At 44.3% G+C, this 271,712-nt stretch overlaps 3 protein-coding genes, 1 non-coding gene and 1 pseudogene across 6 annotated transcripts; 3 read left to right on the top strand and 2 right to left on the bottom strand.

Annotated features, from left to right (window-relative positions):
• Positions 1 to 1,260: 1,260 nt before the first annotated feature.
• Positions 1,261 to 118,965, bottom strand: st8sia5 (ST8 alpha-N-acetyl-neuraminide alpha-2,8-sialyltransferase 5). Its single transcript, XM_068046062.1, has 8 exons — positions 118,841 to 118,965; positions 98,979 to 99,086; positions 59,218 to 59,310; positions 50,771 to 50,857; positions 28,454 to 28,598; positions 10,859 to 10,971; positions 2,141 to 2,233; positions 1,261 to 1,723 (listed from the first exon to the last, which is right to left on the bottom strand). The coding sequence occupies exons 1-8, from the start codon at positions 118,963 to 118,965 to the stop codon at positions 1,261 to 1,263; spliced, it is 1,227 nt and encodes a 408-aa protein (XP_067902163.1).
• A 38,340-nt stretch (positions 118,966 to 157,305) lies between these two features.
• Positions 157,306 to 194,813, top strand: LOC137380447 (elongation factor 2b-like). Its single transcript, XM_068052771.1, has 5 exons — positions 157,306 to 157,332; positions 157,485 to 157,741; positions 168,682 to 168,860; positions 181,433 to 181,754; positions 189,168 to 194,813. The coding sequence occupies exons 1-4, from the start codon at positions 157,306 to 157,308 to the stop codon at positions 181,438 to 181,440; spliced, it is 471 nt and encodes a 156-aa protein (XP_067908872.1). The 3' UTR covers positions 181,441 to 181,754; positions 189,168 to 194,813.
• Positions 169,858 to 174,753, top strand: LOC137373209 (elongation factor 2-like; annotated as a pseudogene).
• LOC137377691 (small nucleolar RNA SNORA5) lies at positions 181,886 to 182,019 on the top strand. Its single transcript, XR_010976463.1, has one exon. It is a non-coding gene; the product is annotated as a small nucleolar RNA SNORA5 (small nucleolar RNA).
• Positions 194,814 to 201,877: 7,064 nt separating the features above from the next.
• pias2 (protein inhibitor of activated STAT, 2) lies at positions 201,878 to 271,474 on the bottom strand. 3 transcript variants are annotated; one of them, XM_068030098.1, is made up of 14 exons: positions 271,430 to 271,474; positions 252,708 to 253,161; positions 247,035 to 247,119; positions 242,234 to 242,284; positions 236,431 to 236,521; positions 231,232 to 231,366; positions 226,125 to 226,230; positions 222,269 to 222,342; positions 221,271 to 221,431; positions 217,983 to 218,122; positions 216,051 to 216,231; positions 215,387 to 215,523; positions 211,708 to 211,745; positions 201,878 to 205,868 (listed from the first exon to the last, which is right to left on the bottom strand). In XM_068030098.1, exons 1-14 carry the CDS (start codon positions 271,451 to 271,453, stop codon positions 205,674 to 205,676), a joined length of 1,872 nt encoding a protein of 623 aa, XP_067886199.1. In that variant the 5' UTR covers positions 271,454 to 271,474; the 3' UTR covers positions 201,878 to 205,673. The 3 variants fall into 3 exon arrangements, with proteins under 3 accessions (XP_067886199.1, XP_067886179.1, XP_067886188.1); XM_068030078.1 differs by having other exon boundaries at positions 216,051 to 216,228; positions 271,430 to 271,469; XM_068030087.1 differs by lacking the exon at positions 271,430 to 271,474 and adding an exon at positions 271,215 to 271,286.
• Positions 271,475 to 271,712: the final 238 nt, after the last annotated feature.

Consider the following 271,712-nt stretch of genomic DNA (forward strand, 5'->3'; position numbering starts at 1 on the left):
TCCCCTGTGACATCTCACTTCCTTCTGGTGCTGTGGAAGGCATCTCTTTCCCTCAGGACAACCAGTAGCCTCAGGGCTGGCTGCCATGGAAGTTTACATGACACACCTGATTTGACCCACTGCCATTTTCAATCCGCTGGTTCTAAGAAGACAGGAAACCTGTCTCCATACCAATTCCCACCTGAAAATTACAATCTGAATCAGCTTCCCAGAGGTGGTAGGTTTCAGGCCAAAACCCAGACCAGGCTCCTATTTCCCCTCCACTTTGAAAATCCAGCCCATGGAGTTAGGTCATAGATCAGCCATGGTCTCATTGACTGGAAGAACAAGCTCAAGGGGTTAATCGGCCTACATCTGTTTCTATAAGGGAATTCAGGCCAATAACCAAACCCTGACACTCTAACTAGTTGCATTAGCTATTCAAAGTTTCTTCCAGCCTCCAGCAAAGACAAATGAACAAGTCTATTAAAGGTTCACTTATCTTTACATCTACGTTAATCGTCCTTGTCCAGTTACCTTAATAAGATAGGGACAACCATGAATTTCAATAGATGGAAAATTGTGGGAGCATGCCTACAAATTCTCAATCTACGTTCCAACCAGGGGAAGCTCCCTGCCAGATTTCATGAAGTTAGACCCTAATATTTCCATCATCAGGAACCCACATATTTTGATTACCTCCATCTGTACTCACCTATATAACTCTCAATCCATATCCTAACCAGATTGTGCTAATGAAGACAATGGACTCCTTTAAAAGATCATTCTTCATTTGGTTTGGGGACAATGGGAGCTGTTTTCTAGCAGGCTGGTAAAGGAAGACAACAAAGTGTTATTCTTTACATGTGGGTGTAAAGCCGAGTAACTAAGCATGTTGAGTCTTTAAAACTGAAAAAAGTCTCATTTAATTGTGGATTCTAAGTTTTGGAAAGTTGAGCTCATAAGAGAATCAAGTGGCTGGCAAAACAACCTAGCAAAACACTGACTATCCCATAAAGCCTTGAGTCAAAGTATTAACATTTTAACATCCCACCTAACCCAAACCCATCTGTTTTAGGGAGTTAAATTTCTGTCCCATGATCATTTTACATCTAATCACAGTGATGGCATAACTAATCTACTTTTTGCATACTTATCTAACCATTTATGTGAAAGGATGGCCCATTCAATAACGATCCAAAATGTGCACTAAATAAAATCAGGTCTGGCTAATCTGAATTTATAGGCAGGTCCACCTCAGTGGTAGAAACCTATTGAACATCAGCTACAAATCCCTGTGTGGACCTGAAGAATCCCCCTACTGTGCATGTGCAGAAAGTTGAAGATCTCAGTAGTCATCTTGTGGAAACCAGGCCGAGGTTTGACGTTGTCATAATAATGGTGGGTGATGTACAACCCAGAGGGGTCCATTGAAAATGCCCAGAAACCATAGAGATGAACCTCTTCACACAGTTCCATGGCAGCTGTCACCAACATTAGGCCACTACTCAGTCGTTTGGCTCTGAGCCCTTGTCTCATCCAGAAACGGGAGACATTCTCAAGATATCGCGGATGGAAGTAGAACATGGATTGTTGGGACTCAAAATCGTCCAGGACATACTTGACCCTGAATGAAACGTCTGTGTTACGGGTATTGTAGAAAGCTGGCATAACCACAGATGCATTTTCATAGGCCTGTAGGACTTCATAGAATGGCCGCCTCCACTTCTCCAGTTTTTGGAATCTAAAAGCAAAAGCATAGAGTCTTTTAGCATTTTTTAAAGTTTTGTTAGTTCAAAGCAATGAAAATTTCTCTTAATATTTTTGTTCCCAGTGCCATTGTTCTGCCCTCCAAGGTCAGGTGCGGCAAAAGCATGATACAGCCTCTACACTGGAGCGTCTGACTGGTGGGAATAGGGCAGTTGTGGTCTGAAAATGGCACTATATCATTTCCTTCTCCTGGTATGCCCCCACCATTTTCATCAGTGCAGCCTAGGGGCCTGCCTGGTTCACCTAAAAGCCGACTTATCGGAAGCAAATTAAGATCATATCCTGGTTCTAGGGCCGCAATGCAATTTTGAAGTACCGATGGGCAGAGCGTGTACTGTCTTTAAATGTCAATTATTGAATTTTAATGGATGGATAAAGTGAGGAAACCCACCTCTCAGTTATAATGCTTGGATTTATTGTCACAATATCGGTCTTCAGCCCAACGTCCATGGTATATTTCTCGGAGATTGGTGGCAGATTACACCTAATACAAGAGCCAACAGCAAAATAATTAGGTAGCGGTGGGGCTATTCTCACAATCTGTTTGAGAAACTTCTATTCAAGTATTCAATGGATACATTGCAGTGAAAAACTCAACACTAAAGAGGCACTGCTACCCTCTGTAGTAATGTTGGTGCAAACTTTTCTATTCTCTCTTAAAGGATAAGGTGACTCCATTGCATTGCAATGACATAATTTGCCCTGCAATTACTGCACGGATAAATCATTTGCATCCCTTGCCTCCTATCAATCTGCCAGTCCCTGGAACTGTAGGAGTCATTGCTTTCAGGAGAGAAATTTTCAATTGCAGGAGACATAGCTACGTCTTAGAAAGTTCTATTGCATTGGTCAAGCTTCAGTTTCACGTGAACAAGTACAATATTAAAAAAAATGAGACAGGGGAGACTGCATGCCACAGCCACAACGGGAGAGCTAATGTACTAGAAAAGTAGTTCCCAAACTGTTGTACCCGCACCCATAGCAAGGATGCGTGAGGGATACAGGAAGTACGTGGGAGAAATTGTGCAATGGCAGATTTAAGGTCCTTTGCAAACCTTTTAACTACTTTTCCCTCATCTTTTAAAAATGTATTAATTGTTCTGTGTGTGCACGTGCGTGTAAAGAGAAAAACATTAGGATGCGTCCCAGCTTGTTCTGCCTATTGTATTTTCCCAAATGCAAGGGCATATGCCGTGGCTCAGGGTTGAGCTGGCAGGTTTGTCCTGGGGAACAGGTCTCTGTACCAAAGAACAAAGAAAATTACAGCACAGGAACAGGCCCTTCGGCCCTCCAAGCCTGCGCCGATCCAGATCCTCTATCTAAACATGTTGCCTATTTTCTAAGGGTCTGTATCTCTTTGCTTCCTGCCCATTCATGTATCTGTCTAGATACATCTTAAAAGACGCTATCGTGCCCGCGTCTACCACCTCCGCTGGCAACGCGTTCCAGGCACCCACCACCCTCTGCGTAAAGAACTTTCCACGCATATCCCCCCTAAACTTTTCCCCTCTCACTTTGAACTCGTGACCCCTAGTAATTGAATCCCCCACTCTGGGAAAAAGCTTCTTGCTATCCACCCTGTCTATACCTCTCATGATTTCGTACACCTCAATCAGGTCCCCCCTCAACCTCCGTCTTTCTAATGAAAATAATCCTAATCTGCTCAACCTCTCTTCATAGCTAGCGCCCTCCATACCAGGCAACATCCTGGTGAACCTCCTCTGCACCTTCTCCAAAGCATCTACATCCTTTTGGTAATGTGGCGACCAGAACTGCACGCAGTATTCCAAATGTGGCCGAACCAAAGTTCTATACAACTGTAACATGACCTGCCAACCCTTGTACTCAATACCCCGTCCGATGAAGGAAAGCATGCCGTATGCCTTCTTGACCACTCTATTGACCTGCGTTGCCACCTTCAGGGAACAATGGACCTGAACACCCAAATCTCTCTGTACATCAATTTTCCCCAGGACTTTTCCATTTACTGTATAATTCACTCTTGAATTGGATCTTCCAAAATGCATCACCTCGCATTTGCCCTGATTGAACTCCATCTGCCATTTTTCTGCCCAACTCTCCAATCTATTTATATTCTGCTGTATTCTCTGACAGTCCCCTTCACTATCTGCTACTCCACCAATCTTAGTGTTGTCTGCAAAATTGCTAATCAGACCACCTATACTTTCCTCCAAATCATTTATGTATATCACAAACAACAGTGGTCCCAGCACGGATCCCTGTGGAACACCACTGGTCACACGTCTCCATTTTGAGAAACTCCCTTCCACTGCTACTCTCTGTCTCCTGTTGCCCAGCCAGTTCTTTATCCATCTAGCTAGTACACCCTGGACCCCATGCGACTTCACTTTCTCCATCAGCCTACCATGGGGAACCTTATCAAACGCCTTACTGAAGTCCATGTATATGACATCTACAGCCCTTCCCTCATCAATCAACTTTGTCACTTCCTCAAAGAATTCTATTAAGTTGGTAAGACATGACCTTCCCTGCACAAAACCATGTTGCCTATCACTGATAAGCCCATTTTCTTCCAAATGGGAATAGATCCTATCCCTCAGTATCTTCTCCAGCAGCTTCCCTACCACTGACGTCAGGCTCACCGGTCTATAATTACCTGGATTTTCCCTGCTACCCTTCTTAAACAAGGGGACAACATTAGCAATTCTCCAGTCCTCCGGGACCTCACCCGTGTTTAAGGATGCTGCAAAGATATCTGTTAAGGCCCCAGCTATTTCCTCTCTCGCTTCCCTCAGTAGCCTGGGATAGATCCCATCCGGACCTGGGGACTTGTCCACCTTAATGCCTTTTAGAATACCCAACACTTCCTCCCTCCTTATGCCGACTTGACCTAGAGTAATCAAACATCTGTCCCTAACCTCAACATCCGTCATGTCCCTCTCCTCGGTGAATACCGATGCAAAGTACTCATTCAGAATCTCACCCATTTTCTCTGACTCTACGCATAACTTTCCTCCTTTGTCCTTGAGTGGGCCAATCCTTTCTCTAGTTACCCTCTTGCTCCTTATATATGAATAAAAGGCTTTGGGATTTTCCTTAACCCTGTTTGCTAAAGATATTTCATGATCCCTTTTAGCCCTCTTAATTCCTCGTTTCAGATTGGTCCTACATTCCCGATATTCTTTCAAAGCTTCGTCTTTCTTCAGCCTCCTAGACCTTATGTATGCTTCCTTTTTCCTCTTAGCTAGTCTCACAATTTCACCTGTCATCCATGGTTCCCTAATCTTGCCATTTCTATCCCTCATTTTCACAGGAACATGTCTCTCCTGCACGCTAATCAACCTCTCTTTAAAAGCCTCCCACATATCAAATGTGGATTTACCTTCAAACAGCTGCTCCCAATCTACATTCCCCAGCTCCTGCCGAATTTTGGTATAGTTGGCCTTCCCCCAATTTAGCACTCTTCCTTTGGGACCACTCTCGTCTGGTCAGCAGTGACCCCTGAGCCCACTCTTAGATCTTCCTAGTGTGAGTTGGAGGACTCCACGGAGGACTCGTCCTGCTCCAAACTACTTGGAGCCGGTAGGGTTACCTGAAGCAATGCACCATCTAGGAGGCAAAGATTGTCACCCACACGTACCTTGCTTTTGGTCTGGAGAAGCGAGACAAGTTGTCAACCGCCAGTGGTTTTCTGAGTTTCTTGGTTGGAGTTGGACTTACGGGGTCGGGTGGACCAGGGCAGGGGGCCGGGTCGGGCAACTGCTCCAGCTCGCTGACCTCAACCACTGTCCACAGGCTCTGAGAGCTTCCTGTGTCTCCGGGTTAACTCCTCTGGGGATGGAGGAGGAGAGCATCATCAGCTCTCACGGAGAGTCTCGACACCCCGAGAGGAGCCGGGTTCCTTCGGGATCACTGTGTCGCTGATCGGCGCAAAGAAGCTATGCAGAACAGATGAGGCTGGATAGTTTCCGTTACCATATGGCGCGGGGAGGGAGACTCTGCTGAAAGCTTCCCTGATTTAGGTAAGAAACTCAAAGTCTTTTTTCAAAAAACTAAGAGTTGGATTTTATTCCAGTGACAGGGTCCCGGCGGCCGGCCGGAAGGCAGGGGAGAACCCACCTTGGCTCTCTGTCAGACCCGTGTTGAAATTTAAAAATTAATATATTTTTAAAAGATGAGGGAAAAATTGTTAAATGTTTGCAATGGACCTTACATTAACTGCCTGCTATCTCGAACACCATCCTTTAAGGGAAGAGCTCCCGCCTTCAGAGGCGATTGGCCGGCAGCTCTGCAGTACTGGCAGCATCACTGGGAGTGGTGGGTACTGCAGGAGGCCCTGCAGAGTAGGAGAGAAGACCTGAGAAGAGGTTAAGTGGGGTTGGGGTCATCGGGGCCAATCAGGCAGGCCCCGGCGATGGGGTAGGGTAGGGGTTCTTCTCGGGGGCCCGCCGGGGGCTTTGGATTATCCCCAAAGGAGGGACTCCTCGACTCCATTAGGTGGCCACCAAGTGTCACCCCGCGTTAGCGGGCCCTTCTTCCATGAGCAATATTGAGGTTGAGGCGGGAAAAGGCCCTTAAGTGGCCATTAATTGGCCACTTTGGGGCCTCAATTGGCCGTCCTCGGTCTTCCCACTGCAGACAAATTGGCAGGGGGTCCAGTCAACGTCAGGAACAGCGGCTCCTGACATTTTGTTCACCCCCCACCCCCGCCCCGTGCACACTTTCAAGGGCAGAGCAAAGTTCTGCCCAAGTCTCAATATCACAGAATCAGAAAATCTACTAATTATTTAACATGCCATTAACAAAATGTATCATTTACATATTATACAAATGTGTGCCTGATGGCGGGAACATTTTGATAGGTATGATGAAAAAAGCCAATTGATTTGTATACAGGTACAACACACTAACCTGATTAGAAAATTTGAAAAAAGCTGGCATTCATTTAATTCCCATTCCCTTGCTACCGACTCCGTTCCTCTCCCTGGCAACAGACTGACATTAAGCCAGTCTTAGGAGAGCAAAGAGGGGGCATGAAAAAACGCTGGCAGACAAGATAAATCCCAAGGCAATTATAAGTATATTAAGGGCAAGAGGATAACCTGGGAAAGAGTAGGGCCCATTAGGGACAAAAGTGGCAATCTGTGTGTGGAGCCGGAGGACGTAGGTGATGTTTTAAATGATTACTTTTCATCTGTGTTCGCTATGGAGAAGGACGATGTAGGTGTAGAGATCAGGGAGGGGGATTGAGATATACTCGAACAAATTAGCATTGAAAGGGAGGAGCTATTAGCAGTTTTAGTGGGCTTAAAAGTGGATAAATCCCCAGGCCCAGATGAGATGTATCCCAGGCTGTTAAGTGAGCCAAGGGAGGAGATAGCAGGGGCTCTGACACAAATATTTAAATCCTCTCTGGCCACAGGAGAGGTGCCAGAGGACTGGAGGTCAGTGAATGTGGTACCATTATTCAAGAAGGGTAGCAGGGATATACCAGGTAATTACAGGCCGGTGAGTCTAACATCAGTGGTAGGGAAAATATTGGAAAACATTCTGAGGGACAGGATTAATCTCCACTTGGAGAAGCAGGGATTAATCAAGTATAGTCAGTATGGCTTTTTCAGGGGGAGATCATGCCTAACAAACTGGATTGAATTTTTCAAGGAGATGACTAGATGTGTAGATGAGGGTAAAGCAGTTGATGTAGTCTACTTGGACTTCAGTAAGGCTTTTGATAAGGTCCCACAGGGGAGATTGGTTAAGAAGGTAAGAGTCCATGGGATCCAGGGCAATTTGGCAAATTGGATCCAAAATTGGCTTAGTGGACGCAGGCAGAGGGTGATGGCTGAGGGTTGTTTTTGCGAATGGAAGCCTGTGATCAGTGGGATCAGTGCTGGGACCCTTGCTGTTTGTAGTGTACATTAATGATTTAGACATGAATATTGGAGGTATGATCAGAAAGTTCGCAGATGACACAAAAATTGGTGGTGTAAATAGTGAGGAGAGGAAAGCCTTAGCTTACAGGACGATATAGAAGGGCTGGTGAGATGGGCAGAGCAGTGGCAAATGGAACTTAATCCTGAGAAGTGTGAGGTGATGCATTTTGGGAGGACTAACAAGGCAAGGGAATATACAATGGATGGCAGGACCATAGGAAGTACAGAGGGTCAGAGGGACCTTGGTGTACTTGTCCATAGATCACTGAAGGCAGCAGCACAGGTAGATAAGGTGATTAGGAAGGCATATGGGATACTTGTCTTTATTAGCCGAGGCATAGAATATAAGAGCAGGGAGGTTATGTTGGAGCTGTATAAAATGCTAGTTAGGCCACAGCTGGAGTACTGTGTACAGTTCTGGTCGCCACACTATAGGAAGGATATGAATGCACTGGAGAGGGTGCAGAGGAGATTCACCAGGATGTTGCCTGGGCTGGAGAATTTCAGCTATGAAGAGAGACTGGATAGGCTAGGGTTGTTTTCCTTCCAGCCGAGAAGGCTGAGGGGGGACCTGATTGAGGTATACAAAATTATAAGGGGCATAGATAGGGAAGATAGGAAGAAACTTTTTCCCTTAGGAGAGGGGTCAATAACCAGAGGGCATAGATTTAATGTAAGGGGCATGAGGTTTAGAGGGGATTTGAGGAAAGTTTATTTCACCCAGAGGGTGGTTGGAATCGGGAACACACTGCCTAAAGGGATGGTAGAGGCAGGAACCCTCACAACATTTAAGAAGTATTTAGATGAGCACTTGAAACGCCATAGCATACAAGGCTACGGGCCAAGGGCTGGAAAATGGGGTTAAAATATATAAGTGCTTGATGGCTGGCAGAGACATAATGGGCCAAAGGGCCTGTTTCTGTGCTGTATAACTCTATGACTCTATGTTTGCAATCTTGGTGTCACATTTGACCCTGAGATGAGCTATCGATCTCATATTCGTGCCATCACTAAGACCGCTTATTTCCACCTCCATACATCGCCCGACTTCACCCCGTCTCAGCTCATCTGCTGCTGAAACCCTCATTCGTGCCTTCATTACCTCTAGACTTAACTAATACAATGCACACCTGACTGGTCTCCCATAAACTTGAGGTCATCCAAAACTCTGCTGCCCGTGTCTTAACTTGCACCAAGTTCTGTTCCCCTATCACCCCTGTGCTTCCTGACCTATATTGGCTCCCAGTCAATCAATGTCTTGATTTTAAAACTCTCATCCTTGTTTTCAAATCCCTCCATGTCTTCAGCCCTCCCTATCTCTGTAATCTCCTCCAGTCCCACAGCCCCACCTAGTTAGCTGCACTCCTCTAATTTTGGCCTCTTGTGCATCTCTGATTTTAATTGGTGGCCACACCTTCAATTGCCTAGGCCCTAGGCCCTGGTATACCCTCCCTACACCTCTCCATCTCACTTTCCTCCTTTAAGACTTTCCTTAAAAACTACCTCTTCGATCAAACTTTTGGTCAACTGACCTAATATCGCCTTTTATGGCTCAGTTTCATGCTTTGTTTTATAATGCTCCTGTAAAGTGTCTTGGGACGTTTTACTACGTTGAAGGTGCTAGAACAAATAAGTTGTTGTTGTTGCATTCATATAATGCCTTGAATATAAAGAAAAATGTCCCAAGGAACTGCACAAATGGCAGTTGGGAAGAAAGGGATGTGGGCCATGGAGGGACAGATTTGTAGCGGATGACCAAAACGTGGCCAAAAAGATGATTTTTGAGAAGACTTTTGACGGATGTAGAGGAGGCTGGAAGGATAGTGGAGCCAATCTCACCACAGGGAGTTGTATAAATAAAATCAGAATCAGAGCACTGAAGGATGCAGTGGAAGGTAATATAAGACTTGGAACACATTGTAGAGATAGACCATGAAGGAATCTCATAATAATGAGTAATTCAAATTTAATATATTGTGAGACAAGGGCCAGTGTAGGTCAATGATGGACGAATGGGACCTAGTGCAGAACAGGATACAGGTTGCCATGCTTTGCACAAGTGGGAACTTGGAAGATAGGAGGACATCAAATCCAGAGGTGACAAAGAATGGATAAGGGTTTCAGTGACAGCAGGGCGACAATTTTGCACAGGTGGAACTAGGTGGTGTTGGCAATGGTTAGGATATGGGGTTTAAAACTAGGCTTGGTATCAAACAGAATGCTAAAAATTCATACTATTTGTTTCAGTCTGAATGAGTAGCTGGGAAGGGAGTGAGATCAGTGCTTAAGAAGGATGCTGCAAGTTACGTGGTTAGATTGGAGAAGCTAGGACTGTTTTCCTTGGAGAAGAGAAGGTTGAGAAGAGATTTGATTCAAAGTCATGAGGGGTCTGAACAGTGTAGATACGCAAAAACTGTTCCCATTGCTGGGAGGATGAAGAACAAGAGGACACTGATTTAAGGTAATTGACAAAAGAAGCAGAGGAGACGTGAGGAAAAACTCTTTCACACAGCGAGTGGTTAGGATCTGGGATGCACTGCCTGAGAGTGTGGTGGAGCTGAGTTCAATCGAGGCAGTGAAGAGGGAATTGGATTATTATCTGAAAATGAAGAATGTGCAGGGCTATGGGGGCAAGGCAGGGGGAGTGGGACTAGGTAAATTGCTCCTTCGGAGAGCCAGCACAGACACGATGGGCCGAATGGCCTCCTTCTGTGCTGCAACAATTCTGTGATTCTGAGTTCCCCCAGCACATGACATTGGGATTATTGCTTTTCCTGTTACATATAAATGACCTGAACTTGTGTATGGCCTCCTTCTGTGCTGTAAGATTCTATGATTCTAAGGGAGCTATCCAGCCTCATAGTTATCTGTCCCCACATCATGGCGCGTGGTGATGGCAGACAGTGAGAGAGTATTTCCATAGTCAAACCATTGGCAACAATTCACAAAACTGTGACTGAAAGAAGTTGAAGAGGAGGAATAGTCTGGGGGGTGGGGGAGGGGGCTGGTGCAGAAGGGTAACAAAAATATTGTTCATCCAAATATGGAGTGCACAAAAAGAATTGCCGTTATGCTTCACTGTCCAATTTACTAAGCAACTCCAACTGTCACCTATCATTGCAAACATTATGCACCTATGCTCGGAGATTTGTCTGTTCAGCTACAGCAAAAGGAAAGGCTCTGCTCCATCATACCTGAACACAAAATCTGCAGAGTCAATCTCATTCCCGCATCTGCTGTTCTTCAGGATTCCTCCGTTCCCAACCACTGCACATTTCTTAAACTGGGAGCGTGAATATGGCATTTCCTATGAAGAGGAAACCCCACAAAACAACCATAAATAACAAGAAAACAAAATACTGCGGATGCTGGAAATCTGAAATGCTACTGGGCCTGCTAAGTATTTCTAGCATTTTCTCTTTTTATATAATAAATAACAAGGACTGGGCAGCATGTGTTGTTGTCATGGCAGCATAAAGCTAGAGTCGAAACAACCCCCATATGCATAGATATACGTAGACACATATTTGAATATATATGTATATAAATCTTTATATATCTATGTGTGTGTGTATGTGTAGATCTATTCTCTGTGGGTATATTTGTATATCATATATTATATATATATATATATATATATATATATATATATATATACACAACACATATATATGCATGTGAAAATATATACATTTTCATATATTATGAATCATATTCCTAAAAATATATATACACAAAGCTACACAGAGATAAGCTTCATTCTAATGGATACAAGTTTTAGTCAACTTTCACTGGAATACATTTCCTATCGACAAAAGAACAGGTTGTAATGGTTAACATGCTTGTACTATACTCCATTTTGTGCTATTTTTAGGCACACTTTAACTAGCTTATTGTAAATGTAGGCAATGCCAGCCTAAAGATTGTGCAAAAGAGAAAAGGATACAAGTGCGTTAAGTGTTAGCACCTTAAATATGCTAACTGTAAAATACACTTCTATAATTGACGCGTTCAAGTCTTCAGAAGAAGAAATTTTCCTATACACATGATCAGGTGGCAGGTTGTTCAACCTTGCCCGCCTAAGAGCGAAGACCAAAGTACGGAAAGTCCTCATCAGGGAACTCCTCTTTGCTGACGATGCTGCATTAACATCTCACACTGAAGAGTGTCTGCAGAGTCTCATCGACAGGTTTGCGGCTGCCTGCAACGAATTTGGCCTAACCATCAGCCTCAAGAAAACGAACATCATGGGGCAGGACGTCAGAAATGCTCCATCCATCAATATTGGCGACCACGCTCTGGAAGTGGTTCAAGAGTTCACCTACCTAGGCTCAACTATCAACAGTAACCTGTCTCTCGATGCAGAAATCAACAAGCGCATGGGAAAGGCTTCCACTGCTATGTCCAGACTGGCCAAGAAAATGGCGCACTGACACGGAACACAAAAGTCCGAGTGTATCAAGCCTGTGTCCTCAGTACCTTGCTCTACGGCAGCGAGGCCTGGACAACGTACGTCAGCCAAGAGCAACGTCTCAATTCATTCCATCTTCGCTGCCTCCAGAGAATCCTTGGCATCAGGTGGCAGGACTGCATCTCCAACACAGAAGTCCTCGAGGCAGCCAACATCCCCAGCATATACACCCTACTGAGCCGGCGGCGCTTGAGATGGCTTGGCCATGTGAGCCGCATGGAAGATGGCAGGATCCCCAAGGACACATTGTACAGCGAGCTCGCCACTGGTATCAGACCTACCGGCCGTCCATGTCTCCGCTTTAAAGACGTCTGCAAACGCGACAAGAAGTCCTGTAACATTGATCACAAATCATGGGAGTCAGTTGCCAACGATCGCTAGAGCTGGCGGGCAGCCATAAAGGCGGGGCTAAAGTGTGGTGAGTCAAAGAGACTTAGCAATTGGCAGGAAAAAAGACAGAAGCCAACTGTGTAACAGCCCCGACAACCAATTTTTTTCTGCAGCACCTGTGGAAGAGTCTGTCACTCTAGTATTGGCCTTTATAGCCACTCCAGGCGCTGCTCCACAAACCACTGACCACCTCCAGGCGCTTACCTATTGTCTCCTGAGACAAGGAGGCCAAAGAAGAAGAAGAAGAAGAATTCCCTGCCAATGTTATGCAACAGTTTCACTCTTAGTTAGTAGTATCAATTTTCATTGATCTGATGTTGACTCTTGCAAAAAGTACAGATACTGGGTTAGATTTTTTACCTGCCTGTTCCATGCCAATATTTTTTTGGTGGATCTGGGGCCATCCTAAATTGAGTATGTCTGACAACACCTTCCTTCATCATCTATACTTCACAAAGGATACCGGCACCAGGTTATGCCATCTTCCCAAACATAGCCTAGAAGCTAGTTTCATCAAAGGGACAGCTCTTTCCATGATTGCAACATATTACATTTCCAGTCTATTGGATTCTAACAATTGGTGGCATTTGTTCGTTCCATCTATTGTGCACCAATGCATCAACAAACTGATAGAGGGAAGCTTCCAAAGTTAGAGCTCCCTGGATGACAAAGGAAGTAGAAGTTAAAATGAAACAGAAATATATTTATGACAAATGCCAGATACAGAATCCAGTAGAAAACCAGAATACATAGCTGAATATAGAGAAAGGGAAACTGAAAAAGGATTTAAGATGGGCAAAGAGAGACTATGAGAAAAGAATAGCAGGTATCATAAAAGGGAACCCAAAAGTCTTTTATAAACATATGAAAAGTAAAAGGATAGTTAAAAGAATGGTGTGGCCATTTAGGGAGGAAAAAGGAAATCTGCTTGTGGAAGCACAGGGGATGACTGAGGAATGGAATGATTACTTTGCACCTGTCTCCACAAAGAAGAGGATGAAGTTAATGTTGCAGTAGAGGAGGAGGGAGTACAGATGTTGGCGAGCATTAAAGTAGATAGAAAGAAGATAAATAGGTTAGCATCAGTCCATATGGGATGCATCTTTGGTGGCTGAGGGAAGCAAGAGTGGAGTTAGCAGAAGCTCTGACCACAAATCTTTTAATCCTCCTTGGATAGGGGAATGGTGTTAGAGGACTGAAGGATTACAAATGTAAAGCCCCTGTTCAAAAAAGGGGAGAGGGTTAGACCTGGTAACTACAGGCCTATCAGTCTAACATCAATAGTAGGAAAACTGCTAAAGACCATTGTAAAAAACAAAATGAATGCTCACTTGGAGAAGCTTGGGTTAATAAGGGACAGCCAGCATGAATTTATTAAAGGCAAATCATGTATAACTAACCTAATTAATTTCTTTGATGAAGTAACAGGAGAGAATTGACAAAGATAGTGCAGTAGATGTATTTGTGGACTTTCAAAAGGCATTTGATACACTGTCACATGACAAACCTATTCAGAAAATAGAAGCACACAGTACTGAAGGGATGGTCATAACTTGAGTATTTAATTGGCTAAGGAACAGCAGGCAGACAGCAATGGTGGACATTTTTTTGACTGGAGAGAAGTTCACAGTGGGGTCCCCCAGGGGTCAGTATTAGGATGCTTGCATATCATCTTATATATAAATGACCTGAACTTGGGTATATTAAGTACAATTTTTAATGTTTGTGAATGATTAAAAAAAGTTTGACAATGTTGTAAAGGGTGAGGAGGATAGTAGCAGACTTCAGGTGGACATAGATTGATAAAATGGACAAACACATGGCAGATGCAATTTAATGCAGATAAGTGTGAAGGGATGCACTTCGGGAGAAATGATATGGAGAAGCAGTATAACCTAAGCATCAATATTTCGAGGGGATTGCAAGAGAAGAAGGACCTGTGGGTGCCTGTTCACAAATATTTGAAGGTGGCAGGGCAAGTTGATAGGATGGTTAAGAAAGCAGGTCGGGTTCTTAGCTTTGTAAATAGGAGCACTGAATACAAAAACAAGGGGGTCATGCTAAACTATTACAAATCACTGGTTAGGTCTCAGTTGGAGTATTATGCACAATTCCCATCAATGAATAAAACAAAATTCTGGCATCACAATTTAGGAAGGATGTTAAGGCCTTAGATAGGGTACAGATGAGGTTTACCAAGGTTGAAGGACTTCAGTTATGTGAAGAGATTGGAGAAGCTGGGATTGTTCTCCTCAGAGCAGAGAAGGTTAAGGGGAGACTGAATAAAGTTATTCAAAATTATGACGGGTTTTGATAGAACAAGTAGGAAGAAACTGTGTCCTTTGACAAGTGGTTCAGTAACCAAAAGTCATCAATTTAAGATGATGATCAAAAGAGCTAGAGGGGAAAATGTTTTCCACATTGGGGGCTGCTAAGATCTGGAAGGCACTACCTGAAAGATTGGTGGAAGCAGATTCCATAGGAACTTTCAAAAGGCAATTGGACATGTATTTCAATAGTAAATTTGCAGGGTTGTGGGACTAAATTTCTTGACTAAAGTCTAAAGGAAGACTAATATCTGAAGGCGACATGTAGACTATGGACAACTGTTTCAAAGAGATGGCAGAAGCAGAACGGTTCTGTGCTATAAAATTCTATCATTAAGCCTTTCGTCAATTTTCCCCAAGAAAGGAGGGAATACATGATGAAACAGCACTGTTACTAAGTGGCAGATTTTCTAAAAGAGCTGCATAGATGGCACATGTATGAATTCATTGCTTTTATGAATAGGAAAATTTTCCATTAATGTGTCAATGATTGCAGAACACAAGAACCAAATCATGCAAGCGAACGTACAATACCTAGAAACAACTACAGTGATTTCACTTTGTAGTAGTCTTCCCTGGTGCAAGGGGAAATAAGAATATTGACAACAACCTTGACTAGTGACTGCCTTGAGAAGCCCACTAACAGACACAGAACATACATATTAGAATTAGAATTAGAACATTACAGCGCAGTACAGGCCCTTCGGCCCTCGATGTTGCGCCGACCTGTGAAACCATCTGACCTACACTATTCCATTTTCATCCATATGTCTATCCAATGACCACTTAAATGCCCTTAATGTTGGCGAATCTACTACTGCTGCAGGCAGGGCGTTCCACGCCCTTACTACTCTCTGAGTAAAGAAACTACCTCTCACATCTGTCCTATATCTATGACCCCTCAACTTGAAGCTATGTCCCCTCGTGTTTGCCATCACCGTCCGAGGAAAAAGACTTTCACTATCCACCCTATCTAACCCTCTGATTATCTTGTATGTCTCTATTAAGTCACCTCTCCTCCTCCTTCTCTCTAACGAAAACAACCCCAAGTCCCTCAGCCTTTCCTCGTAAGACCTTCCCTCCATACCAGGCAACATCCTAGTAAATCTCCTCTGCACCCTTTCCATAGCTTCCACATCCTTCCTATAATGCGGTGACCAGAACTGCACGCAATACTCCAGGTGCGGTCTCACCAGAGTTTTGTACAGCTGCAGCATGACCTCGTGGCTCCGAAACTCGATCCCCCTACTAATAAAAGCTAACACACCATATGCTTTCTTAACAGCCCTATTAACCTGGGTAGCAACTTTCAGGGATTTATGCACCTGGACACCAAGATCTCTCTGTTCATCTACACTACCAAGAATCTTCCCATTAGCCCAGTACTCTGCATTCCTGTTACTCCTTCCAAAGTGAATCACCTCACACTTTTCCGCATTAAACTCCATTTGCCATCTCTCAGCCCAGCTCTGCAGCCTATCTATGTCCCTCTGTACCCTACAACATCCTTCGGCACTATCCACAACTCCACCGACCTTAGTGTCATCTGCAAATTTACTAACCCACCCTTCTACACCCTCTTCCAGGTCATTTATAAAAATGACAAACAGCAATGGCCCCAAAACAGATCCTTGCGGTACACCACTAGTAACTAAACTCCAGGATGAACATTTGCCATCAACCACCACCCTCTGTCTTCTTTCAGCTAGCCAATTTCTGATCCAAAGCTCTAAATCACCTTCAACCCCATACTTCCGTATTTTCTGCAATAGCCTACCGTGGGGAACCTTATCAAACGCCTTACTGAAATCCATATACACCACATCCACTGCTTTACCCTCATCCACCTGTTTGGTCACCTTCTCGAAAAACTCAATAAGGTTTGTGAGGCACGACCTACCCGTCACAAAACCGTGCTGACTATCTCTAATGAACTTATTCTTTTCAAGATGATTATAAATCCTGTCTCTTATAACCTTTTCCAACATTTTACCCACAACCGAAGTAAGGCTCACAGGTCTATAATTACCAGGGCTGTCTCTACTCCCCTTCTTGAACAAGGGGACAACATTTGCTATCCTCCAGTCTTCCGGCACTATTCCTGTCGACAATGACGACATAAAGATCAAGGACAAAGGCTCTGCAATCTCCTCCCTAGCTTCCCAGAGAATCCTAGGATAAATCCCATCTGGCCCAGGGGACTTATCTATTTTCACACTTTCCAAAATTGATAACACCTCCTCCTTGTGAACCTCAATCCCATCTAGTCTAGTAGCCTGAATCTCAGTATTCTCCTCAACAACATTTTCTTTCTCTACTGTAAATACTGACGCAAAATATTCATTTAACACTTCCCCTATCTCCTTTGATTCCGCACACAACTTCCCACTACAATCCTTGATTGGCCCGAATCTAACTCTAGTCATTCTTTTATTCCTGATATACCTATAGAAAGCCTTAGGGTTTTTTCTGATCCTATCCGCCAATGACTTCTCGTGTCCTCTCCTTGCTCTTCTTAGCTCTCCCTTTAGATCCTTCCTGGCTAGCTTGTAGCTCTCAAGCGCCCTAACTGAGCCTTCACGTCTCATTCTAACATAAGCCTTCTTCTTCCTCTTGACAAGCGCTTCAACTTCTTTAGTAACCCACGGCTCCCTCGCTCGACAACTTCCTCCCTGCCTCACAGGTACATACTTATCAAGGACACACAGTAGCTGCTCCTTGAATAAGCTCCACATTTCGATTGTTCCCATCCCCTGCAGTTTCCTTCCCCATCCTACGCATCCTAAATCTTGCCTAATCGCATCATAATTTCCTTTCCCCCAGCTATAATTTTTGCCCTGCGGTATATACCTGTCCCTGCCCATCGCTAAGGTAAACCTAACCGAATTGTGATCACTATCACCAAAGTGCTCACCTACATCTAAATCTAACACCTGGCCGGGTTCATTTCCCAGTACCAAATCCAATATGGCATCGCCCCTGGTTGGCCTGTCTACATACTGTGTCAGAAAACCCTCCTGCACACACTGGACAAAAACTGACCCATCTAAAGTACTCGAACTATAGTATTTCCAGTCGATATTTGGAAAGTTAAAGTCCCCCATAACAACTACCCTGTTACTCTCGCCCCTGTCGAGAATCATCTTCGCTATCCTTTCCTCTACATCTCTGGAACTATTCGGAGGTCTATAAAAGACTCCCAACAGGGTAACCTCACCTCTCCTGTTTCTAACCTCGGCCCATACTACCTCAGTAGACGAGTCCTCAAACGTCCTTTCTGTCGCTGTAATACTCTCCTTGATTAACAATGCCACACCCCCCCTCTTTTACCCTCTTCTCTGTTCTTACTGAAACATCTAAATCCCGGAACCTGCAACATCCATTCCTGCCCCTGCTCTACCCATGTCTCCGAAATGGCCACTACATCGAGATCCCAGGTACCAACCCATGCTGCAAGCTCACCCACCTTATTCCGGATGCTCCTGGCGTTGAAGTAGACACACTTTAAACCAGGTTCTTGCTTGCCAGTGCCCTCTTGCGTCCTTGTAACCACATCCCTGACCTCACTACTCTCAATATCCTGTACACTGGCACTACAATTTAGGTTCCCATTCCCCTGCTGAATTAGTTTAAACCCCCCCAAAGAGCACTAGCAAATCTCCCCCCCAGGATATTGGTACCCCTCTGGTTCAGGTGAATACCATCCTGTTTGTAGAGGTCCCACCTACCCCAGAAAGAGCCCCAATTATCCAGGAAACCAAAACCCTCCCTCCTGCACCATCCCTGCAGCCACGTGTTCAACTCCTCTCTCTCCCTATTCCTCGCTTCGCTATCACGTGGCACGGGCAACAACCCAGAGATAACAACTCTGTTTGTTCTCGCTCTAAGCTTCCACCCTAGCTCCCTGAATTTCTGTCTTAAATCCCCATCTCTCTTCCTACCTATGTCGTTGGTGCCTATGTGGACCACGACTTGGGGCTGCTCCCCCTCCCCCTTAAGGATCCCAAAAACACGATCCGAGACATCACGAACCTTGGCACCTGGGAGGCAACATACCAACCGTGAGTCTCTCTCGTTCCCACAGAACCTCCTATCTGTTCCCCTAACTATGGAGTCCCCAATGACTAATGTTCTGCTCCTCTTCCCCCTTCCCTTCTGAGCAACAGGGACAGACTCTGTGCCAGATACCTGTACCCCATTGCTTACCCCTGGTAAGTGAAGCTCATGCATCCATACAAATTCTGGTGGAACATTTCATTGGTGTACTGAAGCAAAGATTCTATTTTTTACTAAAGGGGAGTTATTCTGCTATACAGCCCTGAAAAGGTTCCAAAATCATCTGTCTTCACACTATATTACACAATTTTGCAATGGAGAGAGGAATAACCTTGGAATCATGCCTTCAATCCTTGGTGGAAGAGAAGGATAAAGAAATGTCTAAAGGTGACATTGTAGCCCAGGAGACTTGCCAATAATTAGTGATTGGCAAGATTGTCAAATACATTTATAACTTGGTCGCTGCATGAACGGTCCCATCTTATTCAGCACAACGCAGTGGACTTATTGACATCTTGTCATCTATTACAATCAACTCTGACTTAAAAACTAAACATGCCCATTAACCATTCACCTCTGCTACCCTGTCTCTTCTCAAAAGAACACATGAAGTACATTGAAATATTTCCCTATTATTGCTCAGTGTATGTGTAATATGGTTTGTTTCCCCAGCACTTCCCCTTACTGATAATGTATGGAGTATGGACTCTCTCTCGTTGCCACCTCAACGGGAAGAGTGTTAGTGATAGAAACATAGAAAATAGGAGCAGGAGTAGGCCATTCGGCCCTTCGAGCCTGCTCCGCCATTCATTATGATCATGGCTGATCATCCAGCTCAGTAGCCTGTTCCCGCTTTCGCCCAATACCTTTGATCCCTTTAGACCCAAGAACTATATCTAACTCCTTCTTGAAAACATACGATGTTTTGGCCTCAACTGCTTTCTGTTGTAGCGAATTCCACAGGTTCACTGCTCTCTGGGTGAAGAAATTTCTCCTCATCTCAGTCCTGAAAGGTTTACCCCATATCCTTAGACTATGACCCCTGGTTCTGGACTCCCCCGCCATCAGGAATATCCTTCCTGCATCTACCCTGTCAAGTCCTGTTAGAATTTTATAGGTTTCTATGAGATCCTCCCTCACTCTTCTGAACTCCAGCGAATATAATCCTAACTGACTCAATCTCTTGTCATACGTCAGTCCCACCATCCCAGGAATCAGTCTGGTAAACCTTCGCTGCACTCCCTTGATAGCAAGAACATCCTTCCTCAGATAAGGAGACCAAAACTGCACACAATATTCCAGGTGTGGTCTCACCAAGGCCTTGTATAATTGCAGCAAGACATCCCTGCTCCTCTTGCTATGAGGGCCAACATACCATTTGCCTTTTTTACCGCCTGTTGCACCTGCATGATTGCCTTCAGCGACGGGTGTACGAGAACACTCAGGTCTCGCTGCATATTCCCCTCTCTCAGTTTATAGCCGTTCCGATAATAATCTGCCTTCCTTTTTTTGCTACCAATGTGGATAACCTCACATTTACCCACATTATACTGCACCTGCCATGCATTAGCCCACTCACTGAACTTGTCCAAATCACCCTGAAGCCTCTCTGCACCCTCCTCAGAGCTCACCCTCCCACCCAGTTTTGTGTCATCTGCAAATTTGGAGATATTACATTTAGTTCCCTCATCTAAATCATTAATGTATATTGTGAATTGCTGGTGCCCTAGCACCGATTCCTGCGGTACCCCACTAGTCACTTGCCTGCCATTCGGAAAAAGACCCATTTATCCGGACTCTTTGTTTCCTGTCCGCCAACCAATTTTCTATCCATCGCAATACACTACCCCCAATCCCATGTTCTTTAATTTTACAAAGTGATTCCTGAAAACGCAGTTGGCCACTGATGCCCTCAGGCTGCGCCAAGGTGCGCACATACGTAGACGGGCTCCTGCTCTCTGCGCGTGCGCTGTATTCCGACTTGCCAGGACTAGTTAGTGCATGCACCGATGACATCATCGCGTGATGTGTGCATCTTTGGGCAACACGCCTGGTCGGCCCCTGCGCATGCGTTTTATGCGTACAGCAATGCAACACTAACGGAAATTCACGCATGTGTCAAGCTCCGCTCCTCCCCCTCCGCTCTTTCGGCTGCTCTGCTGCCCCCCTCGCTGCTCCCTCCAGCCGCTCCACGTCCCCCCTCGCTGCTCTCTCTGGCAGCTCCACTCTTTTGGCCACTACCCCCCACCCCCCACTTTCTGCTCTCTCCAGCTGCTCCCCACTCCCGTCCCCGGCCCGCTCCACCCCTCCTGTCCCCGGCCCGCTCTGTTCCCACCCGGCCTGCTCTGCTCCCCCCCCCGGCCCCGCTCGCTCCCCGCCCCCCCGTCCCCGGCCCACTCGGCTCCCCCCCCGTCCTGCTTGCCTCCCCCCCCTCCCCCCCCCCCACACCGTTCCCGGCCCGCTCGCTCGCTCTCTCCCTCCCGCCATTGTGTGCTGCCATGTGTTTAGGTTAGGTTGTCTTTGTGTGATTATTTGAGCAGCACCATCTTTAGTCCTGGTAGCTGCCTGAAGTCGCAGACTGTGATGTTTTAGTGCCACTGCAGCGCCACCTAGTGGTAGTGTTGTCAGCAAACGCAGCCTTAATTTTACATGCTAATCTCTTTTGTGGGACTTTGTCAAAAGCCTTCTGAAAGTCCAAATAAACCACATCCACTGGCTCCCCCTCATCAACTCTACTAGTTACATCCTCGAAGAATTCTAGTAGATTTGTCAAGCATGATTTCTCTTTTGTAAATCCATGCTGACTCTGCCCGATTCTACCACTGTTCTCTAAGTGCTCCGCTATAAAATCTTTGATAATGGACTCTAGAATTTTCCCCACTACCAACGTCAGGCTGACTGGTCTATAATTCCCTGCTTTCTCTCTACCTCCCTTTTTATATGGTCGGGTTACATTAGCTCAGCTCCAATCTGTAGGAACTGTTCCAGAGTCTATAGAATCTTGGAAGATGACCACCAATGCATCCACTATTTCTAGGGACTGCTGCTCATGGGATTACTATATCCGTGTCCCTGTCTGTGTTGGATGACTCCCTTATGACTATTACTGACAATCTAACCCCACATTGGTTAGTTCGCATTACTAATTCTTTTAGTATTCATGTCTATCTACCTTACCATAGACAATTCACCAAACCCTGTTGGTTTACAACTCACGATACTAAGGAAAACTAGGGAAGAAACAGCAGAGGCGCTAAGTATAATTTCCCAAAACTCTGTGGAAAGGGAAATTATGTTAGTAATGTAGACTTTTGTGGGAACACAGTGCCCAAATGCAAAAGGAGAGGCCTGGGAGACGGGCAGCACAAAAGGAGGCACAGGAGAGGAGCAGTACTGTGATCTGACTGAGAGTCTAAACTGGACAGGAAAAAAAATTGCAAAGTGATGTCACAGAACAAAAGGACCCGTGGATCAGTATACATTTAAGCTTTTCAGTTAATTTTATTTATCTATTTATTTTTATTCATTCATGGGATGCGGGCAACACTGGCCAGGCCAGCATTTATTGACCATCCCTAATTGCCCTTGAGCTGCCTTCTTGAACCGCTGCAGTCCATTTGGGGTAGGTATACCCACAGTGCTATTAGGAAGGGAGTTCCAGGATTTTGACCCAGCGACAGTGAAGGAACGGCGATATAGTTCCAAGTCCGGATGGTGTGTGACTTGGAGGGGAACTTGCAGGTGGTGGTGTTCCCATGTATTTGCTGCCCTTGTCCTTCTAGTTGGTAGAGGTTGCGGGTTTGGAAGGTGCTGCCTAAGGAACTTTGGTGCATTGCTGCAGTGCATCTTGTAGATGGTACACACTGCTGCCACTGTGCGTCGGTGGTGGAGGGAGTGAATGTTTGTAGATGGGATGCCAATCAAGCGGGCTGCTTTGTCCTGGATGGTGTCGAGCTTCTTGAGTGTTTATGTAATCAACCATAAAGTAAGACTAGATCAATTAATTAGTATAAAAATCTAAACCATTTTGCTAATTTATTATGTAATTAAAATCTGTGTTCAATTAATCAGATCTATGGGATAAAGTTAAAATTAAATAGCAAGTGATAGTAACATGAAAGAGTTCAGAATCTTTCAGTAAATTAAAAACTGAGGTATATAGATAAAAAAGTTAAGTCAAAACATCTAATTAACTCTCTATAAAACAAACTAAGCTCCAGACAAGGGAAGCATCTGACTGGTGATTAACTAGTGAGTGTTTATTCATTTAAGTCTTAATTAACTGACTTAACAGAAATAAACTTGTCTAATAAATAGAGACATAGCAGAGCATCTCGGACCTGTAGAGTGTGCATCCTGTTCCATGTGGGAACCCCTGGATATTTATTGTGAACTGGACTACCACATCTGCATGAAGTGTCCTCAGTTGGAGGAGCTCGAGTTCCGGGTATCGGAAGCTTGTGCAGCAACTGCCGTCACTGCAGTGCATCTGCAAGGCTCAGAGTTTCGTGGATCACACATATCTGGATGTGGTCACTCACAGCTTAAAAATGTGCAGGCAGAGAGGGAATGGGTGACTGCCAGACAGTCAAGGAGGATCAGGCAGATAGTGCAGGAGTTCCCGGAGTCCATCTCACTTTCCAGCCAGTATTCAGTTCTAAATATTGATGAGAGTGGTGGTTCCTCAGGGGAATGCAAGCAGGCCAAAGTCCAGGCACCATGGCTGGCTCAGCTGCACGGTGTGGAGCGGTGGGGGGTGGTGGGGGGGGAGGGGCAGGAGGAAGATTGGGAAAGCAATAGTGATGGGGGGGGGGGGGTTCTATAGTTAGGGGAACAAACAGGCACTTCTGCCACCATGGACAAGAATCCTGGGTAGTATGTTGCCTCACTGGGTCAGGGATGTCACCGAGCAGCTGCAGAACACTCTGAGGGGAGGGTGAACAGCCAGCGACTGTGGTCTATATCAGTACCAACAACAGTTAGAAAGAGGGATGAGGACCTGCAGGCAGATTGTATGGAGCTAGGATCTAGCAAACTGGACCTCAAAGGTAGCAATCTCCAATTACCCCTGATGCCATGCATTAGTGAGTATAGAAACAGGATAACAGAGCTGATAAATGCATGGCTGGAGAGATGGTGCCAGAGGGAGGGCTTTAGATTCCTGGGACATTGGGACTGGTTCTGGGGGAGGCGGGACCTGTACAGGCCAGACAGGTTGCATCTGAACAGAACAAGGACCAATGTCCTTGCGGGGCGATTTGCTAGTGTTAAAATAACTTTAAAATAACTTGGAAGGGGGATGGGAACCAGAGAAGAAAAACAAGGTGCACAAAAAATTGGGGCAGATAGATAGCACTAGAGTAAGAAATAGTAAGGTATTAGGTGGGGTCAGAGTAAGATGAAATGCAATAAAGCCTAAATTGGGTTTACATTGCACGTATGTGATGGACAGTGTTAAGTAAGGTTGGTGAGCTGCATGTACCCACGTGGGAATATGATGTTGTGGTGATAACGGAGACCTGGCTCAAAACAGAACAGGACTGGGTACAAAATATTCCTGGATACAAGGTGTTCAGGAAAGATAGGAAAGGAAAGAAAGGAGGAGGGGTGGCAGTTTTGATTAAGGAGAATATTATAGTGCTGGGGAGAGAGGATGACCTAGATGGGTCAGGGACAGAATCTATTTAGTTAGAACTAAGAAACAATAGAGGTACCATTAAATTACAGGGTGTATGTGACAGGCCACCAACTAGTGGGAAAGATACAGAGGAACAATTTTCAAGGAAATTACAGAGAGCTGCAAAATCTATAGAGTAGTTATAATGAGGGACTTTAATTATCCTAATATAGACTGGCATAGTAATAATATAAAGGGCAGAGAGGGAAAGGAGTTTCTAAAGTGTGTTCAGGAGAATTTCTAAATCAGTATGCTTCCAGTCCAATGAGAAGGAGGCATTGCTGGATCTGGTTCTGGGAAATGAGGTGGGACAAGTGGATCAAGTGTCAGGGGAACATTGAGGGATTATAGTATCATAAGTTTTAGGTTAGCTATAGAAATGAACAAGAAGCAATCCTGAGTAAAAATAATTAATCAGGGAAAGGCTAATTTCAATGGAGTGCGAATAGATCCGGCCCAGGTAAATTGGAATCAAAGATTGGCAGCCATAACTGTAATTGAACAATGGGCTATCTTTAAAGAGGAGATAGTTCGGGTACAGTCAAGGTATATTCTCACGAGGGGGAAAGGTAGGATAAGCAAAGCCGGAGCTCCCTGGATCACGAAAGAGGTACAGAGTAAGATGAAGCAGAAAAAGGGTGCGTGTGACAGATGTCAGGTTGATAATACAAGTGAGGGGAAGTGAACAGGGAAATAAGAGCAGCAAAGAGAGAATATGAGAGGAGACTGCCAGCCAACATAAAAGGGAATCCCAAAGTCTCCTATAGACATATAAATAGTAAAAGGGTGATAAAAGAAGTAGGGCCAATTAGGGACTGAAAAGGGGATTTACGCATGGAGGCAAAGGACATGGCTGAGGTACTAAATGCACAGTTTGTATCTGTCTTTACCAAGGAGGAAGATGGTGCCAAAGTCATAGTGAAAGAGGTGGTATTTGAGATATTGGATGAACTAAAAATTGATAAATAGGAGATATTAGGTTGGCTGGTTGTACTTAAAGTTGATAAGTCACCAGGATGTGATCAGATACATCCGACGCTACCGAGGGAAGTAAGGGTGGCTATTGCAGAAGCACTGGCCATAACCTTCCAACTCTCCTTATATACAGGGGTGGTGCCAGACGACTGGAGAATAGCAAATGTTGCACCTTTGTTCGAGAAAGGATGTAAGGTAAAGCCCAGCAACTGCAGGCCAGTCCGTTTAACCTCAGTCGTGGAAAAGCATTTAGAAATGATAATCCAGGAAAAATTAACATTCACTTGAACAAATGTGGATTAATTAAGGAAATCCAGCATGGATTTATTATGGGAAAATCATGTTTAACTAACTTGATTGAGTTTTTGATGAGGTAATAAAGATGGTTAATGAGGGTAATACGGTTGATGTGGTGTAGATGGATTCCAAAAGCCATCTGATAAAGTGCCACATAAAAGGCTTGTCAGCAAAGTTGAAGCCCATAAAACAAAAGGGACAGTGGCAATACGAATACAAGGTTGACTGAGTGACAGGAAACAGAGAGTAGTGGTGAAAGGTTACTTTTCGGACTGGAGGGCAGTATGTAGTGCAGTTTCCCAGAGGTCGGTACTAGAACCGCAGCTTTTCTTGATCTATGCTAATGAAGTAGACTTGGTTGTGTAGGGCACAATTTCAAAATTTGCAGATGACATAAAACTTGGAAGTATTGTGAACTGTGAGGAGGATAGAGATAGACTTCAAGAGAACACAGGCTGGTGGAATGGACAGACACGTAGCAGATGAAATTTAATGCAGAGAAGTGTGAAGTGATACATTTTGGTAGCAAGAATGAGGAAAGGCAATATAAAATAAAGGATACAATGTAAACTGGGTGCAGGAGCAGAGGGACCTGGGGGTATATCTACACAAATCATTGAAGGTGGCAGGGCAGGTTGAGAAAGCAGTTAATAAAGCATATGGGACCCTAGCTTTATAATTAGAGGCATACAGTATAAAAATAAGGAAGTCATGGTGAATCTTTATAAAACACTGGCTCAGCCTCAACTGCAGTATTGTTTTCCGTTCCGTGCAGCACACTTTCGGAAAGATTTGAAGGAATTGAAGAGGCTGCAGAAAAGATTTACGAAAATGATTCCGGGGATGAGGGACATCAGTTATGAGGACAGATTGGAGAAGCTAGGATTGTTATCCTTACAGAAGAGAAGGTTGAGAGGAGATTTAATAGAGGTGTTCAAAATCATGAGGGGTCTGATCAGAGTAGATAGGGAGAAACTATTCCTATTGGTGCAAGGACTGAGAACCAGAGGACACCAATTTAAAGGTGAATGGCAAAGTACCAGAGGCAACATGAGGAAAAACATCTTTATGCAGCGAGTGGTTAGGATCTGGAATGCACTGCCTGAGAGTGTGGTGGAGGCAGATTCAATCGCGGCTTTCAATAGGAATTGGATAATTATCTAAAGAGAATAAAATTGCAGGTCTGCAAGGAAAAGATATGGGAATGGAATAGCTGAGTTGCTCTTGCAGCCAGGCAGCATGGATACAACAGGCTGTATGTCCTCCTTCTGTGATGTAACTATTCTATGATTCTGCGTAATTACAGCCAGATCATTTAACTAACCCTTAGATGTCAAATCAGATGACAGCAGTTCCTTTTTTAAAAATATTGAATTTATTGAATTCAAAGTTTTAACTTCCTTCAATTATTGTAGATTATATCAAAATTGCAGGTATAGACATTGAAGATCTTACATAGATCTGTACATCTTGGTCGCTGTGTAGATTGAGAATTGATGGGGTAATGGCTTTTCTTGGAATGGGGACTTGGGTTGAACAGGGATATAGATTAACAGCCCTTCAGGCACAGTAAGGTTTGGACAGTTTGTGTGAATGCTGATATTAGCAGTAGGAAGTTAGAATCTCCTCAATCATTCTGCAGAGATTTGGGGAGATTCTAAGTAAGCAGGATTTAAGTGGGGCTGCAGAAATAAAAAAAAATGTGTTTTCAAGCTCATTGTACAACCACTGGCTCAGGTTGGCTTATAGTTGCTTTGTTCACCATTGTTGTGGATGTGTCAGATTCCCTAATACCTGAAGGTACATCCTTCCTGTACCTTCTTATCACTAGAAATAAGAACTGCACTAGCCTGTTGGTTGCCCATGTAAAACATACTTCATGCTACTAGGCCAACTCCCAATAGCTCTCTTTCAAATGAAAGTAATCAAAGAATATTAAAAGAAAACAGGAACAGGGGGAAACAGCCATTAAATCCACTCCATTTCCCCATTGTATCCCTGCTGTCACCCCAGAAGAATGGGCGGCACAGTGGCGCAGTAGTTAGCACCGCAGCCTCACAGCTCCAGTAACCCGGGTTCAATTCTGGGTACTGCCTGTGTGGAGTTTGCAAGTTCTCCCTGTGTCTGCGTGGGTTTCCGTCGGGTGCTCCGGTTTCCTCCCACAGCCAAAAGACTTGCAGGTTGATAGGTAAATTGGCCATTATAAATTGCCCCTAGTATAGGTAGGTGGTAGGGGAATATAGGTACAGGTGAGGATGTGGTAGGAATATGGGATTAGTGTAGGATTAGTATAAATGGGTGGTTAATGGTCGGCACAGACTCGGTGGGCCGAAGGGCCTGTTTCAGTGCTGTATATCTAAATCTAAAAAAATCATATCTTGTTTTTTGAGCCTATTTCTGCTGCTCTCTTCAATGGCCTTCCCTGGTATGTTACATAAATTTTCTTACCTTTTAAGAAAAAGTTCCAATTGACCTTCATTCTTATTTCCAACATCAACCAATTAATGACCCCTTTTGGCCCCAAAATTCACAATAAGGTGCAGTTCTGCTTGTAGCTGGTAATAACTCAATACAGCATGCTGCCTGATCACCTTACCTTCGGAAACAGTTGGAAGACTTCAGCATCAATGAAGAGGAAGCCACTGCTGTCTACTTCATACTTCAGCTTAATACCCTTGGGGGTGTTCTTCTGCGTCGTAAATAGGAATACAGGAGCATTGCAGCATCGAGTCAAATGCGATCTGAGGAACAAAATTAATGATGGAACCACAAGTTGAGTGATTTGGGAGCTCATATGGGCAGCTTGGAAACAAACTTGAGTAACAGGGGAGATTGATATACAGTGGAAGATCACCAGCAGGCGAACAAAGATTGTAGGGGAGATTTTACTGATTCTGTACCCAGGTGCACTGAATTATCTGGATGCAGAAAATATCAGGAAATCAAGCAGGTCAGGGTGCACACCTGTAAAGGAATCCACCTGATTTTTCTTCCACTTCAATTAACGGCAGAAAATTCAGCCCAGATTCATTTGAAAAGAGCACGGAGAGTGGGAGAGGCTTCATCTGAAAAGAGCGCGGAGAGTGGGAGAGGCTTCATCTGAAAAGAGCAATGAGAGTGGGAGAGGTTTCATTGAGACGAGCACGGAGAGTGGGAGAGGCTTCATCTGAAAAGAGCACGGAGAGTGGGAAAGGCTTCATCTGAAAAGAACGCAGAGAGTGGGAGAGGCTTCATCTGAAAAGAGCGCAGAGAGTGGGAGAGGTTTCATTGAGACGAGCACGGAGAGTGGGAGAGGCTTCATCTGAAAAGAGCACGGAGAGTGGGAGAGGCTTCATCTGAAAAGAGCGCAGAGAGTGGGAGAGGCTTCATCTGAAAAGAGCACGAATAGTGGGAGAGGCTTCATCTGAAAAGAGCGCGGAGAGTGGGAGAGGCTTCATCTGAAAAGAGCACGGAGAATGGGAGAGGCTTCATCTGAAAAGAGCTCGGAGAGTGGGAGAGGCTTCATCTGAAAAGAGCTCGGAGAGTGGGAGAGGCTTCATCTGAAAAGAGCACGGAGAGTGGGAGAGGCTTCATCTGAAAAGAGCACGGATAGTGGGAGAGGCTTCATCTGAATAGAGTGCGGAGAGTGGGAGAGGCTTCATCTGCAAAGAGCACGGAGAATGGGAGAGGCTTCATCTGAAAAGATCACGGAGAGTGGGAGAGGTTTCGTTTGAAAATAGCATGGAGAATGGGAGAGGCTTCATCTGAAAAGATCACGGAGAGTGGGAGAGGTTTCGTTTGAAAATAGCATGGAGAATGGGAGAGGCTTCATCTGAAAAGATCACGGAGAGTGGGAGAGGTTTCGTTTGAAAATAGCATGGAGAATGGGAGAGGCTTCATCTGAAAAGAGCGCAGAGAGTGGGAGAGGTTTCATGGAGAAGAGCACGGAGTGCGGGAGAGGCTTCATCTGAAAAGAGCACGGAGTGCGGGAGAGGCTTCATCTGAAAAGAGCGCGGAGTGCGGGAGAGGCTTCATCTCAAAAGAGCGCGGAGAGTGGGAAAGGTTTCATCTGAAAAGAGCGTGGAGATTGGGAGAGGCTTCATCTGAGAAGAGCACGGAGAGTGGGAGAGGTTTCATCTGAACAGAGCACGGAGAGTGGGAGAGGCTTCATCTGAAAAGAGTTGGAGAGTGGGAGAGGCTTCATCTGAAAAGAGCACGGAGAGTGGGAGAGGCTTCATCTGAAAAGAGCACGGAGAGTGGGAGAGGCTTCATCTGAAAAGAGCACGGAGAGTGGGAGAGGCTTCATCCGAAAAGAGCACGGAGAGTGGGAGAGGCTTTATCCGAAAAGAGCTCGGAGAGTGGGAAAGGCTTCATCTGAAAAGAGCGCGGAGAGTGGGAGAGGCTTCATCTGAAAAGAGCACGAATAGTGGGAGAGGCTTCATCTGAAAAGAGCGCGGAGAGTGGGAGAGGCTTCATCTGAAAAGAGCGCGGAGAGTGGGAGAGGCTTCATCTGAAAAGAGCGCGGAGAGTGGGAGAGGCTTCATCTGAAAAGAGCGCGGAGAGTGGGAGAGGCTTCATCTGAAAAGAGCTCGGAGAGTGGGAGAGGCTTCATCTGAAAAGAGCACGGAGAGTGGGAGAGGCTTCATTTGAAAATAGCGGAGAGAGTGGGAGAGGTTTCATTTGAAAAGAGCGCAGAGAGTGGGAGAGGTTTCATGGAGAAGAGCACGGAGTGCGGGAGAGGCTTCATCTGAAAAGAGCACGGAGTGCGGGAGAGGCTTCATCTGAAAAGAGCGCGGAGTGCGGGAGAGGCTTCATCTGAAAAGAGCGCGGAGAGTGGGAGAGGCTTCATCTGAAAAGAGCGCAGAGAGTGGGAGAGGTGTCATTGAGACGAGCACGGAGAGTGGGAGAGGCTTCATCTGAAAAGAGCACGGAGAGTGGGAAAGGTTTCATCTGAAAAGAGCGTGGAGATTGGGAGAGGCTTCATCTGAGAAGAGCACGGAGAGTGGGAGAGGCTTCATCTGAAAAGAGCACTGAGAGTGGGAGAGGTTTCATTTGAAAAGAGCGCGGAGAGTGGGAGAGGCTTCATCTGAAAAGAGCGCAGAGAGTGGGAAAGGTTTCATCTGAAAAGAGCGTGGAGATTGGGAGAGGCTTCATCTGAAAAGAGCACTGAGAGTGGGAGAGGTTTCATTGAGACGAGCACGGAGAGTGGGAGAGGCTTCATCTGAAAAGAGTTGGAGAGTGGGAGAGGCTTCATCCGAAAAGAGCACGGAGAGTGGGAGAGGCTTCATCCGAAAAGAGCGCGGAGAGTGGGAGAGGCTTCATCCAAAAAGAGCGCGGAGAGTGGGAGAGGCTTCAACTGAAAAGAGCGCGGAGAATGGGAGAGGCTTCATCTGAAAAGAGCGCAGAGAATGGAAGAGGCTTCATCTGAAAAGAGCACGAAGAGTGGGAGAGGCTTCATCTGAAAGGAGCGCGGAGAGTGGGAGAGGCTTCATCTGAAAGGAGCGCGGAGAGTGGGAGAGGCTTCATCTGAAAAGAGCACGGAGAACGGGAGAGGCTTCACCTGAAAAGAGCACGAAGAGGGGGAGAGGCTTCATCTGAAATGAGCGCGGAGAGTGGGAGCGCGGAGAACGGGAGAGGCTTCATCTGAAAAGAGCGCGGAGAGTGGGAGAGGCTTCATCTGAAAAGAGCACGGAAAACGGGAGAGGCTTCATCTGAAAAGAGCACGAAGAGGGGGAGAGGCTTCATCTGAAATGAGCGCGGAGAGTGGGAGCGCGGAGAACGGGTGAGGCTTCATCTGAAAAGAGCGCGGAGAGTGGGAGAGGCTTCATCTGAAAAGAGCGCGGAGAACGGGAGAGGCTTCATCTCAAAAGAGCACGAAGAGGGGGAGCGCGGAGAGCGGGAGTGGCTTCATCTGAAAAGAGCATGGAGAGTGGGAGAGGCTTCATCTGAAAAAAGCGCGGAGAGTGGGAGCGCGGAGAGCGGGAGAGGCTTCATCTGAAAAGAGCGCGGAGAGTGGGAGAGGTTTCATTGAAAATGAAATGAAGGTGGTGGCATAGTGGTATTATCACTGGACTAGTAACCCAGAGACCCAGGGTATTTCTCTGGGGACATGGGTTCGAATCTCACCACAGCAGAAAGTGGAATTTGAATTTCATTAATAAATCTGGAATTAAAAGCTAGTCTAATGATGGCCATGAAACCATTGTCGATTGTTGTAAAAACCCACCTGGTTCACTAATGTCCTTTCGGGAAGGAAATCTGCTGTCCTTACCTGGTCTGGCCTACATGTGACTCCAGACCCACAGCAATCTGTTAAATCTTACATGCTCTCTGAAATGGCCTGGCAAGCCACTCAGTTGTACCTAACGGCTACGAAGTCAATAAAAAGGAATGAAACCGGACGGACCACCCGGCATCGACCTAGGCACCGGAAACGACAACGGCAAACCCAGCCCTGTCGACCCTGCTTACTAACATCTGGGGGCTTGTGCCAAAGTTGGGAGCTGTCCCACAGACTAGTCAAGCAACAGTCTGACATAGTCATACTCACGGAATCATACCTTACAGACAATGTCCCAGACACTGTCATCACCATCCCCGGGTATGTCTTGTCCCACCAGCAGAACAGACTCACCAGAGGTGGTGGCACACTGGTATACAGTAGGGAGGAAGTTGCCCTGGGAGTCCTCAACATCAACTCCAGACCCCATGAAGTCTCATGGCATCAGGTCAAACATGGGCAAGGTAACTTTCTACTGATTACCACCTACCGCCCTCCCTCAGCTGATGACTCAGTACTCCATGTTGAACACCACTTGGAGGAAACACTGAGGGTGGCAAGGGCACAAAATGTACTCTGGGTGAGGGACTTCAATGTCCATCACCAAGAGTGGCTCGGTAGTACCACTACTGGCCGAGTCCTAAAGGACATAGCTGCTAGACTGGGTCTGCGGCAGCTGGTGGGGGAACCAACACGAGGGAAAAACATGCTTGACCTCGTCCTCACCAATCTGCCTGCCGCAGATGCTTCTGTCCATGACTGTATTGGTAGGAGTGACCACTGCACAGTCCTTCTGGAGACGATGTCCCGCCTTCACATTGAGGATACCATCCATCGTGTTGTGTGGCACTATCACCATGCTAAATGGGTTAGATTTCGAACAGATCTAGCAATGCAAAACTGGGCATCCATGAGGCGCTGTGGGCCATCAGCAGCAGCAGAATTGTACTCCTCCACAATCTGTAACCTCATGGCCCGGCATATCTCCCACTCTACCATTACCATCAAGCCAGGAGACCAACCCTGGTTCAATGAAGAGTGCAGGAGGGCATGCCAGGAGCAGCACCAGACATACCTCAAAATGAGGTGTCAACCTGGTGAGGCTACAACATAGGACTATCTGCATGCCAAACTGCGTAAGCAGCATGCGATAGACAGAGCTAAGCTATCCCATAACCAACGGATCAGATCTAAGCTCTGCAGTCCTGCCTCATCCAGCCGTGAATGGTGGTGGACAGTTAAACAACTAACTGGAGGAGGTGGCTCCACAAATATCCCCATCCTCAATGATGGGGGAGCCCAGCACATCAGTACAAAAGATAAGGCTGAAGCATTTGCAACAATCTTCAGCCAGAAGTGCCGAGTTGATGATCCATCTTGGCCTCCTCCTGAAGTCCCCAGCATCACAGATGCCAGATTTCAGCCAATTCGATTCACTCCACGTGATATCAAGAAACGACTGAAGGCACTGGATACTGCAAAAGCTATGGGCCCTGACAATATTCCGACAATAGTACTGAAGACCTGTGCTCCAGAACTTGCCGCGCCCCTAGCCAAGCTGTTCCAGTACAGCTACAACACTGGCATCTACCCTGCAATGTGGAAAATTGCCCAGGTATGTCCTGTACACAAAAAGCAGGACAAGTCCAACCCGGCCAATTACCGCCCCATCAGTCTACTCTCAATCATCAGTAAAGTGATGGAAGGTCTCATCAACATTGCCATCAAGCGGCACTTGCTTAGCAACAACCTGCTCAGTGACGCTCAGTTTGGGTTCCGCCAGGGCCACTCAACTCCTGACCTCATTACAGCCTTGGTTCAAACATGGACAAAAGAGCTGAATTCCAGAGGTGAGGTGAGAGTGACTGCCCTTGACATCAAGACAGCATTTGACCGAGTATGGCATCAAGGAGAACTAGCAAAACTGAGGACAATGGATATCAGGGGGGGGAACTCTCTGCTGGCTGGAGTCATATCTAGTGCAAAGGAAGATGGTTGTGGTTGTTGGAGGTCAGTCATCTGAGCTCCAGGACATCACTGCAGGAGTTCCTCAGGGTAGTGTCCTAGGCCAACCATCTTCAGCTGCTTCATCAATGACCTTCCTTCAATCATAAGGTCAGAAGTGGGGATGTTCGCTGATGATTGCACAATGTTCAGCACCATTCGTGACTCCTCAGATACTGAAGCCATCCGTGTAGAAATGCAACAAGACTTGGACAATATCCAGGCTTGGGCTGAGAAGTGGCAAGTAACATTCGCACCACACAAGTGCCAGGCATTGACCATCTCCAACAAGAGAGAATCTAACCATCTCCCCTTGACATTCAACGGCATTACCATCGCTGAATCCCCCACTATCAACATCCTAGGGGTTACCATTGACCAGAAACTGAACTGGAATAGCCATATAAATACCGTGGCTACAAGAGCAGGTAAGAGGCTAGGAATCCTGAGTCGAGTAACTCACCTCCTGACTCCCCAAAGCCTGTCCACCATCTACAAGGCACAAGTCAGGAGTGTGATGGACTACTCTCCACTTGCCTGGATGGGTGCAGCTCCAACAACAATCAAGGAGCTCGACACCATCCAGGACAAAGCAGCCCGCTTGATTGGCACCCCATCTACAAACATTCACTCCCTCCACCACCAACACACAGTGGCAGCAGTATATGCCATCTACAAGATGCACTGCAGCAATGCACCAAGGCTCCTTAGACAGCACTTTCCAAACCCACGACCTGTACCAACAAGAAGGACAAGGGCAGCAAATACATGGGAACACCACCACCTGCAAGTTCCCCTCCAAGTCACACACCATCCTGACTTGGAACTATATTGCCGTTCCTTCACTGTCGCTGGGTCAAAATCCTGGAACTCCCTTCCTAACAGCACTGTGGGTATACCTACCCCAAATGGACTGCAGCAGTTCAAGAAGGCAGCTCACCACCACCTTCTCAAGGGCAATTAGGGATGGGAAATAAATGCTTGCCTGGCCAGTGACGCCCACATCCCATGAATGAATAAAAAAAAAGAGAAGAGCACGGGGTGCAGGAGAGGCTTGATTGAAAAGAGCTTGGAGTGCTGGGAGAGGCTATCAAATCCTATCCTCTATCCTATTGGATCCTCTGTTCAGTGGAACAAGCTCGTTTAAGAAAATCAAGTGTGACATCACAGGCAAGCAGGTAGGTGATTGGTAGGGGAAGAAGATACCTGTTTGGTGAGGATCTGATCAATGGTTAAGGTCTATTCTAATCCTAACATTTAAAATAGTAAAGGAACTAGTGATGAGCTTCATAAAATATATAAAAAAGGAAAATAAAATAAATAATTGAATAAAATAATTAAGTAGTTAATTAAAACATGTTAAGTTTTTAATCTCTTTTGTCAATTTAGAGCAGAGGGGATGGAAGCTAGGGCAGTTGCATGCTCCTCTTGCAGGATGTGGGAGGTAAGGGTCACACTTGTGTCCCTGCTGACTTCACCTGTGAGAAGTGCACCCAACTCCAGCTCCTCACAGACCGCGTTAGGGAACTGGAGCTGGAGCTGGATGAACTTCGGATCATTCAGGAGGCTGAGGGGGTGATAGAGAGCAGTTATAGGGAAGTAGTGACACCTAAGTTACAGGATAAAGGTAGCTGGGTGACCGTCAGGGGAGGGAAAGGGAATAGGCGCACAGTGCAGGGATCCCCTGTGGCCGTTCCCCTCAATAATAAGTATACCGTTTTGGATACGGTTGGGGGGCGGGGGGACCTACCAGGGGAAAGCCACAACGGCCAGTTCTCTGGCACTGAGCCTGGCTCTATGGCTTAGAAGGGAAGGGGGGAGAATAGGAGAGCGATAGTGATAGGAGATTCAATGGTTAGAGGATCAGACAGGAGATTCTGTGATCGCGAACAAGACTCCCAGATGGTATGTTGCCTCCCGGGTGCCAGGGTCAGGGATGTCTCGGATCGAGTCCACAGGATTTTTAAGGGGGAGGGGGAGCAGCCAGAAGTCGTGGTACACATCGGTACCAATGACATAGCTAAGAAAAGGGATGAGGACCTGAAAAGCGAATATAGGGAGTTAGGTTGGAAGCTAAAAGGCAGGACGAGCAGAGTCGTAATCTCAGGATTGATACCGATGCCACATGCTAGTGAGGCTAGAAACAGAGAGCAAGTGCAGCTGAACACGTGGCTACAGAGCTGGTGTAGGAGGGAGGGATTCAGATATGTGGATCATTGGGATACCTTCTGGGGAAGGTGGGACCTGTACAAGAAGGACAGGTTGCATCTGAACTGGAGGGGCACCAATATCCTGGGCAGGAGGTTTGCTAGAGCTCTTCGGGAGGGTTTAAACTAGTTTGGCAGGGGGATGGGAACCGGAGCTATGGATCAGTGGATGGGGTAGCTGTTGAACAGGCAGATACAGAGTGCAGAGAGTCTGTGAGGAAGGTTAGACAGTTGACAGGTTAAACTTGCAGCCAGTATGATGGGTTGAAGTGTGTCTATTTTAACGCAAGAAGTGTCAGGAATAAGGGTGATGAACTTAGAGCATGGATCAGTACTTGGAGCGACGATGTTTGGCCATTACGGAGACTTGGATATCACAGGGGCAGGAATAGATGTTGGATGTTCCGGGGTTTAGATGTTTCAAAAGGAATAGGGAGGGAGGTAAAAGAGGTGGGGGAGTGGCATTGCTAATATTTAATTGGGGGAGGGGGAATTACAATGCTATTAGGCAGGAACTGGGGAGCTTAAATTGGGAACAGATGTTCTCAGGGAAATGCATGACAGAAATGTGGAGGTTGTTTAGGGAGCACTTGCTGCGACTGCTGGATAGGTTTGTCCCAATGAGGCAAGAAAGGGATGGTAGGGTGAAGGAATCTTGGATGACAAGAGATGTGGAACAGCTAGTCAAGAGGAAGAAGGAAGCTTACTTAAGGTTGAGGAAGCAAGGATCAGACAGGGCTCTAGAGGGTTACAAGGTAGCCAGGAAGGAACTGAAGAATGGACTTAGGAGAGCTAGAAGGGGACATGAAAAAGTCTTGGCGGGTAGGATTAAGGAAAATCCCAAGGCGTTCTACACTTATGTGAGGAACAAGAGGATGGCCAGAGTGAGGGTAGGACCGATCAGGGATAGTGGAGGGAACTTGTGCCTGGAGTCGGAGGAGGTAGGGGAGGTCCTTAATGAATACTTTGCTTCAGTATTCGCTCGTGAGAGGGACCTGGACGTTTGTGAGGAAAGCATGAAACTGGCTGATATGCTCGAACAGGTTGATGTTAAGGAGGATGTGCTGGAAATTTTGAAAGACATGAGGATAGATAAGTCCCCGGGGCCAGACGGGATATACCCAAGGATATTACGGGAAGCGAGGGAAGAGATTTCCGTGCCTTTGGCGATGATCTTTGCGTCCTCACTGTCCACTGGAGTAGTACCAGATGATTGGAGGGTGGCAAATGTTATTCCCTTGTTCAAGAAAGGGAATAGGGATAACCCTGGGAATTACAGACCAGTCAGTCTTATGTCGGTGGTGGGCAAATTATTGGAGAGGATTCTGAGAGACAGGATTTATGATTATTTGGAAAAGCATAGTTTGATTAGAGATAGTCAGCATGGCTTTGTGAGGGGCAGGTCATGCCTCACAAGCCTTATTGAATTCTTTGAGGATGTGACAAAACACATTGATGAAGGAAGAGCTTTGGATGTGGTGTATATGGATTTTAGCAAGGCATTTGATAAGGTTCCCCATGGTAGGCTCATTCAGAAAGTAAGGAGGCATGGGATACAGGGAAATTTGGCTGTCTGGATACAGAATTGGCTGGCCCATAGAAGACAGAGGGTGGTAGTAGATGGAAAGTATTCAGCCTGGAGCTCGGTGACCAGTGGTGTTCCGCAGGGATCTGTTCTGGGACCTCTGCTCTTTGTGATTTTTATAAATGACTTGGATGAGGAAGTGGAAGGCTGGGTTAGTAAGTTTACCGATGACACAAAGGTTGCTGGAGTTGTGGATAGTGTAGAGGGTTGTTGTAGGTTGCAACGGGACATTGACAGGATGCAGAGCTGGGCTGAGAAGTGGCAGATGGAGTTCAACCTGGAAAAGTGTGAAGTGATTCATTTTGGAAGGTTGAATTTGAATGCAGAATACAGGCTTAAAGACAGGATTCTTGGCAGTGTGGAGGAACAGAGGGATCTTGGGGTCCACGTCCATAGATCCCTCAAAGTTGCCACCCAAGTTGATAGGGTTGTTAAGAAGGCGTATGGGGTGTTGGCTTTCATTAACAGGGGGATTGAGTTTAAGAGCTGCGAGGTTATGCTGCAGCTCTATAAAGCCCTGGTTAGACCACATTTGGAATATTGTGTTCAGTTCTGGTCGCCTCATTATAGGAAGGATGTGGAAGCTTTAGAGAGGGTGCAGAGGAGATTTACCAGGATGCTGCGTGGACTGGAGGGCATGTCTTATGAAGAAAGGTTGAGGGAGCTAGGGCTTTTCTCATTGGAGCGAAGAAGGATGAGAGGTGACTTGATAGAGGTGTACAAGATGATGAGAGGCATAGATAGTGTGGATAGCCAGAGACTTTTTCCCAGGGCGGAAAGGGCTATCACCAGGGGGCATCATTTTAAGGTGATTGGAGGAAGGTTTAGGGGAGATGTCAGAGGTAGGCTCTTTACACAGAAAGTGGTGGGTGCGTGGAATGCACTGCCAGCGGTGGTAGTAGAAGCAGATACATTAGGGACATTTAAGCGACTCTTAGATAGGTACATGGATGATAGTAGAGTGAAGGGTATGTAGGTAGTTTGATCTTAGAGTAGGTTCAAGGGTCGGCACAACATCATGGGCCAAAGGGCCTGTACTGTGCTGTACTGTTCTATGTTCTATGTAAACATGGGAAGACAGGTGATGTATCATGGCTGCAGCATGTGGGAGCTACTGGATGCCAGTGTGATCCAGGGCAAACACGTCTGCAGTAAGTGTTTGCGCTTCGAAGAACTTCAGCTAAGAGTCATTGAACAGGAGGCCAAGCTGCAGACACTGCGACACATCAGGGAGGGAGAAAGTTACCTGGACACTTTATACAAGGAGGCCGTCACACCCCTTAGGATAGTGTTTTCTGATTTGGGCAGTAGTCAGGGACAGGAGAGTGTGGCTGCAGCTGAGGCAGGTAAGGGGACCCAGAGGGCAGGAATGCAGGAGCCTCAGCCTTTGCGATTGTCCAACAGGTTTGAGGTTCTTTCATCTTGTTTGGTTAAGAGTGGGGACTGCAGGGTGGATGAGCTACCTGACCATGGCACCATGGTACAGGAAGCCATTCAAATGGAGGGAGAAAAAAGGAATGTAGTGGTAGTAGGGGAAAGTATAGTTCGGGGGATTGACACTGTTCTCTGCAGCAAAGAGTGAGAGTCCAGACGGCTGTGTTGCCTGCCCAGTGCCAGGGTTCAGGACATTTGCTCTGGGCTGGAGAGGAACTTACCGTGGGAGGGGGAGGATCCAGTCGTCATGGTCCATGTAGGGACCAACAACAAAAAAAAAAAAAAAAAAAAATTTATTTTTTTTTTTGGGGCGGCACAGTGGCGCAGTGGTTAGCACCGCACCTCACAGCTCCAGGGACCCGGGTTCGATTCCGGGTACTGCCTGTGTGGAGTTTGCAAGTTCTCCCTGTGTCTGCGTGGGTTTCCTCCGGGTGCTCCGGTTTCCTCCCACAAGCCAAAAGACTTGCAGGTTGATAGGTAAATTGGCCATTACAAATTGTCACTAGTGTAGGTAGGTGGTAGGGAATTATAGGGACAGGTGGGGATGTGGTAGGAATATGGGATTAGTGTAGGATTAGTATAAATGGGTGGTTGATGTTCGGCACAGACTCGGTGGGCCGAAGGGCCTGTTTCAGTGCTGTATCTCTAATCTAAAACATAGGCAGGACAAGGAAAGAGGTTCTGCATATTCAGTATGAGGAACTACACACCAAATTAAGAAACAGAACCTCAAAGGTATAATCTCTGGATTATTACCTGAGCCACGCGCCAATTGGCATAGGGCAAATAAGATTAGAGAAATGAATGCATGGCTCAAAGACTGGTGTGGTAGAAGTGGGTTCCGGTTCGGGGGGCACCGGCACCAGTACTGGGGAAAGTGGTGGCAGTACCGTTGGGAAAGTCTACACCTGAACCGTGCTGTGGCCAGTGTTCTAGCGAGCTGCATAACTAGGGAAGTAGAGAGGGTTTTAAACTGAATAGTGGGGACAAGAAATCAAATTTGGGAAGATATGGTACATCAAGGAGTAGAGACAAGGCAAGAGAGAAAGGTATTAATATGGGCAATCACAAACAGACTGTGACAGGAAGGGACAGAGAGTACAAATCTAAGAGTAAATCAACAGATATGGCTAGAGGTTACAATAATAATAAAAGGACAAAACTAAAGGCTCTGTATCTGAATGCACGTAGCATTCAACACAAAACAGATGAACTGACAGCGCAAATGGAAATAAATAAGTATGATCTGATAGCCATTACAGAGACATGGCTACAGGATGACATAGATTGGGACCTGAATATTGAAGGGTACATGGCATTTAGGAAGGACAGGAGCTAGAAAAAGGTGGAGGGGTAGCTCTGTTAATTAATGATAGTATTAGCGCAATAAGTTCAGAAGACCAGGATGTAGAAGCAGTTTGGGTAGAGGTGAGAAATCATAAAGGCAAGAAGTCACTTGTGGGAGTGGTGTACAGGCCACCTAACATTAACCACACTGTAGGATGGGGTATAAAGGAAGAAATAATGGCAGCTTGTCAGAAAGGTACAGTGATAATTATTGGGGATTTTAACCGACATATAGACTGGAAAAATCAGATGGCAGAGGTAGCCTGGATGAGGAGTACATAGAATGTTTTTGGGATAATTTCTTGGAACAGTACATTCTGGAGCCAACCAGATCTGGTATTGTGCAATGAGATAGGATTAATTAATGACCTCATAGCTAAGGCAACCCTAGATAGCAGAGATCATAATATGATTGAATTTTACATTCAGTTTGAAGGAGAGAAGAGTGGGTCCAAGACTAGTATTTTAAACTTAAATTAGGGCAATTTTGAGGGCATGAGAGCAAAGCTCACTGAAGTGAACTGGCAAATTAGGTTAAGGGATCGGTCAATAGAGGTGCAGTGGCAGATATTTAAGGGAATATTCCAGAATACACAGAATAGATACATTTCAACGAGAAAGAAAAATTCCAAGGGTGGGACCCACCATCCGTGGTTAACTAAACAGTTAAAGATAGTATCAAACTAAAGAAAAAGCCTATAATTGCACAAAGATGGGAGGCAGGTCAGAAGATTGGACAGAATATAAAAAACAGAAAGAATGACTAAAAGATTGATAAGGAAGGTAAAATTAGAGTACGAGAGAAAGCTAGCTAGATATATAAAGTAAGAGTTTCTATAGATATTTTAAAAAGAAAAGAGTTAACAAAGTCCTATAGAAAGTGAGTCTGGGGAATTAATAATGGATAATAAGGAGGTGGCAGATGAACTGAACAGGTATTTTGCACCGGTCTTCACTATAGAGGATACAAGTAACATCCCAGAATTAGCTGTAAGTCAGGAAATGGAAGGGAGGAACTCAAGAAAATTTACAATCACCAGGAAAGTGGTGCTGAACAAATTGTTGGAGCTGCGGGCTGATAAATCCCCGGATCCTGATGGACTTCATCCTAGGATTTAAAAGAAGTGGCGAGTGAGATAGTTGATGCGTTGGTTATAATTTTCAAAAATTCCCTAGATTCGGGGAAGGTTCCGTTAGATTGGAAAATAGCGAATGTAACTCTTTTGTTCAAAGAGGGAAGGAGACAGAAAGCAGGAAACTACAGGCCAGTTAGCTTAACATCTGTCATAGGGAAAATGTTAGAATTAAAGATGTTATAGCAGGGCACTTAGAAAAATTCAAGGTAATCAGGCAGATTTTATGAAAGGGAAATCATGTTTAACCAATTCATTGGAGTTCTTTGAGGGAGTTACATGCGCTGTGAATGAAGGGGAACCACTGGATGTATTGTACTTAGATTTCCAGAAGGCATTTGATAAGGTGTCACATCAAAGGTTATTGCAAAAAATAAAAACTCATGGTGTAGGGGGTAACATATTGGCATGGATAGAAGATTGGCTAGCTAACAGGAAATAGAGAGTAGGCATAAATTGGTCATTTTCTGGTTGGCAAGATGTAACGAGTGGTGTGCCACAGGGATCTGTGCTGGGGCCTCAACTTAATACAATTTATATAAATGACTTAGATGAAGGGACCGAAGGTATGGTTGTTAAATTTGCTGATGACATAAAGATAGGTAGGAAAGTAAGTTGTGAAGAGGACATAAGGAGGCTACAAAGGGATAAAGATAGGTTAAGCGAGTGGTCAAAGATCTGGCAAATGGAATATAATGTGGGAAAATGTGAAATTGTCCATTTTGGCAGGAAGAATAAAAAAGAAACATATTATCTTAACGATGAGAGATTGCAGAGCTTTGAGATGCAGAGGAATCTGGGTGTCCTAGTGTATGAATCGCAAAAGGTTAGTATGCAGGTACAGCACATAATTAGGAAAGCTAATGGAATATTATCGTTTATTGCGAGGGGAATTGAATACAAAAGTAGAGAGATTATGCTTCAACTATACAGGGCATTGGTGAGATCACATCTGGTGTACTGTGTACAGTACTGGTCTCCTTATTTAAAGAAGGATGTAAATGTGTTGGAGGCAGTTCAGTTGTGTTGAAGGTTTACTAGACTAATACCTGGAATGGGCGGGCTGATTAAGGGGAAAGATTGGACAGGCTACGCTTGTATATGTTGGAATTTAGAAGAGTAAGAGGAGACTTGATTGAAACATAAGATCCTGAGGGGTCTTGACAGGGTGGATGTGGAAAGGATGTTTCCCCTTGTGGGAGAATCTAGAACTAGGGGTCACTGTTTAAAAATAAGGGGTTGCCCATTTAAGACAGAGATGAGGAGAAATGTTTTCTCTCAGAGGGTCATGAGTGTTTGGAATTCTCTTCCTCAAAAGGCGGTGGAAGCAGAGTCTTTGAATATTTTTAAGGCAGAGGTAAATAGATTCTTGATGAGCAAAGGGGTGAAAAGTTATCGGGGTAGGTGGAAATGTGTAGTAATCAGCTCAGCCATGAACTTGTTGAAAGGCAGAGCAGGCGCGAGGGGCCAAGTGGCCTACTCCTGCTCCTAATTTGTATGTTTGTACAGAAATGTCCTCTGACCTATCTAATTTTGTGCTATTTGCTCGGGATTGTTTCCAGGACAATCTCTCCAAGTAACTCAGAAATATGAATGAATGAGCTATCAAAAACAGACATTAAAGAGCCAAAATGGAAGACAATATACAAACAGTTCTACAGATATGAAGTTCAGAAGAACACTCAAAGAATTAGGAATAAGATGCTTGAACTGGTGCCTGTTGTCGCAGTAGGGAACTGCAATGTAAACAACAACTTGTATTTATATAGATCCTTTAACAAGGTGCTATATACAAGCATAATCAGACAAAAGTATTGACACTGAGCCAAAGGAGGAGACATTAGGACAGGTGCCCAAAAGCTTGGCCAAAAAGGTAGGTGTTCAGTAGTGCCCTAAAGGAAAAGGGAGAGGTGGAGGGGTTTAGGAAGGGAATTCCAGAGCTCAGAGCCTTGACAGCTGAAGGCATATTAGTAGGAATATTAGAAACATGGCTGGTAATGAATGGTAATGAATACAACATATCGATTAATGAAAGTGGAAAATCAGGCAGGCTCCCACTTTTGAATATTAACTACTAGTAAAATGCACTTGTCTGGATGACTGACAAACCCAGGACTGGGTTTGGCCATGTTGCCCTTCACAGATAATTATCCTGTCCACATTCACTGTCCAGGTTTGTATATGAAGAATGATTACTTGAAGTAATGAACTGGAGGACTGCTCATTCCCATGGAACCATAACCTAGAAAGAGGCAGCAGTGTGCATTCAGGATAGGTGAAGAAAAAGGGGAAATAAAAGCATTGAGTCATGCAGAGGTTATTCACCAATTATCTAGTTAAAAATGCAAAGCACCAGAGCCGTGAGCAAGCCATGACCACCTTTCAGCAACAGACACTCCAGGAAATAAGTCAATTCTGTGCATACTAAGTGATAATATTTTTACTTGTTGACACTGAATGATTATGTGGGCAATAGTACAACCTCACAAACAGACTGTTATTTCAAAAGGATTTGGCAGTGCTAAAGACCTCTAACACATGGTGCCACAGAGCAGCAAGACCCACATTTTTATCTTCCTAATCGCAGCCTCATCGAGGCAATTCTGAGCAGAGGTTAGGAAAGGAAGCCATCCCCACTCTTACCCACCTCCTAGCAATCAAATTCAAGTGAGCATTGTGAAACATAAAAACGGAAAAACATTACGGCATAGAAAGGAGGCCATTTGGCCCATTGTGTCTGTGTGATCCATAGCACTGTAGGTTACGGCACTTTGAGTGCATACCTAAGTTTGTTTTAATGCAATGAGGTTTTCTGCTTCTATCATCCTTTCAGGAAGTGAGTTCCAGACCACCACCACACTCTGAATGAAAATATTACTCCTCAACTCCCCTCTAGTCGTACCAATTGCTTTAAATCTATGCCCCCTGGTTATTGACCTCTCGGTTAAATGGAATAGTTCCTTCCTATCCATTATCTAGGCCCCTCAATTTTATATACCTCAATTAAATCTTTCTTAGCTTCCTCTGTTCCAAAGGAAACAACCCCAGTGAATTCAAACTTCTTTCATAGCTAAAATTCTGCATTCCTGGCAACATCCTCATAAATCTCATCTGTATCCTCTCTAGTGCGATCACATCTTTCCTGTAATGTGGTGACCAAACTGTATGCAGTACTCCAGCTGTGGTCTAACTAGTGTTCTATACAGTTGTAGCATAACCTCCCTGCCCTTATACTCTATACCTCAGCCAATAAAGGAAGGTATCCCATATGCGATCTGTAGACATGTACTCCAAGGTCCCTTTGTTTGCCAACTCCAAATGCATTAGCACACACTTCTCCGGACTGAATTCCATTTGCCACTTGTCTGCCCACCTGACTAGTCCATTGCTATCTTGCTGCAGTCTACAGCTTTCTTCCTCACTATCAACCACACACCTAATTTTTGTATCATCTGCAAACTTCTTAATCATGACCACTACATTTAAGTCTAAATCATTGATATATACCACAAACAGCAAAGCATCCAGTACTGAGCCCTGTGGAACCCCACAGTAAACTGCCTTCCAGTCACAAAAACACTTGTCAATCATTACCTTTTGCTTCTTGTGACGGAGCCAATTTTGAATCCAACTTGCCACTTTTCCTTTGGATCCCATGAACTTTTAATTTCCTAACCATTCTGCCGTGTGGGACCTTGTCAAAAGCCTTGCTAAAATCTATGTAGACTACATTAAATGCACTACCCTCATTGACCCTTCTCGTTACCTCCTCAAAAAATTATTCAAGTTAGCCAGACGAAACCTATGAAAGGTAGAAGAGCATGTCACTAGCCTGGCCCCGCTGATGGGTCTGGTACATGGACTTTTTTGGGAAAGAAGAGTAAAGGTAGCTTGAAAAAGTAGAGGAAGCCATTCCCTAACCAAAAAAAATGCAAAGGAACTAGAAAAGTCCAAACAAAGCAAGGCCAGGCTTCAGTCCTTTGAGAGCTGATTTCAACTCCTAGCAAGAATGGACAGCAATTCCACATGGGAGTGCAAGTTGGAGATATAAAACAGAAAATGCTGGAAATACTGAGCACGTCACGGGGAGTTAACGTTTCAGATCGATGACCTTTTAGCAAAACCGGGAAAAGTTAGAGATGCAACAAGTTTTGAGCAAGTACAGAGGCAGCGAAAGGGGGGGGGAGCGAAGGAGAGGACAGAAAGGGAAGGCCTGTGATAGGGTGAAAGGCAGGAGAGATTAAACAATGAAAGGAATAATGGGGCAAGGCAAAAGGGGAAGGTAGTGGGACAATAAAAGAAACAAAAGGTGGGACTAGAGGAGTTGAAAATGACGAAAGCAGAATCATCACCAGCAACTGCCATCCAAAACAATTGGGACAGTGGTTATGATTTGAAATTGTTGAATTCAATGTCTGAGAAAGTGCCCAATTGAAAGATCAGATTCTGTTCCTCAAGCTTCCATTCAGCTTCATTAGAACAGTTTAAGAGGCCGAGGACAGCGAAGTCAGAGTGGGAATCGGGTGAAGAATTAAAATGACAAGCTAAATGAACTCCATTCAGAGTTAGATAATATGGCCCTAGATTTAGATTCAAACCACATGGCTAGGATATAGTGCAAGTTGGAGGCATGGCAGATTTTAACTGTCAGGTCTTTCATTTGATTCCTGCCCCTCCTCCGTTAAGTAAGTAAAGCAATTAGGAAGGCAAATGATATGTTGACCTTGATTGCAAGAAGATTTGAGTCAGGAGTAAAGAAGTCTTGCTGCGATTGTATACAGCCTCGGTGAGACTGCACCTGGAGTATTGTGTACAGTTTTGGTCTCCTTACCGAAGGAAGGATATGATTGCCATGGAGAGAGTGCAATGAAGGTTCACCAGACTGATTCCTGGGATATGGGATTGTCCTATGAGGAGAGACTGAGGAGACTGGGCCTGTATTCTCGAGTTTACAAGAATGAGAAGTGATCTCATTGAAGCATACAAAATTCTTTTAGGGCTCGACAGGGTAGATGCAGGAAGGACGTTTTCCCCTGGCTGGGGATCTAGAACCAGGGGACACAGTCTCAGAATAAGAGGTAGCCCATTTAGGACTGAGATAAGAAGGAATTTCTTCACTCATAGGGTGGTGAATCTTTGGAATTCTCTACCCCAGAAGGCTGTGGAAGCTCAGTCATTGGGTATGTTCAGGACAGATGTTGATAGATTTCGAGATATTAAATCAAGGGATATGGGGATTGTGTGGGAAAATGGCATTGAGGTAGAAAATCAGCCATGATCCAGTTGAATGGCAGAGCAGACTCAAGGGGCCAAGTAGCCTACTCCTGCTCCTATTTCCTACATTCCTAACTATCCTTAGTGTGCCTTACTGTTTAACCATTAGGTCCACCTGGTGGGATGGCCATGGCAGGTACATCACTCAGCCGCGAATTAAAATACCGTTGAATATTTGCATTTATTAATGGGATACCTGCTCCATTTTAACTGCTCCCACTGAGTGGGGAGTTAAAATTATCCACTTAGTCCCTTGCCCCATTGCTACATTTAGTTAGGTAATACAGCCCCAGATTTAGACTCAGTCCACAGGGATAGGATTTTTGAGCTAGATAGGCTAGGCAAAACTGAGGGACTTAAGTATAAATCACAAAAGTATCAAAGTAGTTTAGATGCCAGGATGTACTTCTTCTTGAATAAGTTGCCAGCACATGTAGTGAGTGCAAATTCGCTGGAAGCATTCAAAAAGGAGCTGGGAGGATTCCTGCAAATGACAAACATCTCTATAAAAGGATGATAGGTAGATCCTTGGGGAGTGGTGTCACCAGTCACAGTAGTTTCTTGGTGCTTGCTTGTTTGCTTTCAGGAGTCAGAGGAATTTTCCAATGTTTTTTTCCTAATTTAGCCTTTTTTTAAGCTTTCCAGGTGATGGTGTGATGTTTGGAAAGGGGGAATTTGCATGTGAGAGTTACACCATGCTGGTACGGGACAGGTTCAATAGACCAGCTGGCCTTTTCCTATTCTTTTTCATATGCTCATATGTTCCGCCTTGAGTAGCAATAAAAAGGGATAAATCCATCTAGTAACCTCTTAGGGGAATTTGGCAGTTGCTGAAGAATTATATCATGTAAATGACGACCCAATCATGTTCTAGTGGTATGGCAGAAAGAAGCAACTCAAAATTCCCTTTAAGCGGTAAATCAGAAGCAGATGTAATGACTGAATTCATCTCAATATTGTCACGACCGAGGCGGGAGGAGTGCACTGTTTATTCTAGTTCCACTTCTGCACAGGTCACAACATATATTTAAATTTTCCCGCTTACCGATATGGTCAATCATATAATAAAAGCAAAATACTGCGGATGCTGGAAATCTGAAATAAAAACAAGAAATGCTGGAAATACTCAGCAGGTTTGGCAGCATCTGTGGAGAGAGAAGCAGAGTTAACATTTCAGGTCAGTGACCCTTCTTCAGAACTGGCAAATATTAGAAATGTGAAAGGTTATAATCAAGTAAAGCGGGGGTGGGGCAAGAGATAACAAAGGAGAAGGTGTAGATAGGCCAAAGTCACAGAATAGCTGACCAGTAGGTCGTGGAGCAAAGGCAAACAATATGTTAATGGTGTGTTGAAAGGCAAAGCATTAGTACAGATAGGGTGTTAATTATTTATGGTCAATCATATACTCTACTTTCCCAGAATAAAACACGCCAACCAGGTTTCTTTAATAAACAACAAAATTATCAGTTTATTATAAAACAATTCTTAACCAGTAATGAAGTAAATCATAAACACACAGATTGAGGGATAACAGTTCCCTTTTTACCTTAGCCCCGTTACACATACACACACACACATACATATGTACATCGGTTAACTGGAAAAATAAAAGGGATTTTGGTTTTAGAGCTCTGTTTTCAAGAAAAAGACAAAAAAAACACTTAGGGTGAATACTTGCTCATTCTTGAAGAAAAAAGAGAAGATATGGAAAGATGTCCTTTGTTTTTGTTTGGTGTCCCAATTGCGTATAGATGGCTGTCACTGGAATCTTCCTAGAATTGTTCTTTCCAGGCGATGTTGAAGATCAGTTTGGGTAGGTTTTCAAAGAAATGCAGCAACAGAAGCTTCAGATAGGCCTTACAGCAGAAATGCGGCAACAGGGGATTCAGTTCCCACACATTCGATACGCAGGGTTTCTTCAAATACAGGAGGAAAGAGGAGACTGACACACTGGATATGCAGTGTTTTTTTCCAAGAGAAAGAGATAAGCTGAGTTTTTCTTGGCATGCAAAAAGCAACTGCCTTTTGTAACAATTCAAAGTGAAACCAAAAACATTCCAAAAGTCAAGCCTCCTGACCTCTATAAATCTTAACCTGTCACTTCTTTGTAAACATCTCCCCAAGTCAAAACAACAACCTCCCTGCTGGTATTTTATCTGAAAGCAGGTGCATTCGAGTAAGGGCTTGTTTACAAGCCAAGACCAGAATCCTCCTGGTGACCTCTTTTTAAAAAACACAAAGTTCAGCATCTCTTCAAGCTTCCAGATGAATCAATGTCCATAATTCAACTATAAGTGCTTAAAAACATATAATTTTTTTATTCATTCATGGGATGTGGGCATCACTGGCTATGCCAGCATTTATTGCCCATCCCTAATTGCCCTTGAGAAGGTGTTGGTGAGCTGCCTTCTTGAACCGCTGCAGTCCACGTGAGGTAGGTACACCCACAGTGCTGTTAGGAAGGGAGTTCCAGGATTTTGACCCAGCGACAGTGAAGGAACAGCGATATAGTTCCAAGTCAGGATGGTGTGTGACTTGGATGGGAACTTGCAGGTGGTGATGTTCCCATGCATCTGCTGCTCTTGTCCTTCGAGGTGGTAGAGGTTGTGGGTTTGGAAGGTGCTGTCTAAGGATCCTTGGTGCGTTGCGTGCATCTTGTAGATGGTACACACTGCTGCCACTATGCACCAAATTTACACCAAATAGAAGCACTCTCGTAACAATTTTATCTCCTCCAACAATATAATCTATCCTGCTCTCAAATACCAGCACCTCCATCATCAAAATTACCTGCCCTGCTTCCAAATATCAGCTATTCAATTATCAGTGCAGTATGTTTCACTCTCAAATGTCCAAAATCTAGCCAGCATACTGGTTAAATCGGACAGTTCAAGTTGTAAAGATACTAAGCCATTAAGAAGAATGTGCAAAGACAGGCTTCTTCATCTGTTGGATTACATAAGCAGTAGTATACTTCATGGCAACTTATCATTAAACAGATATTAACATTTGCACTGTAGCCATTATTTCTTTACATCCTTTGCTCTTGTTTGAATTGTTATCTTTTTCTTGGTGCATCCTGTAATTTAGGTTTTAGTAGGTTTGGTCACTGGGGCTCTCTTCATTTTCCCATTTATTTTTCTTTTCATGTAATTTTACTCCTCCAATCCTGGGTGACCTATTTAACCCTACCTCTCAACCTCTCCCAGATCTGCCTCTATCGTTCCCTTTCTTTCTCCATCCATCCCTCTCTCTTCTCCCCCTTGCTTTCACTCCTGTAGTTTTTGTTTCTTTAAAACTCCCTTGCTACTCGTCACTCTCTGTCTCTCAATCTTCTTTTCACATCTCAAACTCTTCCAACTCCCTTCTCCAAAATGTTTTCCTCCCCTCTTTTTATTTATACTTTTCCTTGATTTATCTACCTGTTCCCCCTCACATTCTCCCTTCCTTACTCTCATTTTCTTCCCCAACTCTATTTCTCTCTCCTCTTCCTCTTTCTTTATTCTTCTATTTTCTCAATTTTCCTTTCCTCTTTTTCCCACTTACATCTCTTACTCACTCTTACATCTCCACTGAAACTCTCCCTCATTTTCTTTATCTCATACTTCTTTTTTCCCCATCCTCTCTTCCATTCCCCTTTCTTATCTTCCCTGCTTTCTCATCCACTTACTTGAAAATATTGGTTGCAGTCTCATTCCTTTCCCATTTACACAACTGCAGGGTCTTCCATCTGTCAAACAGTTCAGACTGCTTCACCCTGCAGAACAAAGGATCAGTGTCACACAGAGAACTACGTCAAATCCATGTTTAATGAGCTACTTTCATTATCAGAAGCCTTCATGTAAATAAAATTTAAAGCATTTGAGGCATGTGTCACAAATTCAAGTCCTCCATTACGGTGAATCCACCTTGCATCATAGTGAGTCTTTTTTATCTAATCAGCAGAAAAGTATTAATCAGAAATTCAGCTGAGTTTTTACTGCCTTTATTTCAATTTAACCCTCAAGATTGTCGCCAGATTCAAGGAAATGACTACCTCCCTAGACTGGATGATTTTCTGTTGACACATCCAACAAGCACCAATATTACAGAAATAAAGGTACTCAAACAGTAGTAGTTTTAATAATAGAGCCTTAACCACACAGAGCATACAAGAAGTACAATTTGAGTTACAAATACCCAATTTTAAACACTTACATTCTGAACACCCTTTCAACTTCATTTTTTCCTGCCATGCTCTCTTTCCCAATCAAATCTATCCCACCTTTGCTAACATTTTTTCTGTCTCACAACTTTTGAGGTGAATTTCCTCACCACTTCCTCAGCGGTAGTAGCACTCGAATGGCTTGGGAAATTTTACGCGAGGAAGCTCATGTGGAAACCATTTCTGGCACTTGTGTGACTTTCATCAGTTTCTCCTGAGTTTCCTCACATTTCTGGAGCCAATCCACAATGTGCACATGACTCGCCGTTGGCCTCATTTATATGCAGTCACCAGTCAGCCACTTGAGAAATGAGAGATTCTTTGATTTACCTCGCTATTACACTCACAGTAAGTTCATCTGTTTTAATGAGGTACGGCAGCTGCCAGTATCAGCTGATACTTGTGAAAATGAGTAGTTCCTTACAACATAAGAACATGAGAAATAGTTGCTGGAGTAGGCCATTTGGTCCTTCGAGCCTGCTCCGTCATTTAATAAGATCATGGCTGATCTTCTACCTCAACGCCACCTTCCCGCAATATCCCCATATCCCTTAACTCTTTCCGTTCTCAAAAATCTATCAACCTCTGTCTTGAATATATTCAATGACTATCCACAGAGTTTTGGATGCTCAGAGAATTCCAAAGATTCACAACCCTCCAAGTGAAGAAATTTCTTCTCATCTCAGTCCGAAATGGCCGTCCCTTATTCTGAGACTGTGATTCCCAGTTCGAGACTCCCCAGCCAAAGGAAACATAACAGCAAAGGTCTCAGTTTTATCCCCTTACGCCCCCACCTCAATGAATTTCGCGCTCGGCATGACGTTGAGCTCTTCTTCCATCGCCTCCGCCTCCGGGGTCACTTCTTCGACCAGGAGTCCTCCCCCCGACCAGCAGACCCATTCACCCGCCTTCAGCATTCTCCCTCTACCTGGACCCCTCCCCCTGGCCTCTTACCCGCTCTTGATCTCTTCATTGAAAACTGTCGGCGAGACATTGGTCGTCTCAATTTCTCTGCCCCCCTCACTCACTCTAACCTGTCCCCCTCGGATCTTGAGGCACTCCGTTCTCTCAGGTCTAACCCCGACATGGTCATCAAACCTGCAGACAAGGGTGGTGCTGTTGTTGTATGGCGTACCGACCTCTACCTTGCAGAAGCTCAACGCCAACTCACAGACACCTCTTCCTACCTCCCTCTGGACCATGACACCACCACCAAACATCAAGCCACCGTCCAAAGGACTGTCACTGACCTCATCTCCTCTGGAGATCTTCCCTCTACAGCTTCCAACCTCATAGTCCCACAACCCCGGACAGCCCGCTTCTACCTCCTTCCCAAAATCCACAAAGGGGACTGTCCCGGCAGACCCATTGTGTCAGCCTGCTCCTGCCCCACTGAACTTATTTCTTCCTATCTAGACTCTATCTTTTCTCCGCTGGTCCAGTCTCTTCCCACCTACATCCGTGACTCTTCTGACGCCCTACGTCATTTTGACAATTTCCAGTTTCCTGGTCCCAACCGCCTCCTCTTCACTATGGACGTCCAATCGCTCTACACCTCCATCCCCCACCAGGATGGTTTGAGGGCTCTCTGCTTCTTCCTGGAACAGAGGCCCAACCAGTCCCCATCCACCACCACCCTCCTCCGCCTGGCTGAACTTGTTCTCACATTGAACAACTTCTCCTTCAACTCCACGCACTTCCTTCAAGTAAAAGGTGTCGCTATGGGTACCCGCATGGGTCCTAGTTATGCCTGTCTTTTTGTGGGATATGTCGAACATTCTTTTTTCCAGTCCTACTCAGGCCCCCTCCCCCAACTCTTTTTCCGGTACATTGATGACTGTATCGGTGCCGTTTCCTGCTCCCGCCCCGGACTAGAAAACTTTATCAACTTTGCTTCCAATTTCCATCCTTCTCTCACCTTTACATGGTCCATCTCTGACACTTCCCTTCCCTTCCTCGACTTGTCTGTCTCCATCTCTGGGGATAGGTTGTCTACCAACATCCATTATAAGCCCACCGACTCCCACAGCTACCTCGACTACACTTCTTCACACCCTACCTCCTGTAAGGACTCCATTCCATTCTCCCAGTTTCTCCGTCTCCGACGCATCTGCTCTGATGATGCTCCCTTCCATGACAGTGCTTCTGATATGACCTCCTTTTTCCTCAACCGAGGATTTCCCCCCACTGTGGTTGACAGGGCCCTCAACCGTGTCCGACCCATTCCCCGCACCTCTACCCCTCACCCCTTCCCCTCCCTCCCAGAACCATGACAGGGTTCCCCTTGTCCTCACTTTTCATCCCACCAGCCTCCATATCCAAAGGATCATCCTCCGCCATTTTCGCCACCTCCAGCGTGATGCCACTACCAGTCGCATCTTCCCCTCCCTTCCCCTGTCAGCATTCCGAAGGGATCGTTCCCTCCGCGACACCCTGGTCCACTCCTCCATTACCCCCACCACCTCGTCCCCGTCCCAGGGCACCTTCCCCTGCAATCGCAGGAGGTGTAATACCTGCCCATTTACCTCCTCTCTCCTCACTATCCCAGGCCCCAAACACTCCTTTCAGGTGAAGCAGCGATTTACTTGTACTTCTTTCAATGTAGTATACTGTATTCGCTGCTCACAGTGTGGTCTCCTCTACATTGGGGAGACCAAGCGCAGACTGGGTGACCGCTTTGCGGAACATCTCCGCTCAGTCCACAAGCAGGACCCTGAGCTTCCGGTTGCTTGCCATTTCAACACTCCCCCCTGCTCTCATGCTCACATCTCTGTCCTGGGATTGCTGCAGTGTTCCAGTGAACATCAACGCAAGCTCGAGGAACAGCATCTCATCTACCGATTAGGCACACTACAGCCTGCCGGACTGAACATTGAGTTCAATAATTTCAGAGCATGACAGCCCCCCATTTTACTTTCATTTTTAGTTATTTTTTCTTCCTTGTTTTTACATTCTTTTTTACATTTTTTCCAATCTTTTTTTTGCATTTATTTCACTTCATCTTAGTTTGTTCAGTTTGCTTACCCACTGTTTTCTTTCAGGTTTGCACTTGCTGCTGTTCAATATTCAGTGTATTTACACCTAATCTGTACTAATGCTTTGTCTTTCAACACACCATTAACATATTGTTTGCCTTTGCTCCGTGACCTTTTGGTCAGCTATGTGGCCTGGTCCAATCTACACCTTCTCCTTTGTTATCTCTTGCCGCACCCCCACCCCACTTGCTTATAATCTGTGACTTTTCTAATATTTGTCAGTTCCGAAGAAGGGTCACTGACCCGAAACGTTAACTCTGCTTCTCTTTCCACAGATGCTGCCAGACCTGCTGAGTTATTCCAGCATTTCTTGTTTTTATTTCAGATTTCCAGCATCCGCAGCATTTTGCTTTTATTTTTTTTCAGTGTCTACCTTGTCAAGCCCCGAAAGAATTTTATATGTTGCATTTAGATCTCCTCTCATTTTTCTAAATGCCAGGGAATATCGGCCTAGTCCACTCAAACTTTCCTGGTCTGGAACTGATGAGGGATAATCCACTCTGTGTTATTACTTGTCCCTTTGCTTGACTGGGTGCAGCTCCAACAACACTCAAGAAGCTCGACACCATCCAGGATAAAGCAGCCTGTTTGATCAGTACCCCATCCACCACCTTCAATATTCACTCCCTTCATTACTGGTGGCAGCAATGTGTACCATATAAAAGATGCACTGCAGCAAATCACCACACCTGCTTTGACAGCACCTTCCAAAACTGTGACCTCTTGCATCTATAACACACTTGGAGTTCCTCTCCAAGCCATCCTGACTTGAAATATATTGCCGTTCCTTCACTGTCACTGGATCAAAATCCTTGAATTCCCTCCCTAACAGCACTGTGGGTGTCCCTGCACCAGATGGTTCAAGAAAGTTCAAGAAGGCCGCTCACTGTCACTTTCTCAAGGGCAATTAAGAAGGGCAGCAAATGCTGGACTTGCCAATGATGTCCACATCCCATGAGATGATAAAAAAATGGGTGGGATGGCAGTACTGATTAGGGAAGACATTGTGGTGTTGGAAAGAGGGAATGGCCTTAAGGGGCAAGGACAGAATCCATTTGGTTGAAGTTGAGAAGCAAATGGGTATGATCACACTACTAGGGGTATTCCAATGGCCTCCAAATATTGAGAGATGGAGAAGCAAATCTGCAGGCCTCAGAGAGATGCGCAAGAACTGTAGAGTGGTGATATTGGCAGACTCTAATTACCCAAATATCGATTGTGATAATGCTAGAGTAAAGAGAAAGGAGGGGGAGGAATTTCTGAAATGTGTTCGGAGGAACCTCCTTTATCAGTATGTTCTCGGCCCAACTAGAAAGGATATATTCCTGGATCTGGTGTTAGGAAATGAGGTGGACCAAGTGAACCAAGTGTCTGTGGGGGTGCACATGGGTAAGAATAATCATCATATTATAAGGTCTAGACTTGTAATGCAGAAAAGCAAGGAACGATATAAGCTAGAACAGCCGGGTTGGAAGAGGGCTCATTTCAATGCGATGAGAGGGGATCTAGCCAGGATAAAATGACAAAGACTGACAGGAAAAACTGTAACGGAACAATGGGTTATCTTTAGTGTACAGGCTAGGTATATTCCAACAAGGGCGAAAGTTAGGGGAACCAATAACAGGGCTCTTTGGATGACGAGGGAGATGGAGATTATGATGAAACAAAAAAAAGGGTGTATGATGCATGTCAGGTGAATTCTTCATGAGAACCATGCCAAGTACAGTAAGTTGAGAGGGGAGATGAAGAAGAAAATAAGACTGGCAAAGAGAGAATATGAAAATAGAATGGCAGTCAACATAAGAGGGAGTCCAACAATCCTCTACTGGCATGTAAATAGTAAGCGGGTAGTAAGAGGTGGAGTGGAGCCTATCATGGACAAAGAGGGTAATATATAATTAGCAGCACAGGGCAAGGCAAGAATATTTAATACTTTGTATCGGTGTTTACTAAGGAAGAGGAATCTGACAAAATATTGGTAGAAGTGGCGAGAGTAGACGCAATGGATAGGGTAAAAATTGCGAGGGAGGAGAGACTGGAAAGTCTGGCAATGCTTAGGGTAGATAAGTCACCTGGTCCAGATGGCTTGCATCCCAGGTTGTGAGAGGAAGTGGGAGTGGAGATAATCTTCCAATCTTTTCTAGATATGCGGGAGGTGCCAGAGGATTGGAGAGTGGCAAATGTGACACCCTTATTCAAGAAAGGGTGTAAGGACAGACCTAGTAACTAAAACTAACTAGCATAAACATCAGTGCTGGGTAAGGTTTTAGAAACAATAGTCAGGGAAAAAAACATTAACAGGCACTTGGAGAGGTTTGAGTTAATTAAGGAGAGCCAGCATGGATTTGTCAAAGGCAGATCATGCTTGACTAATCTAATTGAATTTTTTGATGAAGTAACAGAGATGGTTGATGAAAGGAATGTGGTGGATGTTGCTTATATGGATTTTAAGAAAGCGTTTGATAAAGTACCATATAAAAGGCTAGTTAATAAAATTAAGGCTCATGGAATAGGAGGGTCAGTGTCAAACTAGATTTAAAAAATTGGCTTAAGGACAGGAAACAGTGATTCATAGTAAATGGTTGTTGTTCAGACTGGAGGATGGTATATAGTGGTGTTCCCCAAGGGTTAGTGCTAGGAGCAAAGATTTTTAACTATATAAATAAATGACTTGGATCTTGGAATACAGAGTAGAATTTCAAAATTTGCCAATAATACCAAATGTGGAGATTGGCAAACAGTGAGCAACAGGACTGGGCGAGCAGAATGGGCAGACAAGTAGCAGATGGTATTTAATACTGACAAGTGTGAGGTGATGTATTGTGGCAGAAAGGATAGGGTGAGGCAATGTGGACTTAATGGCATATTCTAAAGAGTGTGCAAGAACAGAGGGACTTAGGGTGCATGTGCATCGATCTTTGAAGGTGGCAGGACCTATTGAGAGAGTGGTTAGCAAAGCATATGGGATCTTGGGCTTCATAAATAGAGGCACAGAGTACAAAAGCAGGGAAGTTATGCTGAATCTTTATAAAGCTCTGGTTAGGCCCCAACTAGAGTATTACGTCCAGTTCTGGTCACTACACTTTAGGAAGGATGTGAGGGTCCTTGAGAGGGTGCAGAGGACATTTACCAGAATGGTTCCAGGGATGGGGAATTTTAGTTACATGGTTAGGTTGGAAAAGCTGGGATTGTTCTCCCTGGAGCAAAGGAGATTAAGGGGAGATTTGATGAAGATTATGACAGGCTTCGATAAGTTAGACAAGGAAAAATTGTTCCCATCAACTGATGGTACAAGGGCTAGGGAACACAGATTGAAGGTTTTGGGCAAGAGTTGCAGAGGGAATGTGAGGAAGAACTTTTTTAGACAGCGAGTGGTAATGACCTGGAATACACTGCCCACAAGATGGTGGAAGTGGAAAAAAATCAATGATTTCAAAAGGACATTGGCTAGGCACTTGAAGGAAATAAACTTGCAGGGCTACAGGGAATGAGCGGGGGATTGTGACTGACTGGATTGCTCCACGGAGAGCCAGCATGGACTCGATGGGCCGAATGGCCGCTTTCTATGCCATAAAAGACTATATTCCCTCAAACTACCACATGACAACACAGCAGCGCTCTTTGCCCTGAGATGAACATGCCAATCATCATATAGGGGAAGATATCAGAACCTATCAAGTGTACCTTCTGATGTATGACTAACTTCAATAAGGAACAAAGCACCATGCCAGTGCATGCTCTATTTTACTACATGAATTAAACAGTGCACACAATAACCCTACTCTTTCCTTCTCACCATATTACCCCAATGTCCCTACCTATGACTTTTTATCTATTCTTGTGTTTCTAGATGCCACCTGAGTTCCAGGATCCTAGAAGGTCATTGGCTATTTCTGCTCTACAAAGGGCTTCTGGGACTGAGGTGGCAGCTTGGCATCACCTCCCACATTCCACTGAGGCAAGGCTAATTAGTTTATAATTTACTTCCTAGCCCCTTTCCTCAACATGGATGTAACATTTTCCCCTTCCTTTTCTTTGGCATCATTCCAGCTTCCAAAAATGTCTGGAAAATTATAGTTAGTGCCTCTGCTATTTACTTCCTAATTGCCTTCAGTATTTTAGGATACGTGCATTCAGGACCTGATGACTTTTAATTTAGTTAACATTTTAAAGTATAATTTTCAATATTACTCACACAGACCCACTATCACATTAATAAAAACAGAAAGTGTTGGAAATACTCAGCAGGTCTGGCAGCATCTGTGGAGAGAGAAGCAGAGCTAACGTTTCAGGTCTGTGACTGTTCATGAGAACCCACTATCACATTCCTCTTCAAAGAAAAATGCAATATATTTATTAAGCATCTCTGCTATTTCCTTGCTTCCCAGTACAAGATGGTCCACTTCTTTTCTTGGTGATTCCATGATGTTGCTGCTGATTTTTCTTTGATTACCTCTTAATTTCTTATGTGTTTATAAAGCCCGACTGTTTATCTTTATATTGATGGTCAGTCTTTCATAATTCCTTTCAGTTTTTCTAATCTCTCAGTCCAAAAATTAGAGCCAGACTTTACAGGAGTGAAATTGGAAACACTTCTACACAAAAAGGGTGGGAGATTTTAGAACTCTCTTCTGCAAACTGCAATTAATGCTAAATCAATTGTTAATGAGCCATAACTTCACTGAATGGCAGAACAGGCTCAAGGGGCCAAATAGCCTACTCCGGTTCCTACGCTCCAACGAGCTCCATTCCTATATATTTAACAGTTCTCAGATTTCTGCTAGTGTCATTTCCCCCATATTTATCATATGCCTTTTTTTTTAAAAGGATTTTCATTCTAACCTCTCTACCTCTGCCTTTGAAGTCATAGTGACTTACATAGAAAGTATCTTCACCTCCATGATCTCATTTCGGAGCTTCCGGCACGTTGAGGATTTGTACTCGAATGGGCCTTCACGCAACTCGAAATATCTGCAGCAAATATAAATGGCATTTTTAAAAACAAATTCACACACCATTGTTTGATCAACTCCAACAATGCTATCCACTTCTTCAGAAATCCTGGGACAAACGATTCTGAATATTTTTCTTCTCTGCATAATACTTAAACAGAGCACAGGAATCAGTGCAACAAGCAATGACACAATTGCATGCTGTGTTAGAGCTCCAAGCTACAGTCCTGCTGGAGTGATAGAATAATAATTGCCAGTGGGATTCCCCATGTAGTGAGTTCCCAACCTTCAAGAACTGTGCCTCTGCAGAGATATGGTGAGTTGAAGCCAGGTGCTTCCCCGCAGGGAACATCAATGGCCAGGTAACCAGTAGGCAATTCTCACACAGATTCAGTTACCCATTGCAGAACATCACTGGCAAGGGTTTAAAAATAATTCCCGCATGTTCAGTTCAATCAGAATAGTGTATGGGGTGGGACACTAGGAATTACATAAATAAACTCCCCCCGCCACCAAGATAAGACTTTAAATAAATCGGCATGCCACTTTCAAGAAAGTATGAAGTCTTGAAGCGGGTTGTTTTAATTTTGTCTCTTTCATATTGAACACATTTCATCTTACTTGGACAAGTGTGGATTAATTAAGGAAAGCCAGCATGGATTTGTTAAGGATGTTTAACTAACTTGATTAAGTTTTTTGATGAGGTAACAGAAAGGGTTGATGAGGGGAATGCGATTGATGTGGTGTACATGGACTTCCGAAAAATGTTTGATAAAGTGCCATATAAAAGGCTTGTCAGCAAAGTTGAAGCCCATGAAATAAAAAGGTACAGTAGCAGCGTGGATACGAAGTTGGGTCAGTGACAGGAAATAGAGTAATGGTGAAAGTTTTTGCTTTCAGACTGGAGGAAGGTATATTTTGGGGTTCCCCAAGGGTTGGTATCAGGACCACTGCATTTCTTGATCTATATTAATGACCTAGATTTTGGGTGTACAGTGCACAATTTCAAAATTCGCAGATGACACAAAACTTGGAAGTATTGTAAACTGTGAGGAAGATAGAGATGGACTTCAAGAGGACATAGACCAGCTGGTGGAATGGGCAGACACGTGACAGAAGTGTAAAGTGATACATTTTGGTAGGAAGAATGAGCAGAGGCAATAAAGGATACAATTCTAAAGGGGGTGCAGGAACAGAGGAACCTCGAGATATATGTGCACAAATCATTGAAAGCGGCAGGGCAGGTTGAGAAAGCGGGCAACAAGGCATACAGGATCCTGGGCTTTATAAATAGAGGCATAGAGTACAAAAGCAAGAAAATTATGGTGAACCTTTATAAAACACTGGTTTGGCCTCAATTCTACACACCACACTTTAGGAAGGATGGGAAGGCATTAGAGAGAGTGCAGAAAAGATTTATGAGAACGGTTCCAGGGATGAGGGACTTCAGTTATGTGGATAGATAGGGATGGGAACCTGAATGCAGTCTTAGATAGGAAAATTTCAGGGCAGGGAACAGGAGACAGAAAATTAGTGAGTGATTCTGAAAGACAGAAGAAGGAAAGGTTAAAAAGTGTGCAGCACAGGAATTTGGCAGTGTTAAAGGGTATTTATTTAAATGCAAGGAGTATAGTAAATACAGCCGATGAGCTGAGGGCACAGATAGACACATGGCAACACGATATCGTTGCTATAACAGAAACTTGGCTTAAAGAGGGGCAAGAATGGCAACTCAACATCCCTGGATATAGAGTTTTCAGGCAGGATAGAGAGGAAGATAAAAAAGGAGGGGTGTAGCATTATTAGTTAAGGAATCAATAACAGCTTTGAGGAGGGATGATAGGCTAAATGAATCATCAAATGAGGCCATATGGGTGGAGCTCAGAAATAAAAAAGGGGCAGCCACACTGCTCAGAGTGTACTATAGACCCCCAAATAGTGAGAGGGAGGTAGAAGAACAAATATGTAGGCAGATTTGAGTGCAGAAACTAAAGGGCAATAATAGTTGGGGATTTCAACTACCCCAATATCAACTGGGATACAAACAGTGTGAAGAGCACAGAGGGGACAAAATTCTTGAACTGCGTTCAAGAGAACTTTTTTAGGCAGCACGTAACAAGCCCAACAAGAGGGGGTGCAATTCTAGATTTAGTCTTCAGTAATGAAGTTGGCAAGTGGAGGAAGTAACAGTGGGTGACCATTTTGGAGACTTCAAACAGTAAGTTTTAGCATAATCATGGAAAAGGACAAAAATAAAACAGAAGTAAAAGTTCTAAATTGGGAGAAGGCAAATTTTTCGAAACTGAGAGGTGACCTGGTGAAAGTGGACTGGATACAACTACTTGAAGGAAAATCAGTGGCAAACCAGTGGGAGGCATTCAAAAGCGAGATACTACAGGCACAGTGTAGGCATGTCCCCACTAAGATAAAGATACCGCCAAATCTAGAGCCCCCTGGTTATCTAGAAGCTTAAAGGGTAAGTTAAAGCAGAAAAAGAAAGCTTATGATGATCACAAAAACCTTAATACTTTAGAAAGCCTAGAGTATAGTAAGTGAAGTAAAAAAGGAAATTAGAAAAGCAAAGAGAGGACATGAAAAATTATTGGCAGGTTAAATCAAGGAAAACCTTAAGCTGTTTTATCAGTACATTAAGAGCAAGAGGATAACTAAGGAAAGGGTAGGGCCTATCAGAGATGTACAAGGGAACTTATGCGTGGATGCAGAAGATGTGGGCAGAGTTTTTAAATGAGTTTTTTGTCTCTGTCTTCACAAAGGAGAGGGTTGATGTAGACATTGTAGTTAAAGAGGAAGAGTGTGAAATATTAGGTATGACAAACATAATGAGAGAGGACGTACTAGAGGGTCTGACATCCTGAAAGTGGATAAATCGCCAGGGCTGGATGGATTGTACTCCAGGTTGTTAAAGTAAGCCAGGGAGGAGATAGTGGATGCACTGAGGATCATCTTCAAATCCTCACTAGATACAGGAGAGATACAAGATGATTGGAGGTCTGCTAACGTTGTACCATTGTTTAAAAAGGGTGAGAGGAATAGGCCAAATAATTAAAGACCCATCAGTCTGACCTCGGTGGTGGGTAAATTGTTAGAATCTATTCTGAGGGACAGGATTAACTGCCACTTAGAAAGGCAGGGGTTAATCAGGAATTGTCAGCACGGATTTGTTAAGGGAAGGTCATGTCTTACTAACTTAATTGAGTTTTTTGAGGAAGCAACAAGAAGGATTGATGAGGGTAGTGCAGTAGATGTGGTCTACATGGATTTTAGTAAGGCATTTGACAAGGTCCCACATGGCAGACTGGTCAGTAAAATGAAAGCCCATGGGATACAGGGGAATGTGGCAGGTTGGATCCAGAATTGGCTCAGGGGCAGGAAACAAAGGGTAGTAGTCGACGGATGTTTTTGTGAATGGAAAGCTGTTTCCAGTGGCATTCCACAGGGTTCAGTGTTGGGTCCCTTGCTGTTTGAGGTATATATTAATGATGTGGACTTAAATGTGAGAGGCATGTTTGGGAACTTTGCTGATGATACAAAAATTTTTCCGTGTGAAGAGGATAGCTGGAGACTCCAGGAAAATATCAATGGTTTGGTTGAGTGGGCAGAAAAGTGGCAAATGGAATTCAATCCAGATAAGTGTGAGGTAATGCATTTGGGGAGGGCAAATAGAGTCATAGAGTCACAGAATTATACAGCACAGAAACAGGCTCTTCGGCCCATCGTGTCTGTATCGGCCATCAAGCACCTAACTGTTCTAATCCCATTTTCCATCACTTGGCCTGTAGCCTTGAATGCTATGGCATTTCAAGTGCTCATCTAAATACTTCTTAAATGTTGTGAGGGTTTCTGCCTCTACCACCTCTTCAGGCAATGCATTCCAGATTCCAACCACCGTCTGGGTGAAAAAAGGTTTCCTCAAATCCCCTCTAAACCTCCTGCACCTTACCTTAAATCTATGCCCCCTGGTTATTGACCCCTCCACTAAGGGAAACTGTTTCTTCCTATCGAACCTATCCATGCCCCTCATAATCTTGTATACCTCAATCATATCTCCCCTCAGTCTTCTCTGCTCTAAGGAAAACCCTAGCCTTTTCAGTCTCTCTTTATAGCTGAAACGCTCCAGCCCAGGCAACATCCTGGTGAATCTCCTCTGCACCCTCTCCAGTGCAATCACATCCTCCCTATAGTGTGCTGCCCAGAACTGTACACAGTACTCCAGATGTGGCCTAACTAGTGTTTTATACAGCTCCATCATATCCTCCCTGCTGTTATATTCTATGCCTCGGCTAATAAAGGCAAGTATCCCATATGCTTTCCTAACCACCTTATCTGCCTGTGCTGCTGCCTTCAGTGATCTATGGACAAGTACACCAAGGTCCCTCTGACCCTCTGTACTTCCTAGGGTCCTACCATCCATTGTATATTCCCTTGTCTTGTTAATCCTCCCAAAATGCATCACCTCACACTTCTCAGGATTAAATTCCATTTGCCACAGCTCCGCCCATTTTACCAGCCCAACTAAAGACAGGACCTCAAGGGTTGTAATCTCGAGATTACTCCCTGTGCGACATGCCAGTGAGGCTAGAAATAGGAAGATAGTGCAGCTAAACACGTGGCTGAACCGCTGGTGTAGGAGGGAGGGTTTCAGATATCTGGATCATTGGGATCTCTTCCGGGACAGGTGGGACCTGTACAAGAAGGACGGGTTGCATCTAAACTGGAGAGGCACAAATATCCTGGCTGTGAGGTTTGCTAGCGTCACTCGGGAGGGTTTAACCTAGTGTGGCAGGGGGGTGGGAACCAGAGCAGTAGGTCAGCAGGTGAAATAACTGAGGTGGAACTAGTAAATAAGGACAGTAAGACTAAGAGGAAGAGCAGGCAGGGAGATGTTGCTGAGCACAGCAGGACTTGTGGTCTGAAGTGCATTTGTTTCAATGCGAGAAGTATAACAGGTAAGGCAGATGAACTTCGAGCTTGGATTAGTACTTGGAACTATGATGCTGTTGCTATTACAGAGACTTGGTTGAGGGAAGGACAGGATTGGCAGCTAAATGTTCCGGGATTTAGAAGCTTCAGGCGGGACAGAGGGGGCTGTAAAAGGGGTGGGGGAGTTGCATTACTTGTTAAGGAGAATATCACAGCTGTACTGTGGGAGGATACCTCGGACGGGTCATGCAGCGAGGCAATATGGGTAAAGCTCAGGAATAGGAAGGGTGCTGTCACGATGTTGGGGGTTTACTACAGGCCTCCCAACAGCCAGCAGGAGGGAGAGGAGCAGTTATGTAGACAGATTTTGGAAAGATATAAAAGCAACAGGGTTGTAGTGGTGGGTGATTTTAACTTCCCCTATATTGACTGGGACTCACTTAGTGCTAGGGGCTTGGATGGGGCAGAATTTGTAAGGAGCATCCAGGAGGGCTTCTTGAAACGATATGTAGATAGTCCAACTAGGGAAGGGGCCGGACTGGACCTGGTATTGGGGAATGAGCCCGGCCAGGTGGTCGAAGTCTCAGTAGGGGAGCATTTCGGGAACAGTGACCATAATTCCATAAGTTTTAAGGTACTTGTGGATAAGGATAAGAGTAGTCCTCGGGTGAACTTGCTAAATTGGGGGAAGGCTAATTATAACAATATTAGGCAGGAACTGAAGAATTTAGATTGGGGGCGGCTGTTTGAGGTTAAATCACCATCTGACATGTGGGAGTCCTTCAAGCATCAGTTGATTAGAATCCAGGACCGGCATGTTCCTGTGAGGAAGAAGGATAAGTTTGGCAAGTTTCGGGAACCTGGGATAACAAGGGATATTGTGAGCCTAGTCAAAAAGAAAAAGGAAGCATTCGTCAGGGCTAGAAGGCTGGGAACAGACAAAGCCCTTGAGGAATATAAAGAAAGTAGGAAGGTACTTAAGCAAGGAGTCAGGAGGGCTAAAAGTAGTGATGAAAAGTCATTGGCAAACAGGATTAAGGAGAATCCCAAGGCTTTTTATACTAAATATAAAGAGCAGGAGGGTAGCCAGGGAAAGGGTTGTCCCACTCAAGGACAGAGGAGGGAATCTATGCGTGGAGCCAGAGGAAATGGGCGAGGTACTAAATGAGTACTTTGCATCAGTATTCACCAAAGACAAGCACTTGGTGGATGATGAGTCTAGGGAAGGGAGTGTAGATAGTCTGGGTCATGTCGTTATCAAAAGGGAGGAGGTGTTGGGCGTCTTGCAAAGCATTAAGGTAGATAAGTCCCCAGGGCCTGATGGGATCTACCCCAAAATACTGAGGGAGGCAAGGGAGGAAATTGCTGGGGCCTTGACAGAAATCTTTGTATCCTCATTGGCTACAGGTGAGGTCTCAGAGGACTGGAGAATAGCCAATGTTGTTCCTTTGTTTAAGAAGGGTAACAAGGATAATCCAGGAAATTATAGGCCGGTAAGCCTTACGTCAGTGGTAGGGAAATTATTGGAGAGAATTCTACGGGACAGGATTTACTCCCATTTGGAAACAAATGAACTTATTAGTGAGAGGCAGCATGGTTTTGTGAAGGGGAGGTCATGTCTCCCTAACTTGATTGAGTTTTTTGAGGAAGTGACGAAGATGATTGATGAAGGAAAGGCTGTGGATGTTATCTACATGGACTTCAGTAAAGCCTCTGACAAGATCCCTCATGGCAGACTGGTACAAAAGGGGAAGTCACACAGGATCAGAGGTGAGCTGGCAAAATGAATACAGAACTGGCTCGGTCATAGAAGACAGAAGGTAGCAGTGGAAGGGTGCTTTTCTGAATGGAGGGCTGTGACTAGTGGTGTTCCGCAGGGATCAGTGCTGGGACCTTTGCTGTTTGTATTATATATAAATGATTTGGAGGAAAATGTAGTTGGTCTGATTAGTAAGTTTGCGGACGACACAAAGGTTGGTGGAGTTGCAGATAGTGATGAGGATTGTCAGAGGATACAGCAGGATATAGATCGGTTGGAGACTTGGGCGGAGAAATGACAGATGGAGTGTAATCCGGACAAATGTGAGGTAATGCATTTTGGAAGATCTAATACAGGTGGGAAGTATACAGTAAATGGCAGAACCCTTAGGAGTATTGACAGGCAGAGAGATCTGGGCATACAGATCCACAGGTCACTGAAAGTGGCAACGCAGGTGGATAAGGTAGTCAAGAAGGCATATGGCATGCTTGCCTTCATCGGTCGGGGCATAGAGTATAAAAATTGGCAAGTCATGCTGTGGCTGTACAGAACCTGAGTTAGGCCACACTTGCAATATTGCGTGTAATTCTGGTCGCCACACTACCAGAAGGATGTGGAGGCTTTGGCGGGGGTACAGAAGAGGTTTACGAGGATGTTGCCTGGTCTGGAGGGTATTAGCTATGAGGAGAGGCTGGATAAACTTTGATTGTTTGCACTGGAACGATGGAGGTGGAGGGGCAACATGATAGAAGTTATGAGCAGAATGGACAGAGTGGATAGTCAGAAGCTTTTTCCCAGGGTGGAAGAGTCAGTTACTAGGGGAGAGGGGCAAAGTTTAGAGGGGCAAAGGTTTAAGGTGAGAGGGGAAAAGTTTAGAGGTGATGTGCGAGGCAAGTTCTTTCCACAGAGGGTGGAGTGCCTGGAACTTGCTGCAGGGGGAGGTGGTGGAGGCAGGTATGATAGCGATGTTTAAGAGGCATCTTGACAAATACATGAATAGGATGGGAATAGAGGGATGTGGACCCTGGAAGTGCAGAAGGTTTTAGTTTAGACAGGCATCAAGATCGGTGCAGGCTTGGAGGGCCGAATGGCCTGTTCCTGTGCTGTACTGTTCTTTGTTCATTGTTCTATATCCTGTAATCTAAGGCTTTCCTTCTCACTATTTACGACACCACCAATTTTCGTGTCATCTGTGAACTTACTGATCAGACCTCCTATATTCACGTTTAAATCATTAATGTTCACTACAAACAGCAAGGGTCAGTACCGATCCCTGCAGTACACCACTGGTCACAGGCTTCCACTCGCAAAAACAACCCTCGACCATTACCCACTGCCACTAAGCTAATTTTGGATCCAACTTGCCAAATTGCCCTGGATCCCATGGGCTTTTACCTTCTTAACCAATCTCCCATGTGGGACCATATCAAAAGCCTTACTGAAGTCCATGTAGACTACATCAACTGCTTTACCCTCATCTACACATTTTGTCATCGCCTCAAAAAATTCAATCAAGTTAGTTGACAAAGCCATGCTGACTATCCCTGATTAATCCCTGCCTCTCTAAATGGAGATTAATCTTGTCCCTCAGAATTTTTTCCAATAGTTTCCCAACCACTGATGTTAGACTCACTGGCCTGTAATTACCTGGTTTATCCCTGCTACCCTTCTTAAATAATGGTACCATATTCACTGTCCTCCAATGCTCTGGTACCTCTCCTGTGGCCGGAGAGGATTTGAAAATTTGTGTCAGAACCCCTGCAATCTCCTCCCTTGCCTCACATAACAGCCTGGGATACATCTCATCTGGGCCTGGGAATTTATCCACTTTTAAGCCCACTAAAACAGCTAATACTTCCTCCCTTTCAATTCTAATATGTTCTAGTATATCACAATCCCCCTCCCTGATCTCTATACCTGCATCGTCCTTCTCCATAGTGAACACAGATGAAAAGTAATCATTTAAAACCTCACCTATGTCCTCCGGCTTATGGGCCCTACTCTTTCCCTGGTTATCCTCTTGCCCTTAATATAATTATAAAATGCCTTATGTTTTTCCTTTATCTTGCCCACCAGTGTTTTTTCATGTCCCCTCTTGGCTTTCCTAATTACTATGTTAAGTACCCCCTTACACTTTCTATACTCCTGTAGTGCCGCCACTGTTTTCAGCACTCTGAATCTACCATAAGCCTCCTTTTTTTACTGATCGAATCCTCTAATATCCCTTGACATCCAGGATCCACTGGACTTGATGGTCCTACCCTTCACCTTAATGGGTACATGTTGGCTCCGAACTCTCACTATTTCCTCTTTGAATGATCCCCACTGATCTGATGTCGACTTTCCTACAAGTAGCTGCTCCAAGTCCACTTTGGCCAGATCCAGTTTTATCATCTTAAAATCAGCCTTCCTCCAATTCAGTACCTTTATTTCTGGTCCATCTTTGTCCTTTTCCATAACTACCTTAAATCTTGCAGAGTTATGGTCACTATCCCCGAAATGTTCCCCCACTGACACTTCTACCACTTGTCTGGCTTCATTCCCTGGGATTAGGTCCAGTACTGCCCCATCTCTTGTCGGGCTATCTACGTACTGGCTCAAAAAGCTCTCCTATATGCATTTTAAGAATTCCGCCCCCTTTAAGCCTTTTGCACTAAGACTATCCCAGTCGATATTGGGGAAGCTGAAATTCCCTACTATTATTACCCTATTATTTTTACACCTCTCTGAGATTTGCCTACATATCTGCTCCTTTATCTCTCCCTGACTGTTTGCAGGCCTGTAGTACACTCCCAGCCAAGTGATTGCCCCCTTTTTGTTTTTAAGCTCTACTCATATGGCCTCATTTGAGGACCCTTCTAAGATATCATCCCTCCTTACTGCAGTAATTGACTCCTTGATCAACAGTGCAATGCCACCTCCTCTATTATCCCCTCCCCTGTCATGCCTGAAGATTCTATACACTGGCATATTGAGCTGCCAGTCCTGCCCCTCCCTCAACCATGTCTCTGTGATAGCAATAATATGATATTCCCATGTGCTGATCAATGCCCTCAATTCATCTTACTAGGAAGACTCCTTGCATTAAAATAGATGCAATTCAGCCTTGCATTTTTCACTTGTGCCCTAACAGGTCTATATTTGCTCTGTCTTCCAGACTGACTCAGTTTCTGTTCTATATTTGACTGTGCATAACCCCCTACTGTACCTCCACTCTGTATCTCATCCCCCTGCCAAATTAGTTTAAACCCCAATCCCCAACAGCACTAGAAAACCTCCCAGCAAGGATGTTGGCCCCGTTCCGGTTCAGGTGTAACCTGTCCAACTTGTACTGGTCCCACCTTTGCCAGAAACAGACCCAGTGATCCAGGAAACTGAAGCCCTCCCTCCTGCACCATCTCCTCAGCCACGCATTCATCTGCTCTATCCTCCTATTCCTATACTCACTAGCACGTGGCACTGGGAGTAACCCAGAACATAGAACATAGAACAGTACAGCACAGTCCAGGCCCTTCGGCCCACGATGTTGTGCCGAACCTTTAACCTACTCTAAGATCAAACTAACTACCTACCCTTCATTCTACTATCATCCATGTACCTATCCAAGAGTCGCTTAAATGCCCCTAATGTATCTGCTTCTACTACCACCGCTGGCAGCGCATTCCACGCACCCACCACTCTCTGTGTAAAGAACCTACCTCTGACATCTCCCCGAAACCTTCCTCCAATCACCTTAAAATTATGCCCCCTGGTGATAGCCCTTTCCACCCTGGGAAAAAGTCTCTGGCTATCCACTCTATCTATGCCTCTCATCATCTTGTACCCCTCGATCAAGTCACCTCTCATCCTTCTTCGCTCCAATGAGAAAAGCCCTAGCTCCCTCAATCTTTCTTCGTAAGACGTGCCCTCCAGTCCAGGCAGCATCCTGGTAAATCTCCTCTGCACCCTCTCTAAAGCTTCCACATCCTCCCTATAATGAGGCGACCAGAACTGAACACAATATTCCAAGTGTGGTCGAACCAGGGCCTCATAGAGCTGCAGCATAACCTCGCGGCTCTTAAACTCAATCCCCCTGTTAATGAAAGCCAACACACCATACGCCTTCTTAACAACCCTATCAACTTGGGTGGCAACTTTGAGCGATCTATGGACATGGACCCCAAGATCCCTCTGTTCCTCCACACTACCAAGAATCCTGTCTTTAAGCCTGTATTCTGCATTCAAATTCGACCTTCCAAAATGAATCACTTCACACTTTTCCAGGTTGAACTCCATCTGCCACTTCTCAGCCCAGCTCTGCATCCTGTCAATGTCCCGTTGCAACCTACAACAGCCTTCCACACTATCCACAACTCCAGCAACCTTCATGTCATCGGCAAACTTGCTAGCCCAGCCTTCCACTTCCTCATCCAAGTCATTTATAAAAATCACAAAGAGCAGAGGTCCCAGAACAGATCCCTGCAGAACACCACTGGTCACCGAGCTCCATGCTGAATACTTTCCATCTACTACCACCCTCTGTCTTCTATGGGCCAGCCAATTTTGTATCCAGACAGCCAACTTTCCCTGTATCCCATGCCTCCTCACTTTCTGAATGAGCCTACCATGGGGAACCTTATCAAACGCCTTGCTAAAATCCATATACACCACATCCACTGCTCTTCCTTCATCAATGTGTTTTGTCACATCGTCAAAGAATTCAATAAGGCTTGTGAGGCATGACCTGCCCCTCACAAAGCCATGCTGACTGTCTCTAATCAAACCATGCTTTTCCAAATAATCATAAATCCTGTCTCTCAGAATCCTCTCCAATAATCTGCCCACTACCGACGTAAGACTGACTGGTCTATAATTCCCAGGGTTATCCCTATTCCCTTTCTTGAGCAAGGGAACAACATTTGCCACCCTCCAATCATCCGGTACTACTCCAGTGGACAGTGAGGACGCAAAGATCATCGCCAAAGGCGCAGCAATCTCTTCCCTCGCTTCCCGTAATATCCTTGGGTATATCCCGTCTGGCCCCGGGGACTTATCTATCCCCATATCAGTCAGAATTTCCAGCACATCCTCCCTCTTAACCTCAACCTGTTCGAGCATATCAGCCTGTTCCACGCTGTCCTCACAAACGACCAGGTCCCTCTCACTAGTGAATACTGAAGCAAAGTATTCATTTAGGACCTCCCCTACCTCCTCCGACTCCAGGCACAAGTTCCCTCCACTATCCCTGATCGGCCCTACCCTCACTCTGGCCATCCTCTTGTTCCTCACATAAGTGTAGAACGCTTTTAAGGATTTTCCTTAATCCTACCCGCCAAGACTTTTTCATGTCCCCTTCTAGCTCTCCTAAGTCCATTCTTCAGTTTCTTCCTGGCTACCTTGTAACCCTCTACAGTCCTGTCTGATCCTTGCTTCCTCAACCTTAAGTAAGCTTCCTTCTTCCTCTTGACTAGCTGTTCCACATCTCTTGTCATCCAAGGTTCCTTCACCCTACCATCCCTTCCTTGCCTCATCGGGACAAACCTATCCAGCAGTCGCAGCAAGTGCTCCCTAAACAACCTCCACATTTCTGTCGTGCATTTCCCTGAGAACATCTATTCCCAGTTTATGCTCCCCAGTTCCTGCCTAATAGCATTGTAATTCCCCCTCCCCAATTAAATATTTTCCCATCCCGTCTGCTCCTGTCCCTCTCCATGACTATAGTAAAGGTCAGGGAGTTGTGATCACTATCACCGAAATGCTCTCCCACTGAGAGATCTGCCACCTGGCCTGGTTCGTTGCCAAGCACCGTCCAACATAACCACCCCTCTAGTCGGCCTATCTACATATTGAGTCAGGAAACCTTCCTGGACACACCTGACAAAAACTGCTCCATCCAAACTATTTGCACTAAGGAGGTTCCAATCAATATTAGGGAAGTTGAAGTCACCCATGACAACAACCCTGTTACTTCTGCACCTTTCCAAAATCTGCCTCCCTATCTGTTCCTCCGTGTCTCTGTTGCTATTGGGGGATCTATAGAAAACTCCCAACAAAGTGACTGCTCCTTTCCTGTTTCTGACTTCCACCCATAATGACTCAGTAGACAAACCCTCCTCGACGACCTCCCTTTCTGCAGCTGTGATACTATCCCTGATTAGCAATGCTACTCCCCCCACCTCTTTTACCTCCCTCCCTATTCCTTTTGAAACATCTAAACCCCGGAACATCCAACATCCATTCCTGCCCCTGTGATATCCACGTCTCCGTAATGGCCACAACATCGTAGCTCCAAGTACTGATCCATGCTCTAAGTTCACCACCCTTATTCCTGACACTTCTTGCGTTAAAATAGACACACTTCAACCCATCATACTGGCTGCAACTTTGCCCTGTCAATTGTCTAACCTTCCTCACAGACTCTCTGCACTCGGTATCTGCCTGTTCAACAGCTACCCCGTCCACTGATCCGTGGCTCCGGTTCCCATCCCCCTGCCAAACTAGTTTAAACCCTCCTGAAGAGCTCTAGCAAACCTCCCGCCCAGGATATTGGTGCCCCTCCAGTTTAGATGCAACCCGTCCTTCTTGTACAGGTCCCACCTTCCCCAGAAGGTATCCCAATGATCTACATATCTGAATCCCTCCCTCCTACACCAGTTCTGTAGCCACGTGTTCAGCTGCACTCGCTCCCTGTTTCCAGCCTCACTAGCACGTGGCACCGGTAACAATCCTGAGATTACTACTCTGCTCGTCCTGCCTTTCAGCTTCCAACCTAACTCCCTATATTCGCTTTTCAGGTCCTCATCCCTTTTCCTAGCTATGTCTTTGGTACCGATATGTACCACGACCGCTGGCTGCTCCCCCTCCCCCTTAAGAAGATTACAACCTTTGAGGTCCTGCTTTTTGAGCTGCTACCTAGCTCCCTAAATTCTTGTTTTAGGACCTCATCCCTCTTTCTACCTATGTCGTTGGTACCAATGTGTACCAATGTGTACCAATGTGTACCACGACCTCTGACTGTTCACCCTCTCCCTTCAGAATGTCATGCAGCTGCTCCAAGACATCCTTGACCCTAGCACCAGGGAGACAACATAACATCCTGGAGTCTTGTTTACGGCCACAGAAATGCCTGTCTGCTCCCCTTACGATTGAATCCCCGATCAGTATGGCTCTCCCACTCTTTTTCACCCCTTCCTGTGCAGCAGAGCCATCCGTGGTGCCACGAACTTGGCTGTTGCTGCTTTCCCCTGGGAGGCCATCCCCCCCTAACAGTATCCAAAGCGGGATATCTGTTTGAGAGAGGGATGGCCACAGGGGACCCCTGCACTACCTGCCTGTGCCTACTACTCCTTCTGGTGGTCACCATCCCTTTTTTGCCTCAGCAGCCATTACCTGCGGTGTGACTACCTCGCTAAACGTGCTATCCACGACATCCCAAGCATCGCAGATGCTCCACAGTGAGTCCATCCGCAGCTTCAGCTGCGCAATGCGGTCAGCTAGCAGCTGCAGCTGGACACACTTCCTGCACACATGGTTGCCAGGAATACTGGAATTGTCCCTGATTTCCCACATAGTGCAGGAAAAGCATGCCACGGAGCTGAGCTCTCCTGCCATGACTTAGTCTTAGATTAAGCTCCTTAGTTACTCCCTTTAATTTTGAGTACTAATTACGATAGGGACCCTATTCAACTCCAAACACTACCTACAACAATCTAAAATCCCGACCTTTACTTTTACTTCGATATTGAAAGTGGTAAAAAATGGGTAGAAATACTCACCTGTTCCTACTTACCAATCAGCTGTCTCCCCTTGCAATGCGTCACTTTCTGAACTGTGACGTCAGTCCTGGAACTCTCTCGCTGTCCCTGTGAGAGTGTGTGAGAGTATGACTCTTTTAAGCCGCTGGAACTCCCGCTTGCCAGTGCCTGTCTCTTCGTAGGTCCGCCTTGGTCTCGCTTTTTCCCTGGCCTCTTGCAGCCTCTTTTAAGTTGCTTGAGCTCCTGCTCGTCAGTGCCTGTCTCCTCGCAGGTCCGCCTTGGTCTCGCTTTTTCCCTGGCCTCTTGCAGCCTCTTTTAAGTTGCTTGAGCTCCCGCTCGCCAGTGTCTGTCTCCTTGCAGGGAATACACAATAAACGGGAAGATATTGAGAGAAGCAGAAGAAGTGAGAGACCTCGGAGTGCATGTCCCCAGGTCCCTGAAGGTGGCAGGACAGGTAGATAGAGTGGTGAAGAAGGCATATGGAATGCTTTGCTTTATTGGCCGAGGTATAGAATACAAAAGCAGGGATGTAACGCTGGAACTGTAAAAAACACTGGTTTGGCCACAGTTGGAGTATTGTGTACAGTTCTGGTCACCACGTTACAGAAAGGACACAATTGCTCTGGAGAGAGTACAGAGGAAATTTACAAGAATGTGGCCAGGGCTCGAACCTTGCAGCTATGAGGAAAGATTGGATAGGCTAGGGTTGTTTTTCTTAGAACAGAGGAGGCTGAGGGGTGACTTAATTGTACAAAATGATGAGGGGCCTAGATAGAGTAGACAGGAAGGACCTGTTTCTCCTAGCAGAGAGGTCAATCACCAGGGGGCACAGATTTAAGGTGATTGGTAGAAGGATTAGAAGGGACATGAGGAAAAACTTTTTCACCCAGAGGGTGGTGGGTGTCTGGAATTCACTGCCAGGGATGGTGGTGGAGGCAGAAACCCTCAATTCTTTGAAAAGGTACCTGGACATGCACCTGAAGTGCTGTAACTGGCAAGGCTATGGACCAGGTGCTGGAAGGTGGGATTAGATTGGGCGGCTAGTTTTTTCGGCCAGCACAGACACGACAGACTGAATGGCCTCCTTCTGTGCAATATTTTTCTATGGTTCTAGACTGGAAAAGCTGGGGCTGTTCTCCTTGGAGAAAAGAAGGTTGAGAAGAGATTTGACAGAGATGTTCAAAATCATGAGGGGTCTGGCTGGAGTCGATAGAGAAAAACTGTTCCCATTGGCGGAAGAGTCAAGACCTAGAGGACACTTATTTAAGGTGAATGGCAAAAGAACCAAAGTTGAAATGAGGAAAAACGTTTTTACGCAGCTTGTGGTTAGGATCTGGCACGTACTGCCTGAGTGTGATGGAGGCTTTCAAAAGCATTAGGATGCTGCTAGAGACCAGAAACCTTTTTTAAAAAAAGAAATTTGAGCTCCCAGTTATTACTGAAAGAATTACGCCGCAAGATTTCATGTTTTCAACAAAAATACTGCACGGTACAAGAGTTAAACACTACTAACTTAATAATACAATGTGAAATCACATTTTAAAACTTAAAATCGTAACAGGACATGAAGATGTCTACTTTAAACTCTAAATCTCAACAGAACACCCCCGTTTGACTTTTACTTCTACCTCAAAAGTTCCCCCATACTTTATAGGATCTTGGAGGTTCGTTCACTTCTCCGGAAACCAATCCAAAGTGTATGTACCACAGCTGTTAGGAATTTACTTTGATTTTCCTTAGTTTCTCAGCTATCTTCCAAGGTATGAAATTTCCAGGGGATTCTCTCTCTCCTAGGGTACAAGATAATGAGAAGCATAGATAGAGTGGGTAGTCAGAGACTTTTTCCCAGGGTGGAAAGGGCTATCACCAGGGGGCATAATTTTAAGGTGATTGGAAGAAGGTTTCGGGGAGATGTCAGAGGTAGGCTCTTTACACAGAGAGTGGTGGGTGCGTGGAATGCGCTGCCAGCGGTGGTAGTAGAAGCAGATACATTAGGGGCATTTAAGCGACTCTTGGATAGGTACATGGATGATAGTAGAATGAAGGGTAGGTAGTTACTTAGATCTTGAGTAGGTTAAATGTTCGGCACAAAATCGTGGGCCGAAGGGCCTGTACTGTGCTGTACTGTTCTATGTTCTATGTTCATTCAGCTAGGCAATCCTCCAGCCCTCCTTCAACACCTCACGAATATGGATTTTCCAGCTTGAGCTTGGGCCCTACTCAAGACAGAAACACCGTGGTTCCTGATGGCCTCACTGCTCCTGGGTCCAAATGCTTTCAAAGCCAACCGCCTTTCAGTGAGCCAGCACAGAGATAAAAATACCTGACCAACAGGCATTCTCCCCCACCCCCCCCCCGCATCATCTATCCCCATAACAATGTGGCACATCTGGGATGTCCCAGATAACAATTTAAGCTAATTACCTCCAACTCCAAAACATCTCTTTGATTTCAGATATCCACATGAATAATTAATACTGCTAACAATGACAGGACAATTCCTTCCAGACTTTCTGGCTACAGTTCGCCAACTAAACGAGCCCACCTGCTGTTTTATAGTTCTCACCTCTCTAACTCTGACTCTGTCAGTACACATGGAAAGATCTTTGAAATAAAATCTCTTGGGTGGTACTGCAACATTTGGAACTCTGGAATTTCAATTATCTTACAGCTACATTTAATTTCCCCAAAACTAAAAGTGACCTCTAAAATATTAATACAATCCATTAACTAGATGATCGTAACAAAAGGGAATTAGATAATTGCCTGAAGAGACAAAATTTGCAGGGCTACGGTGAAAAGGCAGGGAAGTGGGACTAGCTAAGTTGCTCTTGCAGGGAGCCAGCATGGCCACAACAGACCAAATGGTCTCCTACTGCGCTATAACCATTCTATAATTCTATAATATATTGCCCTCATTATTTCAGCACTATCCCAATTCCTCCTTTGCTAGCTCTTTTCGTCACTGTAATGTTTACACATTTGTCTCGATTGTGTCCCATGCTTGTCATTATTAGTTTTACAGTTCCCTATTGACCAAGATGGAAAGACCCCAAGCACAAGTAAAGAATTATTTCTCTGGTATGAGGAGAGCACAGGTGATTCTCTGGGCTCCACAGAATAACGTGGGCGCTGCCATCCTGAGGTCCACCTCCCTAATCTCTCTTGGCCTCCCTGGACCTACCTGTTTGCCGGCCAGGTTGACTGCCAAACAAAGCAATATTGTGCTGGCTTCAGCAGAATCCCCAGTCGGAGCCTGCAGCTCACAGGCAGCCTGGTAATGAGGCTCTAACCCTAACCCTGTCAACACAGGGGTTCTCTACCGGGGCTTTGAGAGAAGTTTTCAAGGGATTCATCAAATGAGCATCTTTCAAGAATAAAATAATTTTAAAAATCCCATTCTGCGAGCCAGTCTGGTCACTACTGATGTCCGTGGTGCCCTCTTTATTACTAAGAATGAGACATTGAAATCAGCTTTTTTTTTTTACCCACCTCCAAAAAAAATGAGGAGGGTTTAATTCAGTGTACTGATGTGAGGGTGGGCCGACGTGGTGCCACAGCCGACACTGGGGAATGGAGACCCTGCTTCTTCTCCTCTCCCAGGTTCGTCAGTGACAGTTGACAGTGGGTTCTTTCCCCGGCAGGCCATGTGGAGTCCACTGTCCTGCTGTCATGTTTAAACCTGGTAGGGGGAGCAACAGTTCAATGGGGTTTGATGTTCGAATTGTGGGGTAAATGGGCCAAGAACTAAGCAAAGCGTGTCGGTGCATGTTTGGCTGATTTCATCGTTCATTCTTGAATCAGTTGACCACTGCTTGTCTGTGGCAGCTACTTCCAGGGCAGCTGATCAAACTGCCTGCTGCTGTCAGGAGCCCACAGTTCCAGGCACTGTGACCCTGGGGTATCACTCATGCAAGATGCGGGCAACTATGAAAGTGGACCTTTTTTAATATGGCAAAGTGAGATTAGAGCTTAGTTTTACATCCTATATGGCGATCCATCTGATTTTCAGTTGTGGGGTTGTGCTGTGCACAAATTTGGTGCTGACTTTTACCACATGACAGAAGCCACTCTTTAAATAAAAAAAGCTGTGTCATGTTACATGGGATCCATGGAATTTTTATAACTGGGAAGGGGAGACTCAGAAGCAAAAATGCAGAGAACCCCTGAATCAACAGATGATGAACTGAGCATCTGCCAACAGAATTATCTGCCTTTTGCACTTACAAAAGGATATCACATGACATCTGCCCCGCCATAGGAAGGGTCACTTAACGGTTAGTCTGGCAGCCATGACAGAAAAGTATCAGACCCCAATGACTAAAATTGAGAGTCTGGGCAGGATTTCCCCGCAGACTTTGGGACACCAACCTAAGAACCAAATGGGGGCCCCGAGCCAGTGCTTGGCAGAGACCCTAACCAGTGGAGCTATTTTCCCGAAAGTGATTGCATAATTGGCCACCTCAAAGCTTGCCATCCAATTAAGAACAGCAGACAGGATCCTGATGCTGCCGGCCCAATCACAGGACTGGAAGCTCTAGAGCCTCAGCAGCCCCATCGAGAGAGCTGGGCGCTGCGAAGGCAAGTAGGAAGAAGTGAGAATCCTTCAAAATGGATGTGCCCTCGGAGGGGTCAAAATGATTACATTTTTTTTAGAGGGGATATCCCTCCAGTGTTAGTGTTTGGGCCTCAGGTGCGGCCTTTGCTAGTCTTTAAGGGTGATGTCCCTTTAAGATCTCAGTATGCTAATGAGTTAAGTACCAGGATGTAGTCATATAACTACAAGCCAGAGTCACTCTGCAACTGTAGCACCTAGATGAAGGTTCTGTAAACAGTTTTCTATGCACTATACATACTAGTTTAGCTGTTAATAAACCTGTTTGAGATCATCAGCAAACTGGACTCCATGCATCTCATTTCTGTTGCATCAGACAACACGAAGAACACATTACGCGGTGGCAGCTGTGACGAAAAGACAAAGTCTAAGTTGAAGATATGGGTCTCGGGCTGTTTGGGATGGCGTCCGAAAGCAAAAAGTGCAGGAAACCTCCGAACACAACAGAGCCTCCATTCACGCAGCCAATGTTAAAAAAATTATCATTAAACCACTCGAGCGTGAAGAAGTCTCCATTCACGCAGCCACAGTAAAAAAAATTAAACCATTCTAGCGTGAAGAGCATAAACAAACTCTAGCAGAAAAAAAAGCAATTGAACTATCTATTGAACAGCTGTGTAAACTGACAAGCTTAAGTGCTGCCAACAAGGTAAACATAAAGCACTGCAAAACACCTGCTCCTCTCCATCAATGCAGCTAATCTAAATAAGAGAGTTTCTTAAAGGGGAAAGAGCGCAAAGTCATAGAACAAGTCTTAAAGCAAGTCTTAAGAAAAAGAACAGCAGAAAGATGGATACCAAATTTCCCAGCATGAACTGGAAGGCCATTAATATCTGTTGTAGTTCAAACTTTTTAAACAAAGAATGCAGTTATGCTTCACAGACCAAGTGATTGTAGAACCAGAGAAGCAGGTTGTAAAAGTAATGATAGCAGTTGGAAATGAGGGGTTGCACAGAATCAACATCTCTGGATTATCTGAAAAGGACCAGAAAGATCCTGCAAAGAGATGGAAAGTGCTAGAAGATCAGCTCCATAAAAAAGTGAATTTTAAGTGTGAATTTTAGAATTCACCGCCTGGAATTGATGTCCTACAGGCAACAGCCACAGGAATCAATAGATCAGTTCATCAGTAGATGCCGTAGTAAGGGCAACAAATGCGACTTTTCAGAAACTGAGCTGTCGGAGTGACTAATGGAGTTGGTGATTGTCTCAACACCCATTGAAGTGTTTCAGAAAGACCTCTTAGGGGAAAAAGGGCACAGCATTGATGCGCTGCTGAAAGATGACAGGAAATATGAAGCCATTGTAGCTGGACAACAGCATCTGCAAGCACTAGGAGCAGCCAGCAGTATCAGCATCATAAACGGGTCAAAAAGAGCAAGCAGGCATTGTGGTAAGTGTGGATTGTCCTACTCACCGCAAGGTTGTCCTGCATTTCGAGACCTGTGCAAGGTGGGCACTGGGCCTGCCGATGCAAGAAATCTGGCTCCAAAGACGAAGCCAGAAGTCATAGTAGGACACAAACCAACAGAAGACAGGTGCAGCAACAGGGCAAAGCAGCAAGGAGAGTTCCAGAGACCTGCATAAATGCAAGCCAATACACGAAGTCCACAGTGAAACAGCCAGAGACAAGACTCAGAGCGGAGCAATTCTCAGCCAGGAGATGAGCAGGCAGTTCACATTGTGAACCTGACGCACTGTGTTGATGAAGTCAAACAACTGAAAGCTTTCACTACTATTAACATCATGTGGCCAAAGAAAGCTGGCAAACACACACTCAGGGTTGAGATTGACACCGGAGCAAGTGCAAATATCCTACCAGTCCAAATCCTAAAGGATATGTACTGGAGTCATTCGAAATCAATGATACAACTGACAGCTGCAAAAGTTATCTACATATAACAGATCATCCATGCCTTGCAGTGGCACACTAACCATGCAATGCAGCTATGACAATTTGGCATGGAAACCACAAATATTTTACCTGGTAAACACGAGCTGACCAGCAGTGGCAGGACTTCCAGCAAGTAAGGACCTCAACATCATGAATATCCATGAGGTCACCAAGGTACCCATGAAAGGGAGATCATGTTTAACCAATTTGTTGGAGTTCTTTGAAGGAGAAATATGTGCCGTGGATAAAGGGGAACGCATTGACATACTGTACTTGGATTTCCAGAAGGCATTTGACAAGGTGCCACATAAAAGGTTATTGCGCACAGTAGGAGCTCATGGTGTCATGGGTAAAATATTAGCATGGATAGAAGATTGGCTGGCTGGCAGAAAACAGAGAGAGTATGCATAAATGCATCCTTTTCTGATTGGCAGGATGAGGCAAGTGGAGTCCCGCAGGGATCTGTGCTGGGGCCTCGACATTTTACAATTTATATCAATGACTTAGATGAGGGTAGCGATGGCATGGTAGCTAAATTTGCAGATGACACAAAGTATGTTGTGAAGAGGACATAAGGAGGTTGCAGACCGATATAGATAGGTTGAGTGAGTGGGCAAAAATCTGGAAGATGGAGTATAATGTGGGAAAATGTGAAGTTGTTCACTTTGGCAGGAAGAATAAAAAAAGCAGAGTATTACTTAAACGGCGAATGACTGCAGAACACTGAGGTGCAGAGGGATCTAGGTGTTCTAGTGCATGAGTCACAAAAAGTTAGTATACAGGTACAGCAATTAATAAAGAAGGCTAATGGAATGCTATCCTTTATTATGCGAGGAATTGAAAATAAAAGTAAGGATGTTATGCTTCAGTTATATCGGGCATTGGTGAGACCACATCTCAAATACTGTGTGCAGTTTTGGTCTCCTTATTTAAGGGAGGATGTAAATGTGTTGGAGGCAGTTCAGAGGCGGTTTACTAGATTGATACCTGGAATGAGTGGGTTGTCTTATGAGGATAGGTTGGACAGACTGGGCTTGTTTTCACTGGAGTTTAGAAGAGTGAGGGGAGACTTGATTGAAGTATATAAGATCCTGAATGATCTAGACAGGGTGGATGTGGAGAGGATGTTTCCTCTTGTGAGGGAGTCCAGAACTAGGGGACACTGTTTTAAAATTAGGGGTTGCCCTTTTAGGACAGAGATGAGGAGAATTTTTTTCTGTGAGTGTTGTGCGACTTTGGAACTCTCTGTCTCAGAAGCTGGTGGAGGCAGGGTCATTGAATAATTTTAAGGCAGGGTAGATGGATTCTTGTTAGGCAAGGGAATCAAAAGGTATTGGGGTAGATGGGAGTGTGGAATTCGAGACACAAACAGATCAACTCTGATCTTCTTGAATGGCGGAGATTGCTAGGGGGCCGAATGGCCTGCTTCTGCTCCTAATTTGTATGCTCATATGTTCATATGTAAGAACCAAGGGTACCTGCATTGAATCACAGTTCCTCCAGGATCTCAACAGTTCTGGTTTGGAGAGTATCAGCCTCTTCTCAGAGAAGCCACACCAAAAGAATAAAGATCCAAAATCAGATGGTGAAAGTTCTTTGTCAACGGGCAGTGTCTTCGCGCTACAGCGACTCAGAAGAAGAGATTGATGTTGTAATCAAAGGCTGGCAGTGGGGAGCATTGCCAAGGGGAAATCTCCAAGGATTAGAACTCGCTCACAGATTATGGCCAGCATCAAACAGTGCAGTCTGGAAACCCAGCAACAGCACAACTATGCCGCGCCTTCACTTCTGCTCTCTAGAGAACTGCCAGCACCACAAGGAGCCAGGTAACTCCATGAGGCCATGCACTCCTCTCCCAACAAGTCCTCGACCTTGAGCCCCAGGCCTTCAGACACAGAGGATGAGGAGAGGCAAAGGACACGCAATGTTCTGAAGAGGCAGAGGAGGAATGAGTGGAAGCATTTGCTGTTGGCTCTTCGAGATGAGGTGCTGGAACTTTCCAAGAATGACAAGGCCTCAAAAGTTGTTAACTTGAGAAAGGCAACACAGTATATTAGCAGGCTGAAGGCAGAGAAACAGAAACTGAATGCGGGAGAAACCTCAGAAAAAACAGCAACAGATAAGATGTAAATTTCCTGAGTAAGAGTTGTCAAACCACCAAGACGATATATGGACTTTAAAGCTTCTATACCTGTAAATTTTATAATCTCTATCCCTGTTTAACTAATTTTGATATCTAATTTTATGTGTTTTTACTTGTAGCATATGAGACTTATCTTTGGAAAAAAGGGGGATGTTGTATGACTGCCTTTAAGAGTGATGTCCCTTTAAGATCTCAGTATGCTAATGAGCTAAGTACCAGGATATAGTCATGTGACTACAAGCCAGAGTCACTTTGCAACTGTAACTCCTAGATGAAAATTCTGTAAATAGTTTGGTCTGTACTGTACATACTAGTTTAGCTGTTAATAAACCTGTTTGAGATCTTCAACAAACTGGACTCCATGCATCTTTCATTTCTGTTGCGCCAGACAACATAAAGAACACATTACATCGGGGGCTCCCTCTTTGCGGGATGGAGCCTCCAGCTCCAATGGCCCTTCAGCCCATCATCGGGAGGCTGCCTTCTTTAAGCCGGCAGCCTCTGCACATAGAGGGGGACACTCCACAGCCAGCAAAATGTCAGCGAGCGCTCTAAATGGCCCCTAATTGAGGCCTTAAATGTGCAGATTGGCTGCCCGCCACCTTGCAGTGGGCAGCCGATCTTCATTCCTACCCTCCATGGAGACACATCCTCAGCAGTGAGAATGCATTGGACAGTCATTCCAACGTAACTCCCCGCTTTTTTCCCAGACTGGCCTCCTCCATTCCCTCACCAGGAAAATTCTGCCCTCTGAATCCTAACCATGACAGACATTTAGACATATCTGTCCTCATTATGAGAGCCATACAGATCATCGCTTAACCACAAGATTAGGTATGGTGTGACAGTAGAGTATTCATATAAAAAATAGTGAATGGGAAAAGACCACTTGGTTTATTAACTTTGTTCCTTCCACAGATCATTTATAACCTGTTCTATTAGATTCTCCTAAAAGGGATTAAATAGTTTTATAGAAAAAAATGATTTCATCTTCCAGAGCATGCTACTCTAAGGAAAGAAAGAAGAAAATGTTTTTATTTCTTCATGGGAGGAGGCCGAGAAGGATTATCAACTTTGGCACTTCTGGCTGAAGATGGTTGCAAATGCTTTAGCCTTGTCTTTTGCACTAACATGCTGGGCTCCCCAATCATTGAGGATGAATTGTCCACCACCATTCACGACTGGATGTGGTACGACTACAGAGCTTAGATCTGATCCGTTGGTTGTAGGATCCCTTAGCTCTGTCTATTGCAAGCTACTTCTGCTCTTTGGCATGCAAGTAGTCCTGTGTTGTCACTTCACCAGGTTGACACCTCATTTTGAGGTATGCCTGGTATTGCTTCTGACATGCCCTCCTGCACTCTTCATTGAACCAGGGTTGATCCCTTGGCTTGATGGTAATTGTAGAGTGAGGGATATGCCGGACCATGAGGTTACAGATTGTGGTTGAATACAATTCTGCTGCTGTTAATGGCCCATTGATTGCCCAGTTTTGAGCTGCTTGATCTGTTCTGAATCTAACCTGTTTAGAATGGTGGTAGTGCCACACAACACGATGGAGGGTATCCTCATTGTGAAGTTGTGACTTTGTTTTCACAAGGACTGTGTGGTGGTCACTCCTACCTGTACTGTCATGGACAAATGCATCTGTGATAGGTAGACTGGTGAGGACAAGGTCTAGTAGACTTTCTCCTCACCACCTGCCGCAGACCCACTCTGGCAGGTAATTCCTTCAGGACTTGGCCAGCTTAGTCAGTAGTGGTGCTACTGAGCCAGTCTTCATGATGGACATTGAAGTCCTCCAGTCAGAATACATTCTGTGCTCTTGCCACACTCGGTGCTTCCTCCAAGTGCTATTCAACCTGCAGGAGTATTGATTCATCAGCTTAGGGAGGATGGTAGGTGGTAATCAGTAGGAGGTTTCCCTGCTCACGTTTGACCTGATGCCATGAAACCTGCATTTATGTACAGGCTTTCACGACTTCAGGACATCTCAAAGTGCTTTACAGCCAATTAAGTACTTTTTAAGTGACATCACTTGTAATGTAGGAAACGCGGTGACCAATTTGTGCACAGCAAGCTCCCACAAACAGAAATGTGATTATCACCACATAATCTGTTTTTGTGATGTTGAATGAAGGATAAATATTGGCCAGGACCCCGGAGTTAACTCCCCAACTGTTCTTCACAAATAGTGTTATGGGATCTTTTACATACACCTGAAAGGGCAGTCGCGGTCTTGGATAACATTTCATCCAAAAGACAAAACCTCAGACAGTGCTGCACTCCCTCAATACTACACTTTAGCATTAGCCTTAATTTTTGTGTTCAAGCAAGACCTGAATCCACTTGAATCCTTCTGATTCAGAAGCAATAATGCTATCAACTGAGCCACAGCAGACACATATAGAAGCACTGGAGGATCAAAGTAACTAGACACCTCCTTGAACATGTAATCATATTACAAGGTCATAAGAAGTGAAGAGTAGGTCTGTTTGAATTAGAATCCGGTACGTGCCTCTAGTTGCAGATAATCCAGCAGGACCTTTACCAATGTTTTTGTTGGGTCCTCAAAACAGTAAGCTTGATGATAGGCCTTTCCTGTAGTCTTAGTTTCATTGCTGACAATATTTCTCAGAAAGGTCACTTCCATGTCTAATGTAGAGACTGTGAATGACATAGATTAGAGGGGAAGTACTAGTCTGAGGCTTGGGTTCAGGCAGGTTGGCTTTATCTTTAAAACACGACTTAGATGCATGTAAGAAGAAGCTATATAAATATGACAGAGAATGGAATAGAAGTTTATGCTGATAGAATTAGATGAAGAGGGGTGGTGGAGGCTCGTGTGGAGCATAAACACTGGCATAGACTTATTGGGCTATTTCTGTGCTATACATTCTATGTGATGTCAGTTTCCTAATTAATTATATTTAATTTATTTAGCAGGTAAAGGAATCATTGTGTTTAACTATAAGTTGATATTTCATCTACTTACCTTCAATTAATGATTTACTAGGTTTGTGTCAAAATATTTTTCAAACATTTAGAATATTTAAAAAAATCCTGAATTCTCCAACATAGAGTCACAAAGCCAACAAAACTGTAAGAACATCACAGAATCACAGAATTGTTACAGCACAGAAGGAGGCCATTCGGCCTGTTTTGTCTACACTGGCTCTCCGAAAGAGCAATTTACCTAGTGACATTCCCCCGCCTTCACCCTGTAGCCCTGCACTTTCCTCCTTTTCAAATAACAATCCAATTCCCTCTTGACTGTCTTGACTGAACCTGCCTCCACCACACTCGCAGGTAGGACATTCCAGATCCCAACCACTCCCTGCGTGAAAAGGTTTTTCCTCATGTTGGTACGACCAACCGCTCCAAAGTCCCCAATCAAAATATACGATTTTGATTGTGGTGGGAGAAATGCACTGTTAATTCAATCCAGTCCCTCCACAGATCGCCTAATATATCATTTTAAACTTTCTAAATTAAAGAAAAACCCAGCCAAATTGCACCATCTATTAACCCCCAAATAAGGCTAACCAAACCAGGTGTCTTTAAATCAACAAATTAACTGTTTATTTAGAAAAACTAAATTCTTAAGTGCTAACATACAAACTATTTAAAATAGAAAAAATTAGAATTCTTGCAAATTTACGCTCCTGCCGGACGTGAAAAAAGTCCAAGGTTGCTTTAAGTCCTCACATGGGGAGAAAAGGTTCTTCAACAGTAAAACAGTCCATAGTCTAATTCCAGCAGTAAGTGATGCTTTCCTTCTCCAGCGATGAATTTCAACAATTAACGACCTGAAAACACTTTCACTACAATCAATCTGGCTTTTGAATTTTTGAGGGATAAAAGATTGTCACAGTCTAACTTCCCTTCCTTCAGTTTAAATTATCAGAGATCTCTGTTTTGGCTTGACTTTTCTTAGAATTTTGAGAGATAATAAATAAACAGACTAAATTCTCTTCCTTCAGTTTAAATGGGCTGAGAGCTCTTCTTTCAGGTGCTAACACACAGCTGTCTGTCTGTGTCCCCTGTTAGAACAGGCTGTTTGCACTATAAGCCAGTTCAAAATTAAATTGTAACAAATGTATCTCTTGATGCTCAGTCCGAGTGGCTGTATCCAAGGTAACGAGAATGCACCCTTTGATTTGCCGTCTCCAAATGGCTGTATCCAAGGCAATGAGAATACACTCTTTGACTCAGTCTTTAGAGCTTGTTGCCTTAAAGCAGTACAGCTCTTTTTCCAGCCTTAAAGGCACACTGCATTCTTCCTGGAAACAAAAACTACAGGATCATAACAATGTCACCATTGCTTCTTTTGCCAATTACATTAAAACTATGCCCTCTTTTTCTCAATCCTTCCACTAATGGGAACAGTTTTTCCTTATTTACTCTGTCCAGACGCCTCATGATTTTGAATACCTCTATCAAATTTCCTCTCAACTTTCTCTTCAAAGTAAACAGTCCCAACTTCTCCAATCTATCTACATAACTAAAGTTCTTCATTCCTGGAACCATTCTCATGAAATTTCTCTGCACTCTCCAAATGCCCTTATATCCTTCCTAAAGTGTGGCACCCAGAATTGGACACAATACTCCAGTTGAGACTGACCCAGTGTACTATACAAATTTAACATAACTTCCTTGCTTTTGTACTCTATGCCCCTATTAATGAAGCCTAGGATGTTGTATACTCTACTACCTGCTCTGTCAACCTGTCCTACCACTTTCAATCATTTATGCACATATAAACCTAAGTACCCCTGCTCCTGCACCCCTTTAGAATTTCACTCTTTATTTTATATTTTCTCTCCACATTCTTCCTACCAAAATGAATCACTTCACACTTCTCTGTATTAAATTTCATCTGCCACTTGTCTGCCCATTCCACCAACTGTCCATGTCCTTTTAAAGTTCTACACTATCCTCCTCACTGTTCACAATGCTTCCAAGTTTCGTATCATCTGTAAATTTTGAAATTGTGCCCTGTACACCAAGGTCTAGGTCATTAATATATATCAGGAAGAGCCAGGGTCCCTTTGGGTACTCCACTACAAACCATCCTCTAGTCCGAAAAACATCCATTAACCACTAGTCTCTGTTTCCGGTCACACAGCCAATATCATATCCATGTTGCTACTGCCCCTTTTTCCCCATGAGCTATAACTTTGCTCCCAAGTCTATTGTGTGACACTTTATCAAATGCTTTTTTGGAAGTCCATGTACAACACATCAACAGCATTACCCTGAACAACCTTCTCTGTTACCTCATCAACAAACTCCAGCAAGTTAGTTAAACACGATTTGCCTTGCACAATTCCATGCTGGCTTTCCCTAATTAACCCACATTTGCCCAAGTGACTATTAATTTTGTCCCAAATTATTGTTTCTAGAAGCCTCCCCACCACTGGGGTTAAACTGATTGGCCTGTAGTTGCAGGACTTACCTTCACACCCTTTTCTGAACAAGGGTGTAACATTTACAATTCTCCAGTCCTCTGGCACCACCCCTGAATCTAAGGAAGACTGGAAAATTATGGCCAGTGGCTCCACAGTTTCCACTCTCACTTCCCTCAGTATCCTTGGATGCATTTTATCCGGTCCTGGTGCTTTATCAACTTTAAGTATAGCTAGCCTATCCAATACCACCTCCTGGTCAATTTTAATTCCTTCAAGTGTCTGAATTACCTCCTCTTGCACCAAAACCTGCATGGCATCTTCTTCCTTGATAAAGACAGATGCAAAATATTCATTTAATACCTCAGCCATGCCCTCTGCCTCCATGTGTAAATCCCCTTTTTGGTCCCTAATTACACTTTTACTATTAATAATCCTATAGAAGACTTTTATATTCCCTTTTATATTAGTAGCCAGTCTCTTTTCATACTCTCTCTTTGCTTCTCTTATTTGCCTTTTCACTTCCCCTCTGAACCTTCTATATTCAGCCTGGTTTTCAGATGTATTATTCATCTGACATCTGCCATAAGCACACTTTTCCTTCTTCACCTTAATCTCTATCTCTTTCGACATCCAGGGAGCTCTGGATTTGCTTGCCCTACCTTTCCCCTTCAAGGGATATACCTTGACTGTGCCTGAACTATTTCTTCTTTAAAGGCAGCCCATTGCTCAGTTGCTGTTTTGGCTGCCAGCCTTGGATTCCAATTTATCTGGGTCAGATCCATTCTTACCCCCATTGAAGTTGGATTTCCCCAGTTAATTATTCTTACTCTGGATTGTTCCTTATGATACAATGATCACTGTCCCCTAATTGTTCCCCTACTGACACTTGATCTACTTGGCCCACCGCATTCCCAAGAACCAGGTCTAGCAGTGTCTCCTTTCTCACTGGACTGGAAACATACTGCTGAAGAAACTTCTCCTGAACACACTTTAGGAACTCTTGCCCCTCACTGCCCTTTACACTACTACTATCCCAGTCTATATTTGGATAATTAAAGTCCCCCATTATAACCACTCTATAATTCTTGCACCTCTTTGTAATTTCTTTGCAAATTTGTCCCTCTACATCTTTCCCACTACTTGGTGGCCTATAGACTACACCAAGCAATGTAACTGCACCTTTTTTGTTACTTAGCTCTAGCGAAGTAGACTCTGTTCTTGACCTGTCTGGGACATCCTCTCTCTCCAGCACTGCAATGTTCTCCTCAATCAAAACTGTCATCCACCCCCTTTCGTCCTTTCCTATTTTTCCTCAACACCTTGCATTTAGGAATACGTAGCACCCAGTCCTGCCCTTCTTTGAGCAGGTCCCCATTATCATCGCAACATCACACTTCCACGTGGCTTGCAGCTCACTAACCTTATTTACCACACTCTTTGCATTCACACACATGCATTGTATCCCTAATTTAGACTTTATTACTTTCCCTCTTATTCTGACCCCATCTAATAACTTACTGTTTCCTACTCTAGTGCAAACTGTCTCTCCCAATTCTCTGTGCACCTTGGTATTCCTCTCTTGTATTATCTCCTGGTTTCCACACCCCTGTCAGATTAGTTTAAACCCTCCCCAATAGCACTAGCAAATTGCCCCGCAAGGAAATTTGTCCTAGCTCTGTTCAGGTGCAACCCATCTGGCCTGTACAGGTCCCATCTCCTCCAGAACTGGTGCCAGTGTCCCAGGAATCTAAAGCCCTCCCTCCTGCACGATCTCTCCAGCCATGCATTCATCTGCTCTATTCTCTTATTTCTATATTCACTTGAGTGTGCTACTGAGAGGAATCCAGAGATTACTACTTTTAAAGTCCTGCTTGCTAATTTCTTCCTTAGCTGCCTAAACTCTGACAGCAGGACCACATCCCTCTTCCTACCTATGTCATTGGTACCAATCTGGACCACAACCGCTGGCTGTTCACCTTCCCCCCTCAGGGTGCTCTGCAGCCGTGCAGTGACATCCTTGATCCTGGCACCAGGGAGGCAATACACCATCCAGAGCTCATGTCTGCGGCCACAGAAATGCCTGTCTATTCCCCTAGCTGTCAAATCTCCTTTCACTATTTCTCTTCCTGTCTTCTTTGTGTCCCCCTATGCAGCTAAGCCAGCCGTGGTGCCATGGACCTGGCTCTGGCTGCACTTCCCAGATGAACCATCACATTCCTCAGTGTTCAAAACTGAATATTGGTTGGAGAGTGAGACACATTCAGGGTTCTCCTTCACTACCTTCCTGTTTCTTCCTAGCTGCCTGGCGGTCACCCATTCCCTCTCTCCCTGCATACTCTTAAGCTGCAGGGTGACCACATCTATAAACATGCTATCCTCGAAGCTCTCAACCTCACGGATGCAATGCAGTGATACCAGCTGTTGCTCGAGTTCCAAAACCTGAAGCTCGAATTGCTGTAACTAATGACACTTCCTGCATATATGGTTATCCAGGAAACCAAAAATGCCCTGGAGTTCCCACTTGCACAGGATGTGCACTCCTGAGGTCGGAGCAGCCCTGCCAATCCTCTATCTATTAGATAAGAAAGCATTGAATGAAATGAGGCTATTGAGCCCACCAACCCCACTCCTTCCACAGACCAAGTACAATTTATTCTGTAACGGCCTCACCCCATCCAGTATAAACACTTCTTGGTCACCTGAGTCATAGATACCCTCCAGACCCAGCTCCTGAGTATACAACTCCCATGCAGCAACCCTGAAATCCTGTCTGATGCTGCGCCAAGTTTTGTAGCCTATTATCATAGTATTCTTACTACATCAGGTATGATCAGCTAACTCATCAATTCATTGAATTTAGAATCTTCCGAGCCTATACTGCTTAGTTCCACCTTGAGTGATGCACTTATTGAGTCACTAGGGAAGCAATAATACTATCTTAATTGTCACTGTTTATTCTGAATGACCCTAGTGTCCTCAAAGTAAACAGCTGCTCCATATGACTAAACAGCAGTGTACTGGCTCAGGTTTCTGTGTGTTTGCACCCTTAGTGGAAGCCATCTGCCTCATGTTGACGTGTCACATAGATAGTTGGCTCACAGAAGAGAGTGGGGGTCGGGGAAGTTCCAGCATGTGCCATATTCAGGAACAAAGAGCTACAGGCAGATATTAGAGCAAGACTGCATGACTCCTTGTGTAATACAATTTAGTAGCAGAGAAAACCGGTCTTAAAACATACTTATTCCAAACAGGGACAGGTTATAATAGAGCCTTTAAGCCATTTATTATTTCTGAACTCACTCTTTTATATTGCAGCTTGGATCAGTTAGTAGTATTCTAGACTGTGGGTTTGAATCCTACATAGGATTTGAGTTGACAGTCCAGTGTTGTACCCCTGGAGTGCCAGAGGTGTTAAACCAAGGTTCATTCTGCCTGTTAATGTGACAAAATGTTTCCACAGTTTAAATGTCTTCTCTGTATGTTACACTACATAGCTTTAAAAAAAAGTGTTCTTTTAAAAGAGACAGCCGCGATCAAAAAAGCTTAGTCATAGTCATAGTCATAGAATTATACAGCACAGAAACAGGCCCTTCGGCCCATCGTGTCCGTACCGGCCATCAAGCATCTATCTATTCTAATCCCATTTTCCAGCACTTGGTCCATAACCTTGTATGCTATGGCGTTTCAAGTGCTCATCTAAATACTTCTTAAATGCTGTGAGGATTCCTGCCTCTACCACCTCTTCAGACAGTGCGTTCCAGATTGCACCACCCTCAGGGTGAAAAAGGTTTCCTCAAATCCCCTCTAAACCTCCTGCCCCCTTACGTTAAATCTATGCCTCGGGTTATTGATACCTCCACTAAGGGAAAAAGTTTCTTCCTATCGACCCTATCCATGCCCCTCATAATTTTATATACCGCAATCAGGTCCCCCCTTAGCCTTCTCTGCTCCAAGGAAAACAACCCTCGTCTATCCAGTCTCTCTTCATAGCTGAAATGCTCCAGCCCAGGCAACATCCTGGTAAATCTCCTCTGCACTTTCTCCAGTGCAATCACATCCTTCCCATAGTGTGGTTACCAGGTCTGTACACAGTATTCCAGTTGTGGCTAGCATTTTATACAGCTTCATCATAACCTACCTGCTCTTATATTCTATGCCTCGGCTAATAAAGGCAAGTATCCCATATGCCTTCCTAACCACCTTATCTACCTGTGCTGCTGCCTTCAGTGATCTATGGACAAGTCCACCAAGGTCCCTCTGACCCTCTGTACTTCCTAGGGTCCTACCATCCATTATATATTCCCTTGCCTTGATAGTCCTCCCAAAATGCATCACCTCACACTTCTCAGGATTAAATTCCATTTGCTACTGCTCTGCCCATTTTACCAGCCCATCTATAACCATCCTGTAATCTAAGGCTTTCCTCCTCACTATTTACGACACCACCAATTTTCATGTCATCTGCTTCTACCATTTCACACTGAGAAATTAGCTATATTTCTCTGGTCCTTCCCAGATCATATCAGTCAATTTAATGATTACTAATAGACATAAGCTCCAAAATTCTTAGGGAAGGCCTTTGGGAGCAGATCTATGGTGGGCTTGAATTTCCATCCATACAATGAAATCACCCCAATCCCAGGGACAAAGATTTTGCATAATGTGGATTAAACCCATGAAATATCTGGCATTACCGAAAGGCTGACCTCAGCAGGGAGGTGGAGGCAGAGGTTGTAAAATAAATTTCAACCATGTCATTTCAAATTTGCTGCTTTCCCAATCGTGATTGATTGCCTTAGAAAAGAAAATGGGCCTCATTTCCATCAGGAGCAAGACCAAGTAGCACAACCCTTTCATGTAGGGGCTTCACATTGTGGATTATCTCTCCTTACAAAGTGCCATGCTTTTGAAGTGAACTGTCCATTTTTTCAGTAGACTATCCAGAATTGAATAATAAATGATCACAGAATCACAGAATAATACAGTGCAGAAGAGGCCCTTCGGCCCATCGAGTCTGCACCAATGCATTAAAACACCTGACCTGTCTACCTAATCCCATTTGCCAGCACTTGGCCCATAGCCTTGAATATTATGATGTGCCAAGTGCTCATCCAGGTACTTTTTAAAGGATGTGAGGCAACCTGCATCTACCACCCTCCCAGGCAGGGCATTCCAGACTGTCACCACCCTCTGGGTAAAAAGGTTCTTCCTCAAGTCCCCCTTAAACCTCCCGCCCTTCACCTTAAACTTGTGACCCCTCGTAACTGACCCTTCAACTAAGGGGAACAGCTGCTCCCTATCCACCCTGTCCATTTTCCTCATAATCTTGTACACCTCGATCAGGTCACCCCTCAGTCTTCTCTGCTCCAGCGAAAACAACCCAAGCCTATCCAACCTCTCTTCATAGCTTAAATGTTCCATCCCAGGCAACATCCTGGTGAATCGCCTCTGCACCCCCTCCAATGCAATCACATCCTTCCTATAATGTGGCGACCAGAATTGCACACAGTACTCCAGCTGTGGCCTTACCAAAGTTCTGTACAACTCCAACATGACCTCCCTGCTTTTGTAATCTATGCCTCGATTGATAAAGGCAAGTGTCCCATATGCCTTTTTCACCACCCTATTAACCTGCCCTTCTGCCTTCAGAAATCTATGGACAAACACGCCAAGGTCCCTTTGTTCCTTGGAACTTCCCAGTGTCAGGCCATTCATTGAATACTTCCGTGTCACATTACTCCTTCCAAAGTATATCACCTCACACTTTTCAGCGTTAAATTCCATCTGCCACTTTTCTGCCCATTTGACCATCCCGTCTATATCTTCCTGTAACCTAAGACACTCCACCTCACTGTAAACCACTCGGCCAATCTTTGTGTCACCCGCGAACTTACTGATCCTACCCCCCACATAGTCATCTATGTCGTTTATATAAATGACAAACAATAGGAGACCCAGCACAGATCCCTGTGGTACACCACTGGACACTGGCTTCCAGTCACTAAAACAGCCGTCTGTCATCACTCTCTGTCTCCTACAGCTAAGCCAATTTTGAATCCACCTTATCAAGTTACCTTGTATCCCATGTGCAATTGCTTTCTTGATAAGTCTCCCATGTGGGACATTTTCAAAGGCTTTGCTGAAATCCATGTAAACTACATCAACTGCACTACCCTCATCTACACACCTGGTCACATGCTCAAAAAATTCAATCAAATTTGTTAGGCATGACCTCCCTCTGACAAAGCCATGCTGACTATTCCTAATCAAATTTTGCCTCTCCAAGTGGAGATAGATTCTCTCCTTCAGAATTTTCTCCAATAGTTTCCCTACCACTGACGTGAGACTCACTGGTCTGTAGTTCCCTGGCTTATCTCTACAACCTTTCTTAAATAGTGGGACCACATTAGCTGTTCTCATGAATGATACAGAAAACTAAGATAAAACAAGGTCCACACTCAAGGGTTAACAGAATGCTTTGAGGGCATCCATTTATGTGGAGCTGAAGTAAAGTATGGGTACCAAAAATGCTTCCTCACTTGAATTTATACCCTGAAATTAATCAAGCTTTGAAAAAAGAAAGCGATGATTGACTTTTATCAATACAATTTTTTACAATCAAAAAGTAGTGGCTATAAATATCACACACTTGTCCTTCAGAATATTTTCTGAATTCAATTCCTCTCACTACTTCCTTCCTTGCACAATAGCAGCAAATGTTACACAGATAACACTGGAACTGCAGGCATGTGACAGTGAGATAAATAAGAGCTGCTGTTATTTATAGCCAGTGCTCTTCCTGGGCAGTCTCACTGGGTTCATACATAAATGGAAGGTGTTTGATGACATAATGTATGCTATCCATTTTTAAAAAAACTTTTCATTTAATTTTTCAACATAATTTATTCCCTATTTTTAAATTTTCCTGGTAAAAGGGTAGTTAAAGGCAGGGTAGGGTCTATTAGTGACCAAAAGGAGATCTTCCTGTGGAGGCAGAGGTCATGGCTGGGGTAATAACAAGAACTTTGCATCTGTCTTCAGTGATGAGGATGGTGTCAATAACACAGTAAAGGTCGAGGCAGTAGAGAAATTGAATCGGATAAAAATTGATAAAGAGGACGTCCTTAAAAGATTGGCAGCATTCAAAGTAGAAAAGTCACCTGGTCAAAGTAGGATATAACCTAAGGTCATTGAGAGAAGCAAATGTGGAAATTATTGAGGCTCTTCCAATTCTCCTTAGATATGGGACTGGTGCCAGAGGACTGGAGGATCGCAAATGTTACACCGCTATTAAAAAAAGGGGAGGAACAAACCCAGCAACTACAGGCCAGTCAACCTAATGTCTGCGGTGGGGAAACTCTTCGAGACAAAATTAAGTGGCACCATGAAAATTATGGGTTAATAAATGAAAGCTAGCACAGATTTATTAAAGGCAAATTGTGTTTGACTAGCTTGATCGAGTTGTTTGATGAATTAACGGAGAGGGCTGTTGACGGCAGTGTGGTTGATGTGTATATAAATTTTCAATAGGTGTTTGATAGTGTATCACATAATAGACTTGTTAATAAAATTGAAGCCCATGGGGTTAAAGAGGCATGGATACAAAATGGCTAAGAGACAGAGAGCAGTCATGAACAAATCTTTTTCAGAGTGGAGGGAAGTGTGCAGTGGTTACCCATGGGGGTCAGTGTTGGGACTACTGCTTTTTTAAATATATATTAACCTGGACTTGGATATACAAGACATCATTTCAAAGATTGCAATCGTTTTTCCTCTAAGCTTGGGCAGTGGTTTAAACTAGGACTGGGAAACTAGAGCTAGTATTAAATTAACGACTTAAACTTTTCAATAAAACTACAGATAGGTAAAACATTTAAATTAACTCCCTATAAAATAAAGTGACATCAGCACAAGGAAGCAGCTGGTGAGTCTGTATTTATTTAAGTCTTCAGTTTATTTCAGTTAAATCAGTTAATAGTCTAATAAATAGAGGCAGAGCAGGGCCATGTGGGAACTCCAAGACACTTGTCGTGTCCAGAACGACCATATGTGCAGGAATTGTCATCAGCTGCAGCAGCTCACACTCCGGGTTTCAGAATTTAAGCAGCAGCTGGTGTCACTGCAGTGCATCCGTGACATTGGGAATTTTGTGGATTATGTTTCTGTATGTGGTCACCCTGCAGCTTAAGGATATGCAGGCAGAGAGGGAATGGGTGACCTCAAAGAAGTCAAGGAGGACCAGGCAAGCAGTGCAGGAGTACCCGGAGTGTATCTCGCTCTCCAACCGGTATTCAGTTCTGAATACTGGTGAGAGTGATGGTTTCTCTGGGGAGTGTAGCCAGAGCTAACTCCATGGCACCGTAGAAAGAAGATTGGGAAAGAAATAGTGATAGGGGATTTCTGCAGCCACAGACATGAATGCGGATGGTATGTTACCTCCTGGTGTCAGGATCAGGATGTCACTGAGCTACTGCAGAGCACTCTGAGGGGGAACAGTGAACAGCCAGTGGTCATTGTCCATATCGGTACCAATGACACAGTTAGAAAGAGGGATGAGGTTCTGCAGGTAAATTTTGGGGAGCTGGGAAAGAAACTAGCAAGCAGGACCTCAAAGGCAGTAATCTCTGGATTACTCCCAGTGCCAGACACTAGTGAGTATCGAAATAGGAGGATAGAGCGGATGAATGCAACGCTGGAGAGATAGTGATGGAGGGAGGAGTTTAGATTCCTGGGACATTGGGACCAGTTCTGGACAAGATGGGACCTGAACAGGCTGGACAGGTTGGACCTGAACATAAATGGGACCAATGTCCTTGCAGGGTGGTTTGTTAGTGCTATTAGGGAGGGTGTAAATTAACTTAGCAGGAGGATGGGAATGAGGAGGTAACACTAGAGAGGAAAAACAAGGTGTACAAAGAACTGGGAGAGACAGATAGCACTAGACTGAGAAATAGTAAGGTATTAGTTGGGATCAGTGTAAGAGGGAATACAATGAGGCCTAAATTAGTTTTACTGTGCATGCATGTGAACGCATGGAGTGTGGTAAATAAGATACAGGTACAGATAGCCATGTGGAAATACCATGTTGTAGTGATAACAGCGTCCTGGCTCAAAGCAAAGCAGGCGTGGATACAAATTCGTTCTGGATACAAGGTGTTCTGGAAAAATAGGGAAGGAAGGAAAGGAGGAGGATTGGCAGTTTACATACGAACATACAAACAAACAAATTAGGAGCAGAGTAGGCCACTTGGCCCCTCAAGCCTGCTCCACCATTCAATACGATCATGGTTGATCTGATTGTAACCTTAACTCCACATTCCTGCCTACCCCTGATAACCTTTCACCCTCTTGCTTATCAAGAATCTATCTACCTTTGCCTTTTGATTAAGGATAATAATACAGTGCGGGGAGAGAGGATGTCCTAAAGGGGGTCAAAGACAGAATTTATTTGGTTAGAGCTAAGAAACAACAGAGGTACCATTACACTACTGGGTGTATTGTATAGGCCAACTAGTAGGAAATATAACAAATTTGCAAGGAAATGAGTAGTTATAATGGGGTCTTTACTTGTCTTAATATAGACTGTGATAGTGATAGGGCAGAGGGGGGAAAGAGTTTCTGAAGTGTCTTCAGGACAATTTTCTAGATCAATATGTTTCCAGTCCAACAAGGAAGGAGGCATTTCTGGATCTCATTCTGGGGAATGAGGTGAGTTAAGTAGATCAAGTGTCAGGAGGGTAACATTTAGTGATCATAGAATCATAAGGTTTAGTTGTGGAAAAGGACCAGGAACAATCCAGAGTAAAAATAATTGAGGGAGGTCCAATTTCAATGGGGCGAGAACAGACCTGGCCCAAGCAAATTGGGATCAAAGATTGGCAGGCAAAACTGTAATGGAACAATGGGCCGTCTTTAAAGAGGAGATAGTCTGGGTACAGTCGAGGTACATTCCAACGAGGGGGACAGGTAAGACAAACAAAGGCAGAGCTCCTTGGATGATGTAAGAGATAGTAAGATGAAGCAAAAAAAGGGTGCATATGACAGATGTCAGGTTGACAATACAAGTGAGAACCAGGCTGACGATAGAAAGTTCAGAGAAGAAGTGAAAAAAGAAATAACAGCAGCAAAGAGAGAGTATGAGAAGAGACTGGCAGCTAACATGAAAGGGAATCCAAAAGTTTTCTAGGCACATAAATAGCAAAAGGGTCGTAAAAGGAGGAGTGGAGCCAATTAAGGATGAAAAAGGGGATTTATACATGGAGGTAGGGGGCATGGCTGAGGTACTAAATGAGTACTTTGCATCTGTCATTAACAAGAAAGAAGATGCTCCCAAGTCATAGTCAAAGAGGAGGCAGTTTGGACAATTTGGCTGGGCTACAAATTGATAAAGAGGAGGTATTAGAAAAGCTGGCTGCATTTAAAGTTTATAAGTCACCAGGACCTTAAAAAATGGAAGACTAGCTTATCAAGAACATTTAGCTATTTGAAGCATGCAGTGTAGCATCTTGGGCTCCTAGATCAAGTGCATGATGTCTAAATGCAAACCAACCTCCCACTATTCTGCCTCAACAGTGTTCTTGAGCCTCAATCTTCGAACAGCATCTTCTGCATGCATTCCAATGTACTGCAACAGTGTGACATTTTACATTTTCCACATCAATTAGCCCATGGCTTCTGTGTGTGAGATTTCTTAGATGGTCCCTGTAAGGAATCTCTATGATATGCGTCTAAAAACTACAAAAGGGACGTGACAATCCGTGAGACAATGCAAATGGCTGAGACTTTCAATGAGTGTTAGCTAGATCTGGACTTAGTCCCCAAGTTGAAAGGCTAATGTGTCGATCCACTTTAATTTTGACCCCTATCAGAACATCTGTTTTTCAACTTTCCTTTCTGTCATTCACTTCCCACGCCAACTTAGACGTGATCTAAGTTGAGACATCTCACAAGTGTAGGGAGAGTGCCAAAAACAGCAGCAACCTGGATTAATTGTCATGTGAGGAATTTAAAGATGCAAACACAGCTTCCTCCTGCTTCATATCACTAGAGCAATTGAGTACCAACAAGCTACACAACTTAAATTTATCTGACAACTCCTTTTGCAAGGCTAAATGTAACTTTTAACTTGTCATTATGAATGGTTTCAGAAATAACACTTCAAGTAATTCACATTAATCTGTTTAGAAAGTACCTGCTGTCCAAATCACTGTCAGTCTTCTGTCCTCCATCGTCCATGAAATTAAAGGCCCCTGTCACATTATCCAACTCTTCCGTATTCTGCCTTTTATAATGCAGTCCACTGACAAGAAAATCATTACATTTAGAGTCTACAGAACTCATTTTTAAAAAATTGTGCTTATATTTTGTATTGTTTTCAGTCAATTTGTCCTGAATATTTTTTCCGCATGATTATTTACTTTAGTTGAAGTATATATGTAATCTTGGTTGTAGCATGGGCTCCTAGGGGGAAAAAAAACATAAAATCTAGTTTAATCTATTTCCCATTGTGAAAGAGCTGAAGTGCTAACAACTGCTCACCAAAATCTGAAACCCAAATACTTGTCAACAAATTCCCAGACCAAGCCAACCAAACAACCTAGTCCTTAGAGGAACATCAACTGGAAGGTTCTACATTCAGAGAGCTTCCTAGCACCGTTAGGGATCTAAGATGGTGAGTGCTATTTCATGCATACCCTACAACCCTCTGAAAACTCTGCATTCCTCCAAATCTGGCCTCATGTATCTCCCACTTCCTTCACTCCACCATTAGCAGCTGTGCCTTCAGCCATCCAGGTCCTTAGCTCTGGAATTCCCTCCTGAAACCTCTTGTCTCTCTCTCTCTTTCTTTTAGATGTTCTTTAAAATCTACATCTTTGACTGATCTTTTGGTCATCTGTCTCAATTTCTCCTTCTTTGGCTCGGTGTCAATTTTTTGGCTGTTGAAGCTCCTGTGAAGCAGCTTGGGACTTTTTACTACATTGAAGGTACTATATAACAGCAAAATGCATAACAGGGCAGAGTTGGAAGAACATAGATCTGTGGTTGTAAGAACTGGCACTGGTTAAGAGTTGTGCGGGGGGGTTGGGGGAGTGGGGAGTGCAGTGGGCAAGGTAATGGACTGATTTGAATGCCGAAATGAGAATTTTAAAATCCAGGCGTTAGTGGGCCAGGAGCCAATGTAGGTCAGCCATTACATAAGTAATGGGTGCCTGGAACTTGGTGCAAGCTAGAAAACGGGCAGCAGAACTTTGAATGAGCTCAAGTTTATGGAAAGTAGAAGAAGGAAGGATGACCAGGAAAGCATTGGTCAAGTTTGGAAGTAAAAAAAAACCATGGATGAGGTTTCAGCAGCAGATGGGCTGAGTCAAGGGCAGAGATATGCGATATTATGCAGGTGAAAGTAAGCAGTCTTTGTGGTGGAGAGGATTTGGGGTGGGAAGTTCCCTGCAGGGTCAAATCAGATGCAATGGTTATGAACAGTCTGGGTCAGCCTGAGACGGCAACTAGGGAGGGGGCTGGAATTGGTGTCTAGGGAATGAAGTTTATAGTGGGGACCGAAGACAATGGATTTGGTCTTCCCAATATTTAATTGGAGCAATTTTGGCTCACCCAGGACTTGATACTGCACAAGCAGTCTAACAACACGCGTTGAGAGGTCGAGAGAGGTGGTGGTGAGTTAGAGCTGGGTATTCTCAGCATACATGTGGTACCTGGCATCACACCTTCAGATGAGAGGGCCAAGAATAGATCATTGGGGTATTCGAGAAGTAAAGGTGTGGGGGCAGGGAGAGAAGCTCATGTTCAAGGACTTTGAAGATGAAAGGGAAGTTGGAGTTGGAGCAGTAGTTTGCAAAGACGAACTTCTCAAGAGTGCTTCACCCTAGCTAAGGCTGGCACACTGCCTAATTTTATTTTCTGTTGGCTTCAATGGAATATAAAATCATCTAGCACGTAATCTAATTGCGCCAGTTTCCCACTAAGCAGATTAGGTGACTATTACCCCTCCAAAATGGTTTTACCAGCCCACCTTTTAGGGACACTTCTCCTAACTTTACATCAGCCAGCAGCAGTGTGTGAGGTGCTTGTGTTTCACCAAGGAGCTGGTCACTGAATTGTGTCATCTCTTGCAGCCTGACCTGCAGCCTCACAGCAGGGCAAGAACGGCACTGTCAGGCCAGTAAGATGATGGTTGAAGAGATGCTGACCTGGGAAAGGGTGAAGAATGCCACAGCAGGGAGGTTTTTGGATGCTGTATTGGAGGTCTTGGTGGAGAAGGTGGAAAGGAGGAGAGATGTCCAGTATTGTAGACCCAGTAAAAATACATAAAAACTTAGTTAAAACAAATGGGCTAGTCACACAACAATAAATAATGTGTTAAAACAACGGGGCCACGGCACACAGATGGCCGAGGAATTGTAAACAGTATAGATAAGACATATTGATGATACCAGACCCTGTCTTTCATGTAGCAGATAAAGGGGGTCATCATGGATACTAGATAAAGTTTGACTCATAGTAGATAATGGGAAACTGTGACGTTTTGAACAGGTTCTCACTGAGCCAAATAAGGAATTATCATTATGTCATTATACCAGACCCCTATGAGTAAGTAAGAGGGGAGGGTCTTGGAAACAAGATTTAACCCCTGATTGAAACTGAGGAAGGTACGAGAACCACAGGGAAGAACACTCGAGAAGATACCCTGAGCCAGGGGCTCAGAGAACAGAAGAGCAGCCGCAAGTCCGAGACTGATCACCTCTTGTCTTGACGGGTAGTATACTGTACAAGCAGTGAGAGCTTGTACTTTGATGGGTTTTGATATTGTACATGTAGTGAGAGCTTGTATTTGATGATTTAGTGTGTGAATAAAATATCGATATACCTTTCACCAATCGGATTCCGCAGATTCTTTAAGAGTAAGTGCATATTAGGCACAAAAGTATCCTCAGTTGGGGGGGGTGGGAGCAGGGGGTAATGGTGAAGGAGATCCTCCAGACACACGGTCAAAAAGCGAGGGGAAAGATAACCATGGAGTCAAGCCTCAAGGGCCTGGATGCAGTGCCACAAGTTCAATGACCTCACACGAGAAGTCATGGTCGGTGAATGCATCTTCAAATGCCATATGCTACCAACTGCATCACTAGCCTCAAACATTGTTCAAATTCCCACACACCCGTCACTTATCTACTAACAATCTCTATGAATCAGGCATCATACCTAATTTCATATGCTTTACCTTACCCTCACACACATAGCACTGCTGCAAGCCTCACAACCACATCTCACAATTTGCACACATTGCCAGCTATTCAATCAGGTCAGCCAAACAGATTGTATGAGTCTCACTGACACATTTCCCTCTCTCTTACAAGATAGCGCACAACTATAGGCATAAGGACCTAACTGGAGCGAGATACACGTATCTTTGTGCCCTAACCATCATGCAGGAAACAGTACCTGCCATTATTGGGACACCCTTTGCTGAGGCCATGGTCAGCGGCAGAGCTGAAACCATCGAAGGTGATGGTATCCTCATTACTAATCCACTTCCTCACATCCCACTTACCCTCATCTCACAATCTCAAGTTGCAGATGGTGTAAGCATGCACCTCTTACTTCCCCCCGTCCCCACACCACAATCTTACCTTTGTGCCTTTTACCTTGCAGATACCCAAGAGGTACAATCTGGCCAGGCAGTGGAAGAACACTAAGAAGAAAGTGATGATGATGATGACGACACAGCACTGTCACTTGATTTCACACTCGTAGTCACCAGCTCAGTTACTGACACTGATGTATTTTAGAAAATAGATCAGGAGCGGAATATGCACGCGGTGAGACACCAGGCATGAATGGGCTGCCGCCAGGGCAGGGGACAAAGGTAGCACAGGTGCCAACTCGCCAGACAGCGAGGTCGCACACGGGTTCCGCTGCAGTGGACTGACATGAGGATTTGATGGAGCAGCCTACAGGTCACTGATGGGTGTGCCCAACAAAATGCTTGGTGCAATAGGAAGTCAGAAAGTCTGCAGTCATTGTCAAAGAGCACAGAGGAGTCCAGAAGCAACTTGGCACTTGGCTTTGTGCAGAGCTTAGGGTCCATCCGATCCAATATGGAAGTAATGGCCCACTCTGTGCACACGCTTATGGACCCAAACATGAATCAGCGTCCAATGGCTGATGTCGCAGCTTCCTTTGAAACACAAACAGCAGTCATCCAATGTTTGAGTGCTGAAGTGGAATCTCAGACTTCTGTAATGCAAGGTCAGCCTACTGCCATGCAGCCTCAGACCGTGCCATCATGGCTATGGATTACAGTGTTCAAAAGCGCTTGTAGGGTGTCACAGCAGTTTAGCAATCTGTCCTTTAGCACATTACTAGAATGGCAGAGGTACCCAACCGGGGGAGTGGCACTGGCTCCATTTCTCTCCCATGGTGACGGCATTTGTCAGCCCATTCCTGCCACTCCACCAGTGCCCTTGCTGTTGTCTGGCAGCCAGCCTGTCCAGACTGCTGCCACCTATGCTGAGATGGTGCAGTCCATAGCCAGACCTTCTAGGCACAGGATTGTTTGAGGTGCTCCTCCGAGGCCATCTGCAGTCTCCCCTAGCCATGCTGCAGCCACTGGGGTAGCGCTGCATAGGAAAACTCAGACAGGAAGACAGGCGCTAAGAGAATGCACATTGTGATTAGTTCCGTTTTGTATGCAATATGGCATAATTTCATTTATAAATTTGATCAGTGACAGAGGGAAGGTAAGGGCCAGAATTTCACAAGGATGCGGTCGCCCCGTCCACTGGCTAGAAAGTTGAGGGCGAGCCCACTTCCTCCGGCCCTGGAGGCCATGACCACATTTTGCGTGGCTCAGGCAATTATTTGCTTGAGGATGCGGCTTCCACCCATCTGAGGAAAGATGTCCTGCCTCCAAGAGCTGCCAGCCAATCATACGGCGCCTGCAAAGTGACACGCGTGCAGTCAATGGTACCTGTGGGTAGCCTGCGATCCTCACTAAGCCACATTCTCACTCCTCCTGCATGTCTCTGGTACAAGAGAATGTAATGTAGTTAGCTTTCAATGAAGAGAGCACATCAGTGACCTCCCTTGTGCAACAGTTCTCAGCAAACTGTGAGACATTGCTAAAATGTCCAGCTCCAACCTGGATGGAGCCAAAAAAGGCAGGACAAATCCAATCCAACCAATTACCAGCCCTTCAGTCGACTCTCAAGCATCAGTAAAGTGATGGAAGGTGTAATCGATACTGTATCAAATGGCACTTACTCAACAATAACTTGCTCCACGATGTTCTGTTTGGGTTCCATCAGGGCCATTCATTACAGCCTTGATCGAAACATGACCAAAAGAGCGAATTCCAGAGGTGAGGCAGGAATGACTGCCCTTAACATCAAGGCACTGTTTGACAAGAGTGTGTTCTCAAGGAGCCCTAGCAAAATTGATGTCAATAGGAATCAGGGGGAAATCTCTCCACTGGCTGGAGTCATACCTCATACAAAGAAAGATAGTTGAGGTTGTTGGAGACCAATCATCTCAGCCCCATGACATCGCTGCGGGAGTTCCTCAGGGTAGTGTCCTCGGCCCATCCACCTTCAGATGCTTCATCAACGATCTTCCCTCCATCATAAGGTGGGAATGTTCACTGATGATTGCACAGTATTCAGTACCATTTTCAACTACACAGATAGTGAGGCAGTCTGTGCCTGCATCCAGCAAGATCTGAACAACATTCAGGCTTGGGCTGAAAAGTGGCAAGTCACATTTGTGCCAGACAAGTGCCAGGCAATGACCATCTCCCCTTGATGTTCAACGGCGTTATCCTCACTGAATCTATCACCATCCAGGGGGTTATCATTGACCAGAAACTTAACTGGACCAGCCATATAAATGCTATGGCTATAAGAGCAGGTCAGAGGCTGGGAATTCTATGATGAGTAACCCACCTCCTGACTCCCCAAAGCCTGTCCACCATCTATAAGGCACAAGTCAGGAGTATGGTGGAATACTCTCCAGTTGCCTGGATGAGTGCAGCTCCAACAACATTCAAGAAGCTCGACAGCATCCAGGACGAAGCAGCCCTCTTGATCGGCACCCCATTCACAACTTTAAACATTCACTCCCTCCACCAACAGTGCACAACGGAAGCAGTGTGTACCATCTACAAGATGCACTGCAGCAACTCACCAAACCTCCTTTGACAGCACCTTACAAACCCACGACCTCTTCCACCTAGAAGAACAAGGGCAGCAAATGCATGGGAACACCACCACCTGAAAATTTCCTCTCCAAGCCACAGACCATCCTGACCTGGAACTATATCGCTGTTCCTTCACTGATGCTGGGTCAAAATCCTGGAACTCCCTCCCCAGTGAGACTGTGGGTTTACTAGCACGACATGGGCTGCAGCGGTTCACCACCACCTTCTCAAGGGCAAATAGGGATGGACAATAAATGCTAACCTTGCCAGCGATGCTCACATCCTATCAAATAATTTTTTAAATATATTATGGCGATGGGGGTCCTGGCGACAGGCTGAAAGGCGGGGTCCCTCTGTCAGATCCCCGAAGCCATTTGACGGCAGGCAGACAATTAACTGCCCACTGTCAGAGATGCTGTCCCTTTAAGGGATGAGCTCCTGCCTCCAGAGCTGCCGGCCAATCAGAAGGCCAGCAGCTCTGTAATACTAGCAGTGCCACTGGGTGCAGTGGGCACTGCCGTTACTGCTGGAAGCCCTGCAGCTTGGAGGATGTCTGGGACCCCAAGAATGGTGAGTAGGGTTGGGGTCGCCAGGTCCATTCAGCAGGCCCCGGAAACAGGATGGCTTGGTGAAGCTGGTGGGGGGGGTCATCCCAGGGAGACCTGGATTGAGGGACAGCCCGCAAACAGGCTGCCAGGTTGTACCTGGTGCCGTCTCCTAATGGTAACGGGCACCTCCGCCTTCTACAAAATTGAGGTGGAGGTGAGAAGAGGCCCTCGTGGCCATTAATTGGCCACTTAGGGGCCTCACATGACCTGGGGTATGAAAGCTATCCTCGGTCTTCCCCGCCCCGGACAAAGTGGCAGAGGGTACGGGCAACAAGGGCAATCCCTGCCACTTTGTTTGCCCCTTCCCACCTCTGTGCCCACCTCCAAAGGCAGAATAAAATTCTGCGCAAGAAAAGCTAATCGTCACGGCCATCTTCACAGCCGCTAGCTTTGCCCTCCTCTGAGGTTGCAGTTGTGGCTGCAGCAGGTGGCAGATTTCAGCAAGTACACCTTCACTGATGTTGAGGTAGGATAATTCTTCCCTGAACATCTGGGGAATATGATCTCCTGCTGAGAACCCTTCTCCCCTTCCCAGCAACTTGTCCCCTGTTCATTCTCCAGGTCATCCTGCATTCTAAGGGAAATGCCTAGTTGTGCACCCATGTCTGAGAGTATCTGGTTTCTGCAGAAGGCTTGAATTCAGTAAAGTCCTTCAGCACCTGCCACACCACTCCCTGTACTGACTTTTGCAACTTAAAACTGTAGAAAGCACCAAAAACTTGTAGAAGTAGTTGATGATCCCTTTATACAGCACTAGTGCAGATACTTGCTTCAACTGAATGCATATTCAGCTGTTTGGGGATAAGAGAGGGCGTTGAGCTCCAAAATGGCTGGTGTCAAATCAGTGTTGTGCACCTATTGATGTCATGATCTGCCAACTCTGCATAATTCCAGTATGCTGTAACGCCTGAACCAATGAGGCGTCGCCATGATTCACCACACAGTGGTGCACGAGACTGCAGACACCATTTTGGAGCTCTAAGAGCACTCATTGCATCCAAAACAGGCGCTAACAAGCCCAATTTCTCACCCTACTTCTTTTCAGTTTTTAGTACATATAAACTACCCATGTTACAGGAGGTACAATTGCAATATATTCACCACAGGACATATTCCTAGATCAATTTTGCTGGCACTATCATTTATTCATGTCTGCGGAGACACCAGAATGAACCAATGTCTCATAAGAGAGGGAAAGAAATGTGTTCACTCAAAGATCAGACTGAATAGCTTGCACGTGAGATCCAAGAAATCTTTTAAAAAGATAACACAGGTCCATTAAATCTCTTCAAAGGTCACTTACTTAAATATCTTTTCATCCTCCTGTAATTACTGGTAACTTACAAAAAATAAATTAAAGGAAAATGGTCTGTTTGGAGTCACATCCCCACATTGTTTTTATAAATGTTTTTTCTTAATGGAGGTGGGGGAGAGCAGATTTAACTGAATTACCCCCCACTCTCCCAATCCTTAATGTTATACCCTGTGCACATGTTGTGTCTCTTAATCATCCTCAACTGTAGCTTGCCTAATTTTTGACAGAAAGACACAACTGCTCTGCCTCAATGGGTTGTGTGTTTAACATACAATTCCAGGAGGTAGTGGTAATGATTTTAAACAAAACATCAATTGTGTTACATAAGGCTCTAACTTTACTCACTTTAGATCGTTGTTGTTGCCTTTGTCCCGCCTTTAACCTGTGGTATCATTATTTTCAAAGTTGAAACAAAAAAGCTGATGAACTGGGTGATATTGTGAGTTAGCATGCAACTTTTTCACTTCTGGGATTTGAATTTGACTCCAGCCCAGACTGATGGGATGAAATGTTAATCCTAAGGACCCTTTGTAAAATTTGTTTGGTCTGCATCATCCCAGCTCCATGTTGGTGTTTGCCCAGTGCACATAACTGATTCTAAAGCAACATTAAGTAACAGTTCTTTGAAAATTTACTCAAGAAGACCAAAAGGGTAATTGGAAAATATCATACTGCTACAGTAAAAGACTCCTGAGCTTGGGGTTAAGGTATGATGTTGATGCAGAGTAGACTGAATAACTGGCCTGGGAGAGTTTGATACTAAGATTGCATAAATGAAATGCGAGATGTTCCATTCCCTAACACTAATATCCTCCACCTTGATTAGCAAAAGAAACCAGAAGCAGAATCATACACAGAAGAGGCCTACTGCTGACAAACAAAAAAAACCAGAGGTGATAGCTTAACTGGCTGAAGCTTTTTTTTGCTGCAGATCCATCCAAATAGAATGTAGAGAGGATTCTGGAGTATAATATGTCTGGCCAGTCCATCATACCAGTAAAAATGGAGAATACTAACTGTGGTCTCTTCCACCCTGTTCCTGTTACATTTACACACAGGTGCAGCCACTCAATTTCAACACATATACATTGATATACACTGCTCCCTGAGAAGATAGGAACAGGCCATTCAGCCTCTCAAGCATGTTCCCATCATTCAATTAGATTGTGGCTAATTTGTGGCTAATTTGCACAGTGGCGCAGTGGTTAGCACCGCAGCCTCACAGCTCCAGTGACCCGGGTTCAATTCTGGGTACTGCCTGTGTGGAGTTTGCAAGTTCTCCCTGTGTTTGCGTGGGTTTCCTCCGGGTGCTCCGGTTTCCTCCCACATGCCAAAGACTTGCAGGTTGATAGGTAAACTGGCCATTAGCAATTGCCCCTAGTGTAGGTAGGTGGTAGAGAAATATAGGGACAGGTGGGGATGTGGTAGGAATATGGGATTAGTGTAGCATTAGTATAAATGGGTGGTTGATGGTCGGCACAGACTCGGTAGGCCGAAGGGCCTGTTTCAGTGCTGTATCACTAAACTAAACTAAATTTCATTTATCAACCTTTACCCTTGCTCCATATCCCTTGATGCCCTTACCCTATGTCATGCAGGCCCCACATTTTTATTTATTATTTATTTTGAGATACAGCACTGAAACAGGCCCTTTGGCCCACCGAGTCTGTGCCGACCAACAACCACCCATTTTTACTAATCCTACATTATTCCCATGTCCCCTACCACATTCCCACCTTCCCTCAATTCTCCTACCGCCTACCTACACTGGGGGCAATTTACAGTGGCCAATTTACCTATCAACCTGCAAGTCTTTTGGCTGTGGGAGGAAACCGGAGCACCCAGTGGAAATCCACGTGGTCACAGGGAGAACTTGCAAACTCCGCACAGGCAGTACCCAGAACAGAACCTGGGTCGCTGGAACTGTGAGCCTGCAGTGCTCACCACTGCGCCACTGTGCCGCCCAACTGCTAAGAATGAGGCAAACATTTTTTCGCCACATGAACATTAAAACTTAAAATTGGTGCTGGGAAGAAGAGGGCCTAGCACAAGGAATTGCCAGGCCCCTCGCCAGAAATACTTTTTTTGCATGCTAACAGACAGTGTTGGAACAGTCCCTGCTTCTCCAATACACAGAAGACCTGGTCAGACCAGTTTAGTCACATGACTAACTGACTGTTTGAATTTGAACTTGCCACAGAGTATTTGGAAGTCAGAAAGCTCTTTTCTCCCAGACTGAGAACATCTATCACCTGTCTGCTCTCATCTCTTTCTCACGGAACTGAAGACCCATTGAAGACATATGAACGCCAAGAAAGAAAAGTCTCCTACAGTGAACAAGGTTTAAGAAGAATACTGAGCCCCAACAAAAAAGCAAGAATACTTACAAAGGGACTACAGTGAGCTCGAAGCACTGTAAATAGAAAACTCTTCTGATTGCCTGAAACCTTTCTACTTTATTTTTCTTCTGCTCTTTTCTGTCCCTATTTGCCTGGGTGTATCATTTGTGCATGCTAGCGTGAACGCATCATATAAAAGACCCCTAAACACCTTTCTCACCTGGTCATAGCACTTAACAAAAACCTATTGATCACAATCTTGAAAATTTCTATTGACCCAGCATCCACAGCCTTTTGTGGGAGAGAATTCCAGATTTCCACTATTTTTTCAAGTGAAAAATTGCTTCCTCATTTCACTCATAAATGGCCTAGCTCTGTAATGGGAGTGACTGAATTGCTTTACAGAGAGCCGGCATGGACTCAATGGGCCAAATGGCCTCCTTCTGTGCCATAAAAACTATGGGCTGGATTTTCTATAGGCGGACGGGAATTTGCCACCGACGTAAAAGTTCAGGAACCCTAGGTGAATTTCTGCTCCCTAGGCCAGGAACACAGACACTAAATGTAGTGCTCATACTGTCATCCTGACTGAGCTTGCTAACTCACCACATAGCAAACAGCAGTGCCAGAGACTTTCAGTCCAAATTGGACAGAGCAAATCCAAAACACCAATCCAACAAAGTGTGTAATTCAACAGCAAAGCAGGCACAAGTCAGTTATGGGTGTCTCACTAATGTGCAATAAATTCTATATTGAACACATTTCCATTAAGCACTTCTTTATTTAAAAATTCCTTTATGAGACTTAAAGACTTGATAAGATGGTGGTCATGTTACCAGACTTGTGATGAACACCAGGACTGCATTCAAATTTGCCACGCAGTTTGAGAATTTGCTGTCTTTCTTATATTCGCCCCCTTTCCAGGCAACATCAAAAGAGGCAGATGATGTCTGCATTCCCCGAAGTGATGCACGCCTGCATAACAGAGCAGGCAATGTTTTAAGCCGGTGAAAGTGGAGCCCACCAAAATGGGAAGGACTGGTTCTTTCTAACAGCTTTTCAGTAAGCCAATTTTCAGCTCCCATCCCATACCTAGCAAACACCCCAGCTATGCCAATACTAGTGCAGGCACCCGACAGCTATATTTAAATTGCCTAACCCTGGGAATTCCAATAGAGTCAGTCTCTTCAATTGACGATGCAGCTGAAAACACTGCTTGAGTGACAGTGCAGCAATGCAGATTTTTGGCTCACACAAAGAGCAGTACCAGATGGAGGTATGTGGAAAAGTACTCCAGCGTGAATCAGAGTCTTTGCGAAAAGGGAAAAAAAGCTCTTCCTTCATAATGCAGTAATCAGCTGCTGCTGAAATCCTCATCCATTCCTTTGTTACCTCTAGTCTTGCCTATTCCAATGCACCCCTGGCTGGCCTTCCACTTTTTACCCTCCGTTATGTTCACCAATTACCCCTTTGCTCAGTCGGTCAAACCACACCCAGATTTTAAAATTTCCATTCCTGTATTCAAATCGTTCCATGGCCTCACCCCTCCCTAATATTGTAATGTCCCTCAGCCTTATAACCCTCCGAGATACCTGCACTCCTCCAATTCTGGGGCCTCTTGATTTTTTTAAATTCTTTCGTGGGATGTGGGCATCGCTGGCTAGGACAGCATTTATTTCCTTCTTGAACCACTGCAGTCCTTGGGGTGTATGTACACTCAAAGTGCTGTTCGGGAGTTAACAGGATTTTGACCCGGCGACAGTGAGGGAACAGGTATGTAGTTCCAAGTGAGGATGGTGTGTTACTTGGAGGGGAACTTGCAGGTGGTGGTGTTCCCATGCAACTGCTGCCCTTGTCCTTCTAGGTGGTTGAGGTCATGGGTTTGGAAGGTGCTGTGGAAGGCATCCTCAGTGAGTTGTTGCAGTGCATCTTGTAGATGGTACACACTCCTGCCACTGTGCGTCGGTGGTGGAAGGAGTGAATGTTGAAGGTGGTGGATGTGGTGCCAATCAAGCGGGCTGCTTTGTCCTGGATGGTGTCGAGCTTCTTGAGTGTTGTTGGAGCTGCATCCATCCAGGCAAGTGGAAAGTATTCCATCACATTCCTGACTTGTGTCTTGTAGATGGTGGACAGGCTATGGGGAGACAGAAGGTCATTTAATCGCCACAGAATTCCCAGCCTCTGACCTGCTCTTGTATGTGGCTGGTCCAGTTCAGTTTCTGGTCAATGGTGACCCCCAGGATGTTGATAGTGGGGGATTAAGTGGTGGTAATGCCATTGAATGTCAAGGGGATATGGTTAGATTCTCTCTTGTTTGAGATGGCGTTACGACTGAGGTGGGAGGTGTCCACTGTTTTTCTAGTTCCACTGCTACACAGGTCACAACATATACTTAACTTTTTTTACCAGTTTGGCAATCGTTGACTCTGACTGAATTTATGTGTCTGCCGCAGAATTTGGCGGCCCAACCATCTGGGCCACATGTCACAGAGCCACCATGATCCTAAGTGCAGCAGTTCATTTAAATAGCCAGCGTGGGCCGCCCCCCCCCCCCCCTCAATCACATGGAGGGGGTGGGCTGGCCATCCCTGGCAATGGTGTCAGTTGCTTGTGCGCAGGCACTGATGGCATTTTAAAGGGCTGTTAACCCAACAGCTAATTTAAATATTTAAAGGTAAATTGAATTAAAATAAACACATCTCCTTTACCCCTTTTCCACACCCAATAACAATTAAATTAATTACTTGCCCTATCTCCCTTAAAACACTTAATGTTACCATCTGACCTTCCCATCCCAAACTGCACAAACTTTCAACTACAACCCTTCCGACCATCCCCAAAACCCATGACATTAATTTGACCCTGCTCCACCCACCGCTCAACCCACCCACCCAACACTGATAAACTTAATTCCCGTCCCTTCCCGGACGGGGATCTGAAGGCAAGGGAGCACTGGGCCGAAGATTGCAGCGGGACATCAGGTGGCGACATGAGCTTAATTAAATCAATCATTTTAATTTAGTGAAATATTCAATTTGGGGTCCCGTTGCCAAGCGGCCGGGGCGGGGGTGGGTGGAGGGGGCGCCACGAGGCCTTGCCACCTGTGGTAATATCGGGTTGGGCTCTCCTGGCATTGGATTAGATTAGATTAGAGATACAGCACTGAAACAGGCCCTTCGGCCCACCGAGTCTGTGCCGACCATCAACCACCCATTTATACTAATCCTACACTAATCCCATATTCCTACCAAACATCTCCACTGTCCCTATATTTCCCTACCACCTACCTATACTAGTGACAATTTATAATGGCCAATTTACCTATCAACCTGCAAGTCTTTTGGCTTGTGGGAGGAAACCGGAGCACCCGGAGAAAACCCACGCAGACACAGGGAGAACTTGCCATCTCCACACAGGCAGTACCCGGAATCGAACCCGGGTCCCTGGAGCTGAGAGGCTGCGGTGCTAACCACTGCGCCACTGTGCCATAGAGACCGAAAAGAGCAGAGGAAATAAAGTGGAAAAGTTTGAGGCAATATCTGAACAGCTTTTGTTACGGTTCTTCGAGCTCACTGTAGAGTCATTGGGGTGCATGTCGGCCTCTTCTGGAGGCATTTTCCACACAGGTTTTCTTAGGTTTAAAGAAGAAAGATTGAAATTTATTAAACATGAACTTAAACTCTAATTTGGTTGACGCCTACAGATACACGATGCACCCACGCTAGCATACGTACGCAATACACGCACGCAAATAGAGACCGAAAAGAGCAGAGGAAATAAAGTGGAAAAGTTTGAGGCAATATCTGAACAGCTTTTGTTACGGTTCTTCGAGCTCACTGTAGAGTCATTGGGGTGCATGTCGGCCTCTTCTGGAGGCATTTTCCAGCCCCCCTCCCCAACAGGATACCCGACGTCAGGGGGACAGTAAAGTCCATCCCTCTATTTTTATCCCAGAATAAAATACACCAACCAGGTTTCTTTAATGAACAACAAAATTATCAATTTATTATAAAACAAGTCTTAACCAGTAATGATGCAAAGCATTAACACACAGATTGAAATATAAAAGTTTCCTTTTTACCTTAGCCCCTCATACACACATACCTAAAAAAATAGAAATTTACTCTTTAGAGCTCTATTACAAAAAAACAGACAAAAAGAATATTTTGGCCAAATACTTGCTAATTCTTGAAGAAAAAAGAGAAGATATGGAAAGTTGTCAGATGTCCTTTGTTTTGGATTGGCGTCGCAAATACATGTAGACAGCTGTCACTGGATCTTCCCAGAACAGGTCTTTTCAGGCAACGTTGAAGATCAGTTTGGGCAGGCTTTCCAGGAAAAGTGCAGCAACAGGGATTTCAGACAGTTTCTTACACTTGCTTCCCAAGGCTACTTAAAGACATGGAAAAGTTGGCAGGCTTTTTAAAACAATAATGAAACAAAATAAAATAAAGTAAAATTAAAAAATAAAATTAAAATTAAAAAGGGCCAGTCATGCTCTGAAATTATTGAACTCAATGTTCAGTCCAGTAGGCTGTAGCGTGCCTAATCAGTAAATGAGGTGCTGTTCCTCGAGCTTGCGTTGATGTTACTGGAACATTGCAGCAAGCCCAGGTTGAACATTGAGTTCAATAATTTCAGAACATGACTGGCCCTTTTTTATTTTTATTTTTACTTTATTTTATTTTGTTTCATCATTTTTTTTTACCATGTGCCTGCCCATTGGTTTTTTTCATGCTTTTGGCTAGGGCTGTTCATTATTCTGTCATTGAACATCCTCTCTGCACTAATGCTTTGTCTTTCACAACACCATTAGCACACTCTCTTTGCCTTTGCCTTTTCCCCATGACCTCCTTGTCAGTTAATCTCTCTGGCCCTCTGTCCTATCAACACCTTCCCTTTTCTCTTTTCCCAACCCCCAATTTATTTGCTTAAAACCTATTACATTTCTAACCGTTGCCAGTTCCGATGAAAGGTCACTGACCTGAAACGTTAACTCTGCTTCTCTCTCCACAGATGCTGCCAGACCTGCTGAGTATTTCCAGCACTTTCTGTTTTTATTTCAGATTTCCAGCATCCAAAGTATTTTGCTTTTATTTTAGGATTAATTTATTATCTTCCTCCGATTTGTATGAAACCTTAGGGAGCATAGAATTAGGAAATCACAGAGATGTACCCCCTTGCAGCCAATAATCCTCTCCCTGTAGTGACCAGAGCTACACACAGTACGTTAGACAGAGTTTGACCAATGCTTTATACAACAATACAGCCTCCTTTGATTTGTGGTCCATCTCTCTAATGTACTGGCCTTTTTTTAAAACCAGCATCCGGGAGACAAATGGCAGAATGGATTGCTAGCTGGATTCAAGACAGAAAGCAGAGCAGGAGTAAAGGATAGTTATTTAGAGTGGCAGATAGTGGGAAGTGGTGTTCCACAAGGATCGCTGCTGGGACCACTGCTGTTCACAATTTATATTAACAGTGAATTAAATATTCTAACTTATATTTCTTCCTGATTTAGACTCTGTGTGCCTCAGTGAAGATTCTTCAATCTGATTGGTTGAAGAGACATGCTGCTGCTTGCTCTGTTCTGTGCTGTGGAAAAAGGGGAACCGGTGGATGTACTGTACTTAGATTTCCAGAAGGCATTTGATAAGGTGCCACACCAAAGGTTATTGCAGAAAATAAAAGCTCATGGTGTAGGAGGTAACATATTGGCATGGATAGAAGATTGGTTATCGAACAAGAAACAAAGAGTAGGTATAAATGGGTCATTTTCTGGTTGGCAAGATGTAACGTGTGTGCCACAAGGATCAGTGCTGGGGCCTCAACGTTTTACAATTTATATAAATGACTTAGATGAAGGGACAGAAGGTATGGTTGCTAAATTTGCTGATGACACAAAGATAGAAACATAGAAACATAGAAAATAGGAGCAGGAGTAGGCCATTTGGCCCTTCCAGCCTGCACTGCCATTCAATATGATCAAAGCTAATCATCCAAACTCATTACCCTGTTCCCGCTTTCCCCCCCCCCCCCCCACCCCCCCACCCCACCATATCCCTTGATCCCTTTGGCCCTAGGAACTATATCTAACTCTTTCTTGAATATATTTAATGATTTGGCCTCAACTGCTTTCTGTGGTAGAGAATTCCACAGGTTCACCACTCTCTGGGTGGAGAAATCTTTCCTCATCTCAGTCCTAAATGGCTACAGGTAGGAAAGTAACTTGTGAAGAGGACATAAGAAGGCTACAAAGGAATATAGATAGGTTAAGTTAGTGGGCAAAGATCTGGCAAATGGAGTATAATGTGGGAAAGTGGGAAATTGTCCACTTTGGCAGGAAGAATGAAAGAGAAGCAAATTATCTAAATGGTGAGAGATTGCAGAGCTCTGAGATGCAGAGAGATCTGGGTGTCCTAGTACATAAATCACAAAAGGTTAGTATGCAGGTACAGCACGTAATTAGGAAAGCTGATAGAATATTATTGTTTACTGCGAGGGAAATTGAATACAAAAGTAGAGAGGTTATGCTTCAGCTACACAGGGCATTGGTGAGACCACATCTGGAGTAGAGGCCTGCTACCCGACCTGAACCCGACGACATGTATCGGGTTTGGGTCGGGTCAGGCCCATCTTCCGGGGCCGGCTTTCTGGCTCGGGTCGGGTCGGGCCAAGTCCAGATCAAGTCGGGTCGGGTCAGGCTGGACACACACGGTAAGTGCTCTGTTTGTAAGTATTAAAAATAAAAACACTTAATTGAGCTGGGAGTCCGGGACGAAACTGAGTCTGCGCAGTGAGCGAGTGACGTCACTATGACGTCTCGCACATGTGCTGCAGCTTCTTACAGGTTCAATGTCAGGAACGTAAGTAAAGGGATGGTCGAGTCGGGCTCGGGTCGGGCCGACTAGTGACGGGTTCGGGTCAGGTCAGGCTCGGGGCAAAATCGGAGGGACTCGGGTCAGGTCGGGCTGAGGCCCGTTGTGGTTCGGTCGGGTTCGGGTCAGGTTCTTTTTCCCGACCTAAAGCAGGCCTCTAGTCTGGAGTACTGTGTACAATACTGGTCTCCTCATTTAAGGAAGGATGTAAATGCATTAGAGGCAGTACAGAGAAGGTATACTAGACTAATACCTGGAATGGGTGGGCTGTCTTACAAGGAAAGACAGGCTAGGCTTGTATCCGCTGGAATTTAGAAGAGTAAGATGCGACTTGATTGTAACATATAAGATCCTGAGGGGTCTTGACAGGGAGGATGTGGAAAGGATATTTCCCCTTGTGGGAGAATCTCAAACTACAGGTCACTGTTTAAAAATAAGGGGTCGCCCATTTAAGACAGAGATGAGGAGAATTTTTTTTCTCTCAGAGGTTGTGAGTCTTTGGAATTCTCTTCATCAAAAGGCGGTGGAAGCAGAGTCTTTGAATATTTTTAGGGCAGAGGTAGATAGATTCTTGATAAGCAAGGGGGTGGAAGTTTATCAGGGGTACGTGGAAATGTGGAGTAATCAGTTCAGGCTCAAGGGGTCGAGTGGCCCACTCCTGCTCCTAATTCGTATGTATGTTCACACAGGTCCCAGATCCCCTGTAGAGGGTGCCACGCTGAAATGGATCTCTAATTATCGTAAGATGCCAAAGTCCCACTAAAAGTCTATGTGCACCTATAAGCTCAATGAACAGCGAGCACCATTCATTCTCCACTGTCCACAAAATCTGAACCATTGTCCTGTTACTTCTGGGTGATGTGGCGTCATGAAACAAATTTTTAAAAAATGAATATAAAAACAGAAAATGTTCGCAATGAACAGCATGGCAATCAACATCAGAAAGAGAAACATAGCTTAATATTTTGGCTGCAACCTTTCATCTGAAAATTGGATTTTCCAAACATATTTGAATGAAAACAGCAGCCCTATAATCTCTATGCAGTCATGAGCTATAGAAATCTGAAGATCTCAGCTTCAGTTCTGGTGTGTATTAAATTAGGGAAACAGTTCAACTTAAAGCAATATTACAAAACCTCTAGTAATGAAGCAAGCCATGTCAGCCTTTAACAGGACCTGACTAACATCCAGGTTTGGGCTGACAAATGCAGGTAACATGCACACAACTTAAGCATCGGGTAATGACCATTTCGAACAAGAGAAAAAGCTCAGCCAGCTCCCATTGATTTTAAATAACACCACCATCACCAAGTCTTGGGGCACTGCTGACCAGAAGCTCCACTGGACTAATCATATCAACACTGTGGGTGTTAGAGCAGGGCAGAGGCTGGGTGCTCTGCAAGGAGTGGTTGAGCTCCCAACCCCTCAAAGCCTAACCACCCATCTACAAGGCTCAACACAGGAGTACAATTGAACCCTCAACCTAGATGAGTGCAGCCACAGCAACACTCAAGAAGTTCAATGCCATCTAGGGCAAAATGGTTCACTTGATCTCATCGCATTGTGGCTGCAATATGTAAAATTTACAGGACTGCAGCAACTCACCAGGCTTACTTAGATGATGTCAGCTGTTGCTCAGTGGTAGCACTCTCACATCTGAGTCAGAAGTTTGTGGGTTCAAATCCCATTCCAGAGACGAGCACAAAATTTAGGTTGATCTTCCAGTGCAGTACTGAGGGAGTGCTGCACTGTTGGAGATGCCATCTTTCATAAGAGATGTTAAACCAAAGGCACATCTGCCCTCTCAGGTGAGTGTAAAAGATCCCAAGACACTATTTCAAAGAACAGGGGTATTCTCCTGTGACCTGGCCACCCCTGCTCCTGACCCCCATGATCTCTACCCCTGTAAAGGACAAGAACAGCAATATATTGGGAATACCATCATTTCCAAGCTCCCCTCCAAATCATGTACCATCCTAATTTGGATGTATGCTGCTGTTCTTTCATCGTTGATGAGATGTTTATCCTGAAATTCCCTACCCAGTATCATCATGGCAGCCCCATTGCCACAAGATTCAACATGAAAGTCCACCGGCACCTTGGAATGGGCGATAAATACAACCTTGCCAGCATTGTCCACATCATGAGAACAGATCAAAAAACTGGCCCTCAACCAATGTTTGCAGCATCGATCACCATCCATTGAGCCGATACTGGAGAATGTGAAATAAAAACAGAAAGTGCTGGAAATACTCAGCAGGTCTGGCAGTATATGTGGAGAGAGAAGCAGAGTTAATGTTTCAGGTCAGTGACCCTTCATCAGAACATGAAAAATGTGGAAAATATGCATCCCTGAGAACTGAATAGAAGCAGAGTTGGGCTTAACAGTGACCATTGTTGGAAGCCTGCTGAAAATTTCTGTCTCAGATCACAGGTCACATATGGGAATAGTCACTTTGGGGTGTAGGGGGGGGCGGGGGGGGGCGGTGTGTCGCCTTGGAAAAGGTGATACTGGAGTTCTACTGCACTGGTACTAATACCGCGAGAAGAATCATTGGGAGAAGAGAGAAGAATTTGAGATGGAAAAATGAAACTCTCTACGTAATTAGCAGTTGCTGTTCCTCCCCGTCCTCTATACATGTAAACCATCAATTGCCAGCTATTTAGAAGAAGGAAGGCAGATCATTAACACAGGTTGTCTTACCTTTTTATGTAGTTCTTACCGTACATGATCTGCTGCAGCAGAGTGACTATTGCAAAAGAACAAATAAATATGAAAAACAGGGTCCTGTTTCCCAACAGATCTCTTCCTGAAGGGTCTGAATACATTCTTCCAACATTAAGGCGACCTTCTCTGAGGGCTGTTTGCTGAATGTCGGCGGGAGGGGTGGTTATTCTCGGGTTTTATTTCAAGCCCCTTCCCAGGGAAATCTCCGACCTGCATCGACTGCTTCAGTGAAGCCGAGGCGCCGGTGTGTGTTGGATTAAGTCCATCAATTGCCAAACTCTTTGATTCTGTCCGTTCACCCTTGAAAGCTGTTGTCACAGATGACTGGAGCCGCAATCTTCTTAAAGTTGTGCTCCCAAAAAAGTTCCTCCCTATATTTTTTAAATAAAACAAAAATTGAAAAATATATTTTCTTGATTTTTCAACAAACTCCAGCAGCAAAGCATAGCACGAACCCAAGAACAGATTTAAAATATGTAGCAATAAATGGTCGCGGAATATGGTAGTGCAGAGGAGTGAGATTATAAAACAGATCGAGCGAGGCACTGCTCGGACGGAGACTGGTGGCTGCAGAGGGAGAAAGCAGCTTGCTCCTGTGCTACAGACCCTGGAGAGTGGCTCAACTCCGTGATTCAGACAGGCTCACTCCTCCAGCCGATTCCCCGCTTTGCAATAATATGCAAACGTCTTTAAATTGCGCTTTTTTTCCAAAAATGATCGGCGATCTTAATATTTACAAATAATCTCAAAAATAAGCATTTAAAATAATGATCAAAATACAAATGAGTGCATTTTTTTACTTGCAGACGTTAAGTCAGTGTCTAGGCACAATGTTTCCCATTTCTAGACTTGACATTTATGTCTGTTTCTCTCTTCCTCCTGTCTCACATTGCTCTCTCTCTCTCTCTCTGGTTTGCTTGCCTCTGCTTCTGTCTGCCTATCTCTCGCCCTCTACCTCCTTCACTCACTCAGAATAATAAACAAGGTCACTAGCGCATCTCGTCAAGGACAGGCAGCTCCTCCGCTTTGTCTCTCACCCGCCAAATCTTTGGAAACACGTGCATTCCGTCTGGCCAGAATGTTTAATTGACATACAAATTAACCGATTTAAAAAATTGGATTCCACCAGATACGACTCTAAACAGTAACGGTGAGAGATTACAGTTAATAATTATCTTTTTAAAGCATCCCTAAATGCGAAGGTAGCAACGGCCAGAATTTGCAGGAGTAGGACATCTCCTGGCTTGCCTGAGTTGGGATTTTCTTCACCAATCAGCTTGAAAAAATGTTGTGCCATTTCTTGCTGGAAGAGCAGGCTGATAAAGGTATGGTGAGGATAGCCAGGCATCTGGGACCTCCAAACGGTGGGACCAACAGTGTATCTCTTTAACCAATGAGATTTAAGGATTGCGAAAGAAAGAGGACCAATAGTGAAGGAAGGCGAATTAGAGAATTAAAGACTTTTTTTTATTTGTTTCATTGGATGTGAACATCGCTGGCAACACCATCCCTAATTGCCCTTAAGAAGATGGTGGCAAGCTGCTTTCTTGAACTGCTGCAGTCTGTGTGGCGCAGGTACACCCACAGTGCTGTTAGGGAGGGAGTTCCAAGATTTTGACCCAGTGATGATGAAGGAACAGTGATATATTTCCAAGTCAGTGTAGTGTGTGACTTTGAGGTAGTGGTGTCCACATGTGCCTCCCGCCTTGTTCTTCTAAGTGTGTAGAGGTCACGGTTTGGAAGGTACTGTTGAAGGAGGTTGAGCGAGTTGCTGCCATGCATCTTGTAGATGGTACACACTGCTGCCACTGTATGGTACACACTGCTGCCACTGTATGGTACACACTGCTGCCACTGTATGCTGGTGGTGGAGGGAGTGAATGTTTAAGCTTTGTCCTGAATGATGTCAAGCTTTTTGAGTGTTGACCTCCTGGACGTTGATGGTGGTGGATTCAGCAATGGTAATGTCATTGAAAGTCATGGGGAAGTAGTCTCTCTTGTTGGAGATGGTCATTGCCTGACATATGTGTGGCATGAATGTTACTTGCTGGTTCTTAGCACAAGGCTGGATATTGTCCATGTCTTGCTGCATGTGTGCACAGACTGGTTGATTACTTCAAGTGCTGAATGGGAAATACAAAGGAAAAACATTATTGAGGGAGAAGAATGAGACAGAAAGGAAAAGTAAAGAACAACATTTAAAATGCTAAAATTGATATTTAAAGCATCTCTAACATGATGAAATGGACTAGATGCTGGAATGAGATTGAACAATTTAAGCTGTTCCTTTTCTGGGCAAAGAGGTTGATTGGAATCGCATTAACAATTATTACAATGTATTATCTCAATTGCCAGACTTAACTTTCTGTGGTGCGTTTATTGGGCAATTAATTTGAAATCCGGCAAGTTCTTAAAAATCACAGTGAAGCTAAGGTCGAGATGTTGCTTCAGCAAAACAAATGGCAGAGCGACCTAAATTGAAAAGCAAGTTCTGGAGATTCGCAACTCACAATATATCTCTTAATCCACTAACCGATTTATCTCCCTTTTCCCTTCTTTCCCTCTCAATTCAATTTTTCTCTCCGTCTCCTTATTTCTTTCTGTACCTGATTTGACATTGAATTAACTAAATCCAATTCACTCTCCTTCTCACTCCTTCCCCATTTTATTTCCGAATTTTAAATCTTCTCAAAGATTGGCAAGCAAAACTGTAATGGAGCACTGGGCTGCCTTTAAAGAGGAGATGGTTTGGGTAGAGTCAAAGTACATTTCTTACGAAAGGTAGGACAAACAAGTCCAGAGCTCCCTGGATGATGAAAGAGACAGTGAGTAAGATGAAGCAGAAAATGAGTGTGCATGACAGATGTCAGGCTGATAATTAAAGTGAGAACCAGGCTGAATATAAAAAATTCAGAGGGGAAGTGAAAAAGGAAATAAGAGAAGCAAACATAGAAGTGAATCCAAAAATCTTCTATAGGCATAGAAATAGTAAAAGGATTGGGTTGATTAAGGACTGAAAAAGGGATTTACGGATGGAGGCAGAGGGCATGGCTGAGGTACTAAATGAGAACTTTGCGTCTGTCATTACCAAGCATGACGATGCTGCCCAAGTAATAGTCAAAAAGGAGGTAGTTGAGACATTGGATGGACTACAGATTGATAAAGAGGAGGTGTTAGAAAGGCTGGCTGTGCTTATTGATAAGTCATCAGGACCGGATGAGATGCATCCAATGATACTGAGGGAAGTAAGGGTGGAAATTGCGAAGGCACTGGCCATAATCTTCCAGTCTTCCTTAGATACATGGGTGGTGCCAGAGGTCTGGAGAATTGCAAATGTTACATCCTTGTTCAAAAAAGGGTGTTAATGATAAGTCCAGAAACTATAGGCCTTGGTGTTGGGAAAGCTAGCATAGATTGCTTATGGGCAAATCGTGTTTAATTAACTTGCTTGAGTCTTCTGCGTTAATGAGGGTAATGTGGTTGATGTGGTGCACATGGACTTCCAAAAGACATTTGATAAAGTGCCACATAACAGGCTTCTCAGCAAAGTTAAAGTCCATGGAATAAAAGGGACAGTGGCTGCATGGATATGAAGTTAGGTGAATGACAGGAAGCAGAAAGTAGTGATGATGGTTGTTTTTCGGTCCTTTAGGGAAGGAAATCTGCCATCCTTACCTAATCTGACCGGTATGTGACTCCAGACTCACAGCAATGTGGTTGACTCTTAAATGCCCTCTGAAATGGCCTAGTAAGCCACACAGTTGTATCAAACTGCTACAAAGGCTAAGAAAAGAAATGAATCCAGATGGACCACCTGACATCGACCTAGGCACTGGAAATGACAATGGTAAACCCAGCTCTGTTGACCTGGAACGTCCTCCTTACTAACAACTGGGGGCTTGTGCCAAAATTGGGAGAGCTGTCCCACAGACTAGTCAAACAACAGCCTGACATCGTCGTACTCACGGAATCATACCTTACAGACAATGTCCCAGACACCACCATCACCATCCCTGGGTCTGTCCTGTCCCAACAGACTCACCAGAGGTGGCAGCACAGTGTTATGTAGTTGGGAGGGAGTTACCCTGGGAGTCCTCAACATTGACTCCAGACCCCATGAAGTCTCATGGCATCAGGTCAAACATGGGCAAGGACATGGGCAGTTCTGATGAAAGGTCACAGACCTGAAACGTTAACTCTGTTTTCTCTCCACAGATGCTGCCAGACCTGCTGAGTATTTCCATTACTTTCTATTTGTATTTCAGATTTCCAGCATCCGCAGTATTTTGTTTTTACTTTGGACAAGGAAACCTTCTGCTGATTACCACCTACTGCACCCCGCCTCCTCAGCTGATGAATCAGTGCTTCTCCATGTTGAACTTCAATTCAAAGAAGCACTGACGGTAGCAAGGGCACAGAATGTACTCAGGATGGGAGAATTCAATGTCCATCACCAAAAGTGACTCGGTAGCGCCACGACTGACCAAACTGGCCGAGTCCTAAAGAACATAGCTGCTAGACTGGGTCTGCAATAGGTGGTTAGGGAACCAACAAGAACACCACTTGGGCAAATTTCCACATTGATGGATAGATGCCAGTGTTGTACCTGTACTGGAACAGCTTGGCTAGGGGCACGCCTAGTTCTAGAGCACAAGTCTTCAGTACTATTGTTGGAATGTTGTCAGGGCCCATAGCCTTAATAGTATCCAGTGTCTTCAGTTGTTTCTTCATATCATGTGGAGTGAATCTGATTGGCTGAAGACTGGCAGCTGTGATGTTGGGGACCTCAGGGACTTGATCTCGTCCTCACCAATCCACCTGTCGCAGATGCAACTCTCGATAACACTATTGGTAGGAGTGACCGCCGCACAGTCCTTGTGGAGACGAAGTCCCGTTTTCACATCGAGGGTGCTCACCATCTTATTGTGCGGTATCACCATCGTGCTAAATGGGATAGGTTTCAAACAGATCTAGCAACTCAAAACTGGGCATCCAGGAGTTGGTGTGGGCCATCAGCAGCTGCAGAATTCTTTTCAACCACAATCTGTAACCTCATGGCCCGGCATATCCCCCACTCTACCATTACCATTAAGCTGGGGGACCGACCCTGGTTCAATGAAGAGTGCAGGAGGGCATGTCAGGAGCAGCACCAGGCATACCTCAAAATGAGGTGTCAACCTGGTGAATCTACAACCCAGGACTACTTGCATGCCAAACAGTGGTGCATGCCAAACAGTGGAAGCAGCATGCGATAGACAGGGCTAAGCAATCCCATAACCAACGGATAAGATCTAATTCTGCAGTCCTGCCACATCCAGTTGTGAATGGTGGTGGACAATTAAATAACTAACAGGAGGAGGAGGTGAAACAAATATCCCCATCCTCAATGATGGGGGAACCCAGCACATCAGTGAAAAAGACAAGGCTGAAGCATTTGCAACATCTTCTGCTAGAATTGCCGAGTGGATGATCCATCTCGGCCTCCTCCTGAGGTCCCCAGCATCACAGATGCCAGTCTTCAGCCAATCAGATTCACTCCACATGATATGAAGAAACAACTGAAGGTATTGGATATTGTTAAGGCTATGGGCCCTGACAACATTCCAACAATAATACTGAAGACCTGTGCTCCAGAACTAGCCATGCCCCTAGCCTAGCTGTACCAGTACAGCTACAACACTGGCATCTACCCAGCAATGTCATTTGCCCAAGTATGTTCTGTGCACAAAAAGCAGGACAAATCCAACCCAGCCAATTACTGCCCCATCAGTCTACTCTTGATCATCAGCAAAGTGATGGAAGGGGTCGTTGACAGTGCTATCACGCGGCTCTTCCTCAGCAATAACCTACTCATTGATGCACAGTTTGGGTTCTGCCAGGGCCACTCAGATCCTGACCTCATTCCAACCTTGGTTCAAACATAGACAAAAGAGCTTAACTCAAAGAACAAAGAACAAAGAACAGTACAGCACAGGAACAGGCCATTCGGCCCTCCAAGCCTGCGCTGATCTTGTTGCCTGCCTAAACTAACACCTTCTGCATGTCCGGGGCCCATATCCCTCTATTCCCTTCCTATTCATGTATTTGTCAAGATGTCTCTTAAACATCGCTATCGTATCTGCTTCCGCCACCTCCCCTGGCAGCAAGTTCCAGACACTCACCACCCTCTGTATAAAAAACTTGCCTCGCACATCCCCTCTAAACTTTGCCCCTCGCACCTTAAACCTATGTCCCCTAGTAACTGACTCTTCCACCCTGGGAAAAAGCTTCTGACTATCCACTCTGTCCATGCCACTTATAACTTTGTAAACCTCTATCATGTCACCCCTCCACCTCCGTCGTTCCAGTGAAAACAATCTGAGTTTTTCCAACCTCTCCTCATAGTTAATGCCCTCCAGACCAGGCAACATCCTGGTAAACCTCCTCTGTACCCTCTCCAAAGCCTCCACGTCCTTCTGGTAGTGTGGCGACCAGAATTGCACACAATATTCTAAGTGTGGCCTAACTAAGGTTCTGTACAGCTGCAACATGACTTGCCAATATTTATACTCTATGCCCCGACCGATGAAGGCAAGCATGCCGTATGCCTTTTTGACTACCTTATCCACCTGCGTTGCCACTTTCAGTGACCTGTGGACCTGTACGCCCAGATCTCTCTGCCTGTCAATACTCCTAAGGGTTCCGCCATTTACTGAATACCTCCCACCTGCATTAGACCATCCAAAATGCATTACCCCACATTTGTCCAGATTAAACTCCATCTGCCATTTCTCCGCCCAAGTCTCCAACCGATCTATATCCTGCTATATCCTCTGACAATCCTCATCATTATCCGCAACTCCACCAACCTTTGTGTTGTCCGCAAACTTACTAATCAGACCAGCTACATTTTCCTCAAAATCATTTATATATACTACAAACAGCAAAGGTCCCAGCACTGATCCCTGCGGAACACCACTAGTCACATCCCTCCATTCAGAAAAACACCCATCCACTGATACCCTCTGTCTTCTATGACCGAGCCAGTTCTGTATCCATCTTGCCAGCTCCCCTCTGATCCCATGTGACTTCACCTTTTGTATCAGTCTGCCATGAGGGACCTTGTCAAAGGCTTTACTAAATTCCATATAGATAACATCCACTGCCCTTCCTTCATCAATCATCTTCGTCACTTCCTCAAAAAACTCAATCAAATTAGTAAGACATGACCTCCACTTCACAAAACCATGCTGTCACTCGCTAATAAGTTTGTTTGTTTCCAAATGGGAGTAAATCCTGTCCCGAATAATCCTCTCTAATAGTTTCCCTACCACTGACGTAAGGCTCACCGGCCTATAATTTCCTGGATTATCCTTGCCACCCTTCTTAAACAAAGGCACAACATTGGCTATTCTCCAGTCCTCTGGGACCTCACCTGTAGCCAATGAGGATGCAAAGATTTCTGTCAAGGCCCCAGCAATTTCTTCCCTTGCCTCCCTCAGTATTCTAGGGTAGATCCCATCAGGCCCTGGGGACTTATCTACCTTAATGCTTTGCAAGACACCCAACACCTCCTCCTTTTTGATAATGAGATGACTGAGACTATCTGCACTCCCTTCCCTTGGCTCATCATCCTCCAAGTCCTTCTCTTTGGTGAATACTGATGCAAAGTACTCATTTAGCAACTCGCCCATTTCCTCTGGCTCCACACATAGATTCCCATCTCTGTCCTTGAGTGGGCCAACCCTTTCCCTGGTTACCCTCTTGCTCTTTATATATGTATAAAAAGCCTTGGGATTTTCCTTAATCCTGTTTGCCAATGTTTTTCAAGAAGCCCTCCTGGATGCTCCTCACAAATTCTGCCCCATCCAAGCCCCTAGCACTAAGTGAGTCCCAGTCAATATTGGGGAAGTTAAAATCACCCACCACTACAACCCTGTTACCTTTACATCTTTCCAAAATCTGTCTACATATCTGCTCCTCTACCTCCCGCTGGCTGTTGGGAGACCTGTAGTAAACCCCCAACATCGTGACTGCACCCTTCCTATTCCTGAGCTCCACCCATATTGCCTCGGTGCATGACCCTTCTGAGGTGTCCTCCCGCAGTACAGCTGTGATATTCTCCTTAACCAGTAATGCAACTCCCCCACCCCTTTTACATCCCCCTCTATCCCGCCTGAAGCTTCTAAAGCCTGGAACATTTAGCCGCCAATCCTGCCCTTCCCTCAACCAAGTCTCTGTAATAGCAACAACATCATATTTCCAAGTACTCATCCAAGCTCTAAGTTCATCTGCCTTACCTGTTATACTTCTCGCATTGAAACAAATGCACTTCAGACCACCAGTCCCGCTGTGCTCAGCAACATCTCCCTGCCTGCCCTTTCTCTTAGTCCTGCTGGCCTTATTTACGGTGTCCTCCTCATTTATTTCACGAGCTGTCCTACTGCTCTGGTTCCCACCCCCCTGCCACACTAGTTTAAACCCTCCCGAGTGACGCTAGCAAACCTTGCAGCCAGGATATTAGTACCCCTCCAGTTTAGATGCAACCCGTCCTTCTTGTACAGATCCCATCTGTCCCTGAAGAGAGCCCAATGGTCCAGATATCTGAAACCCTCCCTTCTACACCAGCTGCTCAGCCACGTGTTTGGCTGCACTATCTTCCTATTTCTAGTCTCACTGACCTGTGGCACAGGGAGTAATCCAGAGATTACAACTCTAGAGGTCCTGTTTTTTAACTTACTACCTAACTCCCTAAACTCCCCCTGCAGGACCTCATCACTCTTCCAGCCTATGTCGTTGGTACCGATGTGTACCACAATCTCTGGCTGTTCACCCTCCCCCTTCAGAATGCCCCCTGTTCGTTCAGAGACATCCTTGACCCTGGCACAAGGGAGGCAACATCCCATCCTGGAGTCTCTTTCACGTCCACAGAAGCGCCTATCTGTGCCCCTGACTATAGAGTCCCCTATAACTATTGCTCTTCTGCGCTTTGTCCCTCCCTGCTGAACAACAGTGCCAGCCGTGGTGCCACTGCTCTGGCTGCTGCTATTTTCCCCTGATAGTCCATCCCCCCCAACAGTATCCAAAACGGTATACTTGTTAGAGAGGGGGATAGCCACAGGGGATTCCTGCACTGACTGCCTGCCCCTTCTCGCGGTCACCCATCTATCTGCCTGCACCTTGGGTGCAACCGCTTCTCTAAAACTCCTGTCTATGACGCTTTCCGTCACCTGCATGCTCCTAAGTGCATCCAGTTGCCACTCCAACCGATCCGTGCGGTCTGTGAGGAGCTGCAACGGGGTGCACTTCCTGCAGATGTAGTTGTCCGGAACGCTGGAAGCGTCACGGACCTCCCACATCTCACAGGTGAAGCACTTCACCCCTCTAACTGACATTTCTAGCACTAATTAATTAATTAATTTAAAATAAATAAATACTTATTAAATGCTGACTAAATTATGATACACTTAACTATATGGTCCCTAGTGCTAGATTTCTACAATAAATACTAAATGCTAACTAAATACAGTAATCTCCTCCCTCTGGTTTAGTTACTCCACTTATTAATTAGTTAATTAGGGTTTTAATCAATTTTTATCAGTTTTATTTTCAAATTCAGTACAGATTCCCTATCAGCCAATCAGGTCACAGCTTTCCTGTGACGTCACTTTTTCAGTTTTTTTTTCCCCACCCGAGGTAACTTACCGGTCTGGAACTCCGCTCTCCGAGTCTGCTCCGAGAATCCCCGAGGTAAGGTTTTTATACTTACCGGTCTGGAACTCCTCCCTCCGAGTCTGCTCCGAGAATCCCCGAGGTAAGTTTTTTATACTTACCGCTCTGGAACTCCTCCCTCCGAGTCTGCTCCGAGAATCCCCGAGGTAAGTTTTTTATACTTACCGGTCTGGAACTCCGCCCTCCGAGTCTCCAGAGGTGAGGTGAGAGTGATTGCCCTTGACATCAAGGCAGCATTTGACCGAGTATGGCATCAAAACGCCGTAGCAAAACTGGAGTCAATGGGATTCAGGAGGAAAACTCTCTGCTGGCTGGAGTCATTCCTAGCACAAAGGAAGTTGGTTGTGGTTGTTGGAGGTCAATCATCTCAGTCCTCGGACATCACTGCAGGAGTTCCTCAGGGTAGTGTCCCAGGCCCAACCATCTTCAGCTGCTTTGTCAATGACCTTCCCTCCATCATAAGGTCAGAGGTGCAGATGTTCGCTGATGATTGCACAATGTTCAGCACCATTCGCGACTCCTCAGATACAGAAGAAGCCTGTGACCTGATGCAGCAAGACCTGGACAACATCCAGGCATGGGCTGATAAATGACAAGTAACATTCACACCACATAAGTGCAAGGCAATGACCATCTCCAACAAGAGAGAATCTAATCATCTCCCCTTGATGTTCAATGGCATTACCATCACTGAATCCCCCACTATGAACATCCTGGTGGTTACTATTGACCAGAAACTGAACTGGAGGAGCCATATAAATGCTGTGGCTACAAAGCAGGTCAGAGGCTAGGAATTCTGTGGTGAGTAACTCACCTCCTGTCTCCCCAATGCCTGTCCACCATCTAGAAGGCACAAGTCAGGAGTGCGATCGAATACTGTCCATGTGCCTGGACAAGTGCAGCTCCAACAACACTCAAGAAGCTCGACATCATCAGGACAAAGCAGCCCGCTTGATTGGCACCCCATCCACCACCTTCAACATTCACACGTTTCACCACCGACGCACAGTGGCAGCAGTGTGTACCATCTACAAGATGGACTGCAGCAACTCACCAAGGCTCCTTCGACTGTCCCTTCCAAACCCGTGACCTCTACCACCTTGAAGGACAAGGGCAGCAGATGCATGGAAACACCACCACCTGCAAGTTCCTATCCAAGCCACACACCATCCTGACTTGGAACAATATCGCCGTTCCTTCACTGTCGCTGCATCAAAATCCTGGAACTCCCTTCCTAACAGCACTGTTGGTGTAGCTACATCCCAAGGACTGCAGAGGTTCAAGAAGGCAGCTCACCACCACCTTCTCAAGAACAATTAAGGATAAGAAATAAATGCTGGCCTTGCCATCGATGCTCACATCCCAGGAACAAATTTTTAAAAAGGAAGATATATAGGGGTAGGTACTAGGACCACAGATTTCCTTGATCTATATTAATGACCTAGACTTGGATGTGCAAGGCACAATATTGAATTTTGAAGATGTCACAAAACTTGGAAGTATTGTGAACTGTGAGGAGGATAATGATAGACTTCAAGAGGATAGACTGATGCAATGGACAGAAATGTGACAGATGAAATTTAATGCAGAGGAGTGTGAAATTACACATTTTGGTTGGACGAATGAAGAGGGATAATATAAAATAAAGGATACTATTCTAAAGGGGTGCACGCAAAGGGTCATGGGGGTACATGTGCACAAATTATTGGAGGTAGAAGGGCAAGTTGTGAAAGTGGCGAATAAGGCATACAGGATCCTGGGCTTTATAAGTCGAGGCATAGAGTACAAAAGCAAGGAAATTATGGTGAACCTTTGTAAAACACTGGTTCAGCCTCAATTGGCGTATTGTGTCCTATTCTGGGCATCACCCTTTAGGAAGGATCTAAGACATTGGAGAGGGTGCAGAAAGGATTTACGAGATTGGTTCCAGGAATGAGAGACTTCAGTTACATAGGTTGGAGAAGCTAGGGTTGTTCTTCTTTGAGAATGGAAGGTTTAGAGGAGATTTGATAGAGGTGTTCAAAATCATGAGGAGTCTGGACAGAGTAGATAGGGAGAAACTGTTCCCATTGGTGGAGGTGTTGAGAAATGGAGGACATCAATTTAAGGTGAATAGCAAAAGAATCCAAGATGACCTGAGGAAAAACTTTTTTATGCAAGGTGTGGTTAAGATCTGGCATGCACTGCCTGACAGTGTGGTGGAGGCAGATTCAATTGTGGCTTTCAAAAGGGAATTGGATAATTATCTGAAGAGGAATAACTTGCCGGCCTATGAGGAAAGGGAGGGGAGTGGAACTAGCTGAGCTGCTCTTGTAGAGAGCCGGCTCGCACGTTGGGCTGAATGGCCTCCTTCTATGCTGTAACCATTCTATGATTCTATGATTGGTTAAGTAGTTCCCATTATTCACCAAGATCCCAAATGCCCTGTTGCCATCTCTGCAATGTTGTCAGCTCATCCTGCAAGGAAATTTGAGTTGGAAGTTGCAGGAAAAGGTCTAACTAACCAGGCACACCATATAATGTGCTGCTCCACTGGTTTTGTTTTTACTGTCCTGGTGCTAATAACAGCAGTTTGTTCCTTTAAATATGTGTTCATCACTGTTATGAGCTGCATCTTTACTATATTTTGTTTTGGCTCTCTGAGGCACTAGGAAATAAAATTTGTTTTAAATATGTTCAACTCAAATAAATGGAAGTTTTTTATTATTGAGTTCTCAAGAATGTACATTTGAATATAATTAAGGTATTATATATGTAGGTGTACATTCATAAATCATTCATAAATTAGTTTAAAGAAAACTGAAGTTCTGCATCAGCCTGCACCGCAAGAAGAATACAGATCACCAAGCATTATCATCGAGGGAACCGAACTGAATGGTGTCAAGCAATTTACATATTTTGGGAGCGTCATCTCGTTTGTTGCCACCATAGACAAGGGGGTGGACAATAGGCTCTCAAAAGCGAACAGTACATTCGGCAGACTCTACACACGAGTGTGGAGCTACCACAACCTCAGAGCACAGACCAAACTCAAAGTGTACAAAGATGTAATTCTCACCACCCTTCTGTATGGCGCCGAGTCACTGGTCCGATACTGCCGTCATGTATGCCTTCTAGAGTGCTTCCATCAGTGCTGCCTCTGCAGCATCCTCAAGATCCGCTGGCAGGACCACATCACAAACATCGAAGTCCTGGAAACAGCCAACATCACCAGCATCGAGGCCATCCTCCTGCAAAGCCAACTGTGTTGGGCGGGTCACGTTGCCCGGATGGATGAAGTTGCCTGCCCAAGATCGTGTTGTATGGACAGTTGACCACTGGTAAAAGGAATAGAGGGGCCCCATGCAAATGTTTCAAGGATTCCCTGAAGAAGACCCTCTCTGTGTGCCACATCAACCATCGCCAGTGGGAAGCACAGGCCTTAGATCGTGATGCCTGGAGATGCTACATCAGGAGGGCTACAGACACCTTTGAGACTGAGCGAAGAACCAGCATGAAACAGAAAAGGAGGAGAAGGATAGATCCATTGGCCCCCAGCAGCGACAACACATTCACTTGTACCCGCTGTGAGAGAATCTGCAGGTCACGGATAGACCTGACTCACCACCAGCAGGCCTGCAATCGATGAGTACAACCTTCCTAAAATCTTCATCCGCGAAGAAATGCCAAGAAAGATTCATAAATGTAATTTATAAAGCAGTTACATATAGCTAAATTATAGAAAAGATGATCCATGCCACAATTGCCTAGCAAAAGTATACCTAACATTACTAATCAATACAATATATTTCTAATCTTTGCCAGTTCTGATGGAAAGTCCCACACCACCTTCACAAGGCAACGATGGAGGGGCAATAAAAGTCAATGCCTACATCCTGGGAATGCATTAAAAAAAAAGTACCATAGGAATCTTTGGTCTACCTGAGAGGACAGATGGTGCCAGCAGAGAGTTTTCCCCGATTCCCATTGATTCTAGTTTTGCTAGGGCTCCTTGATGCCATACTCGGTCAAATGCTGCCTTTATGTCAAGGGCAATCACTGTCACCTCACCTCCTGAGTTCAGCTCTTTTGTCCATGTTTGAACAAAGAACAATACAGCACAGGAACAGGCCATTCGGCCCTCCAAGCCTGCGCCGATCTTGATGCCTGCCTAAACTAAAACCTTCTGCACTTCCTCGGTCTGTATCCCTCTATTCCCTTCCTATTCATGTATTTGTCAAGATGCCTCTTAAACGTCGCTATCGTACCTGCTTCCACCACCTCCCCTGGCAGCACGTTCCAGGCACTCCACCCTCTGTGTAAAGAACTTGCCTCGCACATCCCCTCTAAACTTTGCCCCTCGCACCTTAAACCTATGCCCCCTAGTAACTGACTCTTCCACCCTGGGAAATGGCTTCTGACTATCCACTCTGTCCACGCCGCTCATAACTTTGTAAACCTCTATCATGTTGCCCCTCCACCTCCGTCGTTCCAGTGAAAACAATCCAAGTTTATCCAACCTCTCCTCATAGCTAATGCCCTCCAGACCAGGCAACATCCTGGTAAACCTCTTCTGTACCCTCTCCAAAGCCTCCACGTCCTTCTGGTAGTGTGGCGACCAGAATTGCACGCAATATTCTAAGTGTGGCCTAACTAAAGTTCTGTACAGCTGCAGCATGACTTGCCAATTTTTATACTCTATGCCCCGACCGATGAAGGCAAGCATGCCGTATGCCTTCTTGACTACCTTATCCACCTGCGTTGCCACTTTCAGTGACCTGTGGACCTGTATGCCCAGATCTCTCTGCCTGTCAATACTCCTAAGGGTCTGCCATTTACTGTATACTTCCCACCTGCATTAGACCTTCCAAAATGCATTACCTCACATTTGTCCGGATTAAACTCCATCTGCCATTTCTCCGCCCAAGTCTCCAACCGATCTATATCCTGCTGTATCCTCTGACAATCCTCATCACTATCCGCAACTCCACCAACCTTTGTGTCGTCCGCAAACTTACTAATCAGACCAGCTACATTTTCCTCCAAATCATTTATATATACTACAAACAGCAAAGATCCCAGCACTGATCCCTGCAGAACACCACTAGTCACATCCCTCCATTCAGAAAAGCACCCTTCCACTGCTACCCTCTGTCTTCTATGACTGAGCCAGTTCTGTATCCATCTTGCCAGCTCACCTCTGATCCTGTGTGACTTCACCTTTTGTACCAGTCTGCCATGAGGGGCCTTGTCAAAGGCTTTACTAAAGTCCATATAGATAACATCCACTGCCCTTCCTTCATCAATTATCTTCGTCACTTCCTCAAAAAACTCAATCAAATTAGTGAGACACGACCTCCCCTTCACAAAACCATGCTGCCTCTCGCTAATAAGTTCATTTGTTTCCAAATGGGAGTAAATCCTGTCCCGAAGAATCCTCTCTAATAATTTCCCTACCACTGACGTAAGGCTCACCGGCCTATAATTCCTGGATTATCCTTGCTACCCCGCTTAAACAAAGGAACAACATTGGCTATTGAAAACTCTCTGCAAAGGGGTTTGAACCAAGGCTGTAATGAGGTCTGGAGCTGAGTGGCCCTGGCGGAACCCAAACTGAGCGTCAGTGAGCAGGTTATTGCTAAGCAATTGGCGCTTGATACCACTGTCGCCAACACCTTCCATCACTTTACTGATGATTGAGAGTAGACTGATGGGGCGGTAATTGGCCGGGTTGAACTTGTTCTGCTTTTTGTGTACGGCACATACCTGGGCAATTTTCCACATTGCCAGGTAGATGCCAGGGTTATAACTGTACTGGAACAGCTTGGCTAGTGGCAAGTTCAGGAGCCTAGGTCTGCAGTACTATTGCCGGAATGTTGTCAGGGCCCAGAGCCTTTGCAGTATCCAGTGCCTTCAGTTGTTTCTTGATATCACGCGGAGTGAATCGAATTGGCTGAAGACTGGCATCTGTGATGCTGGGGACTTCAGGAGGAGGCCAAGATGAAACATCAACTTTGGCACTTCTGGCTAAAGATAGATGCAAATGCTTCAGCCTTATCTTTTGCACTGATGTGCTGGGCTCCCCCATCATTGAGAATGGGGATATTTGTGGAGCCACCTCCTCCAGTTAGTTGTTTAATTGTCCACCACCATTCACTACTGGATGTGGCAGGGACTGCAGTGTTTAGATCTGATCTGTTGGTTATGGGATCACTTAGCTCTATCTATTGCATGCTGCCTGTGCTGTTTGGAACGCAAGTAGTCCTGGATTGTAGCTTCACCAGGTTGACACCTCATTTTGAGGTATGCCTGGTGCTGTTCCTGGCATGCCCTCCTGCACTCTTCATTGAACCAGGGTCGGTCCCCCGGCTTGATGGTAATGGTAGAGTGGGGGATTTGTCAGGCCATGGGGTTACAGATTGTGGTTGAGTACAATTCTGCTGCTGCTGATGGCCCACAGCGCCCCCTGGAGGCCCAGTTTTGCATTGCTAGATCTGTTCAATATCTATCCCAGGCCAGTGAAGTCAGTCAGTTCTTTAAAAAAATGCTGTGAGGGCAAGCTTTGGTCAGGCTCAGTAGGAGAATGTAGGAGGATTGTTAGTGATTATTTTGTTTAAACCAAGCAAGATGACCTACCGATGTGGTATGGGAAAGCATAGCTGAACATTTTGTCTTAAGGAAAGAAAAGTTGTACTGATTTGAATGAAATAGTCTGATCTTAACCATTGCTCTGTATGTTCACATGCTGTGAAGGAAAGCAACTTAACAATTCATATCTCATCTCATCTTACCATGTGTTGTCTCAGTCCATCTTCAAAAAGTTTAGAGACACAGGTCCTGTAAAATAAACATACATTTGCTTTCATCATTCCCTCTCCCTCTGTCTTCATATGTTTTGCCCACATTTATTATTTTTTCTGTCTCGGTTTCTTTCTTTCTGTCTATCTTTACATTAATACAATAATCAAGGGGGACATTAATCTTCATATAGACTGGGCAAACCAGATTTGCAGTAATAGTGTGGAGGATGAGTTCATGGAATGTATACAAGATAGTTTTCTAATGAGTATGCTGAGGAACCAACTAGGGAACAGGTTATTTTGGATCTAGTATTGTTTAATGAAAAACGGTTAATTAATAACCTTATAGTAAAGGGACTCCTAGGAAAGAGTGGCCATAATTTGATAGAATTTTATATTGAAGTTCAAATTGATTTTGTTAAGTCCAAAACTAGGGTCTTAATAAACAAGGCAAACTATGTTGTACAAGGGGCAAGTTGGCTAAGGTAGATGGTCACCATCATGATATGGAACTATATCGCTGTTCCTTCATTGTTGCTGTGTCAAAAACCTGGAACTCCCTTCCTAACACCATTGTGGGTGTACCTACACCAGATGGACTGCAGCGGTTCAAGAAGGCAGCTCACCGCCACCTTCTCAAGGGCAATTAGGGATCGGCAATAAATGCTGTCCTAGCCAGCGACGCTCACATCCCATGAAAGAATAAAAAAAGCTACATTAAAAGTTATGATGGTAGACAAGCAATGCCTAGCATTTAAAGAATTAATACATAATTTACAACAAATATACATTTGCTTAAGACAGAAGACTCCACAGCTAACAAGTGGAGTTAAAGATAGTATTAGATCACCAATTGACTTACAATGTTACCAAAAAGAGCAGTAAGCCTGAAGATTGAGAGGATTTTAGAATTCAGCAAAGGAGGATTAAGGAATTGATAAGGAAAGAGAAAAGAGAATATGAGAAACATAACAATAGATTGTAAATGCTTCTATAGGTGTGTAAATAGGGATTAGTGAAAGTAAATGTGGGCCCATTAGAGGTAGAGAACTGTGAAATTATAATGCGGAATAAGGAAATGGCAGAGACATTAAACAAATACTTTGTGTCTGTCTTCATGGTGGAAGACACAAAAATAATTCTGGAACTAATGATGAACCAAGGGTTTAGCAAGAATGAAGAACTTAAAGAAATCAATATAAGTAAAGAAATAGTACTGGAGGAATTAATGGAACTATGTGGCAATAAATCCCCTGAACCTTATCATCTGCACCTAGGGTTTTAAAAGAGGTAGCTACAGGAATAGTGGATACATTTATGTTTATCTTCCAGGATTCCTTAGAATCTAGAACAGTTACCAAGGATTGGAGGGTAGCAGATATAACCCTGCTATTTAAGAAAGAAGGAAGAGAGAAAACGGGGAACTATGGGTGAGTTAATCTGACATCAGTAGTAGGGAAAATGCTAGAATCTATTATAAAGGATGTGATAATGGGACACTTAGAAAATGATAGAGTCAACATGGATTTATGAAAAGGAAATCATGTTTGACAAACCTAGTAGAGTTTTTTGAGGTGTTACAACCAAGGCAGGAGGAGAGCACTGTCTTTCCTAGTTTCACTTCTCCACAGGTTACAACATTTATTTTTTAATATGTTTACCCAGTTACCGATGTGGTCAATCATATACTCTACTCTTTATCCCAGAATAAAATATACCAACCAGGTTTCTTTAATAAACAAAAAAAGTCAGTTTATTATAAAACAAGACTTAATCAGTAACGAGGCAAAGCATTAACACAGAGATTGAAATACGTAAGTTCCCTTTTTAAAATTCCCCACACAAAAACTCACACACACACACACTGAAAAAATACAGAAATTCTCTCTGCAGAGGTCTGTTACAAAAAAAAGACAAAGAAGAATACTTTGGCCAAATACTTGCTAATTCTTGAAGAAAAAGGAGAAGAATATGGAATGATGTCAGTTGTCCTTTTTTGGTCTGGTGTCCCAAATACGCAGAGATGGCTGTCACTGGGATCTCGCTGGAGCAGTTCTTTTCAGGTGACGCTGAGGATCAGTTTGGCAGGCTTTCCTGGAGAAATGTGGTTTCAGGGGTTTCTGGCAGAATTTTTAGGAGAAATGCAGCATCAGTTTCTCTATTTCTTACACTTGATTCTCGTAAAGTCCTCAAAGAGATGGAAGAGGGTGAGCTGATGGTGACTGCTGTCTTGGCTGGTTTTCTCCAATTGCCTTCAAAACCGTTCACAACCCAACACACTGTCCAAAGCGAAACCAAAAACAATATCTCATGAGTCAAGCCTCCTGACCCTCATAAGTCTTGACCTGTCACTTCTCTGTAAACATCCTCCCCAGGTCACCAAGGCTTCTGTTGGTTATTGCTTAAGGCACATGACTTCCAGCAAAGCTGTTTTAAACAACATCTCAGTGTCCTTTCAATGAACTATCAACAACAAAGCCATGTCCAGCTTCTATGAAATCTTTAGCCTTCCAATGAATCCATCTCCACAATTTAAATATAAGTCCTCAAAAACATATACTTCACAAAAAATATACAAGCACTTTCGTAACAGAGGATACAACTAGCAGAATAGATAAGGGTGAACCAGTGGATGGGGTGTATTTGGATTTTCAGAAAGCTTTCGATAAGGTCCCACACAGGAGGTTAGTAAACAAAATTAGAGCACATGGGATTGAGAATTGGTTAATGGACAGAAAACGGAGAGTAGGAATAAATGGGTCATTCTCAGGTTGACAGACTGTGACTAGTGGGGTACCGCAAGCATCAGTGCTTAGGCCCCAGATATTCACAATCTATGTCAATGCAGTATTTCCAAGTCTGCTGATGACACAAAACTAAGTGGGAACATGAGTTATGAGGAGGATACAAAGAGGCTTCAAAGGGATTTAGACAGGCTAAATGAGTGTGCAAGAACATGGCAGATGGAATATAACATGTAAAAATGTGAATTATCCACTTTGGTAGTAAAAACATAAAGGCAGAGTATTTCTTAAATGGTGAGAGGTTGAGAAGTGTTGATGTCCAAAGGGACCTGGGTGTCCTTGTTCATAAGTCACTGAAAGCTAATATGCAGGTGCAGTGAGCAATTAGGAAGGCAAAGGGTATGTTGGCCTTTATTGCAAGAGGATTTGAGTACAGGAGTAAAGAAGTCTTGCTGCAATTGTATAGAGCCTTGGTGAGACTGCACCTGGAGTATTGTGTACAGTTTAGATCTTCTTACCTAAGGAAGGATATATTTGCCATACTTGCAATAACTTTTCACCAGACTGATCTCCGGAATAGCGGGATTGTCCTATGAGGTAAGATGGAGGAAACTGGGCCTATATTCTGTAGAGTTTAGAAGAATGAGAGGTGATCTCATTGAAGCATACAAAATTCTTACAGGGCTGAACAGGGTAGATGCAGGAAGGATGTTTCCACTGACTGAGGGGTCTAGAACTAGGGGACATAGTCTCAGAATAAGAGGTAGCTCATTTAGGACTGAGATGAGAAGGAATTTCTTCACTCAGAAGGTGATAAATCTGTGGAATTATCTACCCCAGAGGGCTGTGGAGGCTCAGTCATTGAGTATATTCAAGACAGAGATCGATAGATTTCTAGACATCAAGGGATATGGGGATAGTGCAGGAAAATGGCATTGAGGTAGAAGACCAGCCATGATCTAGTTGAATGGCAGAGCAGGCTCAAGGGACCGAATGGCCTACTCCTGCTCCTATTTCCTATGCTCCTAACCTAACATCTGTAGTAGGCAAAATGCTAGAATCTATCATTAGGGACCTGGTAATAGGGCACTTAGAAAATCATAATATGATTAAGCAAAGTCAACACGGATTTATGAAATGGAAATCATGTTTGACAAATTTGTTAGAGTTTTTTGAGGATGTAACTAGTAGCATAAATAGGGGAGAACCAGTGGATGTGGTGTATTTGGATTTTCAAAAGCATTGGCTATTTTAATGACTTGTGTGAAGAAAGAGAGAATTGTTACATCCAACTTTGCAGATGATATTAAGTTAGGAGGCACAGTAAGTTATGTGGATGGGAGCAGGAAATTACAAAGAGACAAAGACAAAGTGCAAACTAGTAAAACTATGACAGATTGAGTTCAATGTGGGGGTAGTGTGAGGTTATCAACTTTGGACCTGAGAGAGACAAAATAGAATCGTTTCTTAACTGTGAGAGACTGGGATCTGTAGAGAAGCAAAGGAATTTAGGTGTCTATGTACACAAATCACGACAAGCTAGTGCACAGGTACATAAAGTCATCAAAAGGACTAATGGAATGTTGGCCTTTATCTTATGGCGGTTGAAATTCAACATAGAGGAAGTGATGCTTCAGTTGTACCAAGCGTTGGTCAGACGCCATCTGAAGTCCAGCGTTAAGTTTTGAGCACCGCACCAAAGGGAAGATGGCCTTGGAGGGGTACAACGTAAATTCACCATAATAATAATGGGACTTAAAGAGTTAAATTATCAGGGCAGGTTGCCTAAACTTGGCTTGTGTTCCCTTGAATGTAGATGGTTGAGAGGTAGTGATCTAATTGAGGTCTTTAAAATGATAAAGAGATTCGATAGTAAGATATAGAGAAACCATTTCCTCTAGTAGAGAAATCCAGAACAAGGGGGCTTCGTCTTAATATTAGAGCTAGGTCATACAGGAGTGAAATCAAAGGGTAGTGGAAACCTGATATTTCTCTCTCCAAAAGGCAGGGGTAGAGGAGGCTGCATCAACCTAAATTTTCAAGATTGAGATTGATAGATATTTGATGTGTAAGAGAGTCAAAGGATATGGAACAAAAGAAGGTAAATGTTTTTTTTATTCATTTCATGGGATGTGGGCATTGCTGGAAAGGCCAGCATTTATTGCCCATCCCTAAATGCCATTGCAGTCCATCTGGTGCGGGTACTCCCATAGTGCTGTTAGGGAGGGAGTTCCAAGACTTTGATCCAGCGACAGTGAAGAAACGGTGCTATATTTCCAAGTCAGGATGGTGTGTAGCTTGGAGGGAAACTTGCAGATGGTGGTGTTCCCATGCATCTGCTGCCCTTGTCCTTCTAGATGGAAGAGGTCGCAGGTTTGGAAGGTGCTGTCGAAGGAGGCATGGTGAGTTGCTGCATTGCATCTTGTAGATGGTATACACTGCTGCCGCTGTGCATCGGTGATGGAGGTAATGAATGTTTAAGGTGGTAGAGTGGGTGCCGATCAAGTGGGCAGCTTTGCCTGCATGGTATCAAGCTTCCTGAGTGTTGTTGGAGCCACACTTTTCCAGGTAAGTGGAGAGTATTCCTTCACACTCCTGACTTGTGCGTTGTAGATGGTGGACAGGATTTGGGAGTCAAAAAGTGGGTTACTCACCATAGAACTCCCAGCCTCTGACCTGCTCCTGTAGTCACAGTATTTATGTGGCTGCTCCAGTTCAGGTTCTGATGAATGATCACCCGCAGGATGTTGATGGTAGGGTTTCTGTGATGGTAATGCTGTTGAATGTTAAGGGGAGATGGTTGGATTCTCTCTTGTTGGGCAGTCATTGCCTGGCACTTGTGTGGCATGAATGTTACTTGCCACTTAATAGCCCAAGCCTGAATATTGTCCAGGTCTTGCTGCACTTGGACATGGACTGCTTCAGTGTCTGAGGAGTTACGAATGTTACTGAACATTGTACAATCATCAGCGAACATCCCACTTCTGACCTAATGAATGGTCATTGATGAAGCAGCTGAACATGGTTAAGCCTAGGACACTACCCAGAGGAACTCCTGCAGCAATGTCCTGGAGGTGAGATGATTGACCTCCAACGACCGCAACCAGTGAGTGGGCAACAAGTTGGCAAATGGGATATAATGTAGGGAAGTGTGAAGTTGTTCACTTTGGTCATAAAAATAGAAAGGCAGAATATTTTTTAAAAGGTGTGAAACTGCTAAGCGTTGATGTTCAGAGAGACTTGGGGGTACTCGTAAAAGGAATGCACAAAGTTAACATGCAGGTGCAGAAGACTATTAGGAAGGCAAATGGCATATTGGCCTTTATTGCAATGAGATTGGAGTACAGGAATAAAGAAGTCTTACTAAAATTGTACAGGGCTTTGTTGAGACCACACCTGGAATACAGTGTACAGTTTTGGTCTTCACATTTAAGAAAGGATATACTTGCATTGGAGGCAGTGCAGCGAAGATTTACTAAATTGGTCCCTGGGATGATGGGATTGTCCTATGATGAGAGGCTGAGTAAATTGGGCCTATATTCTCTGGAGTTTAGAAGAATGAGAGGTGATTTAATTGAGACATACAACATTCTGAAAGGGCTTGATAGGGTAGATGCTGAGAGATTGTTCCCACTGGTCGGGGAATCTAGAACACGGGGACACAGTCTCACGATAAGGGGTCAATCATTCAGGACTGAGATGAGGAGAAATTACTACACTCAAAGGCTTGTGAATCTTTGGAATTCTCTACTCCAGAGGGTTGTGGATGCTCCATCATTGAATATATTTAAGGCTGGGATAGATAGAATTTTGGTCTTGCAGGGAAGCAAGGGATATGGGGAGCGGGCAGGAAAGTGGAAATGAAGCCCAAGATCAGCCATGATCATATGGAATGGGGAAGCAGGCTCAATGGGCCATATGGTCTACTTCTGCTCCTATTTCTTGTGTTCTTGTGATCTTGATATCATTTGTACTGAATCAAATTGGCTGAAGTCTGGCATCTGTGATGCTGGGCTCCTTAGGAGGAGGGTGAAGTGAATCATCATGGTAGAAGGAATAAAAACACCACTTATTTTTTTGGAAAGTAAGAAACTGAATGGGGTAGAGGAGTAAAGAAATTTTAGAATACGGGTATGGAAAATGCTGATAGTAGCAATACAGGTCATAAAGAATGCAAACAAAGTATTGAAGTTCATTTCCAGAGAATAGAGTACAAAAACCAGGAAGGTAATGTTAAATTTATAAAGAACCTTGTTTAGACCACACGTGGCATGCCCAGTTCTGGTCTACATACTGCAAAAACGATATTGAAGCACTGGAGAAAAGGCAGAAAAGATTTACAAATTTGTTACCATAATTGGGCAGATGTAACTATGAGGAAGGATTGAGCAAGCTGAGGCCCTTATCTCTTGCAAAGAGATTAACAGGAGATCTTAGGGTAGTATTTAGCTGTGTTACTGGAATAATTATCCAGAGACCTGGATTAATAATCCTCAGAATGGAGGTTAAATTACCACCATGTCAGTTTGAGAATTTGAATTCAGTTTTTTTTTCTAATGTGTAAATAAAAAATCTAATATCAATACAAGTAACCGTGAACTTTTCAGATTGTCATAAAAACACTACTGCTTCACTGATGTCCTTTAGGGAAGGAAAGCTGCTGCCTTACTGGTCTTGCCTACATTTGAGTCCAGTCCCAGACCATTTTGGTTTTGAATCTTAACTGCCTTCTGAAGTGGCTTAGCAACTCAATCAGCTGTATTAAACCACTCACTGTTGAAGAAGGCAGCCCACAACCACTTTCTTAGGGGAATTTGGGACTGGCAATAAATGCTGGCCTTGCCTGCGACACCCACTTCCCAAAAATAAATGCATTAATAAAATTAGCTGATAGAAGGGGTTCAATCATGAGGGTGTAGAGAAACTGTTTCCACCTGCGAGTGAATTCAAAATAAGAGACATAAATATGAGAGCCAGTAACAGAATTTAGAAGGAATTCATTTATAAAGTGAATGGTTGAGAATGTGCAATTTGGTGCCACATTGAGTGATTGAAGCAAATAACATTGATACAGTTATGGAGAGGCTAGGCACATACATGAGAGAGAGAAGGGAATAGAAGGGTAGGGAGGCAGGATTGGAAGAGGTAACTGGAGTGGGAGGAGACATTGTTAAATACAAACACCAGCATAGACCAGTTGGGTCGAAATGTCTGTTTCTGTGCTGTAGATTCTATGCAACATATTTCAGCTACAAACTGTCTATACTCACTGAGCCAATGTCCCAGTTTGTCAACAAAATTGCATCTAAAAAAGTCTAATTTTGCTAAAAATGACAGCGGTGAAACATACCCCTTGATTTTTCATGTTGTGGTACAATAGCTCTCTCTGCTGGTAAGTAAAGATACACCAGAAAATGAGGCCCAAAAGAAAGAAGCCAGTGCTGTAACAAAGTCTGCCTTCACACTGAGTATACCCTCCATCGTGTTGTGTGGGACAACCATCGTGCTAAATGGGATAGACTCAGAACAGATCATGCAACTCAAAACTGAGAATCCGTGAGGAACTGTGGACCTTCAACAGAAGCAGAATTGTATTCAAACACAATGGCCCAGTATATCCCTCACTCTACCATTACCATCAAGCGAGGGAATCAACCCTGGTTCAATCAGGAGTGCAGGAGAGCATGCCAGGAGCAGCACCAGGCATCCCTAAAAATTAGGTGCCAACCTGGTGAAGCTACAACACAGGAATACTTACATGCTAAACAGAAGAACCAGCATGCTACAGACAGAGATGAGATCAAAGCTCTGCAGTCCTACAGTTGTAAATAGTGGTGGTCAATTAAGCAAGTAACAGGAGGAGAAGGAGATTCCACAAACATCCTCATCCTCAATGATAGTGGAGCCCAGCACAGCAATGCAAAAGACAAGGTTTTAAGTGTTTTCAACCATCTTCAACCAGAAATGCCAAATGGCAAATGCCAAATGCCAAATCCATCTTGGCCTCCCCTGAGGTCCCCAGCATCACAGATGCCAGCCTTCAGCCAATTTGATTCACTCCAAATGATATCAAATGGTTGAACGCAAAGGCTGTGGGCCCTGACAATATCCCGGTTGTGCTCCAGAACTAGCCATACCCCTAGCCAAACAGTTCCAGTACACCTAAACACTGGCCTCTAGAACATATAGAAAATTTCCCAAGTACGTCCTGTCTACAAAAAGCTGGACAAATCCAATCCCGCCAATTATCGCCCCATCAGTCTACTCTCAATCAACAGCAAAGTAAGGGAAGGTGTCATTGACAGTGCTTATCAAGTGACACTTACTCACCAATAACCTGCTCACCGGTGCTCAGTTTTGGTTCTGCCAGGATCACTTAGCTACAGACCTCATTACAGCCTTGGTTCAAACATGGACCATAGAGCTGAATTCCAGAGGTGAGGTGAGAGTGACTGCCCTTGGCATCAAGGCACCATTTGACAGAGTGTGGCATCAAGGAGCCCAAGTAAAACTGAAGTCAATGGGAATAAAGGAGAAAACCCACCACTGGCGGGAGTCATACCAAACATAAAGGAAAATGGTTGTGGTTGTTGGAGCCCCAGGACATCGCTGCAGGAGTTCCTCAGGGTAGTGTCCTAGGCCCAACCATCTTCAGCTGCTTCCATTACAAGGTCAGAAGTGGAGATGTTCACTGATAATTGCATAGTATTCAGTTCCATTCGCAACTCCTCAGACAATGAAGCAGTCCGTGCCTGACAACATTCAAGCTTAGGCTGATAGTGGGAAGTAAAATTCATGCCCCACAAGTGCCAGTCAATGTCCATCTCCAACAAAAGAGAACCAAATCCTCCCTCCTTGACAGAAACATTGTCATCGCTGAACCCCAACATCCACCCCCACCCACCCCCCCCCCCCACCCCCAACCATCAACATTCTGAGGGTTACCATTAACCAAAAGCTGAACTGAACCAGCCATATAAATACTGTGGCTACAAGAGCAGATCAGAGGCTGGCTAATCTGTGGCGAGTAACTCACCTCCTAGCTCCCCAAAGCCTGTCCACCATCTACAAGGCACAATTCAGGAGTGTGATGGAATATTCTCCACTTGCGTGGATAAGAGCAGCTCCAAAAACACTCAGGAAGCTCAACAGCATTCAGGACAATGTTGCCCACTTGATTGGCACCCACTCCGCCACCTTAAACATTCACTAATAGGACCATAAGATAAGAAATAGGAGCAGAAGTAGACCATATGGCCTCTGGAGCCTGCTCCACATTCAATCATGGCTGATCCTCGGCCCCAACTCCATTTTCCCTTGATTCCCTGAGAGACCAAAAATCTGTCTGACTCAGCCTTAACTATATTCAACAATGCAGCATCCACAAACCTCTGGGGTAGAATATTCTAAAGATTCACAACCCTTTGAGTGAAGAAATTTCTCCTCATCTCCAGTACCTAAATGAATGACTGCTGATCCTGCGATTGTGCCCCCGTGTTCTAGATTCCCCAGCCAGGAGAGACAACCTCTCAGTGTCTACTCTATTAAGCCCTTTCAGAATCTTGTATGTATCAATGAGATCACCTCTCATTCTTCTAAACTACAGAGAGTATAGGCCCAATGTTCTCAGCCTTTCATCATAGGACAACCGTCTCATCCCAGGAACTAATCTAGTGAACCTTCGCTGTACCACCTTCAATGTAAGTATATCCTTCCTTAGATATGGAGATCAAAACTGCGCACAGTACTCCAGGTGTGGTCTCACCAAATCCCTGTACAACTGTAGCAAGACTTCCTTCTTTTGTACTTCAATCCCCTGCAAGAGTTCCTTATTCTTGTACTCCAGTCCCCTTGCAATAAAGGCCCATATGTCGTTTGCCTTTCTAGTTGCTTGCCATACCTGCATGCTAACTTTCTGTGTTCCTTGTAGGAGTACACCCAAGTCCCTCTGAACATCAAATCACCTCCACCTTCTCAAGTGCAACTAGGGATGGAAAACAAATCCCAACCTTGCCAGTGATGCTCACATCCCATGAAAGAATATAAAAAAACTGCAAAGTTACACGCCTTTTAAAAAATATTCTGCTATTCTATTCTTACTACCAAGATGAACAACTTCACATTTCTCCACATTATATTCCATCTGCCACCTTGTTGCCCATTCACTTAACCTGTCTATATCTTTTTGCAGCCTCTTTATGTCTCCCTCACAGCTTACATTCCCATCTAGCTTTGTATCGATAGCAAACTTGGATATATTACACTCTTTGGTCTCTTTGTCTAAGTTATTAATATAGATTGTATGTAGCTGAGGCCCCATTACTGATCCTTGTGGCACTCCGCTAGTTAAAGCCTGCCAACTTGAAAATGCGTCGTTTATCCCTACTCTCTGCTTCCTGTCCATGAACCAATCCTCCATCCATGCTAATATTTTACCCCCAACTCCATGAGCCCATATCTTCCATCTTTTATGTGGCACATTTTCAAATGCTTTTTGGAAATCAAATATAGCACATCCACTGGCTCCCCTTTATCTACTCTACTAATTACATCCTCAAAAAACTAATAAATTTGTCAACCACCACTTCTCTTTAGTAAAACTATATTGACTCTGTCTGATCATGCTTGATTTTCTAAGTGTATTGTTAAGACTTCCTTAATAATAGATTCCAGCATTTTCCCAATGACTAATGTCAGGCTAACTGGCCTATAGTTAAATTTTTTCTCTCTCCCTCCTTTCTTGAATAGCAATGTTAGATTTGCTAACTTCCAATCTGCTAGGATCATTCTAGAATCTAGGGAATTTTGGAAAATCATAACCAGCGCATCCACTATCTCTGCAGCTACCTTTTTTAGCACCCCAGGACGTAGGCCATCAGGTCCTGGGGATTTGTCAGATTTTAGTCCCTTCAGTTTTTCCAAAACTTTTTCTCTGATGATATTAATTACCTTAAGCTCCTCACTCTTATTAACCCCTGGGATACCCTGTAATTTGTGTCTTTTACTGTGAAGACAGACACAAAAGGTTTGTTCAATGTCTCTGCCATTTCCTCATTCCCCATGATAATTTCTCCTGTCTCTGCCTCTAGGGGATCAATGTTTACTTCAGCTACTCTCCTCCTTTTCATAAACTTTTAAAAGCTCTTAAAATCTGTTTTTATAATCCTGGCTAGTTTACTCTCATATTCTACTTTTCCCCTTTTTATCAACTTTTGAATGTTCTTTGCTGGCTTCTAAAACACTCCCAATCCTCAGGCTTACTACTATTCTTTGCCACATTATAAGCAGTGTCTCCACCATAGGCATACCTTGGCTGTAGTGCATACTATCTACAAGATGCACTGCAGCAACTCAGCAAGACTCCTTCGACAGCACCTTCCAAACCCACAACCACTACCACCTGGAAGAGGGCACCAGGCGTTTGGGAACACCATCAACTGCAAGTTTCACTCCAAGTCACACACCATCCTGACTTGGAACTATATCGCTGTTCCTTCACTGTCGCTGAGCCAAAATCCTGGAACTCCCTCTCTAGCGTCAGCAGCGGCAGCGAGAGGTTAAACAGTGGGCCTGTGAGGAAGCTAACTAGTCTGTGGGTTCAGAGCTGACAGACAGCGTACTAAAGAAAATCAAGTGTGAGGTCAGTGGTTGGTTGATGAGTTTTTTTTCCCTTTTTTCCTTTTATTCTCAACTCATGGTGTTCATTAGTAGCAGGTTTTCTTGTAGTAGCAGGGTTTATAATTTAATAGATAGAGGAATGGCAGGGCTGCTCCAACCTCTGCAGTGTACATCCTGTGCTATGTGGGAACTCCAGGACACTTCTCAGGTCCTAGATAACCATATGTGCAGGAAGTGTCATCAACTGCAGCAGCTCGAGCTCCGGATTTCAGAACTTGAGCAGCAGCTGGCGTCACTATGGTGCATCCATGAGGCTGAGAGCTATGTGAATAACACATTTATAGATGTGGTCACCCCACAGCTTAAAAGTATGCAGGGAGAGAGGGAATGGGTGACCACCAAGCAGCCAAAAAGGACCAGGTAGGTAATACAGGAGTCCCCTGAATGCATCCCACTCTCCAACTGGTATTCAGTTCTGAATACTGGTGAGAGTAATGGTTCATCTGGGAGTGCAGCAAGAGCCAGGTCCATGACACCATGGGTGGCTCAGCTGCACAAGGGGTACAAAGAAGACTGGAAGATCCATAGTGATAGGTGATTCGATAGTTAGGGGAGCAGATAGGCACTTCTGCAGCTGCAAACGTGACTCTAGGATGGTATGTTGCCTCCCTGGTGTCAGGGTCAAGGATGTCACTGAGCGGCTGCAGAGCATCTTTAGGGGGCATGGTGAATAGCCAGAAGTCAAGGAACCAACGACATAGGTAGAAAGAGGGATGTGGTCCTGCAGTCAGAATTCAGGGAGCTAGGTACAAAATTAGCAAGTAATTAGTAGTAATCTCCAGATTACTCCCACTGCCACGCGCCATCTGGTTGATAGCAAGGAGGATAGCTGTAGACTGCAGGAAGATATCCATGGACTGGTCAGGTGGGCAGAAAAGTAGCAAATGGAATTTAACTCAGAGAAGTGTGAAGTGAAACATTTGGGAGGTCAAACAAAGCAAAGGAATACACAATTAATGGGAGAATACTGAGAGGGGTGGAGGAAGTGATGGACCTTAGAGTGAATTCCACAGATTCCTGAAGGTAGAAGAACAGGTCGATCATGTGGTTAAGAAGGCATATGGAATCCTTTCCTTTATTAGCCGAGGTATAGAATATAAGAGCAGGGGGTTATGCTGGAACTGCATAAATCATTAGTTAGGCCACAACTTGACTACTGTGTGCAGTTCTAGTCACCTCATTACAGAAAGGATGTAATTGCACTGGAGAGGGTGCAGAGGAGATTTACAAGGATATTGCCAGGACTGGAAAAATGCAGCTGTGAGGAAAGCTTGGATAGGCTGAGGTTGTTCTCCTTGGAACAGAGGAAGCTGAGGGTAGATTTGATTGCAATGTACTAAAGTGTGAGGAGCTTGGATAGAGTGGATGGGAAGGGTCTATTTACCTTAGCAGAGAGGTCAATGACTAGGGGGCATAGATTTAAAGTGATTGGTAGAAAGATTAGAGGGGAGATGAGGAAAAGATTTTTCACCCAGAGGGTGGTGGGGGTCTGGAACTCACTGCCTATAAGGGTAGTAGAGGCAGAAACCCTCAACTCATTTAAATAGGTGTCTGGATATGCACCTCAAGTGCCATACGCTGCAGGGTTACAGAGCAAATGCTGGGAAGTGGGATTAGGCTGGGTGGCTCACTCTTTGGCCGGCACAGACACGATGGGCCAAGTGGCTTTTCCTGTGCCGTAAACTATCTATGATTCTAACAAAGGAAAGAGTAGGGCCCATAACAGAAATGGCAGAAGGTCTGACCATCATTTTCCAATCCTCACTGGATACAGGTGTGGTGTTTGTTTAAAAAGAGAGAGAGGGATAGACCAAATAATTACAGGCCAGTCAGTCTAACCTCAGTAGTGGGCAATTTATTGCATTCAATTCTGATAAACTGTCACTTAGAAGGGCACAGATTAATCAAGGATAGTCAGCATAGATTTGTTAAGGGAAGATCGTGTCTGACTAACTTGATTGAATTTTTTGAAGAAGTAACAAGGAGGATTGATGAGGGTAGTGCGGTCTACATGGATTTTAGCAAGACTTTTCACAAGGACCCACATGGCAGACTGGTTAAAAAAAAAGCCCATGGGATCCAGGGAAATGTAGCAAACTGGATATGAAATTGGCTCAGAGGCAGAAAACAAAAGGGTAATTGTTGACGGGTGTTTTTGCAACTGGAAGGCGTTTCCAGAGGCGTTCTGCAGGGTTCAGTACTGGGTCCCCTGCTTTTTGTGGTATATATTAATGATTTGGACATAAATGCAGGGGGCATGATCAAGAAGTTTGCAGATGACACAAAAATTGGCCGTGTGGTTGATAGCGAGGAGGATAGATGTAGGCTGCTGAAAATGGGCTTATCAGCAAAATAAGCATTTTTATAACCATAGAACCATAGAAAAATTATGGCACAGAAGGAGGCCATTCAGCAGAGATATGATAGAAAGATTTGCATTTATAAAACACCTTTCACCACCACCAGACGTCTCAAAGTGCTTTACAGCCAATGAAGCACTTTTGAAGTGTAGTCACTGTTGTAATTTAGGAAACGCAGCAGCCAATTTTCACACAGCAAGCTCCCACAAACAGCAATGTGATAATGACACGATAATCTGTTTTCGTGATGTTGGTTGAGGGATAAATATGGGCAGGACACTGGGGATAACCCCCCTGCTCATTTTTGAAATCGTGTCATGGGATCTTATACGCCCACCTGAGAGGGCAGACGGGGCCTCAGTTTAACGTCTCATCCGAAAGTCAGCATCTCCAGTAGTGCAGCACTCCCTCAGTACTGCACCGCAACATCAACCTTGATTTTTGTGCTGAAGTCCTGAAGTGGAGCTTCAGTCCAGAACAGAATCACAGAATTGTTACAATGCAGAAAGAGGCCATTCAGCTCATCATGTCTGTGTTGGCTCTCTGTCGCCCTGCACATTCCTCCTTTTCAGATCACAATCCAATTCCCTCGTAAATGCCTTGATTGAACCTGCCTCCACCACACACTTAGGCAGTGCATTCCAGACCCTAACCACTCGCTTCGGTGAAAAAGTTTTTCCTCTTGTCTCCATTGCTTCTTTTGCCAATTACCCTAAATCTGTGCCCTCTTGTTCTTGATCCTTCCACCAGTGGGAACAGTTTCTCCCTAAAGGAGGGAGAGAAAAAACAGGGAACTACAGACTAGTTAGCCTCACATCAGTAGTGGGGAAAATGCTGAGTATTATAGAGGATATGATAGCAGAACACCTAGAAAGCATAAACGGGATTGGGCAAAGTCAGCATGGGTTTACAAAAGGGAAGTCATGCTTAATAAATCTACTGGAGTTTTTTGAGGTTGTAACTAGTAGAATAGATAATGGAGAACCAGTGGATGTGGTGTATTTGGATCTTCAGAAGGCTTTTGATAAGGTCCCACATAAGAGGTTAGTGTGAAAAATTAAAGTACATGGGATTGGGGGTAATATACTGGCATGGATTGAGAATTGGTTGACAGACAGGAAACAGAGTAGAAATAAACAAGTCTTTTTCCAGGTGGCAGGCAGTGACCAGTGGGGTACCGCAGGGATCAGTGCTTGGGCCCCAGCTATTCACAAGATATATTAATGACTTGGGTGAGGGAACTAAATGTAACATTTCCAAGTTTGCAGACAACACAAAGCTGGGGGCGGGGGGGGAATGTGAGCTGTGAGGAGGATGCAAAGAGGCTCCAATGTGATTTGGACAAGTTGGGTGAGTGGGCAAATGCATGGCAGGTGCAGTATAATGTGGATAAATGTGAGGTTATCCACTTTGGTTGTAAAAACAGTAAGGCAGATTATTATCTGAATGGTGGTAGATTGGGAAAGGGGGAGGTGCAATGAGACCTGGATGTCCTTGTACACTAGTCGCTGAAAGCAAGCATTCAGATGCAGCAAGCAATTAGGAAGGCGAATGGTATGTTGGCCTTCATTGCAAGAGGATTTGAGTACAGGAGCAAGGATGTCTTACTGCAGTTATACAGGGTCTTAGTGAGACCACATCTGGAGTCTTCTGTGCAGTTTTGGTTTTCTTATCAGAGGAAGGATGTTCTTGCCTTGGAGGGAGTGCAAAGAAGATTTACTAGGCTGATTCCTGGGATGGTAGGATTGACATATGAGGAGAGATTGGGTTGACTAGGCCTATATTCACTCGAGTTTAGAAGAATGAGAGGGGATCTCATAGAAACCTATAAAATTCTAACAGGACTAGACAGGCTAGATGCAGGGAGGATGTTCCCGATGGCTGGGGAGTCCAGAACCAGAGGTCACAGTCTCAGGAAACGGGGTATGCCATTTAGAACCGAGATGAGGAGAAATTTCTTTACTCAGAGGGTGGTGAACCTGTGGAATTTTCTACCGCAGAAGGCAGTGAAGGCCAAGTCATTAAATATATTCAAGAAGGAGATAGATATATTTCTTAATGCCAAAGGATCGAGGGATATGGGGAGAAAGCGGGAACAGGGTACTGAATTAGACGATCTGCCATGATCTTTTTTTGAATGGCGGAGCAGGCCCCAAGGGCCGTATGGCCTACTCCTGCTCCTATTTTCTATGTTCCTATGTTTCTATTTACTCTGTCAGACCCCTCATGATTTTGAATATCTGTCATATCTCCTTTCAACTTTCTTTTCTCCAAGGAAAACAGTCCCAACTTCTCCAATCTATCCAAGAAACTGAAGTTCCTCATCCCTAGAATCATTCTCATGAATCTTTTCTGCACTCTCTCTAATGCTTTTACATCCTTTCTAAAGTGTGGTGTCCAGAACTGGACACAATACTCCAGTTGAGGCCAAACTAGTGTTCTATACACGTTTAACATAACTTCCTTGCTTTATGCCCCTATTAATAAAGCTGTATGCTCTATTAACTGCTCTCTTAACCTGTCCTGCCACCTTCAATGACTTATACACATATACACCCAGATCCCTCTGCTCCTGCACACCGTTTAGAATTGTACTCTTTATTTATATTGTCTTTCTGCATCCTTCATACCAAAATGAATCACTTCACACTTCTCTGCATTAAATTTCGTCTGCCACTTATCCACCCATTCCACCAACCTGTCTATGTCCTTTTGAAGTTCTACACTATCTTCCTCACTATTCACAGTGCTTCCAAGTTTCATATCATGTGGAAATTTTGAAACTGTGCCCTGTACACCAGGGTCTAGGTCATTAATATATATCAGGAAGAGCAAGGGGCCCAACAGCGACCCCTGGGGAACGCCAATACAAACTTTCCTCCAGTCTGAAAAACATCAATTAATAACTACTGTTTCCTATCTTCTTCTTCTTTGGCCTCCTTGTCTCGAGAGACAATGGGTAAGCGCCTGGAGGTGGACAGTGGTTTGTGAAGCAGAGCCTGGAGTGGCAATAAAGGCCAATTCTAGAGTGACAGACTCTTCCACAGGTGCTGCAGATAAAATTGGTTGTCGGGGCTGTTACACAGTTGGCTCTCCCCTTGCGCTTCCGTCTTTTTTCCTGCCAACTGCTAAGTCTCTTCGACTCGCCACGCTTTAGCCCTGCCTTTATGGTTGCCCACCAACTCTGGCGATCGCTGGCAACTGACTCCCACAACTTGTGATCAATGTCACAGGACTTCATGTCGCGTTTGCAGACATCTTTAAAGTGGAGACATGGACGGCCGGTGGGTCTGATACCAGTGACGAGCTCAATGTACAATGTGTCCTTGGGGATCCTGCCATCTTCCATGCGGCTCACATGGCCAAGTCACCTCAGGGGCCGCTGGCTTACTAGGGTGTATATGCTGGGGATGTTGGCCGCCTCGAGGACTTCTGTGTTGGAGATACGGTCCTGCCACCTGATGCCAAGGATTCTCCGAAGGCAGCGAAGATGGAATGAATTGAGACGTCGCTCTTGGCTGACATACGTTGTCCAGGCCTCGCTGCCGTAGAGCAAGGTACTGAGGACACAGGCTTGATACACTTGGACTTTTGTGTTCTGTGTCAGTGCACCATTTTCCCACACTCTCTTGGCCAGTCTGGACATAGCAGAGGAAGCCTTTCCCATGCGCTTGTTGAATTCTGCATCGAGAGACAGGTTACTGGTGATAGTTGAGCACTTGAACCACTTCCAGAGCGTAGTCGCCGATATTGGTGGATGGAGCATTTCTGATGTCCTGTCCCATGATGTTCATTTTCTTGAGGCTGATGGTTAGGCCAAATTCGTTGCAGGCAGCCGCAATCCTGTCGATGAGTCTCTGCAGACACTCTTCAGTGTGAGATGTTAATGCAGCATCGTCAGCAAAGAGGAGTTCCCTGATGAGGACTTTCCGTACTTTGGTCTTCGCTCTTAGACAGGCAAGGTTGAACAACCTGCCACCTGATCTTGTGTGGAGAAAAATTCCTTCTTCTGAAGACTTGAACGCATGTGAGAGCAACAGGGAGAAGAAGATCCCAAACAGTGTAGGTGCGAGAACACAGCCCTGTTTCACGCCACTCAGGATAGGAAAGGGGTCTGATCAGGCGCCCCTATGCTGAATTGTGCCTTTCATATTGTCATGGAATGAGGTGATGATACTTAGTAGCTTTGGTGGGCATCCAATCTTTTCTAGTAGTCTGAAGAGACCACGTCGGCTGACGAGGTCAAAGGCTTTGGTGAGCTCAATGAAAGCAACGTAGAGGGGCTTCTGTTGTTCACGGCATTTCTCCTGTAGCTGGCGAAGGGAGAACAGCATGTCAATGGTTGATCTCTCTGCTCGAAAGCCACACTGTGCCTCAGGGTTGACACGCTCAGCCAGCTTCTAGAGCCTGTTTAAAGCGACTCGAGTGAAGACTTTCCCCATAAGGCTGAGCAGGGAGATTCCACGGTAGTTGTTGCAGTCACCGCGGTCACCCTTGTTCTTGTAGAGGGTGATGATATTGGCATTGCGCATGTCCTGTGGTACTGCTCCCTTGTCCCAGCACAGGCAAAGCAGTTCGTACAGTGCTGAAAGTATAGCAGGCTTGGCACTCTTGATGATTTCAGGGGTAATGCCGTCCTCCCCAGGGGCTTTTCCGCTGGCTAGAGAATCAATGGCATCACTGAGTTCCGATTTTGTTGGCTGTACGGCCAGCTCATCCATGACTGGCAGAGACTGGGCTGCATTGAGGGCAGTCTCAGTGACAACATTTTCCGTGGCGTACAGTTCTAGGTAGTGTTCCACCCAGCGGACCATTTGCTTGCATTGGTCAGTGATTGTGTCCCCTGATTTAGATTTGAGGGGGGCAATCTTCTTGATGGTTGGCCCAAAAGCTCTCTTAATGCCATCATACATTCCTCTGATATTTCCGGTGTCAGAGGCCAGCTGAATATGACTGCATAGGTGTTGCCAGCAGTCATTTGCGCAGCGCCTGGCTGTTCTTTGTGCAGCACTTCTGGCTGCTTTAAGTGCTACGGATGTTAACTCGCTGGGGGCTTTCTTGTAGTTCAGCAGTGCAATGTGCTTAGTGGCTATGATAGGTTCCAGCTCTTCAATGTGAGATTGAAACCAGTCTGCATTCCGCTTCACACGTTTTCCATAGGTGGTCATTGCTGAGTCATAGATGGCGTCTCTGATGTGGGCCCACTTAGTCTCTGCATCCCCTTTGGGAGTGTTTTGAAGGGCTTTTTCAAGTGAATTTAGAAACTTACGTAACAGCTGTGGATGAGAAATTCTACTAGTGTTGATGCGCGGGCGGCCCTTCTGCTTGGAGTGATGCAGCTTATTTGGTTTGAGTCTAACCTTGCTGCACACCAAGGACTGGTCGGTATCGCAGTCCGCACTGTGGAAGCTGCGTGTGATCTGAACACTGTTTAAAGAGGCTCGCCTTGTGACAATGAGGTCCAGCTGGTGCCAACGACGTGATCTTGGGTGACTCCAAGAAACCTGGTGACAGGGTTTAGTGTGAAAGAACGAGTTGGTGATGCAGAGGTTATGATAGGTACACAACTCAAGCAGTCTCTGTCCATTCTCATTCATCCTTCCAATGCCATAGCGCCCAAGGCAGGAGGGCCATGGGTTTCCTATCACTCTGCCAATTTTGTATCCATGTTGCTACTGTCCCTTTTATCCCATGAGCTATAACTTTACTCACAAGTCTATTGTGTGGCAATTTATCAAATGCCTTTTGGAAGTGCATGTACACCACATCAACCCTCATCAATGCACAACCCTCATTGGGCGGCACAGTGGCGCAGTGGTTAGCAACGCAGCCTCACCGCTCCAGCGACCCGGGTTCAGTTCTGGGTACTGCCTGTGCGGAGTTTGCAAGTTCTCCCTGTGTCTGCGTGGGTTTCCGCCAGGTGCTCTGGTTTCCTCCCATCTCCAAAAGACTTGCAGGTTGATAGGTAAATTAGTGTAGGTAAGTGGTAGGAGAATGGTGGGGATGTGGTAGAGAATATGGGATTAATGTAGGATTAGTATAAATGGGTGGTTGTTGGTCGGCACAGACTCGGTGGGCCAAAGGGCCTGTTTCAGTGCTGTATCTCTAAATAAATAAATAAATAAACCCTCTTTGTTACCTCATCAAAAAATCTCCAGCAAGTTCATTCAACACGATTTGTCCTTAACAAATCCATGCCACCTTTCCTTAATTAACCCGCATTTGCCCAAGTGACTATTAATTTTATTTCAAGAAGCTTCCCCACCACAGAGGTTAAACTGATTGGCCTGTAGTTGCTGAACTTATCTTTACACCCTTTTTTGAACAAGGGTGTAACCTTTGCAATTCTCCAGTCTTTTGGCATCACCCGAGTCTAAGCAAGACAAGAAAATTATGGCCAGTGACTCTGCAATTTCTACTCTCACTTCCCTCTTATCCTCGGATGTATCTCATCCAGTTCTGGTGCTTTATCAACTTGAAGTACAGCTAGCCTATCCAATACCTCCTCCTTATCAATTTTAAACCCTTCAAGTGTCTGAATTACATCCTCTTTCATCATGACCTGCACAGCATCTTCTTCAATAAAAGCAAAATACTGCGGATGCTGGAAATCTGAAACAAAAACAAGAAATGCTGGATTCACTCAGCAGGTCTGGCAGCATCTGTGGAAAGAGAAGCAGAGTTAACGTTTCGGGTCAGTGACCCTTCTTCGGAACTGACAAATATTCTTCTTCCTTGGTTAAGACAAATTATACATGTCATACTTCAGCCATGCCCCCTGTCTCCACGCATAAATCCCCTTTTAGGTCCCTAATCGGACCCACTCCTCTTATCACCTTTTTATTATTTCTTTGTCTATAGAAGACTTTTGGATTCTCTTTTATGTTAGCTGCCAGTCTTTTTCCATACTCTCTTTGATTCTCTTATTTACTTGACACGTCCCCTCGGAACCTTTTATATTCAGGCTGGTTCTCAGTTGTGTTAGCCACCATCTGTGAGAAGCACATTTTTTCTTCTTTATCTTAATCTCTTATTGTTTTGGTCCTTTTGACTCAGGTGAGCGCCGCCAACTGAACCACAGCAGAAACTTAGACACTTGATAGCTCAATATTGTTTTTGCCTCTTTAAAATTTTTCTATTGATGATAGATATCCCAATTGACAGCAGACATGAAAGGTCAAATCGTCTTCTGTGCTGTAAACGTCGATGGGAGACTAAAAATATTTTGTAACATCTGATACAGCAAGGAGTATTCCAAGAATCAATTATGTGGAGGTAGACTGAATGTTCTTAAAGAGGAATTATTTGCAATCGGCAGCGCAGATAACCTGGCAATTATAATCAACAGTTTAAAAAGGGAGTCGGTGTAAACCGAACACAGTCCAAACCGAGCGGTAGCTCCGTGCGCGGCCACGAGGCAACGCGGAGCACGAACGTGCGCGAGCTGGGGGCAACGCGGAGCGTCATCGTGCGCGAGCTTGGGGCAACGCGGAGCGTCAACGTGCGTGCGTGCGTATATATGTCGGTCCGGACGTTGCTCCTTCATTCATCGAGCCGCCGTTGCTATTCGTCTGAGAAGTTAATCCACCGGCATCAGCAAATATGGTGAGTGTTTAGTGGTGATCACATCGAGGAGAAATAGAGTTGCGTCTCATCTGCCATCACATCTGAATTTTCTGTTTACTAAATAGGAATTAATGAATGTAATTAGATTGTAAAAACAGGTGGTGGAAATGTAAGTAATCGATATAGGCCTCAAGCTGTCGTGGCGCGAATTGCTTCGAACGGTTTTTCTTAAATGGTCAGTCTTAGGAGGTACAGTTAGGGGTTTTAAGGAGGCTTAAAAAGATCCTCAGATCCCCTTCTGTTTCCTAACACGTGTTACTCACCTACATATCGTTGTGGGATTTTTTTTTTACAGTACGGCTTATATTTGGCGGTTGAAATGCACTTCACTTTAGTTCCTCCCAATTTAAAAACCTGCAATAAAAACAAATGCTGGAAACACTCGGCAGGTCTGGCAGCATCTATGGAGCGAAGAGAAGAGTTAACGTTTCAGGTCAGTGACACTTCATCAGAACTGGCAAATGTTAGAAAAGTGGGGGCTGGGCAAGAGATAACAAAAAGCAAGATGTTTATAGGAGAGTGTCACAGAATAACTGACCAGAAGGTTATTGAGTAAAGGCAAATGGTATGTTAATAGTGTGCTGAAAGACAAAGTGTTAGTGCAGAGAGGGTATTCATTGACAGAAAAATGAACAGCCCTGGCCCAAAGCACAAATCTGAAAAAAAACTGTGGGTAGGCACATGGTAAAAAAAATGATGAAACAAACTAAAATAAAATAAACAAGAAAAAGTAACTAAAAATAAAAAGGGGGGGGGGTCTGTCATGCTGTGAAATAATTGAACTCAATGTTCAGTCTGGCAGGCTGTAGTGGGCCTAATCAATAAATGAGATGCTGATTCTGCGTTCAGGTGAAGCAGTGACTTAATTGTACTTTCAATTTAGCATAATGTATTTGCTGCTCACAATGTGGTCTCCTCTACATTGGGGAGACCAAACGCTTTGTGGAACATCTCCACTCAGTCTGAAAGCAGGACTCTGAGCTTCTGGTTGCTTGCCATTTCAACACCGCCCCTGCCCCTTGCTCTCATGCCCACATATCTGTCCTGGGCTTGCTGCAGTGTTCCAGTGAACGTCAACACAATCTCGAGAAACAGCATCTCACTTGCTGATTAGGCACACTACAGCCTGCCGGACTGAACATTGAGTTCAATCATTTCAGAGCATGATGGGGGCCCCCTTTTTATTTTTTTATTTGTTTTAATTTGTTACATTTTTTTTAACCATTTGCCTACCCACCTTTTTATGTTTATGCTTTGGTCCAGGGCTGTTCATTTTTCTGTCAATGAACACCCTCTCTGCACCAACGCTTTGTCTTTCAGCACACCATTAACATACAATTTGCCTTTGCTCCATGACCTTCTGGTCAGTTAATCTCTGTGACCCTCTGTCTTATCAACACCTTGCCTTTTGTTACCTCTTGCCCCATCCCCACTTTATTTGCTTAAAACCTATTACATTTCTAACATTTGCCAGTTCTGATGAAGGGTCACTGACCTGAAATGTTAACTCTGCTTCTCTCTCCACCAATGCTGCCAGAGCTGCTGAGTATTTCCAGCATTTCTTGTTTTTATTTCAGATTTCCAGCAACTGCAGTATTTTGCTTTTATGTTATTATGTTGTGGAACCAACTAGGAACAAAGCTATTTTAGATCTGGAATTGTGTAATGAGGCAGGGTTAATTAGTAATCTCATAGTAAAAGATCCTCTGGAAAAAATGATCATAATACCGGCATGGATTCGATGGGCCAAATGGCCTCCTCCTCTGCCACAATCACTCTATATAATGACTTTATAATGCAATTGAATTCCATGTTAAGTTTGAGAACTACATATGAGCCCAAAATAATAAACAAAGCTAATTACATATATACGAGGGGAAGGGCTGGTTACGGTTGATTGGGTAAATAGACTGAAAGGTATGGCAGTAAAAAACAGTGGAAAACAGTTAAATGATTCAAAATGTTCTTTAAAAAATACATTCCATTAATACACAAAAACTTGAGAAACATCCATCTTTGGTTTACTAGGGAAGTTAAGATTAAATGAAGAGGTCTTCTTTTTTTCTTTGGCCTCCTTGTCTCGGGAGGTGGTCAGCGGCTTGTGGAGCAGAGCCTGGAGTGGCTACAAAGGCCAATTCTAGAGTGACAGGCTCTTCCACAGGTGCTGCAGAAAAATTTGATTGTCGGGGCTGTTACACAGTTGGCTCTCCCCTTGCGCTTTTGTCTTTTTTCCTGCCAACTGCTAAGTCTCTTCGACTCGCCACACTTTGGCCCTGCCTTAATGACTGCCCACCAGCTCTGCCGATCGTTGGCAACTGACTCCCACGACTTGTGATCAATGTTACAGGACTTCATGTCGCGTTTGCAGACGTCTTTAAAGCGGAGACATGGACGGCCGGTGGGTCTGATACCAGTGACGAGCTCGCTATACAATGCATCTTTGGGGATCCTGCCATCTTCCATGCGGCTCACATGGCCAAGCCATCTCAAGCGCCGCTGACTCAGTAGTGTGTATAAGCTGGGGATGTTGGCCGCCTCGAGGACTTCTGTGTTGGAGATATGGTCCTGTCACCTGATGACAAGGATTCTCCGGAGGCAGCGAAGATGGAATGAATTGAGACGTCGCTCTTGGCTGACATACGTTGTCCAGGCCTCGCTGCCATAGAGCAAGGTACTGAGGACACAGGCTTGATACACTCGGACCTTTGTGTTCCGTGTCAGTGCACCATTTTCCCACACTCTCTTGGCCTGTCTGGACATAGCAGTGGAAGCCTTTCCCATGCGCTTGTTGTTTTCTGTATCTGGAGATAGGTTACTGGTGATAGTTGAGCCTAGTTAGGTGAACTCTTGAACCACTTCCAGAGCGTGGTCGCCAATATTGATGGATGGAGCATTTCTGACATCCTGCCCTATGATCGTTTTCTTGAGGCTGATGGTTAGGCCAAATTCATTGCAGGCAGCCGCAAACCTGTCGATGAGACTCTGCAGACACTCTTCAGTGTGAGATGTTAAAGCAGCATAGTCAGCAAAGAGGAGTTCCCTGATGAGAACTTTCTGTACTTTGGACTTCGCTCTTAGATGGGCAAGGTTGAACAACCTGCCACCTGATCTTGTGTGGAGGAAAATTCCTTCTTCAGAAGACTTGAATGCATATGAAAGCAGCAGGGGGAAGAAAATCCCAAAAAGTGTGGGTGCGAGAACACGGCCCTGTTTCACGCCACTCAGGATAGGAAAGGGGTCTGATGAGCTGCCGCCATGTTGAATTGTGCCTTTCATATTGTCATGGAATGAGGTGCTGATACTTAGTAGCTTTGGTGGACATCCAATCTTTTCTAGTAGTCTGAAGAGACCACGTCTGCTGACGAGGTCAAAGGCTTTGGTGAGATCAATGAAAGCAATGTAGAGGGGCATCTGTTCGTGGCATTTCTCCTGTATCTGATGAAGGGAGAACAGCATGTCAACGGTCGATCTCTCTGCATGAAAGCCACACTGTGCCTCAGGGTTGATGCGCTCGGCCAGCTTCTGGAGCCTGTTCAGAGCGACTCGAGCAAAGACTTTCACCACTATGCTGAGTAGGGAGATTCCACGGTAGTTGTTGCAGTCACCTCGGTCACCTTTGTTTTTATAGAGGGTGATGATATTGGCATCGTGCATGTCCTGAGGTACTGCTCCCTCGTCCCAGCACAGGCATAGCAGTTCATGTAATGCTGAAAGTATAGCAGGCTTGGCACTCTTGATTATTTCAGGGGTAATGCTGTCCTTCCCAGGGGCTTTTCCGCTGGCTAGAAAATCAGTGGCATCACTGAGTTCCGATTTGGTTGGCTGTATGTCCAGCTCATCCATGACTGGTAGAGACTGGGCTGCATTGAGGGCAGTCTCAGTGACAACATTCTCCCTGGAGTACAGTTCTAGGTAGTGCTCAACCCAGCAGTCCATTTGTTTGCGTTGGTCAGTGATTATGTCCCCGATTTTAGATTTGAGGGGGGCAATCTTCTTGATGGTTGGCCCAAGAGCTCTCTTCATGCCATCATACATTCCTCTGATGTTTCCGGTGTCAGAGGCCAGCTGAATATGACTGCATTGGTGTTGCCAGTAGTCGTTTGCGCAGCGCCTGGCTGTTCTTTGTGCAGTGCTTCTGGCTGCTTTAAGTGCTCCGGATGTTAACTCGCTGGGGGCTTTCTTGTAGTTCAACAGTGCAATGCGCTTAGCGGCTATGACAGGTTCCAGCTCTTCTTTATGAGGTTGAAACTAGTCTGCATTTCTCCTCGCACTTTTGCCGTAGGTGGTCAAAGCTGATTCATAGATGACTTCTCTGATGTGGGCCCACTTGGTCTCAGCATCCCCTGTGGGAGTGTTTTGAAGGGCTGACGCAAGTGAATTTAGAAATTTTTGTAACAGCTGTGGGTGAGAAATTCTGCTCATGTTGATGCGCGGGTGGCCCTTCTGCTTGGAGTGATGCAACTTCTTTGGTCTGAGTCTAACCTTGCTGCACACCAGGGAGTGGTCGGTGTCGCAGTCCGCACTGTGGAAGCTGCGTGTGATTTGAACACTGTTTAAGGCGGCTCGCCTTGTGACAATGAGGTCTAGCTGGTACCAACGACGCGATCTTGGGTGCCTCCATGAAACCTGGTGACAGGGTTTAGTGTGAAAGAACGAGTTGGTGATGCAGAGGTTATGATGGGTACACAACTCAAGCAGTCTCTGCCCGTTCTCATTCATCTTCCCAACGCCATAGCGCCCAAAGCAGGAGGGCCTGGACCTAAACAGAAGTAAATAGAGAGAGGCTGTTTCCATTGGTGGAAGGGTCAAGAACCAGAACGCACAGTTGATTGGTAAAGGAATCAAAGGTGACATGAGGAAAAACTTTTTTACACAGCGAGTGGTTACAATCTGATATGCACTGCCTAAGAGGGTGGTGGAGGCAGATTCAAACATGCCTTTCAGAAGGGAATTGGATAAGCACTTGAAGGGGAAGAAATTGCAGGGCTGCACAGGGGAATGTCAAAGCTAAATTGTTCTTGCAGAGGGCCAGCACAGACCGGATGGGCCAAATGACCTCATTCTTTGCTGTAACCATTCTATGATTCTATGAACTAATAACAGAGAAAGATGTCATTTGGTAAAAGTTATGTTTTTATTTAGAGATACAGCACTGAAACAGGCCCTTCGGCCCACCGAGTCTGTGCCGAACATCAACCACCCATTTATACTAATCCCATATTCCTACCAAACATCCCCACCTGTCCTTGTATTTCCCTACCACCTACCTATACTAGTGACAATTTGTAATGGCCAATTTACCTATCAACCTGCAAGTCTTTTTGGCTTGTGGGAGGAAACCGGAGCACCTGGAGAAAACCCACGCAGACGCAGGGAGAACTTGCAAACTCCACACAGGCAGTACCCGGAATTGAACCCGGGTCCCTGGAGCTGTGAGGCTGCAGTGCTAACCACTGCGCCACTGTGATAAAGTAGTTACTTAGAATAAACTTTATAGATTGAATTTTATTTTCTTCACTCTTGCTTGAGTGGCAAAATAAGCTTTAAGTAATATCTGAGCTTTGCTCTGGTTGTTTCTGTGGGAGGTCATTATCTGTCACTTGGGAGTAAACTGTGATGTGCACCTTCCTATATTAAGATTTTAAATAAATGAAATGATGTTTAGCTGTGCTTTAATAAAATTCAAACTATTTTAGTGAAAATTAGTGATAAAATTATATGGATTATTATCGTTCTTGTGCATTACCAATATATCTTTTCTGAAATGCAGTGCTTTGATAGGGTCTGACCAAGACTTTATACTACTGGAGCATCACCTATTTCTGTGACCTTTTTGGTGTTGTCATAAGAACTTCAGTCTTGCGATCTAAAGAGAATTTAACTCCTATTCTTTTCAGTTGCTCACCATCCCCTAAATAAAAATTGCATTCTTTCCTTTTGTTCAGACCTAGGATGTTAGTTAACAGCTGGGTATCTCCTCTGTAGTTCTTTTCCAGATGACTGACTTGGCACCTTGAATTAACTTCTAAAATGGACTGTGGAAAGCACTGCAACATGGTGTGCCGAGTCTTTCCAAAAAAATCAAATTGAGTTCTGCACAAAACTCGTTAAGTCCTAAGTAATGGGTGATTCACCAATTAATAATGGAAATGAGAAATTCATTGAAGTGTGAAAAGATAGCTGGTCCTTTTTAAAAGGAATTGTATTGTGCTGGAGGAAATTGCTGAGTGTGATGCCTCAGGATTGGTACTGGGACTACAAATATTTCTCATTTATATTGATCCATGAACTCAAAACACATTGATTTCAAATTAGGCAGCAGCTTGAAAAATACACTAGTTGGACAACTTCAATATGTGTAAGAATAATAGCAAATGAAATTTGATATAAACAAGGATAAATTATTATGCACAAGGATAAAAATGTGACATACTCATGAATAGTACCAAAATAGCAAACTATGAGACAGAGATGTAAGGAACTTGGTAGATTCAATGTTCAATCACTGCAGAACGGGAGATCACAAATCCATAGAATTCTTAACTATATAGCCAAGACAATAATGTGCGACTGTTATCCTGTAGTTTGTTTCTTTTCCGGGAAGTATGCGGTGTGCCTTTAAGACTGTTTTTTTTTAAAAAAAAAAAAAAATCGGTACTGCTTTAAGAACCAGCAAGCCTCAGGAGTTCCAGAAAGTGCATTCTGGTTGCTGTAGGATACAACCATACCGAGAGGGAACCAACCAGCTTCAAAGAATGCATCCTCGTTACCTGGCAACAGCCATTCAGAGACCAAAGACTGGATATACAATGTTGCGATTAACTGTTTGAACTGGCTTTTTATTTTAAGACAGACTGTTCTAACAGACACAGTTGACAGACAGCTGTTTTGCCAACATATACTGAAGGAAACCGATCTCCCTTGGTTTATTTAAACCCTATTTATTATCCCCTCAATTCTGATGTCAAGCCAGGTAAATTTCTTCAAAGAAAATAACCAATTATTTTAACTACTGATCTGTAATTGCTGAATTAATCGCTGGAAGAAGAGGAGCTTCACTTCAACTGGAGCTAGACTACTGACTATCCTACTGTTGAACCTTTTTTTTTCCCTCATCGGACGGCTGTGAGGACTTCAAGCAACCTTAGACTGTTCCACATTGGAAGATTTCACTTCGGCAGGAGCATAAATCTGCAAGGACACAAATTTTTTCTATTTTAAATGTTGTTTATATCTTGGTAGTGTTCAATAATTTGGTTTTTCTAATTAAATAGTTAATTTGTTGATCTAAAGACACCTGGTTTGGTTAGCCTCATTTGGGGGGTTAATAGATGGTCAATTTGGCTGTAGTTTTCTTTAATTTGGAAAGTTTAAAGTGATATGTTAGGCAATCTGTGGCGTGGTGGGACTGATTTGACAGTGCATTGCTCCCTCCGTAATCAATTATATATTTTGATTGGGGGCTTTGTCTTGAGTAACAGTGACAATAATATTTTGTTTTTTATGTAGCATCTTTAGTGTAGAAAAACATCTTTATAGAACATGAACCGGATGAACTGGAGACAGACAGCAGCGCCTGGAAAAAACAGGAGACAGCAGGAGCTGGAGACAGACAGCAGCACCTAAAGGAGCGGGAGAGAGGAGGGTCCAAAAAAATTAAGTCCGCAGATGACACAAAAATTGGTGTCGTAAATAGTGAGGAGGAAAGCCTTAGATTACAGGATGATATAGATGGGCAGAGCAGTGGCAAATGGAATTTAATTCTGAGAAGTGTGAGGTAGTGCATTTTGGGAGGACTAACAAGGCAAGGAAATATACAATGGATGGTAGGACCCTAGGAAGTTCAGAGGGACCTTTGGTGTACTTGTCCATAGATCACTGAAGGCAGCAGCACAGGTAGATCAGGTGGTTAGGAAGGCATATGGGATATTGCCTTTATTAGCCAAGGCATAGAATATAAGAGCAGAGAGGTTATGATGGAGCTGTATAAAACACTAGGCCACAGCTGGAGTACTGTGTACAGTTCTGGTCGCCACACTATAGGAAGGATGTGATTGCAGTGGAGAGGGTGCAGAGGAGATTCACCAGGATGTTGCCTGGGCTGGAGCATTTCAGCTATGAAGAGAGACTGAAAAGGTTAGGGTTGTTTTCGTTAGAGCAGAGAAGGCTGAGGGGGGACAGGATTGAGGTATACAAAATTATGATAAGTTAGATAGGATGAAACTTTTTCCCTTGGTGGAGGGGTCAGGGGATTTGAGGTAAAAAAAAAAATTCACTCAAAGGGTGGTTGGAATCTGGAACGCACTGCCTGAAAGGGTGGTAGAGGCAGGAACCTCAACATTTAAGAAGTATTTAGATGAGCACTTGAAACGCCATAGCATACAAGGCTACGGGCCAAGTGCTGGAAAATGAGATCAAAATAGTTAGGTGCTTGATAGTCGGCACAGACACGATGGGCTGAAGTGCCTGTTTCTGTGCTGTATAACTCTATGATCAGACAGAAATAGGCATCAACATAGAAGGGGATATTAGATTGGGGGAGCAAAAGCTTGATCGAAGAGCGTTAAAGGAATGGAGAGTGGTGGCGAGGCAGTAGGGTTTAGGGAGGGAATACCAGAGCATAAACCTAGATGGCTGGCGGCCAATGGCGAGGTAAAGGGAGGGAGAGCGGGATGAACGGGAGGCAGGCATTGGGTTGTAAGGCTGGAGGGAATGACAGAATTGGAGCATCAAAATTTATCAGGTCTTAATGCAGGACTGTTTTTTGATAAACGGTGCAGCAAATATTCAGGTCTGGCAGCAACTGTGGAGAGAGAAACAGAGTTAACATTTCTGGTCTGTGACCTTTGATCAGGACTAGATCAGATGCATTAAGTCTACGTAAGTGTTTCTGTGGCAGCTGTACACCCCGATTATGGGCATTTATTATAGGGGAGACCGATAATCTGTGGAAGAGAAGAAATGAAGAACATAGGAGCAGGAGGATGCCATTCAGCCCATCGAGCCTGCCCTGCCATTCAATATGATCATGGCTGATCATCCACTTCAATTCCTTTTTCCCACACTATCTCCTTATGTCATTGGTATTTAGAAATCTGTCAATCTCTGCTGTAAACATACTCAGTGACTGAGCTGCCACAGTCCTCTGGGGTAGAGAATTGCAAAGATTCACAACCGTCTGAGAGTCTAAGAATAAATGACTTCTCAACAAATTTTGAATCATGGGATATTACAGCATAGATACGGGCCGTTTAGCCCTTCCTGCAATTTGTTCTTTTAATATAGTCGTTTATGGTACAAAAGTAGGCCATTCGGCCCATCGAGTGCATGCCAGCTCTCCACAGAGCTATGCAGTCAGTCCCACTCACTGGCTCGATCCCCATAGCCTTGCAAGTCTCTTTCTTTCAGGTGACTTCCTCTTGAAGTCATTGTCTCCGCTTCCACCACCCTTGTGAGCAACAAGTGTTAATCTGAGTTCTTTTTGTCTTCAGTCTGGTTCAGTAAATATACCGAGTCGGATGTGTAGGTAAAAACAATTACTTTATTTGCACATTAGCCGGCGGAACTATTCTGATACAGCGGCACTGACTCCACCGGAGTCTGTCTGGTCCACCAGAGTAAGTGACTGCTTGTTTGGGATACACGTACTACTGTTTATACATTAAGATTCATACTACACCTCCTTGTTTAACCAATCAGTGTGGTACAATTCAACTTCACCCACGTGGTGACGTGCAGTACATCTGTTACTGAGGTTAACAATACACTCTATTCTCAATACATACTTGTTACTAATAAAATATTGTTTTACACAGGCAAGATAAAAAGCAGGAGCAGAGGAGTCATAAAAAAGCAGAAGCAAGGGAGTCAGCAACGAACATTCTGGTCTCACTCCCCAATCTGTCATGGTTCTGCTGATACCTTGTGACTGATGGTTGTGGGTTAGATTAGCTGCATTCTGCTATGGCTGTTTCTTAACAATTAAGTGATACTAGCAAAGCTCAGCAAACTGCTCCTATTATTCCTAACTTGGCTAAATTTCCCATTAAGCATAGTGCCATGCCTTTCTGCTCACTTCCACACAAGTTCCAGGTCATTACCACCCACTACGTTTTTTTAAAAAAGTGCTTCTTCCTATTCCTGCTTTGCACACCAAGGTGTTAGTCAAAGTGGTTTTGCCATGAGCTACCTCGGCAACAATTATATGCTTAGTGTAAGGAACAAGCAACTGAAAATAAACAGCTGTTTACCCAGGGTGCTTAAATGATCTTGCCATTGCAGCAATTTATGCAAGCTTCAGGTCAGTGTAATCAGTTGTTTCTGGGGGATAAAAATTGAATGATCCTGTACTTTGAATTAAGAAATATAAATAACAGAGCAAAGTAGGAATTTGGTGCTCTTAAAAACTTTGAATTATCAAATAATTAACATAAAGTGACTTTAAATTAAGAGGAGTAAACTGGTAAATTCTGATCAACTGAAATTACTGCTCTTTGCACTGCTTCTGAATCCAGGAGCTAGCTGAAGGAGTTTGTGAATTGTGCATGTATGCAGTTGATTTGTTTGTTCGTTTCTTTTTATGAAGTCTCTCACTTTTACTGGCCAAGAAGGTAGACTAATGACCGACTTGGTGCACAGTTGCAGGAAGAGTTTCCCAAGATAACTGTATCCTATATTACACCTTCCCGGCAGTAGCATGGTTAAGATCAAGAAGTTTTGTGGGAAATTGCTATAATGTGAAGTCTGTTTAAGAACCTGATGTTGAACTGGTTGCTTAACACTTCTCAATGGAAATGTTTCCCATTAAATATTCCCTGGTGCTTCTGCTGTTTAACTTTGTATATAGAGATAGTCATAAAAATTTTAGAACAAGTTGCAATTTAAACAGAGGTTTTTTTTCTCTCGCTTTTTCCTTACAGGGCTATCTCTCGCTATTACGAGCTGTCAGACAATGACTTGGCCTTCATCAAACAATGCAAGGATGATGGTGGCTTTCTTATCAACCTGATTGATTTACCAGGGCATGATGACTTTTCATCTGAAGTAACAGCTGCTCTTGTCACTACTGGTGCCTTTGTTGTGGTAGATTGTGTCTCAGGTAAAATTAGAGTTTGAGACCTATTTTTGTTTTTACTTTTCTCCAAAATGTTAAAGAAATATTTATTTTTAAAAGGGATTGGGGCCTGTGCAGTAATTGGATTAGACTTTACTTTTCAGTGGTGTGTGTATAGACTGAAAGTGTTGCGTCAGGCCTTCATGGAGTGTTTAATGCCTCTGCTGATGAACAAGATGAACCGTGCCCTCCTGGAACTGCAACTCGATCCTGAGCCCCTTTTACCAAACTTTCTAGCATATTGTAGAGAATGTTAATGTCGTCGTCTCCACATATGGCGACGGTAAGAAGGAGCCTATGTGCAATATCATGGTGAGTTTATAGGTTCTTTGCGGTGTATGAAGTGTGTATTGTACAAAATTAGTATTGCTGGTTGGTTTTCACAGTCACTGTGTGGTACATTGAGTTGCAATTCTTGCACTGATCCCTAACTTGTATTGTGCTGAGCGTCTTTAATGGAAAATATCCCACAGTGCTTCACAGAAACATAATCAGAAAAAAAATGGATGCCAAACTAAGAAGGAGATACTAAGAGGAGTGACTAAAAAAGACCATAGATTCAATCTCTGGTCTCTGTTAAAATAACTCATCTCACCCACAGCAGAATTTGGACCAGTACAGTTGGTTTCAGATGGGAAAATTTGAGTGTTTCCACTCCTGTTTGCTCTCCAGCAATTTCCTACCAGAATGTGCAAACTTATAGAAAATTGTGCAGAGTTGTGATAACCTCCATGGTTAGATAGTCTGTCAACATTTGCTAACCAGCTTCAGAATGAGAAATTACCATTTGTTTAAAAATATTGAAGAGCTGTTAATATCTCAGAAACCATACCAATGGTGAACGGATGTTTTTGATTAATGGAACAGATTCTGTTTGCTGGTGATCATGGAGTTGGTCAGATTTTCAAAGTAAAAGACAGTGTAGTGCCCTGCTTTGGTCATGCTCTTTGCCAAAATCGCAGTAGTTGCTTAAGGGAAGAGAATGAGCAATAAAGCAGGGGAACAAGAGGGAGAGAACAAAGGGAAAAGTTTTAAAATATTTTTTCTTCGGGCGTTAAGAACTGTGTACTCTAAGGCTCCACCGATGTACATCTCTAAAATGGTACCCACAACAGATAAGGGTTAGTTTTACGCTTTTGGCTATGTGTTTTCTAGCAATGCATCAACTGGTCAGTAAGTGTGTATCCTGGGACCCAACTATGCACCAGGCAAAAAGGAAAACCTTTACCTGAAGCCGATTTCAGAGGTTTGTGTCTGCATAGGGGATACAGGGTGGTTAAGTTTAAACCCCTACTATCGCGCATCATATAAATCAGATAAGTAAAGGACAAGGTCACCAGAACCTTATCTCAGTATATTAGTTTTGAGACTAAATTGAACAACTGTTCATTCTGAATCATGGAATCAGATAGAAACTGGTCCATCTAAAACAGAAGTCCACAGATCATTAATGTGACCAAATTATAGATAGTTCATTGACACCATTGCCTGTCCTGTGCATTTAAATTTCATAAGCAATGGAACTTAGATTTATTGATCAGAATTTGTACTCCCTTCTTATTACAGTCGAGGACTTTAGCAAGGAAAGGGAGATTAGCATCAGGGTGGTAGTTGGCTAGGACAGAGGGATCAAGGGTAAGGTTTTTGAGGGTAAGTGTGCTGGAAAGGGAGGAAACAATGCTGGAGTGGAAGGAGCCACTTTTAGTGTTAGCCACTGTGGAGGGCATGAAAAGAAACTGGGTACTCCGTATAGTTGGATTCGGTTTGAGGGAGTAGAAGGTGGGTTTAACGAGATGAGGGCATGAGAACAAAATAGAAATAATATTTTTATAGTCCTTAATTTATGAGCAGTGGTGGTGAGTGCTGAGTAGTGCACAGGATTGCTATTTTCTGCTAGAGGTTATTTGGGTTGCTCCATACAAATTACAATGGTCTTTGAAAATGCTGTTGAAGTAATGCTGTCGAATGAAGTCACATATGAACGCATCTTCATTTGAAGCCAGTAGCCCTGAAATCTAAACATTGTATGCCTAAATGTCTTGCCAATGCAGTTCTTCTGTTAATTAAATAGAGTTTTTGCAATTCTCAATTAGCACTTTAAGGACAGTCTTCCTGACCACTGGGGAAAAGAAACTATATAGGAGGTAAAATTCAACTTCAGCAGGGATCCAAAAAGTGGACCGGCTGCTCAATGTTCCTTTCCATTGAAGTCAGTGTTAAGAAAAATCAGTCGGGTTGTAAAATGAACGGTTGATCAGATAACCACCTGTTATGCACCCCCTGCCGAAGCTGAATTTTATTCTTCAGGCCTGTCTCTGAACAAAGGGCTTTGGTGGAGTAAACGCTAAATCACATTGCGTGGCCAATAGCTGGCACTTGATGGGACCTACTCCACCAAAGACCCAATCCCCAGTATCAGTCTATTGTCATTTTTTTAAAATTGTCACTAACTCTTCATTCATGGCATGTGTTTATTTGGATCATAGCAGTCCGATGTTTGCCACTAGAATATGGGAGAGAGTTTTAATATTGTAAATACAGAAAGCCTTTCTATAAATGTCTGATCCAAAATAAATAAGTATCACTGTAAAAACACTACACCCCTTTTTATAAAGACCTTTTTCTTCTGTTGGGCTGCTGCTCATAATGCTTATTGTCCATTCCCTTGTTTGCCATCTGTATTGATTGTATCAAAATCAGCACACAGACCAAGTCCTAGTCCATAGTGCCCAGGACACAAGGGGTAATAAGTAGAAATGCTAGAAGGGAAATTCCATGTGGGAGAGAACTTTGGCATTGTAAAATCACACAAAGCCAAAGGCCTCGACTATATGTGATCAAAATCACTTATTAATGATGCCTATATCAGATCTGTCTACGAATTATACAGTTGATGTAAAAGGTTGCACAAGAGACTTTTTTTTTTTCTTTCTGTGCTAGTTTAAATATTAATGTAGAAATGTTTGAATGCTAAGCTGAATTATTTGACTGCAGAACCATTGTGATGATGGGCCGCTATGTTGAACCAATTGAGGATGTCCCATGCTGTAAAATCATAGGTTTGGTCGGTGTTGATCAATTTCTTGTAAAGATCAGTGCCGTCACCACCTATGATCAGGCTCACAATATGAGGGCGATGAAGTTCAGTATTAGCCCTATTATATGTGTTGCCATTGAGGCCCAGAACCCAGATGACCTGTCCAAGTTTGTGGAAGGTCTGAAATATTTGGCAAAATTTGGTCCTATGGTCGGGATTTTATGTTGGCAAAGGGGTCTCGACGTGTGGAAAAAGCGACACCGAGAACCCCGCGTTGCCCCTTCTCTGGAAGGCCTGCTGATTTTGGTGCCAATCAGGCACTTGGGTGGACAGAGGCAGGCCTTCCACAGGATCAAGGACCCCATCGCCGGAAGTCCTGCCCTTGGAGAGCTGCCGGCCAGTCAGAGTCCGGCAGCCCTTCCACGAGCAATGCCACTGTGCAACTGGAACTGCTGCTGGAGGAGCACCTACTGGAGGTCCAGGAGCCACACTGGACTCAGGCCACAAGTAGGTCAGGGTGGGAGAGGTCTCGTGGTGAGAGTTGCGGGGTTGTAGAAGGTTTCGCTAGCAAGGGCGGGGGGGTGCGGGGTTGGCTCTCAGTAAACACCCCTCTTCCTGATGTTGGGTCCCTCGTTCAGGCACTGCCTTTTAACGAGGGTCCCCCTTTCCCCTGGAGCCGGGAAGCAGTCTGCATGGTTTTTTGTGCCATGTTTCCCATGAGGCGAAAGGGTCGCCCGCTGCATGGCTGATTGCGGTGGGATGCGGCCCTTAATTGGTTAATTGCCCAGTTAAGGACCTCCATTGGCAGTGGGGCGGGAAGGCACTTCACAGGCCTTCCCATCCCGGATTAAATTTTGTTAGAGGTGGGATTGTGTTGGGAACACCCCCCACCATCCCAACTGATTTCATTCTCTCCCCGCCGTAGGAGAAAGCATAAAATTCCTCCGTGGTTCAGGTAGGTTTGTTTCTCTACCAAACGAGTATAGTGTAGCAAAGCAGGCTTGTCCTCAAGCCTCATCACTGGAATTCAAAAACATTAGACCATTTGCTGTTAGCTACTGTAGAAATGTACAAAACAGTTAATGGGCCTCTTTTGTCAAAATAACGGTGAGGCTTACCATTATTTTGCTCAAATAGTACAGCTACTTCAGAGGGGAACAGATTCACAGTTAAACACAAATATCCAAAGGTTGCTGTCTTGAATTGCTGCTCTGCCATTAGCTTTATGAAAACAGTAACTTGCTGTGGGCCTCATCAGTGAATGGCATGAAGATGCTGTATTGCGCAATAGATACGAATTAAACATGTCACAGAAAATTAAGTCTTGCCATTTTAAGTGTTTAAGTACCCTTTTAACAACTGGTACTGAAAATGAAATGTTACAAGTGTGGAATCTCATTCCTTCAGGTATTAGTTTATGTTGGCGATTTCAAAAATGTGGCGCAGTGGTTAGCACCGCAACCTCACAGCTCCAGTGACCCGGGTTCAATTCTGGGTACTGCCTGTGTGGAGTTTGCAAGTTCTCCCTGTGTCTGCGTGGGTTTGCTCCGGTTTCCTCCCACAGCCAAAGACTTGCAGGTTGATGGGTAAATTGGCCATTAGCAATTGACCCTAGTATAGGTAGGTGGTAGGGAAATATAGGGACAGGTGGGGATGTGGTAGGAATATGGGATTAGTGTAGCATTAGTATAAATGGGTGGTTGATGGTCGGCACAGACTCGGTGGGCCGAAGGGCCTGTTTCAGTGCTGTTTCTCTAAACTAAAACTAAACTAAAATTGCACTTTTCCTTTTGTCTTTTCTCTCACTCTTAATCCAATCTTTTATTCCTTTATTTCTCTTTCTGTACCTGATTTGACATTGAATTCACCTACTCCTAATTTACATTTCCTTTACAATCTTTGCACTGTTTAGGGGAGGCAGTGGCGTAGTGGTATTGTCACTGCACTAGTAACCCAGAGACCCAGGATATTGCTCTGGGGACATGGGTTCAAATCCCACCACAGCAGAAGGTGGAATTTGAATTCAATTAATAAATCGGGAATTTAAAAAAAGCTAGTCTAATGATGGCCATGAAACCATTGTCGATTGTTGTAAAAACCCATCTGATTCACTAATGTCCTTTAGGGAAGGAAATCTGCTGTCCTTACCTGGTCTGGCCTACATGTGATTCCAGACCCACAGCAATGTGGTTGACTCTTACATGCCTCTGAAATGGCCTAGCAAGCCACTCAGTTGTATCTAACCGCTAGCAGTGTGGGTGTACCTACCCTACGTGGACTGCAGCGGTTCAAGAAGGTAGCTCTCCACCACCTTCTCAAGGGCAATTGGGGATGGGCAATAAATGCTGGCCTGGCCAGCGATGCCCACATCCCATGAATGAATTTAAAAAAAAAAAAAAAAAAAAATTTTCTAACTGATTTATTAAGGGGATACCCAGATTCCTTTATTTATTTTGCTGTTACATTATCAGCTCGCACTTTCAACTACTTGCCACACAAAAACCTAAATGTATATGGTCCAGTTTAACTAACAGAAGATGGCGTTAGATGCCCTGCTACAGCAAATTCTGACCCAATAACTTTGGCCCAGTGTCTAAACATTGTAAAACACTGTTTTCCTGCTGTACAAATACAAGCCACACAGAGTAACTTACTAAGTAAAAGAAGAATTGTTGATAATGGATTTTGCAGTCTGAATAGAAAACCTAGGAAGCTATAAAATCCGAAATGTATGAATATTTCACATTTTGTGATCCTTAAAAATAGGGATATGACTTGTGGACTGGATCTTGTGTCGTAAATATCCACTTTGAAGGCTGCAGTACATTCAGGAGAGTCTGATGAAGATTATAAACTATTCAATCTTGACTTACAATTTAATATGAATTGCAGGCTGTTGAATGTATAGTTCTGTGCTTTATAGCAGTGATGACCTAAATGTTTAAATTTCAAGCCCATCTTGTCACAACCAATTTTCACCCCCTTCCCTACCACCACTGCCCTTCCTTCTGGTCAGTGAGATCCATCAACAGGAAGGGCTTCCACTCCCTCAACATCCAACTGGTCTAGCTTCCTTCATGTCTGCGCTGGCTTTCCTGACAGCTGCCATGACTCCTTCATCCTCCTCCAGTCCAGGCTCGCTCAGTCCTTCACTCAACTCCCAGTGTGTTTGGATGGATCCTAGGGGGACATGGGAAATCCCTTGAAGAAATGGTTACTGACTCCTCTATGGGAGCCACAGACACAGGCAGAGTCGATGCAACCAATGCCACCTGACCAGCAGGACAGCCATTGAGCAGGCCATCGGGCTTCTGAAAATGTGATTTGGGTGCCTGGACTAGTTAGGTGGTGCCTTCCAATATCATCTTGCAAGGATCTTGGTGGTCTGCTGCACCTCCATAACATGGCCCTCCAGAGAAGTGTAGGCCTTGAGGACGGTGAGGCCCTGGAAGGAGACAGCTCGTTACGGAGGAGCGGAGATAATGCTGAACAGAGAGGTGCTTACCCTCCTGCATGACAAGATGGACTACTCCTGCCACCCTCCAGGAAGATGACTTCTGTCCTCTGTCATGGCCTCCATCATTGGGTCCAGGTTGGCATTAATGAAGCGAGGTTCTGCCCTTCCCCAGGTGCCAGGCCTCTTGCTCCGCTGTAACATCTGGCTTCCCTCTGCTGCAGTGGAAGGCTTTGGCACAAACTGCAGATCTCTCCCTCAGGAGAACCAGAAGCCTCAGTGATAGCTGCTGTGAGATGTATAAATGAGTCCCGCACTTCATTTGACCCACCTCCGTTCCTGCCCCCACTGGCTCTAGGTGGTCAAGCCCAGTTCCTGTTTCCTGCCTCCATGGCAAAAATTCAGCCCTAAATGTAAGGTTCATATCATCCACTTCCATTGTGAAGACAGATGCAAAGTATTCGTTTTTCTGTCTATGAAAATTTCCCTTTGGAACCTTAAGAGATCCAACTTTTTCCTTGGCAAACTGCTTACACTCTATTTATGTTTATAAAATGTTTTAGTATTCAGTTTAATGTTGCCTGCTAATCTTTTCTTGTAACCTTTCTCTGCTTCCCATATAAACTTTTTTAATTCACTCCTGTACTCCTGATTTTTAACTGAATCTTGCTCCTGGCATTTGTCATAAACTGCCTCTTTTTTTGTTTTGTTTTTAATTTTTTATTTCCTTTGTCATTCCAGGTGCATTATCTTTGGATGTTGTACCTTTTTCCTTCCAAAGGAATATGCCTAGTTTGTGCATGTACCATCTATTCCCTAAATGCCTTCCATTGCTCTATTACTGTTTTACCCTGATAGCTTTTGCTAATCTACCTGTGCTAGGTCCCTTAAATAAATTAGCTCTTCCCCCTTTTGAGTATTCTGACTTTTTTTTTATATTTTCTGTTCTCTATCCATAATTTACTCTCAGCCAGATTATGTTGTGGTCACAGCTAGATCTGTTTTTAAAAAAAAAAACTCCATTACCCTACTTCAGTTCCCAAAACCAGATCAACACTGCTTCCTTTCTTGTTGGACTAGAGACCTATTGATGGAGAAAGTTCTCGTATGCACACATCACAATTTTTTTTCTCCTTCCCTATCCTTAGCACTGTTTTGCGCAGTCTATATGAGGGTAATTAAAGTCTCCTAATATTACTACTCTATTTTTGTTGCATGCTTTTGAAATTTGCCTGAAGTTTTGCTCCTCTATCTCCTGCTCACGGGAGTTCTAAAGAATTCCCAGCAATGTAATAACTTCCCCCTATGTTCCTTAACTCAAGCCAAATAGATACATTTCGAGAACCATCTAGTATACCCTATCTATTTAGAAATATTTCATCATAATCAATACTGCCACACCCTCTCTTTCCTTCTCTTTTTATTCCTGAATACCTAATGACCAGGAATATTAAGTACCCATTCCTGGCCATGTTTCTGTTAATGTAACCAGATCATAATCCCATGAAATAATTTTTGCTGCAGTTAGTTAAACCACGGACATTGACATTGTTACGACCAGGTGAGAAAGGTGTCTGTCTTTTACTGTCTTCACCTGGTCTTATTGTAACAGGGTTTGACTTTAAACACTCTGTTTTGAATTCCCCCTTGCTGAATCCTTGTGTACCACTTTCCAATTATAAGGCAAAGAAATAAGCACACCAGGTTTTCTTAGGTTTAAAGAAGAAAAGTGAAATTTATTAAACTTAACTCTGATTTGGTTAACGCCTACTGATGCATGCAGCGCCCCAAGCTAGCATGCATATGCAATACCCACATGCAAATAGAGACAAAAGAGATGAAAAATAAAATGGAGAGGTTTGAGGCAATCTCTGAAGAGGGTTTTTTCTTACTGTGCTTCGAGCTCGCTGTAGAATCCTTTTTTGTAAGTAGTCTTGCTTTTTGTTGGGGCCCAGTATTCTTCTTAAAACTTGTTCACTGTAGGAGACTTTTCTCTCTTGGGGTTCATATGTCTTCAATGGATTCCAAAGCTGGTGAGAGTGAGAAGAGAGCAGACAGGAGAGAGGTGTTCTCAGTCCAGGAGCAAACAGCTTTCTCAGTTCAAACTTCTATGGCCAGTTCAAATTCAAAAAAACCAACAGCCAGTTAGTCAAGTGACTAAACTGGTCTGACCACTTCTGTGTATTGGGGAAGCAAGGACTGGGTCCCTTGTTCCAACACTGTCTGCTAGCATGCAAACATCTTTCCACTCAGGGGCTTGGCACTTCCTTGCGATAGGCCCTCTTTTCTTCCCAGCCACAATTTTAAGTTTTAATGTTCATGTGGTCAAATAGTGTGTGCCTCAGGCTTGGCAGTGGGGGGCATGCCTGACATGAGGTGAGAGTGACTGCCTTTGACATCAAGGCAGCATTTGACCGAGTATGGCATCAAGGAGCCCTAGCAAAATTCGAGTCAATGGGAATCGGGGAAAACTCTCTGCTGGTTGGAGTCATACCTAGAGCAAAGGAAGATGGCTGTGGTTGTTGGAGGTCAATCACATCACTGCAGGAGTTCCTCAGGGTAGTGTCCTAGGCCCAACCATCTTCAGCTGCTTCATCAATGACCTTCCTTCAATCATAAGGTCAGAAGTGGGGATGTTTGCTGATGATTGCACAATGTTCAGCACCATTCGTGACTCCTCAGATACTGAAGCAGTCCGTGTAGAAATGCAGCAAGACCTGGACAATATCCAGGCTTGGGTTGACAAGTGGCAAGTAACATTCGTGCCACAGAAGTGCCAGGCAATGACCATCTCCAACAAGAAAGAATCTAACAATCTCTCCTTGACATTCAATGGCATTACCATCGCTGAATCCCCCACTATCAACATCCTAGGGGCTACCATTGACCAGAAACTGAACTGCAGTAGCCATATAAATACTGTGGCTGCAAGAGCAGGTCAGAGGCTAGGAATCCTGCGGCGAGTAACTCCCCTCCTGACTCCCCAAAGCCTGTCCACCATCTACAAGGCGCAAGTCAGGAGTGTGATGGAATACTCTCCACTTGCCTGGATGGGTGTAGCTCCAACAACACTCAAGAAGCTCGACACTATCCAGAACAAAGCAGCCCGATTGATTGGCGCACCATCCACAAACATTCACTCCCCCCACCACCGACACACAGTGGCAGCAGTATGTACCGTCTACGAGATGCACTGCAGCAACGCACCAAGGCTCCTTAGACAGCACCTTCCAAACCCGCGACCTCTACCACCTCGAAGGACGAGAGCAGCAGATGCATCACCACCTGTAAGTTCCCGTCCAAGTCACACACCATCCTGACTTGGAACTATATCGCCGTTCCTTCACTGTCGCTGGGTCAAAATCCTGGAACTCCCTTCCTAACAGTACTGTGAGTGTACCTACCTCACATGGACTGCAGCGGTTCAAGAAGGCAGCTCACCACCACCTTCTCAAGGGCAATTAGCGAGGGCAATAAATGCTGGCATAGCCAGTGATGCTTACATCCCATGAATGACTTAAAAAAAAAAATACACACAATTTAATACCTCCTTCGTTGCTAGCTATTTTCCTCAATCTGGTTCCTTTTAAATTTTAAGATATTTCTCATTTTACTTGTATTTATATATATCTCTCTGTCCTCTGATCTAATTTCTGCTCCTTTCTGCAATATTCTGCTTCCCCTCCCCCTGCCAAATTAGTTTAAACTCTTGCCAACACTATTAGTTAACCTCACCAGGTGCAGTGCAACCCATCCATCTTGTACAGGTGCCCCTTCCCCAAGAACTGGTCCCAATGTCTGAAGAATCTGAAACCCTTCCCTCCTGCACCACTTCTTCAGCCATGCATTTATCTGCATGAATATGCTGTTTCTTTGTTCATTAGTATGTGGCAATGGCAGTAGTCTACTCTAATTACTTTTTTGAGGAACCGTTTTTTTTTTTTCCTGGCTCCTGAAACTCTATGAAGGACTGCAACACTTTGTTTCTACCAACATCATTGGTTCTGACATGGACCATGACTTCTGGCTGTTCCCCTAACCCTCAAAATGTCCTGATCATGCCTGGTGATATCCTTTACTGTGGGACCAAGGAGGCAATGTACCATTCGGGAGTCACATTGTGGTTACAGAAACACCTGTCTGTGCCCCTAACTATTGAATTTCCGATGACAAGTGCATTCCTACTGTTTTCATTATGCCCTGTGTGAAGTCAAATTTCCTGCCTGGGGTTTGATTCTTACTGCATTCCTCTAAAGAGTTGTCATCACCCACTCCCTGCTGGTATTCAAAACTGATCAGCGAGTGCTACTGTTTTGGGAGATTCTTGGATTACCTGTCTTGCACTTTCTGTGGCAGTAGGGTGACCACCTCTTGAACTGTACGATGCTGGAAATTCCCAGACTTCCAGATGTACTGCAGTGACTCTAGCCCCTCAGAAACTCTGTGCTTGAGCTCGCACAACTGGTGGCACCTCCTACACAAGTGGTTATCCAGGACATTTGAAGTGTCAAACAGGATGCGCAAGCATTGGGACTCTGCTGGTCTGCCATACTAGTCAATCCACTGGCCTCTAAACCACTAAGAGCCCACCACTAAAACACTTAACCTGAACGCTAAAAATCTAAGACACTGATGTCTAAGGCAGTAAGAAACTAGCCTATAAAACCCCACAAGACTGAGCTCTAAGAAACCGCTAAAAGACTGAGCTGCTAAAATAGTAAAAAAAGAGTTAACTAAAAACATGGAATGGATATGTACAATCTAAAAGCTATTGGAAACTACCATCAAGTGAAATCATCAACAACAGTGAAAAAACAAACAATACAATGAAACAAGATAACATCAATCCACTCCCTCTGCAGCACTTTTGAATTTAGTTTAGTTTAGAGATACAGCACTGAAACAGGCCCTTCGGCCCACTGAATCTGTGCCGACCACCGAATCTGTGCCGACCATCAACCACCCATTTATACTAATCCTACACTAATTCCATATTCCTACCACATCCCCACCTATCCTTATATTTCCCTACCACCTACCTATACTAGGGGTAATTGCTAATGGCTAATTTACCTATCAACCTGCAAGTCTTCGGCATGTGGGAGGAAACCCACGCAGACACAGGGAGAACTTGCAAACTCCACACAAAATTTCTTTCTCTATTACGTGTTCAGCTTGCTCTGACTGACTTTCTGCTCCCTGTTCTCATATTTTTATCTGGTGGTTTACCTTTGCTCACTCTCACTGTCTCTCTGCCACCGCTTCTGTGGCTTTTATCTGGTGGTGTCTGCTCTATTTACTCCTGCTCCTGTTTCTTATGCTCTTGCCCTCAGGCACGCTCCCATCGCTCTAACTGACTCTGCCACTGGTTCCCCTGCTTTTATCTGTTGGCCTCGCACTGTTTCTGCTCTCACTGACCCTCTGCTGCTGGTTCTCCTGCTTTTATCTGTTGGCCTCTCGCACTGTTTCTGTGCTCACTGACCCCCTGCCGCTGGTTCTCTTTTATCTGTTGGCCTCTCATTGTTTCCCCTCAGACTTGCTCTCACTGACTCTCTGCTGCTGGTTCTCCTTCTTTTATCTGTTCGACACTCGCGCTATTTTTTCTCGTGCTCACTCTCTCTACTCTACTCTAACTCTCATCTCCATACTTTTTCAGCATCTCCACAAGTTGGAAATCATCCCAAGCCTGTGCTCGTTAACCTAATAGCTTGTTACGAAGTAGGTGTCTGGCAGCAGATTATCCTTTCAACCAAAATGAGAAGAAATTAGAGAAAACACTTTTTTAAAGGGATATTTATTTATCCTCTACACACAAAAAGTAATTTCTCAGTTTTGAATTTAACGTTGACAAATATCACTGTGTATGCTTGAGTGAATAATCAAACACCCAGAGGCTTTAGTATTTTTGGGTGGCGTGAGAGGCTTGTCAGCATAAGTTGGTTGGACTGTTGAACAGAGAAGTTCCTGATTTACATTTCTATTGTAAATGTTAATTGATGAATGTGGATTATTTATCTGTTAATTTTCTGTGTTGTATTCTGACCTTTTTTCATTTTCTCTGAACAGAAATCTGACCCGATGGTGTCTTACCTTGAGTCAAGCCAACTCTCTATCCAAGTCTCCAAACATGCACAATAGAATGTGCATGAAGGCCCACCCCTTCCCAAATGGCCTGGCTGAGAATATTAGGCACATTTCCCCCTTGTCATTCGTCAGGAGGTACCTTGCTGAGAAATACGAGTTGGATGTTTCCGAGGCATGTGAGATCTGATACTTTGGACCCGATGGCACAGGCCCCAATATCCTGGTTGACTTTGCTACGGGAGTTCAATACCTGAACGGGATAAAGGACAGTGTTGCGGCAGGTTTCCAGTGGGCAATCAAGGAAGTAAGTTCTGGCCGTGCAAGGGGAGAAATATAAATTAAATTGAAGAGAATTGAGTTCCAATTTATTTATACACATGATAGTGAGAATGGAAGAGATCAAAGCGGATACTTAATTGGTTAAAATTCTGACCATGCAGTCGTGTACACTTCTGTGTATTCTCTGATAGTCTACACTCTGAAATGGCTGCTGATAGAAAACATGTAGCTCATGGGCCTCTGTGCTCTGACTTGTGAACATGGAGGATGATAATATGCTACAAACAAAATATTAGGAACTCAAAATACATTTGCTAAATCTGGATCTAGCTTATCAATCTTTAAATAATTTAACTTGGCAGGAGAACCCTTCATTTCAATCACTAAAAATCACAGTATTCTGACTTTTATTTCTAGCATTTTTCGGGTTGGTTCTAATTTCATAATTTAGTAATTAGTAAAATGTAATGTTCAGTGTATATTTTCACACTATGCCCTGTTGAGTTGTGAAAATGCCCATTTGTACACTTGCTATGTAGATTTTCAATTCATAGCTTCCTCAGTAGGGGTTATTGTTTAAGACATAACAAAAACTAATGATACCCATTGGCTATAAAATTGTTTGGAAAGCAAATTAAATTCCCGTGGTTTTAAAAAAGAAACTTTACCCAACTATAATGGATATTTTTATCATTTATAATCCATCAGTATAGTTGTAGATTCTTTCCTCTGAACTTGAGTTGTGTCAGGAGAGAGCTTTTATTCATTGTTTCTGCCAAACTATGGCATGCCGTATGTATTGTATTTAAAATATGTGTAATCTCCTGAGTGATTATATGATTCGAGTCCTGCAGTGAGAATCTCTGGGCCTATAGTTTACTCTTCTCGCATAACATGAACATGGTTGTCAGCTATGGTTCTGTTGGTAGCACTCTCGCCTCTGAATCACAAGGTTCTGGATTCAAGTCTCAGTTCAGGGTTTGAGCGCTAAAATGAAGGCTGACACTCCAGTGCAGTACTGGGGGAGTGCTGCACTGTCGGAGATGCTCTCTTTCAGATGAAATGTTAAACCGATGCCCCATCTGCGTGCTCAGGTGGATATTAAAGAGCCCATGGCACTAGTACCGGGGAGAGAATAAATCCAGGCTTGGGGGCAATTCACTTACCTGGAGGGAGTCTGGAGCGGCGGCAGACCTGCGAGGAACCTACCTCCAAGTGCTGGAGTTTGAAGAGGAGGGGGACAAAACATCAAACTGACATCACAGGAAAGCAGTGAGTTGATTGGCTGGTGAGTATTTGCTGCTTAGGAACTCAGTCTAAACAACTGGGAGTTTAAAAAACGTTAAAAATATTATATATTCATAAGTAACAAGTGGGTAGCTGGTGAGTCTTATCTTCTATTAAATGAGGTTTAAATAATTTTTATTTTTAAATAAGATCTATTACTATTGGTGATGTCATTACTATTGGTAAGGTTTAGTAGTGGTAGGGTATATTAGTGGTAAGGTAGATTAGTATTAGCAGTAGTAAAGTTATTAATATTATTGTAAAGGTTTATTATTATTGGTAGGGTTATTAGTATTAGTAGTAACTGGGTTTATTAGTAGCAGGATTTAATCGTAGTGCCAAGGTTACTATTTAATAGATAAAAGAATGGCAGGGCTACTCCAACCTCTGCAGTGCACATCCTGTGCTATGTGGGAACTCCAGGACACTTCTCTGGTCATGGTAACCATGTATGCAGGAAGTGTCGTCCATTGCAGCAGCTTGACCTTTGGGTTTCAGAACTTGAGCAGCAACTGATGACACTGCAAGGCATTCATGAGGATGAGAGCTTCATGCATAGCTCTTTTATAGATGTGGTCACCCCGCAGCTTAAGAGTATACAGGGAGAGCAGGAATGGGTAACCACCAGACCGTTAAGAAGAAACAGGCAGGTAGTGCAGAAGACTCCTGAGTGCATTTCGCTCTCCACAGGTATTCAGTACTGAATACTGAGGACGGCGATGGTTCATCTAGGGAGTGCGGCCAGAGCCAACGCCATAGCACCATGGGTGGCTCAGCTGCACGGGGTGGGGGGGGGGGGGCGCGGGCCACAAGGAAGACTGAAAGAACGATAGTCAATGGTTAGGGGAATAGACAGGTGTTTCTGTGGCTGCAGACGTCAATCCAGGATGGCGTGTTGCCTCTCAGGTGCCAGAGTCAAGGATGTCACTGAGCGGCTGCAGAACATTGAGTGGGGAGGGTGAACAGCCAGCAGTTGTGGTTCACATTGATGCCAATGACGTAGGTAGAAAGAGGGATGTGGTCCTGCAGAAAGTTTCCCGAGCTAGGTAAGAAATTAGCCAGCAAGACCTCAAAAGTAGCAATCTCCGGATTACTCCCAGTGCCATACGCAAGTGAGTACAGGAATAAGATAGATGAATGCGTGTGGCTGGAAAGTTGGTGCAGGAGGGAGAGTTTTAGATTCTTGGGACATTGGGACTGGCTCTGGGGGAGTTGGAACTTGTACAGACCAGAAGGGTTGCACCTGGACAGAGCGGAACTGAGTTCCTTGCGGGGGGACTTGTTGGTGCTGTTGGGGAAGATTTAAACTAGTTTGACAGGGGATGGGAACCTGAGGATAGACTCCGTTGGGATAAAATCAGAAATGAAAATGGAAGGCAGAACAAAGGTTAGAAAATAAAAAATAGTTTGGCGGTGCTCAAGGGTGTCTACGTCAGTGCAAGGAGTATAGCAAATAAAGCAGACAAGCTGAGGGCACTGATACATGGCAGTATGATATTACAGCTATTACAGAAATATGGCTTAAGGAGAGACAGGAATGGCAGCTCCGTGTTCCTGGTTACAGGGTTTTCAGACGTGATATGGAGGGGAGGTGGCAATTTTGGTCAAAGAAACAATTACAGCTGTGAGGAGGGATGATATGTTAAAAGGTTCATCAAATGAGGTCGTGTAGATCGAGCTAGGGAACAAAAAAGGAGCAATCACACTGCTGGGAGTGTACTGTAGACCACTGCCCACCCCCACAAACAGTCAGAGGGAGATAGAAGAGCAGATATATAGGCAAATCTCTGAAGTGCACAAACAATAGGACAGTAATAGTAGAGGATTTTAGCTACCCCATTATTAACCGGGATAGTTTTAGTGAGAAACGTTTCAGTGTGAAATGAATAGAGGGAGCAGAATTCTTGAGATGTATTTAGGAGAACTTTTTTGGCCAGTATGTAGCCAACAAGCGAGGTTGCAGTTTTTGGAAATGAAGCTGGGCAGGTGGAAGGAGTGGCAGGGAGAAAGCATTTTGGTGGTAGTGATCATAATTCAGTCAGTTTTAACATAATTATGGAAAAGGACAAGGATAGAACAGGAGTTGGAGTTCTCAATTGGGGCAAGGCCAATTTTTCTAAGCTGAGGAGTGATTTAGCGAAAGTGGGCTGGAAACAGCTAATTGAAGGTGAATCAGTCAGAGTAGTGGGAAGCATTCAAAGGGGAGATTCAAGGGGTTCAGAGTAAACATATTCCCACAAAGAAAAAGGGTCAGATGGCCAAATCTAGAGCCCCATGGATGTCAAGGACTTTACAGGGTAAGATGAGGCAGAAAGGAAAGAACAGGAAATGCAGAGGTTATAGAAAGAGAGGAACTTAAAAAAAAAAAATCATCACTAGGGAAAAAGTACTGAGCAAACTATTGGGATTGAAGGCAGACAAGTCCCCAGGACCTGATGGCCTACATTCTAGAGCCTTAAAGGAAGTGGCAGTGGATCCATTGGTTATAATATTCCAAAATTCCCTAGATGTGGGAAAGGTTCCAGTGGATTGGAAAAAAGCTAAAGCCTTCTTCAAAAAGGGAGAGAGGCAGAAAGTAGGAAACTACAGACCAATTAGTTTAACATCTGTCATTGGGAAATTGTTAGAATCCATTATTAAGGAAGTAATAACAGGACATTTAGAAAGTCAAAACGCAATTCATCAGAGTCAGCATGGTTTTATGAAGGGTAAATCGTGTTTGACTAATTTGCTAGAGTTCTTCAAAGCTGTAACAAGCAAAGTGGATAATGGGGATCCGGTAGATGTTGTATATCTGGACTTGCAGAAGGCATTTGATAAGGTGCCGCACAAAAGGTTAATACACAAGGTAAGATCACATGGGGTTAAGGGCAGTTTATTAGCTTGGATAGAGGATTGGCTAACCAACTGAAAACCGAGTCGGGATAAATGTGTCCTTTTCTGGTTGGCAAGATGTAACTAGTGGGGTGCCACAGAGTTCGGTCCTTGGGCCCCAACTATTTACAATATGTATTAATGACTTGGATACAGGGATAGAAGGTATTACAGACAAATTTGCAGATGACACTAAAATAGGTGGGATAGTAAGTTGCAATAAAGAAATAAGAAATTTACAAATGGAAATGGATAGGTTAGGTGAATGGGCCAAAATTTGGTAGATGGAGTTAACGTGGCTAAGTGCGAGGTTATCCACTTTGGTCGGACAGATAGAAAAGCAAATTATTATCGAAATGGAGAGAAACTTCAGAATGCTTCGGTGCCCTTGTGCATGATTCACAGAAAGCTAGTATGCAGGTACAGCAGGTAATAAGGAAGGCAAATGGAATTTTGGCATTTATTGCTAAAGGAATAGAATATAAAAGTAGGGAAGTGTTGCTGCGACTGTACAAGGCATTAGTGAGACCGCACCTGGAGTATTGTGTACAGTTTTGGTCCCCTTACTTGAGGAGGGATGTAGTTTCATTTGAGGCAGTTCAGAGGAGGTTCACTAGATTGATTCCAGGGATGAGGGGTTTGTCTTATGAAGAGAGATTGAGCAGTTTAGGCCTTTACTCTCTAGAGTTTAGAAGAATGAGAGGAGATCTAATCGAGGTATATAAGATGATTAAGGGGATTGACAAAGTAGACGTAAAGAGGATGTTTCCTCTGGTGGGGCAATCTAGAACGAGAGGTCATAGTTTTAGGATAAGGGGTAGCAGATTTAAAACAGAGATGAGGAGAAATTACTTCTCAAAGGGTTGTAAGTCTGTGGAATTCACTACCCCAGAGTGCGGTGGATGCAGGGACATTGAGTAAATTTAAGGAGGAGATGGACAGATTTGTAATTGGTGAAGGGTTATGGAGAACGGGCAGGAAAGTGGTGTTGAGGCCGAGATGAGATCAGCCAAGATCGTATTGAATGGCAGAGCAGAGGGGCTGAATTGCCTACTCCTGCTCCTAGTTCTTATGATCATGTCCAACACCGAGAACTCGATACTACAGAAAGCTGATAGCTTTCCTGATTTCATCCCTCCACTTTTTAATACTAAGAGAGGGCATGAAAGAATATTTGCAAGCAAAATCAAGGTGCACCCAAAGATGTTTTATCAATACATTAAGAGTAAGAGGATAACTAAGGACCGAGTAGGGACCAAAAAAGTAACCTCTGTGCAGGGGTGCAAGATGTTAGTATTGTTCTTAATAAATACTTTGTGTCTGTCTTCACATAAGAGGGAGACGATGCAGCTATTGTAGTTAAGGAAGAGGGGTGTGAAGTATTGGATGTGATAAACATAGGGAGAGAGGAAGTATTAATGGGATTAGCATCCTTGGAAGTTGATAAATCACCAGGGCCGGATGAAATTTACCCCACTCTGTTAAAAGAAGCCAGAGAGGAAATAGGCAGAAGGTCTGTCCATTATTTTCTGGTCCTCACTGGATACAGTGGTGCTGGAGGATTGGAGGACTGCTAACATTGTACCTCTGTTTAAAAAGGGAGCGAGGGGTATTCTGAATAATTATATGCCAGACCGTATAACCTCAGTAGTGGGCAAATTATTGGAATCAATTGAGAGATAGGATAAAGTGTCACTGAGGGCACAGATTAATCAAGGATAGTCAGCATGGATTTGTTAAGGGAAGATCTTGTCTGACTAAAAACAAAGTGCTGGAAATACTCAGCAGGTCAGTTGAAATTTGATGCTGGGTCAGTTGAAATTTTCAGGACTGTGGTTGATATGTTTTTGTTCAGTGAGGGAATCACAGGATTTGGAGCCAAGATGAGTAAATAGAGTTGAGCCACAGTCATTTATGGCGCAGAGGAGGCCATTCAGTCCATCAAGTCCATGTCAGCTCTCCACTGAGCTATGCAGTCAGTCCCCGGCTCGATCCCTGTAGCCCTGCATTTTTTCCCCTCTTAATTGTCTAATTCTCTTTTGAAGGCTTTGATTGAATCGCATTGTCTGGTATTGCATTCCAAATACTAACAACTTATTTGTCCTCATGTCACTTTTTTGGTTCTTTTGCAAAACACCTTAAATCTGTGTCCTCTGGTACTGGATTCTTCCATCAAAGGAAACATTTTTTCCCTATCTACTCTGTCCAGACCCCTCATGATTTTGAACACCTCTTATCAAATCTCCTCTTCACCAAGGAGGACAGCACCAGCTTCTCCAACCCATCCACAATCACAGGATGTTCCAAAATGCTTTACAGCCAATGAAGTATTTTTGAAGTGTAGTCACATTGTAATGTAGGAAAGACAGCAGCCAATTTGCACACAGCAAGGTCCCACAAACAGCAATGTGATAATGACAAAATATACTGTTTTTGCAATGTTGATTGAGGGATAAATAGTGGCCAGGACAATGGGGATAACCCCATGCTGCTCTTTGAAATAATGTCATGGGGTCTTTTACATCCACCTGAGAGGGCAGACAGTACCTCAGTTTAACGTTTCATCTGAACTGAGCCATAGCTGGCAGAGCAGCCATGATCTAACTGAATGTCAATCTTGTGGGGCTGAATCTGTTCCTATATTCCTCTAATTGCAGAAAGTAATGTGCACATCCTGACAGACTAATATACAGCTTACAAACTCAGTAAGGTTAAATTTGGGACATCCTCTCTCTTATCTGCATTATTTGGTTATGCTTCCAATTCCATGGCTAATCTGGTGGATATTATAATAAAAAGGCATTGCCTGGTGTGGTTGTGGTTCTGAGCCATACGTACCAAAAGGTCCCAAGTTTTGTCCCTGGTACTGAGTTAGATGGGACAATATTAGTGGTGGGAGGAGGGTTGTGTGGATAGAGAGCAGGATCTGGATCCTGATTAGGTGACTTTGCCAGAAAGTTAGTTTTTGGGCATCGATTGGGCAGGTGATCGGCCCCTGCTGTTAAACCTCATCCTTGGACATGATCAAATAACCAGTGAATTCTAGGCTCAAACACAGAATGGCCATTTCAGTAAGAATGTGGAAGGTTTGTAACTGTAGAACCAACACCCTAACATTAGTCATTAAGGAGAAAACTGAGCACGGTGTTGGGGTGGAAATTTTTCTGAAAAGCGTTGCTTAAAAAGAGTGCATTTTATGTAATTGAATGATAGAGGTGATGAACACATTTCAAACTGATTTTTAAAGGATTGATTTATTTTTGTCATTTCTAACCAGGTTTTACAACTGACTTGCGGTCCAGTGCCGGTGGCAGGCCTTCTCTGTGTGTCTTTGATCACTGATAGATCTTACCTGGGGACCCCTTTGAAATAGCCTCACTGCCTGGCCAGCTCATTGCAGAGATCCACAAACCCAAGGGGCTGAAGGAGGGTGGCCCAGCCGTGGATAACTTCTTGGACAAATTGTAAAATCATTGTCTGCATCTTCTTTATTGTATTTGTTTTGTCTATATGAACACAATCTTTAAAGCATTTTACACCAGGAAGAGCAGAATTTTAATAACAGTTAAAGATCCAAGATGGACTATTTGATATGGAACATATTTAACATTTTTGGCTTAAAAGTTAACCATAAAACAAAAAAACCCCAAAAAGTACAGTAAAACAACCTGTTAAAATTAACTTGTGTCTTGATTTATGCTCTTCACACCACTTCGATTTTTTTTTTTAAAGATTTTTGCTAGTTCATGCATCCACTTGTTTGAATCAATGTCCTTATCAATCACTTGCACATCAAAATAGGACAGACTAGTTGCAGAAAAAGTTCCCTGAACACTCTTGTCTTAATCCTGCCCTCTGTAGATTGCTCATAATGCATCAATATGGCATTTATACATCTTGCACCAACAAACAAAATAAAATTGTGGTCTTTGTTCCCCTTATACAAAGCTTCTTAATGGTGTGCTGAAAGTGCAGATCAGCAACATTTAAAGTCTGATGGATTTAACTAGTTAGAACATTGAATTGTTGAGCTATACCAAGAACAATACAGGTCTGATCTCAAATGGATGGTTGTGGTTACCAGAATTAGAGTGGGTGGTAGGGAAGGGGAAGAAATACCAAAAAGTCTTCATTAGGCATTCCGAGGACAAAAATATATTTTGCTTTACCTGTTGATAACTACGATCATAGAATGATCCTTTCAGCTTTTTCCCTGTGTTCCTGTGCTCTCTGGCTGGCAATTGTAATTATACCTCACTTTTAATAAACATACAGTTTTAAAATTCATGATCACATCTTGTAAAAATCAGTATTGCTTGCAGGTTGTAAAATTGAAACAATTGCAAGAGATGCCACAAAGAAAAGCCTTTTTCTACAATGAGTGGTTAGGATTTGGAATGCACTTCTGATATTGTGGATATGGATTCAAAAAGTAGTTTTCAAAAGGACATTTGATAAATATGAGGGAGAATAAAATTGCAGGAACATAGGAAAAGACTGGTAGTGGGAGTAACTGGATTGCTTTTCGAAAGAACTAGCACAAACTTGATACACTGAAAAACCTCTTGTGCTGTGTTGATTTGCTTTAGCTTTTAAGTCAGCTTGTTGATTTAGTGTTAAGCATGCTTTGAGGCTTGAAACCCTAATGGTTGGCAGTGATGAGACTTGTGGCAACAAAATAGATTTAAAAAAAACAAATAGGAGCAGAAGTCGGCCATTTGTGCCTTTTAAATGAGATGAGGGTTTTCTGCCTCTACCACCCTTTCAGTCCTGGCAACATCCTTGTAAATCTCCTCTATACCCTCTCTATTGCAGGTACTTCCTTTCCGTAATGAGGTGACCAGAACTGCACACAGTACTCAAGTTGTGGCCTAACTAATGTTTATATAGTTCCAGCATAACTGTCCTACTCTTACATTTGCCTTGGCTAATAAAAGGATTCCATATGCCTTCTTAACCACCTTATCGATCTGTCCTGCTATCTTCAGGGATCTGTGGACATACACTCCAAGGTCTCTCACTTCCTCTACACCTCTCAGTATCCTCCCATTTATCGTGTATTCCTTTGCCTTGCTTGACCTCCCCAAAGGCATCATCTCACACTTCTCTGAGTTGAATTCCATTTGCCACTTTTCTGCTCATCTGACCAGTCCATTGATATCTTCCTGCAGTCTACAGCTATCCACCACACAGCCACCTCACATTTACAGCCAAATTGTTAATATACAAAAAGCAGGGGACCTAGTACTAAACCCTGCAGACCACCACTAGAAACAGTCTTCCAGTCACAAAAACACTTGTCAACAATTACCCTTTGTTTCCTGCCAGAGTCAATTTTGTATTCAGCTTGCTAAATTGCTTTTATTTTTTTAACCAGCCTGCCATGTGGGACCTTGTCAAAAGCCTTACTAAAATCTATGTTGTCCATATCAACTGCACTACTCTCATCAATCCTCCTTGTTACTCAAAGAATTCAATCAAGTTAGTCAGACACGAACAACTTTCCCTTAACAACTCCATGCTGACTATCCTTGATTAATCCGTGTCTTTCTAAGTGACACTTTATCCTGTCTCTCAATTGATTCCAATAATTTGCTCACGACTGAGGTTAGACTGACGGGCCTGTAAGTATTCGGCCTATCCCTCGCTCCTTTTTTAATCAAAGGTATAAAGTTAGCAGATCTCCAATCCTCTAGCACTACACCTGTATCCAGTGATGATTGGAAAACGATGGTCAGACCTGCTATTTCCTCCCTGATTTCTTTTAACAGCCAGAGGTACATTTAATCCAACACTGGTGATTTATCCATTTTTAAGGATAATAATTCTCTTAAATTCTTCCTCTCTCCCTATGTTTATCGCATCCAATAATGCACACTCCTCCTTAACTACAATGTTCTCTTTTCTGAAGACAAACACAAAGTATTCATCAAGAACCATTCCCACATCTTCTGCCTCCACAGGTTTATGGGCCCTACTCTTTCCTTAGTTATCCTCTTACTCTTAATGTATTGATCTTTGGGTTCTCCTTGACCTGGGTGTCCTTATTATTGTTTTCACTCATGAAAGGATCGAGAACGAGAGGGCACAGATTTAAAGTAATTGGTAAAAGAAGCAAAAGCGACATGTGGAAAAACTTTTTCACACAGCAAGTGGTTAAGGACTGGCATACACTACCTGAGTGTGTGGTGGAGGCAGGTTCAATTGAAGCATTCAAAAGGAAATTAGACTGCTATATGAAAGGAAGAATGCGCAGGGTTACAGGGAGAAGGCGGGGGAGTCGCACGAGGTGAATTGCTCATTTGGAGAGCCAGTGCAGACACAATGGGCCGAATGGGTTCCTGTAACAATTCTGTGATATGAATCACAGAAAGTTAACATGCAGGTAGAACAAGCAATTAGGAAGGCAAAAGTTACGTTCCCTTTTGTAACAAAAGCTATTTAAATTATCTTACTACAATTGTACAGGGCATTGGTGAGGCCACACCTGAAGTACTGTATGCAGTTTTGGTCTCCTTACCTAGGAAAGGACTTACTTGCCTTAGAGGGAGTGCAACAGGTTCACTAAACTGATTCCTTGATGAGGGGATTGTCCTTTGAGGAAAAATTGCATAGACTAGGCCTATCTTCCCTGGAGTTTAGAAGAATGAGAGGTGATCTAATTGAAACAAGATTCTTAGGGGCTTGACAGGGTGGATGCTCAGAAAATGTTACCCCTGGCTGCGAAATCTAGAACATGGGGGTCACAGCCTCAGAATAAGGGGTTGGCCATTCAGAACTGAGATTTAAAAAATTCTTCACTCAGAGTTGTGAATCTTTGGAATTCTCTACACAGAGAGCTGTGACTGTTTAGTCATTCAGTATTAGCTGGCGGGCAGCCATAAAGACGGGGCTAAAGTGTGGCGAGTCGAAGAGACTTAGTAGTTGGCAGGAAAAAAGACAGGTGCAAGGGGAGAGCCAACTGTGTAACAGCCCCAACAAACAAATTTCTCTGCAGCACCTGTGGAAGAGTCTGTCACTCTAGAATTGGCCTTTATAGCCACTCCAGGCGCTGCTTCACAAACCACTGACTACCTCCAGGCGCTTATCCATTGTCTCTCGAGATAAGGAGGCCATGAAGACATATTTAAGATACAGGTCAATAGATCTACTAGGTACGAAGGGATATGGGGAGAGCGGGAAGGTGGAGTTGAGGTAGAAGATCAGCCATGATCTTATTGAATGGTTGTGCAGGCTCAAATGACCTATTCCCACTCCTATATCTTATGTTCTTAAATATGCTAAAATAACCACTCTTATTTAGCCACAAAGTTTGCTTCATTAGCAATGATATCAGATGCAGCACAAAATAAGTAAAAACATTAGAATTTATACTTACCTGACCTGTCTTACATAGCTAAAGCATCAAAACCATGGTAAGGCTCCTAAACTCGTGTTGTTCAATACACTTGCCACTCACATGTGGCAAACTGATGCTCTTCATTTTTAGAATCACAGAATACTGCGTTGTGTTAAAGTTGCAGCAGTGGATGAGATTGGTGTCACTTGCTCTTAAAAAGCTGTTGAGGCTAGGTCAATTGAAAATTTCAAAACAGAAATTGATATATTTTAGTTAGGTAAGGGTATTAAGGGTTACGGAACCAAATTGGGTAGAAGGACTTAAGATACAGATCAGCCATTTTAGCTTGAATAGGTAGCCAGCGAGGGCTGGGACCAAGGGAGCAGACTTTTTGATGGAGGCTGGAAATGATTAATTTGATTTTTGCAAGGGCAATCCCATGGAGCTAAACCACAGAGCCAAGGAAGTGGAGGAAGATGGAATGCTCCTCCACGTAAAACATTTTCCTAATCTATATTTACAATTTGGTTTCTCGGATTAAATATAAACACCAGATGATTCTAAACCAAGAGTGGGCGGAGGGTGTTGAAATTGAGGAGGCAGCCAGGGAACTACACAAGCAACTGGATGAAATTATAAATGGGAAAATCAACAGCAGATGAAATTCAATACAGAAGAGTGCAAGCACTACACATTGTAAAGAAAAAGGGTCCAAAGTAGGTATACTGTAAATGGTATAGAAATATCCAAAAGTAGAAAAATATTTGGGGTGATAGTATATTTAGCATTTGTCAAATCACAGTGAAACAACAAAGTGAACATAATTTTTATATACAACCGTTAAAGTTTACAGCACTAGAGGTCATTTGGACTACCATGTCTGTGCCAGTTAATTGATAGAACAACACAAACTGAACCACTATCCCATTCTTCCATATGTTTTGAAAGCACGGGCTTTTTGACTTGGAGGAGATGTTTACAGAGAAGTGACTGGTCAAGATTTGTAGGGGTCAGGAGGCTTGACTCGAGATATTGTTTTTGGTTTCACTTTGGACAGTGTATTGCAGTTTTAAAAACCAGCCAAGAGAGCAGTCACCCCAGCTCAGCCATTTCCATCTCTTTGAAAAACCTACTAGTTTTTCCATCTCTTTGAGAAGCTCTTAGAACTGAGTGTAAGAAATAGAAAAATTGATGCTACATTAATCCTGAATGGCTTACTTGAAACCCCTGTTGCCGCATTTCTCCCGAGACACTGGAAAAACCTGCCAGATAAATCCTTGACGTCACCAGAACTAATTGCTCCAGAAAAGGATCCCAGTAACCCGTCACTGTATACTCGGATGCCAGACAAAAAAAAAGACATCGGACATCTTTCCATATCTTTTTTTTTCCTCAAGAATTAGCAAGTATTTGGCCAAAGTATTCTTTTTGTGATATTTTTTGTAACAGAGCTCTAAAAAGAAAATCTCTTTTTTTCCAGTTAACTTGTGTGTGTGAGGGACTAAGGTAAAAGGGAACTTTCATATTTCACTCTGTGTACTAATGCTTTGCTTCATTACTGGTTCTGTCTTGTTTTGTAATAAACTGATCATTTTGTTGTTTATTAAGAAACCTGGTTGGAGTATTTTATTCTGGGATAAAGAGTAGAGTCTATGATTGACCGTATCGGTAACTGGGTAAATATTTAAATATATGTTGTGACCTGTGGAGAAGTGGAACTAGAAGACAGTGCACTCCTGCCACCTTGGTTGTAACACATAGCAGATAGTTAAAGCCATAAAAAGGCGAATAACATTTGAGTTTTGTAAAGAGGGGCATATCAACTATTTATCCACTTTTCCTTTAAAAAATGTAATCGTCATCTCTTAACCACTCTCTGTGGCAAACATTTCATGATCCAACCATCCTCTGCATAAAGAAAGTTCTCCTAACCTCTCTTCAGTTGCAGTGATAATTTTAACTTGACCCCTCATAATAATAACCCACTCGAGGAAATAGTCTCTCTCTTTTCATAGTTTTAAAACCTGTTTGAAATCTTCTCTTAGTATTCTTTACTCCAGTGAAAATGTTCCCAGTTTTTCAAGTCTGCTATAACTATAATTTCTCAAGCTGGTATCATCCTTGTGTCTTTACGCTGTAATCTCTTTTTGGCTTTATGCTGTAATCTCTCTTTGGCTTTAGAATCCTTTCTAAACATGCAACCCAAAACTGCATACTTGACTAACGATTGCTTTGTATAAATGGATCATTATCACTTTGCTTTTATATGCTCTGCCCCTCTTTATAAAACTCAAATGCTGTTAGCCTTTTTAAGGCTTTAACTACCTGTATATGGACATCAAGAAATTATATATTCAAATCTGTCAGTCTCTCTGTTCAATCACACTTTTCAGCATCTTTCCATTGAGTGTATTATCCCCATCTCTTACTTTGCTTCCCAAAATGCATTAATCTCATATTTCAGTACAGTAAATTGCATCAGCTATCTTCCGGCCATTTTGCAAACTAGTCTATGTCCTCCTGAAGTCTTTTACAATCTGTCTCACTGATTGCCAAACATTTCCTTGCCAGATTAATTGGGTATAAAATTTCCAAACTTGTACACTACCTTGGTCAAACCAACCCTTCAGAACAATGCTCAGCTTGAATCACAAAAACATGAGATAAGCATTTTGAAGCATTGAAGGCAGTGAAGAAAGGTATCAAAAAGCTGATGCCTGACATCAAAAGCTTGAATTACAAGACTGCAGAAACTGGGGTTCTGTAATATCAAAAGACGACAACTGAAAGGGAGCCCTGTAGAAAACTAACAGATATCAGATAATACAGATAAGTAATTGCAGAATACTCATCAAGGAAAACCGAGACTAGAACAAGGAAGCATAAGCTAAAACCGGTGAAAGGAAGATATGAGGAAGAATTTCTTCAAACTGAGTGGTGTCAATTGGTATGGTCTTCCAGGTGAGGGAATGCAAAATCCTTATATTCATTCAAGTTTGTCAGATAGCATGCAGGGGAATGTAACTCCTTTTAAAGTGGGGCAAACAACTTTCCTCAAATACACAGAGGTTTTTTCTCAGTGTTTCCAGTGGGGAAATGTCTGATCACTAGTTGGCAATTGCCCACATAGCATAAATGAAATCAGAAACTCACCTTGTGATTAGGCATGTAACTGTGTCCCATCATTTTTCCTGAGAGTGACACCTAAGGAAGGCACTAATTCAAAGGTTAAGCCTCAACAAAAACATCCCCCACATTCCACCCAATGGAAGCTCGAGGAACAGCACCTAATCGAATGGTTACAGCAGAGAAGGAGGCCATTCAATCTGTCGTTTTCATGCCAGGTCTCTACAAGAGCAACTCAGCTAGTCCCATTCCCTTGCGTTTTCCCCTTAGCCCTGCATTTGTTTTCTCTTCAGGTGCTTACCCAATTCCCTTTTGAAAGCCACGATTGAATCTGCCTCCAACACACTATCAGGTTGTGCTTTCCAGATCCTAACCAATCACTGCGTAAAAAAGCTTTTCCTCATGTCTCCTTTGTTCTTTTGCCATTCACTTTGTATCAGTGTACTGTGGTTCTCAACCCTTCTTCCAATTGGAACACTTTCTCTCTAACTACCTAGACCCTTCTCTAATGCCTTCACATTCTTCCTAAAGTGTGGTGCTCAGAATTGGACACCATACTCCAGTTGAGGCCAAACCAGTGTTTTATAAAAGTTCATCAGAACTTGCTTGCTTTTGTACTCTTATGCCTTTATTTATAAAACCCAGGATCCAATATGCCTGATTAACCACTTTCTCAACCTGCCCTGCCACCTTCAACGATTTGTGCACAAATACCCCCAGGATGTGGCGAATGGTGTTCCGCAGGGATCAGTGCTGGGACCTTTGCTCTTTGTAGTACATATAAATGATTTGGAAGAAAATGTAGCTGGTCTGATTAGTAAGTTTGCGGACGACACAAAGGTTGGTGGAGTTACAGATAGTGATGAGGATTGTCAGAGGATACAGCACGATATAGATCGGTTGGAGACTTGGGCGGAGAAATGGCAGATGGAGTTTAATCCGGACAAATGTGAGGTAATGCATTTTGGAAGATCTAATGCAGGTGGGAAGTATACAGTAAATGGCAGAACCCTTAGGAGTATTGACAGGCAGAGAGATCTGGGCGTACAGGTCCACAGGTCACTGAAAGTGGCAACGCAGGTGGATAAGGTAGTCAAGAAGGCATAGGCATGCTTGCCTTCATCGGTCGGGGCATAGAGTATAAAAATTGGCAAGTCATGCTGCAGCTGTACAGAACTTTAGTTAGGCCACACTTAGAATATTGCGTGCAATTCTGGTCGCCATACTACCAGAAGGACGTGGAGGCTTTGGAGAGGGTACAGAAGAGGTTTACCAGGATGTTGCCTGGTCTGGAGGGCATTATCTATGAGGAGAGGTTGGATAAACTTGGATTGTTTTCACTGGAACGACGGAGGTGGAGGGGTGACATGATAGAGGTTTACAAAATTATGAGTGGCATGGACAGAGTGGATAGTCAGAAGCTTTTTCCCAGGGTGGAAGAGTCAGTTACTAGGGGAGAGGGGAAAAGGTTTAAGGTGAGAGGGGAAAAGTTTAGAGGGGATGTGCGTGGCAAATTCTTCACACACAGTGTGGTGAGTGCCAGGAACTTGCTGCCGGGGGAGGTGGTGGAAGCAGGTACGATAATGACGTTTAAGAGGCATCTTGACAAATACATGAATAGGATGGGAATAGAGGGATACGGTCCCTGGAAGTGCAGAAGGTTTTAGTTTAGGCAGGCATCAAGATCGGCGCAGGCTTGGAGGGCCGAATGGCCTGTTCCTGTGCTGTTCTTTGTCTCTCTGCTCCTACACCCCCTTTATTTTATAGTGCCTTTCCTCATTCTGCCTAGCAAAATGTATCACTTCACACTTCTCTGCATTAAATTTCATCGGCCATGTGCCTAGCCATTCCACCAGTCTATATCCTCTTACAATCTATTGCTATCCTTCTCACAGTTCACAATAGTTCCAAGTTTTGTGTCATCTGCAAATTTTAAAATTGTACCCTGCACACCGAAGTCTAGGTTATTAATATAGATCAAGAAAAGCAGCAGTCCTAGTACTGACCCCTGGGGAACCCCACAGTCCTCCGTCCTCCAGTCTGAAAAAAACGACCGTTCACCACTACGGTGTTTCCTGTCACTCAGGCAACTTTGTATCCATGCTGTCACTGTCCTTTTTATTCCATGCGCTTCAACTTTGCTGGCAAGCCTATTATGTGACATTTCATCAAACACCTTTTGGAAGTCCATATATACCACGTCAACCCTCTCCATTACCTCATCAAAAAACTCAATCAAGTTAGTTAAACATAATTTGCCTTTATCTGTGCTGGCTTTCTTTAATTAATCCACACTTGTCTAAGTGACTGTTAATTTTGTCCCGGTTTATTGTTCCTAAAAGCTTTCCTTCTACCAAGGTTAAACTGACTAGCCTGTAGTTGCTGCGTTTATCCATGGGCTTGCCATTCCCTATCTCTGTAATCTCCTCCAGCCCTACATACCTCCCAGATATCTGTGCCCATCTAATTCTGGCATCCCCGATTTTAATTGCTCCACCATTAGTGGCTGTGCCTTCAGCTGCCAAGGCCCTAAGCTCTGGAATTCACTCCCTAATCCTCTCCACCTCGCTATCCTCCTTTCAGAGGCACCTGCCAATTTGTTTATCTTTATCTTTCCCCTTGTTAATGGCCTATACAGAACACCTGGTAGAGAAATGGTACCTCTATTGTTTCTTAGCTCTAACCAAATAGATTCTGTCATTGACCCCCCTCAGGACAACCTCTCTCACCAGCACTATAATATTCTCCCTAATCAATACTGCTATGCCTCTTCCTTCCTTTCTTTTAATTAGGCATGTTACAACCTTCTGGACTCAACGCTAAGTTCAACAATTTCAGCTCATAACCAACATCCCCATTTTTTAGTTTTTGGACAGCAGCTGCTGGTTTTGATTCTGCCTTTCCCATTTGCACCTCCAACAGACACATCTTATGTTTCTTTACTTGTCCCATTACCATTCCCTTTCGTCTTACACCATCATCCCTATGCCATTTAATCTGCTTTTCACCCCATCAGATCTTCCCTTTTGTTGTAACCACCACCCAGGCTTCTGTACTTGCTTAAAACCTGTTACGGGTGGCACAGTGGTCAGCACCACAGCTCCAGCGACCCGGGTTCAATTCTAGGTACTGCCTGTGCGGAGTTTGCAAGTTCTCCCTGTGACCGCGTGGGTTTTCTCCGGGTGCTCCAGTTTCCTCCCACAGCCAAAGACTTGCAGGTTGATAGGTAAATTGGCCATTATAAATTGCCCCTAGTATAGGTAGGTATTAGGGAATATAGGGAAGGTGGGGATGTGGTAGGAATGTAGGATTAGTATAAATGGGTGGTTGATGGTCGGCACAGACTCGGTGGGCCGAAGGGCCTGTTTCAGTGCTGTATCTCTAAATAAATAAAGAGCAAACTTTTTCCAGTTCTGATGAAAGGTCATTGAACTCAACTGTAACTGTTTCTTTCTCGATAGATGCTGCCAGACCTAAATATTTCCAGAATTTTCTACTTTCTTTCAGATTTTCAGCATCTGCGGTATTCTGTTTTTGCATTAGATTTTAAGGAGTGTCTTAAAGGAGGAGAGGTTGAGGAAGGGAACCCCATGCGGAGGGCCTAGATAGCTGAAGACACATCTACCTATGATTGAGCGATTAAAATTAGAGATGCGTGCACAAGATATCAGAATTGGAGGAGCGACAGATCTCAGAGGTTATAGAGCTGAAGGATGTTACAGAAATAGGGAGGGATGAGGCCATGGAGAGTTTTGAAAACAAGGATGAGAATTTTAAAATCAAGGTATTGCCAGACCGGAAGCCAAGGTCAGCGAGCACAGAGGTGATGGGTAAATTGGACAGTGCATTTTAGGATATGGGCAGTAGTTCTGGATGAGTTCAAGTTTATGGAAAGTGGAAGATGGGAGGGCAGCCAGGAGAGCATTGCAAGTCAAGTCTAGTGCTAACAAAGGCACTGATGAGAGTTTCAGCAGCAGATGAGTTGAGGCTGAACCCTCCAAGAACTCTGCACTCCAACTCTGGCCTCTTGTCCATCCCCCACTCCCTTTGTCCTACCATTGGCAGTCATGTTGAGACCCTAAGTTCTGGAATTCCCTCCTTAAACCTTTCCACCTCCCTCTCCTTCTTCAAAGCTTTCCTTAATACCCACCTCTTTGACCAAGCTTTTAGTCACCCTCTGAATATTGCCTTCTTGGGCTTGATGTTACTTTTTTCTGATTACACTCTGAAGTACCTTGAAATGCTTTTCTACATTAAAAGTGCAAGTTGTTTAGAAATCGCTCGATTATATCTTCCCTTCTAACCAAAAGAAAAAGTGGTAGAAAATATCAAAAGATCAAATATCTTTTACAGGTCTCTTGTGGAAGAAATGTTCGAAAAACTTGTAGATGGAGAAAAAAGGAAAAGAGTGGCCTGCACAGTATTTTAATCATAATTCCAACGTGATCTTCATCACAGAAACAATCAGGTACACTATCTCACACCATATTTAGCTGTCATTGAGTGATATTAACACATCTTCAATCAATAAACAATAAAAATGAAGATTACAGAATGAAGTTATGAAAATTCAAGTTCACTTCCACTCACCATATTGCTAGCTTAGAGCATGAAGTTGACAGAGCTGCCAATTTCTCTGCAACTTTCACACTTCAGTGCAGACACCTGGAATACCTCGACATTCAGCTGTAGAATTACGATAAAGATCTGGCAGGAGGAAAGAGACTACAGGAGAAACGGAGGAGGCAAAAGGTGATAATGCCATTTTTATAGTCAGAGTCGTACAGCATAGAAACAGGCCCTTCGGCCCACCGCATCCATGCCAACCATAATGCCTATCTATACTAATCCCACCTGCCTGCATTAATTCCATATACCTCTATGCCTTGCTCATTCAAGTACCTGTCCAGGTGCCTCTTAAGTGTCACTACTGTTCCTGCCTCTGCCACCTCCTCAGGCAGCTAATTCCAGATACCCACTATTCTTTGTGTGAAAAATTTACCCCTTTGATCCCCTTTAAACCTCCTCCCTCTCACCTTAAATTTATGTCCTCTAGTTTTAGTCACCCCTACCATGGGAAACAGACTCTGGCTATCTACCCTATCTATGCCTCTCATCATTTTATATACCTCTATCATGTCCCCTCTCAGCCTCCTTCACTCCAGGGAAAACAGACCCAGCCTATCCAATCTTTCTTTATAACTCAAGCCCTCCAAACCAGGCAACATCCTTGTGAATCTTTTCTGCACCCTCTCTAGCTTAATCACATCTTTCCTGTAATGCGGCAAGCAGAACTGGGGTTTTCTGGGGTTTCCAAGGCTCATTTGCTGAAGTTAGGGCAGGCAGTCGGGAGAACCCTCAGTGTGTGGTGTAGATGCTCTGAATTACCACCAAGCAGAATGAAGCACGCTCTCCCACTTCACAAAGAACTTAAAATGGTGAAGCTGATTTGCATCTTCTGCTTTCTTTACCCAATAACTCTTCAATAGTACTTAAGGCAATCAAAATAAATTTAAAACACATTTAATTTTCAGGATTTTTATTCAGATTCTCTCTAAAAATGAAACTCATGTAACCATTGTTCATAGAAACATAAATTTTAAACTGCTGCCTTCATAACCAGTTAGATGTAGCATAAAAAAATATCAGGACTTGCTCCAAGGTCTTCCTCACTAGTACCTGTGTTTAGGTCTCCTACTTTCCTTGTCGACTGCAATTGTAGGATATGAGCTCGTTTTGTTTTGAAGACTTCACTGTTTAAATTGGTTTGATGTTTTTATTCCTAAAAATGGTTTCCTGGAGACTTTCTCAGTAATCTTCCTTTGAATAGACAGGTTCTTATAAACAGGATTATGTCTGAAATTCTTGCAGTTAAGAATGGTTGCATGCTGGGAGCTGTTCTGTTTGATGGAGTGTCTTTCGCCAACATTAATGGGTCTGGGAACCTGTATGAACACAAGGCTCTTGAACATCTCGCAGAGGCACAGACCTCTAACAAAAAACAGTTACAGATATTTTAAACAGAAAATGCTACTGTAGATGCGATTTATAAATACTTTTCCTGTACGTATTTTGATTTTTCTCATACAAGTCTTATTCCAAATAACAAGGGCTCAACTTAGTGAAGAAACAAAATTAGTAACCAAAGAGATGTCACTCCTTTCTCTTTTAAATTTAATAGCAGCTTGTTGCAAGTTAGTCTAGCTTCACCTTTTATTTGTATAATCTTACACAGTGATTTAATGCTGTTTTAGGAATATAAAAATTTGAGCTGATGCAATGCAAGTGTGGCACAAAGTTGCATATACAACAGACAATGTATTGGATTCAATGTAGATGTTGTAATGAAAGTTCATTGCAAAGAGGCCAGATCAAGCGGGTAAAATAGCACACAAGCTCCTTAGGATTCTTCAGACACAGTTTGAGTAAGTTTTCCCTTCTCCCTCAATATCATTTAACTGGCTACGTCAGAGGCTATACCTATCAACTGGCTAGATAATTCAGAGGCTACATCATATAACGGCTGCCAGTTGCAACCCACTGATTTGATGCTTGGTCAAAATATAATGAAAATATTGACTGTTAGCAATAAAAATGAAACTCTGCTACTGACACAGGCCCTTGGTAACCAGCCAACAGAAGGTACCAAGGAGCACTCTGTACCACCACACCATCCAATTAATTATGGTTCCATTCCTTAGGCTTTAGCCTCACCAAAATGATGTCCACTGTTGTCCACCAGGGCAGATTTATTTTCCTAAGTCCACTACGACTTGGACTGAAATTTCTTGTACCAATTCTAAACAAAAATTTCTAGCATTGAGAAAAGAGCAAAGTGTCGTCTTCCTTTTAGCTCTTGAATCGAACATGGTGCTTACAGAAAGTTTTACAACCTAGGTTATTTATTACTAGAACCAGGTCTCCAGAATACAATGCCATGATCGTACTACTGTACATTACCCATGTACAAGTACTCATTATGTTTCCAACAGGCCACATGGAAATCAAGATGCATCTCAAAACTGGAGCACATCCCCCCACAAAAACTGGGAGGCAGAGCTTGGGCTCCAGAGAATACATAATTTTCCTTTTTAGATCCTGAATTCACAAGTGCAGAGTGTGAAATAATGTTACAAACTTCCTTAGCATAGAAGAAAAAATGGCACATGAATTTTATTTTTAAAAACCCTTATCAGAACAAAAGAGACAACATCAACGGCTTCAAATATTTACTCTTTTTTAAAAAAAGTCGGAAAGTTTCCTTTTAAAAAAAAACTGGTTTGGAAAACATCTAATTTATATAAATATATTTCCCTACTTTAAGATGATTCTCTTTTGCTAGTTGCAGAATGGGTTTGACCCAATCAATGCAGCCAAGATCATTATTTTTTTCAAAAATCTATGTAATTATAAAAGTAAATTTAAAAGGTTCAACCAAATTCATGGCCATCTTTCTTTTTTCTTGCTAACTCTCCTCCCTCATTCTCTCCTGAAGGCACTATTACTGGGGTGCAGTTTCACAGGCAACATCTTACACCACAGAAAACGGGCCAATCAACTGTGGAGCACAACACAATCGCTTTACTCCTGTCCAAGGCTCATCCACATGGGCAAATTTTGGAGGATTCATTTGATGGACATCATGAGTAAAAACCCCATCTAGCTTAGAGACACTGAGACCAATCATAATACCACAATAAATACTCTGTGATCAACGAGCTCAGCAGAGATTGGAAATTGTACTGCAGACCTTCTGGTCTACATTGCTTGCTGCAGAACATGGTGCATTTATCCACACTCAACTATCTAGGGCACTAGAAAATAAAGATCATCAACTATTTCAGCATGTACTGGCTTCCAAGTACTAAACACTTCCAGATCAGAACTGCCATTTTGTTTCAAATGGTGCATGGGTTGAAATCCAAAATTATCAGAAACCCTTAGTTACAACTGTAATCAAACATTTACATTATGACATGAACAACAAATATTGTGTAACTCTAGACATCTCCTTCCCCATAATGCTAGATACAGATTTTCCTTTGGTACAGTGTTCATCAACTTTTGAGGCTGAAATGGGGTACTGTGGCATAAGGCGACAGGAGGTAATCAAAGCATGTATTATAAATCACTACAGTTTTGTCACCTCCAATTTTCTCCCATCTTAACCATTGCAGCAGAGAAATGGAATGCTGTTCCACAGGTGCTGGTCTAGTTTACTTCATCTGGATGGCTATTGTTCATGTAGGACACCAGACAGTGACTGTCAGCAAGCTATTCAACTGGAGGGGGCAACTTCAAAACCAATCTTGTCTACGTGTTTACACTTCCAAATAGGAGTCATTGGATTTTTCTCACATCTGTACCCAGGACCAGTGAGACAGTCTGTAGCACCCCTATTGCCTAAAATCAGCTAGCTCAACAGGTACTGAAGCCAGAGTGTTCCTAATCTATATCGTCACATGCAATGTGTTTTCCACTGAGGTACGGTATACAGACTGTCTGCATGATTCAGTCTTCCTTTCTGCCTCTCCCATCTGTAGTCCCAATTATTTCTTTAACAAAACCTAGAAAATCACATATAAATTACAAAAGGAATGGAAACCATAAGAAGAAAAATGTATTTTTTGCCATCCTGGAAACACTGTACAAGCTTACATGTAATTTAATCAATAAAGAATTAAATCTCAGAACTGGTTACTACAATATCTTATCCTAAAGACCTTAACCTCTGGCTCAGTTATTGCAATTGAGTCAGAATTACAGTACTTAACCTCAGTAAATGTGAAATCATGGTGTTCTTCAGCAGTGGCTGAGGCTATAGTATTCTTCACAATAAAGCACCAAATATTTGAACTGTTACAGAAACAATGCATATTTTTCCGGAGGGGCGTGGACATCCAGAGTCAACAGTCAGAAAAATAAAAATCTACTGTGAATTTCACTGGTGGCTCTGAATGGAACTACACTACATTAATCGCAACAAAACATTTTACAATTTTTTTCTTCTGCTTCCACCAAACCTCAAACCCAGAGGCCAGGGATTTCAGATCCAAACTCTTAGTTCCTGTCACCATTCTTGTTCCCATGCCCATCCAAGTAAGTGCTGCACTGGGTAAGTCTCCGCAAATGCTGACCGTCAACAAGGTTCTCGATGTTTCAAATACAAAAAAAAGTGGCAGCATTGTAGAGAATGCACAAAATGTTGAACTCTAGCTCCTCAGCTGCAGCATGATTGCTGTTCCACTCTTTCTCCCTGCAACCACCACCTCCCCCAGTTCAGCTTTTGATTACAAAATTAAGTGTATGTGAAATTCATCAATCTAAAGAGATGATATCTGGGATGCTGCTGCCTCCTCCTCCGCCTCCTGCTATTACCCCAGTTTCTGCTCGGCTGGTGCTGCTGCCCTCGTGATGTTGGGTTGATGAGATGATGCTTCCAACAGTGGTGGGTGTCATAGTCGGTGATCCAACAGCAGAGGAGAGATTGTCCAGAAATAGAGATTGACAGTACTGCAGTTGAGCAAATAGAGGGAATAATAAAAGTAAGTGAAATACATGATGATCTGATATGAACTGAAGATTTCTTTTGTTGGGAGAAGGGGGCAAACTGTTTTCCTCTCTGCACCATCCCACAGTTGAAGGCTCTCAAGTAATTTGTTCCCAGACCTGGCAGTCACAAGGAGGAAGGCAAGGAGAGTCCTAGAGAACATGACTTACTCTCCTTCCTTCCAAGAAAGTACCTGCTCCTCTGCTTAGTATAGCTGAGATCAGAGACTTGCCATGTAGGCAAATACTGGCACAAAACCATGCTTTACCACTGCACAAGGGCATATCAATGCATTGGTAAGAATTGCTGAGATGAAATCCAGGGCTTTTTTGTTCCCATTATGGCAGTGTATATTTTTAAAATCCTGTCACTGGGGTTAAAATTAATTCTCTTCATTTTAATATGTTATTTAGTCCCTATTCAATCTACCAAAGCAGCATGGTAACCTGTGATTGGACATGTAATTAAAAAGATAAAGTGTAAAATTATGTACAACATGGAAGGCAATACCTGAGCACACCATCGAATTTAGAATAATCAGAGGGATTGAGACTTTGTTAAATTTTGAACAGTACTGCAGTTGTCAGATCAAAGATCAAGATGGAAGTCATCTTGGACCCATGGATTGCACATCCTGTTCCATATGGGAACTCCAGGATGCTTCTCACGTCCTAGACTACCACACGTGCAGGAAGTGTCATCAACTACAACAGCTCAAGCTCTGAGTTTTGAAGCTTGAGTAGCATCTGGCGTCACTGTGGTGCAGTGGATGGCATGTTTCTGGATGTGGTCACCCCACAGCTTAGGGGTCTGAAGGCAGAGAGGAAAGGAGTGACCGTCAGACAGTTGAGGAAGTCCAGGAAGGAAGTGCAGGAATCCCCTGAGTGCATCTTGCTGTCCAACCGGTATTCAGTTCTGAATATTGGCGAGAATGATGGTTCCTCTGGGGGGTGCAGCCAGAGCCAAGTCCACGGCACCATGGCTGGCTCATGTGTACAAGGGGGCAGGAGGAAGATTAGGAAAGCAATAGCGATAGGGGATTCTACAGTTAGGGGAACAGACAGGCATTTCTGCAGCTGCAGACATGAATCCAGGATGGTGTGTTGTCTCATTGGTGCCAGGGTCAGGGATGTCAGTGAGCAGCTGCAGAGTACTCTGAGGTGAGAGGGTGAACAGCCAGCGGTCATGGTCTGTATTGTTACCATTGGCATGGGTAGAAAGAGGGATGAGATCCCACAGGCAGATTTTTAGGGAGCTAGGAAAGAAACTAGCAAGCAGGACCTCAAAAGTAGTAACCTCTGGATTACTCCCTGTGCCACACGCTATTGAGCATAGAAATAGGAGGATACAGCAGATGAATGCGTGGCTGTAGAGATGAAGCCGAAGGAAGGGCTTTAGATTCCTGGGACATTGGGATTGGGTCTGGGGGAGATATTAAGCGGAGTCAGAGTAAGAGGAAATACAATCAGATCTAAATTAGATTTATCGTGCATGCATGTGAATAAGGTTGGTGAGCTGCAGGAGCTGGTAGCCACGTGGGAATATGATGTTGTGGCACTAACGGAGACCTGGCTCAAAAAAAGACAGGACTGGGTACAAAATATTCCTGGATACAAGGTGTTCAGGAAATATAGGGACGGAAAAAAAGAAAAAGGGGTAGCTGTAATGATTAAGGGTAATATTACAGTGCTGGAGAGAGAGGATGTCCTAGAGGGATCAAGGTTAAAATCTATTTGGTTAGAGCTAAGAAAAGACAGAGATACCATTATACTATTGGGTGTATTCTATAGGCCACCAACTAGTGGGAAAGATACAGGAGAACAAATTTGCAAGGGAATTACAGAGGTAGAAAAACTATAGATTAGTTATAATGGGGGCTTCAATTATCCTAATATAAACTGGGATAGTAATAGTGTAAAGGGCAGAGAGGGGGAAGACTTTCCAAAGAGTGTTCAGAAGAATTTTCGAGATCATTATGTTTCCGGTCCAACAAGCAAGGAGGCATTGCTGGATCTAGTGTTGGAGAATGAGGTGGGAGAAGTGGATCAAGTGTCAGTAAGGGAACATTTAGGGAGCAGTGATCATAGTATCGTAAGGTTTACGTTAGCTATGGAAAAGAACAAGGAGAAATCCACAGTAAAAATAATTAGTTGGGGGAGGGCTAATATCAATGGAGTGAGAACGGATCTGGCTCAAGTAAATTGGAATCAAAGATTGTCAGGCAAAACTGTAAAAGAACAATGGGCTGCCTTTAAAGAGAAGAGTGTTCAGGAATAGTTGAGGTACATTTCCACGATGGGGAAAGGTAGAATAAACAGTCAGAGCTCCCTGGATGACGAAAAAGGTAGAATATGAAGCAGAAAAAGGGTGTGTATGACAGATGTCAGGTGGATAATACAACTGAGAACCAGACTAAATAGAGCAAGTTCAGAGGAGGAGTGAAAAAAGAAATAAGAGCAGCAAAGAGAGAGTATGATAAGTGACTGGAAGCCAACATAAAAGGTAATCCAAAGTCTTCTACAGGCATATATATAGTAAAAGGGTCGTGAGAGGAGGAGTAAGGTCGATTAGGGATCAAAAAGGGGATTTATGCATGGAGGCAGACAGCATGGCTGAGATATTAAATGAGTACTTTGAATCTGTCTTTACCAAAGAAGAAAATGCTGCCATACTTGTAGTGAAAAAAGAGGCAGCTGAGATACTGGTGTTAGAAAGGCTACTGTATTTAAAGTTGATTAGTCACCAGGACCGGATCAGATGCATCTGAGGATGTAAGGCTGGAAATTGCAGAGGCACTGGCCATAATCCTTCTTGCATATAGGGGTGGTGCCAAAGGACGGAAAATTGCAAATGTTATACCCTTGTTCAAAAAAGGGTGTAAGCAAAGCCCAACAACTACAAGACAGTCAGTTTAACCTTGGTGGTGGGAAAGCTCTCAGAAATGATAATCCAGGACAAAATAACAGTCACTTGGACAAATGTGGATTAATTAGGGAAAGCCAACATGGATTTTCTAAGGGCAAATCGTGTTTAACTAACTTGATTGAATTTTTTGATGAGGAAACAGAGAGGGTTGACGAGGGCAATGTGGTTGCTGTGGTGTACATGGACTTCCAAAAGGCGTTTGATAAAATGCCACATAACAGGCTTGCCGGCAAAGTTGAAGCCCTAGGAATAAAAGGGAAAGTGGCAGCATGGATACTAAATTGGCTGAGTGATAGGGACAGAAAGTAGTAGTGAATGGTTGTTTTTTCGGACTGGTGGATGGTATATATTGGGGTTTTCCGGGGCTCGGTATTAGGACCACTGCTTAATTGATCTATGTTAATAACCTACACTTGGGTGTGCAGGGCACAATTCCAAAATTTGCAGATGTGACAAAACCTGGAAGTATTGTGAACTGTGAGGAGGATGGTGATAGGCCTCAAGAGTACATAGACAGCCTAGTGGAATGGGCAGACATGTGGCAGAGGAAATTTAATGCAGAGAAGTGTGAAGTGATACATTTTGGTAGAAAGAATGAGGACAGGCAATATAAAATAAAGGATACAATTCTAAATGGGGTACAGGAGCAGAGGGGCCTGATGGTATTTACACACAAATCATTGAAGGTAGGAGGGCAGGTTGAGAAAGCAGTTAATAAGGCATACAGGATCCTGGACTTTATAATTAGAGGCATAAAGTACAAAAGCAAGGAAGTTATGGTGAACCTCATAAAACACTGGTTCGACCTCAACTGGAGTACTGTGTCCAATTTGGGCACTACACTTCAGCAAGGATGTGAAGACCTTGGAGAGGGTACAGAAAAGATTTACGAGATTGCTCCAAGGAATGAGGGACTTCAGTTACGAGGATATTTTGGAGAAGCTGGGCAAGTTGGGTGAGTGGGCAAATGCATGGCAGATGCAGTATAATGTGGATGAATGTGAGGTTATCAACTTTGTAAAAAAGGAAAGGCAGATTATCTGAACGGTGATAGACAGGGAGAGGTGCAACAAGACCTGGGTGCCCGTGTACACCAGTCGCTGAGAGCAAGCATTCACGTGCAGCAAGCAATTAGAAAGGCGAATGGTATGTTGGCCTGCATTGCAAGAGGATTTGAGTACAGGAGCAAGGATGTCTTACTGCAGTTATACAGGGCCTTAGTGAGACCACATCTGGAGTACTGTGTGCAGTTTTGGTCTCCTTATCTGAGGAAGGATGTTCTTGCCATGGAGGGAGTGCAAAGAAGATTTACTAGGCTGATTCCTGGGATGGCAGGATTGACGTATGAGGAGAGATTGGGTCGACTAGGCCTATATTCACTCGAGTTTAGAAGAATGAGAGGGGATCTCATAGAAGCCTATAAAATTCTAACAGGACTAAACAGACTAGATGCAGGGAGGATGTTCCCGATGGCTGGGGAGTCCAGAACCAGGGGTCACAGTCTCAGGATACGGGGTACGCCATTTAGAACCAAGATGAGGAGAAATTTCTTCACTCAGAGGGTGGTGAACTTGTGGAATTCTCTAACGCAGAATGCAGTGGAGGCCAAATCATTAAACATATTCAAGAAGGAGATAGACATATTTCTTAATGCCAAAGGTATCAAGGGATATGGGGGAAAAGCGGGAACAGGGTACTGGAATTAGACAATCAGCCATGGTCTTTTTTGAATGGCGGAGCAGGCCCGAAGGGCCGAATGGCCTACTCCTGCTCCTATTTTCTATGTTGTTCGCCTTAAAGAGAAGGTTGAGAGGAGATTTGATAGAAGTTTTTAAAGTCATAAGGGATCTGGCCAGAGTAGACAGGGAGAAACTGCTCCAAGTGGTGAAAAAGTCGGAAACCAGAGGACGCTAATTTAAAGTGATTGGCAAAAGAATTAGAGGCGACATGAAGAAAACTTTTTTATGTAGCAAGTGGTTAGGACCTGGAATGCATTGTTTAGCAGTGCGGTGGAGGAAGATGTAATCGTGGCTTTCAAAAAGGAATGGATAATTGCAGGGAAAAGGCCAGGAAGTGGAAACATCTGAACTGCTCTTGCAGAGAGCGGACATTGACATAATGGGCCCAATGGCTTCCTTCTGTGTTCTAACCATTCAAAATGGGAGGCATTTCATTTCCTAGCACCAAGTCATCTCACCTTAATGAGCACAGAAATAAAAGAACAAGCCTCATTCTTGTAATGACTAAGAATTTAAAAAGGAAGAAATGTATGAAGGCTTGGAATCTACAGGTAGAAACTGTACTCCAATGTCACACTGGCTCCAGAGACACTATACATGGTGTCGATGAAGCTCCCTCTATTAGAGATATAGATCCTTTGAGTAGGGGACGAAGGACCTGCAGATGCTTCACAATGGTTGGATGGATACTAGTCTTGGTGAGTACAAAAACACAAATTACAATGAATTTCCATCCACTGGCATTGGTTCCCTTTCTTCCTGAAAGATGTCTCAGCATCAGTCTGTATAAGGTCAATGAGTGATTCTCAGTCAAATTCACATGTAACAGCAGAGACCCATGTTTTAATAGGTCTCAGGAGTTGCCGCTGGATGTAACATCGCTGTCTCTGCCAAGCACTTGATGAAGAGTAGTGCAGGGAAGTGCAAACAAGGTTTTTGGTGGGGGCAGGAAGGGATTTGGAGAAGAGAAGAGTGGCACTGGGTTACAGTCACTCTCCAAAAACATGCACATAATATAAAATTGCCTGTGGTGTCACAGGACAGGTGATAAATGTGACTCAATGTACTACAGAGAGCTGAAAGTAAAAACTATTTCTTGTAGTGCACTGTCCTACAAGAAGCTACATTACGTACATACCTGAGGATCGCTCTGAAACAATGAGAAAAAGTCCAGATCTGAAAAAGAAATTGCATTTATAATCAGATGCGATACTGTAACAAGACTTGCAATACAGATTTAAATCCGTATGCCCTATCATCAAAGGCAATTCACATACACTCAGATTTTTTTTTGTTTAAAAGTGAAGCACGCGTATAGATACAAACAATGCCTTGCTCATTTTTCAAAGGGAGTGAGATGAATGAATGGAGAAGGCGGAAAGAAGTTGCATGAAGTTTGTGCTAATCACGTGACAACCAGATGATCACAGATGGAAAAGGAGACAGTGACACTAAAGTCTGTAGACACTGATGATGTGGAGCTTTCAAGCTTATTCACACCGACCAGTAAGTTTTATCACAAATTGAGTTTAGTAGTCAAAGTTGCCATCAGGGCGGACATAAAGGTTTGAAAAATGTACAATCTAGGCCGGAATTTTTCGTTGGGTAAGGGGGATCCTGTCCACTGGCCAAAAAGTCAGGGGCGATCTGTCTCTGCCTGGCCTCGGGAGCCAGACCGGATTTTAAGCTCCCCAGGCGCTTAATTGGTCTTGAGTGGGACTTCCACCCCTCTAAGGCTGGAGGTCCTGCCTAATGGAGCTGCCGGCCAATCAGCGAGCCGGCAGCTTTTAGTTCCAGCAGCGCCACTGGGGTGGTGGCCACTGCTGGGACTACTCAGGAGGAAGATGAAGGACGGCTCCAGAAAAAGGTAAGTTGTTAGGGACTTGCTGGGGACAATCAGTCGGGCCCCGGCAAGGCAAGGGCGGTCGATTGGGGGGGCGGGTAGGGGGCACATTGTGCACAAGGTGCCCAATCAGGAGGGTCCCCCCCTCCTTCCCCAATAAGGCAGTTAATTGGCCACTTAAGGGCCTTGATTGGCCTGTGGTGGGTGAGCCGTTTCTAGCCGCTGCCATCCTGCATAAATTTGCAGGAGGCAGAAGCGGGTCCCACTCCCAGGCTCCCACTCCATCTTACGCACACCCCCCACCGCCAGCCCACTCTTGTGGGGCCCTAGTTTCATGTTAATCAGCTACCATGGTCATCTTGGCTACCCTGCAACAACATGGTGGCCAGTTAATTACAGATCGCCAGGAACCACTCACTTTAAAAAGGAAAATTCAATACTGTGGTGAGCTGAAGATTGTTTCTCCAAAAGATGCCACAGTGAATCATGCCCTGGATTTTCCAAATTTTGGCCATGTTTTGGCACTAAGCACTGGAAAAAACATTTGTGGGCAAGTAACCTTTAGTTCTTGTACATCTCCCAGCAGCTTTTTTTTTAATGAATTGGATCGTACCTGCAAAGACGTGATTGTTCAGTTGCTCAGTTTATAAAATTCTAAGAAGGTTGGAGAGAAGGGAGCAAAAAAATGACAGCAGTCTCACATTTCATTTCTACAAAGTTTGACGTCAGCTACACAAATCTTAGAGGATGTGCTTCTCCAACATCACCTGGTCATGGTCATTTCAACAAAGATCTCCACAAAAGGAGATCTCTAACCATGACTATTTCAAAAACAGGAAATGCTAAAAAATACGCAGCAAGTCAGGCAGGTTCAGAAAAAAAAACGTGAATGCAAATGTTCTGATGAAAGGTCATAGACCTGAAACGTTAACGCTGTTTCTCCAGAAAAAACAATTTATATTTATATAGCACCTTTAACGTAATAAAACCTCCCAAGGCACTTCACAGGGACATTATAAAACAAAATATGACACCGAGCCACATAAGGAGATATTAGGTCAGATGACCAAAAGCTTGGTCAAAGAGGTAAGTTTTAAGGAGTATTTTAAAGGAGGAAAGCGAGATAGAGAGGCGGTGAGGTATAGCAAGGGTATTCCAGAGTTTAGGGCCTAGGCAACTGAAGGCATGACAACCAATGATGGAGCAATTAAAATCGGGGATGCTCAAGAGGCCAGAATTAAAGAAGTGCAGATATCTTGGAGGAATGTGCTTCTGGAAGAGGTTCGAGAGAGGGAGGGATTTGAAACAAGGATGAGAATTTTAAATTCAAGATGTTGTTTGACTGGGAGCCAATGCAGGTCAGCAAGCACAGGGCTGATAGGGGATTGGGACTTGTTGCGAGTTAAGACACGGGCAGCAGAGTTTTGGATGACCTCAAGTTTACAGAGGGTAGAATGTGGGAGACCAGCCAGGAGTTCTTTGGAATAGTCAAGTCTAGAGGTAACGAAGACATGGATTTCAGGAACAGATAAGTGGAGACAAAGGCAAAGTCGAGCGATGTTATGGAGGTGGGAATAGGTGGTCATATTGATAGCACGAATACGAGGTCGGAAGCTCATCTCGGAGTCAAATGTGACACCAAGGTGTGAACAGACTGGCTTAACTGTTGCTAGGGAGAGGAATGGAGTCGGTAATTAGGGAACGGAATTTGGAGTGGGGACCAAAAACAATGGCTTCCCAATATTTAATTGGAGGAAATTTCTGCTCATCCAGTACTGGATGTCAGATAAGCAGTCTGACAGCTGCCATTGATGCTGAATATTTCCAGTATTTTCTGTTTTATTTCAGATTTACAGTCGCCGTAGTATTTTGCTTTTGTATTGAAGAATGTGAGTATTTCACATATAGCCCTTCATCAGAACAGCTTATAGAAGTAAAGCAAGGGAAGGGGTGGAGGGAAAACACATAGAGGAAAAATATGCACTTCAAAGTTATTCAGTGGAGAACAGGGGCAGAATTTTCAATCCCCATCGGCGGCAGGACCGGAGACAGGAGGGCCAGAAAATTGCTGGACAGCGGCGTGCTGCTTCTGCTGGCATGTTCCTCAGCTGACATACCCACATGGCTACTGCTGCAGTCGCAGGGCACCCTGCGCAGGGGATTCTCCCTCCACGGTAGCGATCTGGCAGCTGTGGCCTGTTTAACTCTAACCTTTTGCAAATGTCTTCAGAGTGGCGCCCTCTCTCCCTCCTACATACATCGTCAGCTCCCACCTCTGACACTGAGGCTGCCAATCTGAGAGTGCTGGAGGGCCAGGTGTTCACTTGACACAGCTAGTTGCTTGGGGAAAAACAAAGAACATGGACGGGTACAAGGGAGCAATCAGGATAGTGGAATTAGGAAAATATGGAGAAAAGCACAGACTTGATTGGGAAAAAGGTCCATTTCTGTGTTTTAAACATTCTACTACTTCATAACATTACTCAAGGAAGCCACAAGCTGCTTTATAGTTCAGCAGGTTTACGCAATTAGCAACTGAGCAACAACAGCCAGTCAGCCCTCTAATTCCCTCCATTTAGGTAGCATTAAAATTACGGCTACAAAGGGAAGAGAGGAAAACATTGTTGGGAGGACATGTGTGCGAACGTTGAGTGAGGACAGGACTGGATATAGCTGTGATATCCACCCAACCTCTCCAAACAAAACAAGTTTACTTTTGGACCCATAGTTGGGATCTTTGGATGAGATAGCAGGACATAGCCAGCACCCATGGAGCTATTATAACAAAAACAAGAAATGCTGGAAATACTCAGCATGTCTGGCAGCATCTGTGGAAAGAGAAGCAAGTTAACATTTTAGGTCAGTGACCCTTCAAATCCCCAGTGTGATTATTTGCTTCAGAGAGGATGGGGGATGGACAGGGAAATTTCCTTTAAAAAATGGAGGAGTACTTGATATCACATCCTGTCCTTACTTTGAATCTCAGGCGGTAAAGCTGCCATTGTTGAATGATGGAATGTGGCTGGATAGTCCGGTAACTGAGGCAGAAAGCTTGTATCAACTGTTGTGACATTTGGCAATCGAACTGAAGGTGGCTGATAAGCAAGAACCCTGTAATAGTGCAAAAAAAAAGTTAGCTGTTTCCATGCATATGGATCATTTGAAATTAAGCTGCTTCACCCTTGCACTGCCATTGTTACCATCAGCTCAGTGAGTAAATGTAACATTTGGTGTGTACTCAAGTTATATAGGCCAGGCATTTTCGGGTTTGATCCTTAGGATTCCTAGTCTCAATCACTGTCCAGTAGCCCCTGCGATAAAGTGTACCTGTGGCTATTTAATGAAGAGAGGAGCAGGGTCAGCTATAATGGTGCCTTTCCACCATGACATGTTAATTATCATTATTTACTCTTTCAGGTTAAAAATATGTCAAAGAGCAAGGAAAAGATGGTTGGCAGCATCTAGGATACCTGCAGCAGTGATGACAGCAACAAACAAAGGCCCAGGAGGGGGAAAAAATTAGCTCTTGGTCCAAATGAAAGACAAAATAGAAAAAAGTTGCATCATTTTGCAGACAATGAGCACAGCAAATGCTTGCTAAGAGTAAGAGCAGTAAGTGCAATACATATCCTACTAACCCTTTGTTACCAGTGTCTTCTGTGTCCGATGGATATAAGCACCTTTTCTTTAGCGGAGGTTCTGCCTCTTCATCAGAAGAGGCACTATCAATTGTAAGATCTATAACCTCAACTCTCTTGTTGCTACTTGCTTCACTGGCTGACACTGCAGAGGCAGTCTTGTTGGTGACATTTGAACCTGCTGGAATTGGAAAACAATTTGTGTTGCTATAGGAAAATAAAAAGGGAAAACTGCAAATGCTGGAAATCTAAAATGAAAACAAAAAAATGCTGGAAAGACACAGCATGTCAGTCAGCATCTGTAGAGAAAGGTCAGATTATGATGTTTCAGATGTGTACCCTTCATCAGACTTAAAACATCCTAATCTGTCTTTTCTCCACAGATGCTAGGTGACCTGTATTTTCTATTTTTATATTAATACAGATCTTTTATTTTCAATTGACCGAAGACCTGCTACGATGCTGATAGTCAACACAAGACACTTTTTCTGAAAAGTCTCCTGCCCTTTCCAATTTCAATTTTCTCTTCCCATATCAAATATCAATCTGCAGTCAAGAAAGTAGGCAAATTGTTTCAAATGATCTTGACAATCCTAATCTGTAAATGGCATTATATTTCAGGATATCACCATGGTCGAAAGGAATAGGATAAAAACAGGAAAACATTAGAACAGTCGGGTCTGGAGGCGACAAAGGCAGCAGACTGGCTGGGGCTGGGATGGAGGAGGATGATGTTATGTAGCTGGATGAAGGTGATATTTACGATTCAGAGGATATGGAGCTGGAAGCTTAGCCTGGGATCAAATAGGACCCAGAGGTTGAAAATAATTTCACTTAACCTGAAACAGTACCCAGGGTAGGGTAAGGAAACGATGGCAAGGGTACTGAGTTTGTGGTAGTGGCCAAAGGCGACGACTTTGGACTTGCCAATGTAGACTCAATTATTCCCATATTTTCCCTGTCGGTATTGCATCCTCTACACTCCATGGACACCTAGTTGTTCAAGCCTTTGGTATTTATATTGCTATCCCCACAAGAAGTCCTGCACACTCATCACACCTGTCCTTGCTGACCTACCCCAGACCTCAAATATAAAAATATTTTCCTCTTTAAATGCCTTCATAGTCCCACTTCTCCCCATTTTTGTAACCGTCACTAACCCTACAATACCCAAACTCTGTTCCTCTGACTCTAGCCTCTTCTGTGCATCCCTCCTCTCTTTGATGCACCAATGGTGGGCATGTCTTCAGTTGCCTCAAACCCACTCTGAAATTTTCTCCTCTTCTCCTCCTTTAAGATCCTCTTTAAAACCTACCGCTTTCACAAAGTTTTTAGACACCCTTCTAATTACTCTTCCTTCGGCTCTGCACCTGTTTTCCTCATGCCTCTTTGAAATATCTACAGACTTTATTGAAAAATGATGAAGGCATTACAGAAATGTCAATAACCCAAAGAGATGGTTGAAAGTTTGCGATTCAGAGCACATGCTAATTTGAAGAAATATAATGGGCTATGTGGAAGGTAGGTCCATTCAGCACATTTGACCATGTTTACTTAGCATAAAAAATTTTTGCATCTAGCATGTATCTGCCACACTACAAATCTATCATTGCACTTCAATGAGTCACAGGACAACACCAAAAAGCACAATTGGCTCAAATAACCACGCTCTGTTAACTATGCTGATTGGCTCACTAAATATGGTCAGCTACCCCTGGTGACTGGTACCAATGTGGATGACACAGAGTAAGACCACAAAGAAAAGAGACAAAAATTAGAAAAAAAAGTGAGTGGAATATCTCACCTTTCATTTTTCACCTAGATTTATAGAATATCAAATTATAGAAAAACTCAAAAAAATAAAGCAAATAAGCAAAGCTTAGCACATCGAAACACTTTCCAAAGAAAGTATCCACACATCTCAGAACTCACATGTAAGTTCAACTTTTGTACATTGTGAATTGGATAATTTTAAAGATTCCTTCTTAGGCCTCATTGGACACCAGAAGCCATCTTCTTGGAACTTAATCTCATCTACATCTGTGCAAGAGTTCAGGATTTCCATAAACAGACTGGAAGAGAAAACAAAGTGTTATTTTAATAAAAAGTCAGAATCTAAAATACCAGCAACCAAAACTTAAATATTTAATTCTATATGGACATAGTAAAATGTGACTTCACGCCCAGATTATGAGCACCTAGTCCTGGAAGGGAGAAGGGACAGAAGGGCTAAAATAAAATCAACCGCATCTACTTCCATTGCTCCCTAAAGCTGGTTACTGGAGCTGGCAGCATCCATTCTGTTAGGGAACTGTTATATGGCACAAATAAATGTAAAATAGGGAACGACAGAAACACTTAAAAACAACTTGAATCTATTAGTGCTTTTAACGGAATAAAATGTCCCAAGGAGCTTCATAGGAGCATTATGAAACAAAATTTGACAGTGAGCCACATAGAGAAATATTAGGGCAGATGACCAAAAGCTTGGTCAAAGAGGTAGGTTTTGAGGAGCATCTTAAAGGAGCAAAGAGAAGTAGAGAGCCAAAGAGGTTTAGGGAGAGAATTCAGAGCTAGGGCCTCGACAACTGAAGGCACGGCCATCAATGGTGGAGTGATTGAAATCAGAATGTTCAAGATGCCAGGATTAGAGATGTGCAGATATCTCAGAGGGTGGTGGGGCTGGAGGAGAATACAGTGATGAGGGGCAATGACAGAGGGATTTGGAATAAGAATTAGAATGAGTACTTTAAAATCGAAGAATGCCCCGATGATACTGAAGCTCATTGGTGACACAGCAAATAACACCACCACCACTTGCATTTGAGAAGCATCTTTAACATAATAAAACATCAAGACATTTCACATAGGAGAAGGATGGACCAAGCAGTATTTGATTTAGGAGAGTTGCCAGTTGTCATAGTCAGAAAGGTAAGTCTTGAGGATGTTTTTCTTTGAAAAAGGCAGGGATAAGAACTAGCAAGGGATTTAAGGACAGTGTTCAGAGATTGCAATCAAGATGGCTGAAAGCTCTGCTACCAGATGGGGAATGCCAGAAGAGGCATGCACAGGGGCCCAGAGATAGAGGACAGCATGGTATAACCAGGAAAGCAAGTCTGGGGAAGGTTACAGAAATGGAATTGAGCGTGGCCATGGATAGATTTGCAGGCGAAGCAGGAATTCTGGATTTGATGTGCTTGGACAAGCTAGCCTAGCAGGAGATGGTGGCTGAGGCAGGCGCTTGGATAGACTCTACTTTAGAAACAGTCCATCAGCATTTTGTACTTGTCAGTAAAGGTAAGGATAGATGGAGCAGGGAAGAGTGGAAGGGTACAAGGAAGTGTCAGTGAGGAGATTCAAGGGAGATCTTAGACTAGGAATAAGGATGGGCTGTGATGTAGGAGGCACAATATTCCTCCAGATGGACACTCCAGACTTGATCTGGACAATTAGGCTGGTAAAGACCCAGCTGCACTTGAACCTGTGGTCTTTGCACTTGAGAATTTAGAGAGTACCAGCTGAACCACTGAGTGGCAGGACAGAGTACACCAAATCTCAACCAAGTTAAAGTGGAGATGAAAGGTTACTGCTGCATAACTCTCCACAGAATAGCACTAGTTGACACCAATGAGGTGGAGTGCATATCTGATTGGCCACCCATTCTGCTGGATAACATTACATGAAACAGGATTTTGAGGAGGTGGAAGTGGGAAGGGGTTGAAGACAAAAGAGGAATAAAAAAGTTAGGGAAGGGAGAAAACATCCTCAAATCTTCAAAGAAAGAACTTGAATTTATACAGTGTCTTTCACAACCTCAAGATGTCCCAAAGCACTTTAAAGCCAATTATGTACTTTTGAAGTGTAGGCACTGTTTTAATGTAGGAAATGCTGCAGCCCATTTGCTCAAAACACACTTCCATAAACAGCAATGTGATAATAACCAGAAAATCCGTTTTGGTGATGTTGGTTGAGGGATAAATTGTGTCCAGGACACAGATTAAAAACTCCCTTGCACTTCTTTGAATAATGTCATGAGATCTTAAGTACAATCAAATATATATATAGTAAAATACAATCTAAAATGTCAGAACTTAGATATTAAATAATTATTTTCACACTTTCTCCTTTGGATTATTTCCATGCATCATTTCTGGAAGAGATATGAGCTCCATAACTGGCCATCATGCGATGCCTGAAAATGGTCCCAAGTGACTAATATTCACTAATCTCTCTGTATTTTCTCTCTGCTTAATACCTACCTACAACAGCACAACTGAAATTGGAAACTCATCACACCATAACAATAATAATGGAGCCACAATCGCAGTTATTTCTCTGCGAACTTCAATGCATTAGATGATCTCTCAACATATTGGTGTTTCATTTTTCAATTCCCAAGTGTCTTGTGGAAAATCCCAGAGACACTGGACTGAATTTTATTAGCTCGCCGCTGTTCTCGAGCTTGAAAGAAGGCACGGCGCACATGTGACTTGGCTGAGCCACCGCAATACTTCACACGGCGACTTATTTAAATGGCGGGGAAGGAACGTCCACCCAATGCCCTGGAGGGGGCGGCCGCTCCGTCCTCGGCAACGGTGTCTGGCTTCACTTTTAAAGGGCTTCATGCCCTTCAGTTCAATTTACATTTTTAAAGATATATTGATTTGACCTTGAGCTTAAAAAATTAAATAAAAGCTGGAAGCCCCTCTACCATCCTCCCAGTGACCACACACTTTATTTTTGGGCCTTTCCCACCAAAGAAAACTTCATTCCCAACCCACTAACATTCCCCCCGAACTTCGTCACCTTTGCCCTTCTACCCGTTCCCACCATCCCCTTAGACAATGGAAACAGTTTTCACCCTCCCCCCCACCCTGAAAATTTCACTCCTCCCCCCTCCCCACCAGTGTCACGCCGCGGATCTCCAAACGGAAATCCGAAGGTGTGGCACTTCCGGCAACCGGCTGGATTATCAGCATGGGACAGCTGTCACTACCAGGCAAGTGTTTATTCATTTATTTTAATATCATTCACATATGTAGATTAAGGCTCCGCCGCCTTCCCAGCATTGAGGTCTGTGGCGAGCCTTCCCAGAAGGATTTTCCGGACCCCCCCGCCACTACCCCCGACGTCGGAAGGCTGGTAAAATTCAGCCCGCTATTTGCTAAAAAGCCCAGTCTGCATGCTGAAACAATATTGTTGCCAATGGACTTGACATACCCATCTATTATTAAACTATCATAGGAGGCCATTTTGTCACACACTGGGCAAATCCACGTGGGCTTCTTTTCATTCATCTGAAGATAGAGGGCAGCATCGAAGCATTGTAAATGTGTACAGGTAACAGCACGGCAAGGGACAATCAGCCGCATCTTCCCCAACTATAAAACCAAAAAAAAAGAAAATTAAATTTCAGAAAATGCTTAAAAACAACTGCTGTAAAAATCAATGAGGAGCCACATTTACAAAATCTGCATTTGTGGAATTAAAGTTGCAAGTCTATATTAAACACAATAGGAAAAAAATCAAGTACACTTATATTTACACTTTTCTCTATATCCTCTCTATTTATGACAACAGATTGGACACTAAGTGGAATATTGGAGAAAAAGGATATTGAAGAAAACTGCACAGCATTTAATGCAGGGCTTTTAAGCAAGTGTGTGTTTACATTACCTAACATGCCATCCCAACAGAAGCCAGAAAAACCCTTTCATCCAACCAAACTGGAAAATACAAAAAAAACTTTAAAAAGCAAACCATAAGAAATATTGTCATTGGAAAATATTGATATGACAAGCAAATCTCTTATAGAGATTGCTCTTCATAGTTCCCAAAAGCAAAACTTTCTTTTTTAAAAAACCTGAAGATAACTATCAGCGAGTAGAATTCATGCCATTTCTCTGGGGTCTTTGCCTAAATTATGACAGGAGATCAAAAGAACCCCTGCAAAAATTCCAGGTGTAGGTACTTGCTCAGACCAACAAATCTAAATATCACATTCTGCAGAATAATAATGTGGGACTTCTATTTTTTTAAAAAGAGACAATTAGTATCAGGACATCACTTAACTTGCACATTAAAAGCAAGAATACAGAACAGGTGGTCCAATGGGGAGCCCACCTGAGGGCATAGAGGGGAAAAGCACTGTCTTGTGTAGTGACTCCCAACCCCTGCCAAGAGCTGATCAACAAGCGACAGGAATTTATGAGACTTACTGGACACATCAATGAAACTCTTAAGCTCGTGGTTGCAATCTCACTATCAGGATCTGCAGTCAGCTTCTCTTTAACTAAAAAAAGACACAAGGTGAACAATGGTCACAATTATAGCTGAGTTATTGATGTTTTACGAAAGACTGAACTTGACCTTTTATACCGAGTTGTGCAATTGAAGGAAAAATTCATTAAAATCTTTTAAAATTGATTTTTATCATAAATTCCCAGATTTTTTTGGGTGATTGCCAAAACTTTCCTCTTTAAGTTTTGGGGAATAAAACCTGAACTTGCTCATTGTTCTCTTACTAAAGATCGGGTCCAAAGGTATGATAATATTGCACATGCAACACAGACAGGGCACACTACACTCTGATGTTACAGATGTAATGTATACACATCTCTGGACTCAATTTTTAACTGGAAAAGAAAAGGAAGGCTGTGTAATTTGATTTTTTTTTTTTAAAAAGGGGCCTGGATCATGTTGCGAGGACAATATTCCTTAAACTGCAATAAATAATATCCTTTCAGTACTGGTTAGATTTGGAGCAAGGGCAGCAGTTCACTGGCACAGTTTTCACACTGTTAAATCCTGAAGACCAAAATCATCAGTGGGTGACTCAATATACCAAAGTACAACTTACTGAAAGCGTGATCACAACTGTTCCCCTGTGCAGAATCTCCAACAATTTTTATTACCTGACCATCACAGTGGCACGTAGGTCACTGTTGACTGTGGCTGATGTCACAATAAGCATAGTCTCTTCAATTTTACTTTTAATTGAAAATGAGGTCTATTTAGAGGGTTCAAATAAAAGTCTGATCGAAAGCCTTATGCAAGCTGTATCTATGCACCGTGTACATAATTGTGGGCTGTCATTTAATTTCATTGTAGCTATTTTTAAGTCCCTTGCTTTTTATCTTGAGTTTTTGCAATGTTCCAAATAAATATTTTTGCTGATTTTGCCATTTTTCTGGGGTCCAAATTTCTCCTGCTGATTTCTCCTATCATTTGATGCTAAAGAAGCAGATTTTGACAAACAAAGAGAAAGCCTATGTTTTCAAAGTGGAAACAGAAACTGACTTTGTTGCAAACACGTTAAAAGGAAGAGGAAACTTCTTTTACGGAAGGTTTTCCACAGGGGAAAAAAAAAGGAAACCTGTACAGGGAAGAGAATCAGAAAATAAGATTTTGAGGGGTATTCTTCGCTCTCAGTGGAAATTGCAACGGTCAACATATTGGGGAAGGGAAGTCGGCCATAAGAGCCAGACTTCAGTTTATCTTGTGTGCATATTATAAAACCAATAATACCATAGAACAACCTTTTTCTACACTAACCATAGAAAAATTTTGCACAAACTTTCTGGAGGAAAAAATGCCCCTTTTAAGTCTGTAAACAGTATGGGTTAACTGGAGCCAGTCTGGGTGCCAACTACATTTCTGCCAGAGTTACAGTTGAATTTGATCTGCCATGATCAAGCTTAAAATCTATGATAACTTTACTTATCAGACAGAAAAATGATCCATAGCGCAAGCCACAGAGGCCGTTAAACTATAGTTACCTGAGAGAAAAGCCAGGCTAGCCATGGAAAAATATTTCAGAGGTACCACCTACAACATGGCAGTCTCCAAAAGGTCAACACCCTACTAATTTTGCAGTCTGGGCTCTAATTTGTATGTATTCTCAAGACAAAACTTAGGGCTGACTTTCTGGACATTGTCATTTGAATCCCTGAAACGGGATTAATCTGCAGGTAATGCACCAATTTATAACAAAGGTATCTGAATTCTGAAGAAGTCCTGTAGCACTAAAAACAAACAGGCTGTGATCCAATTTGGAAAAAAAAAAGTCTTGCCAAAAGAAATAGTGAATGAGAGAATTGCAGCGGATGTGGTGAACATGGACTTTCAGAAAGCCTTTGATACCACTCCGGAAACTACTTAAGATTAAGGGGTATGGAATTAAGGGAAGGGTAGCGAACTGGATTAAAATTGGCTAGAAGGAATCAGTAGGAGTTAGGGGCAGTTTCTCAGAGTGGTTGGAAGTAGGGACTGCTTCTGTTGGCTGTTGCATCAATAATTTAAATATAGGGCTAGAGGCAATGATGCCCCAATTTGCAGGAGATATTCAAAATAGAAGGCAGAGTAAATAATCCTGAGGGCCAAAGAAAGGAAAACTTAAGATGGAGAAACGGACAAAATGTCAGATGGAATTCAATAATAAGCATCAGGTGGTACATTTCGGTAATAAAAATAAAAGCATTAATTGTATTTTGAATTTGGAACGGTTGGGTAATATGGAACAGCAGAGAGATTTGGGTGGGTCAACTCAGACAGTTAAGATATTAATAGTGTCATGGTCCTGTAGCATTTTCTCGGAATATGCAGTTTGCCTTTAAGGCTTGCAAGGGATCAGTATTGCTTTAACAGCCGGCAAAAGTCTTAGGAGTTATAAGGAGGTGCATTTTCGTTGCCTTAGAAACAGCCATTTGGAAACTGCGATTCAAAGGGTGCATTCTCGTTACCATAGATATAGCCACTGGGAGCAAGTTTCATGCGATACATTTGTTACAATTCAGTTTTGAACCGGCTATTAGTGGAAGACAGTTTGTTCGAACAGATCGAGGGCCGAAGGGCCTGTACTGCACTGTAATATTCTAATTTAAAAAAAACACAGACACAGAGGACAGCTGGTGTTAGCACCTGGAAAAAGAGCTCTCTACCACTTGAACTGAAGGAATAGGATTTTAGTCTGTTTATTATTCTCTCAAAATTCTAAGAAAAAGTCCAGCCAAAGCAGAGATCCCTGGTAATTTAAATTGAAGAAAGGGAAGTTAGACTGTGACAATCTTTTATCCCTCAAAAACTCTAAAGTCAGATTGATTCGCTGGAGAAGGAAACAACATCCTGTGAGGACTTCGAGCAACATCGGACTGTAAATTTGCAAGGACTCTAATTTTTTCTATTTTAAATGTTGTTTATATCTTCATAGTGTTTAAAAATTTAGTTCTTCTAATTAAAGAGTTAATTTATTGATTTAAAGACACCTGGTTTGGTTAGCCTCATTCGGGGGTTAATAGATGGTACAATTTGGCTGGATCTTTCTTTAATTTGGAAAGTTTTAAATGATATGTTAGCCGATCTGTGGAACAACGGGATTGAATTAACAGTGCGTAGGTCCCACCACAATCAGAACCGTATATTTTGATTGGGGGCTTTGGCAGGAGCGGTCGGTCGTAACAATAGCAACAGTTCAAGTGGATAAAGTAAGTAAAATAGTTAGTAGAAGACTGAGTTTTATGGCAAGTATAGGATATAGAAGTTGAGATGCAACGGCAAATTTATATAAAATTTACTAAGACCACAATTAGAATATTGCATGCATTTTTTGGGCTCCAAATAATAGAAATGATGCTGTGGCAATAGAGAGGGTAATGCTTGGAATGAGCAAAAATAATTAGCAAGAAAGACCTGAAAATTTAGGTCTGTTTTCATCAGATGAGATTACACCATGATTAGATAGAGATGTTTGAAATTATATAAAGGAATGGAACAGGATAGATAGAAATCAACCATTTCCAGTGGTTAAGAAGTCTAGCATTGATCAGATTTCTTATAAGTTTATCATGAATAATTACAGTTTAAAATGTGTAACTGAGATAAAAATATACAATATCTTTTTAATAGAAAAGTTTTTAACCCTGCTTAACTCATCAACTGGAATGGACTTCAATGCCATTGCTGAGATGACAAAGTAGCCCTTGCTTCAGAGCTGAATAACCAAAATCTGTTCTTTCTCTCAATCTGAAGCACAGAAACACCAAGCCAACCCAAATACTGTATTAGCATTCAACCTACTGAGTGCTCTGGAATGATCAGAATTCCTGATGCCTTTGTTCCGCAGCCTCTGTAGTAATACAGCCGATGTCAGTTGCTTCACCAGGAACACGGACACTGAGTAATTCTGGAAAACAAGACAAACAGATCTGCTTCACTACTTTGCTTTTAAATTGTGGAATATTCTAGAAAAAAAAGGGCAACACACATCCGCAAATAATCTTTTGGTTATGTATAGCACAGAATACAATAGATGCATCTGGGAATGCACAGCAGGTCACTCAGTTATTGAAAGAACGTTGGTCTGATGAAAGATTACAGTTAAAATGTTAACTTTTTCCATGATCACCCAACTAACGCATTCCCAGAATTGTCTGTTTTTGTTACTTTTTACCTGTAACAAAATATAAATGAGGCAGATAGAGACAGCAAGGCTTTGGAAATCAAGTGACAGGCCAAATAATGTAGAAGCACAAACCGCAGCTACACACCCAATGCATCAATCCCGTTATTTTCTCTTTGCAGATGTTAGCTGACTTGCTGTGCAGTTTTTTTTTATTTTATCATTGTTTCAGATTTCTAGCATTTGCAGTTTTTCTTTTTATTTGTACAATCACCACCCCAGGTGTAATTCCCAAATTTTAATCATGTTTTAAACACACACACCTTAGAAAGGAACAGCCCCCCTCTTTTAACTACTCTGTATAGAATGGTCTGTATCAACAGATCCTAAAACAGTTTAGTTCAAAACAACATACTTCAATTAAACAATTCATATAATATTTAAGCTAGCAAAGTGTAGTAATTAGTTGGGCCTAATAAAAAGATCTTAACTGGTTTCTTTTAACAAAGTGGCTATGTTCCAGTTATCTATATGCCATGTAAACTATTTAACCAATTGGTTTACTATTTCCCCAGATGAAAATGACTTTACATAATGAAAACAAGATTTGATTTATTCAGTTGCTGCATCACCAGTTACATACAAGCAACATCAACATCCACAGGGAAAGAGAAGATTAAAATTGCAGCTCAGACCACAGAAAACAAGAACCTCCCTTTTAACAGTGACTTTTAAAGCTAATGTTTTAATAAGTCCACAGAACTGGATGTGTTTCAGCTATAGATACGTATTAAAATTTTCCATATAGATGACTTCAATTTTAAATTTAATGAGCTCTGTCATTGTTTGAAAAGGTATGGCATGATGGCAAGGTGACACTGCTACATTATAATTTAACTGCCATGTTACTTTTTTGGAATATTTCACATAAATGTGTTATGACCGAAGCAGGAGGAGTGCACTGTCTTTTCTAGTTCCACTTCTCCACATGTCACAACATATATTTAAATGTTTACCCAGTTAGCCATGCAGCCAATCTTATACTCTACTCTTTATCCCAGAATAAAATACATCAACCAGGTTTCTTTAACAAACAACGAAATTATCAGTTTATTATCAAATAAGACTTATCCATTAATGAAGCAAAGCATTAACAAACAGATTGAAAGACTCGTTTGGTAGTACAGAACTTGAGTATTGCTGAAAATAGAGACATTTTGTCAAAGCTTTTCGTCTTGCATTGGAGTTTGCAAGTTCTCCCTGTGACCGCGTGGGTTTCCACCGGGTACTCCGGTTTCCTCCCACAGCCAACGACTTGCAGGTTGATAGGTAAATTGGCCATTGTAAATTGCCCCTAGTGTAGGTAGGTGGTAGCAGAATTGAGGGAAGGTGGGAATGTGGTAGGGGACATGGATTAATGTAGGATTAGTATAAATGGGTGGTTGATGGTCGGCACAGACTCGGTGGGCCGAAGGGCCTGTTTCAGTGCTGTATCTATGACTGATTAGGACAACTCGCAAGAATGCCAACCAATCAGCACTCTCTTCTCACACAGTATAAATTTGTTGTTTCCCTTACATTAGTATTCGTGTGAATTGTCCTGATGTGTGCAGGATGAAATGTTTCAACAAAATATCTATATTCAGCAATACACAGATTGAAATATGAAAGTTCCTTTTTTAAATTCCCCAAACACATACTCTCACACACACTGAAAAAAATATAGCAATTCTCTTTGCAGAGGCCTGTTACAAAAAAAAACTTTGGCCAAATGCTTGCTAATTCTTGAAGAAAGAAAAAGATATGGAAGGAAGTCAGTTGACCCTTTTGGTCTGGCGTCGGGTACATGGAGATGGATTACTGGGATTTTTCATAAGCAACTCCTTCTGGAGATGTCAAAAAATCATCTGGTAGGCTTTCCAGGACATGTGGCATTAGGAGTTTCAGCCAACACACACTTGAATCACAGGGTTTTTCCAAAGACAGGAGGAAAGAGGAGCTGACACACTGGCCTTCTCGGGATCTTTTAGAGAGGTGCAGGCAAAATGAGCTGGGGAGTCCTTTTCCTTGTCTTCAAAACTGTTCACATCCCAAATGAACCAATACAATATCCAAGCCCCAAACAAAAAGTCAATCTCCTGACCTCCATAAACCTTGACATGTGGCTTCTCTGTAAACATCTTCCCCAGGTCACCAAGATTCCTGATGTTTATCGAGCTTAAAAGCACATGATTTCCAGCAAACGGTTGTTTTCAAACAATATCTCAAGTGTCCTTTCAGTGAATTCGGTAAAAAAAAAATCCATGGAATCTTCTAAGTTTTATAACACAAGTCCTCAAAAAATAAAATATTAAAAAATGGACGCACTTTCGGAACAAATGCCATTTTCCACTTCAAGGTAGTGGTCATGGAAATCACAATGATTTAGAATATCTATAGTTTATTTATATTTACACAGCTAGCTAGGAATATTGTACATAAATTGCTGCCTTTTTTCACTGAATACTCAGTTTCAGTGGCCATAGAATAGAGCACTACCAAAGTATCATTCAGCTGTCATCATTCTTTTACTACTGACATTACTATGATGCATTTTTTTTTTATATACAAAATAAAACTGAAGGTGAAGAAGTACTAAGATTGAATATCTAAAATCATGTCAGAATAGGAAAGAAGTTGCAACTTGACAGCTTGAGTAAAGCTGCTGCTAGGCAAAACCATTGTTGTTTTCTTGGGGGTGGGGAGGAGGAAAAGAGAAGGGTAAGGAGCTGTAGAAAACATCTACATAAAGGATGAGATGCAAGGGTCTTAATAACTTCAAAACATACTCAACTAACAACCACCACCACAGACTAGCAACAACTTGCAATCTTTCGGATGAGATGTTAAACCCATTTAAACTGAAGCCCTGTCTGCACTCTCAGGTGGATGTAAAAGATCATGGCACTATTTTGAAGGAGAGTAGGGGAGTTATCCTTGGAGACCTGGCCAATATTTATCCCTCAATCAACATCACAAAAAAGCATAATCACATTGTTATATGTGGGAGCTTGCTGTGCACAAATTGGCTGCCACATTTCCTACATTACAACAGTGACTACACTTCAAAAGTACTTCATTGGCTTTAAAGTGCATCGAGACATCCGGTGGTCATGAAAGGCACTATATAAATGCAAGCCTTTCTTTCTATATAGCGCCTTTAAAATAGCAAAATCTCTCCAGGAGCGTAAACAGACAAAGGTTGACACTGAGCCAAAGAAGGACCCCTTAGGAAAGGTCACTAAAAACAGGGTCAAAGCAGGTTTTAAGGAGAGTCTTAAAAGAGGTACAAGGTGGAGAGGTTTAGGGAGGGATTTCCATATCTTAGGGCAGAAGGTTGGAAACTATATGGTCTTTATGGACAAATGAACTATGAGGGGCTAAATTTTCTTTCTCATCCATAATTACTCAGTGATGTACAACCAGTGAAGTAATCTGAGATGCATGTTTTCTTCAACTAGAGGGAGTTCTATTTTCACAACTCACTAAGGGCCCAAGCAGTACATTTGAAAAACAGGCCTGAATTTTATTCAACCAAATCTTGGATCAACAATATTGCACCTTTAATATAGAAAAATGTCCCAAGACACTTCATAAGATCCTTATCAAACAAAATTTGACACAGAACAATAGAAGGACAGCTATATTAGGGCAGATGACCAAAGCTTGGTCATAGAGAGGTAGAGAGGTTTAGGGAGGGTATTTCAGAGCTTAGGGCCGAGGCAATTGACACTGCCAATGATAGATTGATTAAAATTAGGGATTTTTAATTCACTTTGCTTACTTATCTTGCTTCACAATCAACAAAAATGCCCTTGCACAGGTCTAAATCTTTCTCTCCACAGAAGTGCTCTGGTCAAAACTGAATACAAGCAATATCAAAAAATTCTAAGATTTTGACAAGTGGTTATTTACCACTCACACAAGATAAACTTATTCACTCTTTGAAGCATGATCAACATGAAAAATTAATAGAATATAAATCTTAAATAGGCATAAGCACAATGCACTGCTGTTTGCTCGATACTAAATTAACTGATCTCAAACAAGCAGTAGTGGTGGTATGAAATTGACCTCAATACCCCCATTTTCTGCCCATCTAAAGAAACATCCCATTAAAAACTCATTACATTTCCATTTTCCAGAAAGCATTTTCCAAAAGAGCAAATTAAAAACCTTGTATTATGTGGCATCTTTCACATTCTCAGGTTGTCCCAAAATGCTCATAGCCAATCAAGTACTTCCGAAGGGTAATCACTATAGGAAGGCAAGTTCAATGGCCAATTTACACACAGCAAGGTCCCTCAAACCGCAACGAGATAAATAACCAGTTTTTATTGGTGTGGACTGGGGGATAAATAAATAATCGCTCGGACACCTTGCCCTTCTTCGAATAGTACAATTTACCCCTTGAATCCATCTGAATATACAGCCAGGGACTCAATTTAAAATCTCATCTAAAAGTCAGTGCCTCCAATAGTACTACACCAATGCAAGCATCAGCCTAGGTGAAATGCTCAAACACAGGAATAGGCCTGAACTCATGACCTTCTGGACTTGGAAGCAAAGGTATTACCACTGAGTCAAACAAACTTAACTTACACCCAGGAATCTTTGCAATTTATGGCCACAACGAAATGTTAATTGCAATCAGTTCTTAAAAACTGAGCAAGAAAGAATAAAAGATCCATATTTTCTCCTAAATGAGGCCCAGATTTAACTTTCTGTAGCAGGTAAGGCACTTACTCTTCCCATTTCCGGCGCCCAAGAAACAGAAATTTGATTGGGTACAGCAGATGACAGCCTAACTTGCGATGTGATGTTTAAAGGCCGACCAGGTCGCTTCTGTTCAACACCATTTTTAAGTGGTGGCGTAAACCCCTGAAAATAAAGTGCAATAATCAGCAAGAAAGAATGTGATATATCTGAATTACCAATATCCAGAGTTATTACTGGACTGAAAAGAACTAAAAATCTAAAAACAACATAACTAAGAACATGCGTTCCCTAGCAAATCCGTAGAACAATGCAGTCTTCTTGCACATCTTAGCAATGAATGCAACATTGAAGTTTCTCTAAAATAAAAGCAAAATACTGCAGCTGCTGGAAATCTGAAATAAAAACAAGAAATGCTGGAAATACTCAGCAGGTCTGGCAGCATCTGTGGATCAGGTCAGTGACCTTTCTTCAGAATTGACAAATATTAGAAATGTAAGTTTCTCTGATGGCTCAGCAATTTCATGACCAGGAATGACAAGGAGCCATATGATGGGAATGATGGCATAGTGGTTTTGTTATGGGACTAGTAATCCAGAGGCCCAGACTAATGGAGGCATGAGTTCAAATCCCACCACACCACCTGAGGAATTTAAATTCAATTAAACAAACAAATATGGAATAAAAAGTTGATATCAATAATGTTGAAGCTGAAAATACCAGATGACTGTAACAATGCATCTGGTTCACTAATGTCCTTTAGGGAAGGAAATCTACTGTTCTTAGCTAGTCTGGCCAAATGTGATCTTTAAGGAGATGTTGTTTCAGGTGCAGGTTAGGTACATCCAACAAGGGTGAAAGATGGGGAACCAAATCCAGGGCTCCTTGGATGACGAGGGAGATAGAGAATATGATGGAACAAGAGGGTATATCATGCATGTTACGTGAACTCTTCTGGGGAGAGCCAGGCCAAATACAATAAGTTGAGGGGAGAAGTGAAGAGGAAAATAAGACGGTCAAAAAAAGACTATCAAAATAAACTGGCAGCAAACATAAAAGGGAACGGAGAAAAAATTATGAACAAAGAAGTGATATATGCTTGGAGGCACAGGCCAAAGCTAGAATACTTAATCAGTACTTTGCATCAGTGTTTACTAAGAGGATGCTGACAAAATATCAGTAGAAGTCGAGATGGTAGAGGTAATGGATGGGGTGAAAATTGATGGGCAGATGTACTGGAAAGCCAGGCTATGCTTAGAGCAGATAAGTCGCCTGTTCTGGATGGCTTGCATCCCAAGTTGCTAAAGGATGTGAGGGTGGAGATAGTGGAAGGGCTTGCCATAATCTCCCAATCTCCCCTGGATAAAGGGAAGGTGCCAGAGGATTGGAGAGCGACAAATGTGACAAGAAAAGGAGCAAGGTCAATCCTAGTAACTTCAGGCCAGTCAGTTTAACATCAGTGGTTTAGAAACAATAAATCAGGGGGAAAAAAATCAACAGGCACTTTGAGAGGTTTGAGTTTATTAAGGGGAACCAGCACAGATTTGTAAAACACATAGCACGCTTGACAAATCTAACTAAATTTTTTGATGAAGTAACAGAGAAGGTTGATGAAGGGAAAGCAATGTATATTGTCTATATGGATTTTAAGAAAGCATTTGACAAAGTACTGCACGAAAGGCTGGTAAACATACTTGAGACTCATGGAGTAGGACAGTCCAAGTCAGCTTGGATAAAAAATTGGCTTATGGACAGAGAACAGTAAGGTGTGGTAAATGGTTGTTTTCCAGGCTGGAAAATAGTCGTGGTGTTCCCCAAAGGTACATATAAATAGAGTAAAATTTAAAAGTTTGCTGATGATATCAAATTTGGAGGTGTGGCAAACAGTGAGGATGATATCAATCAACTGCAACAGGACATAGACAGGGTAGCAGAATGGGCAGACAAGTGGCAGCTGGAATTTAATACAAAGAAGTGCGAGGTGATGCATTTTGGCAGAAGGGATAGGGAGAGGAGATATAGACTTAATGGCACAGTTCTAAAGAGCATACAGGAAAGGGGATCCTGAGAGTTCATGTGCATCAATCCTTGAAGGTGGCATGTCATGTTGAGAGAATAATTACCAAAGCATATGGGATCTTGGGCTTCATAAATAGAGGTGTTGAGTACAAAAGCAGGCAAGTTATGCTGAACCTTTATAAAGCTCTGGTTAGGCCACAACTAGAGTACTGCATCCAGTTCTGGTCACTGCACTTCAGGAAGGTTGTGAGGGTACAGAGGAAATTTAACAGATTGGTTCTAGGGATCAGAGATTTTAGCTACGAGGTTAGGTTGGAGAAGCTGGGGTTGTTCTCCTTGGAGCAAAGCAGACTGACGGGATATTTGACAGAGGTGTAAAGATTATACATGTTTAGAATAGGTAGACAAAGAAATGCTGTCCCCAATAACTGTTGGCACAGGACCAGGGAACACAGATTTAAGGTTTTGGGCAAGAGATGCAGGCGGGACGTGAGGAAGAACTTTTTTTATGCAGTGAGTGGTAATGGCCTGAAACTCACTGCCTACAAAGATGGTGGAAGCACAGACGGTGAATTACTTCAAAAGGAAATTGAATGGGCACTTGAGGGAAATAAGCTTGTAGGGCTACAGGGATAGAGTGGGGGAATGAAACTGACTAGATTGCTCTACAGGCAGTTGGCATGGACTCAATGGACCGAATGGCCTCCTTCTGTCCTGTAATGACTCTATGTGACTCCAGACCCACAGCAATACAGTTGGCTCTTAACTGCCCTTTGAAATGCTGTAGCAAGTCACTCAGCTGTATTAATCGGCTATAAGAATAAAACCAGATGGACTACCTGCCATTGACCTCAGCCACAGAAAATGACAAAGGCAACCCAGCCTAGTCAACCCTGCAAAAGGTCTCCTCAGTCACAGCTGGGGACTGGTGTCAAAACTGGAAGAGTTCCCCACGCACCAGCCTGACAGTCTTTTTCAGAGAATCATACCTTTCAGCCAATGTCTCAGACTCCTCCGTCACCACACTTGACTATGTCCTGTATATCTACATTTCAACAGGGCAGATCCAGCAGAGGTGGTGGCACTGTGGTATACAGTCGGGAGGAGTTGCCCTGGGCGTCGCCAACATTGACTCCAGACCACACGAAGTCTCATGGCATCAGGTTAAACATGGGCAAAGAAATCTCTTGCTGATTACCACCTACCGTCCTCCCTCAGCTGATGAATCAGTACAGCTTCTTGTTGACTTCCAGAAGTGGAAGAAGCATTGACGGTAGCAAAGGCACAAATTGCATTCAGGATAGGGAGACATCAATGTCCATCACCACGAGTGGCTTGGTAGCACCGCTTGAGTTTTGATAAGATAATGGAGAGGGTTGATGAAGGTAATGCAGTTGATGTGGTGTACATGGACTGTCAAAAGGCATTTGATAAAGTGCCACATAACAGGCTTGTCAGCAAAGTTAGAGCCCATGGAATAAAAGGGACAGTAGCAGCATGAATATAAAATTGGCTAAATAGCAAGTTACATTCGTGCCACACAAATGGTGGGCAATGACAATCTCGAACAAGAGAGAATCTAACCATCTCCCCTTAATGTTCAAAGGCATTATCATCGCTGAATCCCCCACTATCAATATTCTAGGGGTTACCATTGACCAGAAACGCAACTGGACCAGCCATATAAATATTGTGGCTACAAAAGCAGGTCAGAGGCTGGCAATTCTGCAGTGAGTAACTCATCTCCTGAATCCCCAAAGCCTGTCCACCATCTACAAGGCACAAATCAGGAGTGTGATGGAATACTCACCAATTGCCTGAATGAGTGCAGCTCCAACAACACTCAAGAAGCTCAACACCATCCAGGACAAAGCAGCCCGTGTGATCGGCACCCTATCCACTACCTTCAGCAATCACTCACTCCACCACCAATACACAGTGGCAGCAGCGTGTACCATATACAAGATGTACTGGAGCAACTCACCAAGGCTCCTTTGACAGCACCTTCAAAACATGTGATCCCTACCACCTAGAAGGACAGCGGCAGCAGTTGCATGGGAACAGCACTACCTGCAAGTTGCCATCCAAGCCACACACCATCCTGACTTGGAACTATATTGCTGCCCCTTCACTGTCGCTGGGTCAAAATCCTGGAACTCCCTACCTAACGAGCAGTATGGGAGTGCCTATACTACACGAACTGCAGCAATTCAAGAAGGCATCTCACCATCCCCTTCTCAAGGGCCAATTAGGGATAGGCAATAAATGTCAGCCTTGCCAGTGGCACCCACAACCTGTGATTGAATGAAAATCTTTTTAAAAGACTAAGAAGTTCCTGAGTTCAATCCTCGGGCTGTGTTCAGTTAGCTGTGCTCTGCTAAGGCATGCAGTGCCCTGGAGAGGGTTCTCATTCCTGTAGCTAACCAGTCATCCTGAAGAAAGTGCTGGTCATTGATGTGGTGTATTTATTAACTTGTAATGCACAACAGAACTACTCTTTATTTCTTTGCACAAAATTATAGAATTTTGTATCACTGGAGAAAGCCATTTGGTTTATCGCGAAGTATATTTCCCTCTCCTTTCTCCATATACCCTTTAAAATTATTCTCTTTCAAATATTTATTCATTTCCCTCCTATTACAGATTCTGTTTCCACCACTACTTTCCTACAAATAATTCTGTTTATAGACTTAAACCACTGTCTCACCATAACAAACTTAAAAATGCTGTTATTGGTCTGAAAACAGATCAGATTGATAGTCTTCAATTTTAAGCACACTCAGCACAAGGCTTTACCTTTCATTTAACTCATTCTTTACCTTACCCGGAAGTGCACGATGGTAGTCTATAGATGCTCCCAGCATCAACAGGTCTCAATCTAATAAACACAGCATTCATTTACTCCTTAACACCTTAAAAGGGTGCAAAAACTAGGCAAGTCTGCACCTCCTAAAACCATGCCTAGGCTATGCAGCAAACAAAGAATGGTAACCTTTTGGTTTGGAAGCTGGAATGTGAGGACTGTGTGTCCTGGAATGAACAACGACCAGCACTTCACAGCAAGTGTATGGAAGACAGCCCTGATTGTGAGCTACACAAGCTTGGTATTGACATTGTCACTCTACAAGAAACCAGATTAGCCGACACAGGCTCTATTTAAACACACCAAAAATACTTTTGTACACTTTGATTTTTTTTATATAAACTTACCGGTAATGGATAGAGCTTTCCATTTACTTTTATACACAAATTATTAGGGTAATTATCTTGCTGGGGACAGCTTGTCTCTGCGAGACAAAACCTGAAACCAAACCAAAAGTGGAATCGGATTAGCAACAGATCTGCTGAAGAAACAGCATTCCTTTTATTAGGAAAAAGAGTAAATGCCAATTCAGCCTAATCCACTCATTGGACTAAAGGCTACATCCTCAATCTGTGTGTAAGAAGTGTTAACAACTTGCATTTATATAGTGCCTTCAACATGTAAAAATGCCCCAAGTTATGGAAAAATGGCCCAAAAATACCTGACTCCAGGAGATACATCAACATTTATTTAGAAAAAAACCCCAGTATCAAAATAAATTCAACATAGCATACTGAAAAGATAGAACTACTACTAATACCTCAGAAAAGCTGTTAAAATATACAGGTGGAGCTATGAATATTGGTATAATAGGCTGACTATGATATAAATGTCCTCATTAAGCAATCAATTCAAAACTCAAAAATCCAAACCCTCAGCAACCACATATAGGGTGAGAAATTGGGCCCATTAGCACCCTTTTTTTTTTTAGATGCTCCATATGCCCTTAAGAGTTCCAACTTGTGGGGCTTTTCACGCTGACTGCCATTTTGGTACAGATTTTAGCGTGTGTACAATAAACATCCACCAGAAGTATGCAGAGCAGGCAGGTCATGCCATCAGTCAGCGTGCAAAGCTAATTTGATGCCAGCTGTGTCATTTTCAAGCCCCTGCCCTCTGTCACTGACCACCACAATGTCTGTCGGGCCACAATATGAAAATAAAAGACACCACAAAATAAACATTCTAAACCAAATTTATAAATTAAATCAAGTCATATTATATACAAAAGTCAAGTAATCCCTCTTGTGCATTTTCTTAGTGCCTATCTTCCATTTGGCTCTACCTGCCCTGTGTTATCCCCAGAGGCTGCAGCATGACTGGTGGAAGGCTGCTGACTTTCAGCAGAGGAGACTGCAGATGGCCTTAGAAGTCAACCTCCAGCAGCTGATTCTAGAAGGCCCAGCTGCTGACTACACCGTCTGTACCAACGGAGCATGGGTGGCAGCAGTCTCGATGGCTGACAAACAACAGCAGGGGCACTGATGGGAGTGGCCAGGGGTTGGGGGAACCATGAATGCTGACTTCCTGAGACAGGACAGCAGGTTTGTGCTCCATAGAGCAAGTGCCATTCCCCAGGGACAACACTTAACAGCAATCCTAGTATTTGCTGGAGAACAGATTGGTGGATTGCTGTAACACCCTGCAAGTCTCTATGCACACTGTAATCCACAGACATGATGGCAGCAGTTGAGCTTACATGGCGGCAAGCTGACCTTGCATGATTGCAGTCTGAGCTTCCACTGCAGCACTCAGACATTGGGTGGCTGCTGCTGGTGCTGCAATGTCGGCCAACAGATGCTACTTCATGGTAGGGGCCACAAGTGTATGAATAGAGTTGGCTACAGCTTCCAGAATGGAAAGGACTGGGCTCCAAGCTTTGCACATAGCCCTGTGCCAAGTTGGTACTGGATTCCTCCATACTTCTTGAAATTGAGCACAGGCTCAATTCCCAATGCAACAAATATTTTATTCTGCATACCCATTGGCATTCTTCTGTAGCTTGCACCACTGAAGTCCTCACCCGAGTCTTCTGCAGCAAAACCTGTGTGCAATCTTGCCCTCCGGCAAGCTGGCACCTGCACTATCACGCCCTGCCCTGGCTGCAGCCCACTCATGCCCAGTGTCTCACCACATGCAGATGGCACCTCTAATCTAAGCTCTACAATATGCAGTATCACAGCTGGTGGCTGCGAGTGTGAAATCAAGTGATGGTGTTGTGTCTTCATTATAACTCTCTTCGCAGTGTTCCTCCATTGCCTGGGGGTTGCACCTCTTGGCTATCTAAAAGGAAAGTGACATAAGGGTAAGGTTGCAGTGCAGGGAAGGGGGAAAGTAAGAGGTATATGCATATACCATCTGCAGCTTGTAAACCAGAAGAATGTGTGGGATGAGAGGGAAGTGGGATGTGAGGAGGAGGATTAGGCATGAGGAAACTGTCATCTTTGATGGTTTCAGCCTAAAGGACTGCTCGGGTATGAAATTGAAACCCGACCCGACTACATCCCACCTGAACCCAACCCAGGCCAGAGTCCTTTGATTTTTTCCCGTGTCCGACCCGACCCGACTAAAGTTAATTATATCAAACAGGTTATTGTGCTCTACCTTGTCCAAATGTTGTGATCCTCCATTCCGGCAGCACGTTTCCTGCCTTGATGTCCCAGCTAAATGTTCAAATTTTGAAGATTACTTCCTTCCCTGAGCAAGGCAGCACTGTGTCCACATCCAGCCCAGCCCAACCCAACCCGAGCCCGAATGCCGGACCCAGAACAGAGACCCGACCCAAACCAAACCCGACACGTCAGCGGGTCTGGTCGGGTAGCCATGCTTTATTTCAGCCCCACCAGGGCTTCAGCAATGGATTCCTTAATAATAACCAGCACTGTCTCCTCTATGGTGGGGTGGGGGGAGGGTGGTAGTTAGAACATGCAGATACACCTGCCTCCTTCAGGTTAGCTCCTGCTGTCTTGGATTTTCGCCACCTTGTCCTTCAAGAGAGAAGGAAGTGTGTGATGAGGGAAAATCCAAGACTCCAAGATGTGAGCGTTGTGCAATCTGTCTGGCTGATGTCGTTATTATGATTGAGTAGCCAATGACTCAGTGTGTGCAACCTCTGAGATGTGGGTGTGAGGCTTCCAGCAGTGCTAAGTGTGTGAGGATGAGGTGAAGCATATGAAATGTTAGGTCTGAAGCCTGATTGATAGTAGGTGTGATAGGGTGCAGTGATTTGAGCAGTGTCTGAGACTAGTGGTGCAGTTGGTAAGATGTGACATTTAAAGATGCATTCACTGACCTGAACCACTCGTGTGAGGTCATTGAACTTTACTGCACTACATCCAGGTCCTCAGGGCTGGAGTCCTGGTATTGACCTCCATGGCTATCTGCTCCCATTACTTGCGACAGTGTATCTGGAGTGCCTCCTGGCCCTCCTACGGATAAAAGACTGGTCTTCTCCTTTCCACCTCCTGCACAGAGACCTCCAGCACAGCTTCCAAAACCTTAGAGCCCACATTCGCCCCTGTTGTGCCATTGGCCAGACTTTCTTCAACACAACTCCCAGTATCTGCTCCAGCCACAATGGACCTCCTCTTCAAGCAGTGCAGGATAGCTTTAAGTGGTGCTAGACACTCATGATACTGGCCCCTTGCTGATGTAACCAGCCAATGAACTGCACGGTTAACACTGGCTGGACACAGAGATCATTCAAATGAGCAGGCAGCACAAAATTGACCTGTTACCTGCATTGGAATCAACAGCTAATTGTGCATCGCAATCAATGCAGCTGCTTCCAGGGGCGATCCAATTTAGTCCCATAGTTTCATAACAGGATAAAAGATTAACAAGTTCAAAAATTGTCACCTATCCTTCTTCTTTCTTTTCTTTTGGGCCTCCTTATCTCGAGAGACAATGGATACGCGCCTGGAGGTGGTCAGTGGTTTGTGAAGCAGCGCCTGGAGTGGCTATAAAGGCCAATTCTGGAGTGACAGGCTCTTCCACAGGTGCTGCAGAGAAATTTGTTTGTTGGGGCTGTTGCACAGTTGTCACCTCTACAGTTTTACTGAAAGTTTGCTTTGGGTCACTTGTTTACCATTGCAGACCTCCCTGCAAATTACTTCACATTGTTTATTCCTTTACACTACAGCTATAGAAAAATATTGTCCTTTTTTATTCAGCTGTCAGATCTTTAAGCTCATATTGTTAACTCAAACAATTTTCATGATACAAGACGACATTTTTTGAAAATGCTATGTATTTGATAGGTTTCTCCATGCCAAATTCAAATACCATCGTCTAGCCAAGATGGTGAACAGGTACCTTGCTTGCTGACCTGCTCTGATGCATGACTCCTCCTCCCAGGGGTTGGAGTAAGAAGCACATGTCTTTCTCCTCAACAGCAAAAGTAAGACTAGAATTTCACCAAGTGTGGGAGGGTGGTGGGAGGAACAGGTTTAAATGCCTATGTACTATGACTCCTTTGTGTCTGTTGTTACAGAGGAAGATACAAAAACCTCCCAGGAACACAAGACCACCAAGGGATTAGCAAGAATGAGAATTAGTATCAGTAAAAAAGTAGTACTGGAGAAATTTATGGAACTGAAAGTTGATAAATTCCTTGGACTTGATGATCTACATCTGAGTGTTGAAAGAATCGGTTGTAGAGATAGTGGATGCTTTGGTGGTCATCGCCCAAAATTCTATAGATTCTGGAATGGTTCTTGCAGATTGGAAGGTAGCAAATGTAACCCCACTATTTAAGAAAGGAGGGAAAGAGAAGATAGGGAACGACAGGACTGATAGCCCGACATCAGTAGAAGGGAAAACGCTAGAATCTATCACAAAGGATGTGATAACTGGATACTTAGAAAATAATGGTAGAATTGGGCAGAGTCAACATGGATTTATGAAAAGGAAATCATGTTTCACAAACCTGTTTTTTGAGGATGTAACTAGCAGAATAAATATGGGGGAACCAGTGGATGTGGTATATTTGGATTTTCAGGCTTTCGATAAAGCCCCACACAGGAAATCAGTATGCAAAATTAGAGGACATGGGATTGGGGATAATATACTGGCATGGATTGATATTTGGTTAACGGACAGAAAACAGAGAGTAGGAATAAACAGGTCATTCTCAGGTTGGTAGGCTATGACTAGTGGGGTACTGCGAGGATCAGTGCTTGGGCCCCAGCTATTCAAAATCTATATCAATGATTTGGATGTGGGAACCAAATGCAATATTTCCAAGTTTGCTGATGACACAAAGCTAGATGGGAATGTGACTTGTGAGGAGGATGCAAAGAGACTTCAAGGGGATTTAGACAGGTTAAGTGAGTGGGCAAGAACATGGCAGATGGAATATAATGTGGAAAAATGTGACGTTATCCACTTAGGAAGGCAAATGGTATGTTGGCCTTTATTGTAAGAAGATTTGAAGACAGAAGTAAAGAAATCTTGCTGCAATTGTATAGAGCCTTGGTGAGACAGCACCTGGAGTACTGCGTACAGTTTTGGTTTTCTTACCCAGGGAGAGATATACTTGACATAGAGGGAGTGCAATGAAGGTTCACCAGACTGATCTCTGGGATGGTGAGATTGTCCTATGAGGAGAGATAGAGGAGACTGGGCCTATATTATCTACAGTTTAGAAAAATGAGAGGTGATCTCATTGAAGCATACAAAATTCTGACAGGGTAGATGTTGGAAAGATGTTTCCCCTGGCTGGGGGATCTAGAACCAGGGGACACAGTCGAATACGAGGTAGACCACTGAGGGCTGAGATGAGGAATTTCTTCACTCAGAGGGTGGTGAATCTTTGGAATTATCTACCCCAGAGGGCTGTGGAGACTCAGTCATTGAGTATATTCAAGACAGAGATCAACAGATTGCTAGACATTAAAAGATATGGTGTTGAGGTAGATCAGCCATGATCTAGTTAAATGGCAGAGCATGCTTGAAGAGCCGAATGGCCTACTCCTGCTCCTATTTCCTATGTACCTATGAGCATGTGTTCAAAATACTATGCAACTCCATGAATAGGTTTTTAACAAAAATGACATTGTCTCTGTAAGGTGGAACTAAAATACAGCAAAAGATTCTACAAAGAGATTAACTCACCTCATCTGAACAATCTACTCAAATGGATTAACTCACCTCAACTGTACCTGCACAATATAGTCTCTTCTTCCACCTGGCAAAAAGTCCCTATAAAGAATGCGATAGATCAAATTACTTAGAAGTAAATAGTGTTGCACTGATTTCTCTCAAACATTCACTCACTTATGTTTAAGCCATGAGACGAAAAATCTATTGATAACATTTGTACGCCAAGGATAAAAGTACCAATAACAGTGAAAATTATACCCAAAAGTCCCAAATAAATAGACATAGAACATAGAACAGTACAGCACAGTACAGGCCCTTCGGCCCACAATGTTGTGCCGAACCTTTAACCTACTCTAATATCAAACTAACTACCTACCCTTCATTCTACTATCATCCATGTACCTATCCAAGAGTCACTTAAATGCCCCTAATGTATCTGCTTCTACTACCACCGCTGGCAGCGCATTCCACACACCCACCATTCTCTGTGTAAAGAACCTACCTCTGACATCTCCCCGAAACCTTCCTCCAATTACCTTAAAATTATGCCCCCTGGTGATAGCCCTTTCCACCCTGGGAAAAAGTCTCTGACTATCCACTCTATCTATGCCTCTCATCATCTTGTACCCCTTGATCAAGTCACCTCTCATCCTTCTTCGCTCCAATGAGAAAAGCCCTAGCTCCCTCAATCTTTCTTCGTAGGACATGCCCTCCAGTCCAGGCAGCATCCTGGTAAATCTCCTCTGCACCCTCTCTAAAGCTTCCACATCCTTCCTATAATGAGGCGACCAGAACTGAACACAATATTCCAAATGTGGTCGAACCAGGGCCTTATAGAGCTGCAGCATAACCTCGCGGCTCTTAAACTCAATCCCCCTGTTAATGAAAGCCAACACACCATACGCCTTCTTAACAACCCTATCAACTTGGGTGGCAACTTTGAGCGATCTATGGACATGGACCCCAAGATCCCTCTGTTCCTCCACACTACCAAGAATCCTGTCTTTAAGCCTGTATTCTGCATTCAAATTTGACCTTCCAAAATGAATCACTTCACACTTTTCCAGGTTGATCTCCATCTGCCACTTCTCAACCCAGCTCTGCATCCTGTCAATGTCCCGTTGCAACCTACAACAGCCTTCCACACTATCCACAACTCCAGCAACCTTCGTGTCATCGGCAAACTTGCTAACCCAGCCTTCCACTTCCTCATCCAAGTCATTTATAAAAATCACAAAGAGCAGAGGTCCCAGAACAGATCCTTGTGGAACACCACTGGTCACCGAGCTCCATGCTGAATACTTTCCATCTACTACCACCCTCTGACTTCTATGGGCCAGCCAATTTTGTATCCAGACAGCCAGCTTTCCCTGAATCCCATGCCTCCTTACTTTCTGAATGAGCCTACCATGGGGAACCTTATCAAACGCCTTGCTAAAATCCATATACACCACATCCACTGCTCTTCCTTCATCAATGTGTTTTGTCACATCTTCAAAGAATTCAATAAGGCTTGTGAGGCATGACCTGCCCCTCACAAAGCCATGCTGACTGTCTCTAATCAAACCATGCTTTTCCAAATAATCATAAATCCTGTCTCTCAGAATCCTCTCCAATAATTTGCCCACTACCGACGTAAGACTGACTGGTCTATAATTCCCAGGGTTATCCCTATTCCCTTTCCTGACAAGGGAACAACATTTGCCATCCTCCAATCATCCGGTACTACTCCAGTGGACAGTGAAGACGCAAAGATCATCGCCAAAGGCGCAGCAATCTCTTCCTTCGCTTCCCGCAATATCCTTGGGTATATCCCATCTGGCCCCGGGGACTTATCTGTCCTCATATCATTCAAAATTTCCAGCACATCCTCCCTCTTAACCTCAACCTGTTCGAGCATATCAGCCTGTTCCACGCTGTCCTCACAAACGACCAGATCCCTCTCACTAGTGAATACTGAAGCAAAGTATTCATTTATATACATCTTGTGGAAATTTGTTTTTTGTACTCATCCCTGAAGACACCAACTCAAAGAGTACCATTTCACAAATGCTGGCTGCACTCTGCCCCAGTTGGCCATTCTATATGGGAGTGCCTAGACAGTGAATACTGGAAGGCTTTTCAATCACAGAAGCATCACAGCTGAGTCCTCACTGGGCAGCTATCTCTCTGCGTACTTTCCCACAGGGGTCAATGGATCAAAAATTAGAAGCAGGCTGATTTTTCTTTGGTCTAATCTAGGGCTGTTGAAGCTAACTATCCTGTCCCAGATCAGGAATCAAATCTGGGAAATCTCTGAACTCTACAGCACTTCCACAGTTGGCAGTGCTTTTATCAACTAAGTTTTGTTGAACTATTTGAAGGCAATTTATAAGATATTTAAATCACTTACAAGTAACAGAAGTGAGTCATTGGAGTACTCTGTCAAAGTACATTACCAAGGCTTCTGCTGTGTTTCCCCACCTCACCTCCCAAGGGCAGAGATCTTCTAAAACAGCCTTCCCTTGGATGGCCACATACAAAACCCCTCTCTCAGCTTACTAAGAATCCATGAGAGAGAAATCTAACACAGGCCTTTAATGACCAATCAACTAGAATTCTGTTGTCTGTCAATTCAGGAAGCCTCCATTGAACCTTCAAATCTTTACATTATTACTGTACAGTGAAAGCCTCTGTCAGTCTGAATACCACTGTTACTAATGTTTAACCTAAACTGGTTAGGTTAATATTAAAATAATGCGAGACACGTAAAGGATTTAAGCTAGTCAAGAGGAAGAAGGAAGCTTACTTAAGGTTGAGGAAGCAAGGATCAGACAGGGCTCTAGAGGGTTACAAGGTAGCCAGGAAGGAACTGAAGAATGGACTTAGGAGAGCTAGAAGGGGACATGAAAATGTCTTGGCGGGTAGGATTAAGGAAAATCCCAAGGTGTTCTACACTTATGCGAGGAACAGGAGGATGGCCAGAGTGAGGGTAGGGCCGATCAGGGATAGTGGAGGGAACTTGTGCCTGGAGTCGGAGGAGGTAGGGGAGGTCCTAAATGAATACTTTGCTTCAGTATTCACTAGTGAGAGAGACCTGGTCATTTGTGAGGACAGCGTGGAACAGGCTGATATGCTCGAACAGGTTGAGGTTAAGAGGGAGGATGTGCTGGAAATTTTGAATGATATGAGGACAGATAAGTCCCCGGGGCCAGATGGGATATACCCAAGGATATTACGGGAAGCGAGGGAAGAGATGGCTGCACATTTGGCGATGATCTTTGCATCCTCACTGTCCACTGGAGTAGTACCGGTGATTGGAGGGTGGCAAATGTTGTTCCCTTGTTCAAGAAAGGGAATAGGGATAACCCTGGGAATTATAGACCAGTCAGTCTTACGTCGGTAGTGGGCAAATTATTGGAGAGGATTCTGAGAGACAGGATTTATGATTTATTTGGAAAAGCATGGTTTGATTAGAGACAGTCAGCATGGCTTTGTGAGGGGCAGGTCATGCCTCACAAGCCTTATTGAATTCTTTGAAGATGTGACAAAACACATTGATGAAGGAAGAGCAGTGGATGTGGTGTATATGGATTTTAGCAAGGCATTTGATAAGGTTCCCCATGATAGGCTCATTCAGAAAGTAAGGAGGCATGGGATTCAGGGAAAGCTGGCTGTCTGGATACAAAATTGGCTGGCCCATAGAAGTCAGAGGGTGGTAGTAGATGGAAAGTATTCAGCATGGAGCTCGGTGACCAGTGGTGTTCCACAAGGATCTGTTCTGGGACCTCTGCTCTTTGTGATTTTTATAAATGACTTGGATGAGGAAGTGGAAGGCTGGGTTAGCAAGTTTGCCGATGACACGAAGGTTGCTGGAGTTGTGGATAGTGTGGAAGGCTGTTGTAGGTTGCAACGGGACATTGACAGGATGCAGAGCTGGGCTGAGAGGTGGCAGATGGAGATCAACCTGGAAAAGTGTGAAGTGATTCATTTTGGAAGGTCAAATTTGAATGCGGAATACAGGCTTAAAGACAGGATTCTTGGTGGTGTGGAGGAACAGAGGGATCTTGGGGTCCATGTCCATAGATCGCTCAAAGTTGCCACCCAAGTTGATAGGGTTGTTAAGAAGGCGTATGGCGTGTTGGCTTTCATTAACAGGGGGATTGAGTTTAAGAGCTGCGAGGTTATGCTGCAGCTCTATAAAGCCCTGGTTAGACCACATTTGGAATATTGTGTTCAGTTCTGGCTGCCTCATTATAGGAAGGATGTGGAAGCTTTAGAGAGGGTGCAGAGGAGATTTACCAGGATGCTGCCTGGACTGGAGGGCATGTCCTACCAAGAAAGATTGAGGGAGCTAGGGCTTTTCTCATTGGAGCGAAGAAGGATGAGAGGTGACTTGATAGAGGGGTACAAGATGATGAGAGGCATAGATAGAGTGGATAGCCAGAGACTTTTTCCCAGGGTGGAAAGGGCTATCACCAGGGGGCATAATTTTAAGGTAATTGGAGGAAGGTTTCGGGGAGATGTCAGAGGTAGGTTCTTTACACAGAGAGTGGTGGGTGTGTGGAATGCGCTGCCAGCGGTGGTAGTAGAAGCAGATACATTAGGGGCATTTAAGCGACTCTTGGATAGGTACATGGATGATAGTAGAATGAAGGGTAGGTAGTTAGTTTGATCTTCGAGTAGGTTAAAGGTTCGGCACAACATTGTGGGCCGAAGGGCCTGTACTGTGCTGTACTGTTTTATGTTCTATGTTTAACATTGGTTTGAGTAGCTATTGAGACAAAACAATGTTTTTTTAATCCAGTTTCCTTTTGCTTAAGTAAGCCCTGGCACTACATTAACACAGAAACCCATTTGTCATTCTTACCTAGAAATGCATATTTCTTTTACTTGTTGAGGAGTCAATGCGAAGATAAAGTACTTTTCCTGGAATCGTTGAATGTTTGATGGCACTGAATAAAAAAAAGTAAAAAGTTAATTCAAAGCCTCCAGCTTGGCTTAATTAGTAATACATTTGCCTCCAAGTTAAAGGTTGTTCAAGACCTTGACTTAACCTTTGACTTCAGCACATATTCTAGGCTGACAGGGCAGTACAAGAGTGCTGCATTGTCTGAAATGCCATGTTCTGGATGAAATATTAAACCAATGGCCATAAAAAGGTTCCATGGCTACACCACCAAAAATAGATATACTGGTACTTTGAATGCTTCTTATAAATTCCTTGTTGTATGGCATTTATTTATCTAATAATGACTGTACTGTAGAAGGCTTTATTGCACGTGAAACATTTAGGGTACCTCAAAGGCATTACAAGAATTCAAGTTTGTTTCTTTCTGCAGTACACCTGTGAAGAAATTAATCACAAAGAGTCATTGGGTCCAAAAAGGAAAGTATGTTCCTGCAAAATAGGTAAAATAGAATCTTTTTTAAAAAATTACTCCCTCCTCTTGAAGGCATTAACTGACTTGTGCTCGGACAACCCTCTGGTTCCTCATTCAAGTGGTCATTCATAACAAAACACAGGAGATGGAACAGTAAGTACAGTAAATAGCAAAAAACCATTCAACCATGGAGGTGATCATAGCTGAACTTAAACTAGTCTTCACACTTTCCCAAGAGCTGGAACTCTGGCTGATTTTTCCTATATCTGGACCAAGGGCACTAATTATAGCTCTTTGCTTGAGAGCAGGATCAAACTAGAGACCTCACTGAAAGGTACAGCTCAGTTTCACACTAGTTAGTGTATTCATTCACTTAACCATTGAAGGAGCACGACAGTGGAACCTGGGACAGATCTGCACAAGTTCTCCAGAGTGAAGTCTGTAATATGGTTCATCACCTGTATACATGCCTCAACAAGAAATGTTCAGTGAAGCATCAGATAATTTGTCAGAAGTTCCAAGTCTAAAAATTTTGTGACTACCAGTGTGTCTATGAAAAGCATAAACCACACAGTATTTCGGGGAGGCTGTAGCGTAATGGTAATATACTGGCACTAGTACTCCAGAGGCCAAGGCTAATGCTCTGGGGACATGGGTTTGAATCCACCACAGCAAATGGTGAAATTTCAATTCAATTAATAAATCTGGAATTAAAATGCTAGTCTAATGGTGACCATGAAACCATTGTTAATTGTTGTAAAATGCATCTGGTTCACTAATGCCCTTTAGGGAAGGAAATCTGCCGTCCTTACCTACATGTGGCTCCAGAACCACACCAATGTGGTTGACTCTTAAATGCCCTCTGAAATGGCCTAGCAAGCCATTCAGTTGTATCAAACCACTACAAAGTCTAAGAAAGCACTATTTGTGTAGCTACACCTCAAGGACTGCAGCAGTTCAAGAAAGCAGCTCACCACCACATTCTCAAGGGCAATTAGGGATGGACAATAAATGCTGGCCTAGCCAGCAACGCCCACATCCCACAAACAAATGAGACAAAGTCTTGTTCACTCCCACGGGACAATCATACCACCTGGTCGAAAATAAATAATTATAGATAAGAACAGTTAGCTGTTTCTATAGATCTCCAATTTTAATTTGAAAGAGGTGTTGTGGTGGCACATTTGATCATATCCAAGCAGTTAGCTTCAGAATTGTATTATCCAAGTACTGAGGCAGTTCTCTGCCAAGTAACATGAAGCACCATTTTAAAAGAAACTCCCTTGCACTATTAGAAATTTCCAAGCTTCCCCAATAACTTAGTCTATAAATGGATTACATGGTGTGGAGAGAATCATACATTATCTGTGATGCCATTTAGAAGCAAATAGTTTCTTTGCACTAATTGCCCAAGTTCACACATGGAAGAATGGTCACTTGGTCAAGGCACTTGAAGGCTGTCAGTGGAAGTATTGCCCAGCAAAATGTTAACCCTTCTCGAGAGAAAAAGTGAAAATAAAAAACTTCCAACATTTTAGCAGCTGCCAGTAATAGGTTGAATAATGCAGAACTATATACTCCAGTAAAATGAGATCAAAGGATACAGACGTTTCCCTGTTGCACTGCAAATCTAACAGTTCTCCATGCAGAATAGAGCCTGCAATAAACACTAAGAAGCTCCAAGTTTCAGCTATCGTGCAATATGTCCTTGCATTATGGTGAGATTGTACAAACAGTATAATAGAGCTCAACCTCCAACTGAAAGCATTACAGGTGACTATGCTGTCGCTTGAAGCTCATTTACACTCTTTGTACAATCTCACCATAGAAAAGTTATGGCCATTCAGCCCATCGCGTCTGCACCTCGAGTAATTTGCTAGTTTAACAATAGGATCCAAGGGCAAGTGCTGTATTTTGTACATGTTCATACTTTCCAAATTCCTCCTACATTTGATGGCAACTTACATTTATATAGAGCCTTTAATACAGCAAAATGGCCCAAAGCAGTTCACAGTTTGCAATTATAGGGTGTTAATAATGTATTAGATGATCTCAATCAGACGAGCAGTGGGCATCAAAGGCAACCTCAATATCCTCATGGTACAGGGGTTGGGAGAATAGTAAAATAAAAGGAAGAAAAAATATATCAGCCAGTGTTGATGGCTAGTCAATGTTGGAAAGTATGCCTGAGGACATATCAGAACAAGATTGAGCTCAAAGGTGATATCCCTTCAGGTTGAATGGTGTGTCATCACTCATCATCAAGCTTCATACATAAAGAATTGCCAACTGAGCAAGATCCCTAGATAACGTTTTTACTTTTCTAGCCCAAGGCTCCCCGCAACCCCTGAAACCAACAGTAATAAACCACTGTGGCCAAGGTCAACTAACTAAACGTCGACTAAAATTGAACCTCTGATCTTCTGGATCTGTATCGTTCAGTTCCACCTTAGAGAGTGAATTTACATACTGATCTAGAGGGAAACCACAAGATCCATGGAGTATTACTTCATGCTGGAGAGCAACACTCTTGTGCATATATACCAAATCTTTACATTACTATCTAACATGTCAAGGAAACTTGCCCCAGCTCTATTTTTAAGAATATGCCCTCTTGTTCTGGATTTCCTCATTAGAGGAAGCAATTTTGCTGCATCTACCATACTGAATCCCTTTATCATTTTAAAGACCTCGAGTAGATCACCTCTCAATCTTCTAAATTCAAAGGAATAAAAGCCAAGTTTATGCAACCTGTCCTCGTAATTTAATCCTTTATGACAGGTATCATTCCGATCAATCTCCACTCTATCCCTTCCAAGAACAATATATCTATCTTGAACAAAAACAGAAAAGAACAAAGAAACAAAGAAAATTACAGCACAGGAACAGGCCCTTCGGCCCTCCAAGCCTGCGCCGATCCAGATCCTCTATCTAAACAAGTCGCCTATTTTCTAAGGGTCTGTATCTCTTTGCTTCCTGCCCATTCATGTATCTGTCTAGATACATCTTAAAAGAAGCTATCGTGCCCGCGTCTACCACCTCCGCTGGCAACGCGTTCCAGGCACCCACCACCCTCTGCGTAAAGAACTTTCCATGCATATCCCCCCCTAAACCTTTCCCCTCTCACTTTGAACTCGTGACCCCTAGTAAATGCTGGAAATACTCAGCAGCTCAAGCAACATCTGTGGACAGAAGAGCAGTTAACGTTTCAGGTCTGAGCTTTCATCAGAACTGGCGGGGCAGGGGTGGGGGGGGGAGGGGAAGAACAAGAGGGAAGATCTATAATAGGGTGGAGGATAGGAGAGATTAAATGACAAAAGGTTTCATGGTACAAAGCCAAGGGGAGTGGTAATGGGACAAGTAAAGAAACAAAAGATGTGTCTGGGTGAGGTGTAAATGTCACAAAGTAAAGGAATTAAGAACTAAGAGGGGGAAAAAATGAAACAGCAAAAAAAAGAAAGAAGAAAAAAAAATGGGGGCAAAGGCTATGACCTAAAATTATTGAACTCAATGTTGAGTCTGGAAGGCTGTAAAATGCCCAGTCGAAAGATAAGGTGCTGTTCCTCGAGCTTGCATTGAGCTTCATTAGAACAGTGTAGCAGGCCAAGGACAGAAAGGTTTTGAGGTTTGGTGCCCAAATCTGAACTCCAGGTGCAGTTTGACCAAATCTCTGTACAATGGAAGCACCACTTCCCCACTTTTCATTCCAAACCCTTTCAGATAAGACTCAACATTCCATTAGTCTTTTTGATTACTTTTTATATCTGTGCAGTACCTTCTAATGGTCCGTGTACATGGATACCCTGATTTGTTTGCTCCTCCACAGTTGGAGGATTCAAAAGTTGAACACTAGGGTCATGGTTTGGGTTTTCTCCGAACACGCACTCATGGTGAAAAAGTGGTTTCCATAAATAGACAGTGTCTCCTATGATCTGAAAAACGTGACCTTGTATGAGCCATGCGTAGAGTATCTTGCAAGATTTAATATTTACCTCCTAATCACAGCACATAATATACCAGAGATCATGTAGGGCACCCAATACATTCTCCTATTTCCTTTGAAAGGCAGAAAACACCCATGAGTCTACCAATGTGTTAATCTTAAAATAGATTTATTTATAGGTTGAATGAAACATTAAAACAGTAAAATACAACATACTGAGTATACTACTTAAAAACAATAAAGAATTAGATAACAAGGGATTTAATAGAGTCTTTTCAGAATTTGTTTCAGTTTGATGAGTTGAAATGAAAAAATACACATTGTTTTATAAAGGATCGATAAAAGGTTACTGAAGGTTAAATGTGTGTATGGGGTGTGGGGGTGTGTCTGTGTTTCCAAGCTTACCCTCTTCAAACTCCATTCTCTCTCTGATCTTTGAAACACTAGAGGTCTCAATGTGATTTATTTTCCCACCCAACATAAGAAAAAAACAATTATTCACAGATCAATGACTGCAATAATCAGGAGGCCCTTACATTCCATGATTATTACTTTTAATTTTCTTCTGTGCATTAGGGTCATCTCGGGAGATTTCTATTGTAATACATGTAAAATCCTGTTGAGATTTCCATTGTAATGCAAGTAGCATTCCTGTTGAGATTTTTTACAATGCAAAGAAAAATCAGAAGATTAAATCATCAGATTATAAAGCTCACTTAATCACTGACCTGCATAAGAATCCCAAGTGGCTATTTTCCAAGTGAGAGTTTAGTGAACAAGTATTGGCAGGCTCTTTGACCTGCTTTCCAGCAGGAGTGAGAGAATAACTACCATAAGTAGAAACTCTAGCTAAATTTTTTCCCTCAGCTGGAGACAGCGAGGCCAACTATAGTACCTTGGATGGTGCCTCGACTGAGATCAGCTAACTCAACGCACACCCAAGGAAACCCTTGGCTTTGTCATGCAGCACAATTCCCAATTAGGATATCAATGTGGCTTTTGTCACCCGCAAAATTAAGCTATATAGATTGCGGCAATTAAACTGAACAAGTACACATTAGGCAAACACGCAGCTATGATGTCCAGAGTCAAGTACAAAGTTCACTATCAAGTGTGCAAGGTATTTGAAGTTTCACCACCTGTACAGCTAAATACAGCGTAAGTTACTGCCTTCAGGAAAGAGGGTTTTAAAAAAAAAGGATGCAGATACACTCACCTAGACTTGTAGGTTTAATAAGGACATCCAGCACATCATAAAAGGGTATGCTTTTCAGCTGGACATCTGGATGGACAGGATGGATGGAGGGAGAAGCCTCTTGCATTTCTATATTCGGTTTACTTTCATGCAATGGAGATGAGGGCTGAGGTGTGGCCGATGTGGATGCTGAAGAATGTGCAATGCCCGAGGTCAAAGCAGAGTCAGCCGAAAGGTTATTGTCCAAAGGGAAAACAGAAGACTTTATGGTTGACAAGTCAGCAAGGCTTTCAATAGTTCTAGGAAAACGTCGTCTGTACAGTTCCTTAATCTTGATCTGAACAGCTGGACTACAGCCACTTTTTAACAGGTGTAGTGCTCTTACAAGGAGTTCATGTTTGCGACCACTTTTGTTACGACCAGCAAAACCTAACAGCACTTGAAGTTCTGAGACACGAAAACTCGAAACCATATTCTGAAAGATAAAAAAAAGCAGTCAGCCTAAAATATTTTCATCTACCATCATTGTGTAGTGTTAGTAACTTTTTAAACCTATAACTCTTAATAGTTCCTAATCAAGTACTTTTGTATTCAATGCTGACTGCTACATAATCTATATAGAAGCTATTATCTTGAAACTGTAAAATGATGTGGAAGCTAGAATCTTCTTAGCTTTATCAGAACTGCAAAGGTCTTTCATTAGATAAATGACTACCTACATTCCTTTTGTGTACCATATAAATTCTACTTGAACACATATGTAAACATGTTAGATTGAAGTTACAGTAATTTCCTGTCACATTGATTCGAACTGGATCCATTTCAGCATTCAAGCCGACTGACAGATGAGATGAGTTTATCTTCACATTAACTTAAAATGATGAAAAATAAAGCTCTCATTAAACCCACACCCCAGAGAGGGATAAATGTAGCCAATAATTTTGGCAAAGCTCCTGGTGAATCACTGACATAAGATTTGCTAGAAGAAAAGAGATCGAGATCTATCAAGTTTGCCTTCTACTCTCCTGGCAGTCACACGATACAATGGCAACGGAGCTGTTGTCTTATCATAGCAATCAATCTCCATCAATTAGACTACAACTAACACACGGAAAACCCCAGGGATGGAAAGCTTTGAGAATCATAGGTCCAAAGTCACCTTTTTCCTCCCAAGCATGTACCACTTACCACATCATGTCTCAAATTATACAATCACTATATCCCAAAAAGTTATTTTCTGAAAGAAATCTAATTTTAATTTGGATGAAACATAACTAACTGCTTCTGCCATCTCCCTAGGAAATCTGCTCTTCATGGTTTATAATTTTGCCTATTTTCTTGAGGAGAGAAGTAAGACTGAATGAAGTAAACAGAATTTGCTTGAGTGTTACTCTGTACGATCCCTATCTGTGAAATAAAGCAATTCTCGACTCATATCTGGTCTCAGCTCACCAAATGTTTCAGTCCACCTTCAGATGGGTTAGAGAAGCAGATACAAAGGCACGTGCAAAAGATACGACAGCCATAACATAAGGGGGTTGGTCTTATTGTTTCATATCTGGGTCATGTCATCATATAATTAAATAATAGGTTGTCGAGGCACACTGCTCAATGCAAGATGCTCGGATTGTTTACAGGAGTGACCAGCCAGAAGAATATCTGCAGCAGGCCTGAAACCTAGAACAAACACTCTTAAAGATGCCATATTGTATACACAATATAAAGACAGACCCGGGGCTTTTTTTGTTTCATGGGCTGTGAGCGTCACCGGCAAGGCCAGCATTTGTTGCCCATCCCTAATTGCCCTTGAGAAGGTGGTGGCTAGCTGCCTTCTTGAACCGCTGCAGTCCATCTGGTGTAGGTACACCCACAGTGCTGTTAGGGAGTTCCAGGATTCTGATCCAGCGACAGTGAAGGAACGGCAATATATTTCCAAATCAGGATGGTGTGTGGCTTGGAGGGGAACGTCCAGATGGTGATGCTCCCACGGGTCTGCTGCGGGTCTCGGGTTTGGAAGGTGCTGTCGAAGGAGGTGTGGTGAGTTGCTGCAGTGCACCTTGCACAGTGGCAACAGTTTGTGCCATCTACATCAGTGATGAAGACAGTAAATGTTTAAGGTGGTGGATGGGGTGCCGACCAAGCAGGCTGCTTTGTCCTGGATGATGTTGAGCTTCCTGAGCATTGTTGGAGCCGCATTCATCCAGGCAAGTGGACAGTATTCCATCACACTCCTGATTTGAGCTTTGCAGATGGTGAACAGGCTTCGGTTAGTCAGGAGGTGGGTTACTCACTACAGAATTCCTAGCCTCTGACCTGCTCTTATAGCCGACGTATTTATGTGGCTGCCCCAGTTCAGTTTCTGGTCAATGGTAACCCGCAGGACACAGACCCCCCAAACAGTCAGAGGGAGACAGAAGAGCAGATATGTAGGCAAATCTCTGAGACGTGCAAGAACAATAGGGCAGTAATAGTAGGGAATTTTAATTACCCCAATATTAACTGGGATAGTTTTAGTGTGAAAGGAACTGAGGGAGCAGAATTCTTGAGGTGCATTCAGGAGAACTTTTTTGCCCAGTATGTAGCAAGTCCAACAAGAGAAGGCGCAGTTTTAGACTTAGTTTTAGGAAATGAAGATGGGCAGGTGGAAGGAGTGGCAGTGGGAGAGCATTTTGGTGGTCGTGATCATAATTCAGTCAGTTTTAACATAATTATGGAAAAAGACAGAGATAGAACAGGAGTTAGAGTTCTCAATTGGGGCAAGGCCAATTTTACTAAACTGAGGAGTGATTTAGCAAAAGTGGACTGGAAACAGTTGCTTGAAGGTAAATCAGTGTCAGAACAGTGGGAGGCATTCAAAGGGGAGATTCAAGGGGTTCAGGGTAAACATGTTCCCACAAAGAAAAAGGGTGAGGCAGCCAAATCTAGAGCCCCATGGATGTCAAGGAGCCTGCAGGGTAAGATAAGGCAGAAAAGGAAAGCTTACGTCTGACACCGAGAACTCAATACTACAGAAAGCCGAGAGGAGGATAGAAAGTGGAGGGGTGAAATCAAAAAGGAAATTAGGAAAGCTAAGAGAGAGCATGAAAGAATAACGGCAAGCAAAATCAAAGTGAACCCAAAGATGTTTTATCAATACATTACGAGTAAGAGGATAACTAAGCAGAGAGTAGGGCCCATAAAAGATCAAAAAGGTAACCTTTGTGTCGGAGCGGAAGATATTGGTATGGTTCTTAATGAACACTTTGCCAATGCACCAAAGAGGGGGACGATGCAGATATTGTAGTTAAGGAGGAAGAGTGTGAAGCATTGGATGTGATAAACATAGGGAGAGAGGAAGTATTAATGGGATTAGCATCCTTGGAAGTTGATAAATCACCAGGGCCAGATTAAATGTATCCTAGGCTGTTAAAAGAAGCGAGAGAGGAAATAGCAGAGGGTCTGACCATCATTTTCCAGTCCACACTGGATACAGGTGTGGTGCCAGAGGACTGGAGAATTGATAACGTTATACCTCTGTTTAAAAAGGGAGCGAAGGATAGACCGAATAATTACAGGCCAGTCAGTCTAACCTCAGTAGTGGGCAAATTATTGGAATCTATTCTGAGAGACAGGATAAACTGTCACTTAGAAAGGCACAGGTTAATCAAGGATAGTCAGCATGGATTTGTTAAGGGAAGATCTTGCTTGACTAACTTGATCAAATTTTTTGAAGAAGTAACAAGGAAGATAGATGACGGTAGTGCAGTTGATGCGGTCTACATGGATTTTAGCAAGGCTTTTGACAAGGGCCCCATGGCAGTCTGGCCAAAAAAATAAAATCCCATGGGATCCAGGGAAATGCAGCAAGGTGGATATAAAATTGTTTTAGTGGCAGAAAACAAAGGGCAATTGTTGACGTCTGTTTTAGCGACTGGAGGGCTGTTTCCAGTGGCATTCCACAGGGCTCAGTACTGGGTCCCCTGCTTTTTGTGGTGTATATTAACGATTTGGACATAAATGTAGGGGGCATGATCAAGAGGTTTGCCAACAACACATAGATTGGCAGTGTGGTGGATAGCGAGGAGGATAGCTGTAGGCTGCAGGAAGATATTGATAGTTTGGTCAGATGGGCAGAAAAGTGGCAAACGGAATTCAACCTGCAGAAGTGTGAGGTGATGCATTTGGGGCGGTCAAACAAGGCAAAGGAATACATGATTAATGGGAAAATACTGTGAGGTGTAGAGGAAGCAAGGGACCTTGAAGTGAATGTCCATACATCCCTGAAGGTAGGCATATGGAATCCTTTCCTTTATTAGCCGAGGGAAAGAATACAAGAGCAGGGAGGTTATGCTGGAATGGTATAACTCATTGGTTAGGCCACAACTTCAGCACTGTGTGCATTTCTGGTTACCTCATTACAGAAAGGATGTGATTGCACTAGAGAGGAGATTTACGAGGATGTTGCCAGGACTGGAAAAATGCAGCTACGAGGAAAGATTGGATAGGCTGGGGTTGTTCTCCTTCGAACAGAGAAGGACGAGGGGAGATCTGATTGAAATGTACAAAACTTTGAGGGGCCTGGATAGAGGGAGGTGAAGGGTCTATTTACCTTAGCAGAGTGATCAGTGATGAGGGGGCATAGATTTAAAGTGATTGTTAGAAAAATTAGAGGGGTGATGAGGAAAAACTTTTTCACCCAGGGGGTGGTGATGGTCTGGAATTCACTGCCTGAAAGGGTAATTGAGACAGAGACCCGCAACTCATTCAAAAGGAGTCTGGATATGCACCTCAAGTGCAATAAGCTGCAGGGCTACGGACCAAATGCTGGAAGGTGGGATTCGAATAGGTGGATCATTTTTCAGCCAGCACAGACACGATGGGCCAAGTGGTCTCTTTCTGTGCCTTAAACTTTCTATGATTCTAAGCAACTAATTAACAAAGCTTTAAATATCAACCTCTCTATTCTTGTGAGTGTACTCCTTTCATCATGACATCGTATGCAAATACTATGATGTGACAAGTCTAGTTGCTTCAGGTTGCTAAATCTAACTAACAGATTGGGCTTTAGTGGTGCCAGTATTGTTATAATCCCCGTGGGGATCAACAAACCAAAAGAACCAAATTTACTGAACGACCCCAATAAAAAGAACAAATGGTCAAGATTTCATTTCTATAACCTTTACCTTATCAAACCAAAATCAACATAAATTAACCATGAATTAACTGACAAATCACGCTCAATGTATATATTACAAATCACACATTATCAGATACAACAAAGATAAATCTCACTGATTTACTGGGCAGTTCACTCAACATATATAGCACCAATTACAGCCAAAAAGTTCTTCAAAGCTATGAACTTCCTCAAGTAGATCTGCAGATCCTTTCTTCCAAGATGAAGCCACCGATTCTCATCAACAGCAGTTCCCCTTCAACTCCTCAGGTACAGTTTTCACCCAAAACAGTGCACTTTTCCAGACCCTCCTTAGCTCTGCTCACGACAGTCTTGATGATGTGTATCCACCAGTATTAACTTTATCCCAGCCCTTCAGTGACAACCCTGTGCAATGTATGACTGAGTATGGTTAATCATTTACTTTAAGTAACAGAAACAACTCCTGGATCCAGCCTGCCTCAACTCCACTCCTATGTGATCTGAGCTTGAATGGTTCTGTGTTTTCTCATCTGATTCCAGAAACCTGAAGTTTTAGTTTCTGTTTCCCCCGAAACCTGAAGTCTTAGCTTCCCTTTCAGTTAGAGTCTGTCTCCAAAACAAAGCAAGCTTTGAAACTAGGGTCAGTGCACTGACAGAATATTCAACAAGTCATCTGTTCAGACAACAGCTCACACATGCTCCAATTGGTCCAGCAGACCACGGGCTCCATCACACCTCTGCCCACCACCACTCCCCCCCACCAACCCTTGGGTAAAAGAAAACTTTAACGTAGTAAAGTTTTCTTTACAACTGTTTAGAAATACAAGTTCTTGACATCATAAACGTTTTAACAAATAGATTACATACTGTACAGGTAACATTTTCATATTCCACAATTATACATATATTTACAAAATCATAAGGCCTTAACCAATAACCCCTAAACCAAGTAAAATGTGACAATTATGATTAGCAGGATTCAAGCATCATAAAATCATAACTCAGAGCCTTCCTTCTCTCTTACATCCCTCCTTTAAACTCTGGACAGAGCAGCAGCAATTAATTGGTTTTCTGTGCAACGTGCACAATTTTTAGTGTAAATGGCTGTAACATCAAACTCCAATGAAACAGCCAGAGGTTGTTTGTTCTGAACTTTTCTAGAAACACAAGTGGGCTGTGGCTGTATAAACTACTTCTCCCTGACTATTGGTTACATATACCTCAGACTGTTGAAGAGCTAGTGACTTAAAGCCACTTTCTCAATGGTTGAATACTTTCTTTGATGCATATTAAGCTTCCTAAGAGAAGTAGCTAACAGGTCGTTCCATACCAGCATCATTTTGGAGCAACACCACGCCTACCCCTATGTCGGGGGCTGTAAGAATGGTCTGCTTTATCAAAATGCCTTTAACTTCTCAATTGCCATTCAGCATGACTCTGACAATTCAAATTTCATTTTTTTTAAACAAATTTGTCAATGGGGTGACTACTGTGCTGAAATTAGGGACAAATTTCTTATAGAACCCACACATAGCCAGATATCATAAGACTTCTTTCTCTGTCTTGGGCACAGGAAAGTCTACTATTGACTGAACCTTGGCCTCTCAAGGTAACACTTGACCTTGACCCACAATATGTCCTAAACAAGTGAACTTGGCCTTGGCCAAGGTTTATGACAAGGTTACTTTGGCCCAGTCTGTCAAATAGAGCTCTTAGATATCTAGCATAATCACTCCAAGTGTCACTGTACACCGAAAGGTCATCGATGTACACAACACAATTACTCAACAAGGCAATTACTTGATTGGTTAATCTTTGAAATGTAGCCGGTGCATTTTTCATACCAACCGGTGTCACAATAGCAGAAATTTCTTTGGTTTGGTTGGTTAAGTGGACTTGCCAATATCCCTTAAGCAAATCAATGTTCGTAAGACTCTTTTGTCTTACTGGGGTACTAACTACATAGTTCACATCACGGAGTTTCCTTTTAATACAGTAGGGTCCACTAAACCTAGCTTTCATTGGTTCACCAGGCAAAGGCAACAAGATTAGCACCTTATCCCCAAGTTGAAACCTACATGCCTTAGCTGTTCTACTTATGCTTTCATCACCTGCTGAGAAGCCTTGAGATGTTCTCTGGCCAGCACAGATGCTTTTAAAAGCCTTCCGCAAAACTTTGACACATGATCTGGGAGGGTAGTTTCCTCTTCCTGTGCCAGAAATCTCTCCTTAATTAGTTAAAGGGGGCCACTAACCTCATGCCAATCAACCAATTCGAAGGGACTGAAACCAGTAGAGTCATTTGGCGTGTCCCGAGTCGCGATTAACAAGAATGATACCCCTTTATCCAAGGGCTGTCCACTCTTTTCGGTCAGAGGGCCGCATTATGATTTTTGCTCAGCCCGGGGGCCAGTGAGCAAATTTTGAAAGATAAAGGCATTAAAAATTTATCCTACTAATAAAAACAACAAATGTGCATTTTTGTGAAGATGCTTTAAACGAGAAGACTAATTTATTGACTTACTTTCTCGTCACTATATTGAAAACTGATTTTGTGACATACCTGGCATTGTTTTTGCTTGCATAAGTAGTCAATCTCTGCCCGCACACTTGATGCTGAGTATTCTGGTTAGGTGTCCATCTTTCAGGAGTGAGATCTCTCTCTCTCCCAGATCATGTGTCAAAGTTTTGAGGAAGGCTCTAAAAAGCATCCCTCCTCTCTGTGTCATCCTCGCTGTGTTCCCCACTCTCTGTATCTCGACTCTTTCTCTTTGTTTCCCCGACTCTCTCCATTCCCCTCTCAGTTCAGACCCCTCTCCCTCTCCCCGCTTTCCCCCACCCTCTCCCTCTCCCCGCTTTCCCCCACCCTCTCCCTCTCCCCGCTTTCCCCCATCCTCTTCCCGCTTTCCCCTTCTCCCTCTGCCCCTCCCCGCTTTCCGCCACTCTCCCCTTCCCCGCTTTCCCCCTCCCGCTTTCCCCTTCTCCCTCTCCCCGCTTTCCCCCAACCCTCTCCCCGCTTTCCCCCACCCTCCCCCTCTCCCCTTCCCCCACCCTCTCCCCGCTTTCCCCTTCTCCATCTCCCTCTCCCCGCTTTCCCCCTCCCTCTCCCCCACCCCGCTTTCCCCTTCTCCCTCTCCCCCACCCTCTCCCCGCTTTCCCCCTCCCACTCCCGCTTTCCACCTCTCCCCTCCCCGCATTCCCCCTCTCCCTCTCCCCCTCCCCGCTTCCCCTCCCTCGCTCATCTCCGCTTCTCCTCTCTCCGCTTCCCCTCCCTCGCTCTCTCCGCTTCCCCCCTCTCTCGCTCTCTCCACTTTCCCCCTCACTCGCTCTCTCTCTCTCTGCTTTCCCTCTCTCCCTCTCGCGCTCTCTCCGCTTCCCCTCTCACCCCCTCCCTCTCTCCGCTTCCCCCCTCTCGCTCTCTCTCTCTGCTTTCCCTCTCTCCCTCCCTCGCTCTCTCCGCTTTCCCTATCGTTCCCTCCCCCTCTCCGCTTCCCCCCTCTCGCTCGCTCTCTCCGCTTCCCCCCTCTCGCTATCTCCGCTTACCCTCTCTCGCTATCTCCGCTTACCCTCTCACTCCCCCTCTCGCTCTCTCCGCTTTCCGTCTCACTCCCCCTCTCGCTCTCTCCGCTTTCCCTCTCTCGCTCCCTCCACTTCGCGCCTCTCGGTCCCTCCGCTTCCCCTCTCTCGCTCGCTCTCTCCGCTTCCCCTCTCTCGCTCGCTCTCTCCGCTTCCCCTCTCTCCGCTTCCCCTCTCTCGCTCGCTCTCTCCGCTTCCCCTCTCTCGCTCACACTCTCCGCTTCCCCTCTCTCGCTCACACTCTCCGCTTCCCCTCTCTCGCTCACACTCTCCGCTTCCCCTCTCTCGCTCACACTCTCCGCTTCCCCTCTCTCGCTCACACTCTCCGCTTCCCCTCTCTCGCTCACACTCTCCGCTTCCCCTCTCTCACTCACACTCTCCGCTTCCCCTCTCTCACTCACTCTCTCCGCTTTCCCTCTCTTGCTCCCTCCCTCGCTCTCTCCGCTTTCCCCCTCTCTTCCTCTCTCCGCTTTCCCCCTCTCTTCCTCTCTCCGCTTTCCCCCTCTCTTCCTCTCCCCGCTTTCCCCCTCTCTTCCTCTCCCCGCTTTCCCCCTCTCTTCCTCTCCCCGCTTTCCCCCTCTCTTCCTCTCCCCGCTTTCCCCCTCTCTCGCTCTCTCCGCTTTCCCCCTCTCTCGCTCTCTCTCTCTCTGCTTTCCCTCTCTCCGCTTCCCCTCTTGCCCCCTCCCTCTCTCCGCTTACCCCCTCTCGCTCTCTCTCTCTGCTTTCCCTCTCTCCGCTTTCCCTATCGTTCCCTCCCTCTCTCTCTCTGCTTCCCCCCTCTTGCTCGCTCTCTCCGCTTCCCCCCTCTCGCTCGCTCTCTCCGCTTACCCTCTCTCGCTATCTCCGCTTACCCTCTCTCGCTATCTCCGCTTACCCTCTCTCGCTATCTCCGCTTACCCTCTCTCGCTATCTCCGCTTACCCTCTCACTCCCCCTCTTGCTCTCTCCGCTTTCCGTCTCACTCCCCCTCTCGCTCTCTCCGCTTTCCCTCTCTCGGTCTCTCCGCTTTCCCTCTCTCGGTCCCTCCGCCTCCCCTCTCTCGGTCCCTCCGCCTCCCCTCTCTCGCTCGCTCTCTCCGCTTTCCCCCCTTTCCCCATCTCGCTCTCGCCGCTCTCCCCGCTTCCCCTCTCTCGCTCGCTCCGCTTCCCCTCTCTCGCTCGCTCTCTCCGCTTCGCCTCTCTCGCTCGCTCTCTCCGCTTCCCCTCCCTCACTCACTCTCTCCGCTTTCCCTCTCTCACTCTCTCCACTTTCCCTCTCTTGCTCCCTCCCTCGCTCTCTCCGCTTTCCCCCTCTCCCCGCTTTCCCCCTCTCCGCTTCCCATCTCTCGCTCTCTCTCCCCGCTTCCCCTCTCTCGCTCTCTCTCCGCTTCCCCTCTCTCGCTCTCTCTCTCCGCTTCCCCTCTCTCGCTCTCTCTCTCCGCTTCCCCTCTCTCGCTCTCTCTCTCCGCTTCCCCTCTCTCGCTCTCTCTCTCCGCTTCCCCTCTCTCGCTCTCTCTCTCGCTCTCTCTCTCCGCTTTCCCTCTCTCGCTCCGCTTTCCCCCTCTCGCACACTCCCTTGCTCCCTCCCTCATTCTCTCTGCCTCCCCTCTCTCGCTCTCTCTCTCCGCTTTCCCCCTCTCCCCGCTTCCCCCCCTCGCGCTCTCTGCTTCCCCCTCTCGCTCACTCCGCTTTCCCTCTCTCCGCGTCCCCTCTCTCGCTCTCTCTCTCCGCTTCCCCCCCTCTCGCTCTCTCTCTCTCCGCTTCCCCCCCTCTCGCTCTCTCTCTCTCAGCTTTCCCCCCTCTCGCTCTCTCTCTCTCCGCTTTCCCCCCTCTCGCTCTCTCTCTCTCCGCTTTCCCCCCTCTCGCTCTCTCTCTCTCCGCTTTCCCCCCTCTCGCTCTCTCTCTCTCCGCTTTCCCCCCTCTCGCTCTCTCTCTCTCCGCTTTCCCCCCTCTCGCTCTCTCTCTCTCCGCTTTCCCCCCTCTCGCTCTCTCTCTCTCCGCTTTCCCCCCTCTCGCTCTCTCTCTCTCCGCTTTCCCCCCTCTCGCTCTCTCTCTCTCCGCTTTCCCCCCTCTCGCTCTCTCTCTCTCCGCTTTCCCCCCTCTCGCTCTCTCTCTCTCCGCTTTCCCCCCTCTCGCTCTCTCTCTCTCCGCTTTCCCCCCTCTCGCTCTCTCTCTCTCCGCTTTCCCCCCTCTCGCTCTCTCTCTCTCCGCTTTCCCCCCTCTCGCTCTCTCTCTCTCCGCTTTCCCCCCTCTCGCTCTCTCTCTCTCCGCTTTCCCCCCTCTCGCTCTCTCTCCGCTTTCCCTCTCGCTCACTCCGCTTTCCCTCTCTCCACATCCCCCCCTCGCTCACTCTCTCCGCTTTCCCCCTCTCGCTCTCTCGCTCCGCTTTTCCTCTCTCGCTCACTCCGCTTTCCCTCTCTCCGCGTCCCCTCTCGCTCTCTCCGCATCCTCTCTCTCCGCTTCCCCCCCTCGCTCCCTCTGCTTTCCCTCACTCGCTCCCTCCGCTTTTCCTCTCTCCGCGTCCCCTCCCTCTTTCCCTCTCTCGCTCCCTCCACTTTCCCTCACTTGCTCCCTCCACTTTCCCTCACTCGCTCCCTCCGCTTTTCCTCACTCGCTCCCTCCGCTTTTCCTCACTCCGCGTCCCCTCTCGCTCTCTCCGCTTCCCCTCTCTCTTTCCCTCACTCGCACTCTCCGCTTTCCCTCACTCGCTCCCCTCCGCTTTCCCTCTCTTGCTCTCTCCGCTTCCCCTCTCTTGCTCTCTCCGCTTCCCCTCTCTTGCTCTCTCCGCTTCGCCCCCTCTCGCTCTCTCTCTCTCCGCATCACCCCTCTCGCTCTCTCCCTCGCTCACTACCCCCCCGCGCTCTCTCCCTCCCTCGCTCCGCTTCCCCTCTCCCTCCCTCCCTCGCTCCGCTTCCCCTCCCTCCCTCCTCTTCCCCTCTCTCCGCTTCCCCCCTCTCACTCTCTCTCTCCGCTTCCCCCCTCTCGCTCTCTCTCTCCGCTTCCCCTCTCGCTCTCTCCCTCCCTCGCTCCGCTTCCCCTCTCTCGCTCCGCCTTCCCTCTCCCTCCCTCGCTCCGCCTTCCCTCTCCCTCCCTCGCTCCGCCTTCCCTCTCCCTCCCTCGCTCCGCCTTCCCTCTCCCTCCCTCGCTCCGCCTTCCCTCTCCCTCCCTCGCTCCGCCTTCCCTCTCCCTCCCTCGCTCCGCCTTCCCTCTCCCTCCCTCGCTCCGCCTTCCCTCTCCCTCCCTCGCTCCGCCTTCCCTCTCCCTCCCTCGCTCCGCCTTCCCTCTCCCTCCCTCGCTCCGCCTTCCCTCTCCCTCCCTCGCTCCGCCTTCCCTCTCCCTCCCTCGCTCCGCCTTCCCTCTCCCTCCCTCACCTTCCCCTCCCTCTCTCTCTCTCCCTCCCTCACCTTCCCCTCTCTCTCCCTCTCTCTCCGCTTCCCCTCTCTCGCTCTCTCTCTCCGCTTCCCCTCTCTCGCTCTCTCTCTCCGCTTTCCCCCCTCTCGCTCTCTCTCTCCGCTTCCCCCCTCTCGCTCTCTCTCTCCGCTTTCCCCCCTCTCGCTCTCTCTCTCCGCTTTCCCCCCTCTCGCTCTCTCTCTCCGCTTTCCCCCCTCTCGCTCTCTCTCTCCGCTTTCCCCCCTCTCGCTCTCTCTCTCCGCTTTCCCCCCTCTCGCTCTCTCTCTCCGCTTTCCCCCCTCTCGCTCTCTCTCTCCGCTTTCCCCCCTCTCGCTCTCTCTCTCCGCTTTCCCCCCTCTCGCTCTCTCTCTCCGCTTTCCCCCCTCTCGCTCTCTCTCTCCGCTTTCCCCCCTCTCGCTCTCTCTCTCCGCTTTCCCCCCTCTCGCTCTCTCTCTCCGCTTTCCCCCCTCTCGCTCTCTCTCTCCGCTTTCCCCCCTCTCGCTCTCTCTCTCCGCTTTCCCCCCTCTCGCTCTCTCTCTCCGCTTTCCCCCCTCTCGCTCTCTCTCTCCGCTTTCCCCCCTCTCGCTCTCTCTCTCCGCTTTCCCCCCTCTCGCTCTCTCTCTCCGCTTTCCCCCCTCTCGCTCTCTCTCTCCGCTTTCCCCCCTCTCGCTCTCTCTCTCCGCTTTCCCCCCTCTCGCTCTCTCTCTCCGCTTTCCCCCCTCTCGCTCTCTCTCTCCGCCTTCCCCCCTCTCTCCGCTTCCCCCCTCTCTCCGCTTCCCCCCTCTCTCCGCTTCCCCCCTCTCTCCGCTTCCCCCCTCTCTCCGCTTCCCCCCTCTCTCCGCTTCCCCCCTCTCGCTCCCTCTCTCCGCTTCCCCCCTCTCGCTCCCTCTCTCCGCTTCCCCCCTCTCGCTCCCTCTCTCCGCTTCCCCCCTCTCGCTCCCTCTCTCCGCTTCCCCCTCTCGCTCTCTCTCTCCGCTTCCCCCCTCTCGCTCCCTCTCTCCGCTTCCCCCCTCTCGCTCTCCCTCGCTCACTAACCCCCCGCGCTCTCTCCCTCCCTCGATCCGCTTCCCCTCCCTCCCACCCTCGCTCCGCTTCCCCTCTCCCTCCCTCGCTCCGCTTCCCCTCTCCCTCCCTCGCTCCGCTTCCCCTCCCTCCGCTTCCCCCCTCTCGCTCTCTCCCTCCCGCGCTCCGCTTCCCCTCCCTCCCTCACCTTCCCCTCTCTCTCCCTCACCTTCCCCTCTCTCTCCCTCACCTTCCCCTCTCTCTCCCTCACCTTCCCCTCTCTCTCCCTCACCTTCCCCTCTCTCTCCCTCACCTTCCCCTCTCTCGCTCCCTCTCTCTCCGCTTCCCCTCTCTCGCTCCCTCTCTCTCCGCTTCCCCTCTCTCGCTCCCTCTCTCAGCTTCCCCTCTCTCGCTCCCACTCTCCGCTTCCCCCCTCTCGCTCCCTCTCCCCGCTTCCCCCCTCTCGCTCCCTCTCCCCGCTTCCCCCCTCTCGCTCCCTCTCCCCGCTTCCCCCCTCTCTCCGCTTCCCCCCCCCGCTCTCTCTTTGCTTCCCCCCTCTCGCTCTCTCTCCGCTTCCCCCCCCCGCTCTCTCTTTGCTTCCCCCCTCTCGCTCTCTCTCCGCTTCCCCCCTCTCGCTCTCTCTCACTCCGCTTCCCCCCTCTCGCTCTCTCTCACTCCGCTTCCCCCCTCTCGCTCTCTCTCACTCCGCTTCCCCCCTCTCGCTCTCTCTCACTCCGCTTCCCCCCTCCCGCTCTCTCTCACTCCGCTTCCCCCCTCCCGCTCTCTCTCTCCGCTTCCCCCCTCCCGCTCTCTCTCTCCGCTTCCCCCCTCCCGCTCTCTCTCTCTCCGCTTCCCCCCTCCCCCTCTCTCTCTCTCCGCTTCCCCCCTCTCGCTCTCTCTCCGCTTCCCCCCTCTCGCGCTCTCTCTCTCTCCGCTTCCCCCCTCTCGCGCTCTCTCTCTCTCCGCTTCCCCCCTCTCGCGCTCTCTCTCTCCGCTTCCCCCCTCTCGCGCTCTCTCTCTCCGCTTCCCCCCTCTCGCGCTCTCTCTCTCCGCTTCCCCCCTCGCTCTCTCTCTCCGCTTCCCCCCCTCGCTCTCTCTCTCTCCGCTTCCCCCCTCTCGCTCGCTCTCTCTCTCCGCTTCCCCCCTCTCGCTCGCTCTCTCTCTCCGCTTCCCCCCTCTCGCTCGCTCTCTCTCTCCGCTTCCCCCCTCTCGCTCGCTCTCTCTCTCCGCTTCCCCCCTCTCGCTCGCTCTCTCTCTCCGCTTCCCCCCTCTCGCTCGCTCTCTCTCTCTCCGCTTCCCCCTCTCGCTCGCTCTCTCTCTCTCCGCTTCCCCCCTCTCGCTCGCTCTCTCTCTCTCCGCTTCCCCCCTCTCGCTCGCTCTCTCTCTCTCCGCTTCCCCCCTCTCGCTCGCTCTCTCTCTCTCCGCTTCCCCCCTCTCGCTCGCTCTCTCTCCGCTTCCCCCCTCTCGCTCTCTCTCTCTCCGCTTCCCCCCTCGCTCTCTCTCTCTCCGCTTCCCCCCTCGCTCTCTCTCTCTCCGCTTCCCCCCCTCGCACTCTCCGCTATCCCCCTCGTTCTCTCCGCTTTCCCTCCCTCACTCGCTCCGATTCCCCTCTCTCACTCGCTCCGATTCCCCTCTCTCACTCGCTCCGATTCCCCTCTCTCACTCGCTCCGATTCCCCTCTCTCACTCGCTCCGATTCCCCTCTCTCACTCGCTCCCTCGCGCTTGCCGCTTTCCCTCTCGCTCCCTCCCTCACACTATCCGCTTCCCCTCTCTCGCTCGCTCTTTCCGCTTCCCCTCTCTCGCTCGCTCTTTCCGCTTCCCCTCTCTCGCTCGCTCTCTCCCTGCTTCCCCCCCTCGCTCTCTCTCTCCGCTTCCCCCCTCTCGCTCTCTCTCTCCGCTTCCCCTCTCTCGCTCGCTCTCTCCCTGCTTCCCCCCCTCGCTCTCTCTCTCCGCTTCCCCCCTCTCGCTCTCTCTCTCCGCTTCCCCCCTCTCGCTCTCTCTCTCCGCTTCCCCCCTCTCGCTCTCTCTCTCCGCTTCCCCCCTCTCGCTCTCTCTCTCCGCTTCCCCCCTCTCGCTCGCTCTCTCCGCTTCCCCCCTCTCGCTCGCTCTCTCCGCTATCCCCCCTCGTTCTCTCCGCTTTCCCTCTCTTGCTCCGCTTCCCCTCTCTCGCTCGCTCCGCTTTCCCCCTCTCGCTCGCTACTTTCCCTCTCGCTCCCTCCCTCGCTCTCTCCGCTTCCCCTCCCTCCCTCACTCGCTCTCTCCGCTTTCCGCCTCTCTTCGCTTTCCCCCCCTCACACTCTCCGCTTCCCCCCTCTCGCCCTCTCATTCCGCGTCCCCCCCCCTCGCCCTCTCATTTCGCTTCCCCCCCCTCGCCCTCTCATTCCGCTTCCCCCCCCCTCGCCCTCTCATTCCGCTTCCCCCCCCCTCGCCCTCTCATTCCGCTTCCCCCCCCCTCGCCCTCTCATTCCGCTTCCCCCCCCCTCGCCCTCTCATTCCGCTTCCCCCCCGCTCGCCCTCTCATTCCGCTTCCCCCCCCCTCGCCCTCTCATTCCGCTTCCCCCCCCCTCGCCCTCTCATTCCGCTTCCCCCCCCCTCGCCCTCTCATTCCGCTTCCCCCCCCCTCGCCCTCTCCCTCCGCTTCCCCCCCCCTCGCCCTCTCCCTCCGCTTCCCCTCTCTCGCTCCCTCCGCTTTCCCTCACTCGCTCCCTCCGCTTTCCCTCATTCGCTCCCCCTCACTCGCTCTCTCCGCTTTCCCTCACTCGCTCTCCCTCACTCGCTCTCCCTCACTCGCTCTCCCTCACTCGCTCTCCCTCACTCGCTCTCCCTCACTCGCTCTCCCTCACTCGCTCTCCCTCACTCGCTCTCCCTCACTCGCTCTCCCTCACTCGCTCTCTCCGCTTTCCCTCACTCGCCCTCTCCCTCCGCTTCCCCCCTCTCACCCTCTCCCTCCGCTTCCCCTCACTCGGTCCCTCCGCTTTCCCTCACTCGGTCCCCCTCACTCGCTCTCTCCGCTTTCCCTCACTCGCCCTCTCCCTCCGCTTCCCACCCTCTCCCTCCGCTTCCCACCCTCTCGCCCTCTCCCTCCGCTTCCCACCCTCTCGCCCTCTCCCTCCGCTTCCCCCCCTCTCGCCCTCTCCCTCCGCTTCCCCCCTCTCGCCCTCTCCCTCCGCTTCCCGCCCTCTCGCCCTCCGCTTCCCCCCCTCTCGCCCTCTCCCTCCGCTTTCCCGCTCTCGCCCTCTCCCTCCGCTTTCCCGCTCTCTCCGTTGATCCTTTTGTGTTTTGCCTCTGTCTCTCTCTCTCTCTGTTCCCACCTTTCTGCAACTCACTCTCTGGCAGTTGCATTGAGCGGGAGCACTCAGCGCAGATTTGTAGTTGGCCAGTTTGTTTAAAAACATCGCGCTGTCAGTTTCACAGCTGACAGCCGTTGAAGCAGGCACATGCTTCCCAACATCGGACAGATTCGGGGTTTCCGGCAGGCTTTTAAAAAAAAAGTAGGACCACCCCAAATCTAACAAAGTTGGGAACCGAGTTCCTGCTACAGCAGCTGTCATCTGTGAAACTGACAGCGCGATGCTTTGAAAAAGGCTGCTCTGCAGGAAGACAAAGGGAATTTTCCCATCTCCACTCGTGGAGCATTGGCGAGGGTGAGGAACAGCCGCAGGCCGGATGGAAACCTTTGGCTGGCCGGATCCTGACCTGCTGGCCATATGGACAATCCTGTTTATCCCAATCCTCGAGATGCTCAAGACAATAGGCCCTAATCATACTCTTTAGAGTTTTGTGATACCTCTCCAAAGCACCTGGGGACTGCAGGCTTAACGACTTGAGCTGCTTCACTCCTAAGTTACACATGGCCTCCTGAAATACACCCGACATGACCCCTTGGTCAGACTGAATTTCTTTTGGCAACCCATATCTAGTGAAAAACTGAACCAACTCCTCAATCACAACTCTCACTGTGATTTCTTCAATGGTACTACCCCTGGAAATCATGTGAATAAATCCATGATGGTCAGGAGATACCTATGACCCAACGTCGTCTTAGGCAAGGGTCCAACACAATCCACCAGAACCCTACTAAATGGGTCATCAAATGCAGGTATCGGTATATTTGAAACCAGGGTCAGTGCACCTAAAGAGCATTCAACAAATCATCCATTCCGACAACAGTGCATACACGCTTCCCATTAGTCCAGCAGACCACAGTGACCACATCACAATATGAATCAGCTCTCCAATCTGAAACAAACTCAGAAACAATTTATTCTCAGTTTGCCTACTGCTGTGTGAATACAACACTTAAACACTGTTTAGTGTCCAATGATACACACTGAAACCATTGCCTCCACCAGTACCAATAACCAATGAGTAGCCTCCAGTATAGCTGGGTGTTTTTTCACAATTGAAGTTTCACACATCCATAAATACACTTCACTGAATGCTGAGTGAGAAAAGAGAGTCATCCCATATACTGTTTTTAACCCATAAGTTAATTAGAATCCTGAAAATATTAATTTTTAGCACTAAGCATATTTATGTTAATTGCAGTCCAGTTCCCCCAAGAACCTTCTTCCTCCATTGCCATCTCTCGCCATTAATACATTTTCACAAAAGAAACGTATATTATATTCTTAGGTTTATGTCACTGCCATCATGGTTATACTTACATTGCACCCAGCTGCTCCCAAATATTACCTATATCTTTTAAAATCAGTTTACTTGACCTAACAGCAGCCACCCCTTATTTGGATTCAAAACATCCAATCAGATTATGACATTTGAGATTTGACTATTCAAAAGGTAAAAAAAAAACAAGACCAGAAGTTTTTTTTTAATTTCACCAGGGAAACTTGGTATGACTAATTTGTCACAAGGGTAGGAATTGGAAGACAAGACAATTCTGTGTAAAAAGGGAAGTCTTTTCTGAGTAAAGTTTTCTGAAATGCTCATCCAAAAGACATTGATCTGAACAGTGTACATTAATGCCAACTGAAACTCCCAAAAATCTAACATTTTTATGCTACCTTAATAATCACAATGTAAAAACATAAACTGAACTAAACAGCGGAAGATACCTCACCAACAAAAATACATCCCAAACATTACAGTAAAAATACAATAAAACATCCACATTAAAAGGCACTGCCTACATCACATTTTAGACAAAAGAGAGCAACAAGACAGCAAGCTCTCCCCGGGAGAAAACAAAATCGTTGAAATTGCAGTTTTTAAAACAAAAATCTAAAATCGAAAGTTTTTTTAAGAACTGATTTGATTAACCAGACATTTAATAAACCTGACAACGGCAACAGTCTAGAGAGAAAGAGGGGGGGGGGAGGGGGGAGGAAAGCGATTGTCAGATCATAGGCCTGACAGGCCGGTTCCCCAGTTCCGAGGTGAAACTCCGGACATTCCCCATCATTATAGACCGAGTGATTTGTTTACTATAAATTTTCTTGCGGTGACCGATGAGTTGTTGGGGCTTCGGTTTGAGGATTTAAAAAAAATTTGCCATGGACAATTCCCCGATCGAGGCTGTTCGTTCCTCAAGGTGTATCCCCTTCCCTCTCCAGCGCGACTTGCCGTGTGCAGGCGGACTCTCTCCTCGGCCGTTTCCGACCCCCTCTCTCTCTCCCTTTCTCACTTACTCAACGACTCACCCTCAACTCGTCAAAATCCGCCATCTTTCGGCTCGTCCCATTATGCACTGCGCGACGAGGTCACGTTCTCCGTTCGCGTCATAACGTCAACCTCCCTCCCCTTGGCCACGCCATCTCACCCCAACGCTCGTTGCAACCTCAGCGACAATTGTAGGATAACACCGCTCCTGGTGAGCGGTAAAAAGGCCAGCGCGCTGATAAATGATGTGCTCATCAAAGTATTGACTAGGGAATACCTTTCCCATTGGAGTCACTTAATATTACCATCTACCACGATTTGCAT

Source organism: Heterodontus francisci, chromosome 1 (genome assembly GCF_036365525.1).
Source record: "Heterodontus francisci isolate sHetFra1 chromosome 1, sHetFra1.hap1, whole genome shotgun sequence".
In the NCBI taxonomy this organism is placed as follows: Eukaryota; Metazoa; Chordata; class Chondrichthyes; order Heterodontiformes; family Heterodontidae; genus Heterodontus; species Heterodontus francisci.

Coding starts and splice junctions, on each gene's coding strand:
- st8sia5 (XM_068046062.1), bottom strand. CDS start 118,965: ATGTATTCAGACCCTTCAGGAAGAGATCTGTTGGGAAACAGGACCCTG. Junction 99,087..118,840: donor GGTAAGAACTACATAAAAAG/GTAAGACAACCT, acceptor TTTTCTTGTCAG/TGGACTGCATTATAAAAGGC. Junction 28,599..50,770: donor ACTGCAACCAATATTTTCAA/GTAAGTGGATGA, acceptor TTTGTTCCTCAG/ATCGCATTTGACTCGATGCT.
- LOC137380447 (XM_068052771.1), top strand. CDS start 157,306: ATGAAAGGTCAAATCGTCTTCTGTGCT. Junction 157,333..157,484: donor GTCAAATCGTCTTCTGTGCT/GTAAACGTCGAT, acceptor TATAATCAACAG/TTTAAAAAGGGAGTCGGTGT. Junction 157,742..168,681: donor CACCGGCATCAGCAAATATG/GTGAGTGTTTAG, acceptor TTTTCCTTACAG/GGCTATCTCTCGCTATTACG.
- pias2 (XM_068030098.1), bottom strand. CDS start 271,453: ATGGCGGATTTTGACGAGTTGAGG. Junction 236,522..242,233: donor ATTGTGCAGGTACAGTTGAG/GTGAGTTAATCC, acceptor GTTTGGTTTCAG/GTTTTGTCTCGCAGAGACAA. Junction 215,524..216,050: donor GAAGACACTGGTAACAAAGG/GTTAGTAGGATA, acceptor GCACTATTACAG/GGTTCTTGCTTATCAGCCAC.